General features: G+C 35.6%; 6 protein-coding genes and 1 long non-coding RNA gene across 31 annotated transcripts; 5 read left to right on the top strand and 2 right to left on the bottom strand.

The window, feature by feature from the left end:
* Positions 1-23,828: 23,828 nt before the first annotated feature.
* LOC127874455 (dual specificity protein phosphatase CDC14A-like) lies at positions 23,829-79,139 on the top strand. Of its 11 annotated transcripts, none has more exons than XM_052418789.1 (17): positions 23,829-24,179; positions 27,177-27,267; positions 28,974-29,049; positions 33,269-33,361; positions 37,123-37,202; positions 39,451-39,517; positions 42,562-42,624; positions 49,323-49,410; positions 52,562-52,792; positions 53,210-53,412; positions 54,131-54,253; positions 55,264-55,382; positions 58,081-58,275; positions 62,451-62,501; positions 70,225-70,366; positions 73,271-73,315; positions 76,002-79,139. In XM_052418789.1, exons 1-16 carry the CDS (start codon positions 24,131-24,133, stop codon positions 73,304-73,306), a joined length of 1,707 nt encoding a protein of 568 aa, XP_052274749.1. In that variant the 5' UTR covers positions 23,829-24,130; the 3' UTR covers positions 73,307-73,315; positions 76,002-79,139. The 11 variants fall into 11 exon arrangements, with proteins under 11 accessions (XP_052274749.1, XP_052274752.1, XP_052274750.1 ...); XM_052418792.1 differs by lacking the exon at positions 49,323-49,410 and adding an exon at positions 47,081-47,168 and having other exon boundaries at positions 53,210-53,400; XM_052418790.1 differs by lacking the exon at positions 49,323-49,410 and adding an exon at positions 47,081-47,168.
* On the top strand, positions 41,358-42,257 carry LOC127874470 (uncharacterized). The gene is made up of 3 exons (XR_008046934.1): positions 41,358-41,398; positions 41,545-41,690; positions 41,982-42,257. It is a non-coding gene; the product is annotated as an uncharacterized LOC127874470 (long non-coding RNA).
* A 1,871-nt stretch (positions 79,140-81,010) lies between the features above and the next one.
* LOC127874464 (solute carrier family 66 member 3-like) lies at positions 81,011-96,433 on the bottom strand. Its single transcript, XM_052418817.1, has 6 exons — positions 96,057-96,433; positions 90,810-90,892; positions 90,331-90,403; positions 90,107-90,173; positions 82,496-82,616; positions 81,011-81,323 (listed from the first exon to the last, which is right to left on the bottom strand). Exons 1-6 carry the CDS (start codon positions 96,212-96,214, stop codon positions 81,187-81,189), a joined length of 639 nt encoding a protein of 212 aa, XP_052274777.1. The 5' UTR covers positions 96,215-96,433; the 3' UTR covers positions 81,011-81,186.
* Positions 96,434-98,625: 2,192 nt separating this feature from the next.
* Positions 98,626-163,276, top strand: LOC127874454 (radial spoke head 10 homolog B-like). Of its 4 annotated transcripts, none has more exons than XM_052418785.1 (22): positions 98,626-98,892; positions 112,790-112,828; positions 116,295-116,439; positions 123,331-123,389; positions 128,021-128,135; positions 129,033-129,239; positions 129,993-130,169; positions 131,298-131,439; positions 132,111-132,279; positions 135,848-135,984; positions 136,932-137,043; positions 140,083-140,162; positions 141,622-141,716; positions 143,675-143,728; positions 143,879-143,989; positions 146,283-146,444; positions 147,090-147,233; positions 147,553-147,643; positions 148,499-148,648; positions 150,315-150,344; positions 159,698-159,846; positions 160,532-163,276. In XM_052418785.1, the coding sequence occupies exons 1-22, from the start codon at positions 98,675-98,677 to the stop codon at positions 160,622-160,624; spliced, it is 2,679 nt and encodes an 892-aa protein (XP_052274745.1). In that variant the 5' UTR covers positions 98,626-98,674; the 3' UTR covers positions 160,625-163,276. The 4 variants fall into 4 exon arrangements, with proteins under 4 accessions (XP_052274745.1, XP_052274744.1, XP_052274747.1 ...); XM_052418784.1 differs by having other exon boundaries at positions 112,784-112,828; XM_052418787.1 differs by lacking the exon at positions 112,790-112,828 and having other exon boundaries at positions 98,627-98,892.
* Positions 163,277-169,696: 6,420 nt separating this feature from the next.
* LOC127874449 (patched domain-containing protein 3-like) lies at positions 169,697-225,268 on the top strand. 7 transcript variants are annotated; one of them, XM_052418768.1, is made up of 22 exons: positions 176,547-176,775; positions 177,277-177,372; positions 181,932-182,159; positions 201,414-201,528; positions 201,756-201,887; positions 203,370-203,443; positions 203,661-203,780; positions 204,484-204,607; positions 205,461-205,561; positions 209,159-209,279; positions 211,526-211,649; positions 212,572-212,744; positions 212,973-213,224; positions 215,650-215,827; positions 216,923-217,150; positions 217,523-217,632; positions 218,023-218,184; positions 218,786-218,911; positions 220,710-220,854; positions 221,284-221,405; positions 223,382-223,735; positions 224,773-225,268. In XM_052418768.1, exons 3-22 carry the CDS (start codon positions 181,948-181,950, stop codon positions 224,878-224,880), a joined length of 3,081 nt encoding a protein of 1,026 aa, XP_052274728.1. In that variant the 5' UTR covers positions 176,547-176,775; positions 177,277-177,372; positions 181,932-181,947; the 3' UTR covers positions 224,881-225,268. The 7 variants fall into 7 exon arrangements, with proteins under 7 accessions (XP_052274732.1, XP_052274729.1, XP_052274731.1 ...); XM_052418767.1 differs by having other exon boundaries at positions 177,109-177,372; XM_052418772.1 differs by lacking the exons at positions 176,547-176,775; positions 177,277-177,372 and adding an exon at positions 169,697-169,785.
* Positions 192,447-197,297, bottom strand: LOC127874450 (zinc finger protein 501-like). 3 transcript variants are annotated; one of them, XM_052418776.1, is made up of 4 exons: positions 197,130-197,280; positions 195,325-195,909; positions 193,603-194,672; positions 192,447-193,518 (listed from the first exon to the last, which is right to left on the bottom strand). In XM_052418776.1, the coding sequence occupies exons 2-4, from the start codon at positions 195,563-195,565 to the stop codon at positions 193,465-193,467; spliced, it is 1,365 nt and encodes a 454-aa protein (XP_052274736.1). In that variant the 5' UTR covers positions 195,566-195,909; positions 197,130-197,280; the 3' UTR covers positions 192,447-193,464. The 3 variants fall into 3 exon arrangements, with proteins under 3 accessions (XP_052274736.1, XP_052274734.1, XP_052274735.1); XM_052418774.1 differs by having other exon boundaries at positions 192,447-194,672; positions 197,192-197,297; XM_052418775.1 differs by having other exon boundaries at positions 192,447-194,672; positions 197,258-197,284.
* A 14,366-nt stretch (positions 225,269-239,634) lies between the features above and the next one.
* Positions 239,635-248,053, top strand: LOC127874451 (protein mono-ADP-ribosyltransferase PARP11-like). Of its 4 annotated transcripts, none has more exons than XM_052418778.1 (7): positions 239,635-239,702; positions 241,437-241,526; positions 242,437-242,614; positions 243,518-243,597; positions 244,829-245,006; positions 246,796-247,014; positions 247,471-248,053. In XM_052418778.1, exons 2-7 carry the CDS (start codon positions 241,487-241,489, stop codon positions 247,895-247,897), a joined length of 1,122 nt encoding a protein of 373 aa, XP_052274738.1. In that variant the 5' UTR covers positions 239,635-239,702; positions 241,437-241,486; the 3' UTR covers positions 247,898-248,053. The 4 variants fall into 4 exon arrangements, with proteins under 4 accessions (XP_052274738.1, XP_052274737.1, XP_052274741.1 ...); XM_052418777.1 differs by having other exon boundaries at positions 239,637-239,697; XM_052418779.1 differs by having other exon boundaries at positions 239,647-239,697; positions 241,437-241,505.
* The last annotated feature ends 9,424 nt before the right edge of the window (positions 248,054-257,477 follow it).

Raw genomic sequence — 257,477 nt, 5'->3', positions numbered from 1 at the left:
CAGAACGAGCTGTTATCAAGATAACGAGGCACATTTATACATTCATAGCCTTCTAGATCGAGTTCATTATCAGGCTTTACCCAAGTTTCACAACAAAATACAATATCATACAGATTAACAAAGTTAACAAAATCTTCATCATTAATACAGTTTTTCAGTCCATTAACGTTCCAAGAGCAAAAACTCAGTTCATACTTTTCATCGGAATCCTACTGCGGCGGCGTAGAGGTCGGGACAAACGGACGACCATCGATGAACAGTTTATCGCGGAGAAGGACGGCGCGCTTCCCATCACGCCTGGCTTGCATCATCTGGCCAACGAGGTACTTCCGGCGCTCCAGAACTTCCGCGGGGTATTGGTCAGTCACGTTGTATGGTGTCCGACGCAGGTCTACACGCCTAAGCGCGTTCTTGATGCACATAATTGACTGGGTATCTTTGAACTTTGCGACTATGGGCCTTACTTTATTTCGTTGGTATCTCCCGATTCTGTGTGCCCGGTCGATCTGAATCACACTCTCCGGATCCGTAATCTGTAAGTGTTCACGACAGAACCGTAGCACTTTTGAAACGCAGTCTTCAGCTCGAGAGCGTTCATATGTGGCACTTCCCATCGCTGCGTGCGGCGTGTCACCGGAAGCATCGAGCGGCTCACCGGAAGCTGTTTGAGTACCACCCGATGCATTGACTGTTGTACCGATTGATGGCTGGTTATTGTCAACCACTTCCGTGATTCCGAAAAATAATAGGTTGGCCCTCATTGATCGGCAATTTATGTCAATCACGTCTTCCTTCAGGGAATTGTTTGTTTGTTTTATGTTTAAATTTTCATCTGCCATAGTTTTTAGGTCACGTTTAATGTTTATTATGTTGGTTTTGTTACCTTCGGCTGTTTTTGATACGGTTTCATAGTTATCAGCGAGAAAATTCTGGCTTTTTCGATATCCTCGCACCTTTTCTCGATACAGGTTAATCTTTCCGTGATATTTGTAATTTTAGCGGTGATTAAGTCTAATTGACCCAGTTTCTTGTCAATATTGTCAAGCCTGTTTAGCAACTTTTTCAGAACGTCAATCGTGTTCTGGCCATTATTCGCGAAATAAGAATTTCCATTGTTCACTCTGCTCGTATGATTATTAGGAGTATTAGCAGGCGATTGCCAAAACTGGTTATAGTATGGCGGACATTGGCTATTTATAGGTGTAGCGCACTGCCAATTGGGTGGGGCCGGGTTACTTGGTGAATACTGAAAAACCGCCAAACCTTGTGGGACTTGACCACTTGTATGCTGCTGCTGCTGTTGCTGCTGCTGTTGCTGCGGCTATTGAGTGAGCCCACTCAAATCTGCTGTGCACCCACCATCTGCCATGTTCTTTTTCCGACTCTGTTTTGGTTGAGGCTTTACCTGGTCAGGAGGTGAAATCCCGCTTTTTTTGCGTTTTCGCATTAAATCCACAATTACACAACACAGAAAATTTACGAAGTAGAAACGTTTTATCACTGTATTTCTCCGAATGTTTACTGTTCAATAACGTCACTAGAACACTGTTTATTCCACTTTTTTCATTTTATTTTCTTCCCACATTTTAAAACACCGCCATTACTTCACGCATGCGCACAAAGAGTGGGTGTGGGGATGGAAGAAGATTGATTTACTCGTTGAGCTGGAGGTTTTGCTAAACAAATTACAGTATGGTCAGTTTTGTAATCGGTGTCCCATTCCTTTGACAATATATAACATTGTTGGCGAACTACAAAATGGCCTCAGTGGTTATTTGTACGTTGTTTGTGAAAACCCTTACTGTAGAAAAGTCAACCGTGTTGCTTATGGAAAGCAGCACCATCTCAAGATCAGGGGAATGCCTAGTTGCAATAATTCAACTCTAAGCTTTATAGCCCAATGGGCTGCTTAGAGTTGCAATGCGCTCTCTCTTGTCCATGGGTGCAAAAATGTTATCAACATTGCAAGTGTCAAGGAACACTGAAACTGCAAGAACTTATTAAAGTTTACCTATCTAAACCACAAACTCATCAAAATGGTACCATTAAAGCAAGAAATAATTGATTTTTATTGACTTCGGTTTTGTTTTGTACGCTGTATCCGCCATATTGGAAAATTGACCCAATATTGGTTAGGTCGCAGTACACCAATATTTTGCACGTCGGGTTATGTGCTCCAGCCTATAAAGTCGATAACGATGTAGTATTCGATACAGAATACACTGTTTCAAATTCAAACATAAACATGTCAGCGAGAAAAGTGTGTTGAAACATCGTCGTGTTTTATAGGGTGCATGCAAAGGATAACATCCGTAGGTTGCATTCAGGTAAATTTAACATGTTTATGAAGTTTATTCATTATTTTCCTCAATTTGTCTAGAACGACGTCTGTTAAGTGAAGCGCACGGATTCCGTGCGCTGAACTGCACCCATGTAAAAGAAGGGGTGCATATGGTCTCCCAGAGCCGCCATAGCAAAAATTATCAAAGGCTCTGGGAGTCCGTTTATATGGACTAGGGAATGCCATGCTTTGACGTAAATACCAAGCTTGGAACAGGGTATGCCATTGATCTTTGGACTTCTTACACATTTTCAGACCCCTTAAAATTCCAAGTGTCATTCCCAGTGACTATTTGTTTATCGTGTAATATTTAAGGAAACATTCCGGTGTCCATCATATTTAGTTTTCAAATTTAGTTTCGCATTTGTGTTGTTAAATCCAATCAATTGCTCATTCAATTAATTTAATAATGTAATGATGATACGAATGGATTCTATGAAAATACATTGTGACGTCATTATTAAGTAACTACGGCCTTATTTCGTTTTCATGTTCTTATCATTTTCAATTCTCTTTTCAGCAATAAAAGTCAGTTTGGACAGGCCGGTGAATGTAAATAACTTCCTTATTACTCTAAACATAACGCTCATTGCAAATAGAAATCTTAAGAAGATGGAGGCTCGTGCTGGGGAGGCCATCAAGAAAATCTCAACTGCGTCGTCTAACAAGGCTGCCATTGATGCTTATGAGAAAGAAATGGAGTAAGTGTAAAACTAACTTTTAATACTATGTTATTGACTATTCTGGTGCCAAATTTTAGTATTTTTTCTCATCAACTGTCTTTTTATTTCCTATTCCAGATGAACATGAATCATATTAAAAATAATTGTTTTATTAAAGGCACTGTGTTCATAGTTTGGTAAAATTACATTTTTGTTTAAAGATTTTTGGTTAGAACCCCAGGGCAGGCACATTATTAAAAATATTTTTTATTGTTATTATAAATATTAAAAGCTATTCCAAATATTACAATTTTTAAAAATAAATTCATTACTTTTAGTAATAAATCTTATGAAGGAGCATAGGTATATTAAAATTCTGAGCTATTCATACAAATGGTGAATTCTTTTCACAAGCGATAATTTGAGTTCAACGACGCGTCAATATGTAATGTGCTTGTTGTGCTGAAAATTGATTTTTCTCATAACCAACGATTATATAAGGCGTCAGGATGAAACTTAAAGGGGAATTATAAAATTCATGAAATAAGTATTGTGTGAATTTAATTTTGTATTTCAGTGCGAGGTACAGTAATGCCTGATATTACTCAGATTGCTGCTGTGCATTGGAAGACGGGTTTTAAGTTCTCGACATATGTGAAGACAACAGTGCCAATTTCTTCCGAAGCTCAGAAAGTGATTGGCATCTCTGTTGATAATCATGGCATAATGCGTGTAAATGGTGGAAGTGTTGATAGTGTATCAATTAAAACTTCTCTTCATGATTGTATAATGTGGCTTGCAAAGTTTTTCAGAGCCATTTTTGTTGCTCATAATGGGCGCAGGTTTGATAATCCGGTTTTGGTTAGTGCATTGCTCAACACACACTGTTTTGAAACGTTTTGTAATTGTGTAAGCATTTTTCTCGATTCTTTGCCGGTTTTCAAAAATCGTATCCTGGACAGTCACACAAACAGGAAGATCTAGTGAACGTGTTCTCCAGGCAACCTGCAACGCCCACAGTGCTCCTGTGATGTTGAAGCACTGGGATCTTTGCTTAAAACATGTAAAATTACTGACAATATGGCCCACATCTTTACTGTTACTGCAATCCATAATTCAGTTTGTTTAAGTCATAAAAGCCTTAAAGGCAAAGAACATTAGATTATTAGACGTGCTGTTGCATAGAGGAACTCTAAAGCGACCAACAGCTGAAAACATTGCGGGATATGGACTGGCCTTGTGTGATTTAAAAGCCATATTTTCTAGTTCCGGAGAGGATGACTTTAGGGATACTTTCATTGCTAAAAACAATGAGGGACTACCAAAAGTCACAAACACTAAAAAAATATTTTATCTGAAGTGGTCCCTAAAATCGGTCAGTTTTTCAGTGACGAAAAGTGACGGAACAAGATAATATGGCTTTCAAATGACAGGCGGCCAGTCAAAATCAAGCAATGGCTTTATACTGATACTACATTATGTACATCTAGTTGTCATTAATCTGGCTGTTTTTATTAAAATATAAGTTGTATATTATTGCACTACATGTTTAAAGAAACATGATAAGTTATACATCTTTATGCTACGTAATATTGGGACAACTTTTACATTTTTGGTGAACTGCGCCTGTATTCATAAGTTGCCTTTTGACTTTAGGTGACCTTAAGATTGTATTATTAGCTCGGCTGTTTTCGGAGAAAACTCCGAGGTATTGTCATAGCCTCTTCGTCGTTCGCAGTCCGACGTCCGCCGTCGTGCTTAAACCTTTACACTGGCTCTTAAATTAAAGTGCTTCCACCTACAACTTTGAAACTTCATATGTACATGCACCTTGATGAGTTCTACACGCCACACCCATTGTTGGGTCACTAGGTCAAAGGTCAAGTTCAGTGTGACCTCTAATATAAAACTTTAATTTTGCCTCTAACATCATAGTGCTTCCACCTACAACTTTGAAACTTCATATGTACATGCACTTTGATGAGTTCTACATGCCTCACCCATTTTTGGGTCACTAGGTCAAAGGTCAATGTCACTGTGACCTCTAATACAAAACTTTAACTTTGCCTCTAACATCACAGTGCTTCCACGTACAACTTTGCAACTTCATATGTACATGCACCTTGATGAGTTTTACACGCCACACCCATTTTTGGGTCACTAGGTCAAAGGTCAAGGTCACTGTGACCTCTAATATAAAACTTTAACTTTGCATCTTACATCACAGTACTTCCACCTACGACTTTAAAACTTCATATGTAGATGCACCTTGATGAGTTCTACACGCCACACCCATTTCGGGTCACTAGGTCAAAGGTCAAGGTCACTGTGACCTCTAAAAAAACTTCTGACAAGCTTTCGCAGCCGAGCGTGGCACCCGTTATGCGGTGCTCTTGTTTATGTATTATTATATCAATATTAATTCAAAGTTAGCTAAATTTCTTCACATGTCATGGTTTATAACTGTAGCTTTTAATAAGCAACTAGAACGCCCCCCCCCTCCAAAAAAAAGAAGTGATATACACATTTATACTTAAATTCATTGCGTGAAAATGAATTGGGGTAGGCATACTCAAGGTAAATTTTCTTGAGATAGGAACGGTAAAACTTCCTGAAACTCATTCAGTGTGTAGAAAATATGTTGTGTTAAATAAATATGTACAATATATGCATTTCATCACACTACAAGTGACATAAAACGTAATTAAAGTTTCTTGTCACTGAACCATTTGTTGTCGTTTTTGCCATTTTATCCAGATAAGTGCATATATTATTGGACATCAAAGGCACAATTCTCTTTCAATGACACTTTTTTAATTCTGTATCTACTAACAAAATCCAGTCGAGTATGTTTATTAAGTTAATTGTCAAAATATATGTATACCCAATTACAAAAAAACTATATATTTTGGATATAGGGTAAATCCATAGAAAACGCCCAACCGAGTCAAGGGGTAGGTGTATTCAACCAAGTATAAAAAGTTAACCGGCTGGTAAAAAGTTTTGAAATATTGCAATTAGTTGTGATATACAATTTACTATGTGGAAATAATAACAAAGAGTGTTTCTGGAAAAGTACCCATTAGGCTCCCACTACCTTAATAGTTTAGTTAGAAGGTGATTTTTAAAGCGGTTCCTTGCCAGTGGTATGGACCCTTTGGTATGGACCTTTAACCCCGCTCACTATCCACCGTTTAAACTTCCGGGTTTACATTTAAACCGACTATGAATAGCTTATTAATATCTTAGTTAGAAGGTGATTTTTCTAACGGTTCCGTAGTGTAGTGGTTACACGCTCGCTTCACATGTGAGAGGCCCAAGGTTCGAGCCCCAGTAGAATCAAATTATTTTATTTGTGTTCTATGTTAACTTTTTGTTTTGATGTAGACATTTTAGTTTAAATAAATATGCTGTTTTATTGTAACCATTTTTTGTTTTTATTGTGTCCATGAAATATATGTGTGAGAGGGTGGGTGGGGGGTTGTTCGTAAACACATTAAAACTTTTACAGTGTTTTCATATCAATGAGTACTCAACCCCTATCGTAAATGAGCAACGTAAGAATAAGTTCAGAATCATCTCCCCTTGAAGTTGGGGAAAATATGAAATTACGCTTACAAGATAAAGCAGATTTTTTAAAACATTCACAGTTCTGTTCCATTAATGAAAACTGCACACGGATGCCAGTAAAAAAGGAAACTAATGTAAATAAAATGAACTATGAAATATTTAGGGGTTACAACACAAAATCATACTGGTTATTTGGGGGTTATAACACAACATGATAGATAATGGTTATTTGGGGGTTATAACACACAATCATAGATAATGGTTATACCAATATCTTTTTCTATTTTATTTAAAATAATCGGCCAATATATTAACAATTACAGTAGAAAAACAATCGTTCCATGTAACTTCATTGAGTGCCTTTTACACTGAAATTCCCGACGCCCTTTGATGCTTTGCATCAATACTTATCTTGTACAGATCTTAAATGCTCAGATCATGTGTAGGTTGGGTACGATATAATCAAAGTACAGAAAGTACTCGCGGGGCGATTTTGCTCAAATTGTGTGGTCGTAAAAACACTTTACACCGTGATGCGAACCAATCACCTTTGTTGAATAAAATAGATGGAATTAAGGAAGGGTGACAGGCTGTCAACATAATATATGATTTAGCTATTGGAATTAAAAGTAAATGCTGGTTTTTAAAACAAGTCATTGTCGCACGTGTCAATTCATAACTGCGAAACGTTTGTGAATACAATTTTGATTATTATCATTTGAACTGGCGGCCTAGGTTTTTACTCTGACTTAGTGTTATATGTATCTGAGATTTCGTGAAGACAAACGTTGTCATAAGGTTTTTATACATCGTGTAGATTCAATAATTATTCATATATATATTCAATTAATATATTTGCTGGATTTTAAGTCACACCGACACAGTGTAGGTCATTTAGCGACTTTATGGGAACAAAAAAAATATATGTTTATAATGTTCTACTGTTATGACGGACATATACGAAATTGTTTTGATTACTGGCAAACATTAACGCAAATTAATAAGCTGCTGTGAAAGTGACAACCACAACATGCATTTTGTGTGTAAGGAAAAATTTTAAAACTGGCATGAAAAGCACGGGCGTATTGTCATATAAAAACTGTGTAGCCAGAGAACGTTGAGCTGTTTACTTTGACAGTAAAATTTGGACGTTTATTTGACTTGAAACAAATCATTACAGAGCCCACTAGGATAACATCCATGTCATCTTCTATTATTGACCTGATTTTATGTAACCATCAAAATAAGATTTTTCAGTCTGGGACACTTCCTTTATGGGGTTAGTGATCACTTACCAATTTTCTTTACTCGTAAGACTGATAAAGGTCAATTTATTGTCAGTAACAGAACCACAATTAGGTCTCTTAAAAATTACAGTAAAGAAAGCTTTCTGAAGTTATTACAGGAAACCACGTGGGATAGTATTTTTACTGCCAGTACTGTGGTATATTCCTGGGATAACTTATAAATATTTTCAACAATGTTTTAGACTCAGTTGCTCCAATAAAAAGTGTTAGACTCAAACAAAGGACAGAACCATGGCTTACTTCTGATATTCTTGCGTTAATTAAAGAGCGTGATCGCCTTCTATATATGTTCAAAAAAAGAAAAAAAAGAAAGATTTTTATAAGTCTTATTGTAAGTATATATAACTTGGTTCAGAAAGAGATAAAAAGAGCTAAATCTGAATATATCACTAATCAAATTGAAGAGAATAAAAACTTAAAGTCGCTTTCCAAACAACTGACAGATATAGGCTATAGCTCCAAATATCAGTCATCTGCAAAAGTTGTTTTAAAGATAGATGATAAAATCTATTTTGATGACAAAAAATGCAAATCATTTTACTGACTTCTTTACAAATGTAGCATCAACGCTTGTTAGCAAACTACCGGCATTTCCAAATATATTTTAAACCTCATCTAGTATCTTTAAAGAATACTATAGTAACAAGGTTCCATGAGAGAGAAAATTATATCTTCAAACAGTCAGCGTAGAGTATGTTTATAAAGAACTTTGTTCATTAAATCCTATGAAAAGTACTGGGTTAGACAACATTCCAGCACGGTTTATTAAGGATGGGGCAAGTTTTCTAAAAAAATACCCATTACCTTTATTATCAATAAATCAATAGTTGATAACGAAGTTGCAATAGAGCTAAAATCTGCAAGAGTAAAACCTCTTTTAAAAAAAATAGCCAGACTGATGTAGGTAACTATAGAACTGTCAGTATTTTATGTATTGTTAGTAAGGTTCTAGAAAGGTTTGTATACAACCAACTGGAATCTTTTTAGTGAACAATAATATACTTTATCAGCTTCAATCAGGTTTTAGAACACATTTTTCAACTGAATCATGTTTGGTACACTTAACAGATTACGTCAAATCTCAAACGGCTAAAGGGTTATACACAGGCATGATCATGCTTGATTTACAAAAAAGCATTCGACACAGTAGATCACACTATACTGTGTGAAAAACTTAAGACCATGAGGGTTCAATCTGTAGAATGGTTTCACTCATACTTAACAGGGAGAAAGCAAACAATGCATGTAAATGATACATTCTCAGACTCGGAAACAGTAACATGTGGAGTCCCTCAGGGTAGTATTTTGGGACCTCTTCTTTTTCTATGCTATGTAAATGATATGGAAATAAGTATAAGCAAAGATTGCAAACTACTGTTTAATGCTGATGATAGCGCCATAATCTTCTCACATTAAGATCCAAATTTCATAAGTAAAAAAATAGAATGCCAATTAGCAAACTGCAATAACTGGCTAGTTGACAACAAGTTGTCTCTTCATATAGGTAAAACAGAATGTATACATTTTGGAAGTAAGCGGAAAATTAAAAAGGTTGAAAATTTCTCAGTTACATGCAATAATCAAACCATAAAGTCTCAACATTCGGTGAAATATTTAGGCCATGTTCCAGATAACACCCTGTCATGTAATAAATGTGCAAACGACATCGCCAGTAAGGTCAATTCGAGACTTAAATTCATGTATAGACACAACAGTGTACTCGATTTCAACACCAGGAAAACCCTCTGTAATTCATTAATTCAGTGCTTATTTGACTATGCATGTTCGGCCTGGTATAATAACTTGGGGAAAACTCTTAAGTCTAAATTACACATTACACAAAACAAGGTTGTGCGATTCATTTTAAATGTTCCACCAAGAACCACACTGACCTGCTCAGATTTTCACAAACTCGATATGTTAAAACTTAATGATAGTCAAGCAACTGAGCCTAAATCATGTACATAATTTTTCGTATGACATTGTCCTGTGTACATGAAAGATTACTTTATTAAGAAATCAGATGTTCATAGCTATTGCACAAGAAAAGGGAAGTGTAATTGCTATGTTCCTATCATAAAATCAGCGATAGTTTCAACTGTTCATTATAATGGTGTTTTAACCTGGAAATCTCTTCCAGAATCTATTCAAGGTATAAATAGTCACTTCAAATTTTAAAAAGAAGTCAACAAACATTTTCTTAACAAGTACCTTTTGGGTTGAGCATGACCGACTGTTGTTTTTTGAAGAATTTAGACATCCCATGTCTTTGTTTTTTGGACAAGTTTATATAATCAAGTGTTCGCTCAAATTGTTGAACGCATATACATTTCACAAACTTTAGATATGCAGACACCATTATAAAATAATTTAATATCCCTTTAAAATAATATGTTTATAGCCGGCTGCAATTTAGTTTATGTGCTATAAGAAGCAGTTATGTAAGCAGTTATAATCAAGTGCTCGCTCAAATTGTTGAACGCATATACATTTCACAAATTTTAGATATGCTAACACCATTTTAAAATAATTTGATATCCCTTTAAAATAATATGTTTATAGCCGGCCGCAATTTAGTTTATATGCTTTAAGAAGCAGTTATGTAAAGGACCCCTTTGGAAATAAGTCGCAAGACTTTCAAGGGCTTTCCTGGCAGTACATGTCCTTATATCAGACTAAAATAAACTAAAAATCAGTCTAATGTAAACGTACCTTTAATTTATACCTCATAAAGTCAATTTAATCTGTGATATTTTTGTGCTCAATATAAGTGTTTGTTATAAGCTGAATTGTTTTAAGCTTCTGTGTGAAATTTTTAAATTTTATTAAGGCATGTAAATGTATCTCAAATTTTTACCTCATAAAGTAAATTTTATCTGTGATATTGTTGTGCTCAATATATGTGTTTGTTCTAAGCTAATTTGTTTTAAGCTTCTGTGAAATTGTAAAAGTTATTAAGGTTTGTAAATGTATCACAAATTTATACCTCATGATATCAATTTAATCTGTGATATTTTAGTGCTCAATGTATGTGTTTGTTTTAAATTAATTTTGTTTTTAGCTTTTTGTGAAAATTGTAAATGTTATTATTTGACATGTATGTGCCGAATAAATCTATCTATAAAAAATGTAGCGCGTGGTAATTAAATGTTGTCGCCCATATCGCGAACGCAGTTGATTTCTTAAAACGAAAGAACATAAAAGCGCTGTATCGGTTAAGTGTAGATAGTTCAGTATTGAACCGATATTTCGTCGCTGTATACACCTTCCATGAGGACTGCGTGTTACTCGGGTGCTAATGCAACAGTGAAAAGACGTTGCCATGGATGGAACGCGCTCATCGGAGCTATTTTGTTTGCGAATGCAGAATCTGGATGCAAAGTGGTTAAATGCAGTAACGGACTACATTCTTCGGTATACGTATTTTATGTTACCTATGGGGCGAATTGCAGAATGCAATCGCCCTTAAAACGTTCTATAGCTGTAATACAACTATAACGATCAGGCCTACTGAACCAAACGGATACTTTCGTGTGATGCTTTTGATCTTTTATATTATTGATACAAATACATGGAAATACTTCCTACCGGTTGAAACACGAATCTGCTCAGTTGTATGTGGAATATTAATATTATGTATATACAACCAAGCACTTCAATGGGGGCATTTTGCTCTTGCACTGCGACCACTTTTATCAGATGATGTTCGTTGAATTGAATTTGCACATATGGTGCTGGGTTTAGATTTTTGGTAAAGAGGAAGGGTTTTGCGGAAAATTGTATTCACTTCATTTCAACGTTCCTCAAAAATTAATTTTCATGTTGCTCTGTTGCAAATTAATTTAGCTAACGATGAAGCACAAACAAAATTTACTAGGAGAGAAGTTTGAGCTCTTATTTAATGCTTTAATAACAAGGCCTCAAATATAAACATGAAATGATTTCAACTGGGATCGCCTCCGTGCAACGGTCAATACAAAGCATTTGGGATTTGAAACGGTTTGATGACCAGTCAACACGACTAAAACGAGTAGGGAATAGGCTTTTAAGTGACTAATACACACAGAAATACAGACTCTATATACAAGATATTAAAGTATCAAGATAGCGTTGTATCTACAGAAAAGTGTCTCACAAACTTGGTTTTAGAAAGCTCGTAAATATGTTTTATCCATATACCAAATAATCAGCTCCACTGCTTATCACCTCTATCAAGATAGCGATGTATCTGCAGAAACAAACTTGGTTTTAGAAAGCTCGTAAATATGTTTTTCCACATACCAATAATAAGCTCTCCTTCTTAACATTTCTATCAAGATAGTGATGTATCTACAGAAAAGTGTCGAACAAACTTGGCATTAGAAATCTTGTGAATTTATATACCAATAATCAGCTTTACTGCTTACAGTCTCTCAATACTGAAATATGACACTGAAAATATATTTGGCAATGCGTTCTAATGCATTTCTAATGCATTTATATAGCATTATCAAACATTATTTAATACAACAAACGAAGAACAAGAATAATTAGTTCATTGTATTGACTTTTAAGTTTGAATGATGTGGCAAATGTTTATTAGCACGTGTGTTTGTTCTGATTAATGTTGGACTTTGTATGAGGTTAGGCAACATTTAATTCTTTTGACCCCCCCCCCCCCCCCCCCCGTATGTTTTGTATATTATCTTCTCTGTGTTTATAAAGGCAGTTTGCCATTTGCTATCACCTCTATCAAGATAGCGATGTATCTACAGAAAAGTGTCGAACAAACTTGGTATTAAAAAGCTCGTAAATATGTTTCATCTATATACCAATAATAAGCTTTCCTGCTTATCACCTCTATTTAGATAACGATGCATCTACAAAACTTGTCGAACAAACTTGGTATTAACAAGCAAATTCGTTGAATTGATATCCCATGCCAAATTAATTTTGTTTATGGATGGGTGTTGAACTAAAAGCAAAGGTATAAGTGATCAATGTTGGACTTAGTGTGATGTTAAGCAGCCTTTAAGTCTTTTGATCCCCCAATGTTATGCATATTATCTTCTCCGGGTCCAAACGACATATTCATTTCCGGCAACTGTAAATCATGCTGTGGTATTGAGATTAACAAGAATGATTTCTGATAACTACTGTGCACATAAATTAGGATAAAGAAATTATTTTTTGCCGGATAATGATATTCAGTTTACCAAAAAATATATAAGTTTGTTCTGAAGCTTACTGAACCGAGATGGGTTACAGTATAAATATTTTTATTTTTCATTAAAACAAGTACGAGTGTAATACAATAAAATGTATAAATTATTATTTCCCTTAAAGACTAGAGTGTAAACATACGAGAAAGTTCGCTCGTTCGTAAATTAACGTCTTGATACTGTTGTGACACAGTCTTCAAGATTCTTCGCAGCGATACTGATATTGTTAAAAGTTCAAGATTTCGAACATATTAATCATTGATGTACCAGTGTTGGAGACCTTAAGGATGATTTCAATATATATTAAAAAGGGGAGATTCTTTTTTTATTTTGTTTACAAAATACTTCAAAATGATATGCTGCTTGCTTTTTTTCAACAAATACTTTTATAACTTATTATACAAGTTATTATGTTTTTGCAATTTGTTTTATAGAACTGTCACCGTATGGGTGGTATGTATTTATTGGCGGTGGGTTGCACCCAAAACGTGATAACCAGGGTGGTTATATAAACAACCCTGCAACGAACCAAATATATTTTAAATATATATTTATTTACGTGCTCCGTCAAATAGCTGATCACGGAATCGTCAATATTATAAATAACAAGGATAAGCAATATAATAAATGGTTTACACACAGATATGGTTTACCAACAAGTGGTTTACAAACAGATATGGTTTACCAACAGATATGGTTTACCAACAGATATGGTGAGCAAAGTAAAATATTACAACATTAAAATAGCAATAAGATATTATATTAAATAAACAATACAATATTATATCAAACAAAACACGCATATACATAAGCAAAATTAAATACAAAATATTAAACAGTTACTTGTGAAAAGTAATCTTAGAAATAATGATAAAGATATTTACCTGCAACGAACCAAATATATTTCAAATATATATTTATTTACGTGCTCCGTCAAATAGCTGATCACGGAATTATCTAAAATGCGCCTTTTCGTCACCTCCATGACGCAACGACACATTTCATTGGTTAAAACATTTAAATATCAGCTATTTGATAGGTTAACTATAAAATCAACTCAGAACTAGTGTATGTGATAATGCACGAGTAATTTGTGAGCAAGAGTTAACGTGAACAAATGGGGATTCGTACTAATTTATAATTGTAATTCACTAAAATAACTGCTGCAGATCGAGTAATACGAAAACTATACTCAATTAAGAATGCCGTTAGCTTAACAAAGAATCGTAAAATAAATTATATACATTTACACGTAAATCTATGATACATTTTACAGATGTATGTCCGGTGACAGAACCGTCAGTTAACAGCAGCTTGGGAGCATTCAACAAACATGTTGTGTAATTCTGAATCACCTAAGACTTTTTTTAAGCTGGTGTTTACCATATTACAAGTACACGCGTTTCAATAAACATGATATGTATTACGTATCTGCTTACAAATAAAATAAACACGTGGCATGTACCGTGCCAACTATAGTTGTTTTTAAAATGTATAACTATTCATCCATTGATGGATTGTTTTCATTTCCCCTTGTCGTTGTTGTTTAGTAACAGGTCGTTCCTGCGTCTTCATGACGTCATTTTGTATCGACCTGATTTGCCCCTTGTCTCTTCTGCTCTTTCACTTTATACATGCACTTTGGAGTTGCGTAATAACCTGGCGCACATGTTGACCAGTTTAAAAATGTGTGTCGCACTATACTAACAGGCGACAAGAGAGGGGTCATACAGTTACTATAGACCAAATGTAAACGAAACAACACTTTATCAAAATAGTTCGTTCCCTATTCTGACATCCTCAATCATCGAAGACTATCAAACGGCAGTGTGTCTTGTCTTAGAAATAGATTTTTACCAACCAGTCATGTATGGATATAAATCATCTATTAGCGTAAGCCCCAGTTTTGTATTCCCACGTCAGAAATTACATACTAGTATATTTACACCACGGGTAAGGTAACATAGATAAAGACAACAATATAGTTGTCACTAGAATTATTTGTGACAATATACAGAACATATTTTTTATAAAAACAAAATGGAAAATGACGGAAGATATCGTCGACATTTTCAAATGTAAACAAAAACAATACTTTTGACTATTCATAAAAACAACAACTTATCATTTAATTGGCGCTAGCTAGTTCCATTATGAAATAGAATGCGTTTTATGCTCTATGAAACAGAACTCAGATAATCGTGACAAGTAGGTTATATACCGATAAAAAAGTGATCAGAAGTTCTCGGATATGATTTCAAGTGGACACAAAAATGAATCTCATCTGTTAACATTCATTAAAAATTTACAGTGAACGTTCATTATGGTATTTGTTCCAACAACGTAGTTGATTCGACCGTTTCGTTATAACATGCTGATACTTACCGACAATTTAACATAAATAAGACATAAACAGAAGCAGGCATTTAAATATACACTGCTACAACATTTTCAATTGCTACATGTATATACTTATCATATCACATAGTATCACATTAATATGTATATAAACAGATCTTACTTGCAGATCCTCAAAGGCACACAGCAAATTGAGCAAATGTACTTGTCAGCACAAACAATAGACACAAGCATATTTTCCTAGCTTATATATACAATATAACCGTTTTGGTCATACCTTGTTGCCTTCTTTGACAATGACACGAAATTTGATCGGTCGTTTTACAAAATAGGCACACACGTGATTTAGTTTGATAAAGATATTATTTTAGTGTTAATTTTTTTTTATTTAATAGGATTCTTTAATTAATTAGTGTAATACATATTGAAGCGTTTCCATAATAACTTGCTTACGTAATTTTAAAAATTAAAAAAAATTAAAATCAGGGAGTGTATTTACTCGAAAAATGTTTTTATTATTACATAAACAACGAAAAGTAATTAAACTTTGGTATGTTCGTACACTGCTAAATTGACAGTATGTTCGTCATGGGCAGTATATGTAACGAATCATTTTGAGTATGTTTTTTTAACTTAAAGCAATCGTTAGCATAAATATAATAGTATTTTTCTGTTAAGTGTTAACTAAGTACCGTTTGCTTTACTTGTTTGATCAGATTTTGCATCTGGAGTAAACTATTACTTCGACTAGATTTTCTAATCTTCACTATTATAAACCAAATGAAAAAGTTGAAATTTAATTCAAGAGTGTTCATAGCAGACGCACAAGCACTTTTACAGTGCTATGTTCGTAAAATAATACTTACAGCCATGTCATTATGTTTGTGTCTGAAGTAATAAGAACATTTTATAACTAACTGTCCTCTGCACAGATGCATCCGGAAGACATATATAAGAAAATAGTTATAATTTTAGCCAATTGCATAAATAACTTAGTAATAATACTATTGATTTTGTGAGTTTTCACACAATGCCTTAAACGATAACGCATAACCAGCCTGTGCAATAAATACAAGTAAAAGTTATCACATAGAAAATATTTTTTTAATTAATCGTTTGACATAGCTTTGTTTGCAGGACTCATGTTTAAATATTGCCAGTTTAAATAAAGGAAATTGGTACGGATTATATGTCAATATATTATGTAGATAAATAGCGGATTTTTGTTGAATTTCGATGTTAATTCACCACTAAAAAATATTTGTCTATGATCGCGAGTGAATTAAAATCGATATTCCACCAAATCCAACACATTTTCTTATTATACTGTGCTAATAAATGACTTTTTTTTTTTTTTGCCATTCCGGACAATATAATTCCCCGCTGGTCGCCCCGAAATGTTATTACATGTGTGTTCAAGGGAAGCTAATCTGTTTGTTTTTTTAAACATTCAATGCAGAGTACCGTGGTCGCCTTTGGTAAAATTGGGGATCACAATGGGGAAACCAAAGGTATCTAATAAAATAGTTCCGGTAAGACGATGTAATTTATTGATAATTTTCACTGTTATTTTTCACTGTGTGAAACAGTGAAACATCAGTTTGAATTCAGTGATGTTTGTCTATAAACCATCGAAAAGCATACAATAAATAATTGTATTTGAATAAAAGACCGAAAACTCATTTTGCAATACAAGTCAACATACAGACAGGCTGTGTCGGGCTCGAAAAATACCGAAATACACATTTACAGCACTGGCGTATATATGTAACACGTAGGTTAGATGCCCCTCAATATATGCTTACCCGTATTAAATTATACCAAATTTGTTTGAGCCACTTTTTGTGAAAATCTAGCTCAATGCATGTGCAGTCTTCACTAGCTAATCGGGGATGACACATTCCGCTTTTATGGAATTTTTCAGTTTATTATAAGTCTCTTTGAAACAAAACTCAATCCTAGGCAGAGAGTGTCAACCCTTATTAGCCTTTATGACCAACAGTGAACACAACACGTATATGTATTCATAAAACAACAGTATCAGAAAAGCTGTATAAATGTCATTCAACGTAATTTATAATGATTGTAACAATACACAGAATGTACCGTTTGGTATTATATGCTTAAAATCATACCGTTATTTATTAACTTAACTCTATTTAAATACCCAATAAACTCGCACATACAATTCAAACATAGTTCCAATAGAAAAATACCTTTTCGTCGTCAAAATTGTATATCACAACAAACTCGGTGTTTTCGCCAATGACTTAAAACATGTCCGTATAAAGTTTTTTGGCAGCGCATGTCGCATTTCACACCCGTAACCTCTCAAGCGAGAATAAACTCTTTAATTACTCGTTAAATATGTTGCAATTTTTATGCACATTTTTCAATTATTAAAATTAAAACAACGTTATGGCGAAATTGGGTGATTTACTGTTGAAAATACGAACCATGCATGTTGCATTTTTATTTTTATTTAAAAAAGTAAACGGTTAATCTGTCTAGTTCTTGGTATTTATGCTGTATATAGTGTTTCTATAAAAACTAAGTTTAAAATATGACTTAAATGATACTATTTTGAATTTTATGACACTTTGTTTTTAACCGACCCAATTTTTACTTGGCTGAAATCACTTACATTTCATGGTGCTCTTCCATAGATAAAAATTTGTAAAAAATAAATGTCTGTAAAAGAATACTTATTTCATCTTGTTTAAACTTTAAACACCTTTACAGCATCTGTACACACCAACTGCATGCCCATATTTGGAAATTTGAATGAATTATGGAACTTTTATATACCCCAGGGGTGAAAATAAACTGGACAAAAGCCGAGCGTGGGGGTGGTTTTGAAAAAATCGGTATATTTTTTTAAAAAGCATGGAAAGCCTACCTACAAATTTGCATGTAGTTCAGTGAAATGATGCTGATTAAGAAAATAATTAATTAGATTATATTTGGATATGTGCCCATTAGAGGTGCACTACCTTAATGTACCCCGGGTACTCTAAAGTATACTTAAATGTAGCCCGGGCACTATGGTTAATATACTAACGCTCGATAGGTCATTGTGGGCTCGGGTACTACTTACATCTGCCCTGGGTACTCTTAAGTATACTTACATGTACCACAGGTACTGTAAGTATACTAAAACGTACCCGGGAATTTTACGCTTAATCGGTCGTTGTCGGCATTTTTTTTTTTTATTATGTTCACATTAATGTCAATTTTCTGTTAAATGGCCTTTATATTATCGGAACTCACACTCAAAAAGCATGTTGATGCATTTTTTTTTTTCAAAGAGAAATTTAAGATGAACATTTTCGTTGTACGGTAATCGATAATCGTTTTACGCCATCGGATTTTGGGCGGGAATACATCTCGGTTACAGTCTAATATCGACCGGGTACGTTTAAGTATACTTACCGTACCCGGGGTACATGTAAGTATACTTTAGAATACCCGATATAAATGTAATTAGTATCCGAGCCGACAATGACCAATCGAGCCTTAATAAACTAATTCGGATAAATATACGATTCAAGATTTAATTTTATTTACCACATTGTCAGAAGGCCAAAGACCCATGTAGACTGATAGGATAACAAAATTGATAAACCTGTATACATAATTATGATAAGTACGAATATTACGAGTAAGCGAGGTTGCTAAATATGATCAATAATACATACATATATAATATCAATCAATAATTAACAGCAGTTTATAAATATAAAACATACACAATTATCAATTGGAGGATTAGTCACATAAATGTTTCATTAGTACCCCGCACTTACATCTACTCCTCACATAAAACAATAATGAAGCGATTACAAGAACTAACTCATAAGTACTGAAAATACAGGAGACGTTGAGTACTAGTAATACAAATCCCAACGTACATTGTATTCCATTAAAATTAACAATTATATGAACTACAATATATGAGATTTATGATAAAAATGGTTGATTTTAATCACAGAAAAATGACGCTTTTATTTTCCTTAATAGACAAAAACACATAAGCGAAACGAAATACTAGGTGTTATACGAGTAAATATTACATGCTTGTGTTTAATTAGATTGATGTGCGTATAACACTTGAAGCTTTAGAAAGAGGAAAGTGTAAACCAATATACATTACTATATAACTTAACTGTACAGGAGGGTGTGTTATAATATATATTCCCCGCTGGTATCTGCCTGTATTATATGACAAACGGGTACAAAACAATGTATGTTAGTAGGGCAGTTACGTTCGCAACAAATAACAAAATGTATATGGCATGCATGAAATACATCATATAATTAAAATTCCAACATACACACATTAGATATCCTTTTTGGTTAACTTAAGCACTCGATACTTAAAATTTTGGTAAAGTATGAAATAAACATACCTTTCATTCACATAAAAAACCAGTAGCAAATTACTTATCTGAGCTAGTGCAAATTGTCGACAGCATATTTATCTATCTATATATCTTCCTGTAAGGTGGAACCACTTCTGGGGACATAGACCTGTCGCGTGTCAACCGACAAGAAAATTAGTAAGACTGAACTTAAAAGATATAAAAGTGTGAAAACAATTGTGTTATTATAAAAAAAACAGGTTAAAAACAGATCAGGTATGCTTATGTGGAGGTGTATTCAACCGGGCTAACAGCCAGTTTGAACTCGGTCCAGGGAGGGTGACAGTGTCAAGAGGTAGAGCATTCCAGTAGATGATAGTTCTGGGAAAGAAGGAAAACTTATGATAATCGGTTGTGGTTTGGATGTTCTGGAATTCTTTTGAATGGGAGGATCTTGATGGTCTAGTGATTGGTTTGAGGTAGTCAGGTATAGGATTGGATACCTGGTTATGCAAGATGTTGTGAAACATAACCAGGCGCTGGTCAATACGGCGGAGGTCAAGGCGTCGCCAGTTTAAGGAAGCGAGCCTGTCTGTGACACTGGACAGCCTACTGAAGTCCTGTTTGGCCCAACGGGCAGCCCTACGCTGAACTGACTCAAGCTGCTCAACGCGGTATTCGGGGACCACACGGAGGAGCTGTTCTCCAGCTGGGGTCTGACCAGTGTCTTGTATGCGTTGGATTCGAGTTCTGTTGAATGTACTTTGAGGTTGCGTCTGAGAAAACCTAGTGTTTGATTTGCTTTTTGTGATGCTGTCGATATGTGTATTGAAAGACAGGTCATGTCGAGGTATTTAGCCGAAGGGACAGATTCTAGAATTGTGTTATGAAAGAGATATTGTGTTGGTATGACTGTTATGAGTTTTGTGATTTTGATGACTTGACATTTTGATGGATTGAATTGCATGTCCCACTTTGTTTCCCATTCTTCGAGTTGTTGAAGATCTTGTTGGGGAAGGCTAGAGTGAGAAGCAACAGTGAGGGAGATATAGATGGCAGTATCATCAGCAAGGGGTCTTACTTTAGAGGAGCGGACATATTCAGGAAGGTCATTTATATAGGTGAGGAATAAGAGAGGTCCAAGGACCGAGCCCTGGGGTACACCAGAGGAAAAAGGGATGGTACTGGAGGTGTAACCATTGACAACTACAAATGGTGACCTTTTGTCTTTTTATCCACTTAAGAGTATGACCCCTAATTCCAAAGTAGTGCAGCCTATGAAGTAGTTTTTCATGATTAACCATATCGAAAGCCTTTGAGGAGTCAAGCAATACGAGGTCAACTTGGCGTCTTAGGTTTACAGCCTGAAGAATAATTAGATAGACGACATGCATTAAATATGTAAATCTTAATAAAATAATAGCGAGCTCGAAGAGCAAGCCACATGTTTGCTCGAGGCGAGCACAACGTTAACAGGAGTATTTTACTGTACAGGATGTTGTTTTGAAAAGTTTGGTATCTGCGCGCGCATTATCCGAGCCGGAAACCGGAACTAAAAATTTTCGAAGAAAATAACCGGCGTCTCCTGATTGATCATAATGATAAAATAGATAAAAATGATCAAATTCAAGGCTTTTAAATATGCTAAAATTCTTCTCTGTATTTATTGTGACTCAATTTCGAATAACGCATCAGCATTCTTCGTGTAAAACAATTGTCTTCATTCCGGGAGTTCCCGTTCGATGACGTCATCGCCAAATTTAGCACTGCAATTCCCTTGTTTTTAACAAAAAAAGATTTTTTTTCGTTTTTGAAATCTACCAAAATTGTTGTGTTATTCTCAATTCTTTCAGCCTTCGGGTAAAAGAAATTAGATCAATTTTATTTGATAACAACAATTTCGCATTGCAATTGAAGCTTAAACTGTCTTTTTAAACTGATACAATCTGCGTTTCATTCAATAAACAAATCCGGATGGTAATTTTTTTAAATGTTATGACAGTCAACAAACAAGCATCTGGGTTAATTAAAATATCGATCACAACTGAAACCGTTTTGTAAAATATGTTGATGACACTTTTTCAGCTTTAACAAGAATTAAAAAAACAACAACTTAATTTAGTATAAACGACACTCTTTCCTCAATGACAACGTTAATCCAATTTTTAAAACAACAAAGTTGAAACGATATTCACTTCCATTTAATATTCTTCCATCCCTTTATCGAAACTTATTTCAAATCATACTATTTCATTGTATTCCTATCGAAGATTACAATTATTTATGATAAACACACAATCCGAAATACGTTTTGCATTCGTTCGATGCTTTAAACAAATAAATGACTGTTAAAAAAACACCACATCCTACATGTCCTTAACATCCAAAGAATTTAACTCTAATTGGTAAGTTTCGTAAGAGAAATTACCTCAGACGACATACGTCATAAATTGCGCAATCAGTTGCATGAAAAATAAATGTACGGAAAGACGGTTTTGAGAAAAATTTTAGTGGAGTAGAAAATAGTATTATATGTGATATAAACGATCTGGGTCGGACGTCTGAAAATAGCATTAATGGAAATAGAAACATTTATATTAAATCTCTCCGATAACTTTGGTTACCATTACTTATAAAAAATATTGAAGTTATTAAGCTACAATGACTGTATGTTGCTCTTGTCCGCAGTTGGTATTCGAACAATATATATTTCTACCAGATTTGTGCAAAATAAGGTGATTTTTCTAAACTACACAGTCGGCAAATTAGCACCATTTTACAAACAGAAGCTTTTGTGGTCTTTTCAAACATTACCTCAAGTGAGCTTTTGAACTGACAATACTGTTCTAAATCATAACAAAATTTCAATTAAATGTAATTCTTTTATACCTGATGATAAAATATGACATTTCTGCATTGAAATAACAGCAGGGACAATAAACCAATTGTTATTTTCACCGGTAAAAATAACAAATTTTCGAAACTACTTTTTCTATTTTTAAATTATCATTTCAAGATTTACTTCCCTAATATATATATTATATGATCACGAGTGAATTAAAATTGACATTCTACCGAATCCAATAAATTTTCTTTTTATTTTATGCTTTTTCACCGGTTATTTATATTGTAAAAGAGTTTAACCGGAGAATTTCGCTGGTATAATGACGTCATTTTGTGTATTGAAATGTATTGAGGCACGCCACGGGATAAAGGGTACATTTTCAGCGAAAGGGAAACAGCTGTTAATTATTTTCTTGAAAAAGGGGCATAAAAGAAACAGAAAATTTGTTCATGTCAGTGTAAGATCGTTCGTTATTTCACTCGTGAGCAACACTATTTTTATGATCACTCCTGAAATAACAAACGATCTTACACTGACATGAACAAATATCCTCTATTTCTTTGTAAAATTTTCCTAAGCAAGGTAATCATGCTATTATACGGCATTGCAGTTTACATTTATAGCTTAATTGGTAGAGCAACCCAGGCCGGTATCATTAGAAGGCTCATGGGTGGTTTCGGGTTCGAATCCCGATCTGACATTCATAGGTAAATTTGTTGCAAGGCTGGCAACTGATAGTGTGACAATCTGTTTGGGCGGGGTTTTGGACTAACAGTTCTGTTCATCAGGTGACATGAAACCCTTTACTATGGCCCGTTTGTTGTTCAATTGCTGATTAACATAATAATTAAGAGGTCATTTCCTTATTTTTATACCAGTCTTTACGAACTCCACGGTCTTCTGCTATGAAGTGCCTTTAATAATTTATATCAATATTATCGTTATTAAGTTTTTGTTAGTTTCTTCTTTTATTAAAACATGAATCGAGCTCGCTTTTAGGCTTTGCCTTATTACATATTATGTTTTCTTATGTAGGATAACTGTACAGTTCTTATAATGTATTATCTGAAATGATTTATTTCCCTTACCAATTAGTGACATGTTATATCTTGATATGTTAACCGTTTTCCGATTGGTCAGAATTTGAATCGTCATGACGACTATTGTTGGTGCAATACCCATTGGTTTATTTCACGTCACGTGCTCAATGTATGAAAACATGGCCGCCGTAAACAAATATGCCAGATGATCGTTAAAATAAAGTCATTTTATATCACTAAATACATAAAATGGAAAATAAAATACGCCATGGATAACTGAGGAGATATTTTCGTGTTGCTTTTAACCTACTTTTAATAAATCTGCTCTTTTAATCGAAGAGTTTTTAACCGCAAAATATCTGCTTACCGTACCCAATTTTCGTTTCCAAAATATTTGTGTAGAAACGAATTATTCGTTAGTGAGGAAAAAACAAAGTGGTAGAAGATGGCAGAAGAACACGATATAATAGGCAGCGCATCAGAATTCATTAAAGGTAAGCGAGTGTAACTTCGTAAATTTCTTTTAAAGATATAGGGCATTTACATACTTTGATTGCACGGCAAACAAAATTCAAACATTGATTGACAGCAAACCTGTTTTCAGTTGACCTTGGTTTTGAACCCACATTCAACATAAATGTTCAAGAGCAAGACAAGTCTGATGTCATTTCAGAAATCAGTTTATAGTCTGAGCCATATTTATTAACCTTTGTCTACCTTCTTTGGCTTCTATAGTCTGTTTTGACTTTTTTATTTTACCTCTTAGGCTCTCAGTAGTTGCAATTATTCAACTCTCAGATCAAGCTGAGAGTTGCAATGCGCTCTCTCTTGTCCATGGGTGCAACATGTTATCAACAATGCAAGGGTTAAGGAACACTGAAACTGCAAGAACTTAATAATGTTTACCTGTCTAAACCACAAACTCTTCAAAATGGTACCATTAAATCAAGAAGTAATTGCTTTTTATTGACTTAGTTTTTCTTTCGTACGCTGTATCCGCCATATTGGAAAATTTACCCAATATTGGTTAGGTTGCAGAACACCAATATTTTGCACGTCGGGTTATGTGATGGAGCCTATTAAAGTCGATAACGATATCGAATATTCGACACAGAAAAACTGTTTCAAATTTCAACATAAAAATGTCAACGAGAATAGTGTGTTGAAACATTGTCGTATTTATGAGTGCATGCACAGGATAACGTCCGTACGTTGCCGTTTAGGTAAATTTAACATGTTTATTAAGTTTATTAATTATTTTTATCAATATGTCTCGAATGACGTCAGTTTAGTGAAGCGCACTGATTCTCTGCGCTGAACTGCACCCATGTTTAAGAAGGGGTGCAAATGGACTGCCAGAGCCGCCATAGCAAAAATTATCAAAGGCTCTGTGAGTCCGTTTATATGGACTAAGGCTCTCAGTAGATAATAACCTGTATAGACTTGTGACAAGAGTTATTGAATAATTCACTAGCAAATTTGTTGTTAGATTGGTTAATATGTGAAAGATTATCAGACCTCCATCAGATATTACTTTTCATTAAATTTCTTCATGAATTTGGCAAAGGGAGTCACTTCGCAACTAGGGTAGCAATAATCCAACTTCCAGCTACTGATCCCTTGGGTTGCTAAACCCTGTCAGTAGAATGGGTATTTATTCAGATAACAGTTATACACTATAAACTTTCTGCATGTAATCAGATATTCACTTGGAAAAAGTGCAGTTTCCTTCCTTTGCTATAGTCGCCAATTAAACGCTTCCACTTTTGGTATGTTAACAGTTTATTATAAAGTTTTTGTTTTGAGCATGTCTCCACAACTGACAGTCAATTTAATGTAAAAAGGATAAGAGTGTGTTTATTGTGATGTATTAAGTTGATTGAACTCAATGTTGAAGGCATACATCATCATGGGACAAATTGTTTACTGTAAAGCTGTATGTATCATACACAGTATCATACACATAATCTGATATCTCTGCTGATTCTGGAACTGCGTCACATGAGGTCTTTTGGTCAAATAACCCAGAAAGCTTGTGAACACTAAAATGGCCACATTTATTCCACAATCTGTATTAATGTGTTGTTAGATCATTTGACTCAATGATATCAGTGATTTTTTGTTGCAAAAAATTACCGCCGATTTTCGGCTGCTTCCCAATAAAAAAAATCTACGTTTTTCCTTATAATCCTCTTTATAATGCTTAATTTTTCCCAATTTCATGGTTTATCACACTATTTTCCCCAATTTCATGGTTTATCGCACAAATTTTCCCAATGCAAATGGCACAGGCTGTAACAAAAGCAAAAAAAATCACTGGAAATCTTGGTCACTGAAACTGGGTCACCAACATTTTTTTCCCTTCTTTATAAGTACCTGTAAAATGAACTTTCCCTATTAAAGAAAAACTAAAAAATTCCGAATTGCTGTCTGAAAAAATCCAGAAAGAAAAGAAAATTTGTTCCATTTTTTTTTCAAAAGTGCATTGTCTGCAAGTTAACAATAAAATGAGCACTGACACTGAACATTTTAAGCCAAAATGAATGTAAATCAATATTTGATTAGATTTGTGCAATTGATATCAAGCAATAAAAAAAACATAATTCCCAATTGGGAGTTATCAGGACGCGAATTTTCCTAATTTCAGGGTTTTTTCGCGCTTATTTATCTCATTTGGTATGGAACAGGTACTTTTCCCAGTTGGGGAAGAAACATCACTTGTCACATATAAAAAATTGTTAAGTAACTAGGTCAAATGAACTTCAAAGGTTTTGAACGCTCTAGAGCCATATTGTTCACCCAACCATCATGAAATTGTTGCAGAATCTTTACAGTCCGGCGAAGTTTCTAATATTGCTGGTCTTTGTGACAGGCCAACAAATTTTGACTTAATACCGAAAAGTCTAATACTTGCCCAAAGAACGAAAACACTCCATTAGAATAACTCTTTCGTGAATTTTAACCTTTTTTTGTCATTTAGAACACCAACATGTCACTAGTTCTTAAGAGTGCTCTCACTTTGTTGTTTTTTGAAAACATCAATTTCATTGGTCCAACATATTACAATCTATCCAATTACAAATTTTGTCAAAGGTTGTAACAAAAAACTACACATTAAGACTCTGATTGTGATTTTGATGATGGTGTTGACATTCAGGATGAAGAAGGCAACACCAATTGTGTTTTGTTATTTTGTTTTGAATCTGACTAGAATTTAAAGCTTATCAGTTGTCCATCATACACTGTAAACATTCAAGTGTTTTGTTTTACTTTATCGAGTGTACTTGTAAATGTGAGTTAAACTTAACTCCTCAGTTATAAACTCACGCTGTTCCGTCAGTTGAATTTTTGTCCGGACAGGCTAACTTTTCCATCAGCCTGTCTGATTGACAGGCACTTTTTGGGACTTTTTAGGAAGCCTGACTTAGGGCCTTTGAATTGTGAAATTGATACATATGATATATTTCCATCATATATTTACAATTTTTCAGACCGGTTGTACTTTGCCACATTACGAACGAGACCACGGTCATCTGCACACACACATTATTTCTTCATTGATGAGGAACTAGTCTATGAAAAGTAAGTGTCAACATTCAGCCATTGTAAGTTATTTGTTAAAGAAGATACTATACAGATTTGAGTTTATATTATAAACATTGCACCTCTCCGAAAACAAATATTTTATAGTGATACAGTTATGGGTATGAAATCAAATCCAGTCATCATTGTCATGTCAATGTCAATAAATGAAATGATTTTTATGCCCCTGGATGGAAAGATCGGGGGCATATTGTTTTTGGCCTGTCTGTCATTCATTGTGTGTGTCCCAAAACTTTAACCTTGGTTAAAAGTTTGCAATAACGTTTGCATTATTGAAGATAGCAACTTGATATTTGGCATGCATTTGTATCTCATGGAGCTGCACATTTTGAGTGGTGAAAGGTCAAGGTCATCCTTCAAGGTCAAAGGTCAAATATATGGCTTCAAAGCGGCGCAATAGGGGGCACTGTGTTTCTGACAAACACATCTCTTGTTTGCTTTTACATTAATTATAATTTTGGGTGTTTTTATTATTCCTTGTATTTTTTGTGTCAATGTAGATTTATGCACTACAATACTAAATAACTGTGTACCGTAATTACTCTATGTTTTCGGACACTCTAAGTTTTTGGGCACCCCTTTTTTAGCAAAAATAATTATTTTGCGTGACTTTTAATTTTCGTACACACACGTTTTTGTCCATAATTAATGTCTCTAAGTTTTCGGACAGTATATTTTACAGCGCTATTTTACCAAATTTCGGTCCTGTTTTCGATATATAATGACACTTCAATCATGAGGATTCACAACCAGATTTAAATCATTAAACATGGCAGGTGCATGCCCGAGGGCAACAGACCATTACATTTGCGTTATTGGGTAAATAACCATGTAAACCAGTATTAAACAATGGTTTCGTCCGATAGCATATGTGTTATGACAATTACCAGGGGTAGTGCCAATTATCAGTTTAATTATCTACCGAAATGGTACTACCCCTTCTCAGTAAAATAACTGTGACAAATACTAAACGCTTTAAAGTGTGATGCACCCTATTGCAAGTTTTACGAACAATTGAAGGTGTTAGACATCGGAAATGAACAAACAAAGAATTCATAGTTTGCTTTTTTTTATTCTGTACAATAAATTAAGCATTTAAAATTATTTAAAATGCAGTACAAACATGTATAACTGTAATTTATACTATACGGCATGGATTTTTACAAGCACATGCTATTACCGGTAGTCGTTGATACAATTAACAATTGACGCTATTTTCAGACACTTCAATTTTTGACTTCAAGTTTTTGGACACCTGTATTTTGTGAATATTTTTCGTATCTAAGTTTTGGGACAAAAAATTTAAGTGTCCGAAAACATAGAGTAATTACGGTAAGTATTGTAGATCACAATATGTACAGATAATGTATTCAGTTTAAGCGTCAGTGTTTTTTCATCATTTTGGGAATGGGACCCATTGAGAATATAAGATTAAAGTGTTTTCAGTATTATATTTACAAAGGTTGAACTTCTATTGATGGGAGATGAACATAATATTGAGATAAAAAAAAAAAATTCTCCTTTGGAAACCTTCCATTGGAAATGTTTAACTCCCATTTGGGAAAAATATATACTTTTGTCCATTGAAATTGGGAATGGGAGTGATTACCAGACCTGATTTTGAATGAAAAAAAACACTGAACGCAGCATGAGGCTATTGTAAACTGCTGTGTTGTGTGTTGCAGCTTCTATGCAGACTTTGGTCCATTGAATCTGTCCATGCTGTACCGCTACTGCTGTAAATTGAACAAAAAGTTAAAGGTATGTACCGGTAGTTTAAATGTATGTGTATTCAGCCTGCATTTGTATACAGATAAGGAAGTTTTCTCCACACTTTCTTTGTATTGTCTGCAAACAACTTTATACGGTATAACTGTTACAATGTGCAATGGCCGGCACACATTCTTTAATTTTAACTTGCGACGACAACAAATATCATTTGTCCAACATGTTTTGACCCCAAAATTTATTAATGAGAGTGCGCATTGGAATGAAATTATCTGTATACCATTTTTATTTGATTAGATGCAAGGGCAAAGTGTAGAATAAAACATATTTTGTCTATATCACATCTTGAAAACTTCTGCCAAACGTATTCAAAGCTGTACAGAATAAAAAAACACCCTATATTGCCAGTGTTCAAAGATGTATATTGCCAGTATTCAAAGCTTTATATTGCCAAGACTCTTGAAGAGTTCCCTCTTAGTACAATCTGGACCACTTAATGTCCTTGACTGTTGTTTGTGATTGTGTTAAAATATGAAAAAATAACAGCCTGTGTTGTGAAAAATATATAGACTTAACCAAAATGAATTGTCTACTTTTGAAAAAGTCACATGTTAGGCAAGACGAACAAGTTCAATAAAAGAGTTTTATTATTTCAAGATGAAATGAAAACTTAATACCAGTACTGGTTAAGTAAGGACTGATAGATTTTTAGCTAAAATTGAGAAATAATAAATTACTTTAAATGAAGCTGTGTCAAAAACACTATTATCACCATCAAAAAAATCTTAAACATTTACACATTTATTTGTAGTTAAATCTTTGACAAAGATTTAAATACAAATAAACGTGTAAATGTTCAAGATTTATTTCATCCAAAATGTAACTAAAGAAAATACTCATCGCTCAAGTCCGACATTTTGTTTTAACAATGTCTCATTATAATACTGTAATCTTTCGTTATCGCCATGAGACCAGATTTTGTTTGTTTACATGGCCTTCAACTTGTTCCAGTTACCGAGATGTTTAATGTTTTTGGCATTTATCTCCCAAAGCTAAGTTTGTTCTTAGCAAATTGCTACACCTGTATATACCTGTAATTTGCTTTACAAGTTACCTGCTACATGCAACTGCTGTAACAAGTTGTCAATCACCTCAAGGCATACAGTAATTGTCAGAATGGGGTTAAATAATTCATCATCTAAACAACAGTGATAAGGAAGCTGATATTTGTATACAATTAATTGGTTTATTTAAGTTAACATCTGAAGTTAATTCAATGCAAGTGAAGTATATTATATTTCATACACATGTGCTAGTTACATGTGATGTTAACATTCTGTTAAACTTTTAGTTTAGTATTGGTGAGAGGTTTATTCTTTTGTGAAACTGGAAAAGAGATAATTTATTAATTTTATTTAATTTCATGAGGTTTTGTTCAAAATTTCCTTAACTGACACCTTGACATGTTATGTTTTAGTTTATTTAAACTGTTACCCATATTAAATTAATATAGGTCTTTTAACAATTTAACACTACTTTTTCCCAAAAGATAAAACATTGATGAAATAAAAATAGAATACAATTTCTAAAGAAGTAGAACCAGAAAATAAAAAACAGAGTTTATTCAATTGCAAATAATTCAATGCTGTACAGCACAAGTTTCCTGCATGAACACGTGTTTGATTTAAATGAAGCAGATATTATTCATGTATGTATTGGTATCAGCAGTGTAGGTCACCATAATTGTCTACAGATTGGGTTAATACTGTATACCACACTGCCAGCACTGTACATTCATGTACACAGTATTGCAAAGAAGGAAGATACAAATCTTGAAATGCTTTAAATAACAATGGGCATTTTTCTAAGTTATTGGCTTGTTAAGTCATTTAAATACTCAAACTAACAGAGACTGTTGCACAATTTTCATGTTGTCACCATTGAATGCATCAGTCTGTTATAATTTTAACAAATGGAATCCTAAGGTTCAGAACCTTTGTCAAGGCTCATGCTTTATTAAAAATTACGATCTCATTATCAGTTCACCTATTCTTATTGAAATTGGAACTACAAATTACAAAATTAACATGTAATTTATAATAATGTTACTGATATAGTTAAATAAGAAATCAAAAGAAAAGCTTTGAATTGCATTTTCAAGGCCAAGTTAAGCCTGTTAAGTATTTAGTAGTGTAGCTTAGACGGTATTACAGTGATTTTGTCTTGTGGTACAACGTTTTGCAAAATAAATCAATCCATTTTATAGTGCAATATGTTTATAAACTACAGCCTTAAAAATAAGTTTTGTCAGCTAGCTCAGTTGGTAGAGCACTGGGCTACACATCTAAGGATTGTGGGTTTGATCCCCTACCTGGCCTTATACCTTGTGTGTGGATAGGTCATGAATCCATATGAGTCGCATTCTGAGAAAACTGGGCTTAATGCATGTGTGTAAAGTGCGTAAAGCACTTTCCGCTTAAATAGTATTTTTAGTTTCAAGGAAGTCCCTCCTTACAGAAAATCAAGTATAGGTGGAAGGTGTCATCCCTGATTAGCCTGTGTGGACTGCACAGGCTAATCTGGGACGACACTTTACGCACATGCATTAAGCCCAGTTTTTCAATACAAGGCTCATTTTGATGGCCAGTCTCCCCCTACCTTAGTTCAACTAGTGCAGTTGTCAGATACTGGTATTTGTATATGCACTTATTACTGGTAAACCAGCTAGCCCAATGAAAAGTGTGAATTGGTTAACTGACTGCCCATGATTTGACTGAAATACTGTTGAAAAACCCAAGAACACAAAGAAGCAAAACAGCATTAGTTAAACATTACATAACACAGCTGTGATTATATCAGTTTACAGTTTGTTTATTAATGACAAATTGTTACAATCAGATGGCTGAACGCCAAATTCATACACTTTCTGGCTTTGATGGCACACATTATTCCTGATTGGGTATTGATCTTTGATGATTGCTTTAAGATCTGTAAATTTTGTTTATTGCGAGGCAATTTGCATTTTTTATGCATGCTTGAAGAACTGAATGTTTGTAATGGTAGCCAACATGGAGGAGCCCTTATGGCAGTCGATGTCCATACTTATGTACATAAAGACCCGTATTAACCAACCAATTCTTAGACTTGCGTCTAACATTTTCATGTATGACATGTACTTGAAAGTTAAGTCTAGTATGGCAGTTAACTGTTAACCTGGCTGAAAATTTTCTTGAGTCAAATTTAACGTAGGACATAGAAATCCCATTCACTTTGGCTGGTTTGGAGGGTTTTATGACGAAAAATACAAGACTGTGTGAAATTAAAGTAGGGACATTTTTCAATAGTAGGCCAACTTTGGAAAAACAACAGTTATGTGACAGCCCCAAATAAAAGTAAAAGAATTTGAATGCAAAACTGTTTTATTTAATGCTTTTATGCAGTAAATAGGAAAATACCCCTGATTTAAATACGAGAATTCACTAGTGTGAAATGACGCCTTTATTTGACATCTTGACCTTATTATTCAGAATTTCCACCGCAAGAAGCCTTCTGAATTTTTTTTAATGTAAATAAATGGTGGAAAACGCATTAACAGAGGGGGTAATCACCTAATAGTCAAGATGGCGACGTCAATACCGAGACAGTTATTTGTCGCCGTTTTATGTATACCCTTTATTACTTATGTTTATTTTTTAAATGACGCTCACTTTCCAGCCATATCAGTAAAAAGGTGACTACCGTTTATTTCGTATTTAAATTCGCTTTATATCTCGACTTTACTCAGAGCAAATTTTCATATTGTAGCCCTAATTAGGTCATCCCGCTAAGAAATTTTGCACCGAGTTAAGTCGAGATATAAAGCAAATATTACTTAGATATAAAAGTCAGTAACTTTCTTTCTAATATGGCTGGAAAGTAAAATAAAAAATAATATTACAAGTAATAAAGGATATAAAACGACGAAAAATACCTGCCTCTGCATGGACGTCGCCATCTTGTTTGTCATGTGATTACCCCCTCTGATTAAATAAAAAGAATATTTGTTGGTTTTAGGTGGATTATCAATTCTTATTCACTTGTGATCATATGAATTAAAATCAATAATCTAATGAAATATAACAAATATCCTTTATGTCTTTGCCATTTGTACAGAATATCAAAATTAGATATAGTAGTTTGAAAACCAATTAAATGCTGAACTGTAAGAAAATGCTATATGATTTATAATGAGTAATATCCTTTTTATTTCCAGTCATTTTCACTCGCGAAGAAAAGGATAGTGCATTACACAAGCTTCGATGCAAGAAAACGAGCCAATGCAGCCCTTCTTATAGCCAGTTATGCAGTAAGTAGGCTCTGAATTTACAATTGACAATGCAGCCTTTCTTATAGCCAGTTATGCAGTAAGTAGGCTCTCAATTTACAATTGACAATGCAGCCCTTCTTATAGCCAGTTATGCAGTAAGTAGGCTCTGAATTTACAATTGACAATGCAGCCTTTCTTATAGCCAGTTATGCAGTACATGTTAGTATGCGTTGAATTTACAATTGACAATGCAGCCTTTCTTATAGCCAGTTATGCAGTACATGTAAGTATGCGTTGAATTTACAATTGACAATGCAGCCTTTCTTACACTGCAGCCTTTCTTAGTCAGTCATATTAATGCAGTTTGTAAAAGTGTGATAATTTCTTGGTCACTGTTTAAAACTTAATTATAGGGATTGACAACATCATTCTTATTATTTTAATATTATATGAATGTATGTCAGCAATTTAGAAGATCTCAGCTTTTTAATTTTTGCATCTGGAAAGGACTTACATTCAAGCATTCATTTATCAAGTATTCCATTACATGTAGGTATTTTATTCATTAAACAATGATATTATGCTGATATCATGTAATACTGCATGTTCATCTATAAAATGGTCACTTGCAAATAAAAACATGTTTGGTGTCAGTGTGTTTTTTTCGTTCAAATCTGGGTCCGGTAGGGGGACTCATTCCCAATAGAAAAAAGTATATATTTATCTCAAATGGTACCTACAAATTCCCAATTGAAGGTTTCCAAAAAAATAAATTTTTAATATTACAATCTAAACATGTTAAATTATCTCCAAATCTAGCTCTTTAAGTTTAACCTTAGAAAATATAATATTGAAATCACTTTTATTAACAATTTTTAGCTTGACTATTATATATGAAATATATATAGTGGAGCTATCCTACTCACCCCGGCGTCGGCGTTTCCATTCCGTTAGCGTTAGCGTGCAAATGTTAAAGTTTTTCTACTACCCCAATTATTTTCATTGTCTCTTGACATATTGCTTTCATATTTTGCATACTTGTTTACCAACATCACCCCAACCTATAAACAAGAGCAGACAACTCTATCAAGCATTTTGTCATAATTATTGCCCCTTTTATACTTAGATTATGCATATTATTGATAAATCTATGTTAAAGTTTGCGTACTGCCCCAAATATTTCCTATATCCTTTGACATATTGCTTTTATATGTTGCATACTTGTTTACCAACATGACCAACCTATAAACAAGAGCAGACCACTGTACCAAGCATTTTTACATAATTATGGCCCCTTATACACTTAATTGAACATTTTGCTTAAATTGCCATAACTTCTTTATTTATGATCACATTTTATTATTACTTTGACATAACAACACTTACCTGAATACCACAATGGATTCCACCCAAACAATACCCCAAGCCCCTACCCAGAATCCCTTCCCCCCCCCCCCACCCCCCCCAATAATTTTTTCTTAACATCATCTAACAAATTACCACACCCCACATTATACCGCCCTCTCACCCCCACCCCCCCCCCCCCTACCCCCCCACCCCAAAAAAAATAATATTATTTTGTTTAAACATCTAAAAAAATCCCCCTCCCCCCCAAAAAAAAACAATTTTTTTTTCCTTTTTTTATTTTTGAAAGATCGTCTAATAAATGACCACACCCCATATTATACCCCCCTCTCAACCCCCCTCCCACCAAAAATTTTTTTTTCCTTTTTTTTATTTTTGAAAGATTGTCTAATAAATGACCACACCCCACATTATACCCCCTCTCAACCCCCCCCCCCCCAATTTTTTATTTTTTTCCTTTTTTTATTTTAGAAAGATTGTCTAATAAATTATTGAATATGAACAATTTCCCCATGATGGCTTATGTTATACTGTCAAGCACTCAAATAGTCAAGCGCGCTGTCCTCTGACAGCTCTTGTTAAGTATATATAAGCATAAAATCAACAACATTAATTTCCCAATTTTAGGCAAAAGTATGCGTTATTTCCCGATCCAAATGGACTTGGCCCCATTCCCAAAATGGTGAAAAAAACACACTGACATTGACAAATTAAAAGGGACAAAAAAGGATGAGACATTTTAACAGGGTGATGGCATACAAATGGAAGGGGGTCCCCTGCCATTCAGGGGTTTAACAACATGTAAATCCTAAGCTGCATTGTCAACATAATTCTTATTTTGTAAAGAAGATATGAGTTCCTGACTCATAGTGAAATATTTAAATTCAGTGTGTTCTACATGATTTCTCTTCTGTCTGTTTGATTGATAAGACCTGAAGACTTTCAAGGCTTGTATTGATGTTTTCAAGTGAGATCATTATAGGACATTTACTGCTGTGACTTTAATGTGAGCAGATCAATATTTGATTGATTTTCACCAACATTTCATGTAAAAAAATTATTTTGGTGGGCCAACAGTTACTGTCCTACTTGTATATTCAGACCCAAATACTTTTATTACAAGAAACATTAACAACGCTCAAGATTTTTGTCATAAAAAGCTTTAAATTTATATAGTAACTGTAAACAAAGCTTTTTCTAGCAAAGATCTATTAAATTATCATAACACACAAGTAAGTTTCTTAGTTAAGTCAACACAAATATTGTGTGTACCCATGCATACAAAGGTCATTCCCTCCAAAGTGTTTGGAATGTTCATGAACTGACTGGACTTGATCTTGTCCAAACACTTAAGGTAATCCCTTGTTACATGTACCATAATACAATGCACTTATGTCTGGATCAATAATCAGTGGGTGTGTTAAACCAGGATCAGGATTTATAGTTTCTACAAACCTATATGGCACAGATATGGTATTGGGTAGTCACTATTGAGGCAATCTAAGTTGGGGACAATGTGATAGCCTAGGCAGCTGATGTACATAGTTTATTCCTTGTTTGCATACATTGTGTATTTTTGCCTTGTTTTGGGAAAACTGGGCTCAATGCATGTGACTTAAGTTTAGTCCCTGCTTAGCCTGTACAGGCTAATCACAAACAACTTTTTTCGCCTAGACTAGATTCTTTTATAAAGAGAGTTCCTTCAAACAAACAAAATCCTTTCAAGCCTAATGTGTAGTCCCTGATTGTGTCTGGGATGACACACAAAGCAGATGCATTAAGCCCAGTTTTTCAACAGTCCTGCTCATTTAAATAGGTTAAGAAAAGCCCAATTTCCCAGAGCCAGGCCTCTTTGTTTGTTAAGCTGACTTCTCTTAATATAGCTGATGCTTGTTAAAGCGTGTTGTCTACCTGATTTGTTGACTGACAGCTAGTTGAAAATGTAGAGGGGCTATAAAATTGGAGTTCAGTCAACAAAGATTTGGATAAAATGCTGGTAGCAAAAGAGAATTTCAACCTATATAAAAGGCTGTTACAGTGTATGGTTATTGTTTTCTAGTTGTTACATTTATTTGCCTCATTTATTTATGGATTTTGCATCTGATTTTCTGTTTTTTATTTTCGATTTTCCATTGTGTCATGCTATCTTTTAAATCAATAAGTCTTTATTTTATAAGTGTACTTTTGAATGTTCACATTTTCCACAGTATTTTTGTCCAACAATAAATACCAGGTGCCTTGCTATGGCAAAATGTGCAAATTGATGTTGCAATGTATTTTGGGGAAAAATGTGGACAGCTTGATCTAAACCCTGGCAAATGTGTTGTAGTTAAACACTTTAAAATATGTTTAAATATTTTGCGGAGTATTTTTGCCTTTTTTGCATTATTCTGCTTGTTCAAGACCTTTTCTCTCATGATTGTTCTCTCTTACAGATTATTTATTTAAAGAAGACTCCAGAAGAGGCCTACCGACCGTTGGTTGCTGGCTCAAACCCTCCATTCCTCCCGTTTAGGTAGGCATTAAAAGAGGAGTGTTATATAAAGCGAAGTGTGGTGTGAATCACCTGTTTTTATGCCCTCGAAGGAGGGCATATAGTGATCGGACCGTCTGTCCGTCACACTTTGCGTTTAGGTTTCGAAAAATGCTCATAACTTCTATGTCGCTTCAGATAGCAATTTCATATTTGGCATGCATGTGTATATGGACAAGGCCTTTCCATACGCACACAAATTTTGACCTCTGTGACCTTGAACTTGGGGTCCACGTTTAGGTTTCGAAATCTGCGTTAAGGTTTCGAAAAAAGCTCATAACTTCCATCAAGCGTTTATAGGGGGCATAAGTCATCCTATGGTGACAGCTCTTGTTAAATACCTAAAATGGCAAGGTAACACATAGTAGTCAATTTTGGCCATGTTTAACAGCATGCTTGTTACACAAGCAGAGTTATGAGACAGAAATGGAATGCTGAAGTGTATATTTTTACACGTTTGTAGTTTTTTACTCCCAAGCACAAAATTCTGGCAGTTTGCAGACATTAACCCAACATGGCTTTATCCCACTGAACTTAACACAATATAGTTACAACTTGTTTGATTGAAATGAATATGAACCCCTCTTAGCATTAAGTATGGTCCCACAGTGTTTTTTAATGGCAATTTCGGGGCCAATATTCGGCCCCATTCCCCTCAAGAAAGAGTATATATAATTCCCCAATTTTGTAGAAAAAATCCCCTCCAGAAGTAAAAAAAAAAAAGAACTGTCTAATTTTAAATGTATCTCAAATTTATTTCATAAACAACTAACAAAGTATATTACTATAATTAATATGATTTTGAATTATAATAAAGAGTTATATTAAATTAGTTTTTCCCAAATCAGTGGACTTTTCACATGAATTGCATTTTTTTCCCAAAATGGCCAGGAAAAGGCCTGATGTATCTATATTGTGTCAATATTTGTTGATAAAAACATTCCAAGTTGTACCATTTTATTGATAAAAAATGCTCAAATTTGCCTTTTTATCAATTAAAAAAGTTCCCAATTAGAGTCTCAATTGGCTAGGAAACTGAGACTGTGCATGACGGCTGAACTGTGTGAAACTAATGTTGAAAAAATCATTGATATATATTTAAGAAAAATGACAGAGACATTCAGCTGTGAATATTACATTCATACATACATGTGTCTTTATATAATAAATATCATTACATGCAAAAGAGTGAATTTTTAATTTTCCCCTTTTCCTAAAAACAACGCGTTTTTCCCGTTTGGACAGGCCCCGCCACCATTCCCCTATAGGTGAAAAAAAACCACTGTCCCAGATGTCCCTGTGCAGTCTGCACAGACTAGTTATAGACGACTTTTTCAACTTTTATGGATTTTTGTTTAAAGGAAGTCTCTTCTAAACAAAACTTAGTCTAAAAAAAAATGTCATACTTGATAAGCCTAGTCTAAAAAAATGTCATACTTGATAAGCCTAGTCTAAAAAAATGTCATACTTGATAAGCCTAGTCTAAAAAAATGTCATACTTGATAAGCCTAGTCTAAAAAAATGTCATACTTGATAACCCTAGTCTAAAAAAATGTCATACTTGATAAGCCTAGTCTAAAAAAATGTCATACTTGATAAGCCTAGTCTAAAAAAATGTCATACTTGGTAAGCCTGTGCGTACTGCACAGAATAATGTGGGACAATACTGTGTGCACATGCATTTAGAATGTCCCAGAGCATGGCTCATAGAAAGTGCACTGAACTCAACTTTTTGACTAAATTTTGTCCATACAATAAATTATGACATAAATTGTTGAGTCATTTACAAAATTTAAAGTTCCAATTTTGCATCTTTAAGTAAACCCTTTATATTATGCACTCATTTCAACTATCATATTTCATTTAATTATTGAAATTTCCCATTTATGCATTGAGGTATAAAAGATGACGGCGATGATTTATATGAGTCGTGTTCTGAGAAAACTAGGCTTAATGCATGTGCGTAAAGTGTCATCCTAGATTAGTCTGTGCAGTCCGCACAGGCTTATTAGGGACGACACTTTTGCTTTTAAGGTATTTTTAGTTTCAAGGAAGTCCCTCCTTACTGAAAAATCAAGTTTAGGCGGAAAGTGTAGTCCCTGATAAGCCTGTGCGGACTGCACAGGCTAATCTGGGACAACAATTTACGCACATGCATTATGCCCAGTTTTCTCAGAACACGACTCATATCTTCACAAGGAATCTTCAAGTTGTTTATTTGTATTTTCAGGGATGCGTCTTTTGGTGCTTGCACATATAACCTCACATTGTTGGACTGTTTACATGGTCTAAATAAAGTAAGTGGAATCATTTTCTTTGATAGAATGCTTTCATGAAATAAGAAATGTAAAATGATATTATATATAAGAATACATAATGTTTCTTAGCTTGTGATGAAATTCATTAATTTGTTATTCTGTATACTTGTTACTTATTAATTGAGTTGTCCATAATTCATTAATTGCATTTTAACATCGTGATAGCTATCAATAGCATCAAATATCATAATATTATATATTCTTCCAAAGTCAGTATAGAGCTCAAAGAATAGATTTCTTTTTTTATTCTTCAACAAATTAACAGCTGCAACAAAACCTTGTTTTACTTTCCTTAATTATATCCCCACAAACGAAGTTTAGGGGGGTATATAGGAGTGAACTTGTTTGTCGGTCGGTCTGTCTGTCGGTCCGTATTAAGTGTCCGCTCTCTAATTCAAGTAGTTTTCATCCGATCTTCACCAAACTTAGTCAGAAGTTGTATCTACATGATGTCTAGGCCAAGTTCGAACATGGGCCTTGCTGGGTCAAAAACTAGGTCACGGGGTCACTTAGAGCGTTTTAAACATTCAGCATGTTGTCCGCTCTCTAATTCAAGTAGTTTTCATCCGATCTTCACCAAACCTGGTCAGAAGCTGTATCTAGATGATCTTAAGGTCAAGTTTGAACATGGGCCTTGCCGGGTCAAAAACTAGGTCACACGGTCACTTAGTGCGTTTTTTTAATATTCAGCATGGTGTCCTCTCTCTTATTCAAGTAGTTTTCATCCGATCTTCACCAAACTTGGTCAGAAGTTTTATCTAGATGATCTAAAGGCCAAGTTCGAACATGGGCCATGCTAGATCAAAAACTAGGTCACAAGGTCACTAAGTACGTTTTACACATGGAGCATGGTGTCCGCTCTCTATTTCAAGTAGTTTAAATCTGATCTTCACCACACTTGGTCAGAAGTTGTAACTATATGATGTGTAGGTCAAGTTCGAACATGGGCCATGCCGGGGAAAAAACAAGGTCACGGGGTCTCTTAGTGCGTTTTAAACATCACAATGTTGTCCGCTCTCTTATTCAAGTAGTTTTCATACAATTCTTCACCAAACTTGGTCAGAAGTTGTATCTAGATGATTTCTAGGTCAAGTTTGAATATGGGTCATGCCTGTTCAAAAACTAGGCCACGGGGTATCTTAGTGCGTTTTAAACCTCACCATGTTGTTCGCTCTCTAATTCAAGTAGTTTTCATCCAATCCTCACCAAACTTGGTCACAAGTTTTATCTAAATGATCCCTAGGACAAGTTTAAACATTGGCCATTCCGGGCCTAAAACTAGGTCAAGGGGTCACTTAGTGTGTTTTTTTAACATTCAGCATGGTGTCCGCTCTCTAATTCAAGTAGTTTACATCCGATCTTCACCAAACTTGGTCAGAAGTTTTATGGAGATGATCTTAAGGCCATGTAAGAACATGGGCCTTTCTTGGTCAAAAACTAGGTCAAGGGGTCACTTAGTGCGTTTTAAAAATTGAGCATGGTGTCCGCTGTTTTTTTGTGAAGACGACATGCAAAATAATATGTGTCAATGCGGCATGTGGGGGTATTCGTCACATCTGTGAGAAAGCTCTATTTTTTGTTCAGATAATATAAATACTTATTCAAATCCGAACCTTTTGGCGTAGTCAGCTCTATTCTTACAAAAAATCATTGATTATAATGATTTTTTATGTCCCCCACGCACTATAGTGGGGGACATATTGTTTTTGCCCTGTCTGTTGGTCTGTTTGCTCCAACTTAAACATTTGCAATAACTTTTTCAATATTCAAGAAAGCAACTTGATATTTGGCATGCATGTGTATCTCATGGAGCCGCACATTTGAGTGGTGAAAGGTCAAGGTCATCTTTCAAGGTCAGAGGTCAAATATATGTGGCCAAAATCGCTCATTTTATGAATACTTTTGCAAAAATTAAGATAGCAACTTGATATTTGGCATGCATGTGTATCTCATGGAGCCGCACATTTTGAGTGGTGAAAGGTCAAGGGGATCCTTCAAGGTCAGAGGTCAAATATATGTGGCCAAAATCGCTCATTTTATGAATACTTTGGCAATATTGAAGATACCAACTTGATATTTGGCATGCATGTGTATCTCATGGAGCCGCACATTTTGAGTGGTGAAAGGTCAAGGTCATCCTTCAAGGTCAGAGGTCAAGTATATGTGGCCAAAATCGCTCATTTTATGAATACTTTTGCAATAATTAAGATAGCAACTTGATATTTGGCATGCATGTGTATCTCATGGAGCCGCACATTTGAGTGGTGAAAGGTCAAGGTCATCTTTCAAGGTCAGAGGTCAAATATATGTGGCCAAAATCGCTCATTTTATGAATACTTTTGCAAAAATTAAGATAGCAACTTGATATTTGGCATGCATGTGTATCTCATGGAGCCGCACATTTTGAGTGGTGAAAGGTCAAGGGGATCCTTCAAGGTCAGAGGTCAAATATATGTGGCCAAAATCGCTCATTTTATGAATACTTTGGCAATATTGAAGATACCAACTTGATATTTGGCATGCATGTGTATCTCATGGAGCCGCACATTTTGAGTGGTGAAAGGTCAAGGTCATCCTTCAAGGTCAGAGGTCAAGTATATGTGGCCAAAATCGCTCATTTTATGAATACTTTGGCAATATTGAAGATACCAACTTGATATTTGGCATGCATGTGTATCTCATGGAGCTGCACATTTTGAGTGGTGAAAGGACAAGGTCATCCTTCAAGGTCAAAGGTCAACCACAAAAAAAAATTCAAAGCGGCTCAGAAGGGGACATAAGTGTTTCTGACAAACACATTTTTATTGTTTTCCAATTGAAATTCAAGAGAAAAGAATGAAAACAAATCAATTAATGTCTTCAACATTTTCACATGACCACATTTCCTATAATTCTAATGAAGTCAGATGATAAACAGTCACATTGACATTTAGCATATTCCAGATAATGTAACAAATGCTTTTGAAGTTAACAGATCTACAAGTCTATTGTGGTAATTGATTTTATACACCTTTGCTTTTCAGGCATTAGCAAATGGGTTTTTCAACTTTGAAACGTTTGATGTGGATGAGTATGAACATTACGAGGTATGTTAGAAGTTTCTATTTGGGCCCGGCTCTGGGAGAACTGGGCTTAATGCATGTGGCTAAAGCGTCATCCCAGATTAGCCTGTGCAGTTTGCATATGCTGATCAGAGATAAAACTTTCGGCTTTAATCAAATTTTTTTTAAAGGAAAACTCTTATTAACGAAAATCTAGTCTAGGCAGAAAGTTTCATCCCTAACTAGCCTATGCTTTCTGCACTGCATAATGTAGGACGATCTTTATGCACTTGCATTAAGCCCGGTTTTCCAACAGTCCAGCTGATATCGGTTATTAAAAAATACGTTACATCAACTTGTTAGAAAGTGAAAATGACAAGTTAAACATGTCTTAGTTTAAGAAAAGTATTGAATTTCTTCTAGTCTGATAAGACGTTTTCACATTGAATTGATGCATTTGTAAGCTCATATTTAAAGGGATTTATGTATGCATCACCTATTTTTCGAATATAAATTTTCACAGTAGAAGTTAGTGATGTGTAATGTATCAGTGATTTTTTACACTTTATATAGATTCATGGTGTTGACAGCATAGCTGTGGCAGCAATTTCTATCAGTGTGGCTGAACAAATTCTTAGTTTGATAAACTTTTCCTTCATTTTAACCTGTAAAGTTACTTTATTTATTAAGTGAATTTCAATGCAATACAGTAAAATTATCAAAAGTAGAGCTTTAACAAAAAGGACCCATGAATCAGTCTACAGAAAGTCACTGTTAATTTAGTTGGAAAGAAAATCCAGCACAGGTAAACTGCACAAGCATTTATCTGAAGAGACAACTGTACTAACAAAAAAATGCAGTAGGGCATATACCTGTACCACTTATTTGTAAACAAACATGCATTTGGAGGGATAGAGTGGGTGGATATATGCCAGTAGCAGAGTTTGGCCCAGTTTCTTACAAGATCTAGATCACAGGCTTGGAAGGAAGCCAGAGGCTGGGGGTGAATGAAAAACATCTATGACTGGGTCAAATAGAGGAGACCCAGAGGCTGGGGGTGAATTAAAAACATCTATGACTGGGTCATATAGAGGAGACCCACAGGCTGGGGGTGAATGGAAAACATCTTTGACTGGGTCAAATAGAGGAGACCCAGAGGCTGGGGGTGAATGGAAAACATCTTTGACTTGGTCAAATAGAGGAGACCCAGAGGCTGGGGATGAATGGAAAACATCTATGACTGGGTCAAATAGGGGAGACCCAGAGGCTGGGGATGAATGGAAAACATCTATGACTGGGTCAAATAGGGGAGACCCAGAGGCTGGGGGTGGGAGACCCAGAGGCTGGGGGTGAATGGAAAACATCTATGACTGGGTCATATTGGGAAGATGTCAGTAATGTTGCCATTGTCATTGTTAAGCTACATTCAACCATGGCTGAGTGCAAAACTAGGCTAACCATGAAGTATTCAGCATGAAATTAGCATGGTTTTGCAGTGACAGAATAATATCTTTATTTTTTCAAGGCTTTGATGTTCTGGAAATAATGTTGTCTTAAGCACCTGGTTATACAAAATATAAAGATCAAAAGCAATAATTATTTGAAGCAGATGAAGTTCAACCCAGATATTGTTTAAGCAATAATCTGCTTTTAACAAATATAACAAAGATTGCCATGTATGCTCTTTTGTGGTTGTTTTAACTGTTAAATGTGATAACCAAAGGCAATGGTTAGATAAAGTGACGATTAATGTGTATATAGTCAACATCTTGTAGAAAGGACTGTGCATGTAATCAGGTTTCTTGCATATATTACATTACTGTACATGTTTGTAAATTGAGTATTTTTAACTATTAAGAATTCTGACATGTTCATAAATATTAATTGAATTAAGCAAAACATATGCATTTGTTCTTAGAGTTACCCTTCTAATGGATGTTATGTCATATTGAAATGTAGAAATTTTAAAGAATTTTGCTTCATTTAAAAACAGATAGCTTTATTTATTGTTGTGTCAATTATGTTTGCCAAGACAATGCAGAGTATGTTGTAATGCTGATGCATTTCACCTCTTTATGCACAGTTTGTTGTAACCCAGTAAAGACTTGCCTATGCTTTCCGCCTATGTTTTATTGGTGGTATGATTGTAAAATAAGCCTCAAAACTTGCCACCCATGTCCTATAATGCATTTTCTTGGCAACACAGCAACCACAACATTGTCATGTCTCTAAAAAAAACAAGCTTTAACATGTGGTTTTGCATGTTGGTGTGTTTTTTCTCAGGACTGGCTATATGTACATGGTCCATTATGAAGTTAGGTTCCAGTTTGACCTTGTCCTGGCTCCTGCTATGTGTGAATGGATTACAGCACATCATTAATTCATGCAATATGTCATTTCATTAAGTTGGCACTTATAGTATATGTCACTGGTTTATGTATAAGGCTTTTCTTGGCTTTGGCTCAATAATACTATTTTGTCGCATTTAATGTGTATTTCCTTATTTTATTAGTACCTAATTCCAAACAAACATGATTTAAATCAAATACATTGTAATCTTTCATTATTTACTATTATACATATCTCAGTACCCTAATCAAGATATTTAATGGCCATACACAGATTCAGTATGCTGTGGGCTGTAATAATGCAGTTACATATTCCATCAAGATAACTGCCATTAATGTCATTCATTTTGCAACCAGTTACTACAATACTGTGGTTTAAATGTCAGCATTGATTGTTGACTGCTGGTTTTTATGCCCCCCTTCGAAGAAGAGGGGGTAAATTGTTTTGCACGTGTCGGTCTGTCCTACAGATGGTTTCCGGATGATAACTCAAGAACGCTTAGACCTAGGATCATGAAACTGCATAGGTACATTGATCAGGACTGGCAGATGACCCCTAATGATTTTCATGTCACTAGGTCAAAGGTCAAGGTCACAGTGACTCGAAATAGTAAAATGGTTTCCGGATGATAACTCAAGAATGCTTCGGCCTAGGATCATGATACTTCATAGGTACATTGATCATGACTGGCAGATTACGCCTAGTGATTTTCAGGTCACTAGGTCAAAGGTCAAGGTCACTGTGACTTGAAATAGTAAAATGGTTTCCGGATGATAACTCAAGAATGCTTATGCCTGGGATCATGAAACTTTATAGGTACATTGATCATGACTGGCAAATGACCCCTTTGATTTTCAGGTCACTAGGTCAAAGGTCAAGGTCACAGTGACTCGAAACAGTAAAATGGTTTCAGGATAATAACTCAAGAATGCTTACGCCTAGGATCATGAAACTTCATAGGTACATTGATCATGACTGGCAGATGACCCCTATTGATTTTCAGGTCACTAGGTCAAAGGTCAAGGTCACAGTGACTCGAAACAGTAAAATGGTTTCAGGATGATAACTCAAGAATGCTTACACCTAGGATCATTAAACTTCATAGGTACATTGATAATGACTGGCAGATGACCTCTATTGATTTTCAGGTCACTAGGTCAAGGTCACAATGACTCAAAATAGTAAAATGGTTTCTGGATGATAACTCGAGAATGCTTATGCCTAGGATCATGAAAGTTCATAAGTACATTGAACATGACTGGCAGATGACCCCCTATAAATTTTCAGGTCACTAGGTTAAAGGTCAAGGTCACAGTGACTCTAAACAGTAAAATGGTTTCCTGATGATGACTCAAGAATAATTAGGCCTAGGATCATGAAAACTTCATGTGTACATTTATCATGACTGGCAGATGACCCCTATTGATTTTCAGGTCACTAGGTCAAAGGGTAAGGTCACAGTGACAAAAAATGTATTCACACAATGGCTGCCACTACAACTGACAGCCCATATGGGGGGGCATGCATGTTTTAAAAACAGCCCTTGTTTACATCAAGACTACCTATTTTATAGCAGTTTCTCAACTTGATTTGATAGCTACATTGATTCGTTTGTGAAAACATTTTGAAAATGTTAATTAACTAATTGTAATTGGATTATGGTATTGCAATATTTTTCCCATAATGCTCCCTGTATTTTTTTGTATTTTATTGTAAGTATTTATCTGATACATTGTTACTATGCAACTTGGTTGCTTGTGTGTGTGTGTGGTTGGTTGGTGGGAAATTCCAATAAAGTTTATTAGCAACTGAGTCCAAATAAAATAAGGAAATAGACATTAAAATACATGAAAATAAGTACAGCTTTTAATTACATAAAGAAGATTGATTTAGAAACAACAGAAGACTTAACCTGTGACATGAACTGTCCCAACTGTATGAATTGTCTATCTGTCATTGTTCCAGAAATTATGCCCTCATAAAACTAGAAATGTCACTGCTGCATTTACAGAATGAAAACATCTCTCTTTATTCTTTTTGTTGCTTTTTTATTGCAGAGCAGCCTTGATTTCAGATGTTTCCAGTGCTTTTTCATTGAAAAGTCATTTTACATCAGTCTTTGTTTTCATTGTGTCACATTTCACTGTTGCAGAAAGTAGAAAATGGCGATTTCAACTGGATTGTGCCAAACAAATTCTTAGCATTTTGTGGACCTCACCCCAAAACCAAGATAGAAAATGGTAAAAACTGTTGGCCCCTGTTGGAACCAGCTTGCTGTAGACCTAGCCATGGTGTAGCCCCACATAACCACTTCTAGTTATGTTATTTCTCATGTATCCCTCTGTCACTTATCAGACATACATGTATGTTTCAAAACGTTTGTGTACAGTTGTTTTCATACGTTGACCTTGGTGAGATAGTAACATTTTCATTGTAAGGAATAGATTTGAGCTTCTCTCTGGCAAAAGTGGGCTTATTGTATCTGCCTAAAGTGTTGTTCCACATAAGCCTGTGCAGTCGCACAGGCCAATTAGTGAAGATTTTTTCTGCTTTAAATGGAATATATGGATTTTTATGTTTACAGAAAGTCACTTTTTAACAAATATCAAGTCAAGGAAGAAAGTGCTGTTTGCACAGGCTTATCAGGAACGTCACTTTGCACACATACATAAAACCAAGTTTGTCCAGCACGAGACTTGATCAAGTTTATCTGAAACTGTTTTGGTCAACATATGATTGCAACTCCTGTTTGTTTTCACAATATTGCTGTATTGGTAATTTCAACTGTTAGAAACATGAACCAAGATGGAGGTGCAGTGTCTTTCTTGCTTGACTCAATTTTATGGTTTTGTTGAAAGCAAAAGAATCTTGAAACGTACAATTTAATAAACATTTGAAGTTACCATGAGAACAGCAGATGTACCATGTAGCATGTAGTTGTTGTTATTGTTGAAGTAACAGTAATGGCACACAGTCGACAATAATAGATCAATGAACAGTCAATTAATAATGCACTAAACACTTACTAGCTTTTGTTCAATCATATGTATATAAGCACATACATAATAGCTGTATAGCTGTTGATAAATCACACATGGACAAATTGCTTTGTGGGCTGAGCTGCAAGCTGCGGCAAATGTTACCATTATGCTCATTGATACAGAAATAAGTACTTAATGGTGTGTGCATATAATTCATCTGTCAGTTATTCTGTTACTTGAACACTTGTGCCATTACGGTGCTGTTTTCTGGACGGAAGTTTAGAATGTTGCATGTATGTCTTGTACAAGACTTGCAGGGCTCACAGTGCTTGTCATGCTTTAAGCCAATTGTTTCACAGTTACATACTTATCGGAAAGACTGTCTAAACCCTTTCCCACTTAGATACATATTTTGACCCATTTGTAGTCCCTTAGAAAGTTAAATTTAATGTAAGATCTTTCTTACTAGATTCAAGTTTTTAAAGCTTCAATGCCAACATTTAGATACTGATGAGCAGCAAACAGCATAAAACCTGGACAGACTGCGAGTTACTCGCAGGCTGTTCTGGTTTTATGCTGTTTGCACATAGCCATTTTGACTTTGCTTCTAAGTGGGAAAGGGTAAATAAAGTCTCAGGCATCGGAAGGGGTAAGGTGGGGGAAGGGGAGAGTCTTTAGGGAGGGTCTGAAGTAGAAGTCTTTTTGCGTACAAATGAGCTGTGATGCACAAAAAGGGGCCTTAGGACATAATCAAACATATGAGTCTTGTTCTGAGAAAACTGGGCATAATGTTTGTGCGTTAAGTGTCGTCCTAGATTAGCATGTGCAATCCGCACAGGCTAATCAGGAACGACACTTACCGCTTTTATGATATTTTTCGTTTAAATGAAGTCTCTTCTTAGCAAAAATCCAATTTTCTCCGGAAAGTGTCGTCCCTGATTAGCCTGGGACGACACTTTACGCACATGCATTAAGCCCAGTTTTCTCAGAATGAGGCTCATATTAGCTCCAGCTATGCCTCTGCATCTGTTCACTCTGCTGAGGAGTCATAATGTCTGCTAATGAGACCATGAAACCTTGCGTGACTTTATAATGTGGGGAAGCTCTGACCAGACTGAACAAAGGTGTAGGCTGGTCAGCAACTATGGCTCTAACCAGATTCCTCAAAGGCTGGTCAGCAGCCATATAGCCATGTTCACACACGGTGACACAAAAACATGTAACTTAAGATTAATGTTGCAATGTGAGCTCTGTATTGTCTTTGTATTCAAAGTGATCACAAGATGTTCACCCAGATTTCACCATTAACATTACCTATGTAGCATTATTAACATCACCATCAACAAGTGAAACCTTCTCTTTACTAATAGTACATGTAATCCTCTTCTTTTTTTCTTCTCTTTTTTTTAACAGCGGGTAGAAAATGGGGATCTGAACTGGATAATACCCGAAAAGTTTCTAGCATTTAGTGGACCCCATCCACGCAGCAAAATTGAGAATGGTAGGTAATGTAATGATTGCCAGTTGGTCGCAGTAAGGTTGCCTTCTTTGTATTGCAGTTCAGTTTGCAGTAATCAGGTTTTATATCAGCTGCTTTTTTTATCACTAACTTCTGTTGCATTTTTCCTACATAAATTGTAACACAGTGTTTGTATGTTAACATGCAGTTTTGTTCTTTCATTTCTTCGCAATACATCAGGATTTGCTTAAAGGATGTCAATCAATGCACTGAAAAAGAATGTTTTCATTTGCTCCCATTTAAAGTTTACTTTATTTATTTGTTTGATAAACTATGGATTTTTTTATTAGTATTGTACAAATAAAATTTTAATACATGGCTGTGGATGTGTGTTAAATGATTGTTTTTGTTTGTTTTTTGTTTACTTGATTTTGAATATAAATTTGATCAATAATAATGATATTAATCTTTAAACCTTTTTACATAATAATTGTTAACATCGCTGAAGTTTGTCAATATAACCACCAAGAATGTTAAACTTATCAATAAAGATAGGACAAATTTCTCTTATATTATTGAGTGAATTACAACAGTTGTTATTTGTCTAAACTGAGTGTCTAATGGGTTTCCTATTGTTTATCAAATTATTATGTCAATTCAATAAGGTGTAGGGTGCTTAAAATCAGCATTTTGCATTATATCCATTACAGCTATCAAATTAAAATAATTGTTACTGATTGTATCTTGTTGTTCTACCATAGGCTTAGGTGGCAATTCTATACTGTTATCTTGCCTAACACTGGTTTGCTGTTGTGCTTTTTTAGCTTTTGCATAAAAGGCCACAACACTTTGATCAGTGGTTTGACTGAATTTTGCCTCAAAACATTGTAGCTAACAAGCCCAACAAATATATATGAAAATACTTGTAATTTAACAGGGTTTTTTCCTTCTTTGTGACCCGCCGAAAAACGGCCCATTCCCCTCGGATTTTTTCCCCTCAGCAGGTAAATTTTCCCCCAGATTTTATTTCCCCCCCCCCCCCCCACCAAAAAAAAACTCTTTTTTCTTTCTTTTTTGTTAACTTTAAATACATAAGTTAACTTTATCCAGTGTAGAAAATAGAACATATTGCATAATTAAATTATCTGTTGCCTTGCATTTGTTTTAAAAACAGTAAAATATGTTAAATTGATTATTTAAGAATTTCCTTATTTTCCCCAAAATACATCGTTTCGCATGATTTGTTTTCCAAAAAATCTGGCATTTCATGAGATTTTTTTCCCCTCAAAAAAAGGCCAGGCCCTTTCCCCAAAATCATATGAAAACCCTTGTATAATGAAAATACTTGTAATATATTTTGGATTTAATCAGGGGTGAGTTCAAAGAACAGAATACTACAAATAGTGTGTACGGATTTGTTGAACTTTTTTGGCCAAAAATATTCAGCTTATTAAATGCTACCATTTTTTTCTATGAACTGTGTAACAAAAACTAATCCAGCTGTGTCGTAAGATATGAAGAGTTGATGAATAAAAACCCAACTCTGGTAAAAAAAAATTGGATGCATGGCAAAATAGACCATGTGGGCACACAAAATTAAAATATTTTTATTTCACTTTTAGAATTTCAGGTGGGACAAATCGGACAAATATCTGATCAACTTGTTGTGGTCTAAAGGGTTGATTTGTTGTTATTACAAATCTTTCTGGAATGGGAAATTTTGGTGTTCACTGGAAATTTCTTGTTTAACAAAAAACTTTGGATTGAAGTATATAACTCATTTTCTGTTGCAGTATCAATACACATGTATCATTTCAGTATTATATTCCTGTTTAATGTACATGGCCACAATTTTTGGACGTAATTTGAAACTGCTTAAGGTTTGAATGATCAGGAGATTAAACTGCATGTATGAAATAGTGTGTCAGTGTGAATTGCATTCTTTAAGCTGTCAGTCTAATCTACTCTTCTGCTTTGAGTAGCTTTATAAAGGCTTATAGAATTGTGGCTTATTAAATTGCCTACAAAGTTCCGATGTTTGGAAAGTAGTCTAATTTGTTGCATTCTCATAAACATTCGTTAAACAAATGCATGAACATGGCTTTATTAAGTGATGAATGTTTTTTAAAGCTAAATAACACCCTCGTGGCCATACTAGAGTAATCATCACTTGCAACAAACATGATTATGGTGTAATGTTTAATGAGGAAATTATTTGCCATAAGCCTGTAGGGTAATGAAGTATAAAAGGTGTCATAGGTCTCTTCATTTGTATGTCATAAAGCTTGTTTGTTGATTAGAACATTGTGTAGTTCAGTTTGCCTTTGGCATTTTATCAATACTGATTCAAGTGCTTCAATATGTAAAAGCTATAATTATAAGATATTCTGTGGAAACTCACATATTAACTCTTTCAGTGCTGGAACCGAATTTTGAAGGCCTTTGCAAACAGTTTGGATCCAGATGAGACGCCACAGAACGTGGCGTCCGATCAGGATCCAAACTGTTTGCTATTCTGATAGTATTCTTTGAAAAAAATCGAAGAAAATGCTAATTTTAGAAATTCAGCAGACGACATTTTAGCAGACCACAAATTTCCCAGCATGCAAAGGGTTAACTTCTAATATTAGAACATTGATTGCAACACTGTATTCTTCTTTGGTATAATTTGTATCAGTATTTAAGCTTTTGAGACAATGTGTACCATAATATGAGTTAAAAACTAACTTATGAATTCTAGCAATAAGTAGCTCAAATGATACTTTCTGATAATAAATTATAAGGAACCATATTCATTGACATACTATGAATGTTGTCAACTGGCAATTTTTTGCAACATTTATAAAAATTGTGCCTTCACGTAAATACAGGTAGTAAAATATTTCTGTAAGTTCTGAATTTCAGATGACTTTCTCAAGATAAATAGATGGAATTTAAATTATTAACATTATTTAGATATTTTAAGATGGAATGTTATTTATCAATAATTGTTTAAAATATATACTCTATGGATAATTAAAAATAGTATTAATCTATACAAAATAAGAAATAAAGAACATTAAATGATAATAATAAGATCATAAAATATATCATTTTTCCTACATGAATATTTTAATGACATTTAATTATATATCATATAAATATTATTATAATTTACCCATAATTCACTGTACATTTTCTCTCTGTTACATAGGTTACCCTTTACACGCCCCAGAAGCCTATTTCCCATATTTCCGCAAACACAATGTGACCAGCATAGTGCGGTTAAACAAGAAGATCTACGATGCCCGCCGGTTCATGGACGCGGGTTTTGACCACTTCGATCTCTTCTTCATCGATGGCAGCGTGCCCAGTGACACTATCGTGAGGCAGTTCCTGGAACTCTCCGAAAATGCTGAGGGAGGCATTGCTGTTCACTGTAAAGGTAGAAATTGTTTGTGATATTTTCACAGTGATAACTTGCATGAAACTACTGAATTAGTATTTTACCGATTAACTCTTTACTCATGTGCAAATTTGGTTGTTTTTGTCTGAAATTGTCTGTATTGACAAAGGTTATCGACCAATTTTCTTTGTGCTAGATTTTTCCTATGATATACAGTTGTGCTTGGGCCATTTTTTATCATCATACTTAAAAAATTACAAACGATTTTTTTTTCAACTTGAAGAATCTGAAACATAATTAATGTTACTTAATACTTAATTTGCAAAAATATAATTACAAATGTTTTTTGTTTTTTTCAACTTAAAAAATCTGATACATTATTAATGTTACTATAGACATTATTTGCAGAAATATAATAATAATAATAAAACAAATATTGCTTGCATTCAACTCCAGCTGGTCTAGGCCGGACGGGCACGTTGATAGCCTGCTACATGATGAAGCACTACAAGTTCACTGCGGCCGAGTCGATAGCGTGGTGCAGGATCTGTCGCCCGGGCTCCATCATCGGCCCACAGCAGAACTTCTTAGAGGAGAAGCAGGCTTGGCTGTGGATGCAGGGTGACCTACACAGGGCCAAAGTGAAGGTAGGAGATCCGGTGGGTATTGGTGCTGCCATTGTGGAGTCTGTGAGTAAGGGGTAAATTGTCATCCCAAAATAGCCTTTTTTTATTAAAAGGAAGTCAATTCTAAATGAAAATGCAGTCAAGGCAGAAAGTGTTGTCACTTATTAGCGTGTGCAGACTGCACAGGCTAATATGTGATCACATGTAGGCAGATGCATGAAGCCCCATTTTCTTACAGTGGGGCTCAATTTGTCATGTTCTCAGTATGCAGTGTGTGTCTATTCTTAATGTTTGTTAAAGGCCTTTATTTTGAAACATTCAAGGTTTTGATATGAAACTTAAAAATGCATTCACAGTGTTTTGTTTATATCCCTGTATCCAAAATATATTATGACAGGACTTGAAAAATTAAGCAAGAAATGCACTTGCAATTTTCTTTGGCTACAATTCAAAGCTAGTGGAAGTTTCTGTTCTGCTCTATCACTCCCAAAAAAGTTTGGAACAGGCTTACCGATTTGTTAGAGAATTTGACTGCCAATCCAAGGATTAAGGGTTTGATTCGTGGCCATATTGTGTGGGGAGTAGTCATGAAAAGTGTGAATAGATTTATTGACAGTCAGTGACTGAAATATTGTTGCATAAGGAAAATATACCAAAAAACTCAACTAACAAAACCACTCAAAAACAGTTCAAGGAAATTAAAAACCATAATAAGGCCATTCCCTCTATTAAAGTGTTTCCATGGTTTCAGGAGAATGACAAGAAGCGAGAGCGTCACAACAGCGTGTCCAAGCTGCTGTCTGGCGTGGATGACATGCGCATACAGGACGCTCTAGACGCAGGCTTCGGCAATGCCTGGAGTAACGAAGACGACGTAAGTATTGTCCAGACTCTTGCCCAATTGAAACTCGTTCAGGGAAAACTGAACTAATGAATGTGCATTAAGTTGTCCCAGAAAGGCCTGTGCAGTTCACACCAGCTAATCAGGGACAACACTTTCGGCTTTTAAGTAATGTTTCTTTCTAAGGAAGCGACTTCAAAAAAAAGACAATCCAGTCTAGGTGTAAAGTGTAGTCTCCCATTGGCCTATTTGGACTGCTCAGGCTAATCTGGGATGACACTTAACCCATGTGCATTAAGCCCAGTTTTCCCAGAACAAGGCACAATTGCTAATTGCTAATCAATCTTCAGACTGGGAACTTAATTATCAATAAAAAAAACAACTTATGATAATATGTATAATAAGTCACAGTAGAGAATACAGGATTGTTAAATATGTCCATGATGCAAATTTTAGTAATGTTTATTATGTTTAAATCAGAGTAATTCTTGCTTTGAAGTTGTTACTGGCCAATATACAACTTGTCGTACTAATATGAGGCTTTAATATAATGTCTTCTAATTTATCATATCTGAATATAGGCATTGGGATGTTAACCAAAGAGAAAGAAATCAAGTGACCCTAGTTTTCAACTGTTGTCTCTGATTTATAGCTCGGCTGTTTTCGGAGAAAACCCGAGGTATTGTCATAGCCAGCTCGCTTCCGCCGTGCTAAAACCTTAACATTGGCTCTAAAATCAAAGTGCTTTCACCTACAACTTTGAAACGTCATATGTAGATGCACCTTGATGAGTTCCACATGCCACACCCATTTTTTGGGTAACTAGGTCAAAGGTCAAGATCACTTTGACCTCTAAACAAAAACAAAAAAATTCTGACAAGCTTTCATTTATTCAAAACTGCACTCGCAGCCAAGCGTATGAGGTGCACTTGTTTGGTTTTTCACAGTTTAGCAATTGTTTCTTTGCCACAAGTAAAGGACTGAATTTTATAATGAAGTTTCTCAACTTTTGTTGGAGCTGAAGATTCACTTTCCTATTGTAGAGAATCTACACTGGTCCTGTAACCAGAGGAACCAGAATTGAAACCCAGGGAGACAAACTGAACCAGCTAAAGTTGCTCAGGGGAAAGCACTCTAGATCAGCCACCAGTGGTGCTGTAGGGTAAGGCTTCTCTCCCTTGAATTTGAAGGGTGAAATAATCTGGTTTCTTTGGATTTATCAACTTTTTTCTTTTTTTGTGCTTTTAAAATTGTTTGTGTGGCAAGCAAAAAGACATTCATCATATAAATAAATAGGGATGCAACAGTTTAACTTGTTTATGTTTACGTTTTATTCAACAGGCGTCAATGAACGATTGACTTTAAAAAAGGTTTGTTACCAATAAAGCAAAATAAATAAATAACCTGTTGCAACTCTATAAGTCATAATGATTGTAGACAGTTTTCATATACTTTAACACAATGGAAATTGTTGATAAAGCAAATCTTTCTGCCAACGTAATTATGAACCATGATAATTGTAATATTATAAACCATGTTAAATGCAGAATTCATTGAAATTCACCATCACTTCAATGGCTCACAGAGAGACTTGCAAGAGTAAAAATGAAGATTTCGAGTCTGGTGCAATGTACATGAATTCAGAGATTTTATAAAATTCTATGAATTACAACTTACCAGATAATACATTATTTATACAAGTCCCAGTGCCATATTACCACTTCATTTGTATTTTCCTTTGACAAGAAATGCACAGCAATGGCTTTTTACTGATACATGTATTGCTTACCTGAGCTCAAAATGGTCATGGTGAGCTTTTGTGATCATCTTTTGTCCTTTGTTCTTTGTCCGTCATGCTTTCTCAATATTTGCATTATAAACACTCCAGAGGCTTTATTTATTTCCTATTCTTAATGAAACTTGGTCGGAACATTTGTCCCTATAATGTCTCAGTTGAGTTTCAAACTGGGAAATATTTGGTCAACAACTATGTCTCTTGGTGAACAAGCTCGTGAACACTCTAGAGGCTGTATTTATTGCATAATCTTAATGAAACTTGCTTAGAACATTTGTCCCAATGATATTTAGGAGTAAGAAACTAGGTTGTGGGGGTACAAGAAACAATAGTCGTGATGTCACATTAAACAGAAATCTCATGAACACTAGATGACACATTTATTGCTAAGTTTTATTGAAATTAAGTCAGAACATGAGTTCCAAGGACGTCTAATAGGGCTGAACACTGTCAGGAGGTCAAATTAAAGAACAAGCTTGTGAACAAATTAGAAGTCACATTTGTTTTCACCAGTTACATGAAAATTTCTATGAAAGTTGTTCTAATGATATCGTTCCATAGATTAAAAGCATGGCCACCTTAATATGTGGCATTGTCCTCTTGTTGCTATAGTTAAACCATTTGAACTCTTTAGAGGCCACATTTTTGACCCACTAATCGTGAAACCTTCTGGAAGCATTTAACATTTGTATTATTATGATGTTTTTGTTGAGTTTGACAAAAAGTGGTTTGTTCAAGGACATGGATGTTAGGTGTTGGAGCAGTTTTTGTATAATTCCATACTGAAACCTTGTGCTAAATACCCGTCAGATAAGTGTAGTTCCTTGGGGTCTCAAGTGAGCACCGAGGAGTTTTAGCACTCTTGTTTTTCTTTTGTTCAGATGATGTGAGTACATTTATATCTATTCATAAGTATTCATGATAGTAATAATTAAAGCATGCTTTGTTTCTGAATAAATTGAAAGGAAGCTAACAATGTTGTCCAGCTATGCATTTCTTATCTGCCATGCTTCCTATTGTGTCTTGTGGCCTAAATCACCTTACATTCAGTGATAGATGCAAGGTCTGCTGTTTGTTTCTGCTGTTAACAGCCAGCCAGTTGTAAACACGTAACATATATTCGAACTTTCTTTGTATGGATATTATTTTTGTGTCAAAATTGTACATACTGGTACTTGAGAAAAATAAAAGAACAATGTCTTATAAATTTGTTTGATCTACAGATCTAATGAATTTTTGTAACAAGCCTTATTGCGGCTATGATACCAAAAGGTTGATTTAGGCCCGCATTGCTCTCTGTCATAACTAGACTTCAGAGGGACATAACTGACTGTTGGCCGCCTTCTTTGCCATGGTGACCGGGACTTATTTTACAGGCACTCAAACAAAACATACATGCCTTATTCTGGGAAGACTGGGCTTATTGCATGTGCATAAAGTGTTGTCCAAGATTAGCCTGTGCAGTTTGCACATGCTACTCAAGGAGGAAACTTTCTGCTTTTATGATAGTTTTTGTTTAAAGGAAGTCACGTCTTAGCGAACATCCAGTTTAGGAAAAGTGTCATTCTTTATTAATCGACACTTTAAGCACATGCTTTTAGCCCCGTTTTCCGAGAACAAGGCTCATATTATGTAAAATTAAATTTAAATACTTGAGCTTGAAGTCCTTGAATATGTCTGGTTATATTTTTTTTTTTACTTTTATCTATAATACAACCATGCTGTGAAAGAGTGTTTCTGTAAAAAGTTGCCAGTTTTGTATACTTTGGCTTCTCACAAAAGAGTCATGAAACGGTAATACGTATATGCATAACTTTAATCAATATTGATATTTTTTGTCATATGAACTAAAAATTGTATCCAGTTAGAATAACCTTCTTAAAAGGTGAATAAATATCCTATTATACATTTGAGTAATACACTGTCATACATGACTTGGCAAAATGGGAACAGTCATTGGCAGCTATAGCTGCTTCCATTTTGCCCTGCTTACATTGTGAGAGCCCCCCCTCCCTTCCATATGCCAGTGGGCCCTACATTTCCTGCATGTGTTTGCCACATTCAGGTCGGAGGAGCACAAAGGTCACAAACGCTCGACCACCCAGCCTCTCCGCTCCACGTCTAAAAGTGCGCATGGGTCCGTTATGTCCTCCCTGAAAGCCAGTAAAGTTAGTTCCTCGCTAACTAACAACCATAATTCAAATTCTGGGGCCACTAAACGCAGCACGAGACACTCTGGATCCTCCCCGAGTGCAAAAAGGTGAGTCTTGGCCCAGATTGTACTCAGTGCCTTGCTGTGGCAGTTTTTTTTCTCATTAACTTCCTGTTTAATAACCGTTCTACTCCAGGTTGTTTTAATAAGACTTATTTTTCTTATTTCCCAGTGCCACTTTTTTATTATGTAGATATATATAGTTACGTTAATTTTTTTTCTGACAATGGTTTGACAATTGAAACCATTGATATAATCAAAGAAAATTAATCATTATTAATATGATATTGTCCAGATCTTAAGATGACCAACACGTAGAATTCGCTTTTGTATCGAAAACGTCATTTTAATGCATCAATAGGTACATTTTTAGCTCAACTATTTAATAAATAGTCAGAGCTGTACTACTCACCAATTTTTCGGCATCTCTGTTGGTGTTAAAGTAAAGCTCAGGTTATGGTAAACATACAACATTTCCATTTCTCTTTTTAGCTCACGTGAGCACAACGCGCTCATGGTGAGCTACTGTGATCGCCTTTTGTCCGTCGTGCGTTGTGCGTCCGTCGTCAACATTTGCCTTGTGAACACTCTAGAGGCCACATTTATTGTGCGATCTTCATGAAACTTGGTGAGAACATTTGTACCAATGATACCTCCACCGAGTTCGAAACTGGGTCATGCTGGGTCAAAAACTAGGTCACTAGGTAAAAAAAAAGAAAAACCTTGTGAACACTGTAGAAGTCACATTTGATGCCCAATCTTCCTGTAACTTTGTCAAAATGTTTGTCTTAATGATATGTTGGTTGAGTTAAAAAATGGTTCCGGTCCATTGAGAAACATGGCCGCAGGGCGGGGCAGTATTCCTTATATGGCCATAGAGAAACCTTGTGAACACTCTAGAGGTTACAATTTTTGCCCAATCATCATGAAACTTGGTCAAAACATTGGTTTCATTAATATCTCGGATGAGTTCGAAAATGGTCCAGATCGGTGAAAAAACATGGCTGCCAGGGGGTGGGGCAGTTTTCTCTATATATGTATATAGTGAAAACATGTGAACGCTCTAGAAGTCACATTTTTGGTCCAATCTTTATGAAATTTGGTCAGAACATTTATTTCCTGGATACGACGGTTGAGTTTGAAAATGGTTAGAATCCGTAAAAAAACATGGCTGCCAGGGGGCAGGGCAGTTTTGCTTATATGGCATTAGTTAAACCTTGTTAACACTCTAGGAGTCACATTTATAGTCCAATCTTCATGAAACTTGGTCTGAACATTTGTTTTTATGATAGCTAGGCTGAGTTTGAAAATGGTTTCGGTCTGTTGAAAAATATGGCCGCCAGGGGGCGGGGCAGCTTTGCCTATATGGCTATAGTGAAACCGTGTTAACACTCTAGACGTAACATTTATAGCCCAATCTTCATGGAACTTGGTCCGAAGATTTGTTGTATTGATAGCTTGTCTGAGTTCGAAAATGGTTACAGAATTGTTGAAAAACATGGCGGCCAGGGTAGCGGCAGTTTTCATAATATGACTATATTAAAACCATGTTAACACTCTAGTTGTAATGCGGAATCCAATGTTGGTGCACAATGATGATGATGATGATGATGATGATGATGATGATGATGATGATGATGATGATGATGATGATGATGATGATTATGATGATAATGATGATGATACTGGTAATGGATTCAGAAACATTAATGTCAAACCCAAATATTTAATTATAATTATTGCATTACTCAAATTAATTATTGCCATTACTTATGATTGTTATCAATATCTTTGCAGAAATTTAACATAGTGGTAAAACCAATAAAATAACAAGAAGTGTTACATATGAATCTTATTTGACTTTTCATTCACTTATCCTAGGCTACTCTCTATAAAACTCATTTATACCTGTAAAAAAACAACAACTTATTACATCTTTTAAGAAGCACAAACAACTGTTTGAAGAAAAGTTGATTTGCATTTGTTTTTGCAAAAATAATATATTTATTCTACAAATTTTTTTGTGCATTTAAATTACAAATAGTTTGATAGTTGTTTTGATATGATACGTTTTCCAATGTCTTGTGCGTGTTTACTTCTATATTTGCACACATTTATAACTATAAGAAAGATCAAGTGATGTTTTGTACTATAAAAGAAGATCAATATTGAATTTCTAGTAGCTGTACATATTCTCATACTCATTTACTTTTTTATAACTGACTTTGATATATGAAAACAATTCAACATATTTTATTTAATTATGCAAAAACTATTTTATAAAAACACAATCTCTTGAACAAATACAGTTGTTTTCAGTATCTAAAAGTGTTCTTGCTAAACAGATTGTAAACAGTCATCCCCTATAAGATGCTGAGATGCTTATCTCATGATCTCAAATTTGGACAACAATTTGTTGAAAAATGTACTTCCATTTTCTTTTGTTGATGCTTATTATTAAATTACTGTCCTCATATTACTTTTATCCAAAATAACTTAAGCTTTGTCGCAATGGGTAACAAATGTCTATTTAAAAAAAATTAAACACACACACACAAAACTACTGATAACGCATATATGTATATATCTGCCGAAACAGCAAACCTCTTCTTTTCACAAAACAACGTTAACAACCCTTGTTTCCAAATTCCTGGATACGACGGTTGAGTTCAAAAATGGTTTTGATCCATCTAGTAACATGACCGCCAGGGGGGGGGGGGGGGGGGGGGGGGGGTCATTTTCCTTAAACATGTATTTATATACTGAAAAAGCCTGTGAACACTCTAAAAGTCACATTTTTTGGACAATCATCATGAAACTTGGTCAAAACATTGGTTTTATTGATATGTCGGATGAGTTTGAAAATGTTCGTGATCAGTGGAAAAACATTGCCGCCAGGGGATGGGGCAGTTTTCTCTATATGTTTGTAAGAAGCATTTTCCTTATATATATATTTAAAAAAAATCTGGGTATTAAAAACATGGCTGCCAGGGTGGGTGGGGTAATTTTCTATATAGGCCTATTGTGAATACTTTGGAACACCTTATTTTTAAAGTCAGTCTTGTCATACTAATAATTTAAAATATTTGCTGAAGAGTTTTAATCTTTGTTTCTTTCCATCTAAGTCTCTCAGGTGAGCGACCCAGGCCCCTTTGGGGCCTCTTGTTCTATTTAAGGTATTCTATTAAAAATTCTCACATGTGTTTGGGGGTATTGTGTCTGTAACTCTGACCAGCGAAGTTAAAGAATTATGTCCCTTTTTGTACTTCGAAAAAGCCATACTTCTGGTTAACTTATGAGTACAACTGCTCTATAATTATTTCTACTAAAGATATTGAAATACAACTGAATATTTTCGTTCTGGGTCCGTAAGAACACACGTTATCCAACAGTTACAAATATGACCAATTTTTAGCAGGATATTTTACTCACAAATGCTGTTGTAGCATAAGATTGCATTTGTGTCAAGTCCAATCAAGGTCGCTGATTATAAACACATACAAAAATTGATTGCAGTAACTTCAGATTTGATAAAGGTATTTATTTTGTTGTAATTTTGTGCAAAGGTAGTGTTTTATGCAGACCTGGCTTGGGCCTTCAAGGTCAAGGTCAGTGTTACTAAATATAGAAATAATTTGTTCACTAAATAACTTGAATTTACTTTGAGGAATTGTAATGAAATTTGGTGAATTGCTTTGATACACACAGGCTTTGCTTGTGATTGCATTTGGTCCTATCAGGTCAAGGTGAAGGTCGGTTTAAGTAAAAATAGGACAACTATTTCCACTCATTTACTAGTTTTGCATTGAAATTTGTGGGTAGCTTATATTCAGAACTTTCTTTGCACAATGAAAGTTAAAAAAAAATGGTAAAACAATGAAAATCTTATTTTTTGTTATGACCATGTTTCTTGTTGTCTGGTTTTATTTGCAAATAACTAACTTGGTTACTATCACAGATTTATTTAGTGATTTACAGACACTGTACATTAATTTACACAATCAAAATGGAAGAATAGTCGAGCACGCTATCTTGGGACAGCTCTTGTTCTTAGTTGAAATATTTGTTTCAAGTTTAAAGCATGTAAGGCCATGGTTGAAAACCAAAACTTCCATCTTACATAAGACATTTAAACTAGTTACTGTTCTTTATAAAATGCTCCATAATTATTGTTGATAGATATCTTATTTCACTTACTCACAGACGCGTCTTACATTTTGTAGAAAGCATACACACAATTATAGTTTGAGGAACACCAAGGGTGTCTCGCCTAGGTACGCATTGAACATTCTCTCTTGTTACTGTGGCATCTCGTTTGGTCAGTGTGCACCTAATTTTCGCTTTGGTTTACATCACCCATCCGACAAGATGTTGTATACTTCTGCTGTAATATTCTCAGTCTTTATAACCTGTAAACAAAGTCACCTTCCTTTGACCACTCTACAAGACTTGCTATGATATTCATTGTGTATGAGCCTCGTTCTGTGAAAATGGGGTTTAATGCAGGTGCGTAAAGTGTCATCCCAGATCAGCCTTTGCAGTCCGCACAGGCTTATCATGGACAACATTTTTCGCCTTTATGATATGTTTCGTTTAAAGAAAGTCTATTCTTTGAAAAAATCTAGTTTAGGTGGAAAGAGTCGTCCCTGATGATTAATCCTGGATGACACTTTGCGCACATGCATTAAACCCCCTTTTCACAGAGCATGGCTCATATCTTTATTGAAATAGTTTAAATCCCTAGTTGAAATTAGATATAAAAATGGGCTAGCTGAAAACCCCCACTCTATTTGCCAGTTTTAGTCACAACAATGTGATTTTTCCCAATGCAAAGGTCCCGGCTCTATTCCCAAAATGGTGAACGCAAAAACACTGGGCATTTATCTAACATAATTTGTCCCCTGTTCTATCAGCATTGTTTGTACATACGCTGATGTCACTTTCTGGCTCTAAATGGACAAAATGGTAATACCATGATCATTCAAACTGATGGAAGAAAGTTGAAAATACAAATTCATTCTTCAAAACTAGAGCTCTGCATGGAAAGAATATTAAAAGAATAGCTGTCTTTTTTAAATCAAAGGGCAGGCATCACAACTTTTCATTCTTGTCAAATATTGATTTCCATTTTTTGAAATCAAATTTTTGTGTGTGTAGACAAATGTTAGTTAAATAGTGGATACTCTTTTCATTACACAAAGGGAGTCATATGGTTACATCATCATCCTTCTATCTGTCCGATCGTCCCACTTCTTGTGTAAAGAGTAACACAGGAAGCATTGAAGCGATTCAAATGAAACTTCATATACTGCTAGATAGCATAAAGGGAAAGTGCTGAGTACATGAACCACAACTTTCTCCTCAGGATTTACAGGAGTTATGGTCCTTTTTGATTTTTTTGTAAAGAGCATTACTCCCCAACTATTGAAGGTATTTACATGAAACTTTGTAAAATGATAGAGGACATTGAATGGAAGTGCCAAGAGTACATGAACCAAAACTCTCTTTTCTGTATTTTTGGAGTTATTGCCCTTTGCACATTTTTTTGTACAGTCAGTTTCATGAGGGGAGTTCAACCTTGTCACTATTGAACATAAATGAACTAAATATAATGATAGATCGCTTTCAGAGAAAATGCTGTGGTTAAGGATAATAATTCTTTAAAGTATATATCGAGTTATTACCCTTTGTTAATTGTTCATTTGCTTAGCATAAATACATAAGTATTGAAGGTAATACAATAAAACTTATCGTTTGCTAGAGGAGGTACACTGACCATAAATCTTCGTAGAGAATTTAATGAGTAATTGCCTTTTGTAAATTTTTATGTGCAGATGACAATTACATAATTATTGTAACTTTCTTGAGCAAAGCATAACTTGAGAAGTATTGAAATGATTTTAATTAAACTTCATATATTAATAAAGGGCTTTAAAAGGAAAGGCAGAGTGGTAGTACAGTTCTTTGATATATACAGACTTGTTGCCTGTTGTTAATTTTCCTGTGAACTTGATGAATCCTTTACAATTAAAGATATTAAGATAAAACTGTACAGATCTCAGACAACATTGTGGTCAGTGCAGTTATGAATCTTCATTATTATGCCCCCGTTAGGGTGGCATATAGCAGTTGAACTGTCCGTCAGTCTGTGCGTTTGCGGAAAACTATAAAATTGGCCATAACTTTTGCAATATTGAAGATAGCAACTTGATATTTGGCATGCATGTGTATCTCATAGAGCAGCACATTTTGTGGTGAAAGGTCAAGGTCATCTTTGAAGGTTAAAGGTCAAATATATGGCTTCAAAGTGGCGCAGTAGGGGGCATTGTGTTTCTTCCAAACACATCTGTAGTTTGTGTTATTACCCTTGGTATTATTCATGTGCAGAGCCCAATGTACCTTTCACTGTGCCCTGACAGTTCAATCAATCATCATTGTTTATAAGTTATGAACATCTTGGCTTTGGGTACTTTTGAAATGACCAAGCTTGACTTTGTTTAACTTTGGGTGTTATTAGCAGTGTGGTGTAACTAAATAGTGCATGTAGCCCAACTGTATTTGAGGTTTTTTGTTTAATTTAGTTTCAACAATTAGTGAGATTTATGCAGTAAATAATCATAACAGTTTTGAAATCACAAGCAAGGTCAAGGTCATTGTTACCTAAAATTGAAAAAACGCAAACATGTCATTTCATGTCAATAATTGAGTTTGCACTTACCGATCTTGATGAAACTTAGCAGGCATGGATACCTAGCCTGGGCTTCTTATGGCTTGTGTTATGTTTAGGTCAAGGTCACGATTCTTTTGAATAGCAATTTTGTTTTCAGTAAATTACTAGTTTGGATGAAGGTATTGCATTGAAATGTTGTATGTAGTTTGTCTATATGCAGGTTTAGCATGGGAGTTCATTTGGGGCTAGTTGGGTAACGGTCAAGGTCAATGTTTTTTTAATAAAAAACAACAACACATTTTTGCTAAATAACTTGCATATGGATGGAATTATTGCCCTTACATTTTTTTTAGGTAGCATATGTACGCATAGTTTGTGATTCCATTTGGGATCAGTTTGATCAAGATTAAGGTCATTGTTTCTTACAAAACCGAACTTTGCCCATTGAGTAGCTTAAGTTTGTATGTGGGCATTGTTCTTTAATGTGTGTGTTGGTAGCATGCATACCTATTTTGAGATTGCGCAGTTATGTAAATTCAATTAATAACTAAAATGTTGAAAACCTGGTTTCTTGGCATTGCCTTGTTCCTTGTTTTATAATGTTTGGGGGGAAAAAGATGTTTGCACAACAGCTTGGTGTGGTTTTATTTTGGAAGGTTCCATTTTTCTGCTGAAGTTTGTACATCTGTTCTTTTGTTAATGGTAATATGCTCTGTTTTATCTTGGTGTTTTCCTAATGGTACTTATGCATTCTAACACTTTAAACTGTAATTTATATGAGCCATGCTCTTGCAAGACAGGGTTTAATGCGTGGGCGTAAAGTGTCTACAAAATGTCTAAAAATATAATTTGTGGCCACACTGCTTGTCTGAATCTTAAAAATCATACGTGTCTTGTTCTGAGAAAATTGGGCTTAATGCATGTGCGCAAAGTGTCGTCCCAGATTAGCCTGTGCAGTCTGCACAGGCTAATCAGGGACGAGGCTTTCCGCTTTTATGATATTTTTAGTTTCAAGGAAGTCCCTCCTTGCCGAAAATCGAGTTTAGGCGGAAAGTGTTGTCCCTGGTTAGCCTGTGCGGACTGCACAGGCTAATCTGGGAAGATACTTTACGCACATGCATTATGCCCAGTTTTCTCAGAACAATTCTCATACAATAATAAAGGTAATATGCAGTCAGCACATGTTGAACAGAGACTACACTTTGCGCTTAAACAGGATGTTCGCTAAGAAGAGACTTTCTTTTAAACACAAAATTTGAATAAAAGCTGAAAGTGGTGTCCGTTAGTTGCCTGTGCTGACTACACAGGCTAATCTAAAATGACACTTTATGTACATGCATTAAGCTCCATTTTTCAAGTGGCTCATTTGGTTGTGATATGGTAAAAGATGTGACTCGATGAATCAAGGGCTAGGATATGTTTGCTTAATTTCCATTCAAAGAAGCAAATATAATGTTACTGACATGTGTTCTGTGCATTTGATTAGAGGAGAGATGCATAAATGGTTGCTGTGGAAACTTCACCACTTTGTTATCCCCGCCAAAGGTGGAAGAATATAGAATTGGCGTTGTTCGTCAGTCTGTCAGTCCGCCCGTCACAAACTCAGAAACTATACAAGGTATCAACATGCAACTTCATGGATGGATGTATATCAATGAAGAGAAGAACCATAAGCCTACATTTTCTTAAAAAAGAGTTATTGCCGTTAGTTTTTAGCTCAGCTGTTTTTGGAGAAAACCCAAGGTATTGTCATAGCCAGCTCGGCTTCCGCCGTGCTAAAACATTGACATTTTCCTCTAACATCAAAGTGCTTCCACCTACAACTTTGAAACTTCATATGTAGATGCACCTTGATGAGTACTACACGCCACACCCATATTTGGGTCACTAGGTCAAAGGTCAAGGTCACTATGACCTCTAAAAAAATAAATCTGACAAGCTTTTGCAGCTGAGCGTGGCACCCGTTATGTGGTGCTCTTGTTTTGTATAATGTAACTTTTCAGGGCTAAATCTCCGGTTACATACAAGATTTCAACATGTTACTTCATGGATGTATTGATATCAATGAGGAGAAGGCCATGCTTAAGAGCCATAACCATACGCTTCTTTAATAAAAGTTATGGCCATTTATTGTTTTTTGTATAATTTAACATTTCAGGGCTATATCTCAGATACAATACAATATTTCATCACTCAACTTCATTGATGTATAGATATCAATGAGGAGAATTGCCTTGCATATAATCAATTAACCTACACTTCATTTTGTTTTATTATATTGTACATCAAGGGGTTTGCTTTGCACCCATACATAAACAAAATTTATTTGATGGGGTTTATCAATTAAAGGAAATTGCTTGTTCATGATTAGTTTTAATACAGTATTATTATGATAAACATAATTTATTGATGTACAAAAACTTATACAAAATTAATTGTTTGATAAGATCAATATTTTTTTAACTGCAACATGCTCAAAACTAAAGAGCTTACATCAAAGCTGATACACATCCTTGATTGAAGTATAAGAAGTATAAGAAGTATATATTGTGGATAGTGATTGCAGTGTACGGTTATGTATATATTAATTTTGCTTCAGAACTTCAGATTTTGTGTCATTTCAAATCTATTGTTATGTTTAATGTACTAGCAATTGTTAGAATATAATTCTGAACTTTGGTAGTCCTTACATTACTTAGATCTGTTGTTTGAAGTGTTCAATAATTATTTTTTAATCGCTCTTATTAAGTTATCTGAATACTGTTTCAAATTACATTTATCAAAATGGTACATATATTTGAAAAACATTTGAATCATTTTAAAGTAAATCATGCTGTTTCTGATGATTTTTTAAAACTGAGAAACCTTAAATTACTTTGTTTAGAAACAAATACCATTAAGCAGTGATTTTTTTTGCTTTTATTTGTTTCAGCCTGTGCCATTTGAATTGGGAAAATAAGCGCGATAAACCATGAAATTGGGAAAAATTAAGCATTATAAATATTATTATAAGTAACAGAATTAATATTGTTTTTAAGTGCATGTTCAGAGGGTTTTCTAGCCATTTTGGAAAAAGGAGTCTGGTCGAATTGGGATTAATTTTTTTATCAATAAAAGTGGCAAATTTGGGAATTATTTATGACAAAAAAGGACTAAATTAAAGTTATATACTTTTTTTATGATGTTTAAAAAATAAAGTTGAGATCTAGCGTTGAGAAATCATAATTAAATTATAACAGACTTCTTTCTTAAAAAAAAAAATTTTTTTTTTTTGTAAATTGGGCTTTTTTGGGGGAAATTTTGGTCAGATTTTTGGGGAAAAAACGTGGAAATTTGCGATTGGGAAACAGCCGAAAATCGGTGGTAATTTTGGGCAAAAAAAATCACTGTGAAGTTAACAACAAACACTCCAATATTGCCTGCTGTTATGTCTCTTTAGGATGGATAGATTGATTACAAATTTTGGTGGGAGTACTCCGCTATACCTAGCAAGTATACATCGCCGTTTGTGGTTGAACTATTTTTCTCGTTTTAACATTCATGTTGCTGTTGGTTTTTACATGTTGTTTGTACAAATTATTACTGCTTTTGAATCTGTTGTATGCATATTTCCATTATTATTGTGTGGTTAATTTTTAGGAATCAGACATGCAGTGTGGCCATATTTAACTAGACAATTTGCAGAAATAACAAAAAAATTACATGCATTCTGTTTTATTAGTTAGAAATTGTGTTTTACTTTGTCTTTCATTCATGATGAAAAAAGTATTTGTATTGCATTTCTTGTAGAGCAATTATCTTAGGAACATTTTTATGTTGTGAATAAAGTATTTTTACTATTTATTCAAATTTCATTATAGTGTTAAAAACAGAAAACATTTTCTTGTATATTTCACCTTAGCTTTTCTTCAACCTTGGAACTTGTTTGGGAAGAGGGTTTAGAGTAGCTATTGTGGAGAACAACACAGTAACACAGTTGGTGTCTACCTTATTGTGGTGGTTATTGTCTGTGGGTTTTGTAGTCCAGACACAAGAGGGTTGACAGGGGGATGATGAACATTATTTATATTTCACTGGGATGGGTGTTCAAAAATCTTGTAGATACTTATATCAGGGGTGTCAATTGTCCGGATTATTCCGGAAATCAGGATTTCAGCCCCCCACAGGGCCGATGTTGAGATCAATTTAAAACAGATTTTTTTTAAGGTTGGGAGTAGAGGCAAATTCGTTTGAGCGGGCGATCATTTGAGAAAGAACATTGTTATAGCTTCCTGGGCATTCCGGAAATTTGCACTTGGTACTAATTTTGCCCAGTATTTTATTTGTGGTCAGATGGCAATATGGAGATTATGCAAGTCTTTTCATTTTGTTCCTACGTCAAGAATTCTGGTTGCTATGGAAACAAATATATATTTTAAAAATCTGACAATGGTGGAGCCGGTATTGGACATATATTGCTTGGCAATAGTCTTGTTTACTTTTGATTGGTTAGCTGATGGCGTGGACATGAACGATAACTGACGAAATATCTTTGCTACTCCCCTGAAATTTTACAAGTCAACAAAACCTTGCAAAATTCCACCATTTTTAAATAATTTAAGGGATCGATTAGTAAAGTAAAGCACTGCAATAGCATACTGTAAAGCGATATGTTAGCAATATTATATATTGATTATGTATTATTTTGGTAACTGGTTTTCATTTTCTGAAATCAAACGAATTACAAATTTGATCTCATGTGCAAAAAACATTAATTTTTTCAGACTTTCATTATCTGATACAGTATTTGTCGATTTTAATTATTCTTATATGTTCTGACATTCTTTATAACATTTTTATTGCATGGCAAAAACACATGCGGTGATACAGATGGTCGTGCTTTTAATGTTTCACAGTGAATTCAACAGAAATTGCAACTAGAAAGACTAAAAAAGTACAAATAGTTTGGGCTCTGGGCGGGGGGTTCTGCCCTTTAATCCTTTTGGGGTCCTGCAACCCCAGACTCCCGGCCTAATTTTCTGGATTTCAAATTTGGGACAATTGACACCCTTGTTAAATGAAGGCGAGTTTCTTTAAAAAAAAATAAAGAATTTATTAGAATTCCATTGCTCCATATGGTTACAAAAAAAATATGTGTATCTGTTGAATATTTAGGATTGCTAAAAAAAAATTCCTATGTAGTAGGTTTTTTGGCAAAATTAGAAAAAAAGCATGTTAATCTTAAGAAAATTGGACATTCAGATATCAAAGACACAAAAACTAGTATTAGTCGCTTGGTTGACATGTTTTGAGACTAACCAGTGTGCAACACTTGTTTCTTGCTGCAGTTTGAGTCATACCGACCTCAAATATGGGCAGGGCATAGCAGGGTATAGCAGCATGGATTACAAATCATCCTCGTCCCTCTATGATAGAAACGATTATACGACGGGCACATGGCCAAACAAATATCAGTCATACCTGTCAACAGTAAGTCCCACGTTGCCAAACGTCCAGTCACCCGTGATGTATTCTTTCCCTCGAGTTGTGCTGCCTGTAGTTTTTGTATATCACCAGTTACATTTTTTTGCTCTATTTAGAATTCAAATGGGCGACGCTCTGTGAAAAAGGGGATTAAATGCAGGTGTGTAATGTGTCGTTCCAGATTAGCCTGAGCAGTCCGCACAGGCTAATTAGGGAAGACTCTTTATGCTCATATGATATTTTTCTCTTCTGAGCAAAAATCCAGTTTAGGTGGAAAGTGTCATCCCTGATGAGCCTATGCGGACTTCACAGGTCAATCTGGGAAGATACTTTACACACATGCATTAAACCCCCTTTGCACAGAGCAAGGCCCAAATTGAATATTGTCCATTCATTTACATACTTGGTTTCACTTTAATTGTTGTAACACTTCTTTGTACAACTTTGTCTGAAACATATGTTCAGAAACCAAAATTGATCTGCACTCTTTTGGTAGTTGTAATTTAAATATTAAATGCACTGTAACCTTGTTAATGTATTAACATATTTAGATGGTTATTCTAATTTTTTTATAAATTAAAGCAACAGAATAGTTTATTCTTGCCAGTAGAGCCAGTTAAAATCATTTTGAGAACCATACATCTGCTGCTAAACTAAAATCAGCTGCTTCTTTGAGTGGTTTGTTTCAAATAATTATGAGTTCTTTGATTGGTGGATTTTTTGCACTGCATGCTGGAGAATGGTGTGTACTCTTTTTAGAAGTCAATTTTTAGAAACTAGCATTAACAAAGCATGGGGTCTGTGTTGCTTGTTGTTTGTATTGTGCGTTGTGTTGAACAATTTAAATGGCATTGTGTATTCAGTGAATTTGTGATGGATCTTGTTAAGTAAATATTAATAATTGTTTTGATATATTGGAAATATGTACTGTTTGTTTTGAATGTTTTGTGTTTTTGCATGAATGTATACCATAAGCAAAACACCATTATTGCTACATTGAACATACTTTATACATTGGCATTAATTGCGGAGTATTTGTTCTTGTGATATTGCTTTTCAGCACATACATCATGTTGTAGCCTATAGACATATCACGACATATCCTGTTTATTTTTAGACTTAAGTCTGTCTTGATTTGCAAATAGTCATCATTGAAACATGAAGCATGAAATATCAAATAACACAATATTAAAATGTAGGAATTGTCATGAAACAAAATCTGTGAAAATTTGATTAATTTCAAACGGTTGTGCATATTTGGGCAATATTTAAACATTATATTAGGTTTCTTTTCTTGTACAATATAACTTTCAATGGTATTTCTATTGTACCTAAAGTGCCATACATATTTGGTATGAATGAAAAGTGCCATCTTATATTCCTTCCCATGCTCATATGTAGAATAAATTGTTTTGATGCTTTTCAACTTTTATTTCAAACTTGTTCATGCAAATCAAAGTTCTTGTTTGTGTCATATTTTGCGGTTGATCATTGCTGATACTGAGCAGTTATTCTGAGGCCATGCTACTTGTATCAGTTATTGATAAGACCATGGCAGATTGCCCCTTTACAAAGATGTATGTGTAGGAATATGTTGAAACAATGATGCAAACAGCTCTCAGTTAAACTTTGATCTTTCTGCATCAATAATTAAGAGGATAATTGTGTAACTACTTTGCTAATTGATTGAATGTATTGATTTCTAAAATTTGATGTACAGTTTTATGAGGTCATATAATTTAAGATTTGTTCATTGATCATGTTTACCTCTTGAATATTTGGATATTGACGGTAATGTCCTTTTTACTGCTTGTCGTTTTATATCTCCCTTTAATTATCCCCCGCCATAGGCAGAGAGATATTGTTTTGGCGTTTTCCGTCTTTCCGTCCGTCCGTCTTTCCGTCCGGAGCCATATCTTGGAAGTGCTTTGGTGGATTTAATTGAAACTTGGTATGAGTACATATATGGATAAATGGATAATGCACGCCAAATGACATTGTACACCATTTGTTAATAACTGAGTTATGGCCCTTTTTATCTTGAAAAAATGCTTTTTTTAAGTATCAAACATAACACTTTTGTGTCCAGTAGCATTTTGGCGGGGGATATCAATTCAACAAATTTACTTGTTGAATTCTGTTTGGTGGTGTCCTTGTTGAGCATACTTATTCAAATGTCATTTTACTGTCTCTGCTTGTAGTGTTTAAAAGCAGTTTACTATCTGTCACGTGTGGAATCGAAATAAAGTGTTCACATACAATTTACTATCTCTGATTGAACAAAGATGTTCATTATACCATTTACCAATATGGTAATTTTTACTCATAGGTGTTAAAATGTCATTGATTGTCTCTGATCATGTAGCTGTTCAAATAAGTCTAAGTGTATCTCATCATAACCCTTTCCGACTCAGAAGCAAAGTGACGATTGCTATGTGCAAACAGCATAAAACCAGAACAGCCTGCGAGTAAATCGCAGTCTGTTTAGGTTTTATGCTGTTTGCTGCTCATCAGTATCTAAGGGTTGGAAATAAAGCCTTTAAAACCTGAAATAGGTATTCAAAATATTACTTGCCCTGTGAGATAATTGAAAATGGTTATTAAAATGTCCCTTCCCGAGTCTGATAATTGAGCTCAGGTATGCGAATGTCACTTGCTTTGTCTGATAATTGTACATTGGTATTATTATATAACTTCCCCTATCTGTTAATTGAACAAAGGTATTGACAATTCCAATGATAATATCGCACTCTGGGTGCAAAAAAGTACCATGTGACATTGAAATAAGAAGGCACATGGTACGTTTTTGCACCAAAGGGGCCATATAACATACATGTACTTATTCAAATGAACATAGGTATTCATTACATCTCACCTCACGTCATTCATGCGTGTTCATTCTGTTCACAGTCTAGCATACGAGACCGAGCTATCACAGAGGGATGAATTACTGGGGTATGTAGGGCATTCATTCATTCTTGTATAATGTGGGTAAATTTTGGTGACAAGGGTCAATTTAATTAAAGAGAATTTATTTCGCTATGCATCATTACTGGAATCTGTGATGCTTGATCTTGCAGATAACTTTTTAGAGTTTCTCCAGCAAAATTTGGGAATTTCCTTTCACTTGACAAATAAGTATTGTGATGTCAGAGATCTGATACATTTGTTACTGCCAGTGGTGGTGGTGGATATATTATGATGAGGGTCTAGATAAGTGCATGACATGGAAAATTGTCAGTTGTTGATTGCTTTGAACATTATTTTGAGTATAGAGTTATCATCTTTTTCGGAAATTTGTCCAAGTGTAATTTCAATTTATCTCACTGTGTAAACCAGTAAGACATTTAAAAATAAAACCTTTATGATCTCCTACTGGTTTCCTAATAATAGCCGTTGGTAAACTCGGTTGCATTTGCAGATTTCTGCATACAAACATAATTATGAGTAAACTTGCACAATGTTTTTTATCTATGGTAAATGCCCTTATTGTACGAGAAAATAATTTAATATATAAATACACAAAGAATGGAAAACATTCCAGTACACAACAGATAAATGAGTAGAAAATACCCGTGTACAAAATGGGACGTTCCCAATTCCAGTGTGGTGCTATTTTTACCATCTTAAACTTTGCACGGCTCTATGCCTAACGTGAATAAAATAGGAAAGCAAACATAGCAGATTATTCATGAACTGTGCGATATGTGTATGGCTTGTTGTACATTCTTAATATTTAAGTTAAATGTCAAAAGTATATGCTTTGGTTATAAACAATGCACATTACACGAAATAAGGAAAATGTGATCAATTGACAATTCAGATATGTCGACATACAGTACATGTAGAAAACATGTGAAATAAGTCGCGTTTATAATAAATCGTCAAAAAAATGGGGAAAATGACGCAATAAGTATGTCATTTTATGACGCCATCAATCTGCTGATTCATTATACAGATGGCGAAAAATCATGTCATATGACTAGATTTAAAGGTTGAAGGTCGTATAATTTTGAAGCTTAAGTTTTGTCGACTTTGTTTCTTATGAAAAATCATTCAGTGGTAAAGTAAATATAAATAAAAAAAATAACAAAACAAAAATCGTGAAATTTTCTATTTTATTTCAACATTTCTTTTGGTGAATATGTCATATATATATTTTTCTGCAGAATATGCACATTTTCTTCTAATGGGTGACCTTAACATTCGATCAATGAACCAAACAATATCGACCTAATTTTAGCGCATATCGCATGACGTCATTTAAAAAGTAGTCCGTGCACGCGACAGGTATATTCCACAGTGTTGAATACAAGCAAGTATATTCCACAACGTGTTATACCGTCAATGTCGCGGTGAAAATGGGATAAAAAACCTTTATGACCTCCTACTGGTTTCTTAATAATTGTAATTATAATCTTACTATCTTGTTTGCAAGTCTTATATGAACATACATTTCCAATTAATTTATCAATTGGATATGAACATAACAATTCCAATTAATTTATGAAGTCTTATATGAACATACAATTCCAATTAATTTATCAATTCGTAATAAACATACAATTTCAATTAATTTATCAATTCTCATATGAACATACAATTCCAATTAGTTTATCAATTCTTATATGAAGATTAAATTCCAATTAATTTATCAATTCTTATATGAACATACAAATCCAATTAATTAATCAATTTGTATATAAACATACAATTCCAATTACTTAATAAATTCTTATATAAATATAAAATTTCAATTAATTTATTAAATCTTACATGAACAAACAATTCAAATTAATGTATCAATTCGTATGTTTACATACAATTCCAATTGATGTATCAAATCGTATATGAACATACAATTTGCATTAATGTGATCATTGTCTAAATGTAAAAAAAAAAGAGAGAACAAAAACAACCACAAATTACAAATTGTAAAGTTTTGAACTTAATGCTAGACTGTTGAACATAATTAAAGATCATTTTGTATTACACAAATGGTAAAGAAAAAATATTCTTTGCATTTCTTGTTAACTTTGATTGCTCGAAAACTTCACTGTGAGAATTTTATAGAAAACTTATTTTCCCAAAATACTGTTAAAACATAATTAAATACCATGTTGGGATACAAAAAGAAAACTTAATTTTTTTTAGACATCATTCATCATCTGTTTCACTTTTGTGGTGTTAGTAAGCTAAAGCACAGAATGCAGGAGCGTTGTGTTATGTGTTGTTTCTTTTTATGAATACATCAACTTGTAATGATATTACTGCCTGTGTTTCCAGTATAGACTAAACAATGGTATTCTGTTCCTTATACTGAATAGCATAGCAACACAACCCTTTTCTTAACATGTATCAGCTATTAGTTCCCAGCATATGCAGTACAATACATAGCTTCAGTTATTTTTGTGTGACACAATCTTACAACTTTGAGTATTGTGATATGTTATGATCATTGATATACATGTAGAAGCAGTCTACTATATATTGCTTTTTGAACTTGGTACTAATTCCAATATATTTTGCAGATAAAACAATTGTACAAACAGTGACATTACAAACAGAAAAGTACAGTGCTTAGGTAAGCTTGCATAAGCCTTAAATTTATACCACTTTAAATAGTCCTCTTTCGTTTCAGGTCGGTTCCACATACCCGCAGTACTAAAGCTTCGCTGATACGATGACCCTGACCTTTGTGTATCCAGGAGACAGTTAAAGAAACATTATGTTTATAAACAACAACATAATTTAATGAAATCAATTATAAAATGGACTTTTTAAATTATTTACCTAACATGTTCAATATTGCTGTACTGTGATTTGATTAACAATGCTATGCACAATAAAAATTCAGGATTTTTAATCAATAGAATTTCTTTTCATTGATACATTTTGTTTTTTGTCATTCTATATAAACAATTTTTTTGATGGATTAACATCTGTTAGTCACTTTTGCTGTTTGCACATTGAAAAAAAACAACCAAGTTGGTCGTTGTTTGTTTTTTCATACAAGTTTTATTGAAATATTGAATCTGAAGAACACTTATGTAACCAAGACTTGAAATAATTGTACAGTCGTGTAATATGTTATATTAACTGTCAACACGATGTATGAACATCAAGTAGCTCCTAGTTGTCCATGTTTGTAGCCTGTCACATAAAATAGAACATGTGTTTGTTTATAAGAATATAAATACTTTAAATTATTTTATTACTTTTTATGGATTGTTTTATATATATTTTGACTGGTGTACAGTAAATTGTATTTTTTGTACAGAACTGATATCTGTGATATATACATTGATTTGTTGTGGTCACGTGTTTCGGTGTTTGTACTATTTTCAAGATACATTCATTGCATTTCTGCAAAAGAAAAAAAATGCATATAAACAACTGCTGGGTATTTTAAGTTGACAAAGTGAAGGACAAAGTCGGGGAAGTGAAGTAGGAATTTTGTTTTATAAGGTTTTACATAACTGCTTTGTATATGATCATTTTATGTGTATATACTTTTAATGGAACAGTTGCCAATGTGCTTAAGGTGTCATTTAGACTCTTTGGTAGGTAGAATTCTTTTACCCAATATTTTTTTTTTTAAGTCACTCATATTTTTTATATATGACCAGGAGTGTTTTTGTAGTTTGGTTAAGTTATTTTAAAGTTTTTTTTTTATAAATAATTAATATATTAAAATAAATAATATGTATATTTGGTATTGTGTTACTAGTTGCAATTGCTTGTATAATTATCCCTTTTAGGCCCAAGTCTTACTTTCTTATAGACGTTACTGTAGATCTAATAATTTCTTAATGCTTTAAGATTGTGAACACATTGTTTTCTATTGTTTCAACCTAATGGATAATACATTTCACATGTCCCAAATGAAATGGTAATGGTACCTTTGCAAGGACAAAACAACTGTAAATAAACAAACAAAAAATATGTTCTGAATTAATATATGGTACTGGATATGCTGTGAAGTCTTCTTTAAAAAGAAATTAATTTATCATAACCAGATGACATAAATAATGTTCCGACTTTGCTATGAGGTTTAAATAACACTAGAATTTCCAATTTTTGCTATAAAAGCAGTTCTTGAATATCTCAAATAATTCATTTTAGTCCTACAGGTGTGCCAACTTTGCTTTGGTACCATCGTGAATTCCATTGTTTCTGTCTGTAAAACAGAGCTAGTATCCGTAGAATTGGCAACACCTGCATTTTTGTAATTTGTTGTTTTCATGTCACCAGCAGTGATGATTCAGATGCGTTGGTATCTTAATTGTTTAAAAATTTGAAGTAAATTGTTTTAATTTACTGGTAAATGTTTTAGCAATATTATTTAATCAATAACAGTTTTTGCCTGATAAAACCACAGCATGCTTTTTTATGGAATATTTCTTGGGAAATTTTTTGAGGATTATGGTTTTGTTTGCTTATTGGCAGAGTCAATTTTCAGCATGAAAAAAAAACACCATATTTAAAGTCTTTAAGTCGATCTTCTATTGACAGCTAGCAGTTTGATATCAAAACATTGAACATCTGGTAGAATTTTTATGCAAGTTTGCTGGAGTTGTTTTAATGTTGCTTCATTTGTTGAATAATATTTTTTTTTCAGTATTTTATTGATTTTAACTAATTAACTTCTTTTTAACCCATTGATCAACTGTTAAAGATGCTGAATTTGTAAAATACTAGCCGAGTTTTGCAAAATAATGCCTACACATAAGGCTCAATGTTATCTGATAACTTATGAGTGTTTTATCAATCTGGCCTATAAAATGTCTGTTGGTAAACATTTCTTTGGTAACTTGATTTTTTTGGAGCTATTCCTGTCTTTGCATCAATGTCTGCCGATATATTTATGGAGACAATCGTCAAAGCAGACATTTAAATGTAAATAAACAATGCAAGAAATGCTGACAGCTTTTTTCCTTCAAAGAAATGTGTGTGCTTACAAAAGCTTGTTAATATTACTAATAGGGATTGACACATACTTTGTGGATTGTGAATCAGTGCCAAAGTGATTGTTTGAAACAGGAGATGTCAACCAATTTTGGATTTTTTTTTTACAGATTCAGCATCTTTAAAATTGATGTAATTCAGTTTGATTTGAGATGAAATTTAATTTCATTTTAAACAAGGATTGTATTTATTATGTGAGTGTATCTATAATATAATTGGTCTAAAAATAATTATGGCAGAATTGCTAGATGATTTGTACAATAGTTTCACAGTGTTCTAATAAAATAATATATAAATTGCTTGACCTTATTGTGAGCAAAATTTTTTTTAACCCTTTGCATGCTGGGAAATTTGTCGTCTGCTAAAATGTCGTCTTCTGAATTTCTAAAATTAGCATTTTCTTCGATTTTTTTCAAAGAATACTATCAGAACAGCAAACAGTTTGGCTCCTGATGAGACGCCACTTTTTGTGGCGTCTCATCTGGATCCAAACTGTTTGCTAAGGCCTTCAAAATTCGGTTCCAGCACTGAAAGAGTTAAACAGGTGTTTGTGCCACACCAAAAAAGGAACATGATAAAATAAAACTGAATGTTTTACACAAGCGTTATTGCCCAGAAGTTGTTCTTTTCACCTACTGTTAAGAATTATAGAGACATTGCATGTATATGTTTATATATAAAGAGTCACAAATCATGAGCATATTTTTTAATAACACGTGGTAATTGTAGAGTTGTATTTTCTTTTTTTATCCACAATTATTTTAGTTGAAATAGAATGAATAAGCTTCTCAAATAAAATGATATTAGTTCATCTAGTCTTGTTTGATTTTTCTAGCCGGATTCCTTGATATGGATTATTCAAGCGCCCTGATGAATGGTCAGATCTAGAAAACAAGTTGCACACATCACCACCAGATTTGAGAACTGATCCATACCTGTTGGAATTCAATAATCACAGTCTGTACGGAGTACTAACTGAGCTCAGAACTACACACTGGACAATTGCACAAGTCAGGGAACACAATCTATGCCCATGAATAAAATTTGTGTTCCCAGAGACCATCTTTGGGAAAACCAGGCTTAATGCATGTACATTATGTCTTCTCTGATAAGCCTGAGCAGTCTGCATAGGGTAATCTGCAACAACACTTTCCGTCTAGATTTTAGTTTAGGAGAGAAGACCTTGAGAAGAAAAATTCCATTAAAGTGGAAAGTGTTGTCCCCGATTTGCCAGTATGGACTGTACATGCTTATCTTTGACAATACTTTAAACACATGAATTCAGCCTGGTTTTCCCATAGAACGGCTCATTTCAATCCGGCGTGAGAAATTTCTGCAGATACGCTGATGTTTGTGTCTATGACAACATTAATCAAAACAATTAAACATGGCCCATTACTGTTCCCTTATTTTAAAATTTGGCTGCCAATGGATGCTATTAACTGAAAGGACACAAAATAAAAGAATGTGATAAATCTGTAACAAAAATGTTCAATTGAAAATTACTTGAAAAGGAAATCTCAACACTTCATAGAGACATGCGTAATTTTGTAGAACTGCATTCAGCTGAACTTGAGGTGTGCAAGTTTTGTCATTCAAAATACAATTATGGAAGTTGTGGTATAAATTATTGTTTAAATGTATCTTTCTGTTCACAAATACACAATTTAAAAAAAAATGTCATAATTTACTACTTATTAATGTGAAGTATTATAAATATTTGTACCAAGGTGTTTTTGGTCTTCATTATAAACCTTTTTGAAACTTTTAGATACAGAGGTTTGAAAGTATTTTAGTTATATGAAGCATTATATAGAACATTATTAAAAACTAGCAGAATTGATACTTGCTTAGATGTCATAGGCAGAGGGATATAGAATTGGCGTTGTCCGTCCTTCTGTCACAAAATAAATTTTGGGCGGGGTATATCAATTTAACGAATTTGCTTGTTTGATTTGCATTTTCAGCCCTGATCCACTAGATTGTCATTCAGTTGACTGTATTGGGCCCAGGTTTCAAAATAATAGCTGTATGTTACAAACTCTGCTTGCAACTATATTGAGGACAGTTAACCTGGTAATAACTAAAATATTGTTATAGGGGGGAATATTAGCCATTTTTCATTGAAAATAGTTTGAATCCATAATATTGATGCATGTAATAATTGTATATCAATTGTAAGGTTCAACCCAGCAATATGACTCAGAAAATATCGTTCTATGCTTAATCAATATTGTTACCATATGGTGAACACTTGTGGAAGGATATTTTCAAAAAGAAAGATGAATTAACAAGTTTCAGTCTGGACAAACTGTTTTATGCCCAAAGCCATCTCCATGTGTTGTCTTCAGTCACAGGTCATACAAACAAAGCCATTACCATGTGTTATCTTCAGTCACAGGTCATACAAACAAAGCCATCTCCATGTGTTGTCTTCAGTCACAGGTCATACAAACAAAACCATCTCCATGTGTTATCTTCAGTCACAGGTCATACAAAAAAGCCATCACCATGTGTTGTCTTCAGTCACAGGTCATACAAACAAAGCCAACTCCATGTGTTGTCTTGATAAATCTCGAATATAATTGTTTACATTTCCTGACGTCATTTGGAATGCATCTGCTTATACAAAGCAAAATAACAAAATGTGATTGGTCAATAAACGAAAACTAAGCCCATGAAAACGCTTAAAAATGTTGTATTACACATGTGTAAAAAAAATAATATGTAATGGTTGTATTACATTGAAAACAGGGTATAGCATGTGATAAAATACAATATAAAATAGACAGTAATATCCAACAAATACCCGATTTGGAAAAATGTACATAAGTAAAGTAAAACTCCTTTCACTGCCTTCAGTAGAGTTTGGATTTCACTTGTTGTGTATAGTAGAGGATCATGGCCACCATGGTTGTGTTGAGCACTGCACTGCTGGTAAAGTTGAGAATTATGAAGAGGTCTCCAGTGAACACTACATTGGTAAGAATTCGAACTGAAAATAATTAAATAAAGCTACACAACATGTTCAGTCAGATTGAATGAGTTAATGAGGGTCAAGGTGATACAGCATATCACATTATTATTTTGTCATACCAAAAGTTTTCTGAATACTTATAGAACACAAACTCAATGACCTATAATAAACATCAAAAATATGCTACAAGTACTGTAACGTTCGCAAAAATGCCAATAAAAAAGATTATTAAAACAAAATAATTAGACAATAATGAATTGTTACACACTGTATGAAAAGTGAAAGGCATACCTATTTGCATTTGTGATAGCCGAAAGCTACATGTAAGAAAGCCTTTAAAAAAGATAACCTAAATCTGTCATAAATGGTCATAAATTGATTGAGACCAAGATAATAGGCTCTTTTTTTAATAATCTTTCTTATATATCTTCTTTTTCTCATCAACCCGTGTGAAAGACAAACAATTCTCACCAGACATGAGGTCTGATAACTTTTAAAATTTAGCTGACCTCACAAGATTTTACCAGACCTAAATTGGTATTATTTAAACAAACAATACAAAAAAACTTGTATAACCTGTATTTGTATCATAATTACATTTACTGTTTACACAAGATAAAACTATGAATTGACAACAACAAAAAACTCATACAAGTTAGACTAGTACTCTTACTGTTTTACTTCAAAGTTAAACAATCTATCAAGTAAAAAAACACATTATACATCAACCAGTCTCTTTTTTTCCATACACCTAGTTTCATTTTCATTTTTAATCCAAATAAAGTTTTAAATATTGTTGTTGTTTTTTCGTCTGACACAGCTTCCGGAATAACAGTACTGGACCTCAGCAAATGTTATCAGAAATGTCCGAGGTCTGCAACTTTTGCATGGCTGAAGCAAGAATTCCATGAGCAATAATCAAAATGAAAACTCCACCCATCAGGAAACCCCATACCATAGAATCCATATCCTGAAATGCCCCAAGTGACCACATTCACATACCATAGCATCCATATCCTGCAATGCCCCATGTGACCACATTCACATGCCATAGCATCCATATCCCGCATTGCCCCATGTGACCACATTCACATACCATAGCATCCATATCCTGCAATGCCCCATGTGACCACATTCACATACCATAGCATCTATATCCTGCAATGCCCCATGTGACCACATTCACATACCATAGCATCCATATCCCGCTATGCCCCAGGTTAGAGCGCTCAGTCTGCCTGGATGCTTGCTTCTGTACAGAGCCACTATCTGTGTCAGCTTACTGGACACTCCCAAAGGCGTGCATAAACTCTGAAAACAAAATTAAAGGCAAAATATGTCCATAAAAACGACACAACTGAGTTTTTTCTCTTTATATAAAAACTGTTACTCAAAAATCTGTTGAATAATAAGTTTGCAAATTGTCAGCCTTCTAACAGCAAATACTTTTTTACCAATGTGTGACACACATTAAAAATGTATTTTTTGCTAAAACAGGGGACATAACTCCGGTTATGTCAAAAATATCCCACCAAAATATGGAGGTGCTCAAGTTCACATACTGGTTGATATGTTTGCAAAATTTCATCCCTTTAGCAATAAATTAATACCCTTGAGTTATGCACAACACAAAAAAGAGACTGATGCAAAGATGGAAGGAAGGACAGACAAGAGCGAATCTTTATGCACCAATACCCCTTGTTAGGTTATGTCATTACAACTCAAGTTTGTTTCTGTTTGTAAAAGATCTAGTCTAGTAGGAACGGAGGTCCACCATGCATGATTGGAAGTTTTTTTTTTTAATATGCTGATGATGTTCTACATTGCCTCGGGTAAAAGAAAATGTTTGTTCCCAAGAAAAAAAGTGTTCCCATGGCATGGGGTCTAAATCCAAGATGGCCGCCAAGATGGCCGACCAAAAACCTTGAAAATACCGTTATTTCGCAAATGACACTAACAACATTTATTTTCCTAGATTTTGGTAAGCTTTTTAATTTAAGCAATTAATAACATATTATTCTTATTAAACAAATACATTTGTTGGTGAAATATTATACATTGTATGAAAATAATGACTATATTTATGAAAAAAGCTACCAAAAATCATGTTTTTTTGGCTTATGACATGTTTCAATTTGTACCTGAAAAGCAGTTTAAATACAATTATCATCCTAACTACATTTATGTACACCTATGGGACTAAGGAATATAATAATATAACATTTCATGTGATATTATCAATAATTATGATATATAAGACAATAAAAGTGGGTGGGGTAAATAACAAATTTGAAGAAAAAATTCCTAATGTGCATGTTAATATGTTTTGAGAGGTACTAGCTTTTTTAACTTGTTATGTTTATGTATAAAGATTGTTTCTGACACTAACAAGTGCATTCACAATGTTTTTTAATATTAAATGCATTTCCCTAACTGATAATAGTATTTTTACCGTTAAAAAAAAACGAAAACATATCATTTATATACAAAAGTAACGCATTATAATATCTCATAGAAAGCAAATAACAGAATATGTGGTAATATTTCACTTTAAGGGTAAGAAGCCAACAAATACAAATTAAAAATACTTGTTTTAACACAAACAGTAACATTAAAACATACTTTAGAGCGTGAATGTGTTTTTTTGGGGGAGGGGGGGGGGGGTAGATGAGGGAGATATTGATTTTCTCAAATTTTCTCAAACTGGAAACGACAGTGTCAGATACGGATTAATCCTCATCTGACAGTGTCATTTCCAGTTCGAGGAAGTCAGCATCTTCCTCATCTTCTTCTTTCTCATCAAATTCTGTGTTCACATGGCCCAGAATGTCAATTAAACTTGAAGGCAGAATTGGACCCTTGGCCCATAATGGCTCCAACACATTGTCCTTTACAACCCATCCTTGATTATCGTCAAATGGTTCTGGACACTCTATTGTGGAGTTGTTGGCCTTCTTCAATATGGCAAGACGATAGTAATTTATGGTAAAAAAGTTAATCTGGAATTCAAGTTTTTGTTTGTTAAGTGTTTAGAATAATTTCAATTGTGTCACGATTAAGAAACAATTACTTCATATTTTATTCTCTCATTAAAATACAAACCTGAACTCTTTAATGACCATATCGTATATTTCGCTAGGAACGTCTTGTAGTTGTAAACAAAACCAACACAATTTGTTTCCATGTACATTAAATATTAATGCACTTTATTGAACAACTGTCCGAATCGGCGCACCATTCGAATTCTAGACTACAATTATGAATTTACTTTTTCTGTCGTCGATGTTGATCATCCTCCTGTCCACCAGTTGCAATTGGTATGACATAGTAACACCATACAGACCTGAATCACCATCACATATTGTGTTTTACGTGGTATTTTCCACGTCAGTCGTTCCACGTTCAACAAACATGCCCTAAAGATGACATCAAAGAAGTGCATGTCTGGTCACTTTCTGTACCTGTTTTCATTGTTGATTTTAAATGCATCAGATTGTCACCCAAACCCCGGACCTACATCTTTTAAGAAGCCCAAGTACCCCTGTGGTGAATGCGGCAGGGCTTGCACATGGTCTCGCACCGTCAAGTCCATCCAGTGCAGTGATTGTACTACCTGGTACCACAAGGATTGTCTACAGATGTCATCAGGAGTTTACAATGCCCTTGAGGGAATCGACGACATCTGGCATTGCTGTCAATGCGGCATGCCAAAATTTAACTCCAGCCTATTTATGGATTATGAAGCGTCCAACTGCTCAACACCTACATCCTCCTCATTTTCTTCGCACAGGAGTACCAATTTGGGCTCGCCACTTTTCACATCATCACCTACTATAAGTCGCCATAGACAACCAGCACCTAAGAAGACGCTGCGAATTCTTGTCATTAACTTTCAAAGCATAAGGGCCAAACGTGAAACATTCTGGGCACTACTTGAACAGGTTGACCCAGACATAATCCTCGCAAGCGAAACATGGCTAAATTCAAGTATTTTTGAAAGAGAGATCCTGCCAGACAACTGCGTGTTTGTTTCCTGCAGAGATAGAACGAACAGCACCTATGGTGGAGTTGCTATAATTGCCAAACACGACATGGAAGGCACAGAGATCCTAAACAGTACTACTTCAGAATTTATTGCAGCCTCATTTAACACATCTAGTACAAAGAAACCCATCATTATAGGATGCCTGTATAGGCCTACTGACAATAATCTTGACTACACATCAAACCTTTGCCAAGAGATAAGGAACCTCCACTCTCAATATCGCAATAATATCATCTGGATCGGAGGAGACGTCAACCTCCCAGACATAGACTGGACCACAGACACCAAAATTGGTCATCAGTACTCCATCCAGATCAACACAATTAATGATACCGCCAGTGAACAACTAGTGACTTTCCCAACAAGAAACGAAAATACACTTGACATTTTCTGCACAAACCGCCCAACTCTTGTCGAAAGATGCCTACCCATGCCTGGCCTAAGTGACCATGATACGGTCCTCATAGACACAAATGTGATCCCGAAACGTCAATACCAGTTCAACGACGCATCTTTTTATGGAAAAAGGCGAATACACCTGCAATGAAAGAAGACCTTGACAGCTTTAGCAAAACCTTTGTTGGAAACCACAGCATCGCTTCACCAATCAACACACAATGGGCAGACTTCAAACAACAATGTAACAAAGTCATTGAATCGCATGTACAATCTAAGCTAACATCTTCAATATTCAACCAACCATGGTGCAATAGAAATATTAGAAAACTAGCTCGAAGAAAGAAACGGGCATATCGTAGAGCCAGAAAATCTAAAGATCAGACAGAATGGAATATTTACCGACAGATCCAGAAAGAAAACCAGAAAGCCTGTAGAAATGCCAGAAATGAGTATGTTAGAGACATGATAAGTGAACCTGGAGGCAACAACAAAAAGCTATACTCATATGTAAAAGGCATGAAAAGCGACAGTTCAGGCGTTGCACCCCTGAAAAAAGATGGGTCCACCCATTCTGATGCTAGTGCAAAAGCAGAAATCCTGAACAACCAGTTCTCCTCTGTGTTCACAAAGGAAGACTGCGAGAACCTTCCAGACCTCGGACAGGATATCCCAGTGGAGGCCCCCCCACTGATGATCCATGTCAATGGTGTAAGGAAGCTACTTGAAGCCCTCAACCTACACAAAGCATCAGGACCAGACCAGATATCATCCAGATTCCTAAAGGAGATGTCATCGGTCATAGCCCCAGCACTAACCCTCATCTTTCAAGCGTCTCATTGTCAGTGCCAAGTCCCTACTGATTGGAAACATGCCAATGTCACTCCACTTTTCAAGAAAGGAGACAAGAACCAAGCTTCCAACTATCGCCCTGCGTCACTTACCTCTATCTGCTGTAAGACCATGGAACACATTGTTCACAGCCACTTGATGAAGTTCTTGGATGAACACAAGCTTCTCTCCGATGCACAGCACGGATTCCGGAAGAGGAGATCATGCGAGTCACAACTCATCAACACAGTACAGGATCTCGCAGCAGGGTTGAGTAACAAGCAACAGATTGACGGGATACTACTTGATTTTTCTAAAGCATTCGACAAGGTGCCCCACCAACGTCTTTCAACAAAGCTGCACCACTACGGTGTGCGCGGCAAGACTATGGGGTGGATTAACAGCTTCCTATCCGATAGACAACAGCAAGTTGTACTTGACGGAAAGGTATCTGCACCAGCCCCGGTTACATCAGGAGTCCCTCGGGGTACTGTCCTAGGGCCTCTCCTGTTCTTGGTCTACATAAATGACCTCCCAGGTAGAGTCTCATCAACTGTACGCCTCTTTGCGGATGACTGTCTACTATACAGGACCATAAGATCGGCAGATGACACCAAGGCACTTCAAGATGACCTCGACCAGTTACAAGTATGGGAGCGGGAGTGGTTAATGGACTTAAATCCAGACAAGTGCGAAATGATCCGTATTACCAACAAGCGGAACATCACACCTGGCTCAAACAACATCCATGGCAAAACACTTAAACAGACAGATAAAGCCAAATACCTTGGTGTGACCATAGACAGAAAACTCACGTGGAACAGCCATATAGACATCACCCCTAAAAAGGCAAACTGAACATCAGCCTTCCTTCGTAGAAATCTGGCAACCTGCCCTACAGACATCAAGGTAAAGGCATACACATCTCTTGTAAGACCCCAGCTTGAGTATGCGGCATCTGTTTGGGATCCCAAAACCCGATCCAACATCAACAAATTGGAATCTGTCCAACGAAGAAATGCCCGCTTCTGCACAGGCGACTACCGATACACCAGCAGTGTCACTGCAATGATGAACAAGCTCGGTTGGCCAACGCTTGAATACAGACGCCAAACGGCAAAAGTGGTCATGATGTACAGGATAGTAAACAACCTGGTGGACATCGATTCCAGAAGTGTACTCATACCAGCAGGAGTGCACACCAGAGGCCATGCAAACCACTTAATAGTGCCATTTACGACAGTCAATGCCTACCAGTATTCCTTCTTCCCAACTGGAATACGCCTCTGGAATGGTCTCTCAGAACAGGTGGTCATTTCCCCGTCCATAGATGTCTTTAAGACTAGGATGGGGGAGCTGTGCATATAACTCTGGAGCAAAATGTTTTTATCCGGCTTTTAACCATTGTTCTTCCCTTCACTCGTGTACATAGTTCACAATTGTGCGACAATGTCCCAGAGGGGCCCAGCACATTAACCGAGAGATAGAGATAGAGATAAGAACATCAATTTCTATTAAAACTACAATAGTCAATAAAGATGGGGTAAATAATTTTACCGTGCTGTTTGGTTTCCTTCATAGTATTATATTAAAATGGATCTTTTGCTGGACATTTGATTGCAGACGAACATATTTAGTGGCTAAATTATTTATAAGGGAAAATACTATAAAATAAATGTAATTTGGAAATCAGTCAAAATATTTACGTAATTATCTCCCTTGTGCGAAGCTAAAACTATACATATTCAAACAATGTACCTAATTACCTACCTTTTAACAGTTTAATTATTATATACTGAAACAAATAAGGTTATAAAGCAAATTTAGGATCATTAAAACCACACTGTATCATATTTTATTCACCAGATGAAAGTTCTATAAAACAACTTCCTTTAAATATTTATAATATCACCTTCACCCACTCAACTACATCCATAAAAAGAAAATTCACAAAATCATCACATTCTCAGCAGTATTGTATAAAACATGACACTGTTTGTTTTGGAACAAATATGATTTTTATTGGACAATTTAAGTGTTAATTTGCAACAAATGTGCTATTTGCTCAATGTGAGACATTTGAATGCCGTTTGTTTATAAATTATATTTTTTCATATATTTACGGTAAATACACTACTATCAGTAAGTGAAATGTATTTTATATCTAAAAAAAGTAGAATCTACTTGTAAGTATCAAAAACAATCTTCATACATAAACATAACAAGTTAAAAAGGGCTAGTATATCAATAAATATATCAACATGCATTTTCCTTCAAATTTGTAATTTACCCCACCCACTTTTATTGTCTTATATATCATAATTATTGGTAATATTCACATGAAATGTTATATTATTATATTCCTTAGTCCCATAGGTGTACATAAATTTAGTTAGAATGATAATTGTACTTAAACTGCTTTTCAGGTACATATTGAAACATGTCATCAGCCAAAAAAACATGATTTTTGGCACCTTTTTTTCATATATGTAGTCATTATTTTTATAAAATGTATAATATTTCACCCAAAAATGTATTTGTTTAATAGCATAATATGTTATTGATTGCTTAAATTAAAATGCCTACCAAAATCTAGGAAAATAAATGTTGTTAGTGTCATTAGCAAAATGACGGTATTTTCAAGGTTTTTGGTCGGCCATCTTGGCGGCCATCTTGGATTTAAACCCCATGGGAACACTTTTTTTATTGGGAACAAAAATTTTCTTTCACCCGAGGCAATGTAGAACATCATCAGCGTATTAAAAAAAAAACTTCCAATCATGCATGGTGAACCTCCGTTCCTACTAGACTAATCCCACATTCTTTAAATGATAAGATATGTGCATATTTGTAGTTTGTCAGTAATATTGGTTAAAGTTCCTTTGATGCATGAATTCCTTTGCTGCATTAGAACCAACGTATTGCTGCATTAGAACCAATGTATTGCTGCATTAGAACCAATGTATTGCTGCATTAGAACCAATGTATTGCTGCATTAGAACCAATGTATTGCTGCATTAGAACCAATGTATTGCTGCATTAGAACCAATGTTTTGCTGCATTAGAACCAATGTATTGCTGCATTAGAACCAATGTATTGCTGCATTAGAACCAATGTATTGCTGCATTAGAACCAATGTATTTAATTGCTGCATTAGAACCAATGTATTGCTGCATTAGAACCAATGTATTGCTGCATTAGAACCAATGTATTGCTGCATTAGAACCAATGTATTGCTGCATTAGAACCAATGTATTGCTGCATTAAAACCAATGTATTGCTGCATTAGAACCAATGTATTGCTGCATTAGAACCAATGTATTGCTGCATTAGAACCAATGTATTGCTGCATTAGAACCAATGTATTGCTGCTTAAGAACCAATGTATTGCTGCATTAGAAACGATGTATTGCTGCATTAGAAACGATGTATTGCTGCATTAGAAACGATGTATTGCTAACTCGAAACACAGAAACAATCAAAAGACTACAATATATACATAAACAGACGTGCAGAAAGGCTACGTACAATGGCAGATTTTAGAACAAGATCAGGTAATGCTTTGTAAGCAATCGAGGAAAACACCACCATATATCTGAACAGAAGATCAGGAAAACAAAGGTAGAATACTTTGTGATTTACACACACACAAGGTTTTTAGAAAGTAACACAAACTGGCTAAGACAAAATCAAAGAAACATGTACTCTGGAATAGAAAATACATGTATTCATATTTAAACAAGAAAGGATACATGGCCAAAAGCAGCAGCACTTTAGGTGACAGCAGGTTTCTTGTATACACTATCAAGCCCAACATAAACCAATCTGAAATGACAATGTAAGGTTGTTTACTAGATCATGTAAGGTTATTAACTAGTTAATTTGCCAATTCATATTACGATTGTTTACTATCGATTATAGCTTTCCATGAAAGACTGGTCATGATAATACTAAATTATGGATTGAATGTTGTAAATTATCAGAAGTATGAACCAGTCTTATAAAACTATGAAGGGCATTAATTCTACACAGCCTAATCATTCCTTTACTACTTAATTTTTGTGTAACTGGGTCATTTCATTTACATGTACTTTATTTCACAAACATTCTGTCAACAACATTCAGAAAGAACTGAAACTTGTTAGATTTTTAATAAAGCAGGTCTAAATTTATTGCATTACAATAACATTGTATATTAGTATGTACATGATAAATGATTAAGTATTCATACTTTGAACAAGAAGGAATCCTGTCTCCAAGTAGTTCATTACAGCATACTCCATGGCAAAACTGTAGGACAGCATTATGGAGTACCTTTCAAATAAATGTATAAAAATAAATATAAATATAGTTTTCAGTTATGGTTATGGGCCTAGACCTGGTAAAATAATATAATTATTTTGAATATCCAACATCCTTTTTTGTTTCTTTTTGCATTGAAATGAGAATTAATCAATAGAAGCCTTACACTGTCGAAAATACCCCACACCAGGATACAGTCAGTCAACCAGTAGAATCACCCGGCAAAACACGTTAATTCTTTTGACCACAATAATTTTTTTCGGGATTAAGTGTCAATGTGAGGAGATGTCAATATAAAGGGTACAATTTATTTTGCATGATAACAGGTTATGCCAGACAGCATTTGCATTTTGTTTGTTAAAATAGCCAATTAAAGTTCACTCTTTGGAAAGTTATTAAAAATCATTCAACTTACAAAATTAGTATTTCAAAATATTGTCATCGCATTTGTTTTCAATCAGCAAAAAGTTTATTTGAAAATAATAAAGCCTTCTATATCCATATGCACGTTCAAAACATAACTCATTCAATCATTTTTGCTGCATTGATCCCCCCTGTAAGCATAATACAAAAGCTTTCTTGCTAAAACTTTGTTTATTTAGTCCTTTACCTAATGTATACCTTAGACACTTATCATTTTGTTTTTATTGGGGCATTATGGAAAATTAAATACAAATTAATTGGAACTGCTGAATATTCGGAACTGGTTTACAAACTGTATCCTCCAATTACCTTGAGTCGAGCATGACCCAAAGTCGATCACTTTGTTAACATTAAGAACGCGACCATTTTGATGACGTCACACGCAAGTGCTCCGAGTATTTTGATGAACTGGTAGAACTACGCTTATAAACAAAAACAAATAAATAAAAAATGAGGAAAAAACAGGTAAAATTGCATTTTAAAATATAACTTTAACTAAATTATACAAATTTATCTATATTCCATACATTTCATTGGTCCTTTTTATTAAATTTTCACAAAAATTGAAAAGTGAAGCAGACGATCTAAACATAACACTTTCATTGACAGCGCTTCATATCGGAAAAAGTAGTAAATCGTAGTAAATTTAAGGCAAAGCTTTTTTTATTAAATTGGTTTTCAGACCTTTTCCAAATGGTGATTTTTTTTAACTTTTTTTCTTTTAAGGCTTATCCAAAAGGACTTAAAAAGATAAAGAAACATAGATTGTACTTGCCAACAGCTTTATCAAATGCTTACAAGCTAGTAAAAACAGATGTCACTGTAAGAAAAGCGGTTGCCTTATGCAACGTCCCACAAACAACTCTAAGAGATAGAACTGCTGGAAGGGTCAATGTAAACATCAAGTCTTCAGGAGCTTTGCCTTTGTTTACCTTTGAGGAAGAAAAGAAATTGGTTCAACATTTCAAACAAGAGGGCCTGAAAGGCCAAAAGTCGCTCACCTGAGATAACAAGATATTATTGGGAAAAATCGTCTGACCCGTTTCATGAAGATCGGAAAATAAATGTGGCCTTTAGAGTGTTAACAAGGTTTTACTACAGCCATATAAGGAAAAATGCCCCGCCCTCTGGCAGCCATGTTTTTCAACCAACCAGCATCATTTTTGAACTCATCCAAGATATTATTGGGATGAATCTTCTGACCAAGTTTCATGAAGATCGGACAGTAAATGTGGCCTCTAGAGTGTTAACAAGATTTTACTATAGCCATATAAGGAAAAATACACCGCCACTTGGAAGCCATGTTTTTCAAGCAAACATAATTATTTTCGAACTCATCCAAGATGTCATTGAGACCAATCTTCTGACCAAATTTCATGAAGATTGGACAATCAATGTGGCCTCAAGAGTGTTAACAAGGTTTTACTATAGCCATATATAGCCATATATAAGGAAAAATGCCCCGCCCCTTGTGGCCATGCTTTTAAAGCAACCAAAACCATTTTCGAACTCATCCAAGATATCATTGGGACAAATCGTCTGACCAAGTTTCCAGATGATTGCAATATAAATGTGACCTCTAGAGTCATTACCAAGGTTTAACTATAGCCATATAAGGAAAAATGCCCCGCCCCCATGGTGGCCATGTTTTTCAACCAACCAGCATCATTTTTTTACTTCTCCAAGATATTATTGGGATGAATCTTCTGACCGAGTTTCATGAAGATCGGACTATAAATGTGACCTCTAGAGTGTTAACAAGATTTTACTATAGCCATATATAGCCATATAAGGAAAAATGCCCCGCCCCTTGGCAGCCATGTTTTTCAAGCAAACGTAACCATTTTCGAACTCATCCAAGATATCATTGAGACCAATCTTCTGACCAAATTTCATGAAGATTGGACAATAAATGTGGCCTCTAGAGAGTTAACAAGGCAAATGTTGACGCCGCACAACGCACGACGGACAACGGACAAAAGGCGATCACAAAAGCTCACCATGAGCATGTTGTGCTCAGGTGAGCTAAAAAATGGCTGAATATGGCTATGGGTACACCAGAAAAGAGTGTATTGACATTGCATTTGACTACGCCGTTCAGTTGGGTAAAAAAACGAAAGAAAAACCCCTGTCTTTAAAATGGATTTATGGTTTGTTGAAGCGCTGGCCAGAACTCAAAGTTCTCAAACCAAGAGCCCTTGATCATGCTCGAGCTAAAATGGCCTCAAGGGAGACCATCTCTAATTTTTACCACAACCTAAAAGAAACATTAACAAAATATGAAATGACTGATAAGCCCCACCTGATCTATAACCTTGATGAAAAAGGGGTAACAGTTAATCACAAACCACCATTCATCGTTGCTGGTGCTGATAACTGTCCTTCATCTGTCACATCTGGAAAGGGGCAGACAATCACAATAATTGGGTGCAGGGAATGCAGCAGGTCAAGCTATACCCCCATTTTACATATTCCCAGGCCAACGGATGAAACCTGACTTGTTGAATGGTGCAGCTCCAGGCTCTAATAGAACAGTTAGTGAGACTGGATGGTCCAATGGTTGCATTTTCGGCACTTATTTAGAGCAGCATTTCCTCAAGTTCACCCCAGGATCTAGTGACCAGAAGAAATTACTGATACTTGATGGCCACAAATCACATGTTTCAGTTGGTTTAACAGAATGGGCTCTGGAACACAACATCATCATATTTGTCATTCCCCCTCATTGCAGCCATATCCTTCAACCTTTAGATATTGGCTGCTTTGGGCCTTTCCAGAAGATGTATGACAGCCTCTGCCATCGACTAATGGGCCAAACATCAGCTGTCATTACATGCTATAATGTGTGTGAGGTCGCATCAAAGTCCTACATGAAGTCACTGTCTGCAGAAAACCTTACTTTATCATTTCGCCGTGCAGGTATATACCCGTTTAATGCAGACGCTGTCCCCAGCCCATGTCTCATCCCAGCTTTAGTTTTTCAGCACTCTGAGACAGAAACTTCAGACAGCCAGAAAACTGTTGAAGGTGGGATACAAGTTGATGGTGTAGACATGTTTGCACAGAAAGAAAGAACAATAAAGAAAACAAAAAGTGGAAATTTGTCAAAAGCTAGAAATACAATGAGTAAAATAGTGGCAGGTAAAGAAATATCAGGAGAGGTCTTGAAACAAATGACGGAACATACAGAGAATCAAAACAGGAATAAACCAAACAAAACTAAGAAAGCTACCAGTAATGAGGCCCACAGTTCATCTCCCCGGCCTGGCCCCTCTAAAGTGAACATCTTTTCTGACAGTAGTGATACTGAAAATGAAGGGGACTTGTGTTGCCAGTGCAAACAATTTTCCCCTTTACAGTGCCCCAGATAAGCTGCGTATCTGCGTCTATCACCCTATTAAAATATTTAAAAACGCAAAGAAATACAATATCATGCGTATTGAAAACGCAACCAATTTGACATTTACGCAAATTTGTCAAATTTAATGCGTACGATACAATAGCTTCGATCCAAAATGCTTTGCTCATTTTCGGTATTTTCTCTTTGGAGTTATTATTAGTAACGCTGCGACTGTTTCATTCAGCAAGCGCTTGGATGACGAAGCAGGAAAACAGTCAAAGTTATTCAAACGCTATGCGGACTAGATTTCATAGTTAAATAAAGCGTCTGACTAAATTATTTACGACGACATACATGCGTTTTCAATATGACTTAATCCTTCGATCATTGTGCATGTATTTGTAAAGCGTCTGTACTTTCAGTTTCTATTACAATGCGAAATAAATATGCCTACAAGAGGTCGAAAGACGTCCGCGATTGTTGCGCAAAAATATCGATCTGTATGTTTGACAGTTACAAAGATGTCAGTTAACATCAGGTTGTTGTTTTTTTTAAAGTTTAAAGTGTATATTATGGACAGTTTCAAGGATTAAAGATGTTATGAAACATTAGTTTATTAAAGCTAATTATGATAGTTAACAGTTTTATTGAGTCAATATAAGTGTGCAGCTTCAACAGAAGTAAAGCAGCAATGATTTTAAGGTATGCATTTTTATAACTCATTTCACCCTATTTCAAGAATGAAATCACCCTATTTTTCAAAATCAATGGGTGAAAACCCTATTTCCCAAATAATTATCTGGGGCACTGCCCTTTAGCTGTTAGACACAGTGCTTCAATAATTTTGGTAAAATGGGCACAGTGTGTCAATAGACCCTGCAACCACTGGGTACACCTGTCATTTTGTACAGACATAAAAGTCATCAGAAGAGGTGCAACATTTATGTGCCCATGCTGTGCTAAGGAAGAGTGACAGTTGTTGTTAGGAAAAGTGACAGAAACTTGTTAAATTGTATTTATAAAATATTGAAAAAATAAATTACTGTTTTAGTTTGAGTAAAATTTGTTCAGAGAAGCGATGTTTTCAGTTTAGTTGGCCTAATCCATTACACTACAGTGCTCTCCCTTTCCCGGACGTGAAGTCTGGACTTAAGGTAAACAACGCGCGGAGTTAATGTTCTTGGGGTGTGTATGGAACTATCGGCTTTGCTTGGTTAAACACGCTGTAAATAAACATTTATTAAATGGATTTAACGGGAATTAAATAAATCCCTGAAGGTAAATCGTGTATTGCTGCAGTTTGCTTCATTAATTCAGAAATTCTTTTACTTGTTTCCTTAACCGCTCGACTTATGGTAATTTGAGGAAAGTTATTTCAAGACACTGCAAAAAATTTTTCACTCAGCAATTTACCCTGTTTGTTCCAGCATAACACTGGGAAGGCTTATTCCATTTGTGTTTCCAGATCTGAACGATCCCCAAATCTGCGGCACTTTCATGATAATACATAGTGCCACTACTGTAAAACTCAGAAAATTGCAGACAACTTCTGCAGACGCCCACGTCATCATGGTCAGGTAGCGCTTATTATTTGTACTTTTCTATTTAAATTGTTTCAACCGATGTACCTGATTGACAGTTTATCAAAGGTAAAATTTTAATCTTATACTTAAAAAGAATTAAATATTTAACGTAAATTATATAATTCAGTGCGTATTATTATAATGAAACGTTTATAAACATTAAACAGAACAGGGTCATCAAGACGCTTGCTGCATTGTAGTCCAGCAACAAATAAGTTCGCAAAATAATTGATTTGTAACTTTCACAACATAGACTGGTACCCATTTCCTAATATATTCTTGGAGGATAAAAAGCTTTCCTTTCGCATGCTTTGCTGTTGTCTTACCATGCTTGCGGCAGGAGGGGCGGGGGGGGGGGAGGGGCGTCAAGAAAAATTAGTAACGTAAATGTCAATAATGTCACTGAGTATTGCTATCTACAGATATTTAAAGTTAAATAATAAGTCTAAATTAAAGAGTCTAAAATAAAATATGAAGATTATATTTGTCCTCCAATTACCTTGAGACGAGCGGTTAAAGAAACAACTAAAATAATTTCTGAAATAATTCAAACAATGCCGCATTAAACGATGTACCTTTAAAGATTTATTTCTTTCCTGTTCAACCATTGTCAAAATTGTTTATTTACAGCGTGTTTAACCACGCAAAGCCGATAGTTTCATACACACCCGCAAATGACATACACTACGCGCGTTGTTTACCTTGAGTCGAGAGGTCACATCCGAAAAGCGAGAGAACTCGTTTGCAATAGGCAGGAGGTCAACAAAACTTCGAAAAGTCGATTCACTGAACAAATTTAGAGAAACTGAAAGATTAATTTAACTTTTTTCATATCTTCTATTTACCATTTAACAAGTTTCTGTTTTATCGGTCGATCTTCTTTTGGCAACATTGACACGAAAAAGTGCTCAATAGTTCAAAAAGAAATAACGTTCGCAATTTGTTCAAATAAAATTTTGGCATATATATGTTACTATTAAGATTTGGTAAAATTTTCACCCAATCGGGACAGGGCTTACCCACTGAATGTGTGTAATTCGTCATGTAACCTATTTTCGCGATGTGCGTTCATGCAACATTTTCTGGGAATCGTGAAAAAAAATAAAGAATTTTCATTCAAATAAATCAAATACATGAATTTGTTGTGTTTAAACCAGGGTAGTGGTCTGCAATTTATACGCCAGTTTAATGAAGAGTACCGAAAAAAATGCACGAAATGGGCATGCATTTGGACTATTTTAGTTGAAGTAAGATTTTTAAATACAATTAATTTGTGTTTTTCCTTATATAAGTCGTGTCTGTAATTATTTTCAAGCGTAGTAATATTAGTAAAACAAAATACTCGGAGCGCATGCATGTGACGTCATCACGAGAGCCGCGTTCTTAATGTAAACAGAGTGATCGACATTGGGTCATGCTCGACTTAAGGTAATTGGAGGATATGTTTGAAAGACTCACTTTAAGTTCAAAGAAATTCTTTAAGAAATAAAATCGACGAACAATTGAAAGTGTTCCTTTAAAAAGACTCGGCTCTTTGCGTATAATTTATGTTAATTTACCTTAATAATATCTACCATTATTATATTTACCATCATATCTTGAGAGGCCTATGAGGATGACTCGTCATAATTATGCACCCACTCTTATTCAGACAAGACCATACATCAGCCAACGAATTTAAATATTTCTTCTTTCCTTACACCATAGTTCTCTGGAACAGCCTACCGGCCTCAGTTGTACAGCAGGCAGACCTAGAGAGGTTCAAGCGTTGCCTTAGCCCAGGGACCTATACAAACATAACATGTTTGTATAGGTCCCTGCTTAGCCCCACTCTACTCCCCAGTCGTCCCTGAATGCACAAAACAGTGTTTTTAACAACTTTTAACCTATAAATGTTTCTTCTTGTTTAACACTATCACACTTTTATCTTCACCTCACTTTCATGCTTTGAAGTCTCCCTTTCAATGCTTTTAAACCTTTTATTCTTGCAATAATACATTCAATGACCTGTACAAACAGGAGTCTAGCTGGTAAAATTGTTGTGTTTAACAGTAGAATGACACAGGGTTAGCATTTATCTTTTTGTCTACATACTTTTTCGATCGTTGAATTGTTTTCTCTACCGATCTATAAAAATTCATGTTTTATGCTAATATAAGCATATTTTGATTTGATGAAACGATTGATTATTTCGAACGATGGATTCTGTTTGCCAACGAGAGCACGTTTGTTTCAAAAGGCGGTCACCAGTCTACAAGTGTTTCATGCATATTTTTGTATCTTCTCTTATAATAATTACAAATACTATACGAATCGTAAATAACTATTGTTTTATTACGTCCATTTTATATGGAAATGACTTTTCTTTTAAAACTTTGTAAAGCATTTTTTCTATAAAAATCCATTTACCCCGTCCTTGTTGTTTACAGTGGTTGCAAATTCTAAATCATGGCAACTAAAGGCGATGTTAAAGCCAAAAAAGGCGATAAAAAGAGTGCCAAGAAACTAGACGACGCACTGGCAAATTTAGGCCCAAGCGAAACACCTCAGGCAGAGGGACGGGAATCTATTGAAATTCCAGAAGTAACAGAAAACACCCAACCAAAAGCACCATCACCTGAAACGGTGTATGACGAACCGACACTGTCCGAACTAATAGTCATAAGGTAATGACAACGATGTAAAACAATGAATACTTTATGGCAATTTAAAAAATAGTATGTCCTCACTAGTAATGTTCATGTGCACACTTCTTGAACTGAATCATATCCATGAGTATTAGATTTTATTGATCATCAGTGATAATTTTTCATTTTTAACCAATGAGTTTTTAAAGTGCACATATGCTGAAACAATGAGCTTTTTTCAAAAGTTATGAGATTTTTTGGTTTTCAAATTATTCAGAGCAAGGATGATTTTTCCTTGCATGCTACAAATATATATCGTAGACGTACCTAAAATCGCCGTAAACCTTGGTTCGCCGTATTTACAAGTCTTGTTTTGATCACGCGATATTTCCGCGCATGCGCGAGATGTGACGTCACAGTGTTGTGAGAAAGCTGTTCCCACGGAAGGAAACTGTCAAACTCGACAAAATGCGATTTAAACAGGTATTTAACAAGTAATTAAGAATTTAATCGATAAAAAGCTTATTTTTATTATTCCAAAAATGAATATTATTGAAAAAACAAACAAATCACACAAAATTCCGTTTTTAAACATTGTAACATTTGCCGTCTGCTCTGTTTACATTTATCAATGAAGATCACGTGACCGTAGTATTTCGTAGTAAGGCCAAACTATTTGTATGGATGGTTTTTCTGACCCATGTTCTGATAGATAAATTTGAAGATGCATTTTTTTTCATTTTTACATCAGGCACATCCCACACCTGTGAAGAAACATTATAGGGTTTATTCACCAAGTGCCCTCACAAATGCTTATAGGATGGTGAAAGAGGAAGGCCTAACTGTCTACAGGGCTAGTAGAATGTTTAATGTGCCAGAAAGAACACTTAGAGACAGGTTTATTGGCAGAGTTGATCCTGAGTTGTGTGTTATGGGCAAACTTCCATTACTTGACCAGTTTGAAGAAGCTAAGCTTGTCAATCATTTCAAGAGGATGGCTGACTTAGGTTATGGCTATACCCAGCAAGAATGCATCGATGTTGCAAGTGAGTTTGCTGTTCAGCTGGGGAAACGCACCAAAGATAAACCTCTGTCTATGAAATGGATGAAAGGATTTCTAAAGCGGTGGCCAGAGATGCGGGTAACAAAACCCAGAGCACTGGAGTTTGTTAGGGCAAAGATGGCTAGTGAGGGTGTTGTCATGACATACTTTGATAATCTTGAAACCTGTCTGCAAAAAAATGAAAAAAGTGGTTCAGCCATTCCACCATATTTCGTGTTCCCTGGCAAGAAAATGAACTATGACCTACTAAAGGGTTCTTCAGCAGGAGCAAGTGGAACTGTATCCGATTCAGGGTGGTCAAATATGGATGTGTTTCGCAAATATCTTACAGAGCACTTCATACAGTTTGTACCAGGAAGGGGCGATCAAAAGGTTCTTTTGCTCCTAGATGGACATAGGTCACATGTTGCCCTAACACTGGCTGAGTGGGCAAAAGACAACAACGTCATACTATACATCCTACCTGCACATACAAGCCACATTCTGCAGCCCCTTGATGTTGGATGCTATGGACCCTTTCAGAGGATGTACCATGTCCAATTGCACAAATACATACGACAAACACATGCTGCCATCACCAAGTACAGCATAGCCGAAATTTCTTGTAAGGTATATAACAGGGCCTTATGTGCGGATAATTTGCAGTCTTCTTTTAGAAGAACAGGAATTTACCCTCTGGATAGAACTGTTGTACCAAAGAGCAGCATGGTTCCAGCTGAGGTATTTCATGACAGTTGTGACAGTCAGTCAAGTCAAGCTACCGTTGAAGAAGGGGGGATTCCATTGGATGTATTTCAAGAAAAAGAACTACAGCTTGTAAAAAAGAAGAATGAATCGGTCAGGAAACCTTACAGAACAGTTAGTAAGCTTGTGTCTGGCAAAGAACTGACCAGTGACAATGTCATAAATGCCATCCAACAACATGAACAGGTCATGAAAAGACCCAAGAAGACAACAAAATCAGTCCCAGCCAGGTTATTGAAAACAACAAGCAAGTCATGTGTTATAAAAAAAGCCCCTGAACAAAACTTCATTGTAGACAGTCCGAAGCCAGGTCCATCGCGCATGAATGTGATCCCAGGAACATCAAGCAGTGATGATGATGATGATGATGATGATGATGAAACTTGTTGTGCCTGTGATCGGTTTCAAACCGAAGAGCAGGCAGCATGTTTATCACTTACCTTTGTTAAGTGGGCACAGTGTGATGGGATTCGCAATGGTATGCCATGCTTGCACTGGACACACCTAGGTTATTGCACACCAGTGAAAGTAATAAGAAGGGGTGATGCATTCTACTGTCCCCATTGCCAAAAACCAGAAGAATAAAATAAAGTCATATTAAAAACTGTAAATATGTTACACTGTTAAAGTTTCCAGTTATAAAAAACAAACATTTAACAACCAATTTTTTTTAACACTTGTCAGACTATTGCAAGTATATGTTATGAACACAGAACCACAAATAAACTAGTTTTGGCCTTAATTGCAACCAAGGCTATGACGACGTCATTTCCGGCGATTCAAGGTACATTCAAAACAAAAGACGCAGTCAAGCATGTGTGTGTTATTTTTGGATTATAAACTACGAGGATGCTTACTTTGACGTTCATTTTTGTGTGGAATATAAGTTTAAAGGATTAACTTCATGAAACAAGTAAGTTTATTGCTTCTTACTTTAGTTTTTGATTTGCAATTTGTGATTCTTTGTGACTACGGCGATCCATGGTTAGTCGAGGATATATATAGTTATTTGCAATTGAGGTAAAAACTTGTTCGAAATAGTAGATGTACTTGCCTCGCTGACCCTCTCGGATGATGCAACATGTTTATTACTTTCGGCAATTCCAAATGCAGCCTTCAAAGTTACTTGAATTTGACAGGGTTTAAATTTTTTTTTGGTGCAATTTTTGGCAGTTCAGAAAGCGAAAGCGGATGCGAACATTTGGATGGTTTGACGCTGTCTTATTCAACCTTATAGTTCATGCACAAAGCAGAGAACCAGTATGAAACGCAGATTTGAATGACGTAGTTCACATATAGCCGGTGTTATAGTAAAAATCATCTTTTGCGTTCCGATAAAATGGGGAAGAATTCAGGCCGTGTTAAGTATTGACAAGTATCTTTCCGATTTTTTCTTTCTTGAGAAAAAATGCACTTTTTTAGACGCAGATATTTTTTTCATGCGTTTTTGGTAATTTCAATGCGCAAATAACGCAAAACGCACATGAAAAATTATCACTGGATCAGTGTGCAATCTAATAGCCAGTTGATGAGCTACATTGTACCATTCCCTTATATCAATCGATTCTCTTATAGTGTCATCATCTTCTGATGTCTATCACTTTGTAAACATTTAGAACACGGCTCTCGTGATGATATCACACTCATCTGCTCCGAGCATTTTTTTCTTCAATTACATTACTTATTACTAAATTACTACGCTTGAAAATAAATACAGACACAACCAAAATGAGAAAAAAGTATAATTGCATTTCAAAATTTTATTTCATTCGAAATAATGTATCCCTATTCCATTGCTAAGTGAGGCAGCCATCTGTGCTAGTGTAAACACAACACTTTCATGTATTTGATTTATTTTTAGGAAATTCATTTACTTTTTCCTAATTCTCAGAAAATGTTGCATGGATCAATATGTGGGTGAACAAGGCGATAATAGGTGATTGACCATATACACATGTTCAGGGGGTATACCCCATCCGCGATTGGATGCTTATTTTATCAAATCTTATAATACATTAATAGTAACATATATGCAGAAATTTTGTTTGAACAAATGACAAACATTAGTGTTTTAGCAATTCTTGAGCAATTTTAGGTGTTGTTGTTGCTCAAAAGAAGGTTGACCAATAAAAAAGAAACTTCTTTACTTGTAAATAGAAGTTATAAAAAGTTTAATATTGTTCCAGCTTGTATAAATATTGTCAATGAATCGAAATTTCGAAGTTTAGTTGGCATACTGCCTATTACAATCAAGTACTCTTTTGTTTTTTTTATTTTCCATCTTGATACCAGGTAAACAAAGCTTGTAGTGGATGTAATTTGTAGGTGTGTATGGAAATATCGTCTTAGCAAGGTTAAACACACTGTAAATAAACAATTTTGACGATGATTTATCATTAAATGGGAATTAAATAAATCTTTAAAGGTAAATTGTTTATTGTGGCATTGTTTGCATTATTTCAGAAATTCTTTAACATGTTTCCTTAACAACTCTATACACGGTAATCATAGGATACTTTTATCATGCATTGTCATATTATAGGCCCTCCTCATACATGTAGTATTGCGACTTTAAGTTTAACCGAAAAAAAGTTTTAATTTATTTGATGGTTATACATGATAAAGAAGAGTATGCATATGATTCTGATAATACACAGATTCAAAAACATATAAATAAAATCATGTTTGTCTTTTTCCATTTTCGAACAATACCCATCAAAGATAAGATAAGATTTATTTTGAGTCGGCAAGAGTGAATAAACAACAAACATAAGCTCAGGCAGCTCTTACAACCGACTATAAAACATGATGAATAAGGATAACAAGTGTATAAAAGCTGAAAGACTGGAAACAATTTGTACTACAATTAAAAGGCAAATATACATAAAAATATATAGCATGATACAGTGGAACCCCTCTAAACCGGACAACCCCAGGACCGAGAGGAAATTCCGGTTTAGAGAGGATTCCGGTTTAGAGGGGTCATTGACTATCTAACTTTCAGAAAGTCAATTACATAGCCTAATGTGGAAAAAACACTTTCAGCAATTTTTAATAGTTTATTTACATATATCAGCAATATCAGTCACAACATAAATCAAACAGTGCACCCTGAAAAACAAACTATTTCATACATGTATGCATTTGTTAGGTGAATTTACTTTTTTCGCACAATATCCCTGATGGTCGATTTTCCTACCTCATATTTCTCTGACAGCATCTTTAGTGTAGATTTAGGGAACATCTCTGACTCTTTTATCAATTTGATTTTGTCTTGTAGAGACAATTCCACGCGCATTCCCTTAGAAGGAGGTTCGGACATTTTTAGTCTCAGTTATCTTAATTACCAATTTAAAAATCTAAATGAATATCTTAATGCAACTGCTTCAATAACTCTGCAAATCACCATTTTATATGGCACTATATTAGCAATTGTAATAAACAACACAAAATTAAATAAAATTATTAAAATTTAGCATGGCTTCCTACATCAAAAACAAAACACACTAAAGAACTCTATGTTCGTTATCAGTAATCATAATCAGTATTATCACCTCTAATGATCGATATGTACATCACAGGACAAGTATCTTTAAATTGTTTTGCGAATTTTACAGTTTGCGATTTTTTCGACCACCTTTATTAATGTCACGCGTCTTTAATCCGCTATTCACAACTTTTTGACACTATGTCTAAGGTGCAATAAACCGGCCCTGAGCGGTTTAGAGAGGTAACGTTGCGTATGGAATGGCCCAATTTTGATCCAAAGAATGACCGGTATTCGGAATTGAGGGATTCCGGTCTTGAGGAGATATTTTACTGGTAGCAGGCTCTTTCGGCCCCAAGCTCTTTCGGCCCAGTCCGAAATTTCAGGCTTTTTCGGCCCCAAGCTTATTCGGCCCCAAATCGACCAGGCTCATTCGGCCCCATATTTTATTACACCTATTAACTAGGGTGTATGATTGAATATATAAGATCGCATGCATTAAATTAAGAAATATGACTTTTAAATGTAAGATAAATCGTGCAAAAACTTGCGAGTTTTAATGCAACTCTTTGGAACTATTTTATTGCGCATTTACGCAGATGGAATCATTCCACGCGCTTCACAAATGTAAACAATTGAACATAATTTTTATTGAGTGACGTTAGGAATTGCTTCGACGTGTGTATGTATGTTGGTTTCTTAACCATATTAATTTTATAATAATGAATTAAGACTGATATAAGATATCATGGTATGAGATGGTTTTCTTTAATACAGTGAATGCAAGAGATTGTTTAGTATACTCTAACCTCAATGATGAACGCTTGGAATGATCATGACATGAATGAGACGCTTTCATAACAATAGTCCGTTCTGAGCCCAACACAGAGGTGAATGTAATGTAACCGTCATGCAAGAGATTGACAGAGCCTACAAAGCGTACAGAGCATGCAAAGCACACACAGCATTCAAAGCTAAGAAAAATACTAACAGCATATAACATTTAAGTAAAAAATAACCCACGTGAGGCACAAGTAAAACTTTAGAACTAAATCAAGTACACAAAGTAAAACTTCAGGACTAAATGATGTGATGCTCCCTTGCTGTGGAAATCCCATTCAATCTACAGCTTTTGCACTTTTAAAATGCAAAAAAATGTGTACATTTTCTAAAGTCTTCCGTTAGGCCACGACTTTTTTTTTTATTGGTTTACAAAAATTATTTTGAAAATGGTCCATCGGGCGGTCGAAAAAAAAAACACAAAAAAAAACATTATTGGAAAATTAAGTTAATACTAATAACATCAGAACAAAGACATCATATCTTTTATAACCTTAACACAGAGACGAAAAATCAAAATATGCAATGAAAGACATCTATATCTTCAAATGAAATGAGTCACCTAAAAGCACCTTTTGTAACATCAGGATATTTTAAACACTCCATTAAATGACATGCGTTCTTCTCCCATTAAAACGAAAAACTGCGCTTCATTTCCGTAATTCGATGCGCACCATTACGCAATGCGATGCCCGTTGCATAAATCTCATGTAAGATAAACTACTCATACACAAAGTATGTGTTTGCTCTTATTCGACTTATGACATCGTCCATGCAAAAAAATCGAGGTAGATCGATCCCCGCGTCGTCGCGGTAATGTTTGTTAAAGTTGTTGTTGTCATGAAAACTCGTTGATTTACAACGCAAAACGTCTTATTTGAACTGACGCGAATTAATACAATCATATTTGTCAACTTGGCTTTTGCTTTATTTTGATAATTTAATCCGAAGTTTAATGTTACCAAGTTTTTTTACTGGAATTGTAAACAAGGAGCCAGTTAAAGTCTTCCGAAAATGTGCAGTCTGTGTGAATTGACAGTTTGACGTCATCAAAGGAAAGCCGCTTGCTGTCTCAAGCAATAAAGCGACAAATTTCGCGCCGACAAAATTGGCTTCCTTTGTCTAGCAATCAACATGCCGAACCAATCGTGCGTTTGTTTCTCAATTGCAATCCTCCAATTTAATAATAGCACGTGCATAGCTCCGCCTTCGAATCTTTTGCAGAGAATGGAGGCGGAGTTTAACGGTTAATTGAGCTAGTATTTTACGCAAGTTGAGTTCCGATTTGCCGAAATTACTCGGCCCTAAGCATTAAAACGACAAATACATTTATCAATGATTTTCTGAGATATACCGATTTGTTCCGATTTCCAAACTTTCTGTACAGTTCCTATAAACTATGGTGGACGTGTTTACAAAATTCCTAAACACATATATCCTAAATAATGGCAGTGTTTTATTGGATTATTTATACTAATTATCAAATTGCACGGTAATACTTTTTTTATCTACTATAATATCGGGTTTGTTTAATATAATAAACATGTTAAACAATATAGTTGCGTCACAGACTCGGAAATAAATTTTGATGCGGTCGACATTTTACTGACGCTGATTTTCCTATTGTCTGTAAACAAATAAATTTTGAGAAGTGCCCATAAAAGGACTGGTACATACTGTGTCACATTGAAAAATATCCCGATCTCTGCAATATATGTGAACCAATCGTTGATTGTACTTACTTGATTTTATTCGCAACCGTACTCGAACCGGATCGTTTTTTTTCTCGGTTCGCTCGTTTTTCAGTGCGGTCGGGAATAAAATATATAAAAAAAGACAATTTTCCGATTTTATTTTTTTTCCCATTTTCCAAAAATTAGGGTCGGCGGTTTTGTAAACCAAGAAATATAAAAGTCGTGGCCTTAGGGAGTTCCGCAGCGAGGGGGCAGCAAATCGAATTCTTACCATATGTTGATGCGCGTACCCATCTTAAATGCTTTTACTTGGTTAGTAGACTGAACTTCAATTTTGCAACACTGGTTTCCGTGACACACGTTCACTGTGCAGATTTCTAATATTATTTGTTGTTTGTATCTTTAAAATGTAGTCTATCATAATTTGCAAAATGCATTTCATTTTTGCCTACTAACTATACGATATCCCATTATCTGTAATTAATTTTATTGTTATTTGTCAAGGCCCTCAATCTATCAAATCTGTGGCCGAATTTCGGCCGCAGTCCCTCACCTGAAAAGTATACTTTCCTCTTTTTTGGGGAAAAATTCCCCCTGATTAAAAAAAATTATTTTTATGTCCCCCACTATAGTAGTGGGGGACATATTGTTTTTGCCCTGTCGGTTGGTTGGTTGGTTGGTTGGTCTGTCTGTTGGTGTGTTTGCGCCAACTTTAACATTTTGCAATAACTTTTGCTATATTTAATATAGCAACTTGATATTTGGCATGCATGTGTATCTCATGGAGCTGCACATTTTGAGTGGTGAAAGGTCAAGGTCATCCTTCAAGGTCTGAGGTCAAATATATGTGGCCAAAATCGCTCATTTTATGAATACTTTTGCAATATTGAAGATAGCAACTTGATATTTGGCATGCATGTGTATCTCATGGAGCTGCACATTTTGAGTGGTGAAAGGTCAAGGTCATACTTCAAGGTCAAGGTCATCCTTCAAGGTCAGAGGTCAAATATATGTGGCCCAAATTGCTTAGTTTATGAATACTTTTGCAATATTGAAGATAGCAACTTGATATTTGGCATGCATGTGTATCTCATGGAGCTGCACATTTTGAGTGGTGAAAGGTCAAGGTCATCCTTCAAGGTCAGAGGTTAAATATATGTGGCCCAAATCGCTTATTTTATGAATACTTTTGCAATATTGAAGATAGCAACTTGATATTTGGCATGCATGTGTATTTCATGGAGCTGCACATTTTGAGTGGTGAAAGGTCAAGGTCAAGGTCATCCTTCAAGGTCAAATATATGGGTCAAAATTGCTCATGTAATGTCACTTCTGCAATATTGAAGCTAGCAATTTTATATTTGAAATGCATGTGCATCTCATGGAGCTGCACATTTTGAGTGGTGAAGGGTCAAAGTCAAGGTCATCCTTCAAGGTCAAACATCATATCGGGGGACATTGTGTTTCACAAACACATCTTGTTTTTTTTTAAAGATGTGTCTTATGATTATTATATCTCAATTTGATTTCAATTTAATGTTGTCAAACATACTTAATTATGAAAAAAGAAATGAATATAGTGCAAACATGTACAAATGTAGTAATGAGAGAGTAAGTAAAAAAATCCCCCAAAAAGGGAAACGCCGCGAAAATTCCCCCTCATGAGGGTAGCAACCCGTTCCCCTAAAATGGATTGAGGGCCCTGTTTGTCATTTTCACTGTACATCCTCAGGCCTCAACACTAACTTTTTTTTACTAGCCCATTCGGGCTAGTAAATGCAAAACCTACAAGCCCTGACCAATCTTTCATGTGCCCTGACCCAAGTATTATCAAAACATTTATATTTATCATTCAACTTGTGTTTTCTTGTGCGTGGAAATGCGCAATTATGATTCAATCATTCTTATTAGCTTGCCTTACTAATGCTAATTTTGCAAAATAATGTGTTACGGTAGTCGTGAAATTGTACAGGGTTAACTCCCTTTAAGTTTTATACTAAAGTAAAAGCCAGGATCAACCTTTAATATTAGTTTTGCTAATTGAATTGCGTAAAAAAGATTGTCAACACTTGTAATCGATCAAACAAATTAAAGTTATTTAAAATTGATAAATAACTAATAATTGTAATGTTACTCTGTGCTAATGTCAAGTTTGATACCTTCATTGATCCCAGATGATCTTGGGCGATCTTGGCTTTTAGTTTAAAACCTATTTTTATCAAGAAAACACGTCACTGCGAGAAAACCAATCAAAAACCATATCTAGACTAGCGGAATTCCGTTTAAAAATAGGTACTGATGTGTTTTCTCGATAAAAATACGTTCCAAATTTATTTCGAGATATGATTCGTTAAAAAGCATTTGTTGTCTCCGACTTCACTCTGGGATTTAATTGTCATCTGTTCGTACTGTATTAAGATTTGTACATCTTTGAAAAGCTTATTTGAAATGCAGTTTATTGATATAAAACACATAATCCCGCCCACCTAGGTACAGGCAGTGAATGTCGTTAGGATGTGCCTTAGTGTCAACCCCTCACAGATCCTAATTTCACTTCTTCTTGTCCACCATCTTGGACGCTAACTTAAAAACAGGCATGCTCAATCTTTATACATCTACTATCTCCGGTATCCTCCGCAATATAGAGGGTTGTGAATAGCAATGTACAATCGCATATATCTGGCTACCTTCGCTAACCAATAGTTAAGTCAGTTGTCGTTCGGCAAACTCTTGACATGCTTCGTTGGCACTCGTTATACAGAATTATCCCTGTAAATCATTTATAGGGGTCGACAATTTTTTTTAGCTCTACTTGCCAAAGGCCTGAAGAGCTTATGTCATGGCGTGGTTTCCGTCGTCCGTGCGTGCGTGTGCTAGACTTTTTCTTGTTTACGCGATAAAGTCCACAGTTTTCATCCGATTCTTTTCAATTTGCCCTGCAGGGCGAGTAGCTAAGAATTTTCACTTGCCCTGCTAAAATATGTACTTGCCCTGCAATTTATTGAAAAATGCAATTAATCAGTAACTAATATGATATATTTTGATTTTCTATTGGTTATCATATAGAACTGTTAACTCATGAACTTCAATAAAGTTAATTAACTGTTTTAACACACTTTTAACTTGTTTGTTTTTCATTTTGTCCTCATGGTCACAATCATTATGATTACACTTTAGGAGCATTGGAGAGTCCGAAAGGCATTTTGTTAAACTCAAACAAGCTTCTGTGTGTACAAAAGGCAGTTTTCTCTTTGTCATTTTCGTCCATTAAAACTTGCGAATAGCCACTCTTTAAATCTAAAGATGTTAAGAATTTAGACGAATTTTTTAGCAGTATTAAAAGACTCTATACCGTACTGTATAGGATACATTCACGGAACATATCGGTATGGACTCGTTATGGGAACAGGACTAATTTTAGCGCAGTGTGCAAAAATCAACATCCGGTTAATTTTTAATTGTCGATTTAACGTTGTTTTGTTTGGTAAAGATGTGTTAAAACTTAAAATTTTTAATCTTTTGGGCCAGAAATGCCACTCGCCCTGCAGGCCGAGCGCTGCCGGAACATTCACTCGTGCGGAGCCGATTTCTTCTCATAATTACGAGCGGGCGAGTGGATTTGTCGAGCCCTGATTTATAAAATTATTTAGTTTATTGGGAAAATGGGGCAATGTTGGGGAAAATTATGGTATGATATGATATTTGGGAAAAAAAATTTGCAATTGGGAAACAGCCGAAAAAGAGCGTTTTTTGGGGGGGGGGGAAATCACTGTTTTTCCAGGGTGATGCTTTGATTTTTAAATTATGTAACACATAAATATATTAGTTTAATATTAATGGCTTAGTAAGCACTGTGTTTTGATTGATGGCAATGTCAGCAGTATGTTTTGATTTATGGCAATGTTATCAGTGTTTTTTTTTGGTATAACGTAAGCAGTGTGTTTTATTTGATGGCTTAGTCAGCACTTTGTTTTGATTGATGGCATAGTCAGCAGTGTGTTTTGATTGATGGCTATGTCAGCAGTATGTTTTGATTGATGGCAATGTTGTCAGTGTGTTTTGTTTGGTGGCAATGTAAGCAATGTGTTTTAATTGATGGCTTAGTCAGCACTGTGTTTTGATTGATGGCTTAGTCAGCACTGTGTTTTGATTGATGGCATAGCAAGCAGTGTGTTTTGATTGATTGCTATGTCAGCAGTGTGTTTTGATTGGTGACATAGTCAGCAATGTGTTTTGATTGATGGTATGTTATCAGTGTGTTTTGTTTGCAATGTAAGCAGTGTGTTTTGATTTATGGCATAATCAGCAGTGTATTTTAATTGATGGCTTAGTCAGCAATGTGTTTTGATTGATGGCATAGTCAGCAGTTTGTTTTAATTGATGACATAGTCAGCAGTGTGTTTTGAATAATGGCTTAGTCAGCAGTGTGTTTTAATTGATGGCTAAGTCAGCAGTGTGTTTTAATTGATGACATAGTCAGCTGTGTGTTTTGAATGATGGCTAATTCAGCAGTGTGTTTTAATTGATGACATAGTCAGCAGTGTGTTTTGAATGATGGCTAAGTCAGCAGTGTGTTTTGATTGATGACAAAGTCAGCAGTGTGTTTTGAATGATGGCTAAGTCAGCAGTGTGTTTTAATTGATGACATAGTCAGCAGTGTGTTTTACTTGATGGCTAAGTCAGCAGTGTGTTATGATTGATGGCCTGTACAGTGGTCACTTTTGGGTAAGTCAGGGACTGAAAGAGTTCCCAGATACATTTGCCATGGCAATCGGTGAGAAATTAAAGGCAGAGAAAGAAAGAAACTTTTTCAAGTATGTGGTAAAGCTACCATATTCTCAACAATTATCAAGCTGAAGACAACACTTGAGTTGAAGTTCGCCCTTCCATGTCAATACTTATAAAATAGTATTCTAACATGGAAGAGTAAACTATCTGACATGTTCCCTGCTTATCTGTTGGCTTTATTATTGTGTTCATTAGCATAAAAAGAAAGTATTGCACATTTATATTTGTTAATTATTAATAAATAAACTTGTACACATTAGAAATGATAATACTGTTTTTGACTAAGAGGCAATCATTTGGGCAATACAATTCTCAATAAGTGAAAAGCAGAGGAAGAAGGAATATAGTCTAAACAAGGGCTTAGGCAATATGCATCATTATTGCTTAAGTATATAATTTTATTGAAATGTATCATTTATTTAATGCTGTTGACCTTTTTATGCCCCCGTATCGAATGATCGGGGGTATATTGTTTTTGGCCTGTCTGTGTGTGTGTGTCTGTCCCAAACCTTTAACTTTGGTCACAACTTTTGCAATATTGAAGATAGCAATTTGATATTTGACATGCATGTGTATCTCATGGAGCTGCACATTTTGAGTGGTCAAAGGTCAAGGTCATACTTCAAGGTCAAAGACATGGCTTCAAAGCGGCGCAGTAGGGGGCACTGTGTTTCACAGACACAGTTCTTGTTGAGTTTACAATGTTATTTATATATTGTTACACAAATTTATAAAAATGTGTTCCGCAAATAACTTCGCAAGAAATACAAATAATTTATTTGATTTAACATTCTTTCTACATATTCAAATGTTGGTTTTAGACTGAAAAAATAAAAGTTCTTAAAATCGTGCATACATGTACTCGTTTTAGAAATAAAAGCTCAGGATTGTGTCTCTTTTTTGTGGTTTATTTGAGCAGGGAATTTTAAACTACTTAGCTTACTTGTTAGACCAATTAGACAATATGACAGATTAATGAACTAATTATTAAAATGTATTCATTAGTTCCTTAAGTGCAACAGTGTCATAATCTGTTCACATTATTGCTAGCCTGCATTTATTAGTCCATACAGAATATTGTGGGCTTTGTTCTTTGAAGACTGAATGAAAGTTGTAGTCTGCGGTAGATTGCAATCAACTATTGAACTTCATATTGATTTGAATCCCTCCTTGATCCGTATCGGCCAAGTAAAAGGGTATTAGAATGAATTCTGCCAGGATATGGTGTACTGTTGATCACTGGTGGTTAGGAGGCTTCATACTTGTGTAGTGTTGCTTGCATGGAGGAATATTTACTGTACATCTGTTTTTAAGGATTAGTGATGTGACTGCAGGATGTATCGTTATGGAAACCCTAAGGTACTTGTGGTTGATTTGAATTGGAAATGTTTGAATTTTGTTATGTTTGTGTTGTTTATTCAGATTTGTTTTCAAGACCTGTTATTGATAAAGATTCCTAAGTTGTTCTTGAGTTGTGAATAAATCAAAAGTAAAATGTGTGTTAGAAACACTATAGGTTGCAATTTTGAAATGACAAATTTTATTTTATTTAATCGTATAATTTTTGTTGTTGTTTTGTGTTCAAATGATAATCATTTAAGTGTTGGTATATCAAAACTCCTACTATATAAATAAAAAAATAAAAATGAGATGATATATTCTCAAAGTTTGTAAATATTTATAATAACTCACTGAATTATTTACCAATAATGGCTCATTGCAAAGTTCAAGAAGATCTAATGCATGAGTTATATAGGGGGCATGTCTTATGTATGTGAGGAAGCAAAGTCAAAATATAATCATGGCCTAGGGAATAATAAATATGCTTTCAATTATTGACCAGAGGTAAATCGCTTGGTAATTGATAGCTGTCAAAGTAGTAGACTGGAAAAGTGGTTTATACACATAATTATTAATTTAGGTATTGGACGATTATAACAAAATGAGCACTAATGAGTAATTGATGACTTTATGAATAATATACTGCGCAGACATCTTTTCTGTGATATTTAAATGTTTTTTACCAAATTGGATTATTATTTTTTAATAATAATTGGTGTACCTTTGCCCGCCAACCACATCAATTGAAAAAAAACACATAATTATAATATAATATTTCTTTTTACAACCGTTTTTATGAGCATGCTATGGGACTGTGACACTGTAAGTAAAGGGGTAATATACCTGCATCTCAGTCACAACATCATATTCAACTCTTTGTGGTTGCAGGTTTGACTGACACCATATGTTTTAATTTTCAAAGAGACAGTGCTGTTTTTGTTCTGCAGTGTGTTTTTTCCACCATTTTGGATAAAGGGCTTGGTCCCTTTGGATTGGGACAAATCATGGCGTTCTGACTAAAATTGGTAAATTAGTGTAGTTGTTGTTTTGCTAACAAATGCTTCAAAATGTAGGTTCAAAGTTTTTCATTTATTTACTAGGGTTTAACTTATAGAGCCGGATGGGATTAAAATGTTGAGATAAATTCTTTTATTTTAATTGAATTCTTCAATTGGGTCATTTTAAGGTCCCTGATCTGGGAAATGCATACTTTTTGACTGGGAATGGGGCCCAAAATTTGAACAAAAAAACTGTTCTGTTATCAATTAGAATAATTTTGTTCATCAAACGGCTGGAAGACAACCTCTGTTTATAAAATTATTATTTTAAGATTACAAATTTAATAAACTTTCTGCCTTAAAACTTAAACAATACACACTTATAGGAATTCCAGTGTTTACTAGAAGCATAAAGTTTAATTTAAAAACGAGGAAATGGTAAGGAATGCAAATGTTGGTAGGAAACTTTGGACTGCAATTCAAACTCGCACAACTGTTCAAAATAAACAAGTCTTTCAAGCCGGGCACTTAACCGATTGTGCCTCAAACATGTGGATCATACATGCATGCACCAACTTGCTGATAATTTATGTATTTTTCCTTAGTAAATAACCAGATAAAACAAAATAAATAGTATAAGTGCAAGGAATAAAACAAAATGCCCCTTAGAGTAATTGATTATTTAGAGGTGACATCTGTTTCGATTGTTGTTATACATGTTTCTTTCTCTGTGGATATTTTTTTACATAAATATTCATATATGTACAATACCTTTGAAGACAAGGTTTAACAAGTGCACTTTCATGAACTGTGGATGACCTTATGATAATATAATGGCCATTTTGATGAATTGTCAATATTTATAAGAAGCATTGTTAAATAAGAAAAACAGTGTGTGGAACATTTGATATAAAAATGGGCATTTCATTTGAATTAATTTAAAAGTCTCTATAACGCTCAAAATCAACGAAAAATAAAGTTAACACCTTAAGAATCAGTGTTCTTTATAGCAATAGCCAAAATTTCAACGCTAGATGTGGTATGATTACATAGATTTTTGTAGATACAAAATGCTCGTTTTTATTTATTTGTGGCCACAATTAATTCCCGCGGATATATCTATTCATATGACACACGAACACCACTTTAGTGTTCATGTGTCGTATGAATAGATATGCAAAACAATAACAAAAACGAGCATTTTGTATCTACAAACATCTATTTTACCAGACCACATCTGACGTTGAAATTTCGTCAATTGCCATAAGGAACACTGATTTTTAATTGGTTAAGATTATTTTACGAACAATTGTATGAAATGTTCGTTGAATTTGAATAGTAATGTTACTTTAAAGAAAAGAATGTGCTGTAATTGTTCGCTGTCTTATTGTTTGGCAATTGGTTACTTGCCATATAAGTTCCTTGTAGGGATGATAGGATTGATCTTCTCATAATGTCACGGTTTTAAACCATTTGAGCCTCTCTCTGAGATATGGAGTTTAATGCATATGTGTAACTGTCGTCCAAGATTAGCCTGTGCAGTCTGCACAGGCGAATCAGGGACAACACTTTTGGCTTTTATTGTATTTTTTATGTCCCCCACTATAGTAGTGGGGGACATATTGTTTTTGCCCTGTCTGTCTGTCTGTTGGTCTGTCTGTTGGTCTGTTTGCGCCAACTTTAACATTTTGCAATAACTTTTGCTATATTGAAGATAGCAACTTCATATTTGGCATGCATGTGTATCTCATGAAGCTGCACATTTTGAGTGGTGAAAGGTCAAGGTCATCCTTCAAGGTCAGAGGTCAAATATATGTGGCCAAAATCGCTCATTTTATGAAGACGTTTGCAATATTGAAGATAGCAACTTGATATTTGGCATGCATGTGTATCTCATGGAGCTGCACATTTTGAGTGGTGAAATGTCAAGGTCAAGGTCATCCTTCAAGGTCAGAGGTCAAATATATGTGGCCCAAATCGCTTATTTTATAAAGACTTCTGCAATATTAAAGATAGCAACTTGATATTTGGCATGCATGTGCATCTCATGGAGCTGCACATTTTGAGTGGTGAAAGGTCAAGGTCAAGGTCATCCTTCAAGGTCAGAGGTCAAATATATGTGGCCCAAATCGCTTATTTTATGAATACTTTTGCAATATTGAAGATAGCAACTTGATATTTGGCATGCATGTGTATCTCATGGAGCTGCACATTTTGAGTGGTGAAAGGTCAAGGTCATCCTTCACAAGGTCAAGGTCATCCTACAAGGTCAAACATCATATAGGGGGACATTGTGTTTCACAAACACATCTTGTTTTGTTTTAAAGAAGTCTCTTCTTAGGGAACATCCAGTTTGGGCGGAAGTGTCATCCCTGATTAGCCTGTTCAATCTGCACAGGCTAATCTATTCTGGGATGACACTTTACGCACAAGCAGAACACCCTCTTTTCCAAGTGCTTAGCTCAATTCTGTCCATGTTGTTTCAGTTACTCTGGTGACAAGGTGCGAGGTCTGTACCATGGTGAGGGTGAGGCCTCATTTTCTGGGGGCCATGAGTACAAGGGCCAGTTTGCAGATGGCTTTATGCATGGGCGGGGCAAGTACAAGTGGGCTGACGGAGTCACCTATGAGGTAGGGAACCCATAGCTTATTCATTAGAAATAGAGAAATTGCTCAAACTCTTAACATTTCCTTATGCATATTAAACTTGATATCTATAAATAAAACAAAAGTAATTTGGGATTGTTTAAGGTAAAGCGTAGGTTGAACTATAATATTGTCAATAATTACATTTCTAATGATCTGAAAATAATAAGTACTATAACAACTGCTACTTTTACAGCTTCTTGTGCTAATTGTTTTGGAAAAAAATTACAATAAATTTTAAGTCTTATACTTAAAGAAGCTGAACTCTAGGTGACTAATCATAGAAAAAAAGAGAAAAGATTTGTCATAGATAGATGTGTGTTTTGAACTAGGTTTTTACAAAGTAAACTATCCTGGTTATTAATTTGCTATGTAGCGGCCAGCACCCGATTGTATAAACAGTTAAACCGGCGGTTAACCACATACCGGCAGTTAAAAGTCGGTAACTTGTTGGTTTCTGGTCGGTAAGCATTTGTATAAAATTGGGTTAGTTATACTGATCGGTTAAAACCCAGTTAAAACATACCCTGCTTCTCTAGGTGGGTAAGTACAAGTAACCGAGAGGTAACTTACACTAAATGGCCGCGGCGCGCGACATTATAAAAGCTAACCATCGACAACCTTAACAATTTCGAAAACAGACAATTGCAGCGACTGACACTTTATTTGACTTATTATACAGGGCAATACGTTTTCCGACTTCGGACTTTGAATTTAATGACGCAAAGGACGTGTTTTTTATATTCTGTTATGGGTTTGCCGTGTATGATCCGATGCATCAATGGCGCCCATGTTAAAATCATTTCTCCAAGAACAGGGAACGCCAAAGTACAAACAAAAACCAAAACATGTTCGAACTAGTATCTTACCTTTAATAATCCTTTAAAATCCATAAATAATCCATTTTACTCAATAATTGACATTTTTGCATCTTAAGAGTCTTTAATAATTATTTTAGCATAGTTAAATAATAGTTTTTCTTGAATGCTCTGAGCTTTTATAGGTACATACGTACAGCTCAGAATTCTTCCTTGTAACCCATTTTTTAATGTCAAAAAATTATCACTCACGTATGTCTATAACATCGAGTTTTATCAACCTAATACATCGTTACAAACACAATACCTTTTATTACCGATATATCAATTTGCGAGCGAAATTGTGGAGAAATACTCAAAACAAAAACTTTATACAAAACCCGTTATCAAACCAAAAAGCTGAAGTTTTGAATTGACGATTCGAGCTATCTTACGGATGTTCTGAAGATAGTTCATGTATATTACGATTGGTAGATTAGAAACGAGATTTATCTCGCCGAGGATTCCGGAGATGGTCTATAGCGTATTATCGAATTCGGAATTACTCGGAATACTTGGCTTTGTCCATCGCAAAAACATATACATTTAAAAGAACCATTGACGTGTTTGAAACTTTGTAAGTTGTTTTTATTTTCGCATTATGGATATATTTACGATCTATTTATGTTTATTTATGCAAAAAAATAGTTTATGTGGCTAATATTTCGGATTAAACTGCCGCCCGGTTTCTGGGCGGGGGACTTGACATGGAACATGCCGTATGGAACATGTAACCCCGGAGGGTCAATAGCTGGGAGTTGGATTATTGCAACTAAGTTAAATAAAGACCCTTATGCCATCTTATCACTATATTCAAATGAGTTTATGAACTCGATAAACTTTCTTCTTCGTCACACGCTACGTCATGTAATCTACATCACTACTGTTCAAATGAACCGGAGCAGTTAATCAAATAATAGCCGTTGGTTAACTCGGTTGCACAATGTTTTATTTATCAATGGTTAATGCGCTTATTGTACAAGAAAATAATTTAATATATAAATAAACAAAGAATGGAAAACATTCCATTACACATCAGATAAATGAGTCGATAATATCCATGTACAAAATGGGACATTCCGAATTCCAGTGTGGTGCTATTTTTACCATCTTATACTTTACACATCCCTATGCCTAACGTGAATTAAATCGGAAAGCAAATATTGCAGATTATTTATGAATTGTGCGATATTTGTATGGCTTGTTGTACATTCAAAAATGTCACAAGTATATGCACCGATTATAAACAATCCACATTGCACGAAGTAAGGAAAATGTGATAAATTGACAATTGAAATATGTCGATATACAGTACATGTACATGTGAAATAAGTTGCGTTTATAATAAATCGTCAAAAAGACTCGCACTTTTCTCAATTTCAATATGCAATATTGGACTAAAGACAGGGCGATTTTCGGATGTAATTTTAAGTTAATGATATACTCAGCTTTGTACTTTGAATGTGTTAAAATCGTTATTTGGCGAAAGATTTTATTTTATAACGCAGTCAGGAAAACGGGCTATAAACCAAATTAGAAGAATAGGCTAGCATGTTACGACGACCATGAATATGTTACATCATTTAAAACAACAAGAAAAATATGCGTCTTTGCAAGCACTCTTTCGCAGTTGGAAGCACCAGGGATTCCGCTAAATGATGAAAATCCCGACATCATTATATATTTTGCCCTGGTCATATATGTTCGTAAACACTTTGAATAATATGATGAACTCATAGTTAAAATGTACACTTCATTTTATTGTGAAATCATTTGTAAAATAAATGAATTTGATAAAAAAAATACATGCTGTTTATTTTGTTTGTTAACAAAATCGAAGCGTGACACTTCGCGCGAAAATTACGTCTTTAGAAAATGCATTGTGGGAATGTTTTGGTTAAATTTACCGTTGGTTAAATTACACTACGCGCAGTTTGGTTACTTTGCGGTATATCGTGTTTATACAATCGAGTTACCTTGAAGGTTACTAAACTTGAATAACTGCAAACTTACCAAGGTTTGAAAGTTACCGAGCGGTAACTTTAACCAGCGTTTATACAATCGGATGCAGATGGTCGGCATCAGTCAGGTTGTTACTGTTCAATTACATTATTTTGGATGGACGAAGCTTTATGAAGCTTTGATAATAGCAAGCCTGCATTTAATCCGATCGGATCAAGGTCATTGTTAATCTTACTGAAAATGGAAAAAAATTGTATTAACTACAAACTTCAAGCTCCCTTTTCAAACTACATGATTAATGACATGCAATAAAAAAAATATCAAATGGACTTAAACAATATTTTCTGACTTTCTGGAAAAGAGACTGGATTATGTGAAAAAAATAAATATTTTAAGCAATTGGGAAACAGCCAAATTTGAGTGGTAATATTTTGTAAAAAAATTCACAGGTTTTTGCCCTTGTAAATATCTATTAACTTAATATATAATAACAAAAAATAACATAGACTCTATCTCAATATATCCTGCAATTTCTTTCATCAATTGTCTTTAGAATTTTTCAGAGTTGTTCTATTTGTTAATTGCATATAAAGATGATACCTATCAATTATGTGTGATAATGACTTTTCAACAATTGATATAAAACTTTTATGAAAGACATAATGGTGTAGCTTTATTTCTAATTATTAGTTTTTAAAGTCGCAATGACCACATCAGGGAGTACAATACTCTTCATATTTCCCTGAAGGCAAGAAATGTTTAAGAAAAATATATATTATTCTGTTTGAAGAAACATTAGCGGTTGACTTTGATAATTAATTTCAAGACACAAGATTAAATTTGTCTTTGATGTCATGGGTTCAGGTTTCTATGGTTGCCAGTTATTATCTATTATTCTAATCATTGGCATTTAGTTCTGAAAGGGGTGGTTTTCAGAAATTATCCAGTAGCTTACACATGAATAGTTTACTTGAGTATATGAAAAATTAGGTAACATATTTGTGATTTACAAGCTCTATTAAAAAGACAAATCTCATTAGCACAAATTATTAATAGTGGTCAAATTGATATAAATGAGCTGCACTCTGTGAAAAAAGGGTCTAAATACATGTGCATGAAGTGTTACTCCATATTATCCTGTACAGTCCACACAGGCTAATCTGGGACGACACTTTAGTACAGTCCACACAGGCTAATCTGGGACGACACTTTAGTACAGTCCACACAGGCTAATCTGGGACGACACTTTAGTACAGTCTGCACAGGCTAATCTGGGACGACACTTTAGTACAGTCCACACAGGCTAATCTGGGACGACACTTTAGTACAGTCCACACAGGCTAATCTGGGACGACACTTTAGTACAGTCCACACAGGCTAATCTGGGACGACACTTTAGTACAGTCCGCACAGGCTAATCTGGGAAGACACTTGAGTACAGTCTGCACAGGCTAATCCGGGACAACACTTTAGTACAGTCCGCACAGGCTAATCTGGGACGACACTTTAGTCATTAAGTCCCATTTTGCCAGAGGGAGGCTCAAGTATATGATGATACATTGAGTCGCGTTCTGAGAAAACTGGATGCATGTGTGTAAAGTCTTGTCCCAGATTAGCCTGTGCAGTCCGCATCAGGGACGACACTTTCCGTCTAAATTGGATTTTTGCTGAGAAGAGACTTCATTTAAACGAAAAATGTCGTAAAAGCGGAAAGGGTCGTCCCGGATTAGCCTGTGTAGATTGCACAGGCTAATCTGGGACAACACTTTACGCACATGCATTATGCCCAGTATTCTCAGAACACAGCCCAATTATTCTTAAGTATATTTGTCCACATCAAAGTCGTGAAAAGCTTTTATTTACATGCATGATTTTGAGACATGAGATTGTAACCTTAATGTGGAATGGCATAACTCTTATATTTTGTCTTCCTAGATGTATGTTATTTGTTTACAAATTCCAACAGTATTTTGGGATTTCTTACAATTTATTTACAAAATACAAGCTTTAGGAGGCCTTGTTTCTACTGGGAATGGTTAGATATCTTTCTCAAGGTACAATATACTAACCCCAAATTCAACATGTACCCTCTGGTATACATGTGTACTGCACCCTGAGGCACTATTGATGTGTGTTCAATATTGCTGATCAATATCTAAACTCCCCTTCAACCTGACCATGTTATGAAATATTCAGCTAGCTTTTTGATGCTCCATGATTTGATTTTACCTTGTTATGGTCTTTTACACCAGTTTTAAGGCCACTGAGTTACTTTAAGCCTGTTCTCATCATGTTTGATTTTATTGAAGCCTGGTGGCTCTCGCCTCAGTTGAAATAATATACCTGGTATACATTTTGTTTATGGTCAGTTTTCATCAGGTGTTTGTGTGACAATTACTAAGTAAAAGGTGTATACAAGTATATACATACAACACTTATTTTGTTGCTAATAATGTCCTAATCCATGGCTGCCAAACACTGGACAGTACAATACTCTTAATATTTCCTTAAATGCAAGAAATGTCAAAGAAATTGATTTGTGTGCGAAGGAGTATTGGTTGAATTTGATATTAAATTGCTGTCTTCAAAACATTGTTATGGCTAAATAAACATATTTCATTGTTCAATTCACCAATCAATTCTTAGATTTAAGACTAAGAATATTTTTCAATGTGTTGAGTTCTGTAATTGCTTTAACCCTTTCAGTGCGGGAACCGAATTTTGAAGGCCTTTGCAAACAGTTTGGATCCAGATGAGACGCCACAGAACGTGGCGTCTCATCAGGATCCAAACTGTTTGCTATTCTGATAGTATTCTTTGAAAAAAATCCAAGAAAATGCTAATTTTAGAAATTCTGCAGACGACATTTTAGCAGACGACAAATTTCCCAGCATGCAAAGGGTTAATAATCCTTACAAATCCTTACAAAATCTGTTTGAACATCACAAAAGCTGTAATATTCATTTAAGCTCCATTTATCTGCTGATGACATATTGTACAATCTTCAGATGGCTCCCCAGGATTTAATTAGTGAAGCATAAATTGCATAAAAAAAGCAGCTTTTATGAGAACTTATTCACTGAAAGCTGCCTTCTCAACCTACTAGTTACCAGTAACTGCCAGAAGAGCTTGGAAACATCATATGCTTGATTCTTAAGTTCTTTTGAAAAACAATCAGAACCAAATCATGATTTATTCATGCCTTGTTACTTTTCATGAAGTCTAATACCTAGTATGTTAATCATTCTCAGCACATAATTTACATATTAGTCCAGTGAAATTATCAGGATAGTGAAGCGTTATCCCAATCATTTACAAATGCAGGTATGAAATTAGTGTATATCAAGTATTTTCTGTACTTGTGGGATAAAAGTTTGGAATCTCGCTTGTAGTCATATATAATCAGCACAGAGCCAGAGCAGTTTGAAATACAACATGAAAGAAGGACAAACTAATTAAAATTTTGCAACATTTATTTTTGTAATTAAGTCAGTCTTATAGCTTTCATTTTGGCATCTCATATATCCTCATATAAATTCCATTATGTGATATCTTACTTACACATGTGATATCTCTGTGATATTTCAATTATTTGATATATCTCTGTGATATTTTCAGTATGTGATATATGCTAGACACATGTGATATCTCTGTGATATTTCACTTATTTGATATCTGCCTTACACATTTGATATCTTTATGAAATTTGCATGATGTGATATAAGCCTTTTAATTGGGATATATCAGTGATATTTTCATAAATTGATATATACCTTACACATGTGATACCTCAGTGATATTCTCATGATATGCTAGCTGCCTTTCACATGTGATATGTTAGTGGTACTTTCATTATGTGATATCTGCATTGCACTCATGATATTTTCACTATGTGATATCTGTCATACATGTGATATCAACATGATATCTTCCTCTCACATGTGTTATATCTGTGATATTTTCCCTATGAGATATCTGCCTTACATGTGATATATCTGTGATGTTTTCATTATGTGATACATGTCCTACAAATGTGATATTTCTGTAATATTTTCAGGGAGAGTTCATGAGGAACCAAGTGACAGGCAAGGGACTGTACCAGTGGCCTGATGGCAGGTAGGTAACAAAAGTACAGGCAAGGGACTGTACCAGTGGTCTGACGGCAGGTAGGTTACCAAGTGACAGGCAAGGGACTGTATCAGTGGTCTGACGGCAGGTAGGTGACCAAGTGACAGACAAGGGACTGTGCCAGTGGTCTGACGGCAGGTAAGTTACCAAGTGGCAGGCAAGGGACTGTATCAGTGTACTGACGGGAGGTAGGTTACCAAGTGACAGGCAAGGGACTGTATCAGTGTACTGACGGGAGGTAGGTTCCCAAGTGGCAGGCAAGGGACTGTATCAGTGTACTGACGGGAGGTAGGTTACCAAGTGACAGGCAAGGGACTGTATCAGTGTACTGACGGCAGGTAGGAACTTGCTTCACACAATAGCTGTTGAATTGTGTGCAATTTTACAAGTTTTTGCCATTATTTGAAGAAGGTTAAACGTAGGTTTATCATGCGAGGCTAAGAAAACAAAGAGTATGAGCCTTGGTGAATGCTTTTTCGTTTTCGTGCAGAGCATCATAAACCAGATCTATAATCAACACTAACCTATTATTCTATTTGTCCCACTTTTTATTCAGTAAACCTTTTTATTATGCCCCCAAAAAAGGGCATATAGTGATCGGACCATCCGTCCGTCCGTCTGTCCGTCACACTTTGCATTTAGGTTTCGAAAAAAGGCTCATAACTTCTATGTCGCTTCAGATAGCAATTTCATATTTGGCATGCATGTGTATATGGACAAGGCCTTTCCATACGCACACACATTTTGACCCCTGTGACCTTGACCTTGAACTTAGGGTCCGCGTTTAGGTTTCAAAATCTGCGTTTACATGTAGGTTTCGAAAAAAGCTCATAACTTCTATCAAGCGTTTATAGGGAGCATAAGTCATCAGTGCACCAGCTAGGATTTGAAAAGGGCAGGGGGGCTTTTTTATCAAAAGGGCACTTTCGACGCGCAGTATTTTGTCAAAAGGCCACTTTCGACGCGCAGTATTTTGTGAAAAGGGCACGTACGAGCGCGCGGGTGTTTCTGGAATGCTTCCTATTGCATGTTAATTTATATGTTATAAATAATTGTATTATTCCCATTATTTTTAAACCATTCAAATATAATGTCTTCAATGAGGATTAAAGTAATTACAATGTAATAAGAGATTTATGAAAAATCATATTTAAAAAAAAAAAAAAAAAATTTTTTTTTTTTTTTTGGGGGGGGGGGGGGGGAAGGGGGGGGGGCAGGGCGGAGGTTCGGGGGGCAGGGCCGAGGTTCGGGAGGTCAGGGCGCGGCGCCCTTCAATTAAGGCCTAGCTGGAGCACTGGTCATCCTATGGTGACAGCTCTTGTTTAAACAAAATTAGTTTATATGGATAATTTCGCTGGATTTATGACGTCATTTTGTCGAAAAAATGACGTCATTTCGTGCCATTGGTTATAGCAAAAATTTAATAAACGAGGCTTTAATCAACTGAATTCGCTGTAAAAGTGGGATAAATTGCATTTATTAGGTTTAATTTTTACACTTATTGATACTTTAACTCCTCATGCCTCTAGATTGTATCGATGTTTAATTTGTAAGCACAAACTGGGCGCATGTTTATTTGCAAAGTAGGTGTTCTTAGTCTGCACATACTTACCGCAGAGCTCCAGATAAGGGTCGTATATTCGTAATTACAAATTATTTTCAAGTCTGTTACGTATTTATTTTAAAATCTTGTCGTACCATTAAGAATTACAAAATCAAGTTACAAATATTATTTTTACATCGGTTCGTATCGATTTTTATTGAGTTCTTTTCGCGCATTAAAGTTCTTTTCGTTGCTTATATAGAATGGTTATCGGGTTTGTTTAAAGAAGCGCATTTTTTCCAATAAAAGCGGCGTGTACAGTCTATCTGTCAAAAAACAATGGCGGCGACCAGAGAGCGTCCTAAAAAACTGCAAAGCGTGCAAAAACACGCTTTTAACATATTGTACGCAAAGTGAGCCGAAGTTGAATGTTAAGAAAGACATTATAGAAAAGATCTTATAAGACGTTGTACATGTATGTTCAGTTGCCGACACAGTCGGAAAAGCTAAAAAAACCGCGACACGACGGGTCCAAACTTAAAGAAAAACACATTGAACGAGTGGAAGGGACTATTCCCGTGGCTAATCGTTGAAAAGATTGAAGGGGAGACCCGTTTTAATTGTGAAATATGAAAAAATTCATCAAAGGCATGCAGTCTAAGCACAGTTAGGCATATGAAAAATAAAATTGTATAATACTGAATAGACACTGTTGAACTCGTATATTTAATAAAGTTGCTAGTATGTTTATTTTGTTTTTATGCATGAAAATAACCACTATTATTTATTTTTTGGTCATTTAGAAAAGTTAATTATTACTTTCCAAAACTTATTTAGTAACGTTTAGAATAAAACTTCAGAGTTAAGAATTCTTTTTGAAAATCTGGTAGTAATGTTAAGAATTTCTCAAAACCTTATCTGGAGCTCTGATACCGGTATATGCATATGCAAGTGGGAAACATTGCGTAATAGAATCTAATCATAAATGTTATGGCATCCTTTTTAGTATAAGTACAAATACGCTGAAATAAGAGTTACCAAGAATTCAGGTGTGACAATTATTTGTTTCCAAAACTTGGACCTAAACCTCAAATGCTACTTTCCCAAATCTTGTGCTTCTGTACTTTGTATCCTTAAATTCAAGCATTGTCATTGAACCTGTAGGGCTGTTATTGACTAAAAGAAATTTAATATGACCTTTGATTGACCACCATTAGAAAAAAGACTTAAGCTTGTGCCTATTAATGTGAAATTCTTTCAGATAAAGTTATTAAATAAATTAATTATCTACCAAAACATATGAATCACATTCTTTGATAAGATGTTCTCAATTATAATATTTTATATTGACATGTAAGGCATGAACAAACAGTTTGCTTAGCTAACCTAGTGGTGTATTTAAATTGCACCAGAAATACTTCATTTAAGCAAACTTCCTTAATGTCCCTTGCATTTACATAGCAGAATTTAAGTCTTCAGTTCAATACAAAGTCTTTTCAAAGCCAAGAAAAGAGTTTAGATTGTCAATCAATTTCAAGTTTTATCGATATTTGAATTGAATTATTGTCACGCCACCCTGTCCTGAAACTAGGTCTACCTGCAGGGTAGATCCTATTTTGATTTGGTGTTAATATTGTAAAAGATTGATTTTCAATTAATACATCAGATTTACACTGGAAATAAATACAGCACTGGCCATTACTATAAATATATATTGACAGAGAATAAGTGACCACAAAGCTGTTATGTCTATTTTGAATAATCAAATGTATGTAAGATCATTTTGTATTATCCTTTGACTGCCTGTACACATCGAGGGATCCTAGATTACCCTTTATGCTCCTTTGGTTTGTCCCAGTATATTTTACGTTTTATTGCGTATTTGCATATTTGGGCACCTGTTTATTTTTATGAAAAATAAACCAGTCTGTAGGAAAACTGCGCTTAATGCATGTGCGTAAAGTATTGTCCCAGATTAGCCTGTGCAGTCTGCTATATAACTGTTCAGAAGGGTCTTCTTTTGAATGAAAAATTCCATGAAAGCAGAAAGTGTTGCCCCAGATCAGCATGTGTGTACAACACTTTATGCACATGCATTAAGCCCAGTTTAACCCTTTCCCACTGACAGAAGCAAAGTGAAAATGGCTATGTGCAAACAGCATAGGTTTATGCATTTTGTTGCTCATCAGTATCTAAGGGTTAGAAATGAAGCTTTTAAAACTTGAATCTAGTAAGAAAGGCCTATAATGCGTCAAAATACGTATCTATGTGACAAAGGGTTAAATGGCTCAAATGTTTAACATCTTATTCATGGAAAACTAAATTTCTTATTCATAATATCAAAATGCATGTTACTGTTGCAATGAATGATTGGTCTGTATATGAAATAATTATGGCCACGAATTTAAGTAAACTAACATCAGCAAATTGATATCAAAGCGTTTAAAGTCAGCCTATATTTATATCATGAACCTTTGTTCCATGTTTAATAAGCTCTTTTTGAAGTCCTATTCAAATTCTGCTTTTAAAAAACTGCATATGTTTCTGTATGAGCTATGTTCTGCAAAAACTGGTAATAATGCCTGTTTGTAAGTGTTGTCCCAGATTAGCCTGTGTAGTCCGCACAGGCTAATTGCGGACAGCAATTTCCACTTTTTATTGTATTTTTAGTTTAAAGGAAGTCTCTTCTTAGGGACAATCCAGTTTAGGCAGAATGTGTCCTCCCTGAATAGCTTGTCTGGGACGTCACTGAACACACATGTCCTCCCTGAATAGCTTGTCTGGGACGTCACTGAACACACATGTCCTCCCTGAATAGCTTGTCTGGGACGTCACTGAACACACATGTCCTCCCTGAATAGCTTGTCTGGGACGTCACTGAACACACATAGAATGTGTCCTCCCTGAATAGCTTGTCTGGGACGTCACTGCACACACATGTCCTCCCTGAATAGCTTGTCTGGGACGTCACTGAACACACATGTCCTCCCTGAATAGCTTGTCTGGGACGTCACTGAACACACATGCATTAAACCCAGTTTTCCTAGAGTAAGTCTAAATAATATTTCATTTTCAGCACTTACGATGGGGACGTAGTGTTTGGAAAGCGACAAGGTGTGGGGACGTTCAAGTGCCGCAACTCTGCCATGTCCTACAGTGGGGACTGGGCCATGGGAAAACGCCATGGAAAGGTCGGTACAATATTGATTGCTTTTTTGGTGAAAATATTCATCAGTGAAAAAAAATTGCGAAAGTATTTGAAGAATTATTAAAATTAAGATATGCTTTAGTGCATGATTTGTGACTTGTTTATGCTACAAAAGAACTGGTAAATAAGGGAAAATTCTCCCAGTTGTCATCATGTTATCATTTGGATAGAAATAAAAATTAAATCGCCATAAGAGGATTATTAATTGAAAGATAAAACAATTATTTTGTAATTTCATAAACTTCAAACACTCCACATTTTTCTTATCAATAAGTACCAGCCATCCTGTATGATCCGATCATAGTATACTTGTGTCTGCATTTTTGGTAACTTACAATTTATACAATAGTTGATGCTTTTGTTGTATTTGTATTTAAACTGTTTATTTCTTCCTTTCATTTATTTACCCTTTCTCAATGAGAAGCAAAGTTACTCACAGTCTGTTCAGGTTTCATGCTGTTTGCTGCTTGTCAGTATCTAAGAGTTGGAAATGAAGCCTTTAAAACTTGAATAAAGCAAGAAATGTCTGTAATTAGATTTTCTAAGGGACTACAAACACATCAAAATGCACATGTGAGCGATGAAGGGATTTTCAAGATCATTAATTTCTTTTATGCTGCTATTAATGCATGTGGGTAGTGTCATCTCAGATGAGCCCGTGCAGTCATCAAAGGCTTATCAGGCACCACATGTTCCATCTAGGCTGGATTTTCACTAAGGAGAAACTTTCTTAAACATAAAAATACCATAAATTGGATAATGTCATCCATGACTAGCCTGTGCTGACTTCAAAGGCAAATCCAGACAACACTTAATGCACATGTATTAAACCTCATGTTCACAGAGTGTTGCTCAGTTCTTTCCATGCTGTTATTTACAGGGTCGCATGGACTACGACTCAGCGGGGAAGTCCTACTATGAAGGTGATTGGGTAAACAACGTACGTCACGGCTGGGGCACACGCCAGTACCCGAGTGGAAATATCTACCAGGGCATGTGGTTCAACAACGTGAGGCATGGAGAGGGGACCATGAAGTGGGTGGACCGAGATCAGATCTACACCGGACAGTGGGAGAACGGGATACAGGTCAGTATGGGAGGTCACACACTGTAGTGTTAAGGGTTTTTATGTAATAGGGGATTTATTACAATAAATGTTAATTCTTATCACATGAAACATCATGTGTATTAGCTTTGGAATTTCAATTATTTTTGTTATTTTGTCATGTGGTTCATATAAGGAATCATTATGGCATTTTGTGGATTAGCTTTGTCATTTGAGTCGCACATTGGGAAAACAAGGCTTAATGCATATGTGTGAAGTTTCATCCCTGATAAGCTAGTGGGGATGCACAGGCTAATCAGGTACCATGCTTTCTGTTTTTATGCTATTTTTGTTTGAAGGAAGTCTCTTCTTAACAAAAATGCAATATAAGCAAAATCTGTTGTCCCTAATTAGCTTTTGGGGATGCTAACCTGCATTTAGCCCCATTAACCCATGGCAAGACTCCAATGTATTCATTCCACACTCACAGCACAGTGTGTGGCAGGATATCTTGTTGCAACGTCGCTAGTTCAGCTCCCAATATCCTCTAGGTATGATGTTTGATGGAGACTTCATTAACGGTATGTGCATAAAATGTCGTCCCAGATTAGCCTGTGCGGTCCACACAGGCTTATCAGAGACAAACCTTTATGCAAAGGCTGGATGTAGCTAAAAATAGATGTCTTTTTAACAAAAAATCAATAAAAGCAGAAAGTTTTGACCATGATAAGCCTGTGTAGACTGTGCAGGCTTATCTGGGACAACACTTTACACATTTTCTTTTCCCACCCACAGCATGGTGTAGGTCAGCACATCTGGCTGCTACGTCGTGTCCTGGGGTCCCAGTATCCACTACGTAACATGTTTGATGGGGACTTTGTCAACGGCTTAAGACACGGCTATGGCACGTTCTACTATGCCAACGGAGCCAAGTACGAAGGGGGCTGGAAAAACAACATGAAACATGGAAAGGTAGCAATTTGTTTTGTTATTGTTGCTTGTAAGGTTTCAACTCTGTACATTAAGATACCCAGTTCCAAGACTCAAGTTTTAAAGGCTTCACTTCAAACCCTAAGATACTGATGATGAGCAAACATCATTGAACCTGAAAAAACTGCGAGATACTCGCAGGCTGTTCTGGTTTTATGCTGGTTGCAAAAGCCATTTTCACCTTGCTTCTTTTGGGAGAAAGGGTTAATAGGGATAATGCAAAAAATTGCTGAGCTGCAGCATTTTTAGCAGGAATGATTGAAAGATTTTTTACCTTTGACAAGTTAATAATGACGTAATGAGCAATTGTGTTTAATGTTGGTAAAATATAATTCTTTTTATGCTCCCCCAACATTTTTTTGGGGGGGAGCATATAGTCGCCAATTCGTCAGTCCGTGTGTGTGTCCGTCCATCCGTGCACAATTTTTGTCTGGGCTATTTCTCAGCAATAAATGACCGGAATTCAATTAAATTTTATGGGAAGCTTCACTACCAAGAGGAGATGTGCATATTATCAGCCAGTTCTGGTCGGATGATTTTTCAAAGAGTTATGGCCCTTTGAAATTCTTGTCCCCCCCCAACTACTGACTGGAATTCAATGAAGCTTTATGGGAAGCTTAACTACCTTGAGGAGATGCGCATGTTATTTGTGGGTTCTGGTTAGATTATTTTTTAGAGAGTTATGGCCCTTTGAAATTTTTAAGTTGCTAAACCATCCATCGTATTATTTTGTCCAAAGTTATGCCCCTCAAGACATTTTCCTTTTATCTGAATATATTGTGCAATATTGTGACAAAAACAAACTTTGGGGAGCATCACCCGTCTCCGACGGTTTCTTGTTTTTTCTTTGTTTTTTGTTGCTTTTTGTGTCTGAAATATATTACACCTTGCTATCAAATTGTTTGTTTTGTTGAAATTGTTTTGTTTTTGTGTTTTCTAAAAATGATTACTTGATAGTTTATTCCAAGTTATATGACCTAACTCTAAACATTGACTGATATAACAACTACCTGTTAATCTGATGTAAACAAATATATATCAGCAAGTGTTATAGGAATCAAATATCAACATAACGCTATGATGAATATAATATACACCGGTACTTCCCAGGGCAAGTTCACATTCAAGAATGGCCGTATCTACGAGGGCATGTTTGAGAGAGACCACATTGTGGAGTACCCAGAGTTCACCATGGACGGCACCTCGTCACCTGACCTCACCAACATACGGACACGCACACCTCTCCCTATGGGTAACATAGCTGTCTTGTTGAAAGAACCTTGTCATTGATGAATTTGGCTTGCTAGGAGATTTAGGGATGGTATTTTTTACTCTTTTGGATCATATAAAGTGCAAAAAAAGCGTCTGGAAATGATGATTGTTTCAAGGTGAATTTAGGAATGTGATTGTGATACATTTGGTTTCTTTCTTTAAGAGTGTAAGAATTTCAAGCCAGTTCTTTAAAATAGCCCATCTTTGAATATATTTTGAAGCTTTGAAGTTATATTTGTCAATACATTAGTGCTTAGTATATTTGCTCAAAAACAAAACCATACCCACAAAATGCGAGAAGTATTTTTTTCTTGTTTCTAAGAAGATCATGATTGCACTCTTTCAATTTGTTGTATAGAGTGAAGTGGATTCCCTGGAGCGTGCACAATTTAAGTAAGCCTGGCTTCTGGTTCAATGCATGTGCTTAAAGTGTGGTCCCAGATTAGCATATACAGTCTGCACAGGCTAATAAGGGACAACACTTTCTGCTTCTATGGCATAATTTGTTTGAAGGAAGTCTTTTCTAAATGAAAATCATGTCTAGGCAGAAAGTTGACTGCACAGGCTAATCTGGGATGACACTTTACACACACCCATTGAGTCCCCTTTTCCTATAGCATGACTCTGACAATGTTTATTCTTCCGTTTCAGACAACATGTCAGTGCACAGCAACGAGAGTCGTAACACTGTTAGCCCCAGCTTCCAGCTCGACCTTGACTACCTGCTCAATGAGTTTGTGGAGGCTGACCGCGATGATGAGGCCAGTCAGGTCCTGTTTGTGGTCACCAGACATATCTCAAGCCTGCGCCGCATTTACAGGCAGGTGCAATATTCAGTATCCCATGTATCTCAAGCCTGCCCCACATTTACAGGCAGGTGCAATATTCAGTATCCCATGTATCTCAAGCCTGCGCCACATTTACAGGCAGGCGTAATATTTAGTATCCCATGTATCTCAAGCCTGCGCCACATTTACAGGCAGGCGCAATATTTAGTATCCCATGTATCTCAAGCCTGCGCCGCATTTACAGGCAGGTGCAATATTCAGTATCCCATGTATCTCAAGCCTGCGCCGCATTTACAGGCAGGTGCAATATTCAGTATCCCATGTATCTCAAGCCTGCGCCGCATTTACAGGCAGGTGCAATATTCAGTATCCCATGTATCTCAAGTCTGCCCCACATTTACAGGCAGGTGCAATATTCAGGATCCCATGTATCTCAAGCCTGCGCCGCATTTACAGGCAGGTGCAATATTCAGGATCCCATGTATCTCAAGCCTGCGCTGCATTTACAGGCAGGTGCAATATTCAGTATCCCATGTATCTCAAGCCTGTGCCACATTTACAGGCAGGTGCAATATTCAGTATCCCATGTATCTCAAGCCTGCGCCACATTTACAGGCAGGTGCAATATTCAGGATCCCATGTATCTCAAGCCTGCGCCACATTTACAGGCAGGTGCAATATTCAGTATCCCATGTATCTCAAGCCTGCGCCGCATTTACAGGCAGGTGCAATATTCAGTATCCCATGTATCTCAAGCCTGTGCCGCATTTACAGGCAGGTGCAATATTCAGTATCCCATGTATCTCAAGCCTGCGCCACATTTACAGGCAGGTGCAATATTCAGTATCCCATGTATCTCAAGCCTGCGCCACATTTACAGGCAGGTGAAATATTCAGTATCCCATGTATCTCAAGCCTGCGCCGCATTTACAGGCAGGTGCAATATTCAGTATCCCATGTTGTCCGACATAGCAGATATAAAGTGTATTGCTTCCTAAGCAAGAATGTTCCACGGCTACCTGAAATACGCAGACTTTTTAGTGTCCTGGACAATTTTTGGGATCTATATAAATTCTGGGCGATGTTGGGTGGGGATAAATTAAAAAAACAGTTCCAATCATTAGCCATCATTTCCTCTGTAACATTGTTACATTTCCATCAAATTCAGATTGAGTAGTCTCATTTGGAGTAAGATTCTGTATCAGCCAATGTTAAAGCCATTTTGTTTTGCTTGTCCACTCACAATTTGCGTCTTGTACATTTTATGAAATCAGTTCAACATGGAGGATTACTGATAGCGTATTTGAAAATTTATCTGAATTTGGATTTGAGCACCTTAAAAGACACACTCAAAGACTGTGATTAATCTTTAAAAAAAAGTTCCATTTGAAATCGTTTGAAAACAAAATCGATGCTTCTATTGGTCGTAACTTGTGGGATTGGTCATTAAGCGATGATTTGTCAAACTGAAATCTTATGGAATTGGATATGTGAGAACTTTGCCATAAACTAGTTGCCGGTAGTTATGTAAGTCGCAGTCTATATTCTTTTTACTATGTATAATCATGTTGACTAGAATAAAATTGAAATTAACAATTGTCATTTTTGCCAGTTATTGATGTGAACTACATGTGCTTAAGTCCTTTTGGATTTCATTGTGAACTATTTTAAAACATGTTTTGAAGATACAGTATTGTCAAACTATTTTTCGTATTATGAAGCATTATTAAGGGGATTGGACAAGCAGTTTTGATACTGGTGGAGAAGTTCCTCTTTGTCAAGCCTGATTACTTGTTAACAGATCAGGATATAGCTGATATATTGTGTATTGCTTGTTAGTCCCCTACCAGATCAGGATATAGCTGATATATTGTGTATTGCTTGTTAGTCCCCTACCAGATCAGGATATAGCTGATATATTGTGTATTGCTTGTTAGTCCCCTACCGGTTTCACCGGAGGGGACTTATGGTTTGCACTCTGTCTGTCAGTCAGCCTGTCTGTCACAATTTTCTGGATCCTGCGATAACTTTGAAAGTTCTTCATATTTTTTCATGAAACTTGAAACATGGATAGATGGCAATATGCAGAGCTCCAGATAAGGGCCGTACAGCCGTAAATACGCCTTTTTCATGAAGATTTACGCATTTATTTTTATAAACTGGACGTACAATTACGACATTAATATCCATTTTACGCATTTACGAAAAAAATCTGGCTGTACAGATACGTCTGCGTCAGCGCGGCGTGATTTGTTGGTCTCTAACCTAACGGCGCTTTTCGTTAATTTAAACTACCGAAAAGTTGTAGACTGGGTTCAAATATTATTGTCTATTCTGTCGCGTGATTTCCTGTAACTTGTTAATCCGTCAAAAACTATATGTCTGCGCGCAATTGAATGCCGGCTTAACCGAAAGCAGCTCAAAACAACACTTTGTTGGCATATAATGACTACATACGGTGTCTTCTAACCATCCTGACATAATCTCTGTAAAGCCAGAAAAAGACATTGTCGCCCCAATATTAAATGATTTGATTGCATCGGTGGCGTAAAACGTTAGAAAACACTATGGGAAACCGATGAGACAGTGAAATAAGTGTTCATTTACTTAGCTTACTAGTTGGCTTGTGTTTTCTTGTCAAGAAAAATGAAGAAATAGTATTAGTCATGAGTTTTTATGTGTAGTTGTATTAGCATCATAATTCAGAATGGAAAACATAATACAGTAACTGTTTAAGAAGCTACATATATTTATTATAATTGCTGCAAATGTTTCTGTAAAGTCAGTTATACACCCTTCAATATCCAAGAACACGGGTAGTACAGTACTACCTGTATTTTTGGATATGGTAGTACAGGTACTAATTGATTTTAAGCGTTACTCCTTTTCTTTCTGTCAGTGGCAGTACCGTTACTAATTTCACAAATCCTTATCTGGAGCTCTGGCAATATGGACATTATGCACGATATTTCATTTTGTTCCAACATCAAAAATTCTGGTTGCTATGGCAACAAATAGACTAAAAATACTGCTGAAAATGGTGGTTTTCTGGATCCTGCGATAACTTGAAGTTCTTCATATTTTTTCATGAAACTTGAAACATGGATAGTTGGCAGTATGGACATTATGCACGTCATTTCATTTTGTTCCTACGTCAAAAATTCTGGTTGCTGTGGCAACAAATAATAATAAAAAAATTCTGACAATGGTGGAATTTCTGACAATGGTGGAGCCGGTAAGGGACATATATTGCTTGGGAATAGTCTTGTTTTGTTTGTGATTATGTCATATACCAAACACTGATTAGATTTGAAGTTAAATTGAGTGGGAAAGTAGAACAATTCTTGGTAACCTTAGAATAAATAATTTATCATGGCTAAGAAAACCTGAGAAACTAGCTTAAAATAATTGTGTATGTGTTGATACTAATCAAATAAACTTATCTTTAATCAAAACTGACCCTATATTCCATTTATTTTATCAGATTATAATTAAGACTAATAATTAATACTAATTTATAAGGTTTTTTAGAGTATGTAAAATATTTACATGTTTCATGTTGAAATTGTAGCTAAAATCCAAGTCCAATCTTGATTACAGTTTCTACAGCTCTCTGGGACATGAGGAGAGTCCTGACAACACGTTTGTCATGAACAAGATGCAGTTCTGGAGATTCTTGAAGGACACCCGACTCCATCACAAAGAACGTACGCTTACTGACATGGACCGCATGCTAGGTGAATATTGGGAAGATTGTGATAGGATGGCAAAATGAGCCTCTTTCTGGGAACAATGGGCTTAATGCATGTGCATCAAAAGTCACAAATAAGCCAGTGCCATCTGCACTGGTTAATCAAGGACGACAATTTCAGCTTTTATGGAATTTTTTCGTTTAAATGACGTCTCTTCTAAAGGAAAATCCAGTCTTTGCAGAGAGTGTCATCCCTGATTATCTGGTGCTAACTACAAAGTCTTATCTTGGACGACACTTTATGCATATTCATTAAGCCCAGAACAAGGCTCACATGTATCATGAAGTTTAAATGAAACATTTTCAACATCATGAAGGTTAGGATTTTACCTATTGGACTTGATGAGTGAAGCTGAAGCCCAATATGAATAACCATCCCTGTATCATAGTGTGCTAGTGTTTGTAAGAAGTTACATTACCATGTGCCAGTTGGATATTAACCACTTCTGAACACAATATGTAGATAATAAATACACATGCTTACTCTTTAACCATGTTTAGTCAATGGCATACGAAAATAATAGTAAAACTCATTCAAATTAGCAAGCCTAATTTCTTATATAATTACATGTTCATAAGAGCAAGCAAATATAAGGAACTTATCGACCTGTAAATGAGAATCAGAGGGAGTCCTCTTCAAATTTACCAGTGCAGGTCTAGCAGGCCTTTCCTGATTTGGATCACTGAGATGTATATGAAAAATATCTGTGCAGTTATCTGGGCAAACCAGGGCTTAATGCAAGCACAAAAAGTGTTGTGCCATATTAGCCTAGATGTCATGTTCCGCTTAAACTGGAGATTTCCTAAGAATAAACTTCCGGGAAACAAAAAATACCATAACAGCGGAATGGGCTAATCTGGGACTACACTTAATTCGTATGCAATAAGCCCTGTTTTGCCAGAGCAAGGCTAATATTTTACCATTGTTTTCAGCGCACAAGAAAGACAGCCAGGAGATACACAGCCCCCATGAGAGGATTCTGCAGCGACAGTTCATCAACAACCTTATTGTGCTGGCCTACCACCTGTACAAGCAGGATCACCCGTAGGTTACATATAGTATTCACTTGTCTATTGAGTGTTACATTGACCAATTATATGATCCTCTCTCTGGGAAAACAGGCCTTAATGCATATGCATGAAGCCTCTTCCCAGATTAGCCTATGCAGTCTGTCCCAACAGGCTGATCAAGGACACACTTTACGCTTTTATGGAAAATTTAGTTTTAAGGAAGTATTTTTTTTAAATAATCCATTTTTTGCGGATAGTGTTGTCCCTTATAAGCCTGTGCAGACTGCACAGGGTAATCCTGGAAGATACTGTACACACCTGCATTAAGTCCAGTTTTCCCAGAATGAGGCTCAATGATATGAGTCGTGTTCTGTGAAATGCATGTGCGTAAAGTGTTGTCCCAGATTAGCCTGTGCAATCCGCACAGGCTAATCAGGGACGACACTTGCTGCTTTTATGACATTTTTCGTTTAAATGAAGTCTCTTCTTAGCAAAAATCCAATTTAGGCGGAAAGTGTCGTCTCTGATTAGCCTGTGTGGACTGCAAAGGCTAATCTGGGACAACACTTTACGCACATGCATTATGCCCAGTTTTCTCAGAACGCGACTCGTATAATTAAAAAATGTCAAAGCAATTAGGTTAAATACAGTGTATAGATACTAGAACCTTTCTACAGCTAGCAGTATATGTTGTTCTGATCTACAAATTATTATGCTCCCCCAAAAAATGTTGGGGGGAGCATATAGTCGCCGCTTTGTCTGTCTGTCCGTGTGTCCGTTCGTGTGTCCGTCCGTGCACAATTTTTGTCCGGGCTATTTCTCAGCAACTAATGACCGGAATTAAATGAAACTTTATGGGAAGCTTCACTACCAAGAGGAGATGTGCATATTATCAGCGGGTTCTGGTCGGATGATTTTTCACAGAGTTATGGCCCTTTGATATTTTTCATTAAATGTACAAATAGTGCAATTCTTGTCCGGGCTATTTCTCAGCAACTAATGACCGGAATTCAATGAAACTTTATGGGAAGCTTCACTACCAAGAGGAGATGTGCATCTTTTCAGCGGGTTCTGGTCGGGTGATTTTTCACAGAGTTATGGCCCTTTGAAATTTTCCATTAACTGTACATGTAGTGCAATTCTTGTCCGGGCTATTTCTCAGCCACTAATCACCAGAATTCAATGAAACTTTATGGGAAGCTTCACTACCAAGAGGAGATGTGAACATTATCAGCGGGTTCTGGTCCGATGATTTTTCACAGAGTTATGGCCCTTTCAAAATTTTCCATTAACTGTACATATAGTGCAATTCTTTACTGGGCTATTTCTCAGCAACTAATGACTGGAATTCAATGAAACTTTATGGAAAGCTTCACTACTAAGAGGAGATGTGCATATTATCAGCAGGTTCTGGTCGGATGATTTTTCACAGAGTAATGGCCCTTTGAAATTTTATATAAAAAATTCTTGTTCCCCCAACTACTGTGCCCTCAAGACGTTTCCTTTTATCTAAACATATAGTGCAATATTGTGACAAAAAAACACTTTGGAGAGCATCACCCGTCTCTGATGGTTTCTTGTTGTTCTGAAAGATGATTTGTCACGTAAAATTCAAAGATGTGTAAGAAAATGGTCAGAGTGCAAGCAAAAGATGTTCTCTTATGTGACTATCGCAAATAGATAAATCCACATGTTAACCTGTAACTTTTTGTTGGTGTTCAAGCAATTTGTTAACCCCTGCCCTCTCAGAAGTAAATTGAAAATGACTTGCAAACTGCATAAAACCAGAACAGCCTGCAAGTAACTCGCAGTCTGTTAAGGTTTTATTATGTCTGCTGCTAATCAATATTTTTTATGTCCCCCACTATAGTAGTGGGGGACATATTGTTTTTGCCCTGTCTGTCTGTTGGTCTGTTGGTCTGTCTGTCTGTTTGCGCCAACTTTAACATTTTGCAATAACTTTTGCTATATTGAAGATAGCAACTTCATATTTGGCATGCATGTGTATCTCATGAAGCTGCAAATTTTGAGTGGTGAAAGGTCAAGGTCATCCTTCAAGGTCAGAGGTCAAATATATGTGGCCAAAATCGCTCATTTTATGAATACTTTTGCAATATTGAAGATAGCAACTTGATATTTGGCATGCATGTGTATCTCATGGAGCTGCACATTTTGAGTGGTGAAAGGTCAAGGTCATCCTTCAAGGTCAGAGGTCAATTATATGTGACCAAAATCGCTCATTTTATGAATACTTTTGCAATATTGAAGATAGCAACTTGATATTTGGCATGCATGTGCATCTCATGGAGCTGCTCATTTTGAGTGGTGAAAGGTCAAGGTCAAGGTCATCCTTCAAGGTCAGAGGTCAAATATATGTGGCCCAAATCGCTTATTTTATGAATACTTTTGCAATATTGAAGATAGCAACTTGATATTTGGCATGCATGTGTATCTCATGGAGCTGCACATTTTGAGTGGTGAAAGGTCAAGGTCAAGGTCATCCTTCACAAGGTCAAGGTCATCCTACAATGTCAAACATCATATAGGGGGACATTGTGTTTCACAAACACATCTTGTTGGATTAGGTATGAAGTCCTTTAAACTTGAATATAGTAAGAAAGATATTAAATTTAGTTTTCAAAGGGACTACAAACAGGTAAAAAAGCATTTCTGCGAGTTTAAGTGTAATTAACTTTTTAACTGGAAGCAATCTTATATGATTAAATGTTGTAGGCATCAGATTTTCTCTTACTTTAGGTATTGATCAACCCAACTGTTAAGTAATATGTGTTAAATGAACGTGTGTAAAGTGCTGTCCCTTATTAGCCTGTGCAGTCCACACAGGATAATTAAGGTCCACACTTTTTGCTTTTATGGAATTTCATTGTTTTGAAGGATGATTTCCTCTGAATGAAAATTCAGTCTAGGTAGAAGGCGTTGTCTTTGATAATCCTGTGTAGATTGCACAGGCTATTGTGGGACGACGCTTTACGCACATGCCCTACGCCATGTTTTCCCAAAGTGTGGCTCATTTGCTTGCAGTTTGCCTATTTATACATGTTTCTCATTACAGGGGAACAACCCCAAAGCTGGCCTGGTGTGTCTCTAGGCTTATTTCAGACCACATACTCAGATACGCTTGCAATGTGAAAGGTTTGTGGAACTAGGTTTGACACAAAATCCCACCCCCATGCATCTCGTGCATGTGTCCTTTTAACTGATTTAAGATTTATAGCTAGCGTCAATGATATTATTGTAAATGTACTCCATAAAGAAAAAGTTAACAAACAATTTGCTTGTAATAATAGTAGTTGTTATTATGCCCCCCTTCGAAGAAGAGGGGGTGTATTGCTTTGCTCATGTCAGTCTGTCGGTCGGTCGGTCTGTCGGTCGGTCCGTCCACCAGGTGGTTGTCAGACGATAACTCAAGAACACTGAGGCCTAGGATCATGAAACTTCATACGTACATTGATCATGACTCACAGATGACCCCTATTGATTTTGAGGTCACTAGGTCAAAGGTCAAGGTCACTGTCACCCGAAATAGTAAAAGGGTTTCCGGATGATAATTCAAGAACGCTTATGCCTAGGATCATGAAACTTCATAGGTAGATTGATTATGACTAGCAGATGACCCCTATTGATTTTCAGGTCACTAGGTCAAAGGTCAAGGTCACGGTGACCCGAAATAGTAAAATGGTTTCCGGATGATATTCAAGAACGCTTATGCCTAGGATCATGAAACTTGATAGGTAGATTGATCATGACTAGCAGATGACCCCTAATGATTTTCAGGTCACTAGGTCAAAGGTCAAGGTCACGGTGACCCGAAATAGTAAAATGGTTTCCGGATGATAACTCAAGAACGCTTATGCCTAGGATCATGAAACTTGATAGGTACATTGATCATGACTGGCAGATGACCCCTATTGATTTTCAGGTCACTAGGTCAAAGGTCAAGGTCACAGTGATCCAAAATAGTAAAATGGTTTCCTGATGATAACTCAAGAAAGCTTATGGCTATGATCATGAAACTTCATAGGTACATTGATCATGACTCGCAGATGACCCCTATTGATTTTCAGGTCACTAGGTCAAAGGTCAAGGTCACAGTGACAAAAAACATATTTACAAAATGGCTGTCACTACAACTGAGAGCCCATATGGGGGGCATGCATGTTTTACAAACAGCCCTTGTTTTTAAGTATGTTCGAACAATAGCAGCACAAACACATTGACATTTGTGATAGCAATGTTTCTTGTTTGAATTTCATCTCCCTATTTATGTACTAAAAAAGATGAGCTGCTCTCTGGCAAAATGGGGATTTATTCATGTATGTCAAGTTTGAAGTTTTCAAGTTTTGTGTCAAGAACTGGCTTATCATGGAGGAAACTTGACTCTTGTATGTTATTTTTGTTAAAGAAAGTTTCTTCATGAAAATCCAGTCAATGCAAAAAGTGTTGTTCTTGATAGACTTTGTTGACAGCCTCATTTTTCCAGAGAGAGGTTTACATGTTAAAATGTGTGCAAATAAGAAATAAAGGTCAGTTTTTCACCAGGATTGCATTGAAATCATGTTGACACCATGCTACATGTGGTTTTGTTTTGCAGGACATTTCTACCATGAGCAGAGACGGGCATGCAATGCCCTTGAATACCTGGATCAAACCTACGAGATATTCACTGCTCTGTCCACACCTAGACCAGTAAGTAGGAACTCGATGGAACACTGGGAGACTGTCTGATTAAACATTGTATGCAGAGCTCCAGACAACATTCATGAAGGCATAAATACACATGAGCCTTGCTCCGGGAAAACAGGGTTTAATGCATAGGCATAAAGTGTCATCCCAAATTGGCCTGTGAAATCAACACAAGCTAATCAGGGATGACACTTTACGCTAAAACTGAATTTTCACTGAGAAGAGACTTCCTTTATTTGTATTTTTAGTTTACAGAAAGTCTCTCTTCCTAGCGAAAATCTGAAAATCCAGTTTAGTCGGAAAATGTCATCTCTAATTAGCCTGTGTGGACTTCACAGGCTTATCTGGGACAACGCTTCAAGTCCATGCATTAAGCCCCACAGGCTTATCTGGGACAATGCTTAAAGCCCATGCATTAAGCCCCACAGGCTTATCTGGGACAACGCTTCAAGCCCATGCATTATGCCCCACAGGCTTATCTGGGACAACGCTTCAAGTCCATGCATTAAGCCCCAGGCTTATCTGGGACAACGCTTCAAGCCCATGCATTAAGCCCCAGGCGTATCTGGGACAACGCTTCAAGCCCATGCATTAAGCCCCAGGCTTATCAGGGACAACGCTTCAAGCCCATGCATTAAGCCCCAGGCTTATCTGGGACAACGCTTCAAGGCATCAAGCCCATGCATTAAGCCCCAGTTCCCAGAGTACGGCTAATTGAGTTGACAAAAATGGTTGTGAATGAAAGTCCATGCTTAACAATACGCATTAAAAAAATGCAGTTCTGTCAGTATGCATTACATAACACCAGTACATGTAAATGAACCAACCTCGGAATTTCCAGAACATTATTGGTACCTGCTGAATGATTCAAGCTCACAATGCTTCAAATATGTAGATCCTTTGGGAATCATGTAGATGTTGAAGCGTTTCCTTCAATTTAATTTTAATAAAAGCCTTTTCTCAAAAGGTAGTGGCTTACAATCATGCTTACTGTTTATTGATGTCTGTATTTCTGATAGATAATTAATTAATTTTGGCACATAATGACGAAAATAATCAGATTGAAAGTTATATAACAATTAAAAAATACTTTGGAGCTCAACAGTCTGAACATTATTTCCTATGTCCAAGAATAACGAGTATTCTTTAAATTGGAATATTCAAGGTTTGCTTTACTTTTGAGACAAACTTGTAATTAACCACCTTTATCTAAATCATTGTTCCTGTAGAACATTTTGTTGAAGACATTATCATTACTGAAAGCCTTTGTATATTCAAACAGTGGACATATTTTTCTTGGTTCTAAGTCTATACTTTATTAAAAAAATGGATTGGTGAATATGAGCCCGGGACACTTAAAAAATATGACATCTTAGATAAGTGTAGGAGCTATTACCATAAATATTGAAGTGATATCCTCAAGTCTTAAAAGATAATTTTTTTAATGGTTTTTAAGAATTAAACTGTAAAATAGGGCTCTTGTATGACAAATGTTGCAATACATTGTTTATACGATACACTATTTCTAAGCACCAGCGCTATAATTAATAAGTAATTGGACCACGCTTTGGGAAATAACAGGCTTAAAGCATGTGTGTAAAGTCCGGCTCAATGTATGTGTGGCATTATCCCTGATTTGCCTGTGCAACTGGTCTGCAGCAATGCTGGCCACATATGTCATAACACCCATTTTTGCATGACATGGCTCATGTTATCAACTGTTAATTATGCACAAAAGCTTCAGGCGGAAGTGTATTGCTAGATTAGAAAAAGCTATAAACTGAAAATAGTGGTGTTGGTATTAAACATGACATTTATACTTAAATTAGGACCGAGATATCTCAACTGAAAACATTTAAAATAAATTAACTTTTGTAATTTTGTATCGTTTGGATTTGCAAATTATCTGTGATGTATTTATGTATTGCATATTTTATAAGTTTAGGTGTTGTTTTTTGCAGCAAGCTCCTCATGACCTTGCCTTGAAGATGAGAGAATTCCTGTTCATGATACAGGTCAGTGTTATGTTTATTACTTAATGACTTTGTTATTTAGTGAACAGACATCTTGTAAGTTGAGTGCATGTCCTATTATTTATGCTAGACTTTTATCTTTAGTGCACAGTATGTTTCATACATTATTTTTATTTCCTACTGTTCCTACAGGACCTGAAGCTGATCAATGCAGACCTGACAGCCAAGGGAGTGATAGATACACTGGCCAAGGATGATCCCAATGTGACTGACGGGGAAGGCAGCTACAACCTCGAACTGGAGGTATGTTTGTGGGTGTTTGATACATTTGTATTGAGTGTTGTCTAGGTCAGCAACAGCCTTGAACTGGAGGTATGTTTGTGGGTGTTTGATACATTTGTATTGAGTGTTGTCTAGGTCAGCTACAACCTTGAACTGGAGGTATGTTTGTGGGTGTTTGGTACATTTGCATTGAGTGTTGTGTAGGTCAGCTACAACCTTGAACTGGAGGTATGTTTGTGGGTGTTTGATACATTTGTATTGAGTGTTGTGTAGGTCAGCTACAACCTCGAACTGGAGGTATGTTTGTGGGTGTTTGATACATTTGTATTGAGTGTTGTGTAGGTCAGCTACAACCTCGAACTGGAGGTATGTTTGTGGGTGTTTGATACATTTGTATTGAGTGTTGTGAAGGTCAGCTACAACCTCGAACTGGAGGTACGTTTGTGGGTGTTTGATACATTTGTATTGAGTGTTGTGTAGGTCAGCTACAACCTCGAACTGGAGGTATGTTTGTGGGTGTTTGATACATTTGTATTGAGTGTTGTGTAAGTCAGCTACAACCTTGAACTGGAGGTATGTTTGTGGGTGTTTGATACATTTGTATTGAGTGTTGTCTAGGTCAGCTACAACCTTGAACTGGAGGTATGTTTGTGGGTGTTTGGAACATTTGTATTGAGTGTTGTGTAGGTCAGCTACAACCTCGAACTGGAGGTATGTTTGTGGGTGTTTGATGCATTTGTATTGAGTGTTGTGTAGGTCAGCTACAACCTCGAACTGGAGGTATGCTTGTGGGTGTTTGGTACATTTGTATTGAGTGTTGTGTAGGTCAGCTACAACCTCGAACTGGAGGTATGTTTGTGGGTGTTTGGTACATTTGTATTGAGTGTTGTGTAGGTCAGCTACAACCTCGAACTGGAGATATGTTTGTGGGTGTTTGGTACATTTGTATTGAGTGTTGTGAAGGTCAGCTACAACCTCGAACTGGAGGTACGTTTGTGGGTGTTTGTTACATTTGTATTGAGTGTTGTGTAGGTCAGCTACAACCTCGAACTTGAGGTATGTTTGTGGGTGTTTGATACATTTGTATTTAGTGTTGTGTAAGTCAGCTACAACCTTGAACTGGAGGTATGTTTGTGGGTGTTTGATACATATGTATTGAGTGTTGTGTAGGTCAGCTACAACCTTGTACTGGAGGTATGTTTGTGGGTGTTTCATACATTTGTATTGAGTGTTGTGAAGGTCAGCTACAACCTCAAACTGGAGGTATGTTTGTGGGTGTTTGATACATTTGTATTGAGTGTTGTGTAGGTCAGCTCATTTGTATTGAGTGTTGTGTAGGTCAGCTACAACCTCGAACTGGAGGTATGTTTGTGGGTGTTTGATACATTTGTATTGAGTGTTTAGTAGGTCAGCTACAACCCTGAACTGGAGATATGTTTGTGGGTGTTTGGTAAATTTGTATTGAGTGTTGTGTAGGTCAGCTACAATCTCGAACCGGAGGTATGTTTGTGGGTGTTTCATACATTTGTATTGAGTGTTGTGTAGGTCAGCTACAACCTCGAACTGGAGGTATGTTTGTGGGTGTTTGGTACATTTGTATTGAGTGTTGTGTAGGTCAGCTACAACCTCGAACTGAAGGTATGTTTGCGGGTGTTTGATACATTTGTATTGAGTGTTGTGTAGGTCAGCTACAACCTTGAACTGGAGGTATGTTTGCGGGTGTTTTATACATTTGTATTGAGTGTTGTGTATGTCAGCTACAACCTCGAACTGGAGGTATGTTTGTGGGTGTTTGATACATTTGTTATGAGTGTTGTGTAGGTCAGCTACAACCTCGAACTGGAGGTATGTTTGTGGGTGTTTGGTACATTTGTATTGAGTGTTGTATAGGTCAGCTACAACCTCGAACTGGTGGTATGTTTGTGGGTGTTTGAAACATTTGTATTGAGTGTTGTGTAGGTCAGCTACAACCTTGAACTGGAGGTATTTTTGAGGGTGTTTGATACATTTGTATTGAGTGTTGTGTAGGTCAGCTACAACCTTGAACTGGAGGTATGTTTGCGGGTGTTTGATACATTTGTATTGAGTGTTGTGTAGGTCAGCTACAACTTCGAACTGGAGATATGTTTGTGGGTGTTTGATACATTTGTATAGTGTTGTGTAGGTCAGCTACAAACTCGAACTGGAGGTATGTTTGTGGGTGTTTGATACATTTGTATTTGTACACTCCATATGAACATCATGCAAGTTTACATATCACATTGAATGCTCTCTTTACGATCTATGTTGTTCACATGAGTGAATGCATTCCCAGATGTGCTTCATGGAGTTCTTCGAGGCATTGATTGGTTGCGCAGAACTGTATGTCACTGAGGCAGTTGTCAAGGACCCCAGCACTCCTCGCCCCTCTACAGGCATCACGAAGGATGAAAGCATGTACTCAATACCAAACTCTCCCTCCCGGCTCACCAGTCAGGTATGAATGCATGTTAGAAAAAACATGTCGTCATGTAGTTTTGAATTTATAATTTGTCTTGAAATTCCTCTTAAACTAACTGTTCAACTATCTTAACAAACCCATTTTGGAAAGTTAAGGCATAAAACAAACCATGTTCTGGGAAAATAGGGCTTAAAGCATGTGCATTAAGTGTCATCCCAGATTAGCCTGTGCAGTCTGCACATGCTAATCAGGAACGACACTTTCCCCTTTTCAGGAAATATTGAATTTATTAAGTCTCTTTTTACTAACAATCCCGTTTAAGCAGAATTTGTCCTCTCTGATTAGTCTGTGCATACCTGCAAATGCATTAAACCCAGTTTTACCAGAATGAGGCTAAAAAACTGTATACTGATCTCCCACTGCAGTCTGATGGCAATAAGTCCCCAGAGACTGGCTCCCCGATCCTAGTTCTGGGTAAACTGGGTTTAATGCAAGTGCATAAAGTGTCGGGCCAGATTAGCCTGTGTAGTCTGCTTTTATTGTGTGTTTCTTCTTAAAGGAAGTCCCTCCTAAGCAAAAATCCAGTTTAGGTGTAAAGTGTCGTCCCTGATTAGCCTGTGCTGACACTTAAGGCACATAAATTCAGCCCTTTTTACCCAATATACTGCTGACTGTTTTCAGGGTGGTGTTGATGAGCAGTCTGTAGCACATGGTACCCCACGTGATGGCCAGTCCCCAGAGACAGCCTCCCCCACCCGCGCTGTGTCGTCTGCTGAGGGGACCATCAAGACTGGTGAGGGGCCAGCATCCAAGGGCCAGGACCCGGTATGTCTGCTGCAGTATGGGTGGTTATAAAACTGAGAAATGTGGGCACTATTTAGAGTTTATTTTGAGAAAAATTTACCTCATGCATACATGTTAAGAAGTACAGGGTTGTATACTAGAATGATTTACGAATGTACGTCTGTCAGTCTGTAGACCAATATCAAGAGAAGTTGGCCTGCACCTTTCAATGTACAATATTCAAAATTGCATACAATCGTTTCTTACACCATGGAGTTATGCATGTGCAATTTTTATCGTCCATTGTTTTTAAAAAAAATTCAAAAGTTATGTGATTGCTATTTCCATTTTTCATTGACAGGAAGTGTATTCTAAACGTATCTCCAATGTGACTGGTGCTGCCTCAGACGGGGGTCAAGGGGACACCCACAGCAGACACGGCTCAGCTAAAGGTAGGACTGTATCATGTATCACATTGAAAACCTTAAGAAGTAACAGCACTTTTTTTTTCCCATAGGGAAAAGAACGGGTACCAGATATATATTGGGAAAATTATTGCGAAAAAAAAAACTGAAATTGGTTAAATATGTCTCATGAAGATTTCAAATTGGGAAATTGGTGTATTTGATTTTTTGCCTAAGTTTTCAATATTATATTTACTTAGGTTAAAGCCAAATTGGGATTTTTCGGACAGCAATTGGGAAGTTTTTAGTTTTTTTCCCAGTTGGAAAGTGACATTTCCTGATACTTTATAAAGAAGGAAAAAATCGCTGAGTTACCTATGAAAACATGTGAAAAGCATTGAATAACAAGTTATCATGAATTTCCATAAAGAAATATAATTTCACTGTAAATAATTGATAACAATCTTTATTTCTGCCCTATCTAATCTAACCTTTTTGTGACTGTTTCGCAACTGTGCACTATTATTTTGGCTTTTCGGTGCGGTTTATATATTCCATTCAAAGTAAATGTTATTCGAGCCTCGCTCTGTGAAAACAGGGCTTAATGCATGTGCATAATTGTCCACCCAGATTAGCCTATGCAGTCCTGACAGGATAATTAGGGATGACACTTAAAACGTTTATTGTAAAAAAAAATGAAAAGAAGTCCATTCTCAGGGAAAATCCAGTCTAGGCGTAAAATTTCGTCCCTGATAAGTCTGTGCAGACAGGCTAATCTGGAACGACACTTTACTTACATGCATTGAGCCCCATTTTCCCAATGTTTTCCCCCACAGAGGGTCTCTGGAACAACACTTTACTAACATGCATTTAGCCCCATTTTCCCAATGTATTCCCCAACAGATGGTCCAGGCACTGAGCAGCACAAGAGTTCCTCGTTCATGAGTACAGCCACGATGGAGGAGGACAAGCTTGTACACAGCACGGTCTCCATCGAGGGTCAGACACTCGGAGGTCACACTGAGGAGGACGGGGAGGGGCACACACAGCAGGGTGAGCGGCTTGTTCATATAAGTCGTGTTCTGAAAAAACTGGGCATAATGCATGTGCGTAAAGTGTCATCCACACAGGCTAATCAGGGATGACACTTTCCGCCTAAACTCGATTTTTGCTTAGAAGAGACTTTCTTAAAACCTAAAATATCATAAAAGCGGAAAGTGTCGTCCCTGATTGGCCTGTGCTGGCTGCACAGACTTATCTGGGACGACACTTTACGCACATGCATTATGCCCAGTTTTCTCAGAACGCGACTTATATTGCAATAACTTGTTTATAGATTCCATCTCAAGATATCACTAGATTTAAATACCCATTTTAGATGAAATAAAAAAATTTGAGGGTGAGTGTCTTAGCGTCTGAATTCATGGCCTTGATTTCTGATAAATTCTTAAGTCTGTTTTAACTGGTTAAGCTTCAAATTGGGAAGTTGTGGTTCAAAATACCATCAAGATTAAAAAAATATATATCTGTTTTACTATAGTCTCTATTAAACAAAAAATTGATCATTTTAACAGGGATCACCTGTCTATGAATATTGAAAGCTGAACTAATCCACCTCTTTAAACTCACTTATTTTCATATTGCAATTACTTGTTCAAAAATTCCTTGTAAAGATATTACAAGCTATAAATGAAAATTGTAGATGAAATGCAAACACTTTATAAAAATACTTTTTTGCATAAACCATCAACTTTATAATAGAAAAACGAGTTAGGGAAACAGGCCACTGAAGCCTACTTTAAAGTTTGAACAGGCTCAAGAATTTTTTTAAGGACTGGGTCTCATATTTGTGAAGCTCCTAAGGGAAAACTGTAGGAAATCCTATGTTCCTATTTGTTTTTAAGGTATTTTTACACAAAATTGTTTGAACATGACACTATTGGTAAAATGATTATTTTTAGGAATGGCAAAATTTGTTGAATTAAAGATAAAATTTGCCATTTGAAAAGTTAAAATGCCATGTTATTATTGGCAAATAGGTTTTATTATTTATAATCTGATCATTTTCCATTGGTAAAAAGTAGTTTTTAGTCGACTTGACGCCATTGTTTCACCAAATTTTACAAAATACAATAATTTCAATGGACCATATAGTCCCATGTCACATGTCAGACTAGATTGAATGAACAGATTGGTGTCAGTGGTCAGTGATACACAATTACATTGGGCGGACAGTGTCAGTGGTCAGTGATACACAATTACATGGGGCGGACAGTGTCAGTGGTCAGTAATACACAATTACATTGGGCGGTACTAAACAGTTAACATTGACCAAATTTAAGCTTTTCATAGTGTTTCTTGTGAGGCTTGTTTATTTATTTTTTTACTATAAGTGCAATTCAAACAAGTCTGGCAGTTTTTTACAAATAAAAAGCACAAATTGTAAAGGCATATACAAGTTATACCATGTTAGTGGACATTTGGCACTTAAATATGAATCAAGATTGTCTCTGAAGTGCAAAATAGTTCACATCACATCATCCAAATATTTGATTTTTTTTTTAAATTGAAAATGTAAATTTTAAAATACTGATTTTGGTATTCCATGCCATCCCTAATTATTGTTTTAATGTTTCTTAAACTATTTTTGATTGCATGCAATTGAAGTTTTTTTTACAGTTTACAGATATTGCAATTTATTTATATTTTCCTTTGCTAGTTAAGGATATAGGAACAAAATTGAACAAGAGTAAGTTTTATAAATTATGGATTAGACATTAGATTAGTTAAAAATATCACTTTGTAGCAATTACAAATGGAATAGTTTTATGGATTGGCTGAATTGACTATTGGATGTGTGTAGTATTTGTTATGTAAATCTTTATTGATTTATCATTACAAATATTTCATCATTTATCACATTCAATTACTAGTCTATGAATGTTATATCAAACATCTATCCTGGTATGTGTAGCTCTCCTGTGCAATGCAGATTTGAGCTCTTGGGGCTGCATTTTGTCAATAAACTCTTATCTACCATAGTTTTTTAATTATCTCCCTTTATTTGTGATCATAACTCTAAATCTACTGAAGGGATTTACTTGAAACTAGAAATATAAACAGATGGCAGTGAGTGCAGTGCAGAAGTGCAGTGAACATGAACCATAACTCTTTTGGACGTAGTTTTTTAATTATTTCCCTTTATTTTTTATTATTTTTAACCAGGTTTTTTATTAACCAGATTTTCCGAAGGAAAAAACTGGTTATTAGATTGGCGAATGCGGGCGGGCTGGCTGGCCGGCTGGCGGGCGGGCGGAACAAGCTTGTCCGGGCCATAACTATGTCGTTCATTGTCAGATTTTAAAATCATTTGGCACATTTGTTCACCATCATTGGACGGTGTGTCGCGCAAAATAATTACGTCGATATCTCCAAGGTCAAGGTCACACTTTGAGTTCAAAGGTCAAAAATGGCCATAAATGAGCTTGTCCTGGCCATAACTATGTCATTCATTGTGAGATTTTAAAATCATTTGGCACATTTGTTTTGTCACCATCATGGGACGGTGTGTCGCACGAAAGAATCACGTCAATATCTCCAATGTCAAGGTCGCCACGACTAAAAATAGATTTTTTTTAAAAACAAACTTACAAAGGGGGTTAATTTTGTTTGTTCATTTCAAAAGTTCAGTTTGAGTTTTCTCCCTTTATCAGATTTTTTTTCACAATGAAAACCTGGTTTTGTGACAATTTTGTCCCTTGTTTTATTTTTTATTTTATTTACTTATAATTTTAAATTATATTTAATTTAATTTCAAAGTTTATATTTTAGCTTTTTAATATCCCCCTTTATCTAATTTTACAATAATATTTAAATTTGAACAGTGAAGTATTCACTGTAAAATGAATGAGTTTAAGGAAAAATACAGTGATCAAGAACAGTATCTGTTTATCGTCTTCTTTTTTAATTACCTCCCTTTCTTTCATTTCCATATATTTTATTCTCTACAGCATAACTCCAAGACTATGTAACTAATCGATCATTGAAATATAAATAGATGACACAGGTGCCATGTTTTACAAATATTGTTCTACTCTCTAAAACCAATGTTGTCATACAAGCAAACACATTTCGGCAGGGATTTGGCACTACTGTGACAAGCTCTTGTATATTTGGTATTTTTCGTGAGATTGTGGTCTTAGACTTAGATTGTGCAAATCATGCCCCTGGCCTCTCCAAATTACACAGATGAGCAATCAAGGGCCTGCTTTGCCCTCGTAATTTGTCATTAATTGGTATTAAATGGTTTATTCGTTGTTGCGGAAATCCGTGATATGATGAGTTAATATCTCCATTTAAGTTAATTTTTTAGGAAAAATGCTTTTATCAAAGCCAGTCATCAAGTAATTTTAAAAATATACAAATAATTATAAATATTGATCAATATTTCACAGAGAGTATTGCATATACATGTATTAATCAATTTTTTTTTCATCTGTATTTTATTAGATTTTCTCAATAAGTTATTACTTTCATGATTAGCAGGTTACGTATGTCAGTCTATCTGTCCATCTGTCTGTGACAAAAGCTTGTTGACAAAGTTCTCGTACTCTTTCAACATGCTTTTTACAAAATTGCATGAATTGTTCCATAGGAAATGAAAAAGGAAATGTGTAATTTCAGAGTGCAGAATCAACGGGGTTGTCAGGGGTTTACACACGGGATGGACAAAATGTAAACACAGCGTTAAGAGCTTTATTTTTGCAAATATCTCAAGTTATTGGAATTCATTTGCAAAAGTGCATAAAAGACAGTTTTTCTTGCAGTTTGTGTCGATATCTAAAGGTACATGTATAAGAATAAATCCTTGAATACGTCTGAAATCGGTGACAAAATTTCTCATTGCTTGAAGCGCAACAGTATAAATGAATGCAGTACACATAGAATTTTTTAACAACATCACATGCTTATTAAATAAAGTAATTATGATGTATTTCACATTGCCATAAGCAGCATAAAAATCTGTCTTTTATGCAGTAGTTGAAATTCTTAAGAAAAATTGTTTAAAAAAGTTATTCCAAAAAAGCACCCCTTACCGGTTCCCACAAAGTCATGTGATCCTGCACGCTGAATTTATGTTTTCCAAAGAACTGTGTCATGTGGAAATATGTCTGATCTGGATCTAAATTGGCAACATCATAAGACCTATTTTCAAAGATGTGGCTTATATGTTATAGTTATGCCCCGTATTCAACTTCTAAAATGTGAAATACACAACCGGCTTCATAACTTCATGTCATAATATTAACCCTTTCAGTGCGGGAACCGAATTTTGAAGGCCTTTGCAAACAGTTTGGATCCAGATGAGACGCCACAGAACGTGGCGTCTCATCAGGATCCGACCTGTTTGATATCCTGATAGTATTCTTTGAAAAAAATCAAAGAAAATGCTTATTTAAGAAATTCAGCAGACGACATTTTAGCAGAAGACAAATTTCCCAGCATGCAAAGGGTTAACTTCTATTGAATGCACATGCTTCATCAAAATTTTAACCCTTTGCATGCTGGGAAATTTGTGGTCTGCTAAAATGTCGTCTGCAGAATTTCTTAAATTAGCATTTTCTTCGATTTTTTTCAAAGAATACTATCAGAATAGCAAACAGTTTGGATCCTGATGAGACGCCACATTCTGTGGCGTCTCATCTGGATCCAAACTGTCTGCAAAGGCTTTTAAAATATGGTTCCCGCACTGAAAGGGTTAAAAAAAAACTCCTAGAACAACTGAAAACACTCTGGAGCACTAATGTGTGTTTCATATCTCTCTCTTTCCCTCAAAGTGCCTATAATATTACTTACGGGAGCGACTGAAGAGAATATCCAGATTGCTGCAGGTATGGCTTGCACACGTACTTGCTGCAGTGTGCCAGAGGCAGAATGGAAACACAGCACGGCAAATTGTAGTCTTAGTACTTGTTTGCATGTTTTATTTTTGGGATAGTTTATCAGCTGATGAAATTTGATTCACACAGTTATTTCAAAGCCCTATAGTTGTGGTCTATTATATTGGCATGTTGCTGGTATTAATGTATTAATCAATGAGTTCAAAGTGCAAACATTATAGTTGTCTTATTGTCATTTTTCCTGTGAGCCTGTTATATATTAAATTGATGAATATCTTCATGTGCCCCTTCGTCAAAGGCAGACTAGAGCAGTCACATTGTTAGTATGTGTGTCTGTCAGTCTGTAAGGAACTTCATATCTGAGTCTTAACTTGGCTCCATATGTTGATGGATATAAAAAAAAATGCATAAATGTCCACCGTCATTAGATGACGGTCCCATGTAGAAGCTGTCTCCATGCCTTAAATCGCCAGGTGACACTTAGATTTTCAATTTTCAATTTTGCCATAAAACAGATTAAAAATTCCGGTTTCTGCCAAAACCATGCCATATATAAATGGATTTTGAAATAACTTGGAACAAATGCAAGCAATCATCAGGAAAAATATTGCATTTGAAACTTGTCTCTCCCATTTCATAAGTCCAGGTTACTCTATAAAGATTTTATTTGGCCATTAATAGCCTAAATGAGCTGTAAGTTTGTTGTTCATCATGCTATTTGAAAAACAAAACAAATGACAACCATGGAGAAATAGCATTGCAAGTGCACCATCCTTCTCTCTTCCTTAAATGTCAAGGTCACTGTCAGAGGTCAATAGTCAAATTTGGCCATAAAGCAGCTTGAAAATTCCTGTCTCAGCCATGGCATTTCCATATGTGGATGGACTTTACAATCACTTGGAACCAATGCATTACATAATTAGACATATCAATTCATCATAAGACAATGTGTTGCAGGATGCACTTGTCTCCATACCTCAAAGGTTAAAGGGATCTTTTCACGCTTTGGTAAATTGACAAAATTGAAAAAAGTTGTTTCAGATTCGTAAGTTTTCGTTTTAGTTATGATATTTGTGAGGAAACAGTAATACTGAACATTAACCATGCTCTAATATAGCCATTATATGCATCTTTTGACGATTTTAAAACCTAAAAAATATAAAGCGTTGCAACGCGAAACGATTGAATAATTTGGAGAGTTCTGTTTTTGTCGTTAAATTTTGTGAAACTACGAATATTGCTTATATAAGGTATAAAATACGTCACAAAAGTGTACTCGGCGGAATAGCTCAGTAGGCTAAAGCGTTTTTACTTCAGGACTCTGGCAGGACTCCAGGGGTCACTGGTTCGAAACCTGCTCCGGGCAATGTTCTTTTCCTTTTTTTAATTTTTTTCTTGATTTTTTACTAGAGCTTTTATGATCCAATGTTTACATTTATCAATATAAAGCATTTAATGAATAAGTTAAAAAAATGCCAAAATCTGTGAAAAGGCCCCTTTAAGGTCTTCAGAGATCAAAGCTGGCCATTAAACAGCTATATTGGACTACAACATTATAATTCATCATTCTATATAAAAATCACTTATCACAACACTGTGGACACGACATTTTAAGTGTATAACCTGTCTTTCTACCTCAGAGGTCAGGGTCATACTTAGAGGTCAAAGGTAAATTTGGACACACAAAAAATTGTCCAGGATGTAACTTTTTCATTAAACATTCAATTTTAAGAAAACCTACCACAAATGATTACTGTTAGGAGATTGAATATCAAGTGTTTCATTACCCCTAAGGTCAAGGTCACATTTAGAAGTTATGTTTGGCGATAAACAGCTTGTATATAACATAAGCAGAGTTTCAAGACAAAAGTTGAACGTGAGAGCATCAATGCACTATGGGCACATATTTTATTCATTTTGATCTATCTTGTTGTTTTCTTAATAAGTTTGTGCCTTTTATCAGGTCAGGGGTTGAAAGTTTGGTGTTCCTTAACTCAAGGTCAAGGTTATACTTCAAGGTCAGATGTTTTAGCCTCAATGTTTGTGTTTGGTCCATATCTTCTATATCATTTGAAGATTTGGTTGACACTTTGCTACAATTTTTAGGTCATTGTGATGATCTGCAGAAAGCCTGAGTCTGTCATACAAGGTCAAGGTCAAAAGTTTGATCCTCTTTTTCGTGTCTTTTACATATGCCCTTTACCCAATTAAAGGATTTTCATCAAACTGGGCAACAATATGACAATTTGAGCTGAGGTCATTTAGACAATGTGTAGAAGTCATGATTGAATCATGCTGGCTCAAACTCAAGTCCATCTAATGGTCCAAAAAAGCTCAGCTGAGGATATTTGTCGCTAGGACTTCCTTGTTACAGAATTGGTTAGATAGTGGTAATAATGGAATTTCACGGGGAAAAAAATGATCACGGTTGCATTATTTGTTTTGCTACACAATATATGCAAATTAGTGATATAATTGTATTAGACAACAAAATACATCGAGTGATTTTTTGCACCTGCATTTTTAGCTCACCTGAGCACAATATTGTTTTGATTAGCTTTTGTGATCACTTTTTGTCTGTTGTGCTTTGTCTGTCATGCGTCATAAATTTATTGTGTGAACATTCAAGAGGTCACATTTAAAGCCCATCTTTCTGAAACTTGCTGAGAACTTTTGTCCCTTTCATATCTAGTTCCAGTTTGAAACTTGATCAAGTAGCGTCAAAACTAGGTAACCAGGTCAAATTAAAGAAAAAGCTTGTGAACCCTCTAGAAGTAATATTTTGCTTTGATCATTTATTTGAATCATAATAATTAATTATTATCTTGGTGCAGTTTGAAAATGGTCTGGGTCAGTTAAAAAAACATGGCCAACAGGTGGTGGAGCAGTTTTTAGCTCTACTGGCCGAAGGCCGGAAGTGCTTATGTCATGGCGTGGTTTCCGTCATCCGTCCGTCCGTGCGTTATACTTTTTCTTGTTTACGCGATTAAGTCCACAGTTTGCATCCGATTCTTTTCAAACTTGTTCAGTGTCTTTATATTAATGAGGACTCGAACCCTATCGAAAATGGGTTACATCAGAGTAAAAAGTCCAGAATTATCTCCCCTTGAATTTAAGAAAATTGTGAAATTAGGCTTGTTTACGCAATAAAGTCCACAGTTTTCATCCAATTATTTCCCAACTTGCAGTGTCTTTATCTGAGTTATAAGTCAAACCCTATTGGAAATGAGCAATATCAGAGTTATAAGTCCAGAATTATCTCCCCTTGAATTTGAAAAAAAATAAATGAAAATTCAGTTTTTTTATGTGATAAAGTCCATAATTTTCATCAAATTCTTGGCAAACTTGCAGTGTCTTTGTATCAATGAGGACTCAAACCCTTTTTTAAAAAACAGCAATATCGAAGAAATAAGTCCAGAATGACTTCCCCTGGAATATGAGAAAATTTTGAAATCCTGCTTGTTTACGCAATTAATTCCACAGTTTTCATCCAATTATTTCCAAATTTGCACAGTATCTTTATATCAATGAGGACTTGAACCCTATTGAATATGAGCAGTATCGAGAAATAAGTACACAATAATCTCCCCTTGAATTTGAGAAAATACTCCTTGTTTGCGCGATTAAGTACACAGTTTCCATCTAATTCTTTCCAAACTTGCACAGTGTTTATAGCAGTAGAGCGATTCAGGCCCTCATGGGCCTCTTGTTGTTATATGTTTTAAGTTAATCCATGTGAACACTTTTTGTTGTTGAATCTTCATGGAACATACCCAAAACCTTTGTTCTTACGATATCTCAGCTGAGTTAAAAAATGGTTCTTGTCCATGAAGACAGGCGATAGGAGGGAGGCAGAGCAGTTTTCCTTATATCGCTAAACCTTGGGATTCTTTGTCTAATTGACATGAAATTTGCTTAGAAAATTTGTTCATATATCTTAGCTTTGTTTAAAAATGTTCACTTTCTGTTGAAATCTTTGGGCCTCTTGTTTTATAAAATACTTCAATCAAAATGCAATGACAGCTATTGCAGGTATTTTATTTACTGTACTTTTTGTGTGTGCAGGAATTGTATGATGTATTAGGGGCTAGTTGATTGCACATAGGTTACTGGAGTGGTTCTAGTCTAGTCTAGGGTCTGGGTAGATATAGTCAGCACAGTTACATTTTCTGTTGTCATTTTTTAGCACAACACATAAAACTGTTGTTTTAAGTATATAAATATCAACATTGGCTAAATAGTGTGTATTTTTAGTTGCAAATTCACTGTATGAGCAAACGTTCTATTTTGTTGTTTTTTTTCTTCATTTTCCTAAGAAATAATGTGTGTTTAGGACTTTGCTCAACTGTGCAAAATTCTGAAGGTTACCATCTGTAAACAGTCTATGTTCCGTGTTGTAAGTCATTCATCATAAACGTTTAGTTTGTAACCATTGTTACCACTCTATAGGCCACATCTACAATTCAATCTTAAACGAGCTGTCACCATAGGATGGCATACGCTTCCTATAACCGCTTTGATAGAAGTTATGAGCATTTTTCGAAACCTAAACGCAGATTTCGAAACCTAAACGCGGACCCCAAGGTCACAGGGGTCAAAAGTTTTGTGTGTATGGAAAGACCTTGTCCATATACACATGCATACCAAATATGAAGGTTATATCTCAAGGGACGTAGAAGTTATGAGCATTTTTCGACATATAAACGCAGATTTCCAAACCTAAACGCGGACCCTAAGTTAAAGGTCAAGGTCACAGGGGTCAAATTTGTGTGCGTATGGAAAAGTATTGTTTATATACACATGCATACCCAATATGAAGGTTATATCTCAAGGAACATAGAAGTTATGAGCATTTTTCGAAACCTTAACGCAGATTTTGAAACCTAAACCTAAGTTCAACGTCAAGGTCACTGAGGTCAAAATTTGTGTGCGTATGGAAAGGCCTTATCCATTTACACATGCATACCAAATATGAAGGTTACATCTCAAGGGACGTAGAAGTTATGAGCATTTTTTGAAACCTAAATGCAAAGTGTGACGGAAAGTTGGACGGACAGACAGTCCGATCACTATATGCCCTCCTTTGGGGGCATAAAAATATGAATATTGATAATATCTGTGCATGTTTAAAACTTATTAAAATTCTAAATGCCTCATATGTGACCTAATTTATGATAAACCTGTTGTCTAGAACATATCAAGGACAGTTTTGAAAATGGGTTTCATTTGGTCAACCATTACGTAACCTGATCTGTTAAATCTTCCACATTTTTTGCACCACAATTCTTATTAGCACTTTGGGCTTCTTTCATGTATTAATAAGGTTTCTGTAAAAATGATAAGTAATTATTTTAGGTGCTTTGCTATTTTTAATTTTCCAAGTGTAATTGATAGTGTGAGAATGTTATGTTACTTAAGATTGTGGCTTGTTCAAAACTCAGTTGTTTTGCATGCCTACTTATTGCTACAAAGAAAAATGGAAGAAAAAAGATAATATTTATTACCATTATTTTATAAATTATATATTTATGATGTAAAACAATGTGCGTAAATTCTGTTTCAAAATGTCTGAATAAAAATGTTGCTGTATACATTAAGGCTGGTAGGTACTCATGCCTTCATTGCATATATAAGAAATATTAGTTATTACCATATACTTATGTAATGATATGTTGACAAGTGTAAATAGTAATTGTTGCGGATGATCTGTCTTTCAATGACTAAGAAAGCTGCTGTTTCTGTTTTTATTATGATGCTTGATCTTTCCGAGGCACATTCTTCTGCTGTTACTGATGCTAATTCTGGTACTGCTGGTGATGATGATACTTTTGCTGGTTTTCATTTGCATGTTGATTATTTTGCTGATTTGCTTTATGAAAAATATTTATGATAAATATGTCTTCTTTTTTCTGATGTTCATGCTGCTGCTGATGATGATGGTAGTGATGAAAGTAACTATGTTAGGCCTACTGCTGTTGATAATTATTATTTCATGATGATAATAATTAAGACAATTCTGCTGTTGCTGTATGATGGTGATGCTCATGTGTTGTCATGATGATGATTATGATGTTGTTGTTGATAAATCCAATACCAGTACATTTACATGGACGACAATGTGGCTTTTTTGCTGTTGCTGGTGATAAAAATCTGTTTCATGATGTTTATGATGCTGTTGCTGATGAATCTGATACCTTTACAGAAGGCGATGAGGAGGAGGAGGAGCTAGATGAGGCTACACGCCAGTTTAACTTCTGGACCCATCAGATACACATCTTCTTTGCACGCAAGTTCCTGCCAGCTGCTGAGAAAATGATTCGCCTGAAACATGCTGTGCAGAAGAGGCTGCAGGTGAGGGAGGAAGGCAGGGAGAAAGGGAGGGAGGCAGGGAGAAAGGGAGGGAGGCAGGGAGAAAGGGAGGGAGGGAGGAAGGCAGACAGGCAGGGAGGGAGGGAGGAATGCAAGGAGAAAAGGAGGGAGGCAGAGAGGGAGGAAGGCAGGCAGGGAGGGAGGAAGGGAGGGGGGCAGGGAGGGAGGAAGGCAGACAGGGAGGGAGGGAGGAAGACAAGGTACAACATTTCTGCTTTTATGGTATTTTTTGTTTTAAGGAAGTATCTTAGCGAAAATCCAATTTAGATAGAAAGTTTTGTCCTGGTGACTCCACCGGCTAATGTGGGACGACACTTTACATTAAGTGCCATTTTCCCATAGCAAGACTAAATGTACTTATGTTTTGTTTATTATGATGATGATGATTGTGAAAGTTGTGTGGTAGGTAATGAAGATGAGGATGATGCTGTTGATGACTTTGATAATCATTAGAATAAAAAGAATTATATGTGTTCTAGTTAAACTCATTGTACTTTAGACTGATTATTTAACTGAACAAAACATCCTGTTTTTATAAATGAAATTGGTATATATATAGAATTTCCCAGATGAGATTCATTTGAACATTACTTTGTTCCCAAGGGTTTACACTAGCCTTGATCTATGTAATGCATGTAAATACATAAAATCTTTGTGTTGATTATAGTCCCAGGTCCAGGAAGTGGCGTCTACATCTGCAACCAATGCTGAGGTTGTCGAGCCCAATCAGGTCGTTGTGGAGGAGAGAACTCTGGCGTGAATTGGGACATCAGGCACAAAAGTGTGATCTCCCCTGATTAACAGATTATTGAGCAATCCAGGGGAGACCACTGGATTATGGGACACCACAACGTACTCAGTCACCTCCCCTGTCCAAAACTATTTAACGAATGTTATATGTTAAACAATAAACTATATGACTCATCTGACAAACAATATGACTGTGATGTAGCCACACTCTCTGTCAGTGGAAAACTATATGCCTTTTTAATGCCTAATTCAGTGATGGATAGGCAAAATCTGAACTGTTTAGATTTATCAATATTTATTTTTAAAAGTGTATATTTTGAAACATACTTCTATGAGATTTTGCACATGTAATTTATTAACCTTGATTGAAGTATTAGGTAATAATACAAAAACAAACTATTATCATATAACGGCAAGACAAAGATATATGTATATATATATATATATATATATATATATATGTTATATTTATATGTAACATATATGGCAACTTTTAAAGAGGAAATTAAATGTGGGACTTGTGTAAATTTATCCGTCCAATAATTTACAATGTACATTTAATGTTGTTGTTTTTATACTTATTTCTTTATACTGCCACAAGCTATGCCTAAAAAAGAGTCACTGTAATCTTATAATTAGCCCTGCTCTGTGAAAAGGAGGTTAAATGCATGTGCTGAAGTGTAGTCCCAGATTAGCTTGTGCAGTCTGCACAGGCTTATCAGGGACGACACTTTCTGCTTTTCTGTATTTTTTTGTTTCAAGAAAGTCTCTTAGTACCAAAACTCAAGTTAAGACGGAAAGTGTCGTTCATGAATACTAAGTTGTTACTCACCAAAAATCAGATATTGTTGTTGTAAATCAGATATATTTTTTAATACAAATTATAACTTTATATGTTTTGTTTTAATGCATGCTGTTAATTGGTTGTATCATTATATAGAGATTCAGCAAATAGAATTGAAATGAAGGACACACTCTTTTATATATACATAATTGTATAATTATTTATTATTTTTATTATCCCCGCCGAAATTTTTTTCGGAGGAGATATAGTAATTGGTCCTATCCGTCTGTCCGTCCGTCCATCCGTCTCTCCGTTCGGCTAAAACTTTGTGCGGAGCATAACTCCAAATCTATTCAATGGATTTACTTTAAACTTAGAATATAAACAGATGGCAACTAGGAGAAGTGCAGTGACCAAGAACCATAACTCTATCTAACTTAGTTTTTGAATTATCTCCCCTTTTATATAACTTTAAAGTACATTTTTTTCTGGAGCATGACTCTAAATATACTAAAGGGATTTACTTGAAACTTGAAAAATAAACAGATGGCAACTAGGAGAAGTGCAGTGACCAAGAACCACAACTCTATCTACCTTAGTTTTTTAATTATCTCCCCTTTTATATAATTTAAAAGTACATTTTTGTCCAGAGCATTACTCTTAACCTACTAAAGGGATTTACTTGAAACTTGAAATATAAACAGATGGCAACTAGGAGAAGTGCAGTGACCAAGAACCACAACTCTGTTTACCTTAGTTTTTGAATTATCACCTCTTTTATATAATTTTAAAGTAATTTTTTGTCTGGAGCATAACTCTAAATCTATTGAAGGGATTTACTTGAAACTTGAAATATAAACAGATGGCAACTAGGAGAAGTGCAGTGACCAAGAACCACAACAGTATCTACCTTAGTTTTTGAATTATCTCCCCTTTTTTATAATTTAAAGTAAATTTTTGTCCGGAGCATAACTCTAAATCTACTGAAAGGATTTACTTGAAACTTGAAATATAAACAGATGGCAAGTAGGAAAAGTGCAGTGACTAAGAACCATAACTCTATCTACCTTAGTTTTTGAATTATCTTCCCTTTTATATAACTTTAAAGTAAATTTTGTCCGGAGCATAACTCTAAATATACTAAAGGGATTTACTTGAAACTTGAAATATAAACAGATGGCAACTAGGAGAAGTGCAGTGACCAAGAACCATAACTCTATCTACCTTAGTTTTTGAATTATCTCCCCTTTTATATAATTTTAAAGTTATATTTGTCCGGAGCATAACTCTAAATCTATTGAAGGGATTTACTTGAAACTTGAAATATAAACAGATGGCAAGTAGGAGAAGTGCAGTGACTAAGAACCATAACTCTATCTACCTTAGTGTTTGGATTATATCCCTTTATTTAATTTCAAAGTAATTTTTTGTCCGGAGCATTATGAATTATCTCCCTTTATTTGTTTTTAAATATTATTCTACTCTCTAAAACAAATGTTGTCATACAACCAAACACATTACTTCGGGGATTTGGCACAACTGTGACAAGCTCTTGTTATACATGTAATTGTCGAGAATGTAAGATGTGTATTAGAACATGTACTAAGGGCATGAGATGTTTTTTGCTATACAAATATAACATTTGTGATAGTTTGATTTGTCCTACATTTTAGGGACTGTGTTGTGTTAGTATTAATTTACACTTCTTATGTGTATGTTGTCAAATACTTTCTTGTCATAAGTATTTACTTACAAGGGATATATTTGAACATTAAGTATAGAATTTGCTGTGATACGAAGTTTTCTTGTTCTGTTTTTATTTAAAATGTGTCTGTGCATTTCTTATGTAATTTTATGAAGAAATAAAAGTTACATCTTTTTGGTTTTTGGTTTTTCCAATGCTAATGCTTTTTAAGGGAGTCATAGCCCTATACACATTGTAACACACTAAGGCTGGGTATTCTCATAGCGCCATGGACACAAAGAAATGTCTGTCTGTCCGTTCATCTGTCGGTATAGACACAAGCTTGTCATACCAGGCACATTCCTTTGCTTTTCAATCTACAACATTCAAACTTGCAGCCAGTCTAGTCCATACAGGCAAATCAAGGATGACACTTTCCGCGTTAATTTGATTTTCACAACGAAGAGACTTCCTTTAAATGAAAAATACCATTATAGCGGAAAGTTGTCGTCTCTGATTAGCCTGTACGACTGTAAGCTAAAGGCCAAGACACCTTAAACAGACTTTTAATAATGAATATTATAACTATTAAAAGTGGACAAATAGAGCTGAGCGACTTACTTTCGTTGAAAATATTATACATTGTATTTCCACTTCAATATGTGGAGGGAATAAAATGAAGTCAACGATATTGCGATGGAAATCGCATTCAAATAGTTATTGCAATGTATTGTTCCAATATTCAATTCTGTATCACGCTTATATAATGAACAATATTGTACACTTTTTAACGGTATATATATTATATTCACCTGGGATTTTCATATTTAGAACATGTAAACACAATGTTTGTGAGGCGATTAACTACCATTCCGAATCAAAAGTCTACGAGGTATATTGACAACAAGTTAGCTTTAGCAATTATCCCTCGTTATCATAATTATTTAAAATTATTCAAAATATGATATTTTGTCAATAAACAAATTTATTATGTTAAAAAATATGTAATTCTGTGAATAATTCCCTTCCAATACAAACTACAACTCATCTGCTGAACAATCCACGTGCCTTCGTTCCAAAGAATGGTTTTATAGGTATTTTAAATATTGCATACATCAAATAAAGAATCTAGCTCGCATCAGGAGACACGATGGGCGATATACCGACAAGTTTGTCGTATTTTTTGTAGGACTGAAAAGTGAGTCGATGTGTAGTATGAACATAACTATCAGCAAAGATTAGTTGGGATTTACTCGCATAGAGCATGCCATTTTACATGGATGGCTTTTCGACTGTACAGACAATATAATAATGCACTTACATTATTGATGATATTATGATAATGCCGATGTTGGATACAATTTCTTATGAACTTTCATTCTACGAGTTTGTTATTCGTCTTCCTTTAAAGCGTTCGGTTCGCGAATACAGTAATACAAAGTACGTTTTTTGGGGTTCCAAAAATATTACCTTATATATTATTTTCTAAATGTATTATTTTTAAGCACCCGCTTTTAAATGTATTCACGAGGCAGTGCACCCGCTTTTTAAGGTATTCATGAGGCAGTGCATCCGCTTTTTAAGGTATTCATGAGGCAGTGCAACCGCTTTTAAGAGGCAGTGCACCCGCTTTTTAAGGTATTCATGAGGCAGTGCACCCGCTTTTTAAGGTATTCATGAGGCAGTGCACCCGCTTTTAAGAGGCAGTGCACCCGCTTTTTAAGGTATTCATGAGGCAGTGCACCCGCTTTTTAAGGTATTCATGAGGCAGTGCAACCGCTTTTAAGAGGCAGTGCACCCGCTTTTTAAGGTATTCACGAGGCAGTGCACCCGCTGTATTCACGAGGCAGTGCACCCGCTTTTTAAGGTATTCACGAGGCAGCTAGTAAAACTTCATTAGTTTGTTATATACAAACTCAATAAATTGAACAACTGAAACGAATTAAGTGCTGCAAACCGTGAACTTGTATTGCTGAAAACATTTTTATAGCAGAAGTTCGATCATTAATCATGTGAAAGTATGTATTAAAAGAGTATGATGTTTCATTAATAACTCCGTTTTACCTTATCTAGGTCAGTGTGAATTAGCGTGAAGTTAATATAGGTTTACCAAAAAAGTTTTCTCACCACGGTTCACAATTGATTTAGCGTATTAATGTTAAAATAGTGTTACCTCAAAAATCCTTTCAAATATTGACGTGTCGAATGTTAATACGTTTTTGGATAAAACAAGCATGGTTCAAATTACTTATTTAACGAGTGGCGTTCAGGATTGAAAAACCTCGTTGGCTTACTTACCGAACACACGCCAATACTGCATGTATATCTATATTTTCTTTATTGAAATTTTATTTCTTGTTTGAAGTATTCGTTTTAAAATAGCATGGAATTTTCCCATTGTTCCTGAAAATTACTCATAAAGAGAAACGCGAAAGACGGGCGGTCGTAAGGACGAACGATGCGATCATTATATGCTACCCTGCAGGGGAATAAAACGGTTAATTATTTCACTGTCAGGTTAATATAAGTATGCAATTAAACATTTATGTGCCCACGACGGCCGCTCACCAGTTACTCAAGACTGCCGCTAACCACGCACTGGCGACTACAGCTCACCAGGTACTGACGACAGTCGCTCATTAAGTACTCAGGACGGCCACTAACCATGGTACTGACGACGGTCGCTCATTACTCACGACGGCCACTAACCATGGTACTGACGACGACCGCTCATAAAGAACTCAGACCGTTGCTCACCAGGTTCTCACGACGGCCGCTCACCAGGTACTGACGACTGCTGCTCACTAGGTACTGACGACGGCCGCTCACCAGGTACGAACGACGTCCGCTCACCAGGTACACACAAAGTCCGCTCACCAGGTACACACGAAGTCCGCTCACCAGGTACACACGATGTCCGCTCACCAGGTACACACGACGGTTTCTCACCAGGTACCGACGACGACTGCTCCGAGGTACCTTCGACGACCGCTCACCAAGTACTCACAACTGCCGCTCATCAGGTACTGACGATATCCGCCCATCAGGTACTGACGACGGCCGCTCACCATATACACGCGACGGTTGTTCACCAGGGAACTGACGAAGACCGCTCACTAGGTACTGGCGAGGGCTGCTCACCAGCAACAGACGACGGTCACTCACCAGGCATTGACGACGGTCGCTCACCAGGACACTGACGAAGACCGCTCACCAGGTACTGATGACGGCTGCTAACCAGGTACTGACGACGATCGCTCACCATAATATATACTGACAAGTGCCGCTCACCAGGTTCTCACGACGGTCGCTCAACAGGGAACTGACGACGGCTGCTCACCAGATACTCATAAGGGTCGCTCACCAGGAATTAAAGACGGCTGCTCAACAGGTACTCATGACGGCCGCTCAACAGGAACTCACAACGGCTGCTCAGCAGGTACTGATGACGACCGCTAATCAGGTAAAGACGACGGCCGCTAATCAAGTGCTGACGAAGGCAGCTCACCTGGTTTCACGACCGCTCCCCAGGTACTCGCGACGGCCGCTTACCATGGTACTGAGGACGGCTTCTTACTAGGTACTGATTACGACTGCTCACTAGGACTTGAAGACGGCCGCTCAAAAGGTACTGACGGTCGCCGCGTTAGAATCTGCAGACAGAATTACTATCGTACGATGTTGTGTTGGTTTTATAAAACTTATTAAATAAGCCAAATTTATAAAATAAGCTCTTATATAAGAAATAATATTTCTAACGTTGTTACTTAATTTTACTTAGTAATCCCCCCATATATAGCAAGTATTTTACCTAGCCTTTTCGTAACCGTTAACGATTCTGCTTTTGTGAATGTTATTACTATGTATATCTCTGTGACGAAATTTTGTATGTGCACTATCTAGTGTTAAGATGATGTACACTGTGCAAGTCTGAATAACTATGTGTCTCTTATCTCTATAAAAAATGCGTAAAAGGGCATCAATTTGAACCGGAAGTATGTATTTTTACCTCCGGGGAACAGCACATCCTTTCCGGGAGCATCAAGACGGGCTGTATGCACGTTACCCAGTGTTTTGTTGTACATTAGTGAAAGTATTTACGTACGTACATTGACATGAACGTCATATTATATCAAACAGAGTGCAATTGTTTATTGTTTATAAATATTCTTTAGTCAATTTATCAACACATTTAACTCAAGGATAAGAAATATATACGCTTTTTACGAAGCATATACACAGAATATAACTTCTTTTAAACTTATACCCAAGAAATATGAAACATAAATATTTATATATATCCCTGTTTTAGATGTACGGCAACATATGTGTTATGCGATGACAGGGGCTTTAATAATTTGTATGTTTATATTATTGTTTGTTATACATCGTATTTTTAATAAACATAAATTATGGTAGCATTAATTAAAGCTGGTATCAACCTTGGAGCGGACAATGCAAAGCATTGGAAATCGAAACTGGTCGAGCAGATCCAAAAATTGATCACAACACAGACCGGTGTAAATAAGTTTTTAATAAAAATTTATCCCATGGCATCGTAATTGAAATAAAAAAGCGATACAATAGAATATTAATGATTTATGATTATTGTTATGTAAGTATATATTGAATAAGAAACACAAAAGTTGCAGAATTAAAACTTTTAGAGGCAATATTAAATAAAATAAGTACAAGTTTTAGCTAAATCTCTTCTAAATAACATTATTTCATAATAAAGCATCATATAATACAAATTCCAGATCACCACAATCCATATTGGAAAGCAGTATTAATATAAGGTGTAAATGCCCCATTACGTATTACAAGAAATGCTATTCTAGTGCTTATTTCGGAGTTACTTGTTTCAAACAACTTGTTGCTTTGAACAGAGATCATCGGAAATGAGAGCTTTGTGCTAAATCGATGTCACACCAAAGTATCGGCAGGTTTTGGACTTTGTCGTCTGCTACATCCGAATAGCTTCACATGAGATACGCACACACTTTCTGCTGTAGACGTAAACACTATTGTTTGGGTTTCGCAGTATTGGTTATACGTTGTGATGGAATCGATACAGAATCATAACACACGGTGGTGGACGTACCATATGCATCAGTAGCGTTTAAGTGAAATTTCGACGTCTGTGTCGTAAATTAAGAGGATATTAGTTAATATGTATTGAAACATAGTCGCACTTTCATGCAAGTGAGTGTTATATGGTGAAAGGTATTAATGTTGATAATAACTATTCTAATAACATACAATTCCATTATCCCGTAACTTACAGACATCTGGTACATTGTCTAGTTCGACTTATAGGAAAGTACGACTTTTTTTATAAATAAAACTCGTGTCATTACAATTTGTTGTTCAAATAATTAAAACGTTTGTTTGATATACCGGTACGCATTGCCTACGTCAATTTTGAATAGTTTAAGCACATTTTTAATGCATCAGTTTAATGCACACGTGAATTAAATGCACCAGTATATTGCTTAACACCAGACTCAGTTAAAGCTGACTACCGACGACATTTATTCGGTATAATAACTTACTGCTCGGTCTGTGTGGCATTCGATAAACATTTTTTCTGGAAAATTTCGTTACATCGCTCGATATTTTGTTTTTGCTTTTAAAGGAATCAAACAAGGTGAAATTTAAATCACTTTAAAAGGTAAGAACTTAAAATCATGGAGCGAATTAAAAAAAAAGCACTAAATGATTGCAAACAAATAAAATGACGTAAGCCAATGTTTGCAGTAAGTATTCTGAACTTATTTTTAAAATAAAACAGCTCTGTGGCAAGAAGGAAAGCTTAACCGGAAAAAAAAACATTTCTTGAAGCGCATCTTGGATAAAATATAACGCGTAAACCAAACCGACTGTTTCCGCAAAAAATAAATCGCTTGAGTATGTTATATACTGTGTAAGCCTACAACGTCTCACAGTTTAAATTTCAAAAAGTGCGACAGCAAAATCAACGGTCATTACTATTTTATTTCAAAATATAAGATTTCAAATTCATTGAGCTTCTTACATACATATTAGGTAAAAAGGTTAATATATGCAGAGTTACTTAAAAATAAACATTCCCATTATTTTTAAGCGTGTATAAAAGCAGTAATCTAGTTACTTAGCTATGCATTACAGTCCTCTACAGAAATTACATATGTTCAAAATTGCATCTGTTGATGAATATTCTATATACTCTTACGGAAAAAAAGATGTGTATTAGCAACGTACAAACAAATACTATGCTAATATATCGGACCAAGTTCATGATATTAACTGCATATATAAACACAAAATAACTTTTTTCTTTGTTCAACAATAGGAATCAACCTAATGTCGACAAACCATAACTTTTTATTGGGCGTTTGTCTATAAAATGCTACGGCATAATGTGCTTATAGAATAGTCATGGTCAGGTCAAAATTAATATATTCAACAATGAAACACTAATCTGAATAAAAATGTACCTATTGGTCGAAAAATATTTATAAAAAAATCCACCCTGTTCACCGCATAGACATCGTAATCTCGCTAAAACTCTACTCCTGCTCCTTGAGCGTTCACCCCCTTGTTTATCAGGCATAAGCAGAATTTTCGTGCGTCAGGCAGCCTCGAGATGTGCACAGAAAAACAAAATATACCTCTGTGAAATAGTGAAAGGGTAACGGAAAAGGATCTATTTACATTGAAGGTAAGTTTTAAGCAAGTGTTTAAAAATACGATATCAGTAATACAGCTCATACTTTCTTGTGGGTTTCCTGTGAATGCTTGAATGCTTTTGGTGATTATTTCCAATTAACCATATGCAGCATATATATAAACAAATTGACTCAATTTTGTATAAACGAATTGTAAGCAATTATATTTTTGTTTGTTTCATAAGTGTCGAATGTCAAATACATTATCGAGCGTGTCAATATTACTAGTATGTTCTAGATGGCGTTTTCAAAACGATCCAAATTGGTATACCGTTATGATGCAGCACATCGCAAAAATCAATATTGTTGATATCGTTAACCATAGAACGCCATTATGTTGAGCTGGTCACATTAAATATCGTCGTAGGAATTTACGTATTTATCACCTTATAAAGCCTTACCAAATAAGTGTCATTTCCGGGTGTTCCATTAACGCTATTCCAACGGAATACTAATCAGAATTAAGCCGCATTGATAACCGAAGGAAAACGTGCTAGGCAGATGAGTTTTCAAATCTTATTGAAATGAGCCGTGCTGTGTGAAAAGGATTTTTATGCATGTGCGTTAAGTGTCGTCCCAGATTAGCCTGTGCATTTCGCACAGGCTAATCAGGGTCGCAACTTCCGCTTTTATGATATTTTTGTTAAAAGAAAGTCTCTTTTAAGTAAATATCAAAATTCGGCGGAAAGTGTCGTCTCTGATTAGCCTGTGCGGACTGCACAGGCTAATCTGGGACGACACTTTACGCGCATGCATTAAACCCCCTTTTCATAGAGCACGGCCAAAATGTAAGAGTTTGTTTGCAATCACATGCTCAACACCGTATAGAACACAGCTTCAGTTTGTGATTTTAGCGTTCACTGTTAATTGGATATACGTCATTCTGCAAGTCTGTCTGTTATTCCTGGCTGTACAATTTGCCAGATTTTCACGCAGATTTCCAGTAACTAAATCGATGTAGACGAATATTAAACCTATCTCATTTCCTATGTAGATCACATGGGCATAAACTGCTCAAGTTGAGCTTTTATGGTCCCACTTTTTCCTGTGTCCGTTCTCATGCGTCCTGCGGTGTGCATTTTTATGCCACTCTGCTAAGTAGAAGGGGTATATTGTTTTGCTGGCTGTCTGTCCGTAGACCAGTATGAATGTCGGTAGACCAGTTCGTTTCGAATCAATGACTCATCAACGAATTGACCGATTGGCTTGATACTTCAAATGTGCATTTGCCTTGGGCAGTAGATGAACCCTATTGAAATTGGGGTAACTAGGTCAAATGTCAAGGTCACTATTACACTAAAGGTGAAAATTGTTTCCGATCAATAACTCATCAATGAATTGACCTAATGGCTTGATACTTCAGATGTTCATTAGTCTTGGAAAGTAGATGGTTTCTATTTAAAATGGGGTCACTAGGTCAAAGGTCACTATCACACAAAATGTGAAAATCGTTTCCGATCAATAATTCGTCAACAAATTGACCAATTGACTTGATACTTTACATGTGCATTGGCCTTGGACAGTATATGACCCCTATTAAAATTAAGGTCACTAGGTAAAATGTCAAGGTTACTATCTTAAGTGATTTCTGATCAATAACTCGTCAACGAATTGACACTTCACATGTGCACTGGCCCTGGACAGTAGATGACCCCTATTGAAATTGGGGTCACTAGGTCAACGGTCAAGGTCACTATCAAACTAAGTGTGAAAATCGTTTCCGATCAATAACTCGTCAACAAATTGCCCGATAGGCTTAACACTTCACATCTGCATTAGCCTTAGATAGTAAATGACCCCTATTGAAATTGGGGTCACTAGATCAAAGGTAAAGGTCACTATCACACTAAGTGTGAAAATCGATTCCGATCAATAGCTCGTCAACGAATTTACCAATTGGCTTGATACTTCACATGTGCATTTGCCTTAAACAGTAGATGACCCCTGTTAAAATTGAGGTCACTAGGTCAAATGTCAAGGTCATTATCATATTAAATGGTTTCCGATCAATAACTCGTCAACATATTTACTGATGGCTTGATACTTCACATTTGCATTTGCCCTGGGCAGTAGATGACCCCTATTGAAATTGGGCTCACTAGATCAAAGGTCAAGGGCACTATAACACTCTGTGAAATAGTGTACGGGTAACGGAAAAGGATCTATTTACATTGAAGGTAAGTTTTAAGCAAGTGAAAGCGTCACTAAGTGTGAAAATCGTCTCCGATCAATAACGTGTGAACCAATTGATACTTCACATGTGTTTTGGCCTTCGAAAGTAGATTACCCCTATAGAAATTGGGGTAACTAGTTAAAAGGTCAAGGTCACTGTTACACATTAGGTGTTCAATCGTTTCCGATCAATAACTCGTCAACTGATTCACCGATTGGCTTCATACTTCCCATGTGCATTGGCCTTGGACAGTAGATGACCCCTATTGATATTGTGGTCACTAGGTCAAAGGTCATGGTCACTATTACACTAAGTGTTATAATCGTTTCCGATCAATAACTCTTCAACGAATGACCGATTGACTTGATACTTCACATGTGCATTGGCCTTTGACAGTAGATGACCCCTATTGAAATTTGGGTCATTAGGTCAAAGATCAAGGTCACTGTTATACACTAAGTGTGAAATCGTTTCCGATCAATTACTCGTCAACTTATTCATCGATTGACTTTATACTTCTCATATGCATTGGCCTTGGACAGTACAGGATCCCTATTGAAAATGGGGTCATTTGGTCAAAGGTTATTGTCAACGGCACAATAAGTAGGACCAATAACTCGTCAACTTATTCATCGATTGGCTGGATACTTCCCATGTGAAATCGTTTCCGATCAATAGCTCATCAATGAATTGACTGATTGGCTTGAAACTTTACATGCGCATTGGCCTTGAACAGTAGATGACCCCTATTGGGGTCACTAGTTCAAAGCCCTGTTGGGGGGGGGGGCATATGTCTCCGACCGCTGAAAACTTGATATGGTATCTGATTCAAAAGTGGGTTGGTGTGTTGTATCCAGCCATCTACATTACATTTATACATAACGGGCTAAACTATTTATTTATTTATTTTAAGCGACAGACCCTCTCGCGGTATGCCTGATTTCAAATTAAACTTACATTTTGTGATTAAAATAGATTTTTTTTGCGTAATGTTCAATCTATGTAAAAACTATAGGTTTCCTGAAAAAAATATTTTTATAGAACACACGTATTCAAAATGGGACTATTATATTGTTAGCTTTAAATATATGTTTACAAAGTATATCTTATGCCACAAGTTTTCTTAGAATATAATTATTTGTTTTTTAAGAGTAGAAACATAAATCTATGGGAAAGTATAACAAGTAAGTTAAGCGGTTCAAAATTCTGAGTGAATTAGTTAACACAAATATTTGTATAATATATATGCTATATATCATGAATATACAAACAACTTCATTATTTGTTTTCCAATTATTTTATTTTAGTTTGTTTGGATTACTGTTTACATTTTGCAATATTGATTTTTTTCTCCCAACCTACTCAAATGGTTCACAAATGGTTCCAGTAACAAAATAAAAAATATTGTCTTTTATAAGAGACGGATATAGTTGACGGTTCATCAAAGTGTTAGACACGATAAACTATACATAGTCAATCTAAATATGACATCAATTGTAACATAGACATCTGTGACTGACGGCCTGACATTCTATACTTTATATATGTGTCCCGCAACTGACGCATCAACTCTAGATCGTGTTGTGTTATAGTTGGTAAGTGTGCCATACAAAATATGCCATATGCACGTTATTTGTTCTCAAACGAACAAACATTCGTGACATGGGCTGTCTGTGGAAATCAGAGCCGGCTAATCAGTATACATATTCGTAGTTTTCTTCTCCGCAAGATTAAATATTATGTCGCTGTGTTGCTTGCGAAGAATATACACGGAATATATAATAGAAATACATACTTATTTATCAATATTATTATTATTACTAATAATAATAATTATTATTATAATTATTATTATAACTATTAATAATGATTATTTTAGTGAACGAAACTTCTGGCCTCACGCATATATGGAAAACGTGCCTGTTGTATTCCGAAGTTTTTTGCGTCTTTTTATGCATATTTAAAAACTTATTAATAAGCTATGGTAGAAGTCCTACTAACGTTTACTCGTCAATACTTGCAGCAGAAAACATGACAAAGTCGCAGTTTACAAAAAATGATATGTCATATCAAAAGATACGTATGATTCCACAAACAAAGTGTTCTAGTGATCAAACACTTTAAAAAAATGTTTGAATAAGAAATATTATTTGGCTCAAAAGTGATTCATTTACCACAAATCAATTTATTTGTTTATTTAATTCATTAGAGATAATGTTGGTTGCATAGTCCCAAGTAATGTCAATTCGACATAACTAGATATATGTAGATATATGATTGATAGCATAGAAAGGATAATACAATACAGATAAGTACATGTATATTATTTTTTCAGTGTCCAAAATTCTATTGACCCTGATGTTGTTGTTTGATACTGTAATTCACAAAAGGTTACAGAGAGTGATGTGAGAGTTTCGATGGATCACGATACACGGTCTACGAGGTTGATCTCTCCTGTCTCTAGAAAGGCCGAATAGTTACGACTGGCCTTGTGCATTGCACAGGTGAGCTTCAAATAAATAGAAATACATGTAGTAATTGCCTGACATTTCACAACCGCCATGGTATGCATACTTGAGCAATGTAATCCCCAAAGTTTGCCTATGACTGAATATAGGTCCCCGGTTATTTGGCCGAAAGTGTTCTCGGATGTCAATATCTTCTTCACTGAGCGATTAAAAGTTGTACTTAAACTTGATAACTATGTAAGACAGGCCATAATATGAAACCCACTTTTTATTCCATTAAAACAAGCAGTTCAAAATGGCTTCAATAGAAATCTTTTGGCCTCTTGCTAACACAATCGTGGCTAAATTCATATGTGCCAGAACTCCAAAGATTGGTTCTTCTTGTGTTGCTGTTTCACTGATAATGACCAATACAAATTAGTTCGTATATATGAAAGGCTTATAATATGGGAATTTGCCAAGTCGAATTGATTTTCTTATTAAACCACGTTATTTGCATTTCGAAAGTTAGACAGTCTTAGCGAGGAAAGTAGGCCGCTTCTAACCGATTCTTAGCATCTCTGCTAATAAAATATAATAAAATTAAACAATTCGTTCTGTGTATTTCGTTTTTCATTTCAGTTGAGTGGATTATTTTAACCAGTAGCATTTTTGTTATAATATATTGCAAAAATCATTGTATCCTAACGTGTGTTGATCTGCATCATAAACTTTGCAATCGTTTAAATGGGGCATATCGATAGTATTAATAATTTTATATATGCGTGTATTCAAATTACAATTAAATATATGTCGTGTGAAAGTTATTGGGAAAAAATCGTGACGAAAAATATAAACAATTCAACAATTATTTTTGCGATACACGCCTCTCAAACTCTCGTCTACAAAAAGAACCTACTTCATAAAAATGTGACTACTCGTAAGTTAAATTATCGATAGTGATTATTTCTATAGAGGTACAATGTAATCTCATTCATAAATATTAATTTGATAGCAGTGTTACCTTCCCTTTGGGTACACATTGCATTCAAATAAACACTATTGATTATACTACTGCTATTTTCCCCGCAACTGCTAAAAATGTCCCCGGTGACAACTTACTATTATAATCATAATATACATATTTTATAAGTCGTTTATATTAACGACACATGTGTGCCAAGTAAATATTAAATTAACAACGTTATGCCTGAGAATATAATATTGTGTTAAAGGGGCCTTTTCACGTTTAGGTAAATTGACAAAATAAAAAAAAGTTGTTTCATATTCGCAAATTTTCGTTTTAGTATACATGCTATTTATGAGGAAACAGTCATACTGAACAATTACAATGCTCTAAAATATCCTGTATATTCATCTTTTGACGATTTAAAAAACCTGAAAATTATAAAGCGAGCAACACGAAACGATTGAATAATTTGGAGAGTTCTGTTGTTGTCGTTATATATTGTGAAACTACGAGGATTGCTTATATAAAGTATAAAATACACCCTTCATTGTATGAGCACGGATGGCCGAGTGGTCTAATCGGTAGTCTTTTACTACAGGACTCCAGGGGTCCGTGGTTCGAGCCCAATCGAGGCTTACTTTTATTAAATTTATTCATGTTTTTTACTGGAGATTTTTAGATCCAATGTTAACATTTATCAATATAAAGCATTTAATGACAAACTTCAAAACATACCAAAATCTGTGAAAAGGCCCCTTTAATTGTTGAGAAGCCCATTTTAACAAAAAACAACAACACCAAACATAAACGACCTAACCAAATATTCAAACCAAGACAGTATCTTTTAAGAACGATGTACGAATTTTCTGCTTGATGTTTTAAACGCGAAAAGAGCTGTACATACATATATATTCAGCTTGGTGTAGCATGTGATAAAACACGCTTCGGTGATCATCAAAACCGCATTCACGAATCGACGATGTTTAGTTTCAAGCATACATGTTTTGAAAGGTGTATTTAACTAATCATGATACACCTTACGCATGGTAGGTAAAAAAGGGTACGCGGTAAACCAAATATATTTGAGCAGCATATTCTGTTACAGGAGACCAAGATACGACCGAGACCGATAGTGGTGAGGGAAGTATAATGAATTAAATACTGGCCTCCAGTGGACTTATGCATACGTTAATTTTATGGATTTTTTTTCTGTTTTTATGTTGTGGGTAAAACCTGAATATGAAGAGTGGGGTCAATAGAAATTAGATATATATACTGTTGACTGCTGATATAGTATTTCAGTGTACTTAAATAATAAATGTTCATGAGCAGAATTGGAGTGGATTATGTGTAGCGAAAAGAAATTGTAATGAATGGATGGATCTCGCATGTGGTATGTGCTGTAAATAAAACACGTGAGCTCTCTTAGAGCGTTGATATGAGTCGCGTTCTGAGAAAACTGGGCATAATGCACGTGCGTTAAGTGTCGTCCCAGATAAGCCAGTGCAGTTCGCACAGGCTAATCAGGGACAACACTATCCGCTTAAATTGGATTTTTGATAAGAAGAAACTTCATTTAAACGAAAAATGTCATACAAGCGGAAAGTGTCGTCCCTGATTAGCCTGTGCGAACTACACAGGCTAATCTGGGGCGACACTTTACGCACATGCATTATGCCCAGTTTTATGAGAACACGACTCATATTAGCGCACTGTTCAAATATAGCTTGTGCTTGATCGCTATTTTCTTTGTGATTATGAATGAATGCACTTGCCACGAATCAATATAAAGATCGTGAAATTATTTACTGATACAACACAGTGCCGTAAGTGTGTTTGTTGAGAGACATCGCTTGACATTCATTGTGATTATTTTTCGTGTTCTTTACATTAGTTACAGTGTTCAGTGGATATTGAAGAGTTAAAATTTTCGGCATTCCGGATATAATTTCGTTTAGACACGTTCGATAATTCCATGTACATGTTTTAGGTAAGAACCTTATTACGTTCAACTTTGCGTAAACAAGTGTTACAGAATTGCATCATTGGTTTTTTCATTATTTGAGCCACTAATTAAGCACACTTTACACGTATTATTAACCTTGTACTCTTATGTTACTATCTAATATTTACATTAACAGTTCGTGTTTTAGTTTTATATTTTATTTCCGCTTTTAAAAACGATCGAGATCTTCATTTCCGTACAAATGTTTTATCAACGTTATTCCGAACTTAATGTATACTTATTTGTTTGCTACACGACACGACCTTTTCAAATCACTTTATTGCAAGAGTGTTATATCCTGATTTGTTTCATAATGATAAACCTTATAACTGTTTGACAAAAAGACAAGATATCATAATACTTTTCAAATAAATGAGTCGCGTTCTGAGAAAACTGGGCATAATGCATTTGCGTAAAGTGCCGTCCCATATTAGCCTGTGCAGTCCGCACAGGCTAATCTGGGAAGACACTTTCCGCTTTTATGACATTTTTCGTTTAAATGAAGTCTCTTCTTAGCAAAATTACAATTTAGGCGGAAAGTGTCGTCCCATATTAGCCTGTGCCGACTGCACAGGCTAATATGGGACGGCACTTTACGCACTCAAACGTATAATACTACTTCTGAAACCAAGAGAGACCTATATTTCGCTTTCATGTAAATTAAAGACGCTTGACTTTCACTGACCTTGCTAACTCGTGTTTAATTTCATGTAGATGAGTTTGGGACACGTTTACCTTGCCTTACATGGCCTTAATTACATTTTAATCGAGAGTATGACGCATTCTTAGTGCAATGGACTATTACATTCTTAGTATATGACTGATAACACTTAATGTAAGAAATATATGTTTTAATTTCAACATCAAGTTCTTAAAATCCTGAATTCAAAGTGCCCCATTTAACTGAATGGTATTGATTGAAATACTTTTAATGTAAATACGTTTGAGGAGTAATTATTATGATATTGACTTCTACTGTTTATGTTATACTTTTGTTAACATGAATTCTTTGGATGTAACACTTAATATTGATATAAAGGTTTTTTTCTTTCGTCTTTAAATATTGCGTAAAAACTACAACAAGGTTCGGGTATGCATAGAAATACGCTAGCTCGTTTAAAACATAATTTATATCATTATGGACTCAAAATTTAATGATTGTTGTGTATTTACATAGAAAACACGCTCTTCTCATATAATCGTTGAGCATAGCAGATACATATTATTTATTCATAATATCGATGACCGCACACTTTAACACATGTAGTAGATCTACGAAAACCAAACACGTAAGTGCCTTTGTTTACAATAATTGACAGTAAGACATGCCAGCCACTAGCAAACTTAAACAATGTGAACTCAATAGTGACTGTAAGTTTAATTTCCTCGTTTTCTTGAATACACACAAAGATGTACGGGAAGTGTATACATGATTAACAACTGCTTTTAACTTGAACGTGTTCGTGTTAATGCAAAACAATTATGAGACAGTTGTTTGTACAACTTCTCAAGGGTGAACCATTGACGCATGTATGTTTGTATAATAATAAAGAATAATGGATGGCTTTCAAATCCGCGTGTGTGTGTGTGTGTATATGTATATATTCATATTTAAAGTATGTGTGTATTCTGCTTTTATGTTGTCGAAACAGTATGGCAAGGGGACAAATTGTTAAAAAAAATTCTCACTACATATTTACTTAAAATCACCAGGTATAAATATTTCAATAGTCTTTTACCCAAATTTAATGATTGAAGCGCCCTCAGTGTTAAACCATTTATGCCTAGCGTCTAGAAAAAGGCCTTTGCAAACAGCGTAGACCCAGATGAGACACCGCATGATGCGGCGTCTCAAAGGAATTTCTGTTAGAAATATTCTAAATATAGAAATAAATATACTAGACATCCCTAATTTTGGAAATAAATTTAGCCAATTTAGAAGGATGGGAGAGTGCAATCGGCATAAATGGTCTATACATATCTGAGCAGAAACACAGGCAGCAGTATCATAAATTTGCTCCCTCCCCCGGGACCCTATCCCCCCCCCCCCCGAGCTTACCCCAGGGGTTCCATATTGTTAAATGCACACCTATTGTGTATGGTTTGACTTTTTAACAACGAATATTGACAAAAATACACAGTATGAAAAAATAACCCTCGTATATGTATTATAATACATATACAAAAATACACAGTATGAAAAAATAACCCTCGTATATGTATTATAATACATATACGAGGGTTATTTTTTCATACTGTGTATTTGTGTCAATATTCGTTGTTGAAAAGTAAAACCATACACAATAGGTGTACATTTAACAACCTGGAACCCCTGGGGTAAGCTCGGGGGGGGGGGGGTAGGGTCCGGGGGGGGGGGCAAATTTATGATACTGCTGCCTGTTAGCAGAAAGAGCACGAACAAATGAAGTATATGTTGATTTTAATTTTCGTTCGCTCGCGAACTGTCATTTATATCAGTTTATTATCCGTATCATCATGTAATAGAAATTACATATGATGCGTACAATCGTAGACATGTGATATCTGGGTACGCGGTAAGTCTTAAAGGGGCCTTTTCACGTTTTGGAAAATTGACAAAATTAAACAAAAGTTGTTTCATATTCGCAAATTTTCGTTTGAGTTATGAAATTTGTGAGGAAACAGTAATACTGAACATTTACCATGCTCTAAAATACCCATTATATGCATCTTTTGACGATTTAAAAACCTGAAAATTATAAACGCGTTGCAACGCGAAACGATTGAATAATTTTGAGAGTTCTGTTGTTGTCGTTATGTTTTGTAAAACTACGAGGATTCCTTTTATTAAGTATAAAATACATCGCTCATTGTATGAGCATCGATTTCCGAGTGATCTAAGCGGTAGACTTTTACTCGAGAACTCCAGGGGTCAGTGACTCGAGCCCAGTTGAGGGTTACTTTAAAAAAAAATGTATTCTTGTTTTTGTACTAGAGCTGTTTAGATCCAAGTTTAACATTTATCAATATGAGGCATTTAATTACAAACTTGAATACATGCCAAAATCTGTGAAAAGGCCCCTTTAACTGAGACTTACTCAAATACGCAGGTAACCCTGCACACATTTTGCGGGTTATGTCACGCTCTGTGAAAACCGGGCTTAATGCATGTGGATAAATTGTCGTCCCAGTTAAGCAAGTGAAGCTGGCACAGGCTAATCTGGGAACAAATGATCCGCTTTTATGGAATATTGCGTTTGAAGAAAGCCTTTTCTTAACAAAAATCCAGTCTAGGTGGAAAGTCTAATATGATACCACACTTTATTCAAATGTGTTAAGCCCGTTTTTTTTCCAGAGCACAGCTCACCTAAAAAGCCCACACTTAATGTAATTTATAATAAATATAAAGCTGTTTGAGATGAAATGATATCTTCCCTTGTTGAGTGCTTACGTGTATACGCCTTTCTTTAAATATGACAACCATAACTGACGAGTCTCAACATGTCAAGCGTACTTAATAACCAATCTAATGTAAGTTTGTATTGTATCATTTCATATTAAAAGTTATCATATGATGTAGATGTTCGTAACTGTGAAATGTGACCATTTTCACAAATCTTGTTCAAATTCAACTCAGCATAATGGACTAAATATAATATAACATGTAAGACCGTCTTTAATGAATTAAAATCCAATCTGATACAAAGACGCTTGATGTAACGTAATAGCGTGTGCCACTTTCTGGTACATATCCGGTCACCAGGAACGTACTTACATGAGTTAAACAATAATACTGCTCTTTTCTTAGGTTTTCATTTCACGAAAATATCAGTCTTGAAACATTATTCAGGGTTCTTCTTTCTGTTTCAAGGACAACACATGTTTCTATGACTACACAATTCCAACATTTAGCTGTGTTTTAAATGTTTTTTTTGCAAAAATTTTGAGACTTCCTTTTTGATGTCAAGGCCATTGACCTTTTTCAGGACAACAATTCCTCTAACATTCCACTTATTTCGATGACCTGATCATTACACGTTTTCACGAGCACTAGTTCTGAAATAGTCGTCTGAGTTCTTATTTCTATTTCATGCCCATAGTCGTCTGAGTTCTTATTTCTATTTCATGCCCATTGTAACAGCTTCTGATAGATGCTTCTTATTCCAATATAATCACATTTTAATTTGATATTTGTTCCCCATATATTCCCAAATTTTCTTTATCCATGTCGTACTTTGTTTTCACGAACCTCAATTCGTCAGAGTATCATTTCGTAATCATGAATGCCATTCGTGAGACATTCTAATTTCAAGACCATTGCTTGTGTCCATGGCCTACTTATCCCAGAAATTCCCCTTATTCATCTGACCAGCTCATTTCATGGTTCCATGGTCAGTGTACGTTTCTATGGCTACTGTTCTTTCGACATGCCCCTCACATAATCCGCTTCCTGACGCTCTGCATATTTTCAGTTCAAGGTCAATTCACGGTACGCTTTTATTTCAAGGTCAATCCACGGTATGCTTTCATTTCAAGGTCAATTCACGGTATGCTTTCATTTCAAGGTCAATTCACGGTTTCATGAGTACCGATAAAAGTCTACCCAATGGTAACGCGACACCGCTACTCATAAATGGAGACGGCAGAGCCTCAGTTCATAAGATTGGGCTCGGCGGTCGGCATGGCCCGTCCAATACTGCAGACGACAGTCTCGCATCGGAAGGTCGCTGTTCCGCCTGTCTGAGGCGCGTGAGCGGGGGCATTGTCGATTGGTTGGAGAACTGTTTCTACAGGTGAGTAAGTCTACATTCTTACCCAATACTCGCTGATTGTCCAATGGTCTTAGGAAAGAATGATCGCTGTTAAAAAACACATTATCAACGAACAAAGAAGCGTAGAACCAGATTACATAATCTTTAATAATAGTAAATATGAGTAAAATACTTCGGTTGGAAAAAAGTTGTCGGATCATGTGTGAATCAAAACAATCGTCGCACTATGTTGTTTCTCTACTAATAAGCAACACCTTTTAGATATAAAGCATTTTTATTAAACCTTGCGGCTAACTTCATCGTGGTATAAAGCGCTGTTGACTGGCAAATAAAACAAAGTACTCAATTAACAATCGCTTTGGCTGTACCCGTTTTTGCGAACAATGAACAACTTTGATTTATGTGGAAATATTTATTACATATTTTTGTGCGGTTGATAGCTGTTTGTCAGCTTCTGCCGTCCAAGTTTGCATTTTTTTTATTTACACATACATATGTCATTCTTAGTATATGATTTTTTGTAGAATATGTTCATATTTCTTATCCCTACGCTTTTTGAAAAGCGTGTGGATATTGTGGTTATCTCCTCCGTTTGTCCGCCATGGCCACTATCTCCTCATACACGATAAGCACAAGAACCTTGAAACTTACACACATGGTAGCTATGAGCATATGTGCGACCCTGCACTATTTGGAATTTTGATATGACCCCTGGGTCAGGCCGTTTCAAAGATGTACACTCATTTTTTTATTTTATGTACTATAACATTTGCCATAACTTTTGCAATATTGAAGATAGAAACTTGATATTTGGCATGCATGTGTACCTCATGGAGCTGCACATTTTGAGTGGTGAAAGGTTAAGGTCATCCTTCAAGGTCAAAGGTAAAAAAAAACAAATCCAAGGGAAGAAATAAGCTTTAAAGGAGGTATTTAATGAACATGCCAAATGATCTTTTTTTTTTCAAATAAATCAAAGCGGCGCATTAGGGGTCATTGTGACAAATACATCTCTTGTTTTATGTTATTATACATTAACTTCGTCATTTCTACACCAATTTACTTCCATTTGATACTGAACATCTCTTATGACAATACGGGTCAATCTCAACTATGCATGGTCCCATCACCAACCCCGGGGCGCCCCCTGGGTCAAACATGCGGAGTGGGGATACGCGTCGGCCTCTGTCGTGCCATTTCTAGTTTGTGTTTTACTATGTCCGAAACTCATATACATATATATATGTACGTATAACAAAAAAATTGTTCTTCAAACAGTATATATAAAGAATATAAGAATGCTCTCCTTTTTAAATGTTAAAGTTAATGGAAATCAATCGACCAAGAAAAAGAAAGATAAACAGACTTGTATGTTCTTATTGACATGATAATTCAGCGGAATGATGAGACAACAAAATTGACTGGAAGATTTTTCTCTACGTATTGACGTATGTGCGTACATACGGACAGGTGCATAGCAGGAATGCAATTTGAAGTATAATCCCACTTATTGATGCAAACATTTGAAGTATAATCCCACTTATTGATGCAAACATTTGCACATTGTTCAGTTTTGACTTCTAAAATACTATTCCTTGCATCATGTCGATGCATAGGTTACCAAAAAGCTTAAATATAAGTGTTTTGTCGACTGTAAACAATTTTTTTTACTTACAAAAGTTAAGCTAAGGGTCGTTTGACTCGTATTTTTTTTATTCTATTGAAGTAAGAAATGGAAACGAACCTTCAAGGATATTCAAATATTTGAATATTTGTTACTGATTGTCACAAAGACCACTATACATAGAATCTTATATGCATTTTGAAAAAATGGAATATAGTTATAATTTAAATATGATTATAGATTAGTATGTTCGTCATTTGTCACTTAATATATTTTATTTTCATAAGGTATAATATAATTCCGGTAGATTCAAAAGTCCGACCTAACCTCCGCCCGAACTAAGTACTGTTCCTGATCGACACAAATATCACTATAAAATCTTATATACATATTTGAAAAGGGGATATAGTAATACTCTTTGAAATGATTATTTATTGTTACGTTTGTCATTTGTTACTTCAGACATTTTATCAGCTTATCTATTTTTTGAAAAAAAAATGAGCTATTGTCATCACCTTGGCATCGGTGTCCGGTTAAGTTTTGCGTTTAGGTCCACTTTTCTCATAAAGTATCAATGCTATTGCATTCAAACTTGGTACACTTACTTACTATCATGAGGGGACTGGGCAGGCAAAGTTAGATAACTCTGGCTTGCATTTTGACAGAATTATGTGCCCTTTTTATAAAGTTTGGTTAAGTTTTGTGTTTATGTCCGTTTTATTCCTTAAGTATCAAAGCTATTGCTTTCATACTTGCAACACTTACTAACTATCATAAGGGGACTGTGCAGGCAAAGTTATGTAACTCTGACTGGCATTTTGACAGAATTATGTGCCCTTTTTATACTTAGAAAATTGAAAATTTGGTTAAGTTTTGTGTTTTGGTCCACTTTACCCCTAAAGTATCATAGATATTGCTTTCATACTTTGAACACTCGCAAACTATCATAGGGGGACAGTAAAGGACAAGTTGCATAACGCTGGTTGTCATTTTTACGGAATTATGGCCCTTTTTTGACTTAGTAACTTTGCATATATGGTTAAATTTTGTGTTTAGAGCCACTTAACTTCTAAAGTATCAAGGCTATTGCTTTTAAACTTCAAATACTTTCATGCCATCATGTGGGTACTGTACCTGGCAAGTTGAATTTTACCTTGACCTTTGAATGACCTTGACCTTTGATATGATAACTTGATATTTGGCATGCATGTGTATCTCATGGCGCTGAACATTTTGAGTGGTGAAAGGTGAAGGTCATCCTTTTAAGGTCAAATGTCAAATATATGGCGTCTGTCCGTTCGAAAACTTTAACATTGGCCATAACTTTTTTAATATTGAAGATAGCAACTTGATATTTGGCATGCATGTGTATCTCATGAAGCTGCACATTTTGATTGGTGGAAGTTCAAGGTCAAGATCATCCTTCAAGGAAGAAAAAATCCAAAAAAATCAAAGCGGCGTTCTCATGAAGCTGCACATTTTGAGTGGTGGAAGTTCAAGGTCATCCTTAAAGGTCAAGGTCATCCTTCAAGGTCAAAGGTAAAAAAACAAATAAAAAATTTCAAAGCGGCGTTATCATGAAGCTGCACATTTTGAGTGGCGGAAGTTCAAGGTCAAGGTCATTCTTCAAGGTCAATGTCATCCTTCAAGGTCAAAGGTAAAAAAAAAATCAAAACGGCATTACCATGAATCTGCACATTTTGAGTGGTGTAGGTTCAAGGTCAAGGTCATCCTTCAAGGTCAAGGTCATCCTTCAAGGTCAAAGGTCAAACAAAATTTAAAAAAATCAATTTTGAGTGGTGGAAGTTCAAGGTCATCCTTCAAGGAATAAAAAAATAAAATAATTTCAAAGCAGCGTTCTCATGAAGCTGCACGTTTTGAGTGGTGGAAGTTCAAGGTCATCCTTCAAGGTCAAGGTCATCCTTCAAGGTCAAAGGTCAAAATTTTTTGAATTTCAAAGTGGCATTCTCATGATGCTGCACATTTTGAGTGGTGGAAGTTCAAGGTCAAGGTCATGCTTCAAGGTCAAAGTTATCCTTCAAGGTCAAAGGTTAAAAAAAAAATAATTTCAAAGCAGCGTTATCATGAAGCTGCACATTTTGAGTGGTGGAAGTTCAAGGTCATCCTTCAAGGCCAAGGTCATCCTTCAAGGTCAAAGGTCAAAAAAATATATTTCAAAGCTGCGTTCTCATAAATGTGCACATTTTGAGCGGTGGAAGTTCAAGGTCAAGGTCATCCTTCAAGGTCAAAGGTAATTTTTTTTTATATTTCAAAGCGGCGCAATAGGGGGCATTGTGTTTCTGACAAACACATCTCTTGTTTTTTTCAAACATGGTTAAAAAACACAAATATTTATTTTTATGATTGAATTTTTGAAATACCGTCCAACCATCCCATCCAAGAATCTGCCCCCCCCCCCCCAAAAAAAAATATTTTTTTTTTCATTTTTGGAAGATAATGTAATATGACCACACTCCCACACTATACACCCCTCTCCACTCCACCCCTCCCTCCTTTGTGATTGAAATTGAGATAGGTCCCTACACCTTTAAAAAGAAAAATAGATGAGCGGTCTGCACCCGCAAGGCGGTGCTCTTGTTTTATAAGGTATCAGATATTTCCAGTAAACTTATGCCCGGGATCCTCATTTATTTCAATACTATACTTAATTATTTGGATTACTTCCACAGTGCTTTTGTTTTGGCATTATTTTTCCAAAAGGACTTCACAATCATGATGATGTCAAAACTTGGATAACACTTTGAAATTACATAAATTATATTCCTACTTTTTTCTCTGACAAAAACCACAAACCGTTGTGAAAGAGTTGTTTTTATTTACACAAAGAAAACGTTGCAATAAAATACTGACACATTATTCAGACAAACATGCAAAAAGGTCCAAGTACTTAATCAACCAACCTCAATTGAACATGCGTCTACAACATATAGCTAGTTTGAAAAGAACTATTTTGAAGCTAAATAAATTGATACTTACTGCAAACAAATTTAATCACTGAATACTAATAAGATATTCATGGATTTAAAATACGGATATAACAATTAAAATGATTGTTTATTTGAAGGTAACGCAAGTCAAGTAGCCTCGGTTGTCTTAATTGCGAGACCCTAAACTGAGAATAAAATACAATAAAACACGTTGTATTAACACAATTAAAACAAGAGCTGTCAAAGGACAGAGCGCTCGACTATTCAAGTGCTTGACAGTATAACATAAGCCATCATGGGGAAAATGTTCATATTCAATAATTTATTAGACGATCTTTCAAAAATAAAAAAAGGATTTTGGACGATCTTTCAAAAATAAAAAAAAGGAAAAAAACATATACTTTTTTTTTTTGGGGGGGGGGGGGGTAGGGGGGATGAGAGGGGGGTATAACGTGGGGTGTGGTAATTAATTAAAAAAATTATTTTTTTGGGGGGGAGGGGGTAGGGGGTGGTAAGGGGGGGGGGGTTAGCGGGGGTTATAATGTGGGTGGGGTAATTTATTAGATGATGTTTAAAAAAATATTTTTTAGGGGGGGGGGAGGTTGGGGGGGGGGAAGGGATTCTGGGTAGGGGCGTGGGGTATTGTTTGGGGAGAATCCATCGTGGTATTCAGGAAAGTGTTGTTTTGTCAAAGTAATAATAAAATGTGATCATAAATAAAGAAGTTATGGCAATTGAAGCAAAATGTTCAATTATCTAAGTGTAAAAGGGGCCATAATTATGTCAAAATGCTTGATACAGTGGTGTGCTCTTGTTTATAGGTTTGGGTCATGTTGGTAAACAAGAATGCAACATATAAAAGCAATATGTCAAAGGATATAGGAAATATTTGGGGTAGTACGCAAACTTTAACATAGATTTATCAATATAAATATGCATATTCTAAGTATAAAAGGGGCAATAATTATGACAAAATGCTTGATAGAGTTGTCTGCTCTTGTTTATAGGTTGGGGTGATGTTGGTAAACAAGTATGCAAAATATGAAAGCAATATGTCAAGGGACAATGAAAATAAATGGGGTAGTACGAAAACTTTAACATTTGCTGCATAATATAAGTGGAAAAGGGGCCATAATTATGACAAAATGCTTGATAGAGTTGTCTGCTCTTGTTTTTAGGTTGGATTCATGTTGGTAAACAAGTATGCAAAATATGAAAGCAATATGTCAAGGGACAAAGAAAATATTTGGGGTAGTACGAAAACTTTAACATTTGCACGCTAACGCAGACGCTCACACCGACGCCAGGGTGAGTAGGATAGCTCCACTATATATATTTCATATACAATAGTCGAGCTAAAAATGATAAAACCACTTAAGACACTACTCCACCCCAGATACCCTCCCAAATGAGAATGATCCTTTCGTTAATTGACGGCACATGCTTTTCGAACAATGACTGATACACGAATGTTTGCGCTAAACCACACAAATGCGCCTTGACACTGATAGGTTCCTTGAATATAAATTGAAAATTCGAATCAGAATTTATAGAAATCACCCATTTTTAGTCCATCTATTTTTTGAACAAAAAAATGAGCTATTGTCATCACCTTGGCGTCGGCGTCCAGTTAAGTTTTGCGTCTAGGTCCTCTTTTCTCATAAAGTATCAATGCTATTGCTTTCAAACTTGGTACACTTACCAACTATCATGAGGGGACTGGGCAGGCAAAGTTAGATAACTCTGGCTTGCATTTTGACGGAATTATGTGCCTTTTTCATACTAAGAAAATTGAAAATTTTGGTTAAGTTTGGTGTTTAGGTTCATTTTATTCCTTAAGTATCAAAGCTATTGCTTTCATACTTGCAACACTTACTAACTATCATAAGGGGACTGTACAGGCAAAGTTATGTAACTCTGACTGGCATTTTGACAGAATTATGTGCCCTTTTTATACTTAGAAAATTGAAAATTTGGTTAAGTTTTGTGTTTAGGTCCACTTTTTTCCTAAAGTATCAAAGCTTTTGCTTTCATACTTGCAACACTTACTAACTATAGTAAGGGGACTGTGCAGGCAAAGTTATGTAACTCTGACTGGTATTTTGACGGAATTATGGGCCCTTTATACTTGAAAATTTGGTTAAGTTTTGTGTTTTGGTCCACTTTACCCATAAAGTATCATAGATATTGCTTTCATACTTGGAACACTTGCAAACTATCATAAGGGGACAGTAAAGGACAAGTTGAATAACTCTGGTTGTCATTTTTACGGAATTATTGCCCTTTTTTGACTAAGTAACTTTGAATATATGGTTACATTTTGTGTTTAGATCCACTTTACTTTTAAAGTATCAAGGCTATTGCTTTTAAACTTCAAATACTGTGAAACCATTTATTTTCGTCGGCACAAAATTTCGCCCTTTTCATAAAAATGACTATTTCGTCCGCTCTTAAATTCGTCCATTTCTGGTTTTGAAAAAAAAACAACGTCCGATTTGTTTGTAATTCATGTAATACGCGGTTGCGAAAAAATCGTGCTGGGGAAAGAGAGGTGACACTTGGTAGTCACTTGCAGGAGGTGTGCCTTGTTTGGCATATGCCAATTAACAAGTCTGTTATTTTAGGTGACAGTAACTGTCCCTTATTATTTTATTTCATTGACACGTTATTTGTTATGATTAGCGGATACTATAAGTAAGTGGGACTGAATAATCGTTAACGAGTGTTTTAAACAACGAAGCCAATTGCCAATTAGTCTGTTTCCATTACTATCACGGTCAAATTTGTAACAAAGCGCAGAATATATTTCAGTCAGGTGTTGATCACACATCGTCATATTTTAATTGCGTTTAATAGTATTGTCTTTAATCCGGATTCGCCGCGTGTAGGCTGTATAATCTGCAACACCCCTGAAAAACACAATACACACAATGGGTAATAAAGTTGTTAACAATTAGTGCTAATCAACACTATTATACCTAAACGAAGTCGACGCATTCGATACAGCCGTATTGCATTCGCGTTTTACAGGAAATGTCAGTTGTCAGTACACTGTATAATGAACACCCCTTTGTGTAAAAACCGGATTTAACTTGAGTGTGAATAGTCGACTGTTTCATGTTCTTTGTATCAATACCATCTGTGTATCTGTATTATAAGTATACCAGTCAACAAACAAGGTGCGCGCTTCCGCATATGAGTATTCGGACGTTCAAAAAATTGACCTACGGTTTAGCGTTCATGCCGTCGAACGCATTTAGCAATATAACTCGTTTTTTGTTCACTATTTCTTTACTTGCAAAAAATACTAGTGGCTTATAACTTATCTTTTTTCCCGCATTTTGCGAGTGTGCGAGTGTTAATTTCGAGCCTTGTGTTTATGCGTGGATTACGCTGGATTTAAATGCCTCATGCCTACGGTAATTCAGTCTTTTTTGTTTCAAATATGGGACATGATTGTTCGTTAGGATCTTGAATTCGTCCATCGGTCGAAGGACGAAAAAGGCGAAAATTAATTCCGGACGAATAATAATGGTTTCACAGTACTTGCATGCTATCATAAGGGTACTGTACCTGGCAAGTTGAATTTTACCTTGACCTTTGAAGGACCTTGACTCCCAATGTCAAATTATTAAATTTTGCTAAAATTGCCATAACTTCTTTATTTATGATTAGATTCGATCGATACTTTGACAAAACAACTCTTACCTGACATACCACAATAGACTCCACTCAAACCATCCCCCACGCCCCCCGAATCACCCCCTATTATTTTTTTTATTTTATTAAAGATCATCTAATAAATGACCACCACACCCTCACACTATACCCTCCCCCCACCCCCAAAAAATAATTTTTATGCCCCCGGTAGGGTTGCATATAGCAGTTGAACTGTCTGTCAGTCTGTCCGTCCGTCCGAAAAAAACTTTAACATTGGCCATAACTTTTTCACTTTTGAAGATAGCAACTTGATATTTGGCATGCATGTGTATCTCATGGAGCTGCACATATTCAGTGGTGAAAGGTCAAGGTCAATCTTCAAGGTCAAATGTCAAATTAATGGTGTCTGTCCGTCCAAAAACTTTAACATTGGCCATAACTTTTTTAATATTGAAGATAGCATCTTGATATTTGACATGCATGTGTATCTCATTGAGCTGAACATTTTGAGAGGTGAAAGATGAAGGTCATCCTTTAAGGTCAAATGTCAAATATATGGCGCCTGTCCGTCTGAAAATTTTAACATTGGCCATAACTTTTTTAATATTGAAGATAGCAACTTGATATTTGGCATGCATTTGTATCTCATGAAGCTGCGCATTTTGAATGGTGGAAGTTCAAGGTCAAGGTCATCCTTCAAGGTAAAAAAAATTAAATTAAAAGCGGCGTTCTCATGAAGCTGCACATTTTGAGTGGTGGAAGTTCAAGGTCAGGGTCATCCTTCAAGGTCAAGGTCATTCTTCAAGGTCAAAGGTAAAAAAACCCATTCAAAGCAGCGTTCTCATGAAGCTTCACATTTTGAGTGGTGGAAGTTCAAGGTCAAGGTCATTCTTCAAGGTCACCCTTCAAGGTCAAAGGTAAAAATAAATAATTTCAAAGCGGCGTTATCATGAATCTGCACATTTTGAGTGGTGGAAGTTCAAGGTCAAGATCATCCTTCAAGGTCAAGGTCAAGATCATCCTTCAAGGTCAAGGTCATCCTTCAAGGTCAAAGGTAAAAATATATATAAAAAAATTCAAAGCAGCGTTATCATGAAGCTGCACATTTTGAGTGGTGGAAGTTCAAGGTCATCCTTCAAGGTCAAAGGTAAAAATATATATTAAAAAATTCAAAGCAGCGTTATCATGAAGCTGCACATTTTGAGTGGTGGAAGTTCAAGGTCAAGGTCATCCTTCAAGGTCAAAGGTCAAAAAATAATTAAAAATCAAAGCGGCGTTCTCATGAAGCTGCACATTTTTAGTGGTGGAAGTTCAAGGTCAATGTCATTCTTCAAGGTCAAGGTCATCCTTCAAGGTCAAAGGTCAAAGGTCAAAAAATAATAATTTCAAAGTGGCGTTATCATGAAGCTGCACATTTTGAGTGGTGGAAGTTCAAGGTCAAGGTCATCCTTCAAAGTCATCCTTTAAGGTCAAAGGTCAAACAAAATTATTTCAAAGCGGCGTTCTCATAAAGCTGCACATTTTGAGTCGTGGAAGTTCAAGGTCAAGGTCATCCTTCAAGGTCAAAGGTAAAAAAAATATTTAAAAAATTTCAAAGCGGCGCAATAGGGGGCATTGTGTTTCTGACAAACACATCTCTTGTTTTTTCAAACATGGTTAAAAAACACAAATATTTATTTTTATTATTTTATGTTTGAAATACTGTCCAACCATCCACCCAAGAATCCCCCCACCAAAAAATTATTATTTTTTGCATTTTTTTTGCATTTTTGGAAGAAAATGTAATAAATGACCACACCCCCACACTATACACCCCTCTCGGCTCCACCCCTTCCTCCTTTGTGATTGAAATTGAGATAGGTCCCTACACCTTTAAAAAGAAAAATAGATGAGCGGTCTGCATCCGCAAGGCGGTGCTCTTTTTTTCATATTCGTTCCCATCCTTAATTGAAATACATAGCATTACTTAACGAATACTATCCAATTTCGCGGGGGTAAGGTTGTGTGTAGAGCATAGTAGCTCAAGTTAAGAAGATTTGTTAAAACAATGTTAAGTCAATAAAATATTGATAACTGTTTATATCTAAAGCAAGTGTATCCCACAAGATTACATTTTGAACACATAATACAAAATGATCGACACATGGCATGATCTTCAGAAACTAATATAAGCCAAGACCCTGTTCTTCAATCTTGTGTGATTCAACATTTATCTTAAACTGCAAAGCTTGCGTCATTTACTCTGTTCACCATGATGAAAGCGTTGTTATGAGCGTTTAATGAAAAGGACTTCACTTTTTTTTTTCTTGCAGACAACAAACTCATATCTGCACTCGTTAGTGTGGCTCCTTATATGTCTAACCAGGTTATCGTTTTGGCGGAACTTCATCCCACACATGGAATATTGGAAAGGTTTGTCCATGGTTTGGCGCATCATGTGCACTTTAAGGAAGGATGTAATTGAAAAGCTTTTGTCACACACGCATCATCTGTGCAACCGTTCTCCTGTATGAAACCTTAAGTGCATCTTGAGTTGAGATCTGATGACAAATCCCTTTCCACACACGATGCAATTGTGAACCCGATCCCCCCGTGTTAATCCACATATTCCTTGAGACCGGATTCCATAACAAGCCCTTTCCACACACGCTGCACATGACTGACCGCACCAAGTGTGTATCATCATATGCTTAGTGAGGAAGGGGCCTTTAACAAAGTCCTTTCCACAAATGCTTGAACTGTGTGGCCACTCTTCCGTGTTAATCCTCTATTCCTCATATGCCTATTGAGATTTGAACTGGTGAAAAATTCCTATCAACTAACACTGCTACTGTAAGGCTGCTGTCATGTGTGAAACCTCATATGCCTTTTTGAGGTCGGACCTGGTGATAAATCGCTTTCCACAAACACTAGACATGTATGAACACTCTCCTGTGCTCATCCTCATATGCTGAGTTAGGTTACCATTGGTAGTAAACCCCTTTTCACAAACACTGCAACTGAAAGGCTCCTCTCCTGTGTAAATCCTCATAAGCTTTTTGAGGTCGGACCTGGTGATAAATCCCTTTTCACAAACACTGCAACTGTGTGGCCGCTATCCGGTGTGATGTTTCATATGCTGAGTAAGTGTTGAACTGGTGACAAATACCTTTCCACAAACAATGCAACTGTGTGGCCGCTATCCGGTGTGATGCTTCATATGCTGAGTAAGTGTTGAACTGGTGACAAATACCTTTCCACAAACACTGCAACTGTGTGGCCGCTCTTCTTTGTGACTCTTCATATGATTTGTGAGGTTCCAGCTCCTGTTAAATCCTTTTCCACAAACACTGCAACTGTGTGGCCGCTCTCCTGTGTGAATACTCATATGCTGAGTGAGGTGTCCAAAGTAGATAAACCCCTTTCCACAAACATTGCAACTATATGGCCGCTCACCTGTGTGAATCCTCATATGCTGAGTTAGGTGACCATTGGTAGTAAACCCCTTTCCACACACATTGCAACTGAATAGCCGCTCTTCTGAGTGAGTCCTCATATGCTGAGTTAGGATACCATTGGTGGAAAATCCCCTGCCACAAACACTACAACTGTGTGGCTGCTCTCCTGTGTGAATCCTCATATGATACATGAGTTTGGAGCGGAAGATGAAACCTTTTCCACACACACTGCAACTGTGTGGTCGCTTTGCTGTGTGATATCTCATATGATTACTGAGGTCAGCATTGGCAACAAATCCCTTTCCACAAACACTACAACTATGTGGCTGCTCTCCTGTATGAATCCTCATATGATACATGAGTTTGTAGCGGAAAGGGAAGCCTTTTTCACACACACTGCAACTATGCTCTGCTGTATGAATCCTCATATGCACTGTGAGGTCGAAGCCGGTAGCAAATCTCTTTCCACACACGCTGCAACTTTGTGGCCGCTCTCCTGTGTGAATTCCCATATGCCTAGTGAGATAGGATTTGGCGGAAAATCTCTTTCCACACATGCTGCAACTGTGAGGCCGCTCTCCTGTATGAGACCTCATATGCCTAGTGAGATGGGAATAGGTTAGAAAGCCCTTTCCACACACGCTGCACACATGCGATCGCTCTCTGCTGCCAATGCTTATAGAATTAGTGAGTTCTCTTGAAGGAATCCCCTTGTTGACTTGAAGCGCGTTTTTATTTGGAGAAGTTATGTCTATTATTTTGTGTACATGTAGGTGTTTTCTGAACTCCTGCAACTCGGAATATTCTGCCCTGCATACTGAGCACGTGTACCTACACCCAGCAGTCTCCTGACAGTCAGTAGCCCCTGTGAAATAGACAATCAATTTAATGAAATAACATTATAATGACCAAATAAATGCTTTATACATGTATAGACCTTTATGTTAGGGACTAATGTATTGGCGCTACGCTGGGTCTAAAATATGTGATCATTTACAAAGTTGATTAAAATTTGTCTTATCTGTAGAGAAAACAACGTCCACACTTTGAAGCATGAAATAGCCTGATAGGATGTTCTGTTTGTGTTTTAATCAACACCAATAAAATATTCCTGAATTCGTGTCAGCTTGTCAACTGGCAACTTGCCTACTAACATAATGAACAACAAATAATAATTTTAATTTGATGTTAACTTGGGGAGAAAATAAATAATGTAAGCTTACTGAGCAAACAAAAACCATTATTATTTAGAAATCAAGCTGATACATGGTAAAACAGACAAATATATGTCACAATAATGATCTATTTTGGCAAAAATAAAGGAAACAAATCCAAAATGCAGGAAAATATAGGAAATATAGGAGTTTTCTGAAATAAATGTACATGTAGAGGATTTCTTTAAGAAAATACAGGAAAAAATGTGAATATAGGAATCACTTGACAGCCTCCATTTATTCATTGTGGAAACATTGTGAGGACAGATAGCAAACAATATGAGGATCAGAGGATAAACATACCTAGCGTAGTGTCTTCTATGTTTTTCTTCATACCTCCATCAGTTTCAGGCTCTTGATTACTCACAAGGCCTGCATGTAAAGTGTGGATGGCATTGGTGTCATTTTTGTCTGCGATAACATCAACAATGTGCTCCACAACATGCTGTCTCAAGCTTATCAGGTCCCAAAGACCATGCCCGCAGAGGTCGCACCAGAATTGCTCCTTATCGTTGTGACAAAAGTTGTCATTTGATGTCAACATATCTGCAATTTCACCGCAGTTGTCACATGATGCTGATTTCTCTCGATCGGAACAGATGTTTGCATTTGCTAATATCTCTTAATCAATGTATAGGTTCCCATTTGTCAACATCTCTCGATCAACACAGTGTCACTAGATTATATTGAAGGTGGCGTCAACGTCTCTTGCTAACTATATTTGACGAGTCAACATCTTAATCAACACATAAGTTTGCATAAGTGTAAATATAAAAAGGTCACTTCACTTTCTGGCCGCTGAGAATTCAATCTCTTGATCACAATATAGTGGTCATTCTGTTTTGTTCACCTTGGATTCCATTCCACTCTTCAACAAACCCGGAAAACCTGTAAAAAAATCAAATCAAGTGTTACATTATTGATTTTATTATTGACAAATAATTGGCAACACAATTGTCTTTTGCAATGTAACAATGAACACAGAACATTGCTTGATTGCGTGATTAACTAGATATGCCACATACTCTAAGGCCCCAGTGACACATACTCATTTAAAGGGGCCTTTTCACAGATTTTTGCATGTTTTGAAGTTTGTCATTAAATGCTTTATATTAATAAATGTAAACATTGGATCTAAAAAAGCTCCAGTAAAACATCAAGAATAAAATTTAAAAAAGCAAAAAAAGTAGCCCGCAGCAGGACTCGAACCAGTGACCCCCGGAGTCCTGAAGTAAAAACCAATTAGACTGCTAGGCCATCCTGCCAAGTATGTATGAAAGACGTATTTTATAGTTTATATAAGCAATCTTTGTAGTTTCACAAAACAACAGAACTCTCAAAATTATTCAATTGTTTCGCGTTGCAACGCTTTATAATTTTCAGGTTTTTAAAGCGTCAAAAAGCATATAATGGCTATATTATACTTTGGCAAATGTTCAGTATTACTGTTTCCTCACAAATATCATAACTAAAACGAAAATGTGTGCATCTAAAACAACTTTTTTCAATTTTGTCAATTTACCAAAACTAGAAAAGATCCCTTTAAATCCACGAAAGATCATCTTTTGCACAATCACCTTTAAATTAAGATTATTCAGTTGAGAAAATTTAAGCAAAGTCCACAACACAAGGATTTTAATACATAAAATCTTGGTAAATATAGATTCTATAGTGGCTAGAAGACAACAAGCAATAATTCTGCCAACTTTCCTTTCCTGACATAATAATTATCTAGAAATTAAGGTTGTTCAAATGAAAAAGAAACCACATAGCTCCTAAAGAGTAGTATAACCCTCACAAGTGTATTAAAGGACTATGCAAGGGGCATATTTTTTTTAAGAGGAACTAGAGGAACATGATAAGTATTTGTATTTCCCCCAGACAACAGTTGCATAGTTTACCTTAAAGACAATCAATTAACAAATAATATGTTTTACCAAATTGTTCTAAAAAAAGACCGATGATATTGCCTTAATTATTTAAGCACTTATTTGATATGGTAACCAAATTCGAAAATCAGTCAAGAAATATGTTAAAATGTCCGGAAAATAACTCTGTCCGGAAAATACTAGACATCAATTTCTCGTCATTTTTACTAAAATTGCTACCTTTTAATTGCAATAAATTTACTTGCAGTTAAGCCTTCAAATGAGTATCGTTGCCTTCTCACCTAGTTATTTATATAGAGATCACAACTTCTGAATAAACGTGTTTTTAATAGTTAGTAATTAGTTACATATTTTTCAGGTAGATGTTGTTGTTGCGTTCGACTAAATAGCGAATGGGTTACAGTATACTAAATAGATTTGCAATCGTGACACATCGACTATCTCTGGAATGCTCCTTTGAACGCGCACTCTTGCATATATAAATCCGGTATAATAATAATAATATAGGCTGATTTATTAAATAAATCGTCTGCAGATCCAAAGTGATAGTTTTGGATTTTAATGCTATACTCTAAAAAAAACAACAACAACAGCATTTATTTGAAGAAACAGCTATCTGTATGGGCCATTGCTTTGCTTTATTTTTGAATATTTCTGTGTGCATTTGGTAGGAACACATTGCTGTTTATCGCAAATTTATGGTCTAATCAGGGTTTCATAAACCCATTGTGTCTGATCACTTATCACATTTCTTATCATCCATGTCTTCAATCAGTAGTAGTATTGAGCAGTCATAGCGTTGAGAAATCTAACGCCAAAATACTTTGGTGTTGCTTTAATTATATATGTAACATATCTGTTTTGTTCCATATAATTGTGATTTGTCCAGGAAAGATAATCAAAAACTATATAATGTATAGATATAAGCATGTTTTATCATAACATTAAAGTGTTTGATAACTTTAATTTTTAAATATTTTCAAATTTATTGCTAAACATGTAAAGTACTTATTGGTTACCAGTAAATTCAAACTTCGTCATTACTTATTAACAATGCTCGTCATGGAAATGTACAAAGGCAATTACGTTTGGCCACAAAAAGGATAATTCATATTTGCCGCAATATAGATTAAGGATAAAAATGCTAGATATTTATCACTCATAATCACTAGTAAAAAGATATCAATACACATTCATTGACAGTCCAATTTGCATCATGTGTAAAAGCCGTTTGAAGTGAAAATTCATCAATATTTTCATTTAATTTAAAAGATTTTAAGAAATAACACCAATTAAAATAATTCAAATAAAATTTAAATATGTTAAGTGTGTGTTTATTTCGAGGTTTGTTAGGTCCTCCTGCGCATGAGGCTTCATTATGTGTGGACCGGGAGTGTGCCTCGACACTCCTGCCTTATTAACTTTCTAGACTCACGAAAGTTGGGAAGAATTTTGAATTATAACTGAAATTTCCCGCTATTTAGTTGTTATTAAAATATTTTCAATTTGGGTGTCTACAGTTCTACTTTATCGAAAAACACCGATGCGAAAAATCTCAGTATATGCGCATGTCCACCCTATTAGAATACCACAAAGACATATTCATCAAATTGTGAACGTTAAAGTGACTTGTTTACAGATTGGTGAAATGAGACTTAGTTAAATAATACGCATTTCCGTCCAATAAGGATGATATACAGTTTTATAAAACTCGCATCATTACTGTCCGTGAGAAAATTCGTATGATTATTGAAAGGCCAATAACTGTATGACAAATTAACGGAGCGGAACGATCTGATAATATGCGTATATGCATCCTTTAATGCAAATAACATTCGAATCATTGGTGCTTGAGGAAAAACATTAGAAAATGACATGTAGCCATTGTAGGCATCGAAGGGCAACAACTCCCTGCAAAACTAATAGGACCGGAACGACCAGTAAACGTGCGCATGTCTGCTCTATATTGATCATGCACGTCAAGTTTCACCGGATCGTTAATGTCTCAGATCTCGCGCAGAAAAGAAAAGCACGACGTACGAAAGGACGGACGGACATCGGGTCGGACGGAAACAATTATTCGGTAAATTCGTTCCAGACCTATGCGAAATTATTTCCTTCAAACTTAGAATACGGACAGCGGCAACTATATGCTCATCTCTTTTGAAACTTCGTTTAAAATTATTACTCTTTCACCAGTTACAAGCAAAATATAAATCGTTCCAATCATCAACACGATGGTTAATTTCATAACACCCGATGCATATATACATTTATAATTTAACGCGTTTTACATGTTGAGCATGTGAGAGGTGTTTGTAGGCTGAAAATGAGCCTCGCTCTTGGAAAACGGGGTTGACCCTTTGCATGCTGGGAAATTTGTCGTCTGCTAAAATGTCGTCTGCAGAATTTCTAAAATTAGCATTTTCTTCGATTTTTTTCAAAGAATTCTATCAGAATAGCAAACAGTTTGGATCCTAATGAGACGCCACGTTCTGTGGCGTCTCATCTGGATCCAAATTGTTTGCAAAGGCCTTCAAAATTCGGTTCCAGCACTGAAATAGTTAAATGCATGTGTACAAGGTGTCTAAACTGGATTTTCGCTTACAAGAGACTTCCTTTGAACGAAAAATATCATAAAAAGCGGAAAGTGTCGTCCTTGATAAGCCTATGCCGCTATGCGGACTGCACAGGCTAATATGCGAAGACAAACAAGCATTTAGCCCCATTTTCCAAGGGCGATGCTACAACGCTTTATAACTGTATGGTGTATTGATGCTGTGTTGTGTATCAGTTATCATATATCAACATGACTTTGAGTATATTAAATGATTCAGATTCTCCCGTTTTGTAAATTTGTCATTTTTAGTCGGCGGAAAGGCAGGGTTGATATTAATGCACTTCGCCCGTCAGTTCGTAGGATTTTCAGGAAAAGCTTTTTCAATGAAAGAATCACCAGAATGCAAGATTAAATCACACTGAATCAAAGTCAATGCAAACACGTGAAGGCCAAATGAATAATGGCGGTAATATAGCCGTCTGATTGACTGCCTTGTTTAGATTAGTGTGTAGTTGGACTATAATGATGGCGAGAGTCATTTTAGTTTATGTGTTTTTTATCATTGCGAATTTATGTGATATCTGATGTTATTGGTAGCATATGAAGGAGCGTTCTTCATGGATGGTTAATAATGGAGTGTGTATAATTAGAAGCTCATGGTAATGAGTTTCTAATATTCTGTTAATCTTGATGCGTTTATTATTGGAAACTCATGAGGGCAAGTTTTACGATTGGAAGCGAATGACATCAAGTTTTATGCATATATAATAATTTGTGGCGAGTTTGTTACTGTTAGTTAGGGATGACGATAGTGATGGTGAGTTTTTCGGTGTGACTTAATTGTAGATAGTTAATTATTGTTGTAAATGGGTCCAAAATTGTCAAATGAAATATATGGTGATTTTTTAGTCGTTACAGTTAGTGATGGCGAGGTTGTCATGTGGAGTTCATATAGACATATTTCATTTGTGGTTTAAGAAAAACATGTGACACATAGTAATTTGGTATTATTTTGACACAGTTTGCATTAAGAGTCAATCAATGTAGCAACAGTGAGTTAATATTAAAGGGGCCTTTTCACAGATTTAAGCATGTATTGAAGTGTGTCATTAAATGCTTTATATTGATAAATTTAAATATTTGACCTAAAAATCTCCAGTAAAAAAACAGGAATACAATTAAAAAAAGAAAAAAGTAACCATCAACTGGTTCGAACCACTGACCCCTGGAGTCCTAGAGTAAAAGTATCCCGCCTACACCAATCGACCATCCGTGCTCATACTATAAGAACTTTTACTTTATATAAGCAATCCACGTAGTTTCACAAAATATAACGGCTACAACAGAACTTTCCAAATTATTCAATCGTTTCGCGTTGCAACGCTTTATAATTTTCAGGTTTTCAAATCGTCAAAAGATGCATATAATGGATATTTAAGAGCATGGTAAATGTTCAGAATTACTGTTTCCTCATAAATTTCATATCTAAAACGAACATTTGCGAATCTGAAACAATTTTTTTTTAATTTTGTCAATTTACCAAAACGTGAAAAGCTCCCTCAAGGTAGTCAATGTGAGTTAATATTTTCAACGTAAATATTGGAAGTTGATGTTGAATAGTTTGTGATTGGGAGTACACTATTGAGAGGTTTTGGGGCGGTTTGTTCAATCAAAGATTGTGACTGCTTGAAATGATTTCAGATATTTCACTTGGTAATTAAAGTTAAGGATTTTCTAAATCTTATCGGATGCATTTCACATGGTTTTTAATAGGATGGCATTATCAGATGTTCGTATAATTGCTATTGCCCAGATATGGATAAAACATAAAAACGAATTTAAGAAGACAATATAAGTATGTTATTTTATTCATGGTCATAGTGAAGTTAACTTGTTCCTGAAATATTGCTTCAGAAGACATGCTCGGAGTCATTTCATTTCAGATTAGGTAAATTAGTGGCGCGTAACCCCTGGAAGTTTCTTGTCACGTGCGTTGTCGTGTGCGGCGTGGCGGGAATCGGGCTGACCAAGTGGCACGAGGAAACTGAGTACGTCAAGGTAATTAGCAACTTATCATTTATAATAGAAAGTCTTACGTTATAGCAATGCGATATTGTTTAGATGGCGTTTTTATTCGTTTTATATACCGTATAAGTAACAGGGATAGTCTCATCATAAATTACTATGCTTTAACCTGTCAATTTGGTAAATTCGGTTAATTTAATTGTCACATCTTTAAGCAACGCAAACATGAGTGAGCATTTTTCTAACCGGATTTCGGTCAGGTGTGGCTACCACGGGGTTCCCGGATGTACGAAGAACACGAATGGGTGATGAAGAACTTTCCAGAGAGTATCCGCTACGAGGCGATTATAATTCAGGACGAGAATGTCCTCTCGCCCCAGTCAGTAAATGCTGTAAGTACCGGAAGTGAGGCAGTTCTACTGTCGCGGTTAAATGCAACATATATAAAGGATTTGGTCTTTATGTGCATACCTCTTACCTTTGATTTTTATATCGAGATTTTTATTTATATTCGTATTGTTTTTGTTCATGTTAGCTTCTCACTAGAACTATGTTTAGTTAACGAAATACAATATATTTCGAACTTATAGTCTGTCCATTCGTAGTGTCGGCCCTCTTAATGAAAACATACGAATGTTGAAAGTCAACAAATACAAAAACACGCATGTGTTATATGTCAGTCTATTGTTAAATGTGTATTCTTGAACATAACAACGAAAACTGCATTTAAATCTGCAATGTTTTGACAAAATACTGGCTAGACTTAGCTCCCTGTAGTAATCTGTATCATGTGCAATGGTTCTCATAATATCGGCCCTTCTGGTTGCTAAGGTTTGTTACTATGAGCATGTGCTTGTTCTTAAAATAGTATCTTAATGTAAAAAAAACCGAAAAGCTTGCTCATATTGTTCAAAAAGTGTTTTTACATTTATTTTGAAAATAAGCGGCATATAAAACTTTGATAAAGCAACTATTAATCAATAAACAAACTAACATAAGTGTGTGTTACATTATTAAAAAATCAAAGCCTTACCCCGGAATAAACATGACATACTTTCCAATGAACACCGGAAATCATAGAATGATCGTCGTAATAGTCATGGGTAACCATCAAATAAATTAAATCTTCTAAAAATTGAAAAAGAACACATTAACTTTCCAGCACTTATTGAGAATGTTCCGTTTAAGTCACGATACTATGAGGAGGGCCGATACTATGAGAATAAGGGATACGCATTAAGGCTCAATGGTCATTTTCGGCTCGGGTACTACTTACATGTACCCGGGTACTCTTAAGTATACTTACATATACCACGGGTACGGTATATATACTTACGTACCCGGGAATGTTTACGCTAAATCGGTCGTTGTCGGCTATTTTGTTGAAATTAATTATGTTCATTATTTATGTCAATTTTCTGTTAAATGACCTCTATATTATCGGAACTCGTACTAAAAAAAATGTTGATGCATTTTTTTCAAAAGAGAAGTTTGTTTAAGATAAACAATATCGTTTTACGGTAATCTGTTAGCGTTTTGCGACATCGGATTTTGGGCGGGAATACAACTTGGGTACAGTCTAATATCGACCGGATACGTTAAAGTATATTTACCGTACCCGCGGTATATGTAAGTATACTTAAGAGTATCCGTGGTACATGTAAGTAGAACCCGAGCCGATAATGACCAATCGACCTGCATGAAGGGTCGGATTCTCCTAAAATTGCTAATTTTTGTTTTCATTAGCTTCAAAAGTCACTTTGAATATTCCTTAATTGAAGATATGTTATAATCTCGAAAAAGTTATTGAAGACCTTAAATATGTAAAATAAAGTGATTTTTTTGCATATTACGAAAGAGATTTTTTTCTTCAGATTTTTGACATTTATCAACGTGCCAAACAATTCGCCATCATCAACAACAGCTCATTGGAAGAAATATGTATAAAGTAAGATCGTGTTTCTAACTAGCTTATCAAACGTGTTAAAATGTGTTTGTTAATATTAATGAAAAAAAAACATACACGGTTTCAGGTGTATTGTGATTTTTTGTGAGAACAGTGTTAACTATCCCCCATATCATTAGTCAGCCTTACATGTAAATGCTACAGTTGTTTCCCTTTTATTTATTAGTAAGCGAAAACATTTAATATCAAATCATTTCAGAACGGGCCCGGTGTGTCGGGTTAACAGTATATTAGAGTTATGGGCCTACAACGAAACTGTGATCAGGGCTCTAACGTCGCCAGATATCTTAAATATCATCAACCAACCAATCATTGTAAGGTAAGGGCAACTACTCTAGAAATACATTTTACATTAATCGGATGTAAACAGTCACTTCCATTGCAACAAATGTAAATTAAAGGGACGCTATTAAGACTAATTTCTAATATGATTGAACTCGTAATATTAGCGATCGCATATTGAGTAAGGATCGGTTTGCATATTTATAATAAAATGCATGTTTTACAGTTTCACTGCCACCTTGTTTTGTTTCTACAGAGGCCGGACAAATAAGCCTCATGGTCAATACAAATTAACTTAAACGCGTTCATTTAACATAATTACTCCAATCAATACACAATTAGTAGGCGCCTCTTATAAGAAGCCGGTAAACATCACTTTTCATTTAGCCGTCGGTCTTTAGGTCTGTCGATCGGTTTTATGGTCAACACGACAATGGTAACATATGCTTGTCAAATTAAAATTGATTCGACACAGTGTCTTAACTACTTTAAAAAAACGTATCTTATTATTCACCCTGACTTTTAAATCAACAGATTTAAATCAATGTCACAGTAATATCTTTGCTGAAAGTTGGAGGACATGTTTTATGAACATATCTAATTTCAGGAATAACCAACTATCAAGTGTTCTCTGCATATCAAAAGTAACAAATACGGAAAGAATGCACAAATTTCAATACAATCACAAATAATTTACATCTTTATAACTTTTATTTCGTTTCGTTTCTTTTTTTTTGCAGCCCTCTGTATCGTAATACCATAAATATAGACAAGATCTTAGGTGATATACAGCGTGACAACAACAGTTACGTCATCGGTGCGCGCGCAACTACCATGTTTTGGTACCTTAAGAAAAACGATTCAGTGAGTATCATCTCCTGTTACCCATCTGTAAGAACAGTGGAAGTTGAACATTATGAATGCATATTTACTAGTTTTATTTGGTTTAGGCTGTCGTATTTAGTCTTTCGCTTGTCTTTAAAGGTAATACAAATGATAGTAGAAGTAATAATAATAATAATTATTATTATTATTTTAATAATAATAATAATAATTATTATTATTATATTACTAATTTAGTTCTTTCGTTTACGTAAATAATGCGTTATAAAGATGGCATCATAAAAAATTGCTTGTTTAGGAAAGTGTATCAATTGGTGCTAAATGATAGTTTTGTCCAATTACTTAGCACGGGTTATTTAGTAAAAAGATATCTTTGAATAATCCTAATGCATTTTCTCTAGAAATTGACAATGATAGAACAATGTTGATGATATAAAATGCGTTTCATGTGTAATATATTGTATTTTCACAATTGACACAATGTAATTTGATATTCTCCTTGATCTTGACTTTTTCCCCAATCACATTCCATGTATTTTCTGAAATGCACAGACCTATCTAACAACGTGATTTTATCAAATTAATATTTAGTAAGCTTCTACGTGTTTTTTCGGAAGGGATAGTTTTGCACACAAAAAATCATTCATTAGCCAACAAAGTCGGATTGCTATACACATAAACCTCACAGCGTAATTTGCTTTGCCCGAATGCTATGGTCCGTATAGCCTTACTTACGTCTATCTCGACCAACGCTGATTACAATGAAGCCCTCCCCTTTTGTTTGGTCATATACAAAGTCAATAACACAGAGACGATTCGATCCACTGATTCGTTTGAATATTATGATTGTCATCTCTGGTCCTATCAATTCCAGTGTAAGGCAGAGGCGTTAGACTGGGAGAAACGCCTGATTGAACTCATTAACGAACATGGTCACCGGGACCTGGATGACATGTACATCTACACAGCACGAACGTAAGTGTCCGATCAACTTGTTATTTACACATTAAAATATAATTATTGCTGCCGACACGCTTTGTGTGTAAGTTGTATGCTTTAGATCCTGTAGGTTGTCATGGTAACAGGTATGGTTTTATGTTTTTGAATATGTTACAACTGAATCTCGATGTTCTTGATATTATCGCGTTATTATCTTTTTTTTTAACTGTTAAGGAACCAAAGTAATACAGGTACGTATCATTAATTGCGAGTCGAATTTTATCAGTTCATGTTTTGCAAAATGACGGCCATGGTTAAGGCTAGTATATTTCTGATAAAAAGACCACAGGACAAAGGTATTCTAGTTTCTTTCAATCTCTTAAAGAGTTTAACTGTTAGCCTTTGATAATTTTAAAAGATATTGGCCGAACAAATATAGAAAGTTACATAATTGTCCAATCGAGGCGTTTTGGGTAACCTATATTGTAATAAAACTGGAACATCAAAAACAAATTTCCGCGAAAGTACTTACGTTCGTGGGTACAAAAAGCACCGAAAGCTGATTTACTGGACAAACATAACTACATTCTGTACGTACAATACATAATATATAATACAAAAATAATGTTTTATGGTCAATTTATTTGTAGATATAGTTTAATCATTTACCAGCATTGGTTTAAATATAAAATCTAGTTAAAAACATGGAGTAAATCATAACATTGAGCAGGCTACTGCCCTTGTTGCAGTGTTCAAGACGAATGGGACAAAGCGGTAGCAACCGACCAAGGGCTGTTGGCCTACGGTTTCTTCATAGTCCTTATATATACCTCTCTAGCAATTGGAATGTGTTCTTGTGTCGGTCTGCAGGTACAACTTCCCAAACGCATTTAATAAATATACAAACGCCTTTAACAAATATACAACAAATCGAGAGTTGAGCGTATAACGAAAGTATCTGATAAATATACGTCAAACAGATAGACCTGTTTATTTCATAGCTCAATCATCGAACTACATAATATGTATACGTATTTATAGAACTAAACCGATGACACTTGCTAACTTTGGTTCAGGTTGTATAGTTATATGACACTGTAGAGGCTTCTAACAATCCTAAATGAAGGTTCTTTATTTAAATAATGTTTTCCATAAATGCGAGTTCGTGGTCGTCAAGGTACATGCATTTACAATTATTAATCTACATTGACTTTGACACCTATTCAATGTTTCGTTATTGTTGGTTAACAGTCGCGGAACACATCCTCCTCAAATGGAACATCGTTAAAAATTATTGTTAAATTTTACGACTTAAACGTGTCTTGAAAAGTCACGACAATGTTTTATATTGTTATTTCAGTCGCATACGTATTGATTGATATGTCAGCATATACTAACATTAAATCACTCGTTAAATCACAACAACATCGACACATTGCCGTGGTTGATCTCGTGGATTTGAAATGACATGTTGCGCTTCAGTTTTGAGGAAGAAATACAAATCACTGCAAAACATGACATGTGGTTATAAACGGCTGGATTTACTTTTTTGTGCGTCTACCTCGCGTTTGTTCTTGGCAAATATAGCGTTTTGAACAAAATGTAATCTACGCAAATAAGTGAAATATTTGCACGCGTTTGATATGGCTTGTCCTAGTGTTTCACATGGAATTTACGTTTTTGTATCTTACAAAAATGCAAGTAATGTAAAATGTTCTTCGAATGTGATCACAATGCTAACAATTTCATCGCATATTCACGCGTTATAAACGTTGACATATGTATACTGTTCATGTCAAATCGTTGTTGATTTAATAGGATAAATGAAGCCGTTTTAAAACCAGTATAGTCGAAACCCGATGGCTCGAACTCGTCGGGACCGGCAACAATAGTTCGAGCCATCCGGAATTCGAGCCATCCGATTTCTTATAAACTTTTGTTTACGAACAAGTCTGCAGTACATATTGCTTAAACTCTGTACTACTTCGCACAACTTACTGCTTTTGCATTTATAAGTTAATAAAAAACAAATATATACTTAATACTTTAATTTACGAATATTTTAAAATAGTTACAAATACAAATAGCATTTAGTAAATATCAGCACGTTTTAGCGTAGCAAATTTTAAGGTGACACAGAGCACTAACGAACAAAACATGCCTCAGCACTATATACACATTATTTACATACGAGACAGCACTACATTCCTTTAATTATTTATATATTTTTAAGAATGACATTATGTATGTCTGTGTTGCGTGCCGTAACTGTCCTCGAGCAACGAAGCTTTTTAGCGATTTAGCCGTTGCAGTCATAATGATACAGCATCTACAAGAACGCCAGATCTTATACAAAATGTCATCTTTTACTCAAATCAATTAACGATTGAGTCGATGACATGTTAGCAAACATGTGTTAAATCAATTATTACGTGCCTTTAATCAAGCGGTCATAGTCGATTAACAGTTTATGCGACCGGTGTTTAAGCAATTTGTGCTTGCTTTAATCAAGCGGTCATAATCGAATAACACTTTTTGGGACCCGAAGCGAGTTCGAGCCATCCGAACAAAAGAACGTGTGAAAACTGTAGCCGGGACCGAGAAAACAGTTCGAGCCATCCGATAATTCGAGCCAGGCGAGTTCGAGCCATCCGACAAAATTTTATATGAATATATAGGCATAAAAAATCCGTGCTTTGATACGAGTTCGAGCCAACCGGAAATTCGAGCCAAACGAGTTCGAGCCATCGGGTTTCGACTGTATTTGTTTCAAAACAATGTTGCCAAGTATGTGAGTATAACGCGTGTCATTTTATTATAAACTGGAATAGACATTGAAAAAAATAATATATATATATAATATGAATATAAAGTCAAATGTCTTAGACGCTTTTAACTGCATGTATCCAATAATGTATGTGTATATCACTATAATTTTAAAATGCACACATATTATTTATATGTTTTTGCTTAAAATCTAACACAAATCGGCTACAATATGGTTAAACGTAAATTAATTAACCACGTATACTATATGTCATTTTCAAGTCATTTTATATATTGCTAATGTAATAAATTAGCGTTTGTAGATTTAAAATAGTTCGTGAAAGCCAACGGTGTTTTGAAATGTGTGAATCGCATGTTTTAACCCTTGAATCGCGCTTGTTTGTGTTCTGGTGCGCTTTTTGCGTTGTTCTATATAAATATGCAAATAAAGGATTATGGCCTTTCGTTTTTACTAAAAAAGCCCCTTGTATATCTTTAAAGTGAATTCAGAGTTTTTTTTTAAAATTCATTATATGCCTTAATGTGTTAATTGCCGTTTTCGAATTTTCCTAACCCGCTCGTGTTGTCATAGTCACATATCCGACGTGTGTATTATGAAAAGGTCATGTTCATTACTAAAACATGGTTACTTCAGCCGTACCATCATGGATCAAATATTTCTACAGTGTTATGTCTTTTTATGGCAAGTGCCCGATTGTCTAATATTCTCCTACAGAAAAATATACTAGACACGACAAACGCAACACAACATATACAAACACATGTCATGCGTTTGTTAGAATGTTATCATATCAAAATGCAATATGATGTCATAAAGCTTTTCAAAATGTACCATTTCAATTGCAGATTTGATGACGAAGCTATTGGTGCGTTGGCAACTGACTTAAATCGCTTGTCGATTGGGTTCTGTCTGGTTTTCATTTACCTCGCATTTACTGTCAGTAAATATAGCTGTATAGAGCAAAAGGTATTTACGCAGACACATTTGATTTGTTTTCATGGTTAGCTGTATAGAGCAAAAGGTATTTACGCAGACACATTTGATTTGTTTTCATGGTTTTAGCGGGCTTCACTTGATATTGTGCTCTGCTGTCACGTTCTGGTTTCGTAAACACTGCTTCGTTTGAGAGGTTATTGTAGAATGTTTATTTATTGCATGCTTTTATTTGGGGAAAGATATCTTTTTATGCCCCCGGTAGGGTGGCATATAGCAGCTGAACAGTCCGTCAGTCCGTCTGTCAGTCTGTGCGACCGTCCGAAAACTTTAACATTGGTCATAACTTTTGCAATATTGAAGATAGAAACGTGATATTTTGCATGCATGTGTATCTCATGGAGCTGCACATTTTGGGTGGTGAAAGGTCAAGGTAAAGGTCATCCTTTAAGGTCAAACGTCAAATATATGATTTCAAAGCGGCGCGATAGAGGGCATTGTGTTTGTGACAAACACATCTCTTGTTCAGTTTAATATTCGTTCCAAATTAATGCGTTGGGCTGTTTCAGGTGAGTATTTGTACTAGTAATTAAATGTTAGACAACATGACATTCATTTTAACGCCCCATGCGGGTTTAAAATTATTGCTTCCTCTCTATGTCCTTATTGTTTGTTCATTAAAATCGGCTTATCCCAGTTCTTACAGTGTTACGTTTTCAGGAATCTAACATCGGTTTATCTTATTCGGATAGTGTATCATAGTTATACCTCAGGCACAATATCCGATACATGCTGTGACATGCTTAAACAAATACGGCTACGATAGTGTTTTGTGTTATCATTTAAAATAGTCTATTCATTTGGTCTACTAAATGGTCTATACAATAATATATAACTAATGAATGCATATGGTCTGAACCTTTATTATTATGGTTTTAGGATGACACTAGCTTTGTTTAATATTATTGCCTAATCCATTAATAGTTTATATATATATATATATATATATATATATATATATATATATATATATATATATATATATATATATATATAAATATAATTAATGGAAAACTATGCTTCACTTGTGTTGGCATAACATGTTAGTTTACTGGCATTTTCCTTTTTTTTGTTATTTTTATCTCTGAGTTTTATTATTTCACGTAGTAGTTCTCCATTTTGTCTTCCTAAAAATATGGCCATGCCTGCTATTGCAAGACAATTAGTCAATCTATATATGGAGAACTGCAACACCGACATCATAATTAGGAGAGAAAATAAAAAATGACTACACCATCATAGAATAAATGGTAAACAAATTATTCTGTCCAGTAAGTGCAATCCGTTTTAAAAGTATTTGGGACTTCGTTTATATATTTCAGGGTATTTATTAACGAGGACCAAAGAATTATCGCAGTAAGACTAATTCACTGCTGAGGAAGCAAAGGATTGTATTTCATGTTTCTGAAAAAATACCTTATTAACATTTCAATTATTGTATTGACATTCAATTTAACATAAATAACTGTTTAAAATACAGGGTTTATACTGTTTGCTTTGAATAATTTCTATGATGTGATTTATGAAACGAACATCGGAAACAGAAACAGACTCAAATTATAATTGTTTTGCGTGTATTGTAATCGGATTTGTTTTATTATTGCATGCTGCCTCATTTGTTGCATGTTATATTAAAAGAATGCTTCGTATTTTGTCCATAGCTTTGTAGCATATGTATGCATAAAACAATTAAGAACGGGACGTCACTGCTCGTTTACAATAGTTGTAAATTGGTTTGTCATCCTGTAATAATAGCCATTGTAATGATTCAATCAAAAGTAAATGTATCAAAACTTTTTTTATTTGTCAATTAGGTACATAATAATTACATTGACGTATATAAGAATCATGTTCAGTCACTTATATTTCCCTTGATGAATGCACACAAATTGCTTGAATCTTAGAACAACGAATACTATGTTGTTTTATTCGCTTTAATGTATGGTAACATATCGAATGCTATTTAAAAGAAGGTGACATACCTATTTAGTATTCATAAATGACCAAATGGATATCATAATAAATATGTTGTAAAATTCATAATGATTTTAGCAATTTTTAGACGTATTAAATAACTTCATGCACAATTATGTCTACATAGAAACTTGCCAATGACTAAGGAATTTGATAAGATTTCTGTAAGGTGCTTTGTGACTACAGACTCAGCCGATAGACTATCCAGTATGTGTTTCACCATTCACCTCTCAAGTCTCGTGCAGGTATTCTTGGCCATCGCAGGCCTCCTTAGCATCGGCATGGCCATCGTGTTCACGTACGGAGTCGGCTTTGCCACGGGCATCATGTTCGGACCCATACACCAGATCACGCCTTTTATGCTCCTTGGTGAGTCGTTTGAATGTGGCTTAGCATATACATGTAGATATATATAGAGAGGTATAGTTCTTAGCCTATTTCATGTGCCCTTTCGTTTATTGGTTTAAATGGAACATAAATAGCAAATTTGACCAATACATATGGGCCGTGCTCAGTGCAGTCCGGACAGGCTAATCAACGACGACACTTTCCGCTTTTATGATACTTTTTGTTTCAAGAAAGTCTCTTCTTAGTTTAGGCGTAAAGTGTCGTACCTGATTAGCCTGTGCGGACTGCACAGGCTATTCTGAGACGACACTTTCCGCACATGCATTTAAACCATCATTTAAAAGAGCAAGGCCAATATATTAAAATTATTTATATTTGCCGGCATACATTTTCGTTGTGTTTAAAAACATGACTTTTTGTGGACACACAATTAACGCGATGTGTGTTTTTAACTCGTGGTTAGGTCAACCCACAATATCAGCACACATAAATGTAACACGAATAATAGCCCGTCTAATTTATGTAACACAAACAAAAGCCCGTCTAATTTATGTAACTCAAATAATAGCCCGTCTAATTAATGTAACACGAATAATAGCCCGTCTAATTAATGTAACACGAATAATAGCCCGTATGATTAATTAACGTATACCGGATAATAGCCCGTCTTATTAATGTAACACGAATAATAGCCCGTCTAATTAATGTTACACGAATAATAGCCCGTCTAATTAAACTTCTGAAGACAAATACAGTTATGATGGAATAAACAAAATTACCAACCATCAGGTTTCTTGCATTTATTTTGACCATGCTCAGCTCTCAAATTTTTGTTTTTGAATAAATTGATCATAACAGTATGCTTGTATTGAGATAAAATTAATCGGCCCTAACTTAAATTCTTAATGCATGTAACAAATCAGGGCCCTGTATCTTATCCTAGGTATCGGCGTGGATGACATGTTCGTGATCATGGAGTCCATACGGCAGCTGTCACCCCAGGAGCGGGCCCTGTGTGTTGAGGAGAGGATAGGACTCGCCCTAAAGCACGCGGGAGTTTCTATCACCGTCACCTCCATCACCGACATCGTGGCCTTTGCCATTGGCGGCTCTACAGTAAGGGTTTGCTAGCTGTATTCAGCCATACATTTCTAGTTCTCTTTTTTTGTACTTGCGATGCTATGAAATTCAGATTTATTTCAAGTTTTGAAGCATTTACACTTGTCAATGAGGAAAACACCGTTTGTATAAAGGGTAAGTTTATATTTATTGTGCATTACTTTAATCTATTTTTTAAAACGAACACGCGAGTTATTTTTGACAATTATTAATTAATATCACTAGGTGATTCCATCTCTCAGCACGTTCTGTGTGTATGCGGCGATTGGCGTGCTGGCCCTGTACATTCTCCAGGCGACGTTCTTTGTGGCATGCGTCACGTTTGATGAGCGACGTATCGACGCCAAGAGGAATGCCTGTTGCATGTGCGTCAAGCACGACGCCAATTACAAACCAGGAAAATATTACAACTTCAGTATTCAGCACGAGTTTATGAGGCGTTTTTGGGGACCATTCCTGACAAAGACACCGGTGAAGGTGACTATATAATGTATTGTGATAATGGAATCTCTAATGTATTAGCTCCCTTGTCAGCATATTTGGCTTGGAACAAGATATTGACTAATATGGTCGAACATTACTTTTTCTTAGCTCAAATTATGATAGCTCAACATCTGACGAATGCAAATCAGAAATTTTAGCCCTTCATTTTTCATATTGACGAAGTCATTGCGATACATATGTTTGAGGCCTTTTCACCAAAGTAGGCGGGCAATTTTTTTGCAAAAGTGCATAGATGGATGACTTGCATGGCTTAATGTAAAGACAATTTGTTGACTGAAATGCTTACCACAAATGCCTTTGTAAAGTGCGTAATAGAATGCGATACATTCGGGAGAAAAATAAAAATCATACAAAGCATCCAATATCATGGTTGTTATGGACACGAACCACCAGAATATTAAATGCATTTATTATGATTTCAAGCAATGTGTAAACGGTATTGGGCATTTCCCATTTTATCATCAACAACAACTGTCAAAACCAGATGTAAATTTGTTACGCCCAGGTTGCACCAGGATTTGTAAAATTCATTTGTTAACATCTACAACGTTACAAATGGAAATGACTGATCTCTTAATTATTGGCAACATTCTACAGACATATAATTAACAGAGGAACAACTTATATACATGCTTAACACATATAAAGTAAATAATGCAGTGTGTAAGTCAAACCATACCTGATAATGAAGAGAACATATGTTGGTGTTTCCTCTTTGTCACTTTTACACAGCTTTGTCAGTGGCTGAACTACATGAACGATAGGTTGCAGCTCAAGACAATTATACAAATATGCTCTGCTTGACCCTTAACACAACCATTTATATGGACATCCACAACTAAAAATTCAATGGCAATAATAGAAACATTAACATTTATACTCATACACATCCTGGATCCATGTAAAAGAAAATGAACATCACAATTTAATATATCAATGCACTTGGCTGTTTAGGTCTTTGTTTTATTGTTTATTCAATGCACCTCTAACACTTTCGCTCATGAAAAAGACAACAACCAGCGCACCCATACAATTGATACTTATGTATATATCATGATGTGTATTATTATGCCCCCCTTCGAAGAAGAGGGGGTATATTGCTTTGCTCATGTCGGTCTGTCGGTCGGTCTGTCGGTCTGTCGGTCGGTCGGTCTGTCGGTCCGTCCACCAGGTTGTTGTCAGACGATAACTCAAGAACGCTTGGGCCTAGGATCATGAAACTTCATAGGTACATTGATCATGACTCGCAGATGACCCCTTTTGATTTTGAGGTCACTAGGTCAATGTCAAGGTCACTGTGACCAGAAATAGTAAAATGGTTTATAAATGATAACTCAAGAACGCATAGCCTAGGATCATGAAACTTCATGGGTAGATTGATCATGACTTGCAGATGACCCCTATTGATTTTGAGGTCACTAGGTCAAAGGTCAAGGTCACGGTGACCCGAAATAGTAAAATGATTTCCGGATGATAACTCAAGAACGCATACGCCTAGGATCATGAAACTTCATGGGTAGATTGATCATGACTCGCAGATGACCCCTATTGATTTTGAGGTCACTAGGTTAAAGGTCAAGGTCATGGTGACCCGAAATAGTAAAATGGTTTTCGGATGATAACTCAAGAACGCATACGCCTAGGATCATGAAACTTCATAGGTAGATTGATCATGACTTGCAGATGACCCCTATTGATTTTGAGGTCACAAGGTCAAAGGTCAAGGTCACGGAGACCCAAAATAGTAAAATGATTTTCGGATGATAACTCAAGAACGCTTTTGCCTAGGATCATGACACTTCATAGGTACATTGATCGTGACCCGCAGATGACCCCTATTGATTTTCAGGTCACAAGGTAAAGGTCAAGGTCACAGTGACAAAAATCGTATTCACACAATGGCTGCCACTACAACGGACAGCCCATATGGGGTCATGCATGTTTTACAAACATCCCTTGTTTTTTTTAGTTTAATGTATTGAAATCTTTGTGTAAGAACAAATAAGGCAATTAAAGCTTTGTTATTGAAAGAAGTTTTAGGGCCACATTTACTCTTATGCTAAGGACTCAATCGTATTTTTATAAAGATGTATTGCCTTTCATTCACCATGGTCCAATTCGAGTGATGAAAAACCTAAATCAAATAATATAAAACAGGTAGGGCATTTTATGATTATAAAATTTTCAAATTTAATGTCGAGTGTTGGAAGTTATTTGTTGAGTGTTGGAAGTTATTTATGACGTGCAACTGTACTATTTATTAACATTTACTTTTATATTATGATGAACAGTGGTAAAATACGAATATAATCAGCATTCAAATGAATAACAAACAAAACAAAAACAACAATAACATTACCACCTACTACTACTACTACTAATAATAATGACCGTGTAGGCGGGAGTCATTATTATTGCTGTCGGCCTGTCGGCTCTCAACATCTGGAGTTTCCTGCGTCTCAAGCAAGATTTCGACCCGACCATGTACCTTCCCTCTGACTCGTACTCCCAAAAGTACGTGAAGGCTGACCGGGAGTACTTTCCGGACGACGGCGTCTTCGTCCAGCTCTATTGCGGTACGGTAGAAACACTACATAGAAACATTTGCACATACGCCTTTATTAGGCTTGGTAATACACCGGTATATGATTGGCAGTTATAGATTGATCAATCTTGCGTGTATATTTCAGTGGTAAATAAACCACATGATGTTATTTTGTTGTCTTGGTATATGTTGACCAATTTAGTATATTTTGGGAACTTTTCCAGTATTAAGGTCCCCGGAAATATGCATTGCAAGTAAGAAAGCGCGCTATTCGGTTCACACAGAGCAGGGTTTTGCTAAGGGACCTGTCGTGTCCCTCGGTTATTGAAATTATATAGAATCGCGCAATGCGATATATACAAATATTTAGAAAAATAGTTTAACAAATAGCAAAAGAAACTATAATCAAATCATTTATCCGATAGATCACAAATGATGCTGGGCTTTTATCCATTCTTGAAAAAATTTTGAATTAGTAAAAACAGACTGTTAGCCAAACCATCTTTAAAAGGAAATTTGATCGCTGCCTACAAAAGTGAAGATTTATATCCATTCCAAATAGGACACTGCTACACTATAAACGACTCCGTTAAATATTATGAATACTAGTAATTATGGATGACAGCCCCGAAATTTTTGATCTATGAAATTAAGTTAAATGTTCTTAAAAGGAAATCTAGCTGTCAAAGTGAGATTTTTTACATACATCATTTTCTACCGCTCCCAAACTCTCGCTTTAGAAGCTCAACCGTCATACAGATACCACATATCGATATAAAGTTGACACAAATCCGTTTAGCCATAACCAATATTGCAATTTTCGCAAAATATGCACAGCAAATTTGACACTAGCGCACGTTAATAACATTTTGCATTTCCGGGGACCGCCACAGAGAAAGCATTACTTTTTGTACTCAACATGTATCATGCTTACGGGTATTTCTTTTAGTGATGTACGTTATAACCTTATATACCGGTTTATATAATGTCTAATAAACGTATGATGTACATACAATTGTGTAAAATAGGTATCTTTTTGTTCCTAAATTTTATCCGATTTGAAATATAAATAATTTAGGCTTTATAATTATTGTTACGATTTAACTTGGACATATATCTGTTTCAGATCAAATTAATTATAATGAAAATATTGACACCTTAAGAGACATGTACGACACGTTGAAGACAATGAAAACCGTTCAATCGTCGACAGTGGATTTCTGGTTAGCGAGCTTTCTAGAATGGCAATCGTCCCAAGCGGGCAAGGTTATGGTCAATCCGCAAATACCCGATGTGATGTTGAATATGACATATAAGGCGATGGATTTTCAATATAGTCCTGGACCAAAAGCCGGTAATAAGTGGGTATTTTCTATGGTGTTAATTAGGAACATGTGCAAAGCATAGTGAAAATTACATTAAGGAATAATAACTCCAAAAACAGGAGAACCATTCGTGTAACCATCTGCTATTAATATGCGAAAAATAACGAGACATAAAACCAAACACTGAAACTAAAATGATTCATACTTGGGTCACCCACTTTGAAAGGAAAATTAAAAAAAGTGTGGTCTAAACCCGTCTAAAGCTTGTAAAAACCTAAAACTCAGCTTAGATAAAACCACAAAACGAACGCGTTTCGGCGTGCATTGCAGGAAATAAAGTGGTAAAAAATGGTTGAACGCCATATGGAATATTTGGTTAATATGAAGAATTATTATTGTAGGAACCACAGACCTCCTTCTCCAACTTCTCTATTTCCTGACGACGGACAACGGGAGAGTCTACTGGCGGTTCCTTCGCTTTGATAACATGACAAAACCAACGAAAATTCTGGTATATTTATACTTTAAATGATTTTGGAAACTCTACATAGAGCTTCACCCATGTATTGACGATATGACTAGAAACTACTGGTGTATTGTATTGTACTGTCTCCTTATAATCAATGTACTCTAACTCAGGCCAGATTTACCCTATGCTATTTATTTATGATAATGATTCATAGGTTGGCCGACCAAACCACATGACGGTAAAAACAACATTAAACACACATGCAATATACATGTATAACAATCTGTCATATTCTTTATAGTTCACTTTCATATGAACAACCACTTTCATTTCCTTTTTGTTAATTTGGCCGATGCTGAAACTTCAATAATGACACCACGGAAACTAATTGTTGAAAAAACGCAATTAATGTTGTAATTCCTTTGTAACCAGGCATCAGCTCTGACATTCCGACACATTAAGTGCACGTCGGCGATATGCAACATACAAGCGATGGATGAAATGATTGACATGGTGGATAATCTGAAGTTCAATGGTGGCGGCCAGTGTTTCGTGTACTCCAATCCACAATATATGTTCAACGAAACCAATAAGGTGATTACGTTCGCAAGTTTGTTATTTTGGCGATCGAGTTAATTACTGCGTTTATCAATTTGTATTAATGTCTTTTTCAGAGGTATATAATAACAGATGCTAGCATCATCCAAATAAGGTAGATGACACTATTTTACAAATAGCAAGGTGTGGAGAAATGAACATATGTATTTTCGTCTACTTTGAAATTATCGGTGTACGATTTTATCAAGATATTATGATAGCATCGATTATCATTTGTGTCAATGCAAATATTATATGTAATTCTTTGCACTCATTATTCGTTAGGTTCTTTCTTTGAACTTCTAAGTATCCCTTATCTTTTTACTTCATGTTTTATATAATAATTCGTTGTAGCTGTTTTTTTTTTATTTTTTAACGTCAAGTGTTGGTATAATACTTATATTTTATAGTGTCTTACGCAGTGTAATATTGCGAATACTTTTTCGTTTTCTGATTGTTTTATCCCGTGCTATAGGTCAACGTAAAGTACGCCTGATGACATTGCAAAACATAATTGTCTGACTCAATCTTACCAAACATTACCCTGTGCAATGTTCTGCTAAAAACCAATTAACAACGTCCTCCTTGATCACCCCAGGTGTTGAAACTTGAGCTGTACCGGAACCTATTGCTGGCGGCAGTGTGCGTATTCGTGGTCACCCTCATCCTCATCGCCAACCTCTGGACCAGCGTCCTCGTCTTCCTATGTGTCGTCTTCACCGTGGTGAGTTGCGTGCACTCTTGCAATGGATTGTAAATTTTTTTACCACTTCAGTGTGGATGCATTACTTAATTTATAACACGCGATCTGTATTTCTGGCCTGTTGTATACACAAAACAACCGCCGTAAAATTACATCAGCTGGTTCGTTTTGATGAAGCAGTTTTATATTCATAGTGTTTTTCCCAGGCCATTTTAGCGTGGCGAAAAGCCACGCCGCCCTCCCGGATCGCCATGCTGCCCTTTTCAAAGTCAAATTTCGCCACGCGCCTTTTTTTTCAAAGGCAAATTTCGCCACGCGCCATTATCGATAACATCTTTATTGCCTTACGATCTAACTTGGTCCGCAAAATCAGCTTCCTTGATTGTCTGTGACGCTCCGACTGTGCTTGATTTACTCGAGAGACGTCACGTCTAATCGACTATATTAATTGAGCAGATTTAATCTATAACAGTGCTCGATTTATAGGTAGGTCTTACTGACTGCTCCAAAGCTGTGAATTAGTCATGCGTGAATAACCCCGTGTCAGTATCAATCGATAATGCCAGAGGCTATGTTATACCAAGCGCACTTTTCGCTCGGCAATGTGTACTTCTTTACGATAAAATCATTACTTCGGAGACTTTTGATGAAAAACTCGATGTTATTCTCGTGGCAATTGTGCATTGCATGCATTATTCAGTTATATCAAAACATATATTTTAACGCATTATTACATTTAAAATCACTATCAAATTTATTCTTTATCGTTTTCGTCTTTAAGATAATTAGATCTAATTCTTGAAATAATTACTGAGACGTATACTAATTTAACAAAATGCGAATCGCGTATACGATTTAACGTTGCTATGCGCACCTGTCGCTTACATCATTTGACATTTTATCAACATGGCGGACTATACAGAATTAAATTGTGACTCGGCAAAAATGGCAAATAACGTCGCAAACGATCGAATTAACGATGGAGATTATACATTAAGAAGGAATTAATAAAATGTCTGTGATAATCAACGATGCATAAAAATGTTTAAGATAGCAACAATATTATTTATTTATTTGTAATCTACTCGGTGGATGTATGTCACAGAAACGAGTGTTTGCATATTGTTAGCGATCAATTTACTCGCAATGTTATTTAAACATATGTCGAGATTATTGTTAGAAAATGGGATAAGACAAACATGGTTTCATTTATATGTTAGTGGATCTGTGTATAATCAGATTCATATGCATATATTGCTTTATTATGTTTGTCGTGCTGTACAGTTTACTGAAACAGCATGGAACTTAAATGTACATTGCAAGGTAAATATATTAATATAAATCATAGTAAGTTAAATACATCTATTACCATTAAATGTGCTTGTTTAAATGTTATTTTTCCACAACTGCTTCTGATGCGATTACATGTTTCCCCGTAATTCAGGTATTCAGGGAACGTTTTTGCCCTTTTTTGCCTAAACTGCGCGCTAAAATGCCCTTTTTGAAAGTAATGCGCCATGCCCCTTTGCCCTCCTGGGAAAAACACTAATTATTCGTTACACGAGCTAGTATGTTTTCGTTTGCGCTGTTATCCAAAACAGACAAACTATGTTGGGATAAATATTATATTAAATAAGAGGTAAACAACGATTCAAGAAAGTACCCTTTTCCAGAATTTATTTAAATACTTTAATGTTGTCTATTCAAGTGTTTGTATATTCAATTGCAAGTTACCATCAAAAATTGGTAAAATGCCGTACCATACCTTTAAGATGAATGTCAGTTGATTTTAACCCGAGACCAAACTATCTACCTCCAGATTGACGTTGCTGGAACCATGCAGTTCTGGGATATCTCCATCGACACCGCTTCTAGTGTGCTTCTCATCCTGTGCGTCGGTCTGGCAGTGGACTACTCCGCGCACGTGGGTCACACGTTTATGACACATATCGGCTCCAAAAATGGTAATCATACACGTATTCATTAAATCAGTATCTAATTCACGCAAATCACTATGTTATGAACCAGATGCTTCATATTTATTTATATATAGTGAACGTAGTAACAATATAAATGACGTGAAGTATGTATTAATGTATCACACTGCAATTGTTTCCTTACTGGAATTGAGGAACCACGTACTTGTTTAAAATTTCTCTCCTGTTTGTGAAACTTCAGCTTCACTTTGTTTAGGTATGAACATTTGATGTCAATCTAGAAGAAATTAAAGTAAAACCAACTTTTTTATTAAAACGATATGGATACATTTATGTACATAAAGGTAAGATATTTGACAGCTTTCAACCTTGTTGGTTCATATTAGGGGATTGTCTTTTAGCTTGTTATCGAAGATTATTGTCAACAATATTCGTTTTGTCAATCCTGTGTTACAGAGAGGACAATGAAAACTCTGGTTCACATTGGTCCTGCTGTATTCAGTGGAGGTTTCAGCACATTCCTGGCTTTCTTGCTGCTCTTCAACAGTATCAGCTATGGATTCACGCTTTTCTTCAGGGTTTGTACAAATACTAGTTTTGTTTAATATCATTTATTTCCTTCCGACGAGTAGCTTTGTATGTAACATATGAGTTTATAGTTATTAACGCTAAGACAAATAAGCTTTAAGATTACCAAATCATATATCGGATATAATACGAAGAATAAATAAAATAGACAAATACCATATGCTAAATTGACATGACGCCTTATCAGTGATCGCTCCGCCCACTTAATCACGTGGCTCAGCGGGAAGAAAACCTAGACAAGCTAACACCAAAATGGCTTCTTTGCCTATAGACTGCATATAGATTTACGCGATATTTCGGATGATTTTATGGACTTGTTTAACACCATATTACACTTGTAAAGGGGTTGATGCCATTGAGCTATTCTGCAAATGCAAAAAATATACGATTAAAGAGAACATCAGCTATTTATAACGGGTAAATCGGTACATTAAACAGCTCTCAAACGCTTGCGCGCTTACCGAAATCGAACCCCTTATTACGTGTAATGGTGGTATTTGCAATAAATTAACACTTCACCGGTATTTACCCGTGTTATTTACAAAATTATTACCGAAACATTCCCCCCTACCCGTGTATTTGACACGAAATAGCGCTTTATAACTGGGAATTCGGTGAAGTTTTACGCGCTTTCTGACGCCGGGTGGGTACCTCAATCCCACTTGTTATTGCGTATAAAAGTGATATTAATCCTATTAAACATTGCTTATGGGACATTTATCAATCACTATAATTTAAAGCGCAAAAACAACACAGTAAGTTTGGACATTGTCTGATATAAAATTAGCGTTGTACGAAATGGAATACGGTCAGGCTATTATAAATTAATAAGGCTACCAATATCAGACGTTCGCGCAGGTACCGACTTCCCCGAAGTTACCGCATTTATTGGTTAACTAATATCAGTAATAATAACTCTTTTACAATAGCATTTATCGATACGTCTTTATTGAAATAATAACAAAATGGTTTTCACTTGTTTCTGACACACACAGAAACGCGATTTTTAACGGGGATTTCGTTAAGTTACACGAATTGGGTACCAAAATTCTCAATTATTTTACATGCACACGTGACATAATACATACTTAATAATGCTTATTTATTGATTATATGACATTTCAAGTGTGTGAAATAAATTAATGTTCTATAAAGGGGATCTCGGTAATTCTTGAAGCTTCCACTCGCTCTTGTCAAGACCGCATTGCCGCGTTGGAAATGGTATAAATTTAATTCATCTAACTTATCTTTCTGGATACCAAATGTCAGAGTTGCATTAACCCTTTTTTCACCGTTTTTGCCATATTTCATTTCCGTTTTTTAATCCGAATGTTCAATTGTTCGTGGGGACGACCGCATGCCTTTATCCATCTCTTACACTTCTCAAGATCTTTTTTCGGCTTTGGAAACGAAATAAATTCAATGTCACCAGCTAATCTGTCAGGATATCGATTGTCCGAGTTACATAATCCCCATTGACACCGTTTAACCATTTTTAATCGTTTTTTAAAGAGGAAAACAAAAGAAACTCGTTGGAATAAAAGTGAACCTAAACATGTAGCTTGTCTAGAAAATGGCGGACAGGTCGTTGCTAACGAGTGCGCCCGATTAATCGATCGCTGATTGGTGGATCAATTCTAGTGGGCGGAGCGATCATAGATAAGGCGTCATGTCAATTAATTCTTTCTCAATGACGTATTACTGTGCATTCTTATAATGTTGTTTTTAAACAGTAATGTAAATGTAATAAAATGGCGCGAACCCTATTGAAAACAACGTTGTGTCGTTTATAAAATTGCGAACTGCATATTGGGTAAGTTTTAATCTTAGTAATTGTAGCACATACTTGATGAAAAATAATGATTCAAACCTTTAAGAGAGCTTGATGAATTTGTATTTTTACCTGTTTAAGATATTTGTCATGTGTGGACTTGCTTATAGCAATAACGCACTGAGCTTATTTCAGATTTTTACAAGCGTAGTTATTTTTGGGCTGTTCCACGGTCTGGTGTTTCTGCCGGTGATCCTCAGCATTGTGGGACCGGAGCCATACGACAGACGCTTCCTGTCGCCCCTGGATACCCATCCCAACAATATCAATGTTGATATGGACTATGAACTACGTGTTACGAACAACCGTGATGATAAAAAATTGAATAATATGGAAGTAGTACCGTTAAGACCTCGAGATGTATCTATGCTGGATATCTTCTGTAAAGAGTTTCCACGAACAGAGAATGGACATATGTGCAATTATAGTAGAGATATACCGATGGACGATAGTGACTCGCATGCAAACGAATATATACAAAATCCAAGGGTAGGTGTTTTTCATTACTACTCAAAATCAACGAACATTTCGTACAATATTTCGTAAAGTAAACTTAACCAATTAAAAATCAGTGTTCCTTATGGCAATTGCCGAAAGTTCAACGCCAGATGTGGTCTGGTAAAATAGATGTTTGTAGATACAAAATGCTCGTTGTTTTTCCATTTTAATTTCCCGCAACGATATCTATTCATACGACACATGAACACTAACATGGTGTTCGTGTGTCGTATGAATATATATATTCGATGAAAATTAAATGGAATTAATTGTGTCGCAAAAACATAAAAACGAGCATTTTGTATCTACAAAAATCTATGTAATCATACCACATCTAGCGTTGAAATTGTGGCTATTGCTATAAGGATTGTTTAGGTGTTAACTTTATTTATAGAAATACTTTACGAAATTTTCGTTGATTTTGAGCGTTATAGAGACTTATAGTTCATGATAAAATTTGATAAATGGAACAACTTAATCGGTATTTCTACAAATAAAACATGTAGCTGTAAAACATTAACGTATCAGTCTTCAAACATTGTTCTCACACTACGAGTTCTCGCAGTTTGAGTTTCAAAAATGTTTATATATATGTTTATACTTATATTCATGTATACTGATTCATATTCGAGTTTCAAAACTCATGGCCTTTACTTATAATTTATATTTTTATCGAACACTTAATTTTTTTATTGAATATGATATTGATATTTTTTTTCCACACATTTGTATCTGATCAATTTCCACACTTTCAGATATCTTTATTTCTTACAAATGATTTTTATTTGTTATTTTGACACTTATATACTACTTGAGCCCTGTAATAGTTCGTAAAATTTGCATTTTGTTCCATTATTCGTCGATTTTCAAATTAAAACATATAATCAAATAATATATATTTTATATTATATTATATTATATTATATTTCATATAATATTAAAAAACAATGAAGTTGTTTCTCTGTTTTATATAATTATTTATTGAACAGATATTGAACAGATAATCAATCAATTCTGTTTGTTCGTAGTACTCGGGCTCCTACTACGAGCAGCTCTCTACCGGGTCTCTCGTCGAGATACCGTATCTGGGCCCGGACTCTCCAGACAGACCCACCGCGGAACCCCGGGGAACCTGACGGCTAGATAACACACGCGCTCAATGATCTCTACCATCGGGTGAAACACTCATGAGGGCCAACTGTTTTCTGTGTTCAAGCTGAATACAACTGAAGGTGACATAAACGACGGGAAAATGCAACAAATGTCGCATGGGATGAACACTTTATGAGATTTATTTTATTTAAGACAGGTGCAGTTCTGCAAATGGATTTGGAGCCGGTTCTAAAATGTTTAATTCATTCTACGTACTTAGTAATGTTCAAAACAAAGCATGTACAACACCTTTTCATTTAACTGGATTAATTGATAAGCATCATCAACATTCCTAATTACTCGGTTAAAGTAACTTAGATTAACATTTGAGTTGTACAGTGCAATTTTAAGCAAATAAATATTTGAATGACACTGGCGTCTAAGTATAACAATAACCATGGATTTACAAAGATATTTACAGATGAAGTGTTAATATTTCATGTAACATACACTGGGTTTTCATATAAAATTTCACATGAATTCTTTGCTTCGAAGATGCTACATGTTCCATGCTTTTCATTCCATCGTTACATGGTACATGCTTGAATTGACAATGTACAACGTCTAAATAATTGTATTGTAGAGGTACATAAAATTGAAAGGAGCATGCGGAATGAAATAATGTGAAGCTTGCGCATAATTACATACATATCATTATAAATAATTACAGCGAAAACTTGGATAAAACTGAAATTGTATTTTATTTTGTAACATTCTCTTAATGAAGTGACTGTAATCAATCACACATCGTTTTCTATGATCCAATAAAATTTTATTGCTATTACTACATGTATAAATAATCTGAAAATCGTATTATACATTATTAATATATTATACAATTGAGTTAGTTAGTACAATATCTTATCAGTTGATGATATGTTCCATAATTTACACTTTCAAGGCACTAGCAATGCAATTTTGCTATCAGTTATATACATTTTTGTATTTGTAAGGCAAACTATTTAGTTTGTATTGAAATAAAACAATATTGATCAGTTACGCATATATGATTTGTTATATTTTATATATATTTTTATTTTCCGATTACTGAATTAAACATATGAAAAAACAATAATTGATCAACAACAAACAAAGAGTCTTTATTCATAGATCCTTTTCCCAAATTCGAAAAATAAATGTGTATATAGATGTAGTAAAAAAGTATTGAGTTTGCAATAATGAATTTAAATATGTATACTGTGCATACATGCGGCAGCCGATATGAATACGTTACAAATACTTTAGTTGATAAATGGTAGCAATATGGGTGGATTTCGTCACAGACACTTTGGACTCATGAATACACGACATTGTGATGATAATTAATCTTTTAACTCCACACGCCAATGTCTATCAAGTCTCGTTTGAGACACGCCAAGAACGTAGTATGGTCAACACAACGTCACCAATTATCAATTTAGAAGACCTACCATTTATTTAATGCTTTCCGGTGGTTCATAGAGAAATATCAGTGAATTGAAACTGATAATTTCACTGTTTCAAACAGTGAAAATTATCAGTGAGAATTATCGATAATTTTCATTGTTTACTGTGAAATGACGTCATTTTTTTGACGAAATGACGTCATTATCCCAGCAAAATTCGTTAGTTAAACTCTTGAACAATGTATATAAACTGTGAAAAAATGCATTAAATAAAAAGAAAATTTGTTGGATTCGGTGGATTATCGACTTTAATTCACTCGTGATCATAGAAAACATATATTTTCACTCGTGGCTGCGCCACTCGTGAAAATATTATTTTCTATGATCACTCGTGAATTAAAATCGATAATCCACCGGATCCAACAAATATCCTCTATATCTTGTGCAGATCGACCGATACCAAACCACTAATTAGGCAACTTTTTTTGTCAAAAACTCGACCCAGAGAATATCTGCCTTTCTACGCTTTTACTTGGATAGCTTCCTGTTCGTTTTGGTCGCTAGTGACGTGCTTTAATGTTTTACCTTGATTGAGCGTTCTATACGGCTGGTACTGTATGTAGAATGTCAGAAGATATCATCGATGTCTTTACAACCTGAACAGGATACATTATTGTATGCATCCAGAGCGAACACATAATGGCTGTAGTGCAGTCGCAGAGCAAACAGTAAGGTACCAATCGAGTCTTAGAAGACCAGCCATGCATAGACGCCATGGAGTCGACGATGATCGCCGCGTGCACTCTGAGGGATCGCAGTATTAACGTAGTTAATGCCCTAATGACGTGGTATGAAGTGACGTACACGCAAAGACAATGGATTGAAGGACCCTCGGCCAGAACGCATTAAAAACGCTAATGACGTCATTGATCACAGCGTTCTCGAAAAGACAGATTGCTGGACCCTTGTGCGATTGTTTACGGTATTTCGATTCTTTGAGAAAAACAAGCTTTGCATTTTACTACGACTATCGGCGATTTCCGAAAACTGATCTTTTTGGTCGTAGTGAACCAATCCGGGGTTACAGGGAAATAAAATAGGAGGTCGTGGTGTTAAGCAGTATTCGCAAAACTCGATAACAACTATGAACAACGTACATTCTGAAGAATAACAACAAGTCGAGGGAACCGACAAATAACTTCCGATATAAGTTAGACGTACTATATTTCGCCATACACTTGTCGTTCGTCATATCAACACTACGCATCATACGTTGTAATTAGGTGGAACTCATACATATACATGATGACTGTATACTATTTATACCAGGCAGCATATTATGAGCAAAGCTATTGCATAGCGCTTAAGGGAGTAGGGTAAATGTTCGCATCGTGCTGAAAATAAAAAATATACGAGTTATTGCACAAATGCCTGGACTGTTTCCCCATGTTCTTATGCGTACGATCAAAATTTTTGAACCAGTCTGCGAAAAGAAAACTCGACAAATAAAAAACTTAACAACATTGAAAAGGCGAATTTGATATTAGTTTGCTGCGCATATATTCGCGCATCAGTGGAACTAACTCTTAAAATGTAATTAGTGTATTGTAATGAAACATACATTGTTTACAAAGATAAAATTAACTTAAGGAATCCGGCATTTACATGCTGAAATAAAATTTAATTCAGATTAAGAAGCTCGATGTTTGTTGAAGTTTGTGACAACAAAGAAAACGAAAGAAAAAAAAAAATACAATAGAAATGCACTGTCTAGATATTATGTTACAGATAACATATGATAATTATTGCGTTTATGGCAATGTCGTCTGTTCCTTGAAAACAAATTTACTGAAGTAATTTAACAGATTTTGTCCAATATATCAAACGATTACACGTTCTTCAAAAAAAAACGGTGATATATATTTGGACGAGAACCCTTCTGACATACCATATTAGACGAGACGATAGATGAATCAAATGTATGCCAGCCGTGTAAGAGTACAAATAAATCGCAGTTATGTAAACGTTGATGATAAATAATATTTTGAATACAAACTTATTTTATTCTTTCCTTTACATGCATACATTTTAACATAAAATCCGCGAAAGAGCGAAAGCGCTCGCGTCATTTAATGACGATTGAGATTTTAGTCATAAACGCCGTTTTAAGGGAGGTATTTTACGTTTGTTTTAACTTTCTAACTTCGCTTTCGCAGATCTGCCAAATGTCTATTTTCATCACTATGTAGATTATTTGGTCTTTACGTACAATATTCTTTAAGAGTAGATTCGGAAATCTCGGTTTAACTCGGATCGTCTGATATGGAATATATGGATATAAATTCGTATTAAATAAAATAATTATTTAATATAAATTACGTATACGAATAATATCTTAAGAATCACAAGCAGGACAAAACATGTGTTCCATTGGAGCTTGCGAATTTCCGTTCAAGTCATCATACCAAAATGGGCCATGCATCGTCCACAACGGATAAATTAAAGCTCTTGGACTGGGCCCTGAAAGAGTCAAAGTGTCTTCGATGCATACATATACACAACGTGCTTTTTGTCAGCCATATACCTTTTCTACGTTTATTTTCATAGCCTCGTTTTTTAAGCTTGCATTTAAACTGGACAGACCTTGGCAATTTATTTTCATTCGTTTACTATTATGTTCTTTTAATTTCTGGTTAAAAAGAGCTAATGAAGCCTCTAAATATTGAGGGTTCGTATTCGCTTTCATCTTTTTTTGTGTGACGCCTTACACAAATTCACTCACCAGATTATTTAAATCACCAGCAGGAATATTCTTCACATGTCTTGTTTTTGTGTGTGTAATTCAACTTGTTTTAAAGTTTCATACCATTTTCACCTTTCCTTTTGGTGCTCACTTGTCACTTTCATTAAGGAAACGTCAAAAGTTCAGCTGTTGATGCTTTGGCCATTATTACTGGTTCAGTTTCTGTTGAAAATTGTTGAATTTGTTTCTGAAGCATTGGACATTTTTGATTTTTTTCTTTTGTGGCCAGCTGTGTTGATGTTGTTGTTGTTACTCCTGCTAATGTGGATGTTGTTTTTTCTGCTGCTGATAGTGTTGTTTCCGATACATTTTCATGATTTCTTTCTGTATATGCATTTCCCATGTCATCCATTTTAAGGTTTCAGATTGAATAACAATAATAAGAATTTATATTCAAATGAATTTTCATTTTTTGATTAAATCAATGGCAGAGTAATCGACCTAGTTGAAATTGCGCTTCACATTTGAGAAAAAAGTAGTGCCAGTAAAACAGTGACCAGTATGGATTATATTTTGTTCACTGTTTGATATGGTGAATTAACAATCTCCATGCAGAGTTGTCGTTCCATGCTCTCACATACAATTTTTGCCATCACAAGAAAATCCTACCAATTTGGTAGGATTTTATTTTGGTTTGTTTAAATTTTATATTACGAAAAGTAGTATCATTTTCTTGTATATTTTGAAAATAGTGTATAAGGTTAGGTAAATAATAAAATAGACAAATGAAAAAAAGTAAAAACAACAATGGCACAACTATTGTACCATGTGGCTCGGCTATCATCACGTGGTTGGTCGTGAAGGCAGGGAATTTTTTTGATCCAGCAATGCTGGTTCCAGTCAAATCGCTGCGCGGAAATTGGTGAATTACCAGAAGTAAATTATAAATAATTGTGGCATATGTCTTAATGTAACTAACCAACATCCGGTAAGCAACTTGTATCGCTGTACTAACCATATGCAAACACAGTTATATGAACGATTTTCAGCTTTAAAGGGGCCGTCAACCGCGATTGACGAAAAAAGAAAAGTTCTAAAATAACGGATTTTTTTACAATTATTAGTTTATATTGATTAAAATATCACGACTGCTATATTACATATTAAATATGTTTATTAAACTCAATGGAACAATATAGCGATATTCTCTTTATGATACGCAATATGGCCGTCCATAAAGTATGTCACGCTTCAGGTGGGTGGAGGGGGTGTAAGAAAGTGTGACAGTTTGTGACATGGGGGGGGGGGGGGTCAGGCCATGTGTGATGTCACACATTTATTAAAAAAAATATTTTTAATTTATTTATCATTTCTTTAGTAGAATTCAAAAATAATTAAAAAAAAGTGAAACATTTGAATTAGTTTTTTGTCAAAATAAGACGAATGGCGTATCTCCTGAATTTGTTGTTCGAATTTTTAATAGGCACCTTGGCTGGGCCGGCTTATTCAATAGGCACAACCTCCACGCAGATTTTATTAGTAAATGACGAAATAATTTATTGGACTGTTCCATTTTTAGCTCGACTTTTCGAAGAAAAATGAGAGCTATACTACTCTCCCCGGCGTCGGCCTTGGTTAAAGTTTTTTTATAAAGTCAAATAACTTTAGCACTATAGAAAGATAATAAACTCAAACTTGGGATACTTCTTAATGACAACAAGCTAATTGTGTAGGTCAAGGTGCATAACTCTGTAAGCATTATTTTTAGAGTTATGCCCCTTTTAATTCTTAGAAAATTGAAAATTTGGTTACAATTTGTGTTTAGGTCCACTTTATTCCTAAATTATCAAAGCTATTGCTTTTATACTTGCAACACTTACTAACTATCATAAGTGGACTGTGCATGCAAAGTCATGAAAGTTGTGTTACTCTGACTGGTATTTTGACAGAATTATGGCCCTTTTTATACTTAGATAATTGAAAATTTGGTTAAGTTTTGTGTTTTGGTCCATTTTACTCCTAAAGTATCATAGCTATTGCTTTCGGACTTAGAACACTCACTAACTATCATTAGGGGACTGTACAGGACAAGTTGCATAACTCTGGTTGGCATTTTGATGGAATTATGGCCCTTTTTTGACTTAGTAACTTTGAATATTTTGTTAAATGTTGTGTTAGATGCACTTTACTTCTAAAGTATCAAGGCTATTGGCTTCAAACGTCAAATACTTTCATTACTATCATGAGGGTGCTGTACCTGGCAAGTTTAATTTGACCTTAACCTTTGAATGACCTTGTTTGATTCATACTTTGACATAACGACACTTACCTGACATACCACAATGAATGACCACACCCCACATTATTCCCCCCTCTCCTACCCCACCCCTCACACAAAGATTTTTTTTAAAACATGGTAAAAAAACACAAATATTTATTTTTATTATTTTATTTTTGAAAGACCGTCCAACCATCCCACCCAAGCTATTGCTATCAAACTTGAAATATCTTATTAGTTTATTTTTGTCTTTACAAATGTAAATAGATTGTGGAAAATGTACAAGAACTCAGAATCGTCTATAATGTACCCCTTCTTTAAAACACAAGCAATTAATATGTTTCAATTATGGTCCTCTTTCAGTTAGAATATTACTATATTACCTTGACATTATTGAATATGAACAATTTCCCCATAATGGCTTACGTTATATTGTCAAGCACTCGAAAAGTCGAGCGCTCTGTCTTGTTAAGCTAGTAAAGGGTTGAAAGAAAATCTAAATTATAATTTCGTTTTTTATTAGAGGTTAACACATGGATAAATATTCATACTGCCCACCGTAACAACCCAATAGTCGTAAAAGCCTGAGGCCAAGGGCTCGCGGGCTGTTATGAGTGTTGGAAATGCGAGTAAATGCAAGACCTCATGGTGTTGATTAACTTTGGTAAATTGCCTCTATTGATTAGTTCAAAGGGTTATATGTTAACATTCCAAAGCTCTCTCTTTATGTTTATCAGAGATTATCTCCTTGAAATAATACAGACACTAGATTCTTTAGAAATTCTCAGTTTTAGGGATTTTAGGGACAATTGCATTTTGACCATCATTAAGGAAGGAACAACACATTATGTGTTAAAGGTAATATTGCTTTTATGTGTATTGTTACACCCGAACCCCCGTAATAGAAAAATACCCTAGGGTAGCGTGGTGTGGTCCCCGAGCGGCAATGGACTGATTTCATTATAATGATTACTAAGGGCTGGACGCAAGCATTTATAAATAACAAAACAAACACCATAGTCACTTACGCATTTTTTTGTACGTTTAGATCTAGTTAAAATATCATAAAAGTGTATTTCATTCACTAATCAATACCCTCAACGTACACTATTAATTTAACATACCATCGAGCTCGGAGCCTCGGCTTCCATTGTAAATCGAACGCCCGCAATCTAAACTGTTTATGAAAAACTGTAACAACTGTTGATAATTAACTTTTCTAGTATTAAATTCATTTTAATAATGTGAACGTTCTTTTAAATGAAATTTTAATGCGGTTTAATTGTGAATTGTGTTTTAGATTTAATTTGAAATAGGTATTAATTAAAAAAAATATGTTCGAAAGTGTGAGTTTGTGAGTACTTTAGGGGGGGGGGGGGTCCAAGATTTTGTGACAGTTTGTGACAGTTTGTGACGGGGGGAGGGTGGTTAAAAATGGTCAAAAAAAGATTACGTAATGCCGTAGTGTAGGTTTGCCTTCAGCGACATGTACATTTGTTTTCAAATGCAACGGGGAACACACATTTTGACTTCAGGTTACATTATACTAAAAAGTCGAGTCCTGTAGGCATGTACTATCTTAAAAATATCATAGTTTACTCGAAGGCATATTTAATATTTACACTTTAGACTATTGTTCTGGTTTTATCTTTTGGAGATATTGATAGGGCGTGAATATGTGTTTACTAGTAAATCCCTGACATATGAGTAAGTAAGATACTATAGTAAAATAATGCACTGAAAAAGGTTACATTCCACCAGAAAACGGCAGGAAAAAAAGGAATATGCAAAAGCAGTTGATTTTATTTGTGTCAAATTCTTTCTTGGTTTGTACATGACAAATCTTTTTTATTGCGTAAATTGATTAAGCTTAGAATGTCATTTAATCAAATGTATAGTCATGGGGGTCTTTATGTGCAAAATGTTGCATTTATTTCGCTTAAAGTTGTCACGTTTACATTGAATTATATAGGGAAAAGATTTAGTATATTGTGACCTTCAGCGACATGTACTTTCGTTTCCGAAAAATGCAACACGGATTAAATGTGTGTGTTTAAAGCGGAGTTTTAAAAGACTCAATTCACTTTGTTTATATTGTAATCTTAAAAGCAATGGCAGAAAACAAGTTAACACTGAAAGAAAACAATGAATCACTGGACTTTATTAAGGATCGGAATGCTGAAGATCAGACAAATCAGAATGGAGGTCAGTTAAACTTACACCCAGCGGACGAGTTTACAGACAACGAAGGGAGACAATTGCTATGTCAGTCGTGTGAAGAGTACGGATACAAGTATCAAGCTGAAGGGTTTTGCGTAACATGCAGTGAATTTTTGTGTAGACGATGTTTTGAAATCCATACCCTGCCGAGGCCAATGAGAGGTCATGTCTTAGAAGACAAAGACCAAATGCCTAAAGATTACACTCGTAAACGGAAAGTGAATGTAGAACTTGAGATGTGTCCATTTCATAAAAACGAAATATTTATTTCGTTTTGCAAAAAGCATGATCAGTTATGTTGTCAGATGTGTGTCGATATAGCCCATGGAATTTGTGACTTAATTACAATTGATGCTGCTTGCGCTGACCAGAATCAGAAAGCCCGCGATTTTGTAACCTCAATAGTTGAATTACACAGGAAGTACGTAAACTTAAAATTCCTAGCAGAAGAGCACATATCAGAGATCCAGTGGTATTACGATAAGGCCATTTTAAGTCTCAAGAAAACTATTGACGTCATGCACACAAGGGACATACAGTCTATGACCAACATTGTTCGTGTATGTGAAAAAGCTGTCAAACAATTAAATGGGTATGTAAGTGAGGTAGACACATTCAAGAAAAACGCTGAGCATTCTAGGGAATTTATCGCCATGAAATTGTTAGGAAATCAAATGCAAATCATTAAAAACAATCTTAACCATTTGGAGGAAAAGAATCATTACACGCGATATAGTTTTTATGGGACAAACAATGCATTAAATATCGGCAGTCTTGTTATTGTTTCCGGTTTAAAAGAACAGATAAAAACCTCTAATTACTATTCTGGTGTAAAACGCATCGACTGTTTGGTTGTTCTTTCAGATTTAAGACTTATTGCAATGATAAAAACACAGACAAATAATAACCTAACACTAATTAATGTTAGCTTTAAATCGAAACTGCATTCAGAACCATTTCCTTTGTCAGGAAATGCAATAGTGGAACGTATGAAAGACTACGTGTTCGTGAAAAATGGCGAACAAATCCATACATGTAAGGCCAGTGAGATATCTGAATCTAAGAAGACATATCGCAAAACAGACTTTCGCCTTGATATCCTTGTTACTAACGGTGCAACACTATTAGCATTGTGTTGCGACCCACTACAAATAATTGAACTAGACGAGGTACATCCTTCTGTAAAAGTCTCAAAAAAGACGCTTTTGACAGTGGATGGAGCAAGCGCGAATCTGTTTCGACATCAAGCGAGCGTTGCTTTCACAACAACAGAAATTCTGTATGCAACGGATTCAGAGACGAACTCGGTGTTTAAGATCGCCAAAGAAGGGGAAAGTCACTGCCTTGTGCGCTCGGATCGCCTTGCGTCTCCGACTGGTATTGCACTGTACCGCGAAGACACTATGCTTGTGTGTTGTACAAGCGCAAAATGTATTGTACGGGTAACCACTGACGGAAAGATTTTAAGCTTTATTGAGACATGTGACTTTGAACCAGGAGCCGTAGCATTTGACGAAGCACAGTCGCTCCTATATGTTAGCGGGAAAGGACGATACATTAATGTATACCATGCGTAGGATATACTTTATATTGCAAGTCAGGAATCACTTTGAAAACATATTGGTTGTTATGCCGTTCACAACCAGATTCAATGTCATTATCCGACATCTTTAATATATAACATTGTTTCGTGTACATCGAATGTTTAATCCATGATTAATCCAAATTTGATAATCGAAAGCATGTGCATAAACCAAATTTGCCTGTGAAAACGAATTTTGGTATTTCATTTTTTTTCCGTGCAAATATGCATAAATAAGTCTTGTTTGAAACCATGTTTGTCTACATATTTAAATTTATTTATCGGTAGGCTATTTCATACACTTTCCTATCTGTGAGTTATTTGTGTGTATGGCTGCATTTTATGTGCTTATATTTTAAAATATGGTTTACTTTCAAATATTTCATTTTTATAAACCATTGAATTGATTGATGTAATACCTTATGTACTGGGATGATGTCATTGTGTCGCAACTGTGATTATTTTATTATTTTTAAATTATAAAGTCTCATGAAAGAAGTATGTCATCAGAAGGATGCTGTGGACATAATAATCTAATTTAACAATAATACAGTGAAGTTGCTACGTGTTGCAGATTGTGAACGTGAACCTTTATTATATTAATCCTTTCACGCCGAATTAAGCTATAGATTCGTATTTGAAGCAAAAGCAACTGACGCATTATTTTCCCGAAAGAAACTACTAACGATTTGTGAACACGTTTTCGTGATAAATTGTTAAGTTTAAAATTGACACTCAGATGTATGTTAACTGATAAAAAAGTCTTGATCAAAATGCTTTTATTAGTTGTGTTTTAATAAATTATTTGCTGTAAGATAATCAAACACAATTTTAGTTTTTGTTAAGTAAACATGACACACGCCAAAATACCGCGAACTTAAAGATACCGTTTATTAGAAGCTATCCGCTGACTGGACCGAAGGGCGGCTTTATTTGGGAGACACATTGGGTGCGTGCACCCCTCCGGATTACTTCCAATACTTATGTACTGTATATGCCTTATTGTTTACATTTCTAATAGAAAATGTTAATTTCCTGTATACATGGTATCCCTAATATGATCAGATTTCAAACACCACGGAATAAAGGAACCGCTTAAACAGTGTTTGTGTATGTGTCGAGGGATAGGGCACGGGTGCTGCGCATGAACCTTCAAATTAACCTAAATCGCATACGCGTTCAAGTAGGTGCTTCTGTCCTGAACGCTATCTCTAAGAGAATGGAACACGGCGGACATTGTACAATACATTGTACATTGGACAATATCCCCTGCTGACCTGTGGGTATTTTCATTCTTCATGGTACACAACTTAGCCTAAATTAGTTTGTCTCGCTGTAAAATTGCTAGCCACGGACATATTCACCTTTAAGAATGATTAAAAGTAACGAAACTAATCACATTACGTAAATCATATAGAAGACGAATACAACAGTTATTCTCGATCCAATAGGATATGATTCTATGACTGGGAAATATCACCTCCTAGGGCACGGCACTCCTATGACTTTCATTATAAACTCACACAGTTGTAGATACTTTTAACTGTCAGGCAATTTTCACCAATACAAATACCGACACATTTCACAACAACATATGAACTCATTAAAATGGGTTTTTACATTCGAAATATGTATCATTAAGTTACCTTTATGAAACATGTCGAGTATTTCTTTAGATATATCGATCTTTAGCATTTTAGTATATTGTAACATTTGCGCTTATCTCCATCTATTTAAAGGACTCGTGAAGTCACGCACAACTACTCGCAGAAAGGTAGTCTCATTTAAATCGCACACATTTTAATCAAATAAACATAGAACCGCAATATTTTGGATTATTGTTGTGTATTGGCCAAAAACAATTTTTGTCGCTGGTGTCTGTCTATAAAGCAGCTCTTGCTAAAGAAACCGCGTTCATGTTCTTTGTGAAAAAATTACACATAATGTAAAAAAACAACATGATAGGCCGTAGGTTATATAATTTGAGTCAAAATAAGGAAAAGTGGAGGGGGCCGCTGGGTTGGACAAGGGCATCTAAGGGCAGATAAATAGGAAGACAGCAAATACTCAAAACGGTAAATGAACTCAGAATAACGTGTTTTAGACCATGGTATTGGTAAAAAAAATCCTGCAGTTAGTGTGGGATTGGCGTTTCCTTTTCATTAGTGTGGCATCACAACGTTACCTTAAAAAACAATTATACACTGTTTTTACTATTTTACATGTTTTTCAAGTTTTAAATTTTAGTTTTTAAAATAACTAGCCCCATAATTGACTTTTGCCTAGCTATTGTCAGTATACACATTCTGACCACATTTCATCAACATTGTGTACCAAATGTGATGAGTTTACATGTGTTTTATATACAAATGACATAATACGGGCTCAGCCTAGTTATTGTCGCGATAAACATTCTGACAAAGTTTCATTAATATTGTGTCATAAATATGGCCTTCTAAGAGATGTTCAAAGATTTCACCAAGTAACATGATTTTTTATCGTGAGAACGATAAGAACTCGGCTTAGATATTGTGAAGATGAAAGGTCTGAACAAGATTCATCCAGATTAGGTCATACTGAGCGGCTTCTAGAGTGGAAACAAGTTTTATCTAAAATTTTACCTGGTGACATAATTTTGAAAAAGCACGTGACCCATATTCAAACGTACATTAGATACTGTCAAGTAGGGTCCAGTTCTGACAAAGTTAAATAAAGATTGCATAAAAAAAGGTCTAACGAGTGTCAAAATGCGCAAAAAGTAAAATTATGTTGCCCGTTTGATGAATTTTAATTGAAAAAACTGCCTTTAGCATTTGATATCTTAAAATTATATTTTTTTCTTTATAAATCATCATTAAACAATTGATCTACAACGTGTGATAATTGTCACTTAGCAATTTAAATAGCCAAGCAGCAAGATTCCCGACGAACCCGGAGTTTGTTTGAAAATGCTCTTTCTGCAATCCTGTAAAGTATTGAAACGGTGATGGAACAATCATGAAAACCCTTGTTTTATCAATTCTACGCTTGCTTTTTTAAACACTTAAACTTCAGAGCTACTTGAATAATACAAACTTAAAATGCAAAACTCCCGTATAGTTGTCGTACATGAAATTTCGTTCTATGGGTCTTTTATAGACGTTTCATGAAGAACAACTACGGTATAACGACCTCCCTAAAACAACATTGTATTTATTATCATTTATCGGTTATCTGAATTGCTTATGTTTTAGCAGAAACAAAACAACTTAATATTTATACTAATTGTAATAAAAACAAATAACTTTATGAAAACAAATTGGGGCGGAACAAACTTACAATACGCCTTTGACCGTTCTTTTGAGGAATTACGTATACATTTTTATCGAAGTTGGGCAACGTAGTCTTGAGATCTGCTTCGGAAACCAAAATTTCATTAGAAAATGTCAAATTATAAATCAAATGACAATCAATCACAGAAAAGGCATTGGGCGGAACGACCTGAAAATACGCATAAGTTCAACCTGAAGGGATGGCACATGTTTCATGAAAGTCGGATCATCAGTGGTTTTGCTAGGAAACTAATTATATGAAGGATAGACAGAGGCGGATCGACATCAAATGGGACGGAAATAATTGTCTGGGGAATTTGTTTCACAAAACGCATATCCACCAAACTAATAAATGCGCCCCCATCCGGGGAGCATACAAAGCATCTAAAGAATGAATTAAAATGTTCAAAACAGATTACAAATTCGATATTAATTAACTATAAAACATGTTCAGAACACTTGATATATGAAAATCATCGACAGTTTAGGTTAAATAAAATAAGTGACCTTCTATTTATATTCCGGTCGAAAACTCATTCATGTTCTATGACATGAACAATATTGGGAAATTCCCTAAAAACAATTGTGTTCAGATATGTTTAACAGACAAATTGACACACGTATTGTTTCTTGAGCAAATGTGATTACCAATGTTGGTATGAGCGAAAGGAATAAATTAAGAATACAATTAGTGATTTGACCTGTTTAACAAACAATATTTGACTTTCCACGATCATATTCTCGTATTGTACAACGAACGATAGCAATGATTTCCGACATTAAAATAGTATATACCCACTTGGGTAACCGCATTGGATAATTCACTACTACCGATTGTAAAATTAAGTATAATATCATAGATAGATTAAATGAGAATTTAGTTTTCGTCTTATACGAGCATATGTACTTCCGCTTTTTATTCATGTTCCTTTTATGGCAATGCGCAATTGTTTCTGCTTCGAAAATTTGATCTTGAAGATTTAATTGAGTATGTTATGTATTATGTATTTAAAATGTCATAGTCGTGTATTTTACAATCAACGAGAAGAATTTACATAAAAATAGTAGATACTGACAAGGCTAACCATTTGGGATAATGAAATTCAATTGTTAACTCAGTGAAATATCATAAATACGGCGTGTTTATTTTAATCCCCAAAAATCGATCTTATGAATAATTAGATTTCGTCTTAAAGTGTCAAATATACTTCCGCTTTCGTTTTCCAATATGAAAATGCTTAGTTTATTTTGATTCGCACTTTCGATCTGGAAGATTTAAATAGTGAGGTATTTTTTTATTTGAACTAGAGTATTTTGTAAAAGCGTATACAACCATAAGAAAGTATCATGTTTGTTTATTTTATTATACGAAAATCAGGATTATACATAAAATCATAATGATACTTCAAAAGAAGTTTACCAAGTATATTATTGATTGAGTTTGATTGAGTTTGTAGTTTATGATAAAGTTAAAGATAACTGTTTACGTCATTTAAATAGTGTAAATATTATATGTTAAATGTGTGATGATATTTTATCATACTTGTTTTTTTTCCAAATACGATCAATGTAATTTTAAAACTCCTGCTTATGTCACTTTAGTTAAAAATTACAATGAAATGTGTCATCGCACTTTGGCACTTTGGCGTAAACCCAACGTTGTTGTTCACTTTGTGGTTAACACCCAAGTGCATTGCATTGGTACATATAATGAACAAGAAACCGTCGGAGACGGGTGATGCTCCCCAAAGTTTTTTTTTGTCACAATATTGCACTATATATTCAGATAAAAGGAAACGTCTTGAGGGGCATAACTTTGGACAAAATAATGCGATGGATGGTTAAGCAACTTAAACATTTCAAAGGGCCATAACTCTCTAAATAAATCATCTAACCATAACCCACTAATAACATGCGCATCTCCTCAAGGTAGTTTAGCTTCCCACAAAGCTTCATTGTATTACAGTCAGTAGTTGAGGAGAAATAGCCCGGACAAGATTTGCACTATATGTACAGTTTATAGAAAATTTCAAAGGGCCATAACTCTGTGAAAAATCATCCGACCATAACCGGCTGATAATATGCACATCTCCTGTTGGTAGTGAAGCTTCCCATAAAGTTTCATTGAATTCCCGTAATAAGTTGCTGAGAAATAGCTCGGACAAGAATTGCACTATATGTTCAATGGAAAATTTTAAAGGGCCATAACTCTGTGAAAAATCATCCGACGAGAACCGGCTGATAATATGCACATCTCCTCTTGGTAGTGAAGCTTCCCATAACGTTCCATTGAATTCCCGTAATAAGTTGCTGAGAAATAGCTCGGACAACAATTGCACTATATGTACAATGGAAAATTTCAAAGGCCCATAACTCTGTGAAAAATCATCCGACGAGAACCGGCTGATAATATGCACGTCTCCTCTTGGTAGTGAAGCTTTCCATAAAGTTTCATTGAATTCCGGTCATTAATTGCTGAGAAATAGCCCGGACAAGAATTGCACTATATGTACAGTTAATGGAAAATTTCAAAGGACCATAACTCTGTGAAAAATCACCCGACCAGAACCCGCTGATAATATGCACATCTCCTCTTGGTAGTGAAGCTTCCCATAAAGTTTCATTGAATTCCGGTCATTAGTTGCTGAGAAATAGCCCGGACAAAAATTGTGCACGGACGGACACACGGACGGACGGATGGACGGACGGACAGACGAAGCGGCGACTATATGCTCCCCCAAATTTTTTTTTAATCGTTTTTAATCGTTGTCATCAGACTAATTACAATAATCAAGAAAAGTCATAGATATATTCGGGCAGGACAACTTCGTTCGATTTAAGAATGAGTTGTTGAAAAAGGATACTGTGGTTCTTTGTCTATTGGCAGATCATGTGAGAATGATTGTCACAACACGCAACACAATCTGTGAACATGTTAATATTGAACGACATTGGATTGCTTATAAATTAGTGCAAATTGACGTGATACCTTATACTCAAATTGTGTAATGTTTATGGTAGATTCAAGTCGATTCAATACTGGTGGACCAACGAACTACAAGGTTGTCATCATGACAGATACGGACTTAGGTGATTTGTATGCTTATTCAGGTAATCGGGAGATGTTATGCAAAAGTTTGTGTCTAAGTTAATGGGACCCTCTAAAATTAAACACAACAGTGCTAAATGTATGTTAAATAACTAGCGATCAGTGCTAACATAAATCGCACTTGTATTCGTGTATATTAAGTAACTTAACGAATTGCTGTTAACGTTTGAATGACAGTAATCTATAATGTGAAATTCTGTAATTACGTCACTGGCGTTAAGTTGCATCTTTCTTATGAAAATGTGCCAAATGTCATATGTATATTTCTAGTAACAAAACGGATACAAACAGAGACAATAATGCATTTAATGAATTATATTAGCTCCAAGTAAATTTATTTACTAGTATATGAATATCAATTTAAGCTCATGAGCAGATTAACGGCAGGTGGGGTATGCTATTAATCGTAAATATTCGATGGGGCCAGGCTGAGTATATTAAGTGGAACATCCCAGTTTGTTTTTTGTTGGCATTTATTCTTGTTTTATTATTGATATACCACATTTACTGCTGGTATAAACTCCACTGTCATCGAAATTGTATGAAGCGAAACACGCAGGTATGCGCGTGATAATGGTAGATGTGTTTTAAATGAGTTACGTTACACCCATTTTATCAAACATGATCTAGTCAATATATCTACTCCACGTATACAAGGAACTATATCGTTCATTTATTACTTTGCACAAGTTATCGTGCAAATTTATGAAACCACGTAGTGTATCGATACAAGGTCAATGTTTCGTTGTTTTGATTGATAAACCTTTACAAATGACGACAGAATCTGATCAGAAAAATGGTATATTCCTTAATTGGTATTTTGACAATTTGTTTGCCATTTCTCTATACAAAAAATCTGCATATGTAATGTGAGATTAGTTCCTGACATACTTTTGACTCTGTGTTTATAAGGTACGTCTCATGAAGGTATAGGATGTGATGTCTGCGGTGTCTGTCCAACACGGGGTTACCTCTGGAAGTGCAGGGATTGCCTCGCCTATGATATGTGCTCCACGTGCTATGAGAATAACAGATACATGCACGATATGTCGCATTCATTCATAAAAATGATACATCAAACCAAAGTGTTGTAAGTTGATACGCTGTCGTTTTGTTATTATAGATCAAATAACGAATGACATCAAACTCATAATTAGTCAACATTAACATGAGTTTACTGTTTATTAAAAATGTTCATATACGCTTTAGAGCGTCGAATGCTTTATTTTAAACGAAGAGACATTTTAAAGATATACTTAATCAAAATAATCATACACATTGAAATATTTGCGGTATATACATGTCATAATGATGGTAAAGATTCAAGTTTTTATGAGCTATCTATGTTTCAAAAAAGGACCTATGCATTTCGTACAGGCTAATCTGGGACGACACTTTCAACCTATACTGAATGTTCGTATACAAAGGACTTCATTTAACCATTAAATTCCATCAAAGCGGAAAGAGTCGTCCTTGATCAACCTGTGCGGACTGCACAAGCTAATCGGGTGATCAACCTGTGCGGACTGCACAGGCTAATCGGGTGATCAACCTGTGCGGACTGCACAAGCTAATCGGGTGATCAACCTGTGCAGCCTGCACGAGCTAATCGGGTGATCAACCTGTGCGGACTGCACAGGCTAATCGGGTGATCAACCTGTGCGGACTGCACAAGCTAATCGGGTGATCAACCTGTGCGGACTGCACAAGCTAATCGGGTGATCAACCTGTGCGGACTGCACAAGCTAATCGGGTGATCAACCTGTGCGGACTGCACAAGCTAATCGGGTGATCAACCTGTGCGGACTGCACAAGCTAATCGGGTGATCAACCTGTGCGGACTGCACAAGCTAATCGGGTGATCAACCTGTGCAGCCTGCACGAGCTAATCGGGTGATCAACCTGTGCGGACTGCACAAGCTAATCTGGGATGATATTTTCCGCACATGCATCAAGCCCGGGTTTCACAGTTCGCGGATTATGTTATTTTAAGAGCTCATGTGGAGGGATCTCGTGCAAGTAGCTTTCAAGCGCTGCCGACGAAAAGAGACCGTTCAACCAATAACGATTCAGGTATTTTGTTTGTATTTCAATATTCTTTACTTACATGTAGAGTAACGTTATACGTAATTGCTCTTACAGACGTACCACAGTGGCGTAGCTACTTATTTTAGCTGTAGGCCCGGATATGATACATAAAAAAGTGGTCCGGACAATTTTTTTTAATCCTATAACGCCTGTGGTGAGATTCAAAGGTAGATTTCTAGCATATTTAGACAAATAATAAGATAAGAAAATATAAGACTTTGGCCTGTTTTTCTTTGAAATTTTACTGTTTTATCTCAATGTCAGAGAACTAAATTTTGTTTTTGTTCGGCGTCAAGGGACCGAACCGACCCGGATTCAGTCAAAGGATCGGGATACGGGGGCAAGTGCCCCATTTTAAATTTCCGCGGTATCATTCGTAATGTTTCTTAAACAACCAACGATAATCGATTACAACTTACTGTAGTGTTAAAGGGAGACGAGTAGATCTATATGTAGATCTAAGTAAACTTGTAACAGCAAGTCACGATAAAAGGAGGGAGCTAGAATCTATGCACATAGAAAGAAGTAGAGTTGATAATTGGAAGATATGTCCTTTGAACACGACCAGAATCCATTGTCTGAGAATTATGTCAATTTTAAATGCAGATTTCTAACACCTCACCCCCTCAGGGTCAACATTTTAATGCGTTTTTCGAAGTTGAAGCATTTTTATTTTTTCATGTTAAAAAAAATGTTGGCCCGGGCCAGCTGTGCCTTATAGCAGCTACCCCCATGTATAACATAGTCCTTAACCTAAAAAGTAATATTGTTTTAAGTGCAAGCGCATTATAATCATGAGGTGTAAAATCAATGCATTATATTAAAATAACGATGTAAATACCTATATTTAAATGCAATATGTATGCGTAAATCGTTGTTTATCTATTTATAAACAATCATATTGGTGAATCCATTTCCACTTAACACGATCTGGAGAATATATTTACTCGATGTATAATAAAAACTTTATAGTTCCATAATTAGTTTGCACAACTTGTCGTCAAAACGTTCGAACCCACGTCATGTAACGATATTAAGTCATTGTGTCTTTTTCATTAATTAACCTTCACAAATGAAGGTTTCTTAATCAGACCAGGAGAACGTTGTGTTCCTTAATTGGTATTTTGACAATTTGTTTGCCATTTCTCTATATAAAACATCTGCATATGTAATGTTAGATTAGTTCCTGACATATTTTTGACTCTGTGTTTATAAGGTACGTCTCATGAAGGTATAGGATGTGATGTCTGCGGTGTCTGTCCAATACGGGGTACCCGCTGGATGTGCAGGGATTGCCTCGCCTATGATATGTGCTCCACGTGCTATGAGAATAAAAGATACATGCACGATATGTCGCATTCATTCATAAAAATGATACATCAAACCAAAGTGTTGTAAGTTGATTCGCTGTCGTTTTGTTATTATAGATCAAATAACGAATGACATCAAACTCATAATAAGTGAACATTAACATGAGTTTACTGTTTATTAAAAAATGTTCATATACGCTTTAGAGCGTCGAATGCTTAATTTTAAACAAACAGACATTTTAAAGATATACTTAATCAAAATAATAATGAACATTGAAATATTTGCGGTATATACATGTCATAATGATGGTAAAGATTCAAGTTTTTATGAGCTATCTATGTTTCAAAAAAGGACCTATGCATTTCGTACAGGCTAATCTGGGACGACACTTTCAACCTATACTGAATGTTCGTATACAAAGGACTTCATTTAACCATTAAATTCCATCAAAGCGGAAAGAGTCGTCCTTGATCAACCTGTGCGGACTGCACAAGCTAATCGGGTGATCAACCTGTGCGGACTGCACAGGCTAATCGGGTGATCAACCTGTGCGGACTGCACAAGCTAATCGGGTGATCAACCTGTGCGGACTGCACAAGCTAATCGGGTGATCAACCTGTGCGGACTGCACAAGCTAATCGGGTGATCAACCTGTGCGGACTGCACAAGCTAATCGGGTGATCAACCTGTGCGGACTGCACAAGCTAATCGGGTGATCAACCTGTGCAGCCTGCACGAGCTAATCGGGTGATCAACCTGTGCGGACTGCACAAGCTAATCTGGGATGATATTTTAAGAACATGCATCAAGCCCGTGTTTCACAGTTCGCGGACTATGTTATTTTAAGAGCTCATGTGGAGGGATCTCGTGCAAGTAGCCTTCAAGCGCTGCCGAAAAGAGACCGTTCAACCAATAACGATTCAGGTATTTTGTTTGTATTTCAATATTCTTTACTTACATGTAGAGTAACGTTATACGTAATTGCTCTTACAGACGTATAACACAGTCCGTTACCTTAATAGTAATATTGTTCGAAGTGAAAGCGCATAACAATCGTGAGGTGTAAATGCAATATGTATGCGTAAATCGTTGTTTATCTAGTTATAAACAATCATATTGGTGAATCCATTTCCACTTGACACGATCTGGAGAATATATTTACTCAATGTATAATAAAAACTTTATAGTTCCATAATTAGTTTGCACAACTTGTCGTCAAAACGTTCGAACCCACGTCATGTATCGATACAAAGTCATTGTGTCTTTTTTATTGATAAACCTTCACAAACGAAGGTTACAAAATCCGATGAGGAGAACGTTGTGTTCCTTAATTGGTATTTTGACAATTTGTTTGCCATTTCTCTATATAAAACATCTGCATATATATGTTAGATTAGTTCCTGACATACTTTTGACTGTCCAATACGGGGTACCCGCTGGATGTGCAGGGATTGCCTCGCCTATGATATGTGCTCCACGTGCTATGAGAATAAAAGATACATGCACGATATGTCGCATTCATTCATAAAAATGATACATCAAACCAAAGTGTTGTAAGTTGATACGAAGTCGTGTTTGTGTGTAAAACTTATTTTTGTAGAAACATAAACATGAGTTTTAAGTTTATTAATACATGTTCATACACGCTTCAGAGCATCCCACGTCTTAATTTTAAACAAAGAGACATTGCTTAAATACATTTTATTAAAATAATAGTAAACACTGAAATATTTACGGTATATATATCTTCTGAAAATATATGCAAATCAACAATCTAAATAAGATGTCTTGAACGAGAAAAACATGTAAAATTCGCAAGCACAAAAGGTAATCAATATTGTTTTTATAAAGTTTTGTTTATTGTTCTGGAAGGAAAGAACAAAAAGAAAAACTCGAAGTACCAGAAACACCGTCTTTTTTGCCATCTGATTGGACTAAGATGAAACCCGATGAACACCTCAAAAAAGTTAATTTGGCATCTTCAAGCGAAGAATATATGACCGTGCTGGGCAAGTTCACTGAAACGCTTGACAAAGACATCATCAGTATACGCAGAGTTCAAAACAAATTTCTTTGGGAGGTTTACTTTCTGTAAGTAGTAATGCTATATCTTGTTACTGATATACGTGGCAATATTTCTTTAATATTCGCTAATCAGTTACTTCATGCGGTTTTCTTGGTGGTTCCAACTCAAAAGCACACAAGCTCTATCGCCCATAAGATTTTCATAGTTCGATAGCTATCCTTAGTTAGCTACCACTTACTAAGATACAACTTTCCATCGCTTTGCAATATGAGTAACTTCGCACATTAAATTATTGATTGGATAAATAAATAGTATTTTTAATCTTAATGTTACAAATATAAAGGTTGGTGTTAATGGAATGCATTCTTAATGACCAAATACTGTAAAATCATTGTATATATTTATCAAGATTCCAGTACGAAGAACTATTGTTAAAACTAAGCCGCAAGGGTTATACTTATATTCAGATCAATGACAAATGGATGCTGGGTCTTAGACCATGTTAAGCTTGTATATTTCAGCAAACGCAAGCAGATGGAGGGCATGAATGGAAAAATCGGTGCGAACGAAAAGAACCTCTTCCATGGAACCAAACCGGACATAATCCAATCTGTGTGCGCTCACAATCTCGACATGCGCCTGGCCGGAACGAACGTCGGTGCGATTTTAGGCAACGGCACATATTTTGCTTTGAAAGCAAAGATGTCGGATTCGTACGCTACGCCTGATCATGAAACGGGTCACAGGTTTATGTTGCAGTGTCGTGTACTGGTGGGACACTGTACTAAAGGGAAAAAGGATTTACGTAGGCCGCCTGAGGTAGCCCATAAATCGGAAGGTCAGATCAGACTATACGACAGCTGCGTGGACGATGTCCGCAATCCCAGCATATTCTGCATCTTTGACCACGTTCAGTACTATCCAGAGTACATCATTGAATACAAATAAATTACTTAACATATTAACGAATAACTGTTTAGATTTTGCACATGCCCTGAATGCATTATTTGATCATGGCTTGTGATAACCGGAATAAAAATAATTACTGTGACCAAATATCCTCCTAGATCATATTTATGTCTATCAATAAAGAGAATAACAGGTTGTTTTGCAACACATCAGGTCATGATAGGAATGTGAATAACAGAGGGCCTTGCCGATTATTGTTTTACCAAACGATAGGACAGTGACCGGTTTTCTGTTTATCATGCCTAAACGGGGGTCTCACTAAAACGCTTACGGAATTTGCATACAATATAGATAACGTTGAAAACTGCATACGATATGAACAAAGAAGGAAATTGCAGACGGTAATCGCTGTGCGTTATTATGGTGTTTATTATGGTTTAGTTATTTTAATTTTATTTTTTGATGTTAAAAATACACGATGGATACTTAAATATTGGTTAAGTATGCACAATGATTATTTACCTTTTTTATTTTGATATTTTATGGTGTAGATTAACCTAAGTTAATATAACAATCAAAACAGTAGGGCATGGAACGGCAGATCAACATTGTTAATTTTCGGATAAACTTTCTGGATTTTGCCAAGGTATATTTTTTCATAGATTTTCAGTTGGTTTGCTTCAAGAAGTAGTATGTGGAAAAAAAAACATTTCCTGTAAAAAGAATATTTCATCACTCATAACGTGATTATGAGACGTATTGGCTCTCATAATGACGATTTTAGCGGATATTTCTTTCTGTTACACAGTTGTCAAAATCTTAAACGCTTCACAATTTATCTGTCAAATCATTTCTTATTATACGATTTTAAAATGACATCAACTGTAGTAACACATCTTTGATAAAGTTTAGTGATTATATGCTTTTCAAAGTTTTCTACTTTCGCTTTATTTATTTTTAAGATGATTGTATAACTGTTGATCAATTGATAACTGAAAGACTGTCAAATGAATATGGAATTAGGGTTGTAGTAGATACAGTCAAGTTACCATTACCGGATCATTACCCATAGAGGATCACTTTTATGTTCAAGAATGCGTTTCCCGATAAATAGTTGTCAGTTTTGGATGATATTTTGAACACAGCATTATCAATCACATATAGAAAACAATTAATAACAAAAAACAAATGAATATAATTTATAACTGGCAATGTAATTTGGGCATTGTAAACAACACAGTTCATGTTTCGACAGTTCAAATAGCGTGGTTTCTGCACAAGCATTTGAATACAAGAAATTCTATGCTCACTCAGCACTGTTTTCACATTGTCAATGAATTTGCTTGTTTTAGTTTCCAAATCTGTCTGTCTCTAGCTCCCTGTGAATAATGTACTTTTTTACATTGCATCCATTGATTTTAAATGGGGTGTATTCTGCACATGTCACACTTTTTTACAAAAACATCAAGGTCAAAGGTAAAATATATGGGTCAAAACTATAACTTTTGCAATATTGAAGATAGCAACTTGATATTTGGCATGCATGTGTACCTCATGGAGCTGCACATTTTGAGTGGTGAAAGGTCAAGATCATCTTTCAAGGTCAAAGGTCAAATATATGGGTCAAAATCGCTCAAAAGGGGACATTGTGTATTGTGTTTTACAAACACATACCTTGTTATGTTATGTAATGGCCTTTCAATCATCTTATTTTTTTATGAAATACGCTGGATTTGTCTTTTCATTTCATCCATGATATCATTATGTTTGTTTTGCCTGTTACATTTTGCGACCCTATGTACATGTTAAGCAGTTTAACCATTTACAACGGCATTTGTGGCGAGGCTTACAGTCATAAAGTAGGTCATTACATGCACTGCATATCATAAAATCGTTTGGCTTTTATTGACAAAATTTGCGAAATCGGTGTTAAAGACTAAACATGACAAGTGTCGCAACTTCGTCCCCACCTGGGAATTCAGAGCTAAAATTTCAGATTATAATGTGTCAAATTGTACACTTGTATAATGATGAAGTCATCTCTTGACAAGATGGTGCTGTCCTGATCTCGTGCCAAGCCACAAATGATTCTTGTTTTGGTTCAAAGCAACATATAAACGAAGATTTTTTTAATGTACTTTGTTTTAAATTCTGTTCTTTGAAAAATGCATAAGTCATCAACTATAATAATTTTATGAAAATATTACTTTAATTTTGGTTAATGCAGTTATTGATAGAAATTGTTTTAACGCATACGATGTAGATAACGTTCGCGAACCACAATAGAAACGTTCGTTGAGTTCACGTTTAAACGCGACGGTCACGTTCTTACAGTGGGTATTATTTGTTGATCTTACTTCACTTTATCGACCATTTGTCATTTAACAGTATGAACACACGAACAATCAAAGTAAAATTACATGTAAGCGATCGTTTTTTTTCCGTTTAAGTTCAAACATTTGCTCGAAAAAGTGTGTGCAAAGGCTCATTATTGACAATAAAGATAACTTAATAATAAGCTGTAAAAACAACAAGCAACAGTTTATGGGATTTAAGTATTAGTCTTATTAAAATATACGGTCAGTACAAACATATATTGTAATATATGCTACTAACAATCGTTAAGTATAAACTGTAAGCAAACATCAACAATAACAATAACAGTTCGAGTATAAATATAGGTGAATGGAACAAGTGAAAATCATTTAATTGTCTTATGAAAATTATGAGCACAATGTTCTGGTATTTTCTTTGTGCTGTCGCATTCTTGTAGTTTGACGAAATCTCGTGACACCACTGGAATGGCACGACAGTAACACATGGGTTTGACTGCAAAACATAACAGAAACGCGCGAGTACAAGTGTAACAAATGACAGTGTTTTAACAAGTTTGTATTTCTCCTAACCATTACTTCGTTACTATGGAAAAAAACAATTTTCCAAAACTGTACAGAACAAGAATTTACGCAGAATTACGACTTCAGTATAACTTGATGTCATGATACAATTAAGTATAAAAATATACTGAAACAATATTGACATTCCTTGAAACATCCTTATTATGTACAAATGCATACTGGTACGCCCTGCTCTAGATATTTTGAGTTCGACTACTGGATAGATATAGATACACAGAGGTTAGTAAGGAAATGCATTAACAGTTATATTGCACAACTATTAAATTATAAGTCAGATGTTATGTACACTAGCCTGTAGAGATAGTGCAGGACGTTTGCGAGTCGGCTTACGGCATAATACCGAAGGCAACCGGTCACCGAAATCCTGCTATGTGATAGGATTGTACTTATATTTTGTATAAGTATATAGATCGCGCGTGTATAAGTATATAGATCGCGCGATTTTTTGGTATTTTTTATTTGCTGGCGCTAGACTGATGTGGTCGTTTTAAAATGATGTTTTTATGTTTACGGTGACAATTATTTAGTCGGTATTAGATTACTTGGAGGCGGTCGGTATGTCAGTTGAGCAGTCAGTTACATTGCACTTAATGCAAACAAAAACTTTATCATTCATTGACACATCCAATGGTATTTTTATACACGATCTATGATACCAAGAAGGACATCGGTCGCATTGAATCATATTGTCAACGCATTCGGGAAGATTACACAAACAGTAGTTATTTATCCGTTCGCGTTTCACATGAAGCATACTACGTTTACATAACGTTTTTTGTGTGACCGGAAAAAGAGATATCTATTATTGCTAAAAGCATTGCATCACGTGCGATCTCATTTTAGAAGAATCAAAAATTATTTCGAATTCCAATCGCTTATTGAGGCAATACTGGGTAGCAAAGGCAATGGCATAAACTCCACAATCAACGTTATTGTTGTGTTTCATCACGGTCGGAATTGTGATATCAATGTATTCTTTGTCTTTACCATATAATACTGAAAGTTGTATTTGAAGGCCATGTGGTATTAATCTGTCTCTAGAACGATCGTTACCTAAGCTGTCCAATAGAAATATTTGATTATCATGCAAAATCGACACGACCCAATGGTAATTATGGGTGTAGTGAATTTGGCAAGCAGGCTGTGTTACTGGTTCCATTAATTTTTCCACATGCCAATGACTCTTATCTTCGGACAACATAGGTACGGATTCAGATAACTGAAGCCCATTTATACCACCCTTTGCCTTGCGTCTCAATAAGATATGCGCGGCTTCTATGTGACTTGAATATAATTGATCATTTGATATTAAAGCGTCTTTGTCTGACATCCTAAGGCATAAAGATTTTATCCAGTCTTTGTTTGTGACAGTAGTGATTTTATCATGAGATTCAGTATGTGAATAACGTTCTACATCAATAGGCAAATCCATATGTGTTTGCATTTGTAATAAGGTATGCGCGGCGTCTATGTGATCTGAATTCAAAGCCTTATTTGAAAATAATTCGTTGTTGTCTGCGCTATTTTGCAAACGGTCCTCGCAAATGGACGCATGGTTTTCCTGATCAAATGCAGACTGTAAAGAAGATTTTATAACTGTCTGTATTTTTGTAATTGCTGGTTCGCAAAAGTTTAATTTACGTTTGTTGTCCGGCAAAGGCGTCGATACTGAAATGTTTTTAGTTTGAACATTCGAATTACATATATTAGCGTGAGAGTCGTCATCGCGAATGCATTCTAACTCGTTTTCAAACAGTGGTGAACTAGCTTTTGGTAAATTGGGATTCGACTTAAGAATGGACTTGGGTGTTAAGACGTCAACTCGCAGTTTCTTTTTCGCAATGTCGCCATTTAAGTTAGCACCAAAGGATGCATTCGGATTGCTTAATGTTGTTTCAGTTGGTTGGCTAATGTTAACATCAAAACGCAGGTTTCTGCTTCAGTTGAAATCCCTGTTATTGTCCATAAAATTGACAAAAAGGGACCACCGCCAAGTTTTTTAAGCAGCTTCCTATATATACCTGGTCGAATTGGGCTCTCTGTGGCACTTGTGCTTGGGGATGCTCTTCTTTGGGAGGCTCTCCTTTTTCCTAGACGCACAGGACTGTCAAAAATGCTGTTTGAGCTTGATGATGACGTCTAAAGTGAATATAGAAAGATAACACATTTTAATAACATTTGAATCAGGTGACCAAACTTTGTGGCACTTGTATTTGTAGAATGCATGCTTCGTCTGACAGCTTTTCTAGTTGTACATGTACATACTTCTTCAAAACAGATATTTAAATGCACCAAATTCATGAAACCATATTTATTAATTACCAACTTGCTCTACTTTACGGGTATATAAACGATTTATACAACCGCTAAATTAGACGATGCCTATGAAGAAGCATTTTTCTAGACATAAGAACAGGGTTTTTTTAATTCAATGTCCGAAAATATATGGACACCGACGTGGAATTGACAGTTGCAATAAGTTTCTTTAAAATTTGTTTGTCTGCAAAGTCGTAATTACAATCAAGGCAAAAGTTAAGTCAAGAAAATGAAGCATAAACTAAAGCAAGTATGCGTGATGCAATTCCATGTAAAACAAAATATTGTAACACAAAAATATCTTACCGAACTCATGTTGGCTTTCTTTGTTTTCGAGGAAATTGTGTTGTTTGCCCTACGTCATCAATATATGCGTACTTCACGAAAGAAGCCGAGGAAAAGCGGAGATCGCGAAAATGTACGGAAATTGCAAAAATGTAAACATTTCTTCAAATTGTGAAATGGATATATCTTCCATAACTCTTGACAACGTTGCACCTAAGCTGTGGTATTATCATTTTTTATGCAAGAGTAACTGAAATGCGTTAAAAAATAGACCAGTTTTTATGCATAATAATTGGATTTGCCACCTTATACGAGACTTTAAAATTGAGTCGGGAGCTGTATTTACCAAAGTGACATTATCAAGATTTCCCTTCCTGCCGCGTTTTGTACCACATTTTCTCATGTGTTTCGGCCGACAATTTTTTCTGAGCTGAGTTAAATTATATACTTTTTTGTCTTCTGGAATAGACATTCCTATAGAGAGCATAGCGTCAATTATATGATAGCATCGCGTTGTTGCAGGGCATGAACATAATTCTTTTGGGAAAATTGTGACCGAATATTTGCGATCCTTACTACCCGTAACCATAAAGGCCCCCATTTCTGGTACAAGTTGAATGCCCCTATCATTAATGGTTTGAATGGCCATGGCACGTTGGGTTTTCAGCGCATTGTTAACGTTTGTTTTGGTACTTTTTTCGTCATGATTATCATTGACATCACAGCTTTTGAACGTTTGTTCAGACTTTTCCTTTGAGTCAATTAATGCAGCTAATTCGGAATTTACAAATTTGATCATGGATGTTGGCTGCTTTTTGGTGATGGATAAAGTGGGTGTTGGCTGCTTGGTGGTGGAGGGTATTGGCTGCTTGGTGGTGATGGATGAACTGGGTGTTGTCTGCTTGATGGTGATGGATGAATTGGGTGTTGGCTGCTTTTTGGTGGTGGATGAAGTGGGTGTTGTCTGCTTGATAGTGATGGATGGAGTGGGTGTTGGCTGCTTTTTGGTGGTGGGTGTTGGCTGCTTGGTGGTGGTGGAGGAAGTGGATGTTGGCTGCTTTTTGGTGATGGATGAAGTGGGTGTTGTCTGCTTGATGGTGATGGATGAAGTGGGTGTTGGCTGCTTGGTAGTGGTGATGGATGGAGTGGATGTTGGCTGCTTTTTGGTGGTGGGTTTTGGCTGCTTGGTGGTGGTGGATGAAGTGGGTGTTGGCTGCTTGGTGGTGGTGGGTGTTGGCTGCTTGGTGGTGATGGATGAACTGGGTGTTGTCTGCTTGATGGTGATGGATGAAGTGGATGTTGGCTGCTTTTTGGTGATGGATGAAGTGGGTGTTGTCTGCTTGGTGGTGATGGATGGAGTGGGTGTTGGCTGCTTTTTGGTGGTGGGTGTTGGCTGCTTGGTGGTGGTGGATGAAGTGGATGTTGGCTGCTTTTTGGTGATGAATGAAGTGGGTGTTGTCTGCTTGATGGTGATAGATGAATTGGGTGTTGACTGCTTGGTGGTGGTGGGTGTTGTCTGCTTGGTGGTGGTGGGTGTTGTTTGCTTGGTGGTGATGGATAAAGTGGGTGTTGTCTGCTTGATGGTGATGGATGAAGTGGGTGTTGTCTGCTTGGTGGTGATGGATGGAGTGGGTGTTGGCTGCTTTTTGGTGGTGGGTGTTGGCTGCTTGGTGGTGGTGGATGAAGTGGATGTTGGCTGCTTGGTGGTTGTGGGTGTTGGCTGCTTGGTGGTGGTGGATGAAGTGGATGTTGGCTGTTTGGTGGTTGTGGGTGTTGGCTGCTTGGTGGTGGTGAATATAGGTGGCTTGTTTGTGGTGGATGTAGGCCGAGATGTTGTAAGCATTAATACTTCACTGTACAGTAGTGCGGTGTTTATGCAGTGCCGCTCAGGAGATGACGGTGTGGCTTCCGAAGCTCTGGGGCTGTAGACCGCATCGTACATATTGCGGCACACCTCCTCGGTGCCGTCAAAACTGAGGTGAAGCCCATCCCGGCTGAGGAGGCGTCGGTTTGGACCTGATAAAGAAAACAAAAATGTGCATTTCTTCCTTTTGTGCATGCATGTAAAAGCGGTACGATCATAATAACATCTTACAAAAAGTTACTATTTTGTATTATTTTACCTTTGTCACAGAAAATACATTGTATTACACGAGTAAACGTCTTGCGATGAACACATGAACAATTTAGACTATCGATTAAATTAAATAGTATCAAAGAAGAGGTACGCACAATCATTTGAGGCATTTGTTCAAGTAACTGTCGTGAATATAGAAGCGTACTTTAAGACGCCAACTTTGATCATGGCAAATTAACGCAATATTTATAATCCAAGCACAAACAATCATTAACAAAAAGTATCATTTTAATTTATTGTTCGGCTGCTTACCATGCAAATCATAAAATCGCGGATGTCGCACTGGCTGTAACCAGGAGCATGACAACGCTTCTATCTCCTGATTGACGGCCTCCGCATCTCTGTTCCAGCGACAGATGAAGTCCTGCGTGAGGGACCCGTCGAACCGATTCTCGCAACGAGGCAACACGTGCGAAACAAAAACTGTGGCACTCGGTGACAGGTCCCGGACGTGACGGCACAATGGTTCAATCGCACGACCTATGTCGCCGGGACTTTTCCTGCCGATGTCGTTTGCCCCCGTCATAATAATTACGCTCTGAAAACATATATATTAAAACTTTAATGAACTGTTGCGTAGCCTTAAACCACCACATGTGGAAGGCATTTGAACGATGGTATTAAAAGTATAGAGCCGATTGGTCCAAAATGATGGCGGAAATCAATTTCGTGACAATAAACACATAAATAAAGCAACGCACGAGTCTTTTTCTGATTATTTGATGTTTTGTTTACCAACCTACAACTGAATGCTCGAGTAAGCAAGTGCATAGAAATATAAATTGTATCAAGATTATCACTTTTGTTGAAATTATGATCAGTTTACGTCGTTTTTGCGCAATCAGAATTTAATATTATAAGACGTATAGTCTGTGTAATTTACGTCATCAATAATGCCACCACAACCGTTTAAGCGATTCTAATTGAGAGCGAATTATTAAACAAATTTGATTACAAACCAGCACTCGTTAAGTCATTAAATCATTACTTGTAGTATTTATCAAATTATTTTACAATTGCGCACTACGGTATGTTTAAAAAAGTAATAAAAGCGTTTGAGATCGCAATACTTGTTAGCATCTGTAAAGGATTAAGATGATGATACATTATTTGTATTTCATTTCCTAGGCCTATAGGACGAGAAGAATTTTGTGACCCCCGGGGCAGGGTCAAATTTGACCCCAGGGGAATAATTTGAAGAAATTTGGTAGAGGACTATTACATGTCTCTACATACCAAATTTGATAGACCTAGGCCCAATGGTTAGGGGCGAGAAGATTTTGAAAGTTTTCACAAAATAGGCCTTATATTAGCATATGTTCAATTTTGTGACCCCCGGGGCAGGGTCAAATTTGACCCCAGGGGCAAAGTTTGAAGACATTTGGTAGAGGACTATAAGATGTCTCTACATACCAAATTTGATAGCCCTAGACCCAATGATTATGGACGAGAAGATTTTGAAAGTTTTCACAAAATAGGCCTTATATAAGCAAGTTTTCATTTTTTGTGAGCCCCGGGGCAGGGTCAAATTTGACTGCGTTTTAGAAGTTTCAACGTTGAAATGTGACGTTTCGGAAAGCTTACATATTATGAAAAGACGTTGTTTTATGTTGCCGTGTGTGTTTTAACAAATATAATTTTACGATCATTGCTTGATAGCATTGTAATTATTTTAGTGCAGTCAGACGCAGAAGCCGCCGAAACGTACACCTACTACGTTTGTTAAGTGAAATGTCTGTGCGCCGTTATTTTGCTAGATTTCGTATAACGTCTTCCTTATGAACTGCATAATGTTACAACTTTGATAAAAATCTTTAACACTCAATTCACCATTATTGTTGAGTTAATCATAACGCTAAAACGGACTAACTAATGTACATGGAGAAAGTAAATAAAAAACATTTTCTGGAGCAAGAAGTTGAAAAAAAAAACACATTACATATCAATTTTGACTTCCATTGCA

Source organism: Dreissena polymorpha, chromosome 3 (genome assembly GCF_020536995.1).
Source record: "Dreissena polymorpha isolate Duluth1 chromosome 3, UMN_Dpol_1.0, whole genome shotgun sequence".
Lineage (NCBI taxonomy): Eukaryota > Metazoa > Mollusca > Bivalvia > Myida > Dreissenidae > Dreissena > Dreissena polymorpha.
Note: the sequence above shows the minus strand (reverse complement) of the source record. Positions and strands in the feature narration are given on the sequence as shown.

Bases quoted from the DNA above. Each gene is read 5' to 3' on its own strand.
- LOC127874455 (XM_052418789.1), top strand. From the start codon at position 24,131: ATGGCAGAAGAACACGATATAATAGGCAGCGCATCAGAATTCATTAAA. The intron at 24,180-27,176 runs GTAAGCGAGTGT...ACAATTTTTCAG, and splicing joins CGCATCAGAATTCATTAAAG to ACCGGTTGTACTTTGCCACA. The intron at 55,383-58,080 runs GTAAGGCTTCTC...TGCCACATTCAG, and splicing joins GCCACCAGTGGTGCTGTAGG to GTCGGAGGAGCACAAAGGTC.
- LOC127874464 (XM_052418817.1), bottom strand. From the start codon at position 96,214: ATGATGACGTGGGCGTCTGCAGAAGTTGTCTGCAATTTTCTGAGTTTT. The intron at 90,893-96,056 runs GTAAATTGCTGA...TTTATTTGAAAG, and splicing joins GTTATGCTGGAACAAACAGG to GTACTCCATAATGCTGTCCT. The intron at 81,324-82,495 runs GTATGTGAATGT...AATTATTTTCAG, and splicing joins AGCGGGATATGGATGCTATG to TTCGAATTCTTACCAATGTA.
- LOC127874454 (XM_052418784.1), top strand. From the start codon at position 98,675: ATGGCAACTAAAGGCGATGTTAAAGCCAAAAAAGGCGATAAAAAGAGT. The intron at 123,390-128,020 runs GTAGGTAACAAA...TTTCATTTTCAG, and splicing joins TACCAGTGGCCTGATGGCAG to CACTTACGATGGGGACGTAG. The intron at 137,044-140,082 runs GTAGGTTACATA...TTCTCATTACAG, and splicing joins CTGTACAAGCAGGATCACCC to GGGAACAACCCCAAAGCTGG.
- LOC127874449 (XM_052418766.1), top strand. From the start codon at position 176,756: ATGGATGGATCTCGCATGTG. The intron at 203,781-204,483 runs GTAAGGGCAACT...TTTTTTTTGCAG, and splicing joins AACCAACCAATCATTGTAAG to CCCTCTGTATCGTAATACCA. The intron at 221,406-223,381 runs GTTTGTACAAAT...AGCTTATTTCAG, and splicing joins GATTCACGCTTTTCTTCAGG to ATTTTTACAAGCGTAGTTAT.
- LOC127874450 (XM_052418774.1), bottom strand. From the start codon at position 195,565: ATGTTGACATCAAATGACAACTTTTGTCACAACGATAAGGAGCAATTC. The intron at 194,673-195,324 runs GTATGTTTATCC...TCTATTTCACAG, and splicing joins CATAGAAGACACTACGCTAG to GGGCTACTGACTGTCAGGAG.
- LOC127874451 (XM_052418778.1), top strand. From the start codon at position 241,487: ATGACAGATACGGACTTAGGTGATTTGTATGCTTATTCAG. The intron at 242,615-243,517 runs GTAAGTTGATAC...TGTTATTTTAAG, and splicing joins ATACATCAAACCAAAGTGTT to AGCTCATGTGGAGGGATCTC. The intron at 247,015-247,470 runs GTAAGTAGTAAT...TGTATATTTCAG, and splicing joins CTTTGGGAGGTTTACTTTCT to CAAACGCAAGCAGATGGAGG.